This window comes from Paramisgurnus dabryanus, chromosome 23 (genome assembly GCF_030506205.2).
Source record: "Paramisgurnus dabryanus chromosome 23, PD_genome_1.1, whole genome shotgun sequence".
In the NCBI taxonomy this organism is placed as follows: Eukaryota; Metazoa; Chordata; class Actinopteri; order Cypriniformes; family Cobitidae; genus Paramisgurnus; species Paramisgurnus dabryanus.
The window spans coordinates 30,625,504-30,873,143 of record NC_133359.1 but is presented as its reverse complement, the minus strand read 5'-3'; the positions used below and the strand labels follow the sequence as shown (position 1 = coordinate 30,873,143).

At 40.1% G+C, this 247,640-nt stretch overlaps 1 protein-coding gene and 3 long non-coding RNA genes across 5 annotated transcripts; 1 reads left to right on the top strand and 3 right to left on the bottom strand.

Moving 5' to 3' along the window:
• The first annotated feature begins 32,147 nt into the window (after positions 1-32,147).
• Positions 32,148-41,617, top strand: LOC135780848 (uncharacterized). The gene is made up of 4 exons (XR_010544990.2): positions 32,148-32,742; positions 33,142-33,216; positions 36,121-36,177; positions 41,268-41,617. It is a non-coding gene; the product is annotated as an uncharacterized lncRNA (long non-coding RNA).
• A 13,915-nt stretch (positions 41,618-55,532) lies between these two features.
• LOC135780849 (beta-2-glycoprotein 1-like) lies at positions 55,533-171,285 on the bottom strand. Its single transcript, XM_065291126.2, has 6 exons — positions 171,126-171,285; positions 97,784-97,960; positions 97,500-97,596; positions 97,324-97,400; positions 97,026-97,214; positions 55,533-55,827 (listed from the first exon to the last, which is right to left on the bottom strand). The coding sequence occupies exons 1-6, from the start codon at positions 171,202-171,204 to the stop codon at positions 55,640-55,642; spliced, it is 807 nt and encodes a 268-aa protein (XP_065147198.1). The 5' UTR covers positions 171,205-171,285; the 3' UTR covers positions 55,533-55,639.
• LOC135780850 (uncharacterized) lies at positions 158,480-169,349 on the bottom strand. Of its 2 annotated transcripts, XR_010544991.2 has the most exons (6): positions 168,332-169,349; positions 168,115-168,248; positions 166,900-168,016; positions 166,633-166,813; positions 165,357-165,506; positions 158,480-158,885 (listed from the first exon to the last, which is right to left on the bottom strand). It is a non-coding gene; the product is annotated as an uncharacterized lncRNA (long non-coding RNA). The 2 variants fall into 2 exon arrangements; XR_012335838.1 differs by having other exon boundaries at positions 168,115-169,349.
• Positions 171,286-178,450: 7,165 nt separating the features above from the next.
• Positions 178,451-179,714, bottom strand: LOC141281502 (uncharacterized). Its single transcript, XR_012335860.1, has 3 exons — positions 179,479-179,714; positions 178,910-179,046; positions 178,451-178,590 (listed from the first exon to the last, which is right to left on the bottom strand). It is a non-coding gene; the product is annotated as an uncharacterized lncRNA (long non-coding RNA).
• Positions 179,715-247,640: the final 67,926 nt, after the last annotated feature.

Here is a 247,640-nt window from a genome sequence, read left to right as displayed (position 1 = left end):
GAAGTGCAAAATCCTGGTGTATTCCGGGCTTAAAACAAAACATAGAATAAAATTAGAAACAAGTTATGAAACGAAATTAGTTTTAAAATAAACAAAACTTATGACGTGTTATTTCAGACGCATTCCATTTGTCCTGTCATATTGGAATTCATTAAAACAGCCTATGATGATTAAAATTAAATAGTTGATACACACAAGATAATTGAACGATGATAGATACGAACATTACGCCACTTGAACAATATAAAACGGACATTATTTCCATTGGGTTCCATGTTAAAACAAGAATGAATTGTGTTTATAATCTGTAGTTATAGCTGGTGCACCGCCATTTCGGGCGACCCATCTGTTGCCAACGTTCAACGGCACTTTAAATTGGAATTATGTGCTGTGAATTTTAAAGCTAGCAGTCACATTACATCTTCTACAGTGTCTTGACATCCGCTGTAGCCTACCCATGCGCTTGCACTGGGTTCCTGCGTCGCAAGCAACGCACAGTGTGCTTATAGATGGTTTAAACTGATGCAACCACAGCTCCGTCTGCATGTCATTCTGTAACATGGTCCTTGCCATCTTTCGGTTGTAAAAGCATGCAATCAGCCAATCCAGTATAATGAAAAACAGAGCTTACCTTAGGAGACTGTAATCCAGGTAAATAAAGATAGGATGTTCAACGCAACCGAGCTTCGATGAGAAGTTGACCGAGATCTGGAATAAAGTCTCATTTGAGAAGTACAGTTATGAGGTGAAGCGGTCACATACTTTATGCATGAAATTTGCATACTACGTGTCTTGTAATGGACTACAGTGAACGACCTGTCAGAACGTCCTCTGCAGGCATCGTTCTAAAATCATGGTTACCATGGGTCTGATGCCCGTTCTGACTAAAACAGTAAATGTTTATAATTTAATTTGAAAGTACTAACAAAATACTACCTTCTGTTAAAATGTAATAAAAATATCTGAGAATGAGAAAGTTATAAGCAAAAACATGTTAATAAGCAGCATTTTGGTCACACATCCATGGACATCCATATATAACTTTTTCTTCTGATTTCTAATATGAAAAATATCATAACTTTCTCAATCCTCAACGGATTTTTACAATCCTGGTATCTATGTAAATGGGAATGTCTGCTCAGTGATAGATTTTGAGCTTTGGGGTTTTTGAAAATTGTGTCATCATACCTACTTTAATAACTGAAGATCTTAAAGCACAAAGCTTTAGATAAAACATAAATGCTGTACCCCGTGCTCAATAAAATTGGCAATATGCATTACTGTTGCCATTCGACCACACACACTTACGATTTGCTTAGCAACAAATATGTGAGCTACGCTATATGACGTAAGATTTAAAATACGTAAGATAGCGTATTCCCGTATCCTTATTAAAGTCTGTAATTAGGGTCAGGTGGGTGAATATCTATGATTAATATTTGCCGTTGATCAGTTAGGCATGAATAACTGTTAGGCATGATGCAACATGCATTGTTATAGAGTAGCAAGTAAATACATGGTACCTTAAATTAGTTGATTTTAGGGAAATACTGAAAGGGAGAGTTTCAGATGAAACTCGAATACTATGCGGCATTTTAAGCAAACACGCGAGCACGAGACCGTATCGCGCATCTTTGCGGTAGGACATGCATGAACGCAGTTTTTAATGCGTTCGAAAATTAAACACCAATTATCGCGAGCAATAGCCGTTCATCCGAGTCGATCAAAGTCTTTACTTCTAGGATACCCGCGTACTGTTCGGAACCAATAATAAGTGGAGCATTTCGTATGGTAGATGTAGGACAAAGATCCTGTGATTAGGGAGATGTCAACCTTCGGCTTTCTCCGAACCCTGCTGCGGCACTGCCAGCGTGCAGGTGCAGCGCTTCGCCAATCAATGATGATTAGTGACATCTGCTGCGGGCGTTCAGAGTGTGCGACAGTCAATAATTTTATGTTTACACTTTACGGATCATCCAAATGTTCCTGCACTGTTCATAAAAGAAACGGCATGTCGTTTCCTTCCCTGTGCAGCGTTACGCACTTTTAAGGAAACTTGCAGACTTCCCTTTTTAAAGTCTGTGGCTTTCTATGAGAACTCCTCACGATGATGATGCTGGTGAAACGAAACGTGTAACGCTTCGGAAAGGATGAGTAGTAGATGAGAAGGAGCAGCCAGATGTCGCTGGATGAAAGGATCCTAGGAAAACAGTTCAAATGCCCGATAGAATCACTCGACATTTAAATCGGCGTGTTACGGGTAACAAAGGCTTTCGTGCCATCATGTATGCACTGGACATCGCGCGTGTGAATCCTGGCGTCGGTATCTGTGAACGCAGAGATAGGTGAGCAAAGGATTTAAATACTTCCAGTATCAGAGGTGATTGGCCAGACCTTGTGAAATGAATGACGTGGCATTAGAGTTTTCCTGGTAGAACTAGCGCTAAAGCTTACATTTCTGAAGGCATTTTAGGCCGAATTGGGCACTTTTGCATGAAAAGTCAAAATCCAACCTGAAATGTTGAAATCGCTTGAAAAATGCTTTTCTGAGCTGGAAATGCCTTTAAACGACATTTCTCATCATAAGAATGCTTCTGAGGGCATTTTAGGCCGAATTGGGCACTTTTGCATGAAAAGTCAATATCCAACCTGAAATGTTGAAATCGCTTGAAAAATGTTTTTCTGAGCTGGAAATGCCTTTAAACGACATTTCTCATCATAAGAATGCTTCTGAAGGCATTTTAGGCCGAATTGGGCACTTTTGCATGAAAAGTCAAAATCCAACCTGAAATGCTGAAATCGCTTGAAAAATGCTTTTCTGAGCTGGAAATGCCTTTAAACTACATTTCTCATCATAAGAATGCTTCTGAAGGCATTTTAGGCCGAATTGGGCACTTTTGCATGAAAAGTCAAAATCCAACCTGAAATGTTGAAATCGCTTGAAAAATGCTTTTCTGAGCTGGAAATGCCTTTAAACGACATTTCTCATCATAAGAATGCCCCTGAAGGCATTTTAGGCCGAATTGGGCACTTTTGCATGAAAAGTCACAGTCCAACCTGAAATGTTGAAATCGCTTGAAAAATGCTTTTCTGAGCTGGAAATGCCTTTAAACGACATTTCTCATCATAAGAATGCCCCTGAAGACATTTTAGGCCGAATTGGGCACTTTTGCATGAAAAGTCACGGTCCAACCTGAAATGTTGAAATCGCTTGAAAAATGCTTTTCTGAGCTGGAAATGCCTTTAAACGACATTTCTCATCATAAGAATGCCCGTGAATGCATTTTAAGTCGATTTGGGCACTTTTGCATGAAAAGTCACAGTTCAACCTGAAATGTTGAAATCGCTTGAAAAATGCTTTTCTGAGCTGGAAATGCCTTTAAACGACATTTCTCATCATAAGAATGCCCCTGAAGGCATTTTAGGCCGACTTGGGCACTTTTGCATGAAAAGTCACAGTCCAACCTGAAATGTTGAAATCGCTTGAAAAATGCTTTTCTGAGCTGGAAATGCCTTTAAACGACATTTCTCATCATAAGAATGCCCCTGAAGACATTTTAGGCCGAATTGGGCACTTTTGCATGAAAAGTCACAGTCCAACCTGAAATGTTGAAATCGCTTGAAAATGCTTTTCTGGTCGGAGCCGATGGTGTAGTGGGCAGCGCTCCGACATATGGTGCAAACGCACTTCCGGCGACCCGAGTTCGAATCCCGGCTTGAGGTCCTTTGCCGATCCCAAACCCCTCTCTCCACCCTCTACTTTCCTGTCATCTCTAAAATCTACTGTCTATCAATAAAGGCAAAATGGCCCTAAAAAAAAGAAAAGAAAATGCTTTTCTGAGCTGGAAAGCCTTTAAACGACATTTCTCATCATAAGAATGCCCCTGAAGGCATTTTAGGCCGAATTGGGCACTTTTGCATGAAAAGTCACAGTCCAACCTGAAATGTTGAAATGGCTTGAAAAATGCTTTTCTGAGCTGGAAATGCCTTTAAACGACATTTCTCATCATAAGAATGCCCCTGAAGGCATTTTAGGCCGAATTGGGCACTTTTGCATGAAAAGTCACAGTCCAACCTGAAATGTTGAAATCGCTTGAAAAATGCTTTTCTGAGCTGGAAATGCCTTTAAACGACATTTCTCATCATAAGAATGCCCCTGAAGGCATTTTAGGCCGAATTGGGCACTTTTGCATGAAAAGTCACAGTCCAACCTGAAATGTTGAAATCGCTTGAAAAATGCTTTTCTGAGCTGGAAATGCCTTTAAACGACATTTCTCATCATAAGAATGCCCCTGAAGGCATTTTAGGCCGAATTGGGCCCTTTTGCATGAAAAGTCACAGTCCAACCTGAAATGTTGAAATCGCTTGAAAAATGCTTTTCTGAGCTGGAAATGCCTTTAAACGACATTTCTCATCATAAGAATGCCCCTGAAGGCATTTTAGGCCAAATTGGGCACTTTTGCATGAAAAGTCACAGTCCAACCTAAAATGTTGAAATCGCTTGAAAAATGCTTTTCTGAGCTGGAAATGCCTTTAAACGACATTTCACATCATAAGAATGCCCCTGAAGGCATTTTAGGCCGAATTGGGCCCTTTTGCATGAAAAGTCACAGTCCAACCTGATATGTTGAAATCGCTTGAAAAATGCTTTTCTGAGCTGGAAATGCCTTTAAACGACATTTCTCATCATAAGAATGCCCCTGAAGACATTTTAGGCCGAATTGGGCACTTTTGCATGAAAAGTCACAGTCCAACCTGAAATGTTGAAATCGCTTGAAAAATGCTTTTCTGAGCTGGAAATGCCTTTAAACGACATTTCTCATCATAAGAATGCCCGTGAATGCATTTTAAGTCGATTTGGGCACTATTGCATGAAAAGTCACAGTTCAACCTGAAATGTTGAAATCGCTTGAAAAATGCTTTTCTGAGCTGGAAATGCCTTTAAACGACATTTCTCATCATAAGAATGCCCCTGAAGGCATTTTAGGCCGACTTGGGCACTTTTGCATGAAAAGTCACAGTCCAACCTGAAATGTTGAAATCGCTTGAAAAATGCTTTTCTGAGCTGGAAATGCCTTTAAACGACATTTCTCATCATAAGAATGCCCCTGAAGACATTTTAGGCGGAATTGGGCACTTTTGCATGAAAAGTCACAGTCCAACCTGAAATGTTGAAATCGCTTGAAAATGCTTTTCTGGTCGGAGCCGATGGTGTAGTGGGCAGCGCTCCGACATATGGTGCAAACGCACTTCCGGCGACCCGAGTTCGAATCCCGGCTTGAGGTCCTTTGCCGATCCCAAACCCCTCTCTCCACCCTCTACTTTCCTGTCATCTCTAAAATCTACTGTCTATCAATAAAGGCAAAATGGCCCAAAAAAATAATTATAAAAAAAAAGAAAAGAAAATGCTTTTCTGAGCTGGAAATGCCTTTAAACGACATTTCTCATCATAAGAATGCCCCTGAAGGCATTTTAGGCCGAATTGGGCACTTTTGCATGAAAAGTCACAGTCCAACCTGAAATGTTGAAATGGCTTGAAAAATGCTTTTCTGAGCTGGAAATGCCTTTAAACGACATTTCTCATCATAAGAATGCCCCTGAAGGCATTTTAGGCCGAATTGGGCACTTTTGCATGAAAAGTCACAGTCCAACCTGAAATGTTGAAATCGCTTGAAAAATGCTTTTCTGAGCTGGAAATGCCTTTAAACGACATTTCTCATCATAAGAATGCCCCTGAAGGCATTTTAGGCCGAATTGGGCACTTTTGCATGAAAAGTCACAGTCCAACCTGAAATGTTGAAATCGCTTGAAAATGCTATTCTGAGCTGGAAATGCCTTTAAACGACATTTCTCATCATAAGAATGCCCCTGAAGGCATTTTAGGCCGAATTGGGCACTTTTGCATGAAAAGTCACAGTCCAACCTGAAATGTTGAAATCGCTTGAAAAATGCTTTTCTGAGCTGGAAATGCCTTTAAACGACATTTCTCATCATAAGAATGCCCCTGAAGACATTTTAGGCCGAATTGGGCACTTTTGCATGAAAAGTCACAGTCCAACCTGAAATGTTGAAATCGCTTGAAAAATGCTTTTCTGAGCTGGAAATGCCTTTAAACGACATTTCTCATCATAAGAATGCCCCTGAAGACATTTTAGGCCGAATTGGGCACTTTTGCATGAAAAGTCACAGTCCAACCTGAAATGTTGAAATCGCTTGAAAAATGCTTTTCTGAGCTGGAAATGCCTTTAAACGACATTTCTCATCATAAGAATGCCCCTGAAGGCATTTTAGGCCGAAATGGGCACTTTTGCATGAAAAGTCACAGTCCAACCTGAAATGTTGAAATCGCTTGAAAAATGCTTTTCTGAGCTGGAAATGCCTTTAAACGACATTTCTCATCATAAGAATGCCCCTGAAGACATTTTAGGCCGAATTGGGCACTTTTGCATGAAAAGTCACAGTCCAACCTGAAATGTTGAAATCGCTTGAAAAATGCTTTTCTGAGCTGGAAATGCCTTTAAACGACATTTCTCATCATAAGAATGCCCGTGAATGCATTTTAAGCCGACTTGGGCACTTTTGCATGAAAAGGCACAGTCCAACCTGAAATGTTGAAATCGCTTGAAAAATGCTTTTCTGAGCTGGAAATGCCTTTAAACGACATTTCTCATCATAAGAATGCCCCTGAAGGCATTTTAGGCCGAATTGGGCACTTTTGCATGAAAAGTCACAGTCCAACCTGAAATGTTGAAATCGCTTGAAAATGCTTTTCTGAGCTGGAAATGCCTTTAAACGACATTTCTCATCATAAGAATGCCCCTGAAGGCATTTTAGGCCGAATTGGGCACTTTTGCATGAAAAGTCACAGTCCAACCTGAAATGTTGAAATCGCTTGAAAAATGCTTTTCTGAGCTGGAAATGCCTTTAAACGACATTTCTCATCATAAGAATGCCCCTGAAGGCATTGTAGGCCGAATTGGGCACTTTTGCATGAAAAGTCACAGTCCAACCTGAAATGTTGAAATCGCCTGAAAATGCTTTTCTGAGCTGGAAATGCCTTTAAACGACATTTCTCATCATAAGAATGCCCCTGAAGGCATTTTAGGCCGAATTGGGCACTTTTGCATGAAAAGTCACAGTCCAACCTGAAATGTTGAAATCGCTTGAAAAATGCTTTTCTGAGCTGGAAATGCCTTTAAACGACATTTCTCATCATAAGAATGCCCCTGAAGGCATTTTAGGCCGAATTGGGCACTTTTGCATGAAAAGTCACAGTCCAACCTGAAATGTTGAAATCGCTTGAAAAATGCTTTTCTGAGCTGGAAATGCCTTTAAACGACATTTCTCATCATAAGAATGCCCCTGAAGGCATTTTAGGCCGAATTGGGCACTTTTGCATGAAAAGTCACAGTCCAACCTGAAATGTTGAAATCGCTTGAAAAATGCTTTTCTGAGCTGGAAATGCCTTTAAACGACATTTCTCATCATAAGAATGCCCCTGAAGGCATTTTAGGCCGAATTGGGCACTTTTGCATGAAAAGTCACAGTCCAACCTGAAATGTTGAAATCGCTTGAAAAATGCTTTTCTGAGCTGGAAATGCCTTTAAACGACATTTCTCATCATAAGAATGCCCCTGAAGGCATTTTAGGCCGAATTGGGCACTTTTGCATGAAAAGTCACAGTCCAACCTGAAATGTTGAAATCGCTTGAAAAATGCTTTTCTGAGCTGGAAATGCCTTTAAACGACATTTCTCATCATAAGAATGCCCCTGAAGGCATTTTAGGCCTAATTGGGCACTTTTGCATGAAAAGTCAGAGTCCAACCTGAAATGTTGAAATCGCTTGAAAAATGCTTTTCTGAGCTGGAAATGCCTTTAAACGACATTTCTCATCATAAGAATGCCCCTGAAGGCATTTTAAGTCGATTTGGGCACTTTTGCATGAAAAGTCACAGTTCAACCTGAAATGTTGAAATCGCTTGAAAAATGCTTTTCTGAGCTGGAAATGCCTTTAAACGACATTTCTCATCATAAGAATGCCCCTGAAGGCATTTTAGGCCGACTTGGGCACTTTTGCATGAAAAGTCACAGTCCAACCTGAAATGTTGAAATCGCTTGAAAAATGCTTTTCTGAGCTGGAAATGCCTTTAAACGACATTTCTCATCATAAGAATGCCCCTGAAGGCATTTTAGGCCGAATTGGGCACTTTTGCATGAAAAGTCACAGTCCAACCTGAAATGTTGAAATCGCTTGAAAAATGCTTTTCTGAGCTGGAAATGCCTTTAAACGACATTTCTCATCATAAGAATGCCCCTGAAGACATTTTAGGCCGAATTGGGCACTTTTGCATGAAAAGTCACAGTCCAACCTGAAATGTTGAAATCGCTTGAAAAATGCTTTTCTGAGCTGGAAATGCCTTTAAACGACATTTCTCATCATAAGAATGCCCCTGAAGACATTTTAGGCCGAATTGGGCACTTTTGCATGAAAAGTCACAGTCCAACCTGAAATGTTGAAATCGCTTGAAAAATGCTTTTCTGAGCTGGAAATGCCTTTAAACGACATTTCTCATCATAAGAATGCCCCTGAAGGCATTTTAGGCCGAATTGGGCACTTTTGCATGAAAAGTCACAGTCCAACCTGAAATGTTGAAATCGCTTGAAAAATGCTTTTCTGAGCTGGAAATGCCTTTAAACGACATTTCTCATCATAAGAATGCCCCTGAAGACATTTTAGGCCGAATTGGGCACTTTTGCATGAAAAGTCACAGTCCAACCTGAAATGTTGAAATCGCTTGAAAAATGCTTTTCTGAGCTGGAAATGCCTTTAAACGACCTTTCTCATCATAAGAATGCCCGTGAATGCATTTTAAGCCGACTTGGGCACTTTTGCATGAAAAGGCACAGTCCAACCTGAAATGTTGAAATCGCTTGAAAAATGCTTTTCTGAGCTGGAAATGCCTTTAAACGACATTTCTCATCATAAGAATGCCCCTGAAGGCATTTTAGGCCGAATTGGGCACTTTTGCATGAAAAGTCACAGTCCAACCTGAAATGTTGAAATCGCTTGAAAATGCTTTTCTGAGCTGGAAATGCCTTTAAACGACATTTCTCATCATAAGAATGCCCCTGAAGGCATTTTAGGCCGAATTGGGCACTTTTGCATGAAAAGTCACAGTCCAACCTGAAATGTTGAAATCGCTTGAAAAATGCTTTTCTGAGCTGGAAATGCCTTTAAACGACATTTCTCATCATAAGAATGCCCCTGAAGGCATTTTAGGCCGAATTGGGCACTTTTGCATGAAAAGTCACAGTCCAACCTGAAATGTTGAAATCGCTTGAAAATGCTTTTCTGAGCTGGAAATGCCTTTAAACGACATTTCTCATCATAAGAATGCCCCTGAAGGCATTTTAGGCCGAATTGGGCACTTTTGCATGAAAAGTCACAGTCCAACCTGAAATGTTGAAATCGCTTGAAAAATGCTTTTCTGAGCTGGAAATGCCTTTAAACGACATTTCTCATCATGAGAATGCCCCTGAAGGCATTTTAGGCCGAATTGGGCACTTTTGCATGAAAAGTCACAGTCCAACCTGAAATGTTGAAATCGCTTGAAAAATGCTTTTCTTAGCTGGAAATGCCTTAAACGACATTTCTCATCATAAGAATGCCCCTGAAGGCATTTTAGGCCGAATTGGGCACTTTTGCATGTAAAGTCACAGTCCAACCTGAAATGTTGAAATCGCTTGAAAAATGCTTTTCTGAGCTGGAAATGCCTTTAAACGACATTTCTCATCATAAGAATGCCCCTGAATGCATTTTAGGCCGAATTGGGCCCTTTTGCATGAAAAGTCACAGTCCAACCTGAAATGTTGAAATCGCTTGAAAAATGCTTTTCTGAGCTGGAAATGCATTTAAACGACATTTCTCATCATAAGAATGCCTGTGAATGCATTTTAAGCCGATTTGGGCACTTTTGCATGAAAAGTCACAGTCCAACCTGAAATGTTGAAATCGCTTGAAAAATGCTTTTCTGAGCTGGAAATGCCTTTAAACGACATTTCTCATCATAAGAATGCCCCTGAAGGCATTTTAGGCCGACTTGGGCACTTTTGCATGAAAAGTCACAGTCCAACCTGAAATGTTGAAATTGCTTGAAAAATGCTTTTCTGAGCTGGAAATGCCTTTAAACGACATTTCTCATCATAAGAATGCCCCTGAAGGCATTTTAGGCCGAATTGGGCACTTTTGCATGAAAAGTCACAGTCCAACCTGAAATGTTGAAATCGCTTGAAAATGCTTTTCTGAGCTGGAAATGCCTTTAAACAACATTTCTCATCATAAGAATGCCCCTGAAAGCATTTTAGGCCGAATTGGGCACTTTTGCATGAAAAGTCACAGTCCAACCTGAAATGTTGAAATCGCTTGAAAAATGTTTTTCTGAGCTGGAAATGCCTTTAAACGACATTTCTCATCATAAGAATGCCCCTGAAGGCATTTCAGGCCGAATTGGGCACTTTTGCATGAAAAGTCACAGTCCAACCTGAAATGTTGAAATCGCTTGAAAAATGCTTTTCTGAGCTGGAAATGCCTTTAAACGACATTTCTCATCATAAGAATGCCCCTGAAGGCATTTTAGGCCGAATTGGGCACTTTTGCATGTAAAGTCACAGTCCAACCTGAAATGTTGAAATCGCTTGAAAAATGCTTTTCTGAGCTGGAAATGCCTTTAAAGACATTTCTCATCATAAGAATGCCCCTGAAGGCATTTTAGGCCGAATTGGGCCCTTTTGCATGAAAAGTCACAGTCCAACCTGAAATGTTGAAATCGCTTGAAAAATGCTTTTCTGAGCTGGAAATGCCTTTAAAGACATTTCTCATCATAAGAATGCCCCTGAAGGCATTTTAGGCCGAATTGGGCCCTTTTGCATGAAAAGTCACAGTCCAACCTGAAATGTTGAAATCGCTTGAAAAATGCTTTTCTGAGCTGGAAATGCCTTTAAACGACATTTCTCATCATAAGAATGCCCCTGAAGGCATTTTAGGCCGAATTGGGCACTTTTGCATGAAAAGTCAGAGTCCAACCTGAAATGTTGAAATCGCTTGAAAAATGCTTTTCTGAGCTGGAAATGCCTTTAAACGACATTTCTCATCATAAGAATGCCCCTGAAGGCATTTTAGGCCGAATTGGGCACTTTTGCATGAAAAGTCACAGTCCAACCTGAAATGTTGAAATCGCTTGAAAAATGCTTTTCTGAGCTGGAAGTGCCTTTAAACGACATTTCTCATCATAACTCTATAGCGCCACCATCAGCTCAAAAATTCAATGTTCAAATGGTTATAACTGCTGATCCGCTTGATCTATGAAAATTCTACTTAGTACACGTGATTGCTCACATCCCGCTTATTGAATGTGATACTTTACAGTAAGACTCCACCCATTACAGTAACCATTTTGAAATGTACAGTATATCGTTTTTTTCGCTACTCCTCCTTCAAATGTGGTTCAATTCTTATGAGATTTGGCACAGATGATCTTTGGAGTGAGCCGCATAGAAATGACTGAACAGAATTTTGATATTTATCTTTATTCAAAAGTAATAAATGCGCAAACTTAACGAGGTTGACGCAAAAATGCTTCTGAAGCTGTAGCTCGGTCATTCTTTGATCAATTGAAATGAAAATTTGAAATTTCACATAAATTGTTATATTTTTTGAACTATTTGACATATCTGCGCAAACATTGGTAAGGAACTTTGACATGATGTCCTGAAGTTACCTGGGAAGTCAGAGTACAGCCCCACCTAGGGGTTATAAACTATAACAATTCTTATTGATATTATACTGTTATCTCTTTTCTGCTGCCCAATAAACCGTGTCAACTGAGTGGCTCATCTAGTTAACCAAATGCATTGAGATTCTGAGTTCCTGGGTTCGAATCGCACCTGAGTCATGACGTTTAGTTCTTCCTCATCAATTCTTCTCAACCTGTCTGTAGTTCACATGTGTTCTATTTTGCCATGTTTGCTGTTGTTGCTCTGCATTGTGGTGGTTCTTGCTGTGCTTTGTGAGCTTGCTGTGCTTTGTGTGCTTGCTGTGCTTTGTGTGCTTGCTGTGCTTTGTGTGCTTGCTGTGCTTTGTGTGCTTGCTGTGCTTTGTGAGCTTGCTGTGCTTGGTGTGCCTGCTGTGATTTGTGTAATTGCTGTGCTTTGTTTGCTTGCTGTGCATTGTGAGGTTGCTGTGCTTTGTGTGCTTGCTGTGCTGTGTGTGCATTGCGCCGAAGGTGCTTGACCCCGTGTTGCTGCTTGCAGCTATATTTAGGGGTCAAGCACCGAAGGTGCTGAGACACCTATTGGAATTGTTAGTATTATTAGGGGTCAAGCTCCGAAGGTGCTGAGACACCTATTGCAATTGTAAGTATTATTATTAGGGGTCAAGCACCGAAGGTGCTGAGACACCTATTGCAATTGTTAGTATTATTAGGGGCCAAGCACCTATGGTGCTATGGCACCTATTGGAATTGTAAGTATTATTATTATTAGGGGTCAAGCACCGAAGGTGCTGAGACACCTATTGCAATTGTTAGTATTATTATTATTATTCTTACTCTTGTCCAATGGGAGTCTATGGCAGCCCTATGAACCATAAGTAGTAGAATGATGAAATTTGGCACAATTGTAGTGGTGGTCCTAAATAGTCATGTGACCAATAATTGGGTCTCTAGCAGTAACTCTATAGCGCCACCAGCAGATCAAAAATTCAATGTTCGAACTGTTATAACTAATGATACATTTGAACTATGAAAATTCTACTTAGTACACGTGATTGCCCTTCTCACATTAATTGATTTTAATACCTTACAGTAAGACTCCTCCCATTACAGTAGTGGCCATTTTGAAATGTACAGTTGCTTGTTTTTTCGCTACTCCTCATTCAAAATTGGTTCAATTGTTATGAAGTTTGTCACAGATGATCTTTGTAGTGAGCTGCATAGAAATGACCGAACAGATTTTTGATATTTATCTTTATGCAAAAGTAATAAATGCGTGAACTTAACGAGGTTGATGCAATAATGGTTCTGAAGCTGTACCCTGGTCATTCTTTGATCAATTGAAATGAAATTTGGTACACTTCATGTTGACCATGAACTGGGGGTCCATATCAAATTTGGTGACAGCGCCACCTATGGGTCATGAGATATGAAAATAGGCTATTTTTGCCCATAACTTCTGAACTGTTTGTCAGAAAATTATTATCTTGATGTCTATGGATTGCTTACATCATGCCGCATCTGTCGTGTGTATTATGCCGGGTTTGCCCTAACCGCTTGTCCGCCATTTTGAAATTTCACATAAATTGTTATATTTTTTGAACTGTTGGACATATCCGAAAGTGGTAAGGAGCTTTGACATGATGTACTGAAGGTACCTGGGAAGTCAAAGTACAGCGCCACCTTGGGGTAATAAACTATAACAGTTCTTATGGAACTGCTTATAACTTCGGAATACTTTGTCTGATATCAATTTCTTTCTGAAATTGTATTCACTGGTTTATTCCGGTTGCAACAATACCTCATTTGTCATTTTCCAACATTCTGTTCATGTATTATTTTAAAGCATTTGGTAGATGATTTTTCCGCTACTCCTTTTACAAATTTTTTATTTATTTTTTGCCAGGTTCTGCTCGTATAATGTTTGGAGCAATCCGCACAGAAATGACTGAACAGATTTTTTATATTATGTTATTTTTCTTAGAAATACCACTCCAAAGTTGACCGTGCCTGTGACGTTGTCTATTTGTCATAGTAAATTAATATGACTGTATATTACGTTGTATAGCATTACTATACATAATGATCTGCTTGTCTTCAATTTCACTTGAACTCATGTACATTGTATTTCTGTTATTTCTACTTCTGCTGTGTCAATTCTGCATCTTTGGTGATTGACATATGTCAATCCTTGCAGATATCTAATCTTTTTCTGCTGCCCCATGAACTGTGTCAACTGAGTGGCGCATCCAGGAAATCACATGCATTGAGGTTCTGAGTTCTTGGGTTCGAATCCCACCCGAGTCATGTATTAGGTTTTTCTATTAATGTTTTGTTCTTCCTCATCAATTCTTCTCAACCTGTCTGTAGTTCACATATGTTATATTTTTCCATGTTTGCTGTTGTTGCTCTGCATTGTGGTGGTTCTGCTCTATGATTCCTGAGCCTTGCGTGTTTGATGCGCTTTATGGTGCTTGCTGTGCTTTGTGAGCTTGCTGTGCTTTGTGTGCTTGCTGTGTTTTGTGAGCTTGCTGTGCTTTGTGTTGCTTGCTGTGTTTGTGTGCTTGCTGTGCTTTGTGTGCTTGTTGTGCTTTGTGTGCTTGCTGTTCTTTGTGTTCTTGCTATGCTTAGTGTGCTTGCTGTGCTTTGTGAGCTTGCTGTGCTTTGTGTGTATGCTGTGCTTTGTGAGCTTGCTGTGCATTGTGAGCTTGCTGTGCTTTGTGTCTTGCTGTGATTTGTGTGCTTGGTGAGCTTGCTGTGCATTTTCAGCTTGCTGTGCTTTGTCAGCTTGCTGTGCTTTGTGTGCTTGCTGTGCTTTGTGAGCTTGCTGTGCTTTGTGTGCCTGCTGTGATTTGTGTAATTGCTGTGCTTTGTGTGCTTGCTGTGCTTTGTGTGCTTGCTGTGCTTTGTGAGCTTGCTATGCTTTGTGTGCATTGTGAGCTTGCTGTGCTTTGTGTGCTTGCTGTGCTTTGTGTAATTGCTGTGCTTTGTGAGCTTGCTGTGCTTTGTGAGCTTGCTATGCTTTCTGAGCTTGCTGTGCTTTGTGTGCTTGCTGTGCTTTGTGTGTTTGCTGTGCTTTGTGAGCTTGCTGTGCAATGTGAGCTTGCTGTGCTTTGTGTGCTTGCTGTGCTTTGTGTGCTTGCTGTGCTTTGTGTGCTTGCTGTGCTTTGTGTGCTTGCTGTGCTTTGTGTGCTTGCTGTGCTTTGTGTCCTTGCTGTGCTTTGTGAGCTTGCTGTGCTTTGTGTGCTTACTGTGCTTTGTGTGCTTGCTGTGCTTTGTGAGCTTGCTGTGCATTGTGAGCTTGCTGTGCTTTGTGTGCTTGCTGTGCTTTGTGTGCTTGCTGTGCATTGTGAGCTTGCTGTGCTTTGTGTGCTTGCTGTGCATTGCGCCGAAGGTGCTTGACCCCGTGTTGCTGCTTGCAGCTATATTTAGGGGTCAAGCACCGAAGGTGCTGAGACACCTATTGGAATTGTTAGTATTATTATTATTAGGGGTCAAGCACCGAAGGTGCTGAGACACCTATTGCAATTGTTAGTATTATTATCATTATTATTCTTACTCTTCCCCAATGGGAGTCTATGGCAGCCCTATGAACCATAAGTAGTAGAATGATGAAATTTGGCACAGTTGTAGTGGTGGTCCTAAAAAGTCATGTGACCAAAAATAGGGTCTTTAGCAGTAACTCTATAGCGCCACCAGCAGATCAAAAATTCAATGTTCGAACTGTTATAACTGGTGATACATTTGAACTATGAAAAAACTACTTAGTACACGTAATTGCCCTTCTCACATTTATTGCTTTTAATACCTTACAGTAAGACTCCTCCCATTACAGTAGCGGCCATTTTGAAATGTACAGTATTTTGTTTATTTGCTACTCCTCCTTCAAATTTGATTAAAATGTTATGAGATGTGGCACAGGTGATCTTTGGAGTGAGCCGCATAGAAATGACTGAACAGAATTTTGATATTTATCTTTGTTCAAAAGAAAGAAATGCATGAACTTAACGAGGTTGATGCAAAAATGGTTCTGAAGCTGTACCTCAGTCATTCTTTGATCAATTGAAATTAAATTTGGTACACTTAATGTGGACCATGAACTGGGGGTCCATATCAAATTTGGTGACAGCGCCACCTATGGGTCATGAGATATGAAAAAAGGCTATTTTTGCCCATAACTTCTGAACTGTTTGTCAGAAAATTATGATCTTGATGTCTTTGGATTGCTTACCTCATGCCGCATCTGTCGATGTGTATTATGCCGGGTTTGACCAAACCGCCTGTCCGCCATTCTGAAATTTCACATAAATTGTTATATTTTTTGAACTATTCGAGATATCCGCGCAAAAATTGGTAAGGAGCTTTGACATGATGTCCTGAAGGTACCTGGGAAGTCAGAGTACAGCGCCACCTAGGGGTAATAAACTATAACAGTTCTTATGGAACTGCTTATAACTTCGGAATACTTTGTCTGATATTAATTTCTTTGTATTCACTGGTTTATGCCGGTTGCAACGATACCTCATTTGTCATTTTCCAACATTCTGTTCATGTGTTATTGTAAAGCATATGGTATATGATTTTTTCGCTACTCCTTTTACAAATTTTGTTTATTTTTTGCCAGGTTCTGCTCGTATAATGTTTGAAGAAATCCGCACAGAAATGACTGAACAGATTTTTGATATTATGTTCTCTTTCTTACAAAAACCACTCCAAAGGTGACCGTGCCTGTGACGTTGTCTATTTGTCACAGCAAATTAATGTGACTGTATATTACATTGTATAGCATTACTATACATAATGATCTGCTTGTCTTCAATTTCACTTGAGCTCATGTTCATTGTATTTCTGTTATTTCTGCTTCTGCTGTGTCTTTTCTGCATTTTTGGTGATTGACATATGTCAATCATTGCAGATATCTAATCTTTTTCTGCTGCCTCATGAACTGTGTCAACTGAGTGGCGCATCCAGTTAATCACCTGCATTGAGATTCTGAGTTCTTGGGTTCGAATCCCACATGAGTCATGTATTAGGTTTTTCTATTAATGTTTTGTTCTTCCTCATCAATTCTTCTCAACCTGTCTGTAGTTCACATATGTTCTATTTTTCCATGTTTACTGTTGTTGCGCTGCATTGTGGTGGTTCTGCTCTGTGATTCCTGAGCCTTGCGTGTTTGATGCACTTTATGGTGCTTGCTGTGCTTTGTGTGCTTGCTGTGCTTTGTGTGCTTGCTGTGCTATGTGAGCTTGCTGTGCTTTGTGTGCTTCCTGTGCATTGTGTGCTTGCTGTGCTTTGTGTGCTTGCTGTGCTTTGTGTGCTTGCTGTGCTTTGTGAGCTTCCTGTGCATTGTGTGCTTGCTGTGCTTTGTGTGCTTGCTGTGCTTTGTGTGCTTGCTGTGCTATGTGAGCTTGCTGTGCTTTGTGTACTGGCTGTGCTTTGTGTGCTGGCTGTGCTTGGTGAGCTTGCTGTGCTTTGTGAGCTTGTTGTGCTTTTTGAGCTTGCTGTGCTTTGTGTGTTTGATATGCTTTGTGTGCTTGCTGTGTTTTGTGAGCTTACTGTGCTTTGTGTGCTTGCTATGCTTTGTGAGCTTGCTGTGCCTTGTGAGCTTGCTATGCTCTGTGAGCTTGCTGTGCTTTGTGTGCTTGCTGTGCTTTGTATGCTTGCTGTGCTTTGTGAGCTTGCTGTGCTTTGTGAGCTTGCTGTGCTTTGTGAGCTTGCTGTGATTTGTGTGCTTGCTGTGCTTTGGGTGCCTGTTGTGCTTTGTGTGCTGGCTGTGCTTTGTGTGCTTGGTGTGATTTGTGAGCTTGCTGTGTTTTGTGTGCTTGCTTTTGGTGTTAATTTTTGCGCTGAAGGTGCTTGGCCCCGAGTTGCTGCTTGCAGCTATATTTGTTAGTTTTATTATTATTATTATTATTCTGCTTCTTCTTCTTAGCCATAGGCGTCTATGGCAGCCCTATGAACCGTACATAGGAAAATGATGAAATTTGGCACAGTTGTAGTGGTGGTCTTAAAAAGTCATGTGACCAAAAATGGGGTCTCTAGTACTAACTCTATAGCGCCACCAGCAGTGCAAAAATTCAATGTTCAAAGGGTTATAACTTCTGATCCGCTTGATCTATGAAAATTCTACTTAGTACACGTGATTGCTCTCCTCATGCTTGTTGCTTTTAATACCTTACAGTAAAACTCCACCCATTACAGTAGCGGCCATTTTAAAATGTACAGTATTCCATTTTTTCGCTACTCCTCCTTCAAATGTTGTTCAATTCTTATGAGATTTGGCACAGATGATCTTTGGAGTGAGCCGCATAGAAATGACTGAACAGAATTTTGATATTTATCTTTGTTCAAGAGTAATAATATTTATTTTTGCCCATAACTTCTGAACTGTTTGTCAGAAAATTATGATCTTGATGTCTATGGATTGCTTACCTCATGCCGCATCTGTCGATGTGTATTATGCCGGGTTTGACCGAACCGCCTGTCCGCCATTTTGAAATTTCACATAATTTGTTATATTTTTGGAAATATTGGACATATCCGCGCAAAAAATAGTAAGGAGCTTCGACATGATGTCCTGAAGGTACCTGGGAAGTCAGAGTACAGCGCCACCTAGGGGTTATAAACTATAACAGTTCTTATGGAACTGCTTATAACTTCTGAATACTTTGTCTGATATTATATTTTTGCCATCTTTACTGTTGTTGCTCCGCACTGCAGTGGTTCTGCTCTGCATTTGCTTTGCTTCGGGTTCAGGCTCTGTATTGCGCGCTTTCTGCGCTTTGCGCATTTGCTGCGTCATGCCGTTTTTGCTGTGCTTTGGGTGCTCATTGCGCTGAAGGTGCTTGACCCCGTATCGCTGCTTGCAGCTATTTATTAGGGGCCAAGCACCTATGGTGCTGTGGCACCTATTGTTTCTGTTAGTATTATTATTATTCTTCTTAATCTTAATCTTAATCTTAATCTTCCCCAATGGGAGTCTATGGCAGCCCTATGAACCGTATATAGGAAAATGATGAAATTTGGCACAGTTGTAGTGGTGGTCATAAATAGTCATTTGGCCAAAAATGGGGTCTCTAGCAGTAACTCTATAGCGCCACCATCATCTCAAAAATTCAATGTTCAAATGGTTATAACTGGTGATCCATTTGCTCTATGAAAATTCTACTTAGTACACGTGATTGCTCTCATCCCGCTTATTGAATTTGATACTTTACAGTAAGACTCCTCCCATTACAGTATCGGCCATTTTGAAATGTACAGTATTTCGTTTTTTCGCTACTCCTCCTTCAAATTTGGTTCAATTCTTATGAGATTTGGCACATGTGATCTTTGGAGTGAGCCGCATAGAAATGACTGAACAGAATTTTGATATTTTTCTTTATTCAAAAGTAATTAATGCGCGAACTTAACGAGATTGACGCAAAATTGGTTCTGAGGCTGTATCTCGGTCATTCTTTGATCAATCGAGATGAAATTTGGTACGCTTCATGTCGACCATGAAATGGGGGTACATGCCAAATTTGGTGACAGCGCCACCTATGGGTCATGAGATAGGAAAAAAGGCTATTTTTGTGCATAACTTCTGAATCGTTTGTCAGAAAATTATGATCTTGGTGTCTACGGATTCCTTGGCTCATGCCGCATCTGCTGATATGTATTATGCCGGGATTGACCGAACCGCCTGTCCGCCATTTTGAAATCTGTGATAAATTGCTATAACTTTTGAAGTATCGGATATATCGGCGCAAAAATCGGTAGGGAGCTTCGGCATGACGTCCTGAGCAAATCAGAGAACAGCGCCACCTAGGGGTATAAACTATAACAGTTCTTATAGAACTGCTTATAACTTCTGAATTCTTTGTATGGCATGTAAGCTCTTTTCTGCTGCTCCTTGAGCTGTGTCTACTGAGTGGCGCACCTGTTAAGTCGTATGCAAAGAGATCATGAGTTCATGGGTTCGAATCCAACCTGAGCCAGGTGTTAATTTCTTCTATTAAAGTTTTGTTCTTTCCCACCTATTCTTCTTGACCTGTCTGTAGTTCACATATGTTCTATTTTTGCCATGGTTTCTGTTGCTGCTCTGCACTGCGGTGGTTCTGCTCTGTCATTGCTACGCTTTTGGTTCTTTGCTGAGCCTTGTGTTCTTGATGCACCTTGGGTGCTCAATGCACCCTGGGTGATTGATACGTTGTATCTTTCTTGCTGTGCTTTTGGTGCTCATTGCGCTGATGGTGCTTGGCCCCGTATCGCTGCTTGCAGCTATATTTAGGGGCCAAGCACCTATGGTGCTGTGGCACCTATTGTTTCTGTTAGTATTATTATTAGGGGTCAAGCACCGAAGGTGCTGAGACACCTATTGTAATTGTTAGTATTATTATTATTATTATTATTATTATTATTCTGCTTCTTCTTCTTCTTAGCCATAGGCGTCTATGGCAGCCCTATGAACCGTACATAGGAAAATGATGAAATTTGGCACAGTTGTAGTGGTGGTCTTAAAAAGTCATGTGACCAAAAATGGGGTCTCTAGTACTAACTCTATAGCGCCACCAGCAGTGCAAAAATTCAATGTTCAAAGGGTTATAACTTCTGATCCGCTTGATCTATGAAAATTCTACTTAGTACACGTGATTGCTCTCCTCATGCTTGTTGCTTTTAATACCTTACAGTAAAACTCCACCCATTACAGTAGCGGCCATTTTGAAATGTACAGTATTCCATTTTTTCGCTACTCCTCCTTCAAATGTTGTTCAATTCTTATGAGATTTGGCACAGATGATCTTTGGAGTAAGCCGCATAGAAATGACTGAACAGAATTTTGATATTTATCTTTGTTCAAAAGTAATCAATGCGCAAACTTAACGAGGTTGACGCAAAAATGGTTCTGAAGCTGTAGCTCAGTCATTCTTTGATCAATTGAAATGAAATTTGGTACACTTCATGTGGACCATGAACTTGGGGTCCATGCCAAATTTGGTGACAGCGCCACCTATGGGTCATGAGATAATAAAATAGGCTATTTTTGCCCATAACTTCTGAACTGTTTGTCAGAAAATTATGATCTTGATGTCTATGGATTGCTTACCTCATGCCGCATCTGTCGATGTGTATTATGCCGGGGGTGACCGAACCGCCTGTCCGCCATTTTGAAATTTCACATAATTTGTTATATTTTTGGAAATATTTGACATATCCGCGCAAAAATTAGTAAGGAGCTTCGACATGATGTCCTGAAGGTACCTGGGAAGTCAGAGTACAGCGCCACCTAGGGGTTATAAACTATAACAGTTCTTATGGAACTGCTTATAACTTCTGAATACTTTGTCTGATATTATATTTTTGCCATCGTTACTGTTGTTGCTCCGCACTGCAGTGGTTCTGCTCTGCATTTGCTTTGCTTCGGGTTCGGGCTCTGTATTGCGCGCTTTCTGCGCTTTGCGCATTTGCTGCGTCGTGCCGTTTTTGCTGTGCTTTGGGTGCTCATTGCGCTGAAGGTGCTTGACCCCGTATCGCTGCTTGCAGCTATATTTCTTCTTAATCTTAATCTTAATCTTAATCTTCCCCAATGGGAGTCTATGGCAGCCCTATGAACCGTATATAGGAAAATGATGAAATTTGGCACAGTTGTAGTGGTCGTCATAAATAGTCATTTGGCCAAAAATGGGGTCTCTAGCAGTAACTCTATAGCGCCACCATCATCTCAAAAATTCAATGTTCAAATGGTTATAACTCATGATCCATTTGCTCTATGAAAATTCTACTTAGTACACGTGATTGCTCTCCTCATGCTTATTGTTTTTAATACCTTACAGTAAGACTCCACCCATTACAGTATCGGCCATTTTGAAATGTACAGTATTTCGTTTTTTCGCTACTCCTCCTTCAAATTTGGTTCAATTCTTATGAGATTTGGCACATGTGATCTTTGGAGTGAGCCGCATAGAAATGACTGAACAGAATTTTGATATTTTTCTTTATTCAAAAGTAATTAATGCGCGAACTTAACGAGATTGACGCAAAATTGGTTCTGAAGCTGTATCTCGGTCATTCTTTGATCAATCGAGATGAAATTTGGTACGCTTCATGTCGACCATGAACTGGGGGTCCATGCCAAATTTGGTGACAGCGCCACCTATGGGTCATGAGATAGGAAAAAAGGCTATTTTTGTGCATAACTTCTGAATCGTTTGTCAGAAAATTATGATCTTGGTGTCTACGGATTCCTTGGCTCATGCCGCATCTGTCGATGTGTATTATGCCGGGATTGACCGAACCGTCTGTCCGCCATTTTGAAATTTGTGATAATTTGCTATAACTTTTGAAGTATCGGATATATCGGCGCAAACATCGGTAGGGAGCTTCGGCATGATGTACTGAGGAAATCAGAGTACAGCGCCACCTAGGGGTTATAAACTATAACAGTTCTTATCGAATTGCTTATAACTTCTGAATTCTTTGGCATGTAAGCTCTTTTCTGCTGACCCTTGAGCTGTGTCTACTGAGTGGTGCATCTGTTAAGTCGTATGCATAGAGATCCTGAGTTCATGGGTTCGAATCCAGCCTGAGGCAGGTGTTAATTTCTTCTATTAAAGTTTTGTTCTTTCCCACCTATTCTTCCTGACCTGTCTGTAGTTCACATATGTTCTATTTTTGTCATGTTTTCTGTTGCTGCTCTGCACTGCAGTGGTTCTGATCTGTGATTGCTACGTTTTGGGTACTTGCTGCGCTTTGTGTTCTCGATGCACCTTGGGTGGTCAGTGAGCATTGGGTTATTGATACCTTCTATGTTGCTTGCTGTGCTTTGGGTGCTCATTGCGCTAAAGGTGCTTGGCCCCGAATCGCTGCTTGCAGCTATATTTGGTTACACTTTATTTTGATAGTCCACTTTAGACATTTTACTAACTATAAATAACTTTGCAACTACATGCCAACTACCTTTCAATAATTTGCAACTATACGTCAACTAACTGTCATTAGAGTATTAGTAGACTGTAAGGGTTGGGGTTAGGGAAGAGGTTTGGGTAAGTGGAATAAGTTGACATGCACCTGAAAAGATACTTATAGTTAGTTGAATGTCTGTTGAGATATCATCACAATAAAGTGTAAGTAGATATTAAGCAGACAGTCTACTAATTCTCTAAAGATTGGTAGTTGATATGTAGTTGCAAAGTTACTTATAATTAGTAAAATGTCTAAAGTGGACTATCGAAATAAAGTGTTACCCTATATTTATTATTAGGGGTCAAGCACCGAAGGTGCTGAGACACCTATTGTAATTGTTAGTATTATTATTATTATTATTAGGGGCCAAGCACCTATGGTGCTGTGGCACCTATTGTTTCTGTTAGTATTATTATTCTTCTTAATCTTAATCTTAATCTTCCCCAATGGGAGTCTATGGCAGCCCTATGAACCGTATATAGAAAAATGATGAAATTTGGCACAGTTGTAGTGGTGGTCATAAATAGTCATTTGGCCAAAAATGGGGTCTCTAGCAGTAACTCTATAGCGCCACCATCATCTCAAAAATTCAATGTTCAAATGGTTATAACTCATGATCCATTTGGTCTATGAAAATTCTACTTAGTACACGTGATTGCTCTCCTCATGCTTATTGTTTTTAATACCTTACAGTAAGACTCCACCCATTACAGTAGCGGCCATTTTGAAATGTACAGTATTTCTTTTTTTCGCTACTCCTCCTTCAAATTTGGTTCAATTCTTATGAGATTTGGCACATGTGATCTTTGGAGTGAGCCGCATAGAAATGACTGAACAGAATTTTGATATTTTTCTTTATTTAAAAGTAATTAATGCGTGAACTTAACGAGATTGACGCAAAATTGGTTCTGAAGCTGTATCTCGGTCATTCTTTGATCAATCGAGATGAAATTTGGTACGCTTCATGTCGACCATGAACTGGGGGTCCATGCCAAATTTGGTGACAGCGCCACCTATGGGTCATGAGATAGGAAAAAAGGCTATTTTTGCGCATAACTTCTGAATCGTTTGTCAGAAAATTATGATCTTGGTGTCTACGGATTCCTCGCCTCATGCCGCATCTGTCGATGTGTATTATGCCGTGATTGACCTAACCGTCTGTCTGCCAATTTGAAATTTGTGATAAATTGCTATAACTTTTGAAGTATCGGATATATCGGCGCAAAAATCGGTAGGGAGCTTCGGGGTGATGTACTGAGGGTACCTGGGAAACCAGAGTACAGCGCCACCACGGGTTATAAACTATAACAGTTCTTATCGAATTGCTTATAACTTCTGAATTCTTTGGCATGTAAGCTCTTTTCTGCTGCCCCTTGAGCTGTGTCTACTGAGTGGCGCATCTGTTAAGTCGTATGCATAGAGATCTTGAGTTCTTGGGTTCGAATCCCACCTGAGGCAGGTGTTAATTTCTTCTATTAAAGTTTTGTTCTTTCCCACCTATTCTTCTTGACCTGTCTGTAGTTCACATATGTTCTATTCTTGCCATGTTTTCTGTTGCTGCTCTGCACTGCGGTGGTTCTGCTCTGTCATTGCAACGCTTTGGGTACTTGCTGCGCTTTGTGTTCTTGATGCACCTTGGGTGGTCAATTCGCCCTGGTTGATTGATAGGTTGTATGTTTCTTGCTGTGCTTCGGGTGCTCATTGCGCTGATGGTGCTTGGCCCCGAATCGCTGCTTGCAGCTATATTTAGGGGTCAAGCACCGAAGGTGCTGAGACACCTATTGTAATTGTTAGTATTATTATTATTATTATTCTGCTTCTTCTTCTTCTTCTTAGCCATAGGCGTCTATGGCAGCCCTATGAACCGTACATAGGAAAATGATGAAATTTGGCACAGTTGTAGTGGTGGTCTTAAAAAGTCATGTGACCAAAAATGGGGTCTCTAGTACTAACTCTATAGCGCCACCAGCAGTTCAAAAATTCAATGTTCAAAGGGTTATAACTTCTGATCCGCTTGATCTATGAAAATTCTACTTAGTACACGTGATTGCTCTCCTCATGCTTGTTGATTTTAATACCTTACAGTAAAACTCCACCCATTACAGTAGCGGCCATTTTGAAATGTACAGTATTCCATTTTTTCGCTACTCCTCCTTCAAATGTTGTTCAATTCTTATGAGATTTGGCACAGATGATCTTTGGAGTAAGCCGCATAGAAATGACTGAACAGAATTTTGATATTTATCTTTGTTCAAAAGTAATAAATGCGCAAACTTAACGAGGTTGACGCAAAAATGGTTCTGAAGCTGTAGCTCAGTCATTCTTTGATCAATTGAAATGAAATTTGGTACACTTCATGTGGACCATGAACTTGGGGTCCATGCCAAATTTGGTGACAGCGCCACCTATGGGTCATGAGATAATAAAATAGGCTATTTTTGCCCATAACTTCTGAACTGTTTGTCAGAAAATTATGATCTTGATGTCTATGGATTGCTTACCTCATGCCGCATCTGTCGATGTGTATTATGCCGGGTTTGACCGAACCGCCTGTCCGCCATTTTGAAATTTCACATAATTTGTTATATTTTTTGAACTATTGGACATATCCGCGCAAAAATTAGTAAGGAGCTTCGACATGATGTCCTGAAGGTACCTGGGAAGTCAGAGTACAGCGCCACCTAGGGGTTATAAACTATAACAGTTCTCATGGAACTGCTTATAACTTCTGAATACTTTGTCTGATATTAATTTCTTTGTGAAATTGTATTCACTGGTTTATGCCGATTGCAACGATGCCTCGTTTGTCATTTTCCAACATTCTGTTCATGTGTTATTGTAAAGCATATGGTAGATTATTTTTTCGCTACTCCTTTTACAAATGTTGTTTATTTTATGCCAGGTACTGCTCGTATAATGTTTGGAGCAATCCGCACAGAAATGACCGAACAGATTTTTGATATTCTGTTCTCTTTCTTAGAAATACCACTCCAAAGTTGACCGTGCCTGTGACGTTGTCTATTTGTCATAGTAAATTAATGTGACTGTATATTACATTGTATAGCATTACTATACAGAATGATGTTCTTGTCTTCAATCTCATTTGAGCTTTTTGATTCCCATATACATTGTATTTCTGATAGTTCTGCTCTGCACTGTCAGTTCTGCATCTGTGTTGATTGGCACACGTCAATCCTTGAAGCACCTAAGCTGTTTTTTGCTGCCCTTTGAGCTGTGTTAGCTGAGTTGCGCATCTGGTTAACCACATGCCATGAGATTCTGAGGTCATGGGTTCAAACCCCATGTGCAGTGATATTTTGTCTTAACTTTTTTCTCACTTAAGTTTTGTGATTTTCATACAATACATTGTATTTCAGTTATTTGTGCTCTCTGTTGTTATTTCTGCACGTTTGGTAATTGCTGGATATCAATGTTTACAGCTCTAAATCTCTATTCTATAGCTTGGACACACCAACTCAGTGGTTTAATCGTTTACTCAGTGGCGCATGCGGTTAGTGCGTTGCTTTGGGAACCTGAGGTCATGGGTTCGAATCCCAGCTCTTACTTTCACTTATTGAGATTTCCTTTTGTGTTCCCTTTAACACGTTCTTCTCGACCTGTCTGGTTTTCCACACGTGTTATATTTTTGCCATCTTTACTGTTGTTGCTCCGCACTGCAGTGGTTCTGCTCTGCATTTGCTTTGCTTCGGGTTCGGGCTCTGTATTGCGCGCTTTCTGCGCTTTGCGCATTTGCTGCGTCGTGTGGTTTTTGCTGTGCTTTGGGTGCTCATTGCGCTGAAGGTGCTTGACCCCGCAATTGCTGCTTGCAGCTATATTTATTATTATTATTATTCTGCCGTTTCTTAGCCATAGGCATCTATGGCAGCCCTATGAACCGTACATAGGAAAATGATGAAATTTGGCACAGTTGTAGAGGTGGTCATAAATAGTCATGTGACCAAAAATGGGGTCTTTAGCAGTAACTCTATAGCGCCACCAGTAGTCCAAAAATTCAATGTTCAAACTGTTATAAATAGTGAACCATTTGATCTATGAAAATTCTACTTAGTACACGTGATTGCTCTCATCCCGCTTATTGAATTTGATACTTTACAGTAAGACTCCACCCATTACAGTAACGGCCATTTTGAAATGTACAGTATTTTGTTTTTTCGCTACTCCTCCTTCAAATGTGGTTCAATTCTTATGAGATTTGGCACAGGTGATCTTTGGAGTGAGCCGCATAGAAATGACTGAACAGAATTTTGATATTCATCTTTGTTCAAAAGTAATAAATGCGCATACTTAACGAGGTTGACGCAAAAATGGTTCTGAAGCTGTAGCTTGGTCATTCTTTGATCAATTGAAATGAAATTTGGTACACTTCATGTGGACCATGAACTTGGGGTCCATGCCAAATTTGGTGACAGCGCCACCTATGGGTAATGAGATAGGAAAATAGGCTATTTTTGCCCATAACTTCTGAACTGTTTGTCAGAAAATTATGATATTGATGTCTATGGATTGCTTACCTCATGCCGCATCTGTCGATGTGTATTATGCCGGGTTTGACCAAACCGCCTGTCCGCCATTTTGAAATTTGACATAAATTGTTATATTTTTTGAACTATTGGACATATCTGCGCAAAAATTGGTAAGGAGCTTTGACATGATGTCCTGAAGTTACCTGGGAAGTCAGAGTACAGCGCCACCTAGGGGTTGTAAACTATAACAGTTCTTATCGAACTGCTTATAACTTCTGAATACTTTGTCTGATATACATTTTCTTTGTGAAATTGGATTCACTGGTGTATGCCGATCGCAATGATACCTCGTTTGTCATTTTCCAACATTCTGTTCATGTGTTATTGTAAGGCATATGGTAGATGATTTAGCAGTTATGGAGGCCCCCTCTCCAAGCTTGAGGCCCTAGGCATTTGCCTACTCTGCCTATAGCTAGCGCCGGCCCTGCTGCAATGTCATGTCTGCACCTTCAATGATTGGGCCATTTGAATGCTTGCAGCTCTGAAAACCGCAGCCAGCTACAACCACTGTACAGTGCAGTCTAATAAATCGTATGCATCAAAACTCAGAGGTTGAGGGTTGGAACCCAATCTGATGCATGTGTGATGTTTTTCTATTAATATTTGTTTTGATTTTATTCTCACCTATTATTCTCAACCAATCTGTTTTCCATGTTCTGCACGGCTTGCAGTAATTTGGTTGCCAAGCATCATCACCATTTCAAAAATGCAGTAGTGTCCATTTTGAAAAGTACAGTATTCAGTTTTTTTGCTACTACTTTTGCAGTTTTTGTTGAATTGTTACACAATCTGGCTCAGATTTCCTTTGGACTGAGCCGCATAGAAATGACCAAACAGAATTTTGATATTCATCTTTGTTCAAAAGTAATACATTTGTCAATCAGGAATAACTTTTAAACCGTTTAATCAACTAAACTTCTAGAGAGAATATTTGATGGGGTGATACATGCCTTCCCAATAGCTCAACCAAATGCGTGACAGGCATGAAATCCAGAGGTTGCAGGTTCAAATCCAGCGTAGGACAGCAATTAAAATGGTTGACAATTTTGTGTCATGTAGAGTTAAATGTTCAAACAGGTTTGACTACCTGGGCAGGCAAACTCCCACAGGGATTTAGAAAAATATTCTGTTCTTGAGAAAAATCTCTCCAAACTTGAACATACACATTGTCACTTCAGCTGCCTAGCTTAAGCAGCTGTGTGTAAGTATGTCTCCCCTGTAGCTCAACCAAATGAGTGACAGGCAAGAGACCTGTAGGTCGTGGGTTCAAATCCTGGGTAGGGCAGCAATTGAAGTCTCTTACTTTAGAGTCAAAAGCTTCAATTCATTATTTGTATTTTACTTTTTACATGTATTATTTCGTTTGTGCTCTTTTGGTTTAAGTCTCATGTGTAACAAGTATGATGCTTTGGTGGTTCAATTGTTTTCTACCCAGGTCAAAAAGACGTAGTATTTAATGTATTAAAAATATACTTAAAATACAAATAGTATGTTTATGATACATTTGTATTTCCAACATACTTATTTGAAGTGTATTAAAAATACGTTAAATTGCATTTAAACATATTTTTTAAAAGTATACTAGAAGTACACTTGTAATAAATATATACTTCAGTACATTTTTAAGAAATATGCTAAACTTAAGAATATTTTAAATGCAGCGCCGCTGCTAGCCATTTTGGTGCCCCAAGCATAATTCCTTTATAATGCCCCCCACCCCGACACTGAGAAAAAGAAATGTTTGTTTTTGCCAGTTTAACTTTTTATTACCAAACATATAACTTAATAGCAGAAAGTAAAATCTTCACAGCTTTAGTCAACACACACATTTGAAAGTGCAAACTTTTATAGAATAGCAAAATAGAAAAAAATACCAAACTTAAATAGAATAGCAAAATAAAAAAATATATCTAATCCAGACATGTTTTTCCCAAGTACAATGTCACTTTAAATAAATTACATTAAATAAACAACAATAACAAGAATACTCAATATTCTTAATAAAACAAAGATTTAAAGAGCTAAGTGTCACAGTAATGTTTGCTTAATATCATATATAACGATGTTTTATATTTTTATATATATTTAACAGTCAGGAATTGTTAGCCTACCATGTGCACTGACTGCTAACGTTAACCTTTACTGAGAAAATATTAACGTCACGTCAAAATAAACCACATAATAAAGTACTGCTCAATAGTAGAAAGTAACAGCTGCGTCAGTTATTTGTAAAATGCATAGGTAATGTTTTACAGTTAAATCTCAATTTAGCTTGCACTGAAGTTATAAATTATAACAACATAGTTTGCTAACATAATGTCAGCACCGCAAGTTCGAGGCGCATTACGATTAGCAGCAGCTGCAGCCCATGCGCATTTCCCTTATTTAGTAGTGAATGATAAAACATGATGGATTTACCTGCAAGTGATGCACGGGCATCACCCCGCAGTTTCTTCCTTTTTCCGATCCTGACTCCTGCTGTCTTTTCGGGGCCATTTCCAAAAGTTGCCTACTTAATGGCCATTTCTCAATCCGAAGGCTGCAGCCTGCGCGAGGTCGCATATGCAGGCTGCATACGTCATCAAGCCTGGTTTATTTCAGTTAACTGAACATTACATTAGCAAGTCATAAGAATATTACAACAATTTACGATTAACTAGGAATGAAAGTCAACTTTATAATCGTTAAAATTACGAAATAAGAACGTTTTGATGATTAATGCAGCCTATAAATGCGACCTCTGTAGGCTGCAGGCTTCGGATTGAGAAACGGTCTCTGTCAAACTTCGTCAGGCGCCCGCGCGATCAACCGGCACGGACCATCAAAGGCTGGGGGGCATACTTTCTATACTAGAACAATTAAACTATCTCATTTCCCCTTTTTTGTAACATATACATGGATAAAAAGTGTCTAATAATATTTCTATAGGCGAATGAAATTCTATCAGCATTATAATTTTTGGTAACACTTTATTTTGATAGTCCACTTTAGACATTTTACTAATTATAAGTAACTTTGCAACTACATACCAACTACCAATCTTTAGCGAATTAGTAAACTGTCTGCTTAATATCTACTTACATTTTATTGCGATGGTATCTCAACAGACATTCAACTGATTATAAGTATCTTTGCTGGTGCATGTCAACTTATTCCACTAACCCAAACCTCTTCCCTAACCCCAACCCATACAGTCTACTAATACTCGAATGACAGTTAGTTGACGTGTAGTTGCAAATTATTGAAAGTTAGTTGACATGTAGTTGCAAAGTTATTTATAGTTAGTAGAATGTCTAAAGTGGACTATCAAAATAAAGTGTAACCTAATTTTTTTTCATTAGGCTATTATTTTTGGTGCCCTCTCAGCACCTGGTGCCCTACGCACAGCGCGTGATGCGCGTTATGGGAGCGGCGGGGCTGTTTAAATGTATTTATATTAAGTGTACTAGAAGTACATTGGTAATAAATATATACTTAATTACATTTTTAAGAAATATGCTAAACTTAAGAATATTTTTAATGTATTTGTATTAAGTGTACTAGAAGTACATTGGTAATAAATATATGCTTTATTACATTTTTAAGAAATAACTTAAGAATATTTTTAATGTATTTATATTAAGTGTACTAAAAGTATGCTGGTAAGAAATATATGCATAATTACACTTTTAAGAATTATGCTAAACACAAATGTACTTCTAGTGAAGTTTCAGTATATTTGGATAAAACATACTTTTTTTAAAACATGATTCATTAATTGTAATAAGCTAACATTGTAGACCTGTTCGAGTCGCGACTCACTCGGATCTTTAACCCGGATCTTTAAATTAACTCATGAGTCGCGAGTCTCTAGTGTCATTAACCCGGATCAGTTGAGTCCTACTACAATTCAATGTAAAACCATAAACAGCGCCACCACACAAACCTCTTTCAACATTATTGATGAGACTTCGCTCGCACTACAGATCCACTCGTAACCGGCTGATCTGCGCGAGAACTGACCCGAGATTCTCACTCAGAGCCGGAAACATTGCAAACTCAAGAGACCTGCGGATCCGTGCGAGCCGCGAATTGACCCGAGATTCTCACTCAGAGCCGGAAACATTGCAAACTCGAGAGACCTGTGGATCCGCGCGAGCCGCGAACTGATCCGAGATTCTCACTCAGAGCCGGAAACAATGCGGACTCGAGAGACATGCGAATCTGCTCTGACTCGAGAGTCTCTCAACTCGTAACCGGCTGATCCGTAACCGACTGATCCGTAACCAGCTGATCCGCCGGCTGATCCGTAACCGGCTGATCTGCGCGAACTGTCTCTCCGACTCTGGGGGCTACATAAGCAGGACAGTTCTTTTCTATATTTTCTCTATATTATTATGCTATTGTTATTAGGCTTCTTTTTTAAATGGTCGACCATACACACCAAACAAACCTATAAGCATGTTATTTCAGAAGTGAAAGGCTTTTGTTATGGATTTGCTTTTGAGGAGACTTCAGTCGCTCTATAGATCCACTAACCGGCTCCGGCTGATCCACGCGAATCAGCCGGTTAGTGGGATCTGTAGAGCGAGTCTCATGTCCATGGTCTGCGAGTCTGCAATGTTTCCGGCTCTGAGAATCTCGAGTCGCGTAGATCAGCCGGTTACAAGTGGGTCTGTACTGAGTTTCCTTGGCAATTTAGCAATACTGACTCAAATGACTCAAGTGAATCACACAACCCGGATCACTTTAGTGAGTGACTCACAATAACCCGGATCCTTAAAAGGAATCGAGTTTGCCAGGCCTATAACATTGAACTTTCCTCAAGCATTTCAACATTATATCATTCCGATTGCACAATAAGCTATTTTTTCAAAGATTTGCTTAAAATCTTACGTTTGCTAGTGTTTAATTTCAAACAACACACGTGACTAAACCTGATTGGTTGTTGTCATAGTAACACGTCACGGTGCTATTTGAAACTTGTTCAGTTTAGTTCAGTTGTTCACGGTGCATGCGGTTGCTTGCATTAAACGTATAAACTGTTAAATTAGATGGCGACTCTGCATTAAACATATTTATTTAATTAATCGGCGATCATATTTCACCAGAGGACTAAGATAAAACAACTCGATTTAAAATATGAGCAGTTTTAGTGGATCTGATGTTGAGGGAAAAAGTATTTCGCTTTTTGTTTGGAGATGAACGAGACAACACGAGGGTAAGTGATGACAGATTTTCACATTTCTTTATTTAGTTAACTATTAAATAAGTAAAACATTACATTACATTTAACCCAGCTTCTTTATGTAACGTTATGTCTGTGTTGCGTGTGGTAATTGGAACATCTTTATTTTCTGACTAACGTTAGGCATTTCTCTTAAGCATTTCAGAAATCATTAAAACCTTTCATTTTTTTTAGCACAGCGACATAAATATGACCAACCAGATCCCAAGTAGACAGGAACAAATGAAGATATAGCACATAGAAAGACTTATTCTTGGTGGTAAGTTTGTTGTTGCTATTTGATTTCACGTTTAAGTTTTTCTAATGTTTCTCTTGCAACGCTAACGTTAGTTTAAAATTAATGTTTGAGCTGTCTTACCTGAAAATACCATGATATGACCATATGGTTTTTATAACTCCAGTAATGTTCAATGGCTAATGTTTATATCAGTTCAATCTTGACAACCTTATTGTTTTTTGTATATTTTTAAATGTATTTCTAATTACATATGGACACAAAAATGACATTGTAAGAAGGGATACTTTTATGAGAGATTGTAAAACTGCCGAGGCTGGGTTTGATTATATTATATTGTCTTAATATATTGTACTCAGGGTAAGTAAATCTTAAAACGAAAACAAATCATTAATCATCATTTACCTGCCTGTTGTTTTTCAGATCAACTGCTATTGACATTTTTGAATCGGGGCAAATGTGGAGTGAAGAAAAACGTTTGCAACACATCCATTCCAGGTGGCTAATTTCTGTCCTTTTGAATTATTCTTGTAAAAAACGTTTTTTTATTGTAAAGCTGTAAGGGACTTGGCCTAGTCATCATTGCACCATTTGGCAGGGCACCAGACTAACTTTTTTTACTAGGAGCACAGTGGCCCCCAACTGAAAATTTTAGGGGCGCAACCAGAAAATTTAGGGGCACACACGGTAAAACAACATGCTAACCAAATATTCACATGTCTACTAATTTAGACTGTATTACTAATAAATACTTTAATTATAGATTCAGAAAGTACAATGTGCTGTTTCAGATTAGTGTCATATCCACTGATCTATATAAATGACTGGATTGCGCATGACGTCACACTTGCGAAGCCACCGCGCCGCCATGTTGGTATACCCAAACGTTCTATTTAATCAATGGACGTTATCAGATTTTAATGATAAAACATCACTTTACTCGTCTTCGTTTTTATATCTGAAGTTACCCTGTACATTATTACAACACAAACGTCCAAAGCATGTAAATAGTTATTTACTGAAAGTTGTACATTTTGCGTTTTAAACAGTTATCAGTGTTTCCCACAGATCTGAAATTTACTTGTGGTGGTAGCTGGTGAAAAGGGCAATCATTATTATCCACCGACAAAAAATGGTCTACTATACATGTAACAAAGAACTAATAATCAAATACTTTGATTTATAAAACATTCATATTAATTTCACATTATAGTTCATTAATCTAACCACCCCAAACTTTTTTGCCATAAACAAAGCTGACACTGTTTGTCAAAGCACCACGAAAAAACTTGATGTTTTTGCACTGATATATGAAGCAATTTGATGACCCCTTTTATCAAACTCAATTATATACAATACTATGTATACTATAGCCTATTTAGACAGTGCAGGTCTATAGATTATAAATGTGACTGATGTTATAATGGTAATAACTTCTATAAGATAGGCACTTTTACTGCTTTCTGTTTCTCTTTTGCCGATTAAACAAAGCTTAATCCACTAATTATTTCAGATTTAAAAGTCTACTTGCTGTCCCGATGACAGACTTTACATTACAGCTTTGCGTTTTTTATATCCTGAGTCAGCTAGAGCTTTGCTCATTCAGTATTAGCATTGCTTTTTGCTACAATCTCTGTGCAAACTGTTTAGATTTTAGTAAAGATATTGTCTATTAATAGTAAGACTATTAAAAAATGGGATAAAGAAAATGAAGCGGCGCGTGGTCGTGACAAGAGCCAGTTGCTATCGCCATAGAAACCGGAGGCACGCTAAAACAGCACTCGAGCTTTAGCGCGGTAGCGCTCACGGCCGTTCTCCGATCGACTCGGGTTTTACACACAATATTAATCAGACTTGGGACCCGAAGTAATGAACTAGGACCGACCCGGACCCATCTGACCATTTAAAATATAAACCCGGAACCGTACGGGTCCCGCGTCCTCAGTGAAGAAAGACCTCTAATGGTAAAACTCTGCTCAAGTTCAGAAACATGAAAGGATACTATGTGACACTGAGGTTGCTTCGCGTCGCGCCCAATTCATTGAGAAACAGAGAGCACGTGAACGGACACTAAACCGGAGAGACACAACGTGCTTGCACGCAAAATGAAGCCAACTTAGATGCTATAAACACATATGCACATAAGCATATGCGACCATTTTGGTCGCAGTGTGTTCCCTGGCTGCTGCGTATGTGCTGCTGCAGTTGATCCAGTTTGCCGCGCTGGATGATGAGTTTATGACGCGTGCATCATCTTCACGGTCACCCGACCCCCACCTCTCTCTCGCGCTCTCTCTCTCGCGCTCTCTCTCTCGCGCTCTCTCTTTCGCGCTCTCTCTCTCTCTCTCTCTCTCTCTCTCTCTCTCTCTCTCTCTCTCTCCAAAACACGGGTCATCCAGTCGAGTTCAGAAATACGGAAATTCGTAAAGTGATTTTTTTTTACTTGGGCGGGTCGCAATTTACCTGGGCGCAGCGCCCAAGTAGAGCCTATGTATGGGAAACACTGCAGTTATTATACATTCATCTTTATTACAGTATCAGATCAGCAGACAGACCGCAGCATATTTAGTATTAATGACAATAAACGTGCTCATTCTGAAATCTAAATAAATAATCATGCTTTGTACAGTATGTGCATGCAATAATTTGCTAGTTTTGTAATTATGTTATCTTAACTTGCAAGTTACCTAAACTTATTTAGAGATATAACGCTGACCGTCACAGTGTAGCTGAATGTCAAAAAAAAACTTTATTTATACCCGTGTCATTAGCAAATGCAGCAGACACACTCACATTAACGGTTTTTTATAAATCCATTATCCTGCCCGATTAAAACATAAACATTGCAAATAACACCAGAATTAACAAATAATTAACGTACACATATCCTAAAAATTAACCCTGAGTAACTGATACGCTGTAAAGGGGGTAAATTTTGATCATGATTTTGAATGGAAGTCAATGACGCTCTCTGCCGGTTGGGTATACCAAGATGGCGGCTCGAACTCTGCGCTGGCTTCACCTCACGCAGTTACGTCAAGCGTTCTATGCGCAATCCAGTCATTTATATAGATCAGTGGTCATATCACAAAAAAAAGGTCAAATTTGCTGGTCGCACATGTGCGACCGGATGTAAAATTCAGTGGCACACTCTCAAATTTAGGTGGCAAAATGCCACCATTTGATAGCAGTCTGGAGCCCTGTTTGGCATCATTTCTGATTTCCTTAAATCTCCTTAAACAGAGGTGAACCTTAAGTTTGCAAGACCACAATAGACAAACAATGGAAAATGATCTAGGTTCAAATAAAACACAATTATCAATGTAAAACATATCCTGTAATACACACAGGTTGCTTTATTTCATGAGCCTGTTCTAATCCTATCTTCATTCCCACTTGTAGAGTGCTCTGACAGATAAAACTGACACGCTTGATGAGGACACAGTCAAGCTTTAAAAGGTAAACTGAGAAGTTACACTGTTAGACATTTTCAAGGATTTTTACAGTAACCTACTGGCAACACTGTTGCCAGTAGGCTACTGTAAATAAGATTTACAGTTCTAAACTGTATTTCTATTTTACAGTATTTAAATGCTACTGTAAATATGTAATACAGTGTGCTACCGTAAAAAACAGGTTTACAGTATACTACTGTATACTATACTACTATTCTTTTTTTATACATTCATTTTTATTATATTTAAATTAGCAATAATTTTTCGATAAAATTAATTTTTACATTTTAACCTACAGATACTGCTAACATTTAATTCAAAGAGACAATTTCAAATATTGAAACCTTTATTTAAAACAATACAAATACTTTAAGAAGTTTTGTGAAATTACATTTAAAACATACACATTTCAAATAATTTGCATTAATACGTTTAAAATAACATAAATTATAAACATACATACGTATAACACTGATTACAGGTTTAGTTAATCCAAAAATTATAATTTTATAATTTAAACAATGATTTTCTTTGGTTTTCCAGTTACAATGGGAGTAGTCTGTGACCGCATTATAAAATGGCTCCACATTATACGTGCTATATATTTCAAGTGTCCCAAAGACATACAAAAAGGGGTGATGAAAATATAATCCATATAATCAATTTTGACCCGTCATTTCTCTAAATGAGTAATGCAAGTAAACAGCTATACCTGATGGATAGGATGCTCACAGTCAAGTTTACTGTCAGGTCTTCAACAACCAGGATATACCAACAAAATATACACATCAGGAAGAAACTGTAGATGCAGTATTTGGAGAGTCTTTGGCATAGGACTTCACACGCAATCATGTCTGCCTTTAGATGACTTTAAATTATGTCAAGTTACATGGAGTTATGCTATAATGATTTGGCTTTATAAATGTTGCATCCTACTTTTGAAGCTAGAAAGGTGATCATGATCCACTACCACTGTAACCAGAAAACCCATAACACCACAAAATCAGCATCATAATAGCAAAATAAAAAAATGTGTGACCCTTTTATTTAGTCTAGTTAAGTTCTCTTAAAATAGAATTGGTTTAAAATGAAACAATGACTGTCTGTCTTTACATTTATCTTCACATTTACAGAAAAAGGCAAATAACATACAGTGCAATGCAAAATATACATTTTTTATCACCATGTGCATTCCCTGGTTCGAACCCATGGTGTTTTATGATGCTAACACAATGCTCAACCACAGAAAAATGTTCTAAGAACGTTCCTTGAAAGTTCCCAATAAACTTATGAATGTTTTTGCTTGTAAAGATAAAAAAAAAACATTACATTCTATTATTTACAAACTGTTGTAAAACATTATTTCTTAATGTTCTTTTAAAATATTGCATATGAACATTCATAAAATATATTAAACATGTGTTTTAAACATTGTGAGTACATTTAAACATGAAATTGTCTGAAAATAAAATGTAACATTCCTCTAACATTCGCACAATCAAGAAACATTCCTAAACAATTTAAAAACTGGACACTTTTATGTTGGCTTAACATTATTGGGACCTTTGGAAACGTTGTTAGAACTTAGAACTAGAGGAGATATACTCTTTAGCCTTTACTTACAGTAAATACAGTAAATGTACTTACCAACTTACAGTTCTGAATGCACATCAAAATGAATTGTCATAAGAAATAATACAGTAGCTTCAAAAAAATACCATACTTCTGGTATAAAATAATCAGTCTTGTTATAAAATAATCATGTGAGTCCTGTAAGCAAAAGAAAGATGGTCATAGTTATTTTGAACCACAGTTTTTTACAGTACTGTTTGTTACAGCTGTTAGTTAATTAGGGAGACCTAACTAACCCATATATGCAGCACATACTGTACAGTATCTTATTGAGAAGTGTCTCACCTAATACAAGTTGTTTCACTCAACTCTGTGAGGTGGTAAAGAAAGGATGGATATTCTGTTGTCCTCTTCATCTTCTCGTCTCTCATTCCAGTTCTTGCAGTGTATTTTGTTACATCCTCCTTCATTTATCCTCCCAAAGAATTTTAGACAGCAGAATAAATGCAGGGAAAAAAGGACATATTTAACACATTTAATACATGATGCTAAACACTCATATTTTTCAGTAAATACTGTTTTGAAATGATAATCAGAGTAGATGTACACTACTCGAATCACTGCACATGGCCACAGGTCTGTGTGTTATGACAGTGGGACGTGGTTTTCTGATCGAGGCTGAATATTTACTGTACATCTACCTTGGCCTCAAAAGCAATTTAATACAAAACAAAAACATATTTTAAAACTTTATTTTATGCAAATTAGGTTTCAGCCTTTATGTTTAAACGTATTCACATTTAAAATATAATGTTTTTCCGATTGGCCATAACACACACATAACATACATACATTGAAGTCGTTTGTAAAACTAAATGTTAAACAAACTCTTATTATGTTCACATGGGACTTTCTAAAATGCTTGACGTAGTTTAACGAATTTGAAAGATAAAATAAGTTATACACCTTATTAATAACGCATAAATTATGTAACAGGTAAAGCCAAGCGGATGAGAATATAAACACAACGTAGTAACTTACACATTAAGAGTTTTCCTCCCAGCAAAATGTAATTTAGGGTACTTTTTTTAAATATGCGTTTATATTACAGTTTTTTTCAGTCGCTAACAAGCGTTTGTCCGATCAGTTGTCACATTTTCAAAACTCTAAACACAATTAGCACAGCATCAGTCTTTTGTGGCCATACCATTAATTCATTTCATGTCGTTTTCACACAATATGCAGTCAGTAAACACATTTCCACAATGCTTACATTTTCTTAACAGACAAGCTATACCTCCCACCAAAATAATGGATTGTTTTTGTAGTATTTACAAATGCTTACACACAACATCCCACAATAGCAAAAACAATATTCCAAACCATAGATACAGTATAAAAACCTTTATATTGGGTAAATTGGGCCAACCAAAGCTGATTCCAGTCTGGCTTAGGTTATTTTTTCTTTTACATTGATACTTATACAGTAAAAGCAGGACTTTGAGGAGTGATGTTTTTGAAAACAGAAACAGACAAACACTGTAATGTCTGGACGAGGAAGCATAAAAGCAAGGGGCACATGGAGAAGAGCAGGCCCAGTGAGAGGTGCAGTGAGAGATGCAGTGAGAGGTGCAGAAGCAGTGAGAGGTGCAGGACAGTGAGAGGTGCAGGGCAGTGAGAGATGCAGTGAGAGATGCAGTGAGAGGTGCAGAAGCAGTGAGAGATGCAGGTGCAGTGAGAGGTGCAGGGCCAGGGAGAAGAGCAGGCCCAAGGAGAGGGCAGTGTAGAGGTATAAGAATGCATGGTGGTGGCATTCCAAGGGCTGCAAAAACAGTATTCAGTGATGAAATTCACTGATTTCAGTAAGAGAGGCTGGTGAAAGAGTGCAGCCCAATTTTAGAAGGTTGCCTCCATTATACGCATCTTTCAACAAACCAACAGGTAAGTATTGCATTTTACATGGATTGTTTCTATTCTCACTTGACATGTCAATAAGGTCATACAGTACTGCATATGTAAAAAAATTTGTCCCTCTAAATAATGCAACGTCTTCCACCCTCTGGGGGAAGAGGAAAGCTCCTCAAAAATGATCAAGATCAATACTGTAAAACTTTTTCTGTTCTATCATATTGTGTTTCTACTTTACCTCCTGTAGTCAAGAGTAAGGGGAAACACTACTTTTTACTGAAATGCTTTTGAATGTGAACATTGCTGTACATGTGGACACACAGTTCCCAACCAAGACATTTAGATTAAAAACGTAAACGTAAAACATGTTTTGCATACAAATACCTGTAAAACTGTAACATAAAAGTCTATGCAGTTTTTGTAATGTCAACAATAGCCAGTATTTTGAAACCTGGTGTACTTTAATTGATTGCATGTACCTTGTGAAGTGAAAAGAAGTGTTATTCTTTGACAGAATAATTTTATTTTGAGTCAGATTTCCAGTGTTTTGGTAAAGTTATTATGTGCAGATAAATGAAGAGTTAGTATTTATTTAACAAAATGTGTTTTTGAGAAGAAAATTATGCGTTTGGCCAATTGTGTTTTGTAGGTGGAACTCTGTGTTAAGTGTTTAGAAAAATTATCTGAAGTATGGGTAAGCGCTTGTTAGCGATTGAAAAAAACTGTAATAAATTATTCTCTCAGGTAACGTTAAATACTAAATCTGATCTTTTACAAATCATTGACGTATACATTAGGCTACGTTAAGCATTTCTTCATAATAGTTTTATAAAAGGAAAACACTAGCATGTAATTTAAGGCACCGCACGTGCTCGTAGGCGTGCATACACATAACGTTAGTATGATTTTTAATAAGGTTTATACTGACTTTGGTAAACTAATATACCCATTATACCCGTTATACGTTAAGCAACGCGTCCGTCTAACGGTTGTAAAATGTCCCGTTCGGGTAAACAACAACCGCGGGTCTGATAATAAATAACTTAGATTATTTTACCTTGCTGGTCTTTTTTCATTCTCTCCTCTCGTGTATCTTCAACTGAAAAGCGCCGCTGTGCTGTCCCAGGGAAAGTCTTGTTTGAAAACTCTTCAGTTTATGTGCACACCTGAAATCGGTCCTCTGAAAACCTGTGCTGCTACATGGTTCCTTAGCTAAAATAAGTCAACGCCTGTGTGTATACAATTGTCAAAAATTATGATTTTGAGAAAAATAAAATAAGGATTTGTGTGAATAAGGAAAATACCACCAAAAGACTGTTAGAAAATATACAGTAGCATACAGCAATTTTCAAAAATACAGTAAATTACTGTATATGATGTATGATGTCACAGAAAATTCCCAAAATGCAACGCGAATTACAGTTATGTACTGTATAAATAGTTTACAGTATTATACTGGGTGATATACAGTAAATAACTGTAAAAATGACAGAAATGTCTAACAGTGTAACAAAACTTCCATACATGCATATCTATGCCCATTTATTTTAAACATGGATTTCCAAATGTTCATTCATTATTGGTTAATTGGTATATTCTGTTTCCTTTTCACAGCCCGTGTGATAAAGCAGTCTTCAATTACTACGGTGTCTGAATTGCAAGAAGTGACCCTCCACTTAAACATGTGACATCTAAACTGTTTTGTGTTTTAGTTCAGCTTTTTATGGGTTTATCTTAAGTTGGTTAAAGGCAGAGTGCACTATTTTTGAAAACCAATGTTAACATTTGAAATTACCTAAACAAACATGCCTCTACCCCAATAGAATCTGGACCTTCTTTTGATAGAGCCACAACACACATACGCAACCCCGGCAAGGATGTCAGTTAGTAGACACGCCCCTTACTGCTGGTTGGCTACAAGTGTGTTTTGGTAGTCGGCCCAATTTTCTTTTCCAAAGCATTTTTCAAACATTGTGCACTCCGTCTTTAAATTGCACTTAAACATTTTTTTTTTCATTAACTTTTTATGCAGAGAATTACATTATGATTATTATATAATCATTGCTTATGAATATTTAGTGATTGCATATTCATAGTGTTCTTTTCATTAATACATTTAATGTTAATGTTGTACAATTTGATAGAAGTAGCTCTGTAATTGCATTTCTCTGATATTTGTTTTATATGTTTCTCTTTGGTCAAGAGATTATGTATGTCTCTGTGCTTGATTAATTTACTTTAGGTATTTTTGTAATGTACACAACACAATATGAAGTATATTAAATTGTTCTGTATTCAAAATCTGTGTATGTGTCTTAAAATTTAATGATTTTAATATAACATTTTAAATATTAAAAACAGCTTTATAATAAAATAGAAGTGTAATGCTAATACATTTCTATTAATGTAATGCTAGTATATTTCTAATATGCTGAAGTACTATTAAAGTGTTCTTAAAGCACAGTTAAATTAAGCTTTAAATGTATTCTAACTGTATTTTAAAGTGTATGAGAAGTGCATTTCAAATGAATTTTAAAGAAGTACACTTAAATTGCACTAAATATATTTGAAGTTGTTCCAATTTAACACAATTTCAATATATTAAATATAATGCAAATAGATTAAAATTGACTTTAAATATATCTTGAAATGCATTTAATATATTTGAAGTGGGTTCGATATCATACATTTAATATGCATTTAGTATAGTAGCTTTTAAATATATTAAGTATGTCCCAAAAAATACTATTTAAATATATTTATTTTTCACCTGGGTAGGTCAGCATTGGACAAATCGGTCCTTCTTTCAGCATGCAAATAAATATTATACTTCATTTATTCATTATGTTCATTCTCATCTCTGAGTCCTGTGTGCTGAAAGTTCCCATACATATCTGCTACATTGCATTCTTCAGTTGCATGTCCTTTCGGCTTCGTTGCGTGTTGCAGGACCATTGTTGCTTGGCCCCGCATCGCTGCATGCAGCTATATTTCCTTAGCATATTACTGTAGGTCATTTTGTTGATTTGATATGGCCATTATTTGAACAGTGAAAATACTGTAATAATAAAAGAGTTTTTGAACTTGTCACTAATGCTGATTATTCATTGATTCATTTAAATTGAAATATTTAATACTTTAACAGCAAAAATTATGTATGTGATTAATCAGATTAACATTTTTAATCGATTGATAGCCCTAATATATATATGTATGTATATATATATATGTGTATATATATATATATATATATATATATATATATATATATATATATACAGGCATGGGCGTCGGAACCATTATACGTGGGTGGGACAGGACCCACCCACTTTTTAAGACCAATGATAATGGACCCACCCACTTTTTCTCTAATTTAGCTCATTTGTCTGTTCACTTATCAAAGCGCTGTTAGTCCAAATCCATTCCACTAGAGCAGGGATCCCTAACATTTGCTTTTTTACACCGCGGACCCGTTTCAGCTTTTAAACATAATTTGCGGGGGTGAGTGGACGCTGAGTTGCTGTTCGAACATAGTGCTGAAAAACCTCCTTTGCCAAATGAATAACGTTTTAAACAGAAGTAAATGTTAAACAACCATGCATTAGGAAAATTATTTAATTTTTTAAACTGCTTTATTTATAGTATATTTTCTGTAGACGTGTAAAACCATATTATAGCGGATTATTTTACTTTCATTGTTTCACGAGTTTGCCTGCCCATTTAGTCTTAATAATTAACGGTAAACGAACTTAGCTTGCTGTTCTTAAAGGCAGCTCGAACCTTAGGTCGGACTCGAGCCCCAAGTTCAAGACACAGAAGAAAAAAGGAGGAGATGAGGAGGAGAGATGCCAGAAGAATTGCGTCTGTCGCGGAGGCACAGAGACTCCCGTTTTGCTTTTAATGATAATTAACACAGCACTAAATGTGGTTCCTTTCAAACGTTAAAAGTGTAGGCTACTCGTTAAAATATTATTACTGCTGTAAAATAGTTTATTTTGATTATGGCACGATCGCTGGATAATTTTCAAGTTTTTTTGGTAACACTTTATTTTACGACCCGCAAAGTACAGCGTAATTAAACCGAATTTACAGCGTACCTATTTGTAACAACAGAGTACCTCTACAGTACGTACTTGTAGTTATAAGGGAACAATATTTTAAGTTTGGGGTAATAAGGGGGTAAGAATATATGGAAAATTATTCTCTAAGTATTTCATAACTACAGGGTACCTATTGTAATATTACGTGGTATGTATGACTTACGTCTATGGGTAATGGTCTATGTGTAATATGTTTTTTTTTTTCATATTTGTTACTTACCTGATGAAGTGTTTTGTATAGCCTACAGTTGATGTCTACAAGCCACGTCGGCAAATAAAATATAACACACAATAAAAATAATAGCAACTTGTACCTCTTTGATCTGTATATGTATACATGAGTTACCAGGTAACTCTTATATTTGCGGGTTGTAAATTAAAGTGGGACTTATTCCCCGATTGTTCTGTGTATGTACCAGGTAACTCTCATATTTGCGGGCTGTAAACTAAAGTGGTGCTTTGTTCACCACTTGTTATAAATGTTATATGGTAAATACCATAAACATACAGAATATTGTTATTTTTATTTTAAAACAACTTATTTCAAAACATCTTTAAAACACTATAAATTAAGCCAACACTTAATGTTTATTATCACATAACTTTTATTTAAAATAAAAAGTCATGACAATTTTTTATTGTTTTTGCAGCTTGGCTTCCTCTGTTGGTGTTCTTGTCCACTCGGATGATGAGTTGATGTCGTCTCACAAATGCTGTTCTGCATTACATATAAAAAACATAAATGAAAGCCTTCAGTAAATGTTTCTTCACTGTGCCTTGACAGAAACAGAGTTTTCTGAGCCAGTTACGTTAACTCTTTCCCCGCCATTGACGAGATATCTCGTCAATTAAGAGAAAACGCTTCCCCGCCAATGACGAGATTTTCCGTCTTTCCGCAATACCGCTATTATCCACCAGGTGGCACCCTTCCGCAACTTTTTAAAACCGGAAGTATTGCCCTATGGCAAGCTGCTGCATGTCCGTGTCTGTTTTAAAGATCGCTCTGAATATGATCTCTATGAAAAGTCCGTCATAAAAATGGAATTATTTCTGCTTTTTGCTCAAAATATGGTGTTTTTGCAAAAACCTACCCATATTCAAAAGCTGATTACAAAAGAACCACTAAAGGTAGGATGAAACGGGTTTTTTTTGTTTGAAAGCAGAGGGTCTGTTCTTTCATTTGGTATATTGTATGTTTATATATTTAAAGAAGAACATTTTCTGGAAGGCATTAAACTTTGGTGAAAATCATGAAAAACGCTGGCGCTGGCTGGCAACTTTTTTAAAAAATGCTGGCGGTGAAAGAGTTAATAACTTTAGGCTAACTTATGTGCTAGCTAACCTGCTACCGTTAGCTGGCAACTTTCTTGAAAAAACATTCTTTGAAATGCGTGAGTCATGTATTAACAAAACCAGACACCTTATCCAGCATGTGGATCCTGCTCACATCACTCGCAGCCGTACTCCACAGTGTAGAACGTTTTTAAAACCTCTTAAAGAAATTTCACCTCAGGATCGCGTTCCAGCAAACCTCCTGCAGACGGCCACGCGCTCTACACCTGCGCAGTAGCCTACGCATGTAGTCGTCTTTTGCTTTAGCGGGAGCTGATATCTGCTGTTGTTTCATTCTGGTTTGCCATTGCATAAATTATATTTGGCTAAAATACTTGTGTTTACAGTAAATAAATTGCAAAGCACCACTTCAAATATGTCCGCAAATGTAAGAGTTTCCTGGTAAATAGGGAATAAGTTGCTATTTTTATTGTACTTACCTTAAAAAAAAGATAACCACATCAAATCAGCTGGACTTTTGTTATTAAAAGCAAGTAATATAGGCTACTAAAATAAAAGTGATGTGCTGTTATATTTATTTGCCGATGTGGCTCGTAGACATTGACTGTATACAACATTCAGTAGTCAATATGAAAAATTCACAATAAAAAAAAAACATAATTTCCCCATAGACTTGACTAAGTCATACATATCACGTAATATTACAATAGGTACCCTGTTGTTATAAAATACTTAGAGTATAAATAATTTATAATTCTTCATATTCTTACCCCCTTATTACCCCAAACTTACAATATTATTCCCTTATACCTACAAGTACGTACTGTAGAGGTACCCTGTTGTTACAAATAGGTACTCTGTAAATTGGGTTTAATTACGCGGTACTTTGCGGGTCGTAAAATAAAGTGTTACCTTTTTTTTTACAGAAGCCAAATTACTTTTCATTTGCGATATCACAGAGTTGAACGTCTTCACGTATTGTTATTATTTGCGAGGTACATTTGCAGATAATTCATAAAGTCATACCTCTGTTTAACTCTTTCACCGCCAGCGTTTTTAAAAAAAGTTGCCAGCCAGCAACAGCGTTTTTCATGATTTTCACCAAAGTTTAATGCCTTCCAGAAAATGTTCTTGCTTTAAATATATAAACATACAATATACCAAATGAAAGAACAGACCCTCTGCTTTCAAACAAAAAACCGTTTCATCCTACCTTTAGTGGTTCTTTTGCAATCAGCTTTTGAATATGGGTAGGTTTTTGCAAAAACACCATATTTTGAGCAATAAGCAGAGATAATTCCATTTTTATGACGGACTTTTCATAGAGATCACATTCAGAGCGATCTTTAAAACAGACACGGACATGCAGCAGCTTGTCATAGGGCAATACTTCCGGTTTTAAAAAGTTGCGGAAGGGCGCCACCTGGTGGATAATAGCGGTATTGCGGAAAGACGGAAAATCTCGTCATTGGCAGGGAAGCGTTTTCTCTTAATTGACGAGATATCTTGTCAATGGCGGGGAAAGAGTTAATCGATTGTGTTTTAGAAGTAGGCAGTTTAGACAGCATTGTTTCCCGACGGATACCATAAAATAAAGTGATCTCATTTCCAGAATCTCACATTTATATTTCTCTAAGAGAGAGAAAGAGAGATTGGGAAAAAAAGGTATACAAAAGTTGTATCAGGTTACCTTCATTCGTTTTTCTTACCTTTTGTTTCCTCAAAATAAAAAACAAACATTGTAGCCTACTGTCAGCAGAGTAGAGAAAAAAAATGACACAGAGAAAGATAAATGAAACATGACATCTGTCATTATTTGCAAAATATTTAAAGGGCTATTACCAGAATTTCGACCGCAACAGGCTACTGTCTTTAATTTAATAAACGCAAATGTTCAGGCTAATTAAAAGGAAACATGAAAATGTCATCTATTGCAGTAAATGTATTTTTCGGGGGGGGGGGATGTGGGGACCCACCCACTTTGAATTTGCTTCCGACGCCCATATATATATATATATATATATATATATATATATATATATATATATATATAAAATGTTTATAAAATAGTATCTAATATATAGTATATCCTATAGAATCAGCTATGTCTTGCTCTATCCTAGGATTTTTTTCCCCTCCTGACAATATATCCTAGGGTTTGTACCTTTATTTCAATTCAATTCAATTTTATTTATAAAGCGCTTTTCACAAAAGTCAATTGTTTCAAAGCAGCTTTACATAAATAGAAGCAGTGAAAAGCACAGAAAAACGACAGATAGCACAACAAAATACATGATAGCAGTTAAATTTGCTGCGGCTATGACTCAATATTATAAGTGAACGTATTACTAAAGTAACGTCTAGAAGAGGAAGCTAAGTAAAGCCCAAAAAGGCTGCCTCCCCGGGGGGAAAAACCCCCTAGGAGAGAAAAAAAACCCGGGCTTTTATCCGAGGAAAAATTAGTCCTAGGAGGGAAAAACCCTTGGGAGAACTGATAAGGAGATTTAGCGGAGATTAAGCGGGTTCTGCCGGTGATCGTTGGTCAGGCATTAGCTGGGCATCACGTTGAAAGACGGCCAGTAGATCAGAGGTGTGCCGACTTTCACATCTACCGGGACTGGGTCTGTTTGTCTCGTTGTCCTCGGGGTCGAGGACAAGACAGGGAGAGAAAACAAAATCGTATTAGCGTAGCGGCCGTTCATATGTATTGAAGTGTCACACAGTGATGTGGTTTAACTCAGCTTAGTTCCAGACAGACTAACTATTGCGGCATAATTATATTATCCACAGTTGAGGATTTAGCAAATTGGGGGCCCAATGCGAAAGTATATATGGTAAATAAGGGTCACCTTCCGATCTTTAAGAGAAAATGAAACCTGACAACCCGTTTGACTAAGGCCTAAAGCCCCACTGTCGTCGTTAATGCAGGTTCAGTGGCAAACGGGTCTATATTGTATACCATTTACAGGACCACGAGAAAACGGCATACATCGCAACCCGACCATACGTGCTAACCCGTTTGACTAAGGCCGGAAGCCCCACTGTCGTCATTAATGCAGGTTCAGTGGCAAACGGGTATGTATGGCATACATTCACAAGACACATGAAAGCGCGAAAAACGCAACCCGACCATAAATACCAACCCGTTTGACTAAGGCTGGAGGCCCCACTGTCGTCGTTAATGCAGGTTCAGTGGCAAACGGGTCTGTATGGCATACTATTCGCAAGACACACGATAGCGCCAAAATCGCAACCCGACCATACGTGCCAACCCGTTTGACTAAGGCTGGAGGCCCCACTGTCGTCGTTAATGCAGGTTCAGTGACAAACGGGTCGGTATGGCATACTTTTCGCAAGACACACGAAAGCACCAAAATCGCAACCCAACCATACGTGCCAAACCGCTTGACTAAGGCTTGGAGGCCCCACTGTCGTCGTTAATGCAGGTTCAGTGGCAAACGGGTCGGTATGGCATACTATTCACAAGACACACGAAAGCACCAAAATCGCAACCCAACCATACGTGCCAAACCGTTTGAATAAGGCCGGAAGCCCCACTGTCGTCGTTAATGCAGGTTCAGTGGCAAAAGGTGGCAAACTATTTAATGCAATTCATTTTAAGTGTTCATGCATAAAAGGTTCTTATTTATTTATTTGGTTGGTCTGTGTTATGACCGTGAGTGCTTTGTTCTGTAAAAATAACTGTTGCGAGTTAAGTACCTTTACTAGACAAATTATGCGAATGCTTTGTTGAAGAGAAAAGTTTTAAGTCTAGATTTAAAATGATCGACTGTGTCTGATTCTCGGACATCGGTTGGTAAATCATTCCAGAGCTTAGGGGCTAAGTAGGAAAAGGATCTTCCACTTTTAGACACTTTTGATAGTCAGATTACAAATTGCACATAGATGGCTGTACTGTGGTGCCATCTTCCACGGTTAGGAACTTAGGTGTGATGTTCGACAGCACCTTATCCTTTGATAGTCATATCGCCAACGTCTGCCGCACAGCATTCTTCCATCTTAGAAATATCTCAAAAATACGCCATATACTGTCTACATCTGACGCAGAGAAGCTTATTCATGCTTTTATGACCTCTAGAATAGACTATTGTAACTCGCTACTTGGGGGATGCCATTCAAATCAGGTCAACAAGCTTCAGCTAGTTCAAAACGCTTCTGCAAGGGTACTTACTCGATCTAAGAAGTATGACCACATAAGCCCAATTCTGGCATCTTTACACTGGCTACCAGTTAAATATCGCATCCAATTTAAAATATCACTAATCACCTACAAAGCTTTAAATGGCTTAGCACCCTCATATCTTAGAGAACTACTATCAGAATACAATCCATCACGCACACTACGGTCGCAAAATTCTGGCCTATTGATTATCCCTAGACTATCAAAAGTGTCTAAAAGTGGAAGATCCTTTTCCTACTTAGCCCCTAAGCTCTGGAATGATTTACCAACCGATGTCCGAGAATCAGACTTAGTCAAACGGGTTGGTATGTATGGTCGGGTTGCGTTTTTCGCGCTTTCGTGTGTCTTGTGAATAGTATGCCATACAGACCCGTTTGCCACTGAACCTGCATTAACGACGACAGTGGGGCCTCCAGCCTTAGTCAAACGGGTTGGTATGTATGGTCGGGTTGCGTTTTTCGCGCTTTCGTGTGTCTTGTGAATAGTATGCCATACAGACCCGTTTGCCACTGAACCTGCATTAACGACGACAGTGGGGCCTCAAGCCTTAGTCAAACGGGTTGGTATGTATGGTCGGGTTGCGATTTTGGCGCTATCGTAAGTCTTATGAATAGTATGCCATACAGACCCGTTTGCCACTGAACCTGCATTAACGACGACAGTGGGGCTTCCGGCCTTAGTCAAACGGGTTAGCACGTATGGTCGGGTTGCGATGTTTTTGGCGTTTTCTCCTGGTCCTGTAAATGGTATACAATATAGACCCGTTTGCCACTGAACCTGCATTAACGACGACAGTGGGGCTTTAGGCCTTAGTCAAACGGGTCGTCAGGTTTCATTTTCTCTTAAAGATCGGAAGGTGACCCTTATTTACCATATATACCCTCGCATTGGGCCCCCAATTTGCTAAATCCTCAACTGTGGATAACATAATTATGCCGCAATATTTAGTCTGTCTGGAACTAAGCTGAGTTAAACCACATCACTGTGTGACACTTCAATACATATGAACGGCCGCTACGCTAATACGATTTTGTTTTTCTCTCCCTGTCTCGTCCTCGACCCGAGGACGAGACAAACAGACCCAGTCCCGGTAGATGTGAAAGTCGGCACACCTCTGATCTACTGGCTGTCCTTCAACGTTATGCCCAGCTGATACCTGACCAACGATCACCGGCAGAACCGCTTAATCTCCGCTAAATCTCCATTTCCGTTCTCCCAAGGGTTTTTCCCTCCTAGGACTTATTTTTCCTCGGATAAAAGCCCGGGGTTTTTTTTTCTCCTAGGGGGTTTTTCACCCCGGGGAGGCAGCCTTTATGGGCTTTACCTAGCTTCCTCTTCTATACGTTGCTTTAGTAATACGTGCAATTATAATATTGAGTCATAGCCGCAGCAAATTTAACTGCTCATGCTATCATGTATTCTGTTGTGCTATCCGTCGTTTTCTGTGCTTTTCACTGCTTCTATTTATGTAAAGCTGCTTTGAAACAATTGACTTTTGTGAAAAGCGCTATATAAATAAAATTGAATTGAATTGAATAGGGATAATCAATAGGCCAGAATTTTGCGACCGTAGTCTGCGTGATGGATTGTGTTCTGATAGTAATTCTCTAAGATATGAGGGTGCTAAGGCATTTAAAGCTTTGTAGGTGATAAGTGATATTTTAAATTGTATGCGATATTTAACTGGTAGCCAGTGTAAAGATGCCAGAATTGGGCTTATGTGGTCATACTTCTTAGATCGAGTAAGTACCCTTGCAGAAGCGTTTTGAACTAGCTGAAGCTTGTTGACCTGATTTGAATGGCATCCCCCGAGTAGCGAGTTACAATAGTCTATTCTAGAGGTCATAAAAGCATGAATAAGCTTCTCTGCGTCAGATGTAGACAGCATATGGCGTATTTTTGAGATATTTCTTAGATGGAAGAATGCTGTGCGGCAGACGTTGGCGATATGACTATCAAAGGATAAGTTGCTGTCGAACATCACACCTAAGTTCCTAACCGTGGAAGATGGCACCACAGTACAGCCATCTATGTGCAATTTGTAATCTGACATATTATGTTTGTAGCGATTTGGTTCAATAATAAGTATCTCTGTCTTATTGGAGTTGAGCTTAAGAAAGTTATGTGCCATCCAGTCACTAACATGGCTAATGCAGTCTTTTAGCTTAGAAAACGTGTGTTTGCTGGGATGCGAGGAGATGTAAAGCTGGGTATCATCCGCATAGCAGTGAAAACTTATGTTATGTTTCCTGATAATGTCTCCTAGGGGTAACATGTATAACGAGAACAGGATAGGACCTAAAACTGATCCCTGCGGTACACCGTATTTAACCAGGGAGTGATATGACTCTTCCTCATTTACATAAACAAAGTGATAGCGATTGGTTAGATATGACCTAAACCAGGCTAGCGCCTGACCACTGATACCAACATAGTTTTCTAGTCTATTGAGTAAGATTGTGTGATCTATTGTGTCAAAGGCTGCACTAAGGTCTAGTAATATAAGAATTGAGATTTCACCACGATCGGATGTTAATAGGAGGTCATTTGTAACTCTAAGCAATGCTGTCTCTGTGCTATGGTGGGGCCTGAATCATGATTGGAACTTTTCATATGTACTATTATTTGTCAAGAATTTACGATGTTTTCCCTAATAGCCGAAATTTTGTTAGAAAAGAAGTTCATGAAGTCGTTACTATTGTGTTGAAGTTTACTATTGGTTTCTGTTTGTTCTTTGTTTCTAGTCAGTTTCGCAACTGTGCTAAAGAGGAAACGAGGGTTATTATGATTCTCATTTATAAGCTTGCTAGGATATGTAGATCTGGCGGTTTTAATAGCCTGTCTGTAGTGTTTAACACTCTCTTTCCATGCTGCACGCCATACTTCTAACTTTGTGCTTCTATAATTTCTTTCCATTTTTCTAGCTGCCTTTTTAAGGGCTGTGGTGTGATGGTCATACCATGGAGCTGGCTGTTTTTCTTTGAATCTCTTTTTTCGAATGGGAGCAACGGCATCCAATGTGTTAGAACAGACATACGTTTTCTATTACAATATCTAGATCGTCACAGTTATCTGCTACATGTATCATTTGGGACAGGTCTGGAAGAGTGCTAGTAAAGCTATCTTTAGAGGGTGCAAATTATTGTTCTGGCTAGTCGGTAGCATGTTGTGGATTGAGTGATCCTGTCTAGAAGTACAGTGTATGACACAAGGTAATGGTCAGAAACTGCATCACTCTGAGGTGATATTTCGACGTCATTAAAATTGAGTCCGAGTGACAGAATTAAGTCTAATGTGTGCTTACGAGTATGCGTTGGCCCTGTCACGTTTTGTCTAATATTGAGAGAATTTAGAACATCCATAAATGCACGTCCTAATGCATCTTTTGGGTTATCCACATGGATATTAAAATCACCAACAATAAGAGCTTTATCTACAGTGACTACAAGCTCAGACAGGAAATCTGCTATTTCTTTAAGGAAATCTGCATGGTGGCCCGGTGGTCTATAGATTGTCGCTAAGGCAAAAGAAAGCTGTTTGTGGTTACGATCAGTTATTTCCATATTTAACAACATTAGTTCAAATGATTTAAATTTTAGCTCAGATTTTTGGTTTACTTTAAAAATTGTGTTGTATATTGTAGCTACACCACCCCCTCTCCCCTTTAATCAAGGTTCGTGTTTATAATAATAGTCTTGTGGGGTGGATTCATTTAAACTAATGATGTCGTCTGCTTTAAGCCAGGTTTCTGTTAAACAGAGTGCATCTAAGTTTTGGTCTGTAATTATTTCATTAACAATAGGTTCTTTATTGGTAAGCAATCTAATGTTAAGAAGGACGAATTTTAACATTCGAGGTTCATCTGTTAATGTATTGTTTTCTAATTTTATATTAATCAGATTTGTACCAGATGTAACAAGCGGTGCTCTGTATTTATTTGTTCGGGGAACAGATACAGTTGAAATGTGCTGATATTTCGGTAAGATCGACTCAAAGTGCTGGAATATAAGTGATCTTGACATATCACGCCAGCTAACAGACGGACGGTTAAGCCGATCCGTCTGTTTCCTGACCTGGGCCCTGGATAGGCAGACTATATCAGAATTAAGACTATTGATCAGATTTCTAGTGAGTATAGCACTTCCTTCCGATGACGGATGAAGGCCATCTCGGGTTAGGAGGAATGGTCTTCCCCAGAAATGCTTCCAATTGTCTATAAACCCTACATTATGCTGAGGGCACCACTTTGACATCCAGCCATTGAAAGAGACTAATCTACTATGTGTTTCAACTCTCCGGTAGCGGGGAGGGGACCAGAGCATATTACATTGTCTGACATTGTTTTTGCAATTTCACACATCTTCTTAATAGTATCTTTGGTGATTACTGATTGTCGGAGTCTGGTGTCATTCGTGCCAGCGTGAATAACAATCTTAGAAAACTTCCGCTTAGCATTAGCCAGCACTTTAAGTTTGGATCTAATGTCAGACGTTCTGGCTCCCGGTATACAGTCGACTATGGTGTTTGGTGCCTCAGTGTTAGTGTTCCTAAGTATAGAATCTCCAATGACCAGGGCACTTTTAAAAGGTGTTTCAGCTCGTGTACTCCTTAGGGGATCCAATCTGTTAGAAATTACCGTAACGTTATGGGTCTTAGAATGACGCCGTATATGACTATGCCGCCTGACAATCACCCAGTTTGACCGCCGACTTGACTCTGATGTCGGAACCGAGCCATGTGTATTTTGATAAACACTATGCGCGCTTGATACAGTATTTGTAATATTTACATTAGCATCTGATGTCGGAACCGAGCCATTAGTCTTTTCGCTCGATAGATTATTTGCAACAGTAACATTAGCGGTTTTGCTATCCTCAACCAGCGTTCGGATGCGCGATTCTAGTTCAGCAACCTTCTCAGTTAACCTTAATACTTCAATACACTTAGTGCATGTAAACCCCTCTATGCTAACAGCAGAAGCTAAACTATACATGTGGCAAGTATTACATGTTACAATAACAAGCGGAGTCTTACCGCTTTCATGCTGGGCGATGGCGTCTTCGTTTACCCGAACGCGGTCCCCGGAGCTGCATCGCGTGGGGTGTTCGGTTGTGACACGCCTCGGTCGCCTGCGAACGTCTGGGGCCAGGGTGATGTGGGGCATGCTGAATCTGCGAAGGCCGGGCAGCGGTTCCTCCACAGCTTCCCGATCGCTTTCATGTTGGGCGATGGTGTCTCCGTTCAGTCGTTCACGGTCCGTGAAGCTGCATCGCGTGGAATGCTCGTTTGTTGCACGCCTCGTTCGCTTGTGGACGTCGGAAGGCAGGGTGAAGTGGGCGCTGTACCTCGCGTTGGATCTGCTACAACCGGGTAACAACTCCTCCACAGCTTCCCGCTCAGGTGAGGACAGAAAAGCATATATCAGATGAATCCGCCATTAGATCGGAAAATGCTTGCTTCAGCCTCCACCGTTTGTTGATGCTAGCGGGCTATATGCTAACACTGGGTGTTTATTAGTGATAAATAGTTTCACGTGGTAGTACTGCTCAATAATCGTCACGGTAAAGTTTTTCTATGTAAAACTAATAAGTTATATTATATAAATAGGAATAAGATGGTAAAAAAAAGGATTTTAGATGATGAACTCGATGGAGCTCCGATGCACGATGCACGATCTGTTCTTGTTTTAGCCTTGAGGTCTGGATTGTGTTTTTTTATGTTACATTATTACTACACTCGCTAGTACGGTTTAATCTCAGCGGCTGTATTCTGCTGCTTATGTTGTCCATGGATTTTTCTGTGTTTTCTCCTGCATCTGTTAATGTTAAGCTGCTTTAAAACAATAAAAAATTGTGCAAAGCGCTATATAAATAAAATAAAATTCATATTGATAAGGTAGTAAAGACGATATTAAGTCCTGTCAGCACTGCATTGTGAGCTGATCTTCTATTAAATATGGTAAGAAGCATCACTTTTCCGCCAGATGCTTAAGGTATTCAGCCAATCACAACACCCTGGATAGCTGGAGAACTATAAGCTTTGTACATAATCAACACGTTTCAGGAAGGCAGGGCATAGAGGAGCAACAATAATGTACGGTATGTGGAAAATAATGTGTTTTTGAACCATGATAAATTACACCAAATACACAAAATAACATTCTTTTTAGCAACGTTATAGGAACTCTTTAAATTATCATATTGTAAATACATTTTTAATAGCTTAATGTTGAATGTACAGTTGTTGATAAAAAAGATTTTTTTATCATGGGTAGAGAAACATAAATGTTAATCACTCGTGAATATTTTTATTTGTACAGACATATAATTTTCTCAGCTAGTTCCAGTTAATTATCATTTGACACACTGCTGATTTTACTCTTTGTGAGAGAACTAAGCATTTATGCAGACAGGCTTTTCAGACCAGTGTCCACTCTTGTTACAGACTATTTCCATTGGTCCATCCAGAACATAGCCCTTACTGCAGCCATATTTTATCCGTGCCATATAACCATATTCCTTAAGAACAGCCGATGTGAGAAATCCATTTTCTATAGTAGGGGGTACTTTGCAGGACACTTCTACAAAAAACAGAAAAAAATTAATAAATTACAAACTTATCAAACAGATTCAGTTATACATTTTTTTTGTGTTTACACACTACACTTCCTTATAGGGATGTCCCAATTCGATCACGTGATTGGAAATCGGGCCAGATCACGTGGTTTCAGACTCGATCAGGATCGGCACATAGGCTGAAGGTCTTGCTCTGCTCCGTGCCAGTGCACGCGCTGCGCTGGTGCGTGTGAACTGACGAGAAGTGAATAATGACGTGTTTTCATTCATAGGCTTCACGCTCGTGCATGCTAGGGCACCCACGACAAAAAATGGATTGCGTGACCGGGTTTTCACCTCTCATTTAAATGACGCGGCGATCGTTTTGACACCATGTGCTCAGTTAATCTACATCGGTACGCAGCTCCGCGTCTCACTCAGAACCACAAGAACGCGCATTTGCGCAGGATCATGACATTAACACATTTTATTACACGGCTCTCTGGAATGCTTGATTCTGATTGGTCAGTTGAGACATTTGCAGGTTCGTTCTTTTCAAATAATAACCGCTCCAAATTAATAACGCATAGCCGGACTACTTCCACAAGTAAAATCGCTCCGCGCCAATAAAGATCAATAAAGATTACGGTCTGTTTGGCGCCATCTTGCGACAAACACTCGACAACCACGACAAGACACAGAGAGCTTACTGAGACTGAACTTGACAAAATAGAGCATGACAGCTACGAAGCCAACACAGAAAAAAATACAGAATGGGCATTAAAACTTCTCAAAGACTGATTAAAGAGAAAAAAATGGAGACAGACAAGTATAAAGCAGAGGATCTTAATAAGGTATTACGATCATTTTATGCATCTGTGCAAAGATTCGCGGAAGGATAAAAATCTTAATTTAAAACAAATATGCCAATAAAATGTTTCAAATACATATTCATGTCCAGTTTTTTTTTCTTATGTGGCAAGTAGCCGTGTAATAAGCGGGATAATGTAGAGGCAGCCGGTAGTTGTTGGGAAATAAGCCCCTTCAGTGTGATACAAGACCCTCCGCTTCGCGTCGGGTCCTGATCACACTGTCGGGGCTTATTTCCCAATAACTACCGGCTGCCTCTACATTATCCCTTACGTAGAGATGAGAGATACAGTAGAGAGAGAGGTAAAAATGGTGCCCACGTCGAAAGTATGATAAATTATGTATAGCCATGTCACTCATCTCATTACAATTTGTTATCTAGATAACTGGATACAACTTATTGTATAGTTTAATAAAAAAATTATTTTGATTATACAAATCAATTACGATCTAACTATAGTGATTGTTTTACTGACTGCTGACCAGCTTAGGTAATCTTTATGGCTAATTTATAAAACAGTTTGAATCCGTATGTTGTTTTTCTTGTTAATTGAGTCTTTTTTTGGGTAGCCTTTCTTATGCATTGAATTAGTCAAGGAGGTTGATTCTTATTTATCAATTGTGCATAATGACATGTGCAACAAATGCATATAGGGCAGGGGTCTCAAACTCAAATTGGCTTGGGGCCATTTCTGAGATTGACATTTATTTGGAGGGCCGCAGAGCTATTTTAAGCTTAAAAAAGTAAAATTCTATTATTTAATGTATAATAAAAGCAGTGGTTTTTAGCTTTTAAATATGCATTATTTTATATAAGTAAATAATTTCTTAACCTTCTCTTTAATAACTAAGGCCTATTAAAACCTTGCACTAAACTAACAAAAAAAATTTCTGTATACATTTATAAACTATTATAAAAAAATTACCATCAGTAAGTGTTTGTGTTTTGATTTATTTTGGATTGTTTACAGTCATAGTATTGACTTTATTACGTTCCATCTTAGTTATTCCACAGTTTTAATGAATTTGCTATTATATGTGGCAAAAAATTTGAATAAGTAAAAGTGATCCTAAAACTTATGAATGGGTAGTCAATGTTACATAAGCTAGTTAAACAGAAAAAAATATAATACTGCTAGGTGTAATTGCATAGCAGGCTACATAATAATATTATACTTCATTAATATATAGCAGTATACATACTTTTATCCTCTGTATGTTTCTCCTCATCTTTCCTCTTTTAACCTGGGCACTTTGATGGCAATTTTTCTTATCTGTAGTTTATGTGTTGCATTACATCTATGGCTCTGCCTCATATTATGCGGTGTCTCGATAAGAGGTTGTGACTTGTTGATGTGAGCCCCACCGCAGCTCTTTGAGTAACAGCTGATATTCACCCGGAAGTATCAAATCTTCTCTGGATAAACACTACAAAGTCCCGACCAGATTAACTGATCGCATGGTGACAATGATATGATTGACGCGAGGTTCAGATGAGGAATTAAAGTCCGATCACGCATTCCGTTATCCTCGCAATCACGGAGCGCGCGAGGCTCATAGCTGCGTAGCAACGGGTGACTCGACCCACGCCACAGAACGCAACTTCTGCTCCCAAGCACTTTAGAAAGTAAATGCCTTGACTCGTTTTAACGCGCGTTGTTAGACGCGATATGTCAATGAACCCTTAAACGTTTAAATAAAAAATGAAATGAATATGAAACAAAGTGAATAAAAATCTTTCTGCGGGCCAGATTATGTTATATTGTTGAAAGGTGCCGCGGGCCGCAGAGAGGGGGAGGGCGGGCCGCAAATGGCCCGCGGGCCGGGAGTTTGAGACCACTGCCTTATACAGTATGCTTCACATATCTAAATGGCCAACGAAAAGTTGTGAAATCATGTCATCTGATTTTCACATATATCCATTTGGTTTTAAAGCTGTCAATCACGCCGCATATCTCCCACCCTCGTGAAGTTTCATTGAAGCTCAGCACTGGATAGCCAAATAAACATAGCCTGGTGAAACCAGAGGTGGAAAAAGTAATAAAATATTGTACTCAAGTAAAAGTAAAGTTACTTTTATAATATTTTACTTAAGTAAAAGTAAAGTTATTGGTCTAAAAATCTACTCAAGTAAAAGTAAAAAGTAAACCATTTTAACTTTACTCAGAGTAAAAGTTACTTTTTTTTAAAGCAGAGAGAGGTGGAGGATTCTAGTATAGTTCAAAAACGACAAGGAAATATAAATCTCAAACTAGTTGTTTTTAATTGTAGGAACATCTTTATAATTAAAGTGCAATAACAAAAAGTTAATAAAATAAAAAGCTTTTTTAAACTAAGAAACATTTATGGAATTGTTTAATGATGTTTACATTTGAGTTATGCACTTTTGAAGGTGGTCAGCAGCTAGTAAATACAATCACTATAGTAAGGTAGTGTTGGATGTATTGCTGGTAACATAACATTATTTTATTAAACTATAGTTTAAATGAGATTATAATGAGATGAGTGCCATGGCTATATACTTTTGACACGTTTATTGTCTTCTAGCTTCCCTGACCTGGGTACCTGATGTCAGACCTTTATCTCTCTCTCTCTCTCTCTCTCTCTCTCTCTCTCTGCAATGTCTAATGAACTGCGCATTCTCGAGGACGTTCTGAAGTTGTGTTTGACTTGACGCGAAGTTGCTAGACCTCGGAAGATAATGCGCATGGTATTAAAAACGCGTCGTGCAAATGAGCAGAAAAAACCCGGTCGTTTGTACTCAAGAGCATGAATCCTACCTTTCATATGAAAGAAACACTCGCTTCGCGTCAGTGGAAAGTGGTTGCTTAAATATGGCCATGGGTTTCTTTCATAAGATTTGAACTGAGGCGGGTCTGCATTAGCGCGCGCCTGTATCGTCCGTCTCCATGGTTCTTTTTGCGCGTTCCCCCGCCCTTCAATCATCCATTGCGCGTCATTATTCAATTCAATTTTATTTATATAGCGCTTTTCACAAAAGTCAATTGTTTCAAAGCAGCTTTACATAAATAGAAGCAGTGAAAAGCACAGAAAAACGACAGATAGCACAACAAAATACATGATAGCATAAGCAGTTAAATTTGCTTCGGCTATGACTCAATATTATAAGTGAACGTATTACTAAAGTAACGTCTAAAAGAGGAAGCTAAATAAAGCCCAAAAAGGCTGCCTCCCCGGGGTGAAAAAACCCCCTAGGAGAAAAAAACCCCGGGCTTTTATCCGAGGAAAAATAAGTCCTAGGAGGGAAAAACCCTTGGGAGAACGGATAAGGAGATTTAGCGGAGATTAAGCGGGTTCTGCCGGTGATGGTTGGTCAGGCATCAGCTGGGCATCACGTTGAAGGACGGCCAGTAGATCAGAGGTGTGCCGACTTTCACATCTACCGGGACTGGGTCTGTTTGTCTCGTTGTCCTCGGGTCGAGGACGAGACAGGGAGAAAAACAAAATCGTATTAGCGTAGCGGCCGTTCATATGTATTGAAGTGTCACACAGTGATGTGGTTTAACTCAGCTTAGTTCCAGACAGACTAACTATTGCGGCATAATTATATTATCCAGAGTTGAGGATTTAGCTAATTGGGGGCCCATTGTGAGGGTATATATGGTAAATAAGGGTCACCTTCCGATCTTTAAGAGAAAATGAAACCTGACGACCCGTTTGACTAAGGCCTAAAGCCCCACTGTCGTCGTTAATGCAGGTTCAGTAGCAAACGGGTCTATATTGTATTCCATTTACAGGACCAGGAGAAAACGCCATACATCGCAACCCGACCATACGTGCTAACCCGTTTGACTAAGGCTGGAGGCCCCACTGTCGTCGTTAATGCAGGTTCAGTGCCAAACGGGTCGGTATGGCATACTATTCACAAGACTAACGAAAGCACCAAAATCGCAACCCAACCATACGTGCCAAACCGTTTGACTAAGGCCGGAAGCCCCACTGTCGTCGTTAATGCAGGTTTAGTGGCAAACTATTTAATGCCATTTATTTTAAGTGTTCATGCAAAAAAGGTTTTTATTTATTTATTTGGTTGGTCTGTGTTATGACCGTGAGTGCTTTGTTCCGTAAAAATAACTATTACGAGTTAAGTACGTTTACTAGACAAATTATGCGAATGCTTTGTTGAAGAGAAAAGTTTTAAGTCTAGATTTAAAAGATCGACTGTGTCTGATTTTCGGACATCGGTTGGTAAATCATTCCAGAGCTTAGGAGCTAATTAGGAAAAGGATCTTCCACTTTTAGACACTTTTGATAGTCTAGGATAATCAATAGGCCAGAATTTTGCGACCGTAGTGTGCGTGATGGATTGTATTCTGATAGTAATTCTCTGAGATATGAGGGTGCTAAGCCATTTAAAGCTTTGTAGGTGATTAGTGATATTTTAAATTGGATGCGATATTTAACTGGTAGCCAGGGTAAAGATGCCAGAATTGGGCTTATGTGGTCATACTTCTTAGATCGAGTAAGTACCCTTGCAGAAGCGTTTTGAACTAGCTGAAGCTTGTTGACCTGATTTGAATGGGATCCCCGAGTAGCGAGTTACAATAGTCTATTCTAGAGGTCATAAAAGCATGAATAAGCTTCTCTGCGTCAGATGTAGACAGTATATGGCGTATTTTTGAGATATTTCTAAGATGGAAGAATGCTGTGCGGCAGACGTTGGGCGATATGACTATCAAAGGTTAAATTGCTGTCAAACATCACACCTAAGTTCCTTTCCGTGGAAGATGGCACCACAGTACAGCCATCTATGTGCAATTTGTAATCTGACATATTATGTTTGTAGCGATTTGGTTCAATAATAAGTATCTCTGTCTTTTTGGATTTGAGCTTAAGAAAGTTATGTGCCATCCAGTCACTAACATCGCTAATGCAGTCTTTTAGCTTAGAAAACGTGTGTGTTTCGCTGGTATGCGAGGAGATGTAAAGCTGGGTGTCATCCGAATAGCAGTGAAAACTTATGTTATGCTTCCTGATAATGTCTCCTAGGGGTAACATGTATAACGAGAACAGGATAGGACCTGATAGGAAACTGATCCCTGCGGTACACCGTATTTAACCAGGGAGTGATATGACTCTTCCTCATTTACATAAACAAAGTGATAGCGATTGGTTAGATATGACCTAAACCAGTCTAGCGCCTGACCACTGATACCAACATAGTTTTCTAGTCTATTGAGTAAGATTGTGTGATCTATTGTGTCAAAGGCTGCACTAAGGTCTAGTAATATAAGAATTGAGATTTCACCATGATCGGATGTTAATAGGAGGTCATTTGTAACTCTAAGCAACACTGTCTCTGTGCTATGGTGGGGCCTGAATCCTGATTGGAACTTTTCATATGTACTATTATTTGTCAAGAATGTGCGTAACTGGCTTGCCACTACCTTTTCTAATATTTTCGAAAGAAGAGGGAGATTTGAGATTGGTCTAAAGTTATTAAGCTTTCCTTGATCAAGCTGAGGTTTTTTAATCAGCGGTTTAATAACTGCTAGTTTGAAAGCTGTTGGAACGTATCCTATTTCTAGCGATGAGTTAAAGATATTTAGAACCTGGGTTGACACTACAGGGAATACCTCTTTAAGTAGTTTTGTGGGAACGGGATCTAATATACAGGATGATGATTTGGATGATGTGACTAGTTTATCACCTTGCTTTTTTATAATATTTTTTACTCAGTAACTGATATGATTTAAAATGTAGCGAAGTACAATACTTTAAACAAAACATACTTAAGTAAAAGTAAAAGTACAGATTTTAAAAAACTATTCAAAAAAGTAAAAGGACACAAAAAAACTACTCAATTACAGTAATACAAACGGTATATTCTATTCCCCTTACCTGCCCCATTCCCTAACCCCAACCATCACAAAAACCTTTCTTGTACCTTAGATTTTCAATAAACATCATCTTGTTAGATTTATAAGCTTGTTTCCTCATGGGGACATCAAAATGTCCCCACAAGGTCACAAAAACACTGGTATTCCTATCTTTGTGGGGACAATTGGTCCCCACAACGTGATAATTACCAGGTACACAAACACACACACACACGTCTTTTACATAAACCCTTCGACGCGTGTGTAACGAATGCACAAACACACACGTGTTTTTTTTTATCACATTCAATGGCCGCAACTGATAGTAACACATATCACACAACACAACAAGTGTTTTACTCACACAAACACGAGTGTCTTTTATCATAAACCCTGTCAAAGCGTGTGCAGCATGAATTCGCGTCCCTCGGAAGAGAAAACACCGGCCACCACAGTGACACACAGTACTAAAGTGATTTACTCAAACAAACACGAGTGTCTTTTATCATAAACCCTTTCAACGTATGTGCAGCATGAATTCGCATCCCTCAGAAGAGAAAACACCGCCCACCACAGTGACACACATAGTTTTAAATAAAAAGTGGAGATGCCTTTAATAATGACCTTGTTTTTTGTTTAATTTCTATAGGGTGTGTAACATTCATCAAGCTCGTTATTCCAAAGATAGTACAAACTAGTCAGTGTATTCAGTAGATTGCTTCAGAGGCATAATGTATTGAGAGAACCACGTACAAAAATGCTACAACCATTAAACGACACTGTTGTTAAAGGATTTTTTTCTCTAGAAAATAATAAAGTAAAGTACAGATACTCGCAGTAAGTACAGTACTCAAGTTAATGTGCAGCTTACTTCTAAAAGTGGCACTAAAACAACTCCACAACATAGTGAAGTATATTTTAGATATACTTACTACATCTGTTATCGTGAAACAGTGGAGACGGTGAAAAGTAGCGTATAAATTGTTATGAAAATGTAAAATGTGTAAAATCAGTGATTAAAACATTACGAGGTGTACGGAGTAATCTTTCAACATTAAGTGCAGTGCATGCTAAGTGTAACGGTATCAATGCGCTTAAAAAATAAGACTAAACCAGACAGTGTTTGTTAAGTGATTGTAAATTGTGATGCAAACATAGTGAAATGTAACTTTGAATTTGTTTGAAAATGTATCATGTGATATCAGTACCATGTGATTAAACACTTTACAGCGTCTTCAGTATATTGTGGTGAGGATGGTTTTGTATACATTTTTTTATACATTTACAGTGCGGTGCTGTAGATTAGATTCTTAATGTCGCTTCAGACTAAAAAAAAAAAACTTTTGTCATGTATGGCTGTTTAAAGATTGGAATAAACAGTTGTGCCAAAATACTTCAACAAACACCTGAAAGATGAAACATCATATCATCATCATATGACAAAACTATAAGTGACGATTGTACTAGTTAAACATTATTAGTTTTCTTACTACTGTTTTTACCAATTGAACTTGTTTGTACATCACTTTCAGTTAAACGAAATCAGTATGGTGTGAGGTGTTGAAGGACTCTTGTTTGGCTTATAAACCTTCAGGATTGTGGCATGATAACAGTTTACCCCTGTTAAACCAGCACTCACTCCTGGAGATCATTAAAAGTAAAATGTATAGTAATTCCATGTAAATGTGAGTTTCTGAAACTTTCTATAAAAATGAATGGTGTAAACTAAAAAAGATGGCATACAGTATAGCAAATAACGGATAAGTAATAAATACATTGATGGCATTAAGACAAAGAAGGTTTCAAAGGTTTATGAAATCTGAGAAAACCCAAGGACAATGACCATATTTATCTTTAGAAGATATACAGAAGAAATTCAACATGAACAGATCAAAACTATGAAAACAAAAGATTGTCTAAATAAATACAACAAAGACATAGGTTTGGTGAAAGTGTTCAGATGAATAATGTTCCTGGTTTGTTTGCAAGTAAAAATTTAAACTTTCGGAAACTAAAAAACTAGCAACGTTTTCATGATTCACTGTTGCTTTCTGTGAATCATGTCAAAAATCAAAGTGCTTAACTACACTTGTTTGCAAACGTTGGTATTCCTGTTTGCCATTGTTAAGATACACTTAGGTGTAGTGTGTTGTCTGTAAATATAAGCAACCTTTGAGAAAAACACAGTCTAGAAATGTAAAGTCTAACTGAATGGTAGTGTTGCAACTACGCATGTTTTACAAATGGTAAATAAATGATGGTATATTGTAATGTGCTTAAAATGGTCCTGATAACTATTGAAATTCTTGAGTAAAAATGTTGGCATGATTCAGTTATTGAAGCACCCGTTTCATAGAGTTATACAGGTTATGCAAAGTAACTGACGTGTCTATGTAAAAATCACTTAGTTACAAAATCACCAAATTTGTATCAGGTCATGCATATGGATTTAGCTTTTCATACTGATGCAAGTCCCTTTTATTTTTACATAACATAACAAGTGTCACACTTTGTATGAACAAGATGTTTACAAGTCCAAATGACCGAATGTAGTGGTAACATTTCACACAAACATTTTTCACGAACTTTCTAAGAGCTGAGACCAGAACTTATCAAATAAGCAGCCTATAGATGGAAAGAAGGTGAAGAAAAATTAAAAGACCATGTTCAAATGTTTAAAGGTAGGTCGTGAAAAAGTGAATGTGTTTTCAGGTGTACGAGGTGTCCCAAGAACTAGCATTGTTTTCAATCATCATCAAAGGTTATGATGTTGTCTAGATACAATAGAAATTGTCTAGATACAATAGAAAGTGTATGCATGTGCCAAGACCTTTGTCGATCATAAAGTCAGCAGCAATTTCAACAATTTCACGCACATTGATTTGGTCCTTATTTGTCGCTACGGCAACACATACATCTATTACATATGCAGACATGAGGAGGATGTTAGCAATGTCAAACTCCTCATCATCATCACATTCATACATAGCATCTAGGGCTTTTTTGATGAACACATTGATCAGTTCATCTGCGTTAACAGACACTTGAACCATCTTATCAAAAGATTTGTCCAGACTTTTCACGACATCTGTTTTTTTCTTGAGGTTGGTTACGCGCACGGCATCAGTTTCGCAGTAATTTTGCGGCAAGCACACATCAGCATTTGCAGATATTACCGCATACATAAGATTAACAAGCTCACTCCTGCAGTGTTCTGAAAGCATTTCTTTAAAAACTGGAGGACCGCACACGTACGGCATCTTGCGTTTGTGATCACGCTCAAGTGACATTTGTGCTCTCTTTTCAAGAATCCACAGCGTTGTAGACAACTTTACACAATGTACGTCCACAAGTCTCTCCCTGATTTTGTTAAGCTTCCGGCCGTCCTTGCACCGTCCTCAAAAATAGCGTCTGCTACTCCTTGAATCCTGCACAGTTGAGTTATGCCGTGTTAAAAACTTTGCTTTAAACAATTTACTGGAGAATTCCTGAAAGTAGCCTTCAAATTTGCCGAACATGCCAGAGCGTCGTATCTGAGGTGTGAGAGCTCTAAGTTTCAGGCTCTGATTTGTAACCTACGAATCCTGACCCGTCCATTCTAAACACAGAAATTCACACGCCCCCCATCACGTAGTCATCGGTGTGAGTTATGCAGCTATAGAATATTAAGGTGTCAGTGGGAAAGGTCTTTCCCGGTATTTTCTCTATCATCCTCTCCGCTCTACGCACCCGTAGGAAAAGGAATTCTTGCTTCTTATGTGGAACGCTTAAATTTTTCTTAACTTGTAAAACACGTGAAATAAAATCTGTTTCATAATGTACACAGCTAATATGAGGGTTTTTAGTTTCACCCCTAATAGTTATCTTTAAGCTGTTATTTTTTATAAATGAATAAGATCTTCCACTTTACATAAAATTGTGTCAACAACAACAAATAAAATGGTAAATAATATGTCTCACTATGTATTCTCTCTCCCAGTGCGATGGCCTAGATCGTAATGCATCTTGGAAACAGTAGCCAGTTAAAGGTGGTGTGTGTAGAATTTAGCGGTATCTAGTGGTGAGATTGTGAATTGCCACAGACAACTCACTCTTCAATTTTAAAACGCATATGGTAGCTGTCGCACGTCAAACATGTCATCGTCTGAGACAACGTAGGAAAGAAACGTGCTCTTTAGGGCTACTGTAGAGATATGACGGGGACTTCCGTATAAGGGGACCTGCGGTGTATGGAGATGAAAATGGCTCGTTCTTAGGTAATAGAAACAATTCAGTTCATTATGTAAGGTCCTTATACACCACTGATAATATAGTTATTTATATTATTTAGCATTTTTGTTAAGGATCCTTTTAAAAGTAACACAATGCACCTTTAACATATACAGCATTCGATTCGCCTTGAAAATGACTACATTTCCCATAATGCCGCTAGTGCACTAAAGGACACGGAAGTCACGATAATCAAACTGCCGGTGTAACATGATGGACTACATGAGATCTTTGTTTTGTCTTGTGGAGCTGTATATAATAAAGCAAGGTATTTTTTATCTGAACTAACACATAGATGTCACTCGTTGTTCTACAACACACGATTTACCAGATGGTTTGTTACTGTTTTCTGTGATGTCATTTTTTGTTTTTATGGGGTAAGTGCTTGTAATGAATTCGGTCTCTTCGGCCGCTTTATCTTTGTTTCACTTGTGTTGTGTTTTTGTTTTGACAGCTCCACACGTGCGCGCCTTCCACCTGGTGATCTCATTACCTCTGACTCTTCTCACCAGCGTCCCACACCTGATCCTTATTATTGCCCAATCCGGTTTGATTTAAATTCCCCTCGTTTCCTTTGTTCTTTGCAAGTTCGTCTTAGTGTGGTCATGCCCGCTAGCTCTGTCTAGTTCTTGTCGTGTCTAGTTTAATATTTTTGGATTATTCACCGTGCTCTCTGCTGCCTTTGCCCCTTCAGATTCCCCACCCCGCTGTCAGTCTCTCCCGACTGGTGTGGCTACAGTCAAGTGTTTGTGTACTCTCAGTCAGTGGACTCTCCGAGCGCTATTCTACACATTGCGCTGTCCAGCCGCAGTGCGCTGTCCAGCGCGTAATTCTGCTGAAGACTCTGACTGCCGCAGTGCGCTGTCCTGCGCGTAATTCTGCTGAAGTCTCTGACCGCGTCTCTCTCTCTCTCTCTGCCCCGCCAGGAAGCTCTCTCTGTAATCCGCCAGGATTACATCTTTGTGGACTCCGGATGTGCGAGTGGATGTCCTACGACAATGCTGTGTTTCCCAATCAAGAGACTTTCCCGAACGGATCGTTGAGCCCCGCCCACCTTGTGTTTTCTTCTCTTCATTGCATTCCTACAGACACTGAGAGTTTTCTATTATACATACTGTTGATTACAAGTGTTTTCTCATATTACTATTCTGATGACATTGAGTGTTTGTCTATCTACACATATTGAATAAATACCTCTTGCGCTGGGATTCCTGCCTTGTGTATTCCTAACAGGACGAACTTGCCAGTATGGATCCCGCGGAGGTAGACACACTCCGGACGGCGCTCGGCCAGCAGGGCTCGTGGTTGGGACAACATTCGGCCCGTCTCACTTCCATATCTCAAGAGGTTGTTGATATATCTGCTCGTATGACTGACGTTTCCTCTCGCCTTGACCAGGTCAGTTATGATGCCACCCAACCCAGTCAGCTGTCCCAGACGGAGCTTCATGTCACAGCACCTTCTCCTTATGACGGTAATCCCGCCTCCTGCCGGGCGTTTTTGTCACAATGTTCCCTGATTTTTGCCCTCCAGCCCCGCCGCTATTCCTCTGAGCGTGCCCGGGTTGCGTTTGTAATTACCCTTCTGGTTGGCCGGGCTCGCGAGTGGGCTACGGCCGTGTGGGATGCCCGCGATCCTTGTTGGCGGTCATTTGATGAGTTTCGCGGGGTGATGGAGAAGCTCTTGACCGTTCGGTGCGCGGGGACGCCGCTGCGGCTCGGCTGGCTCTTCTGGTTCAGGGAGGTCTTACAGTCACCGAGTACGCCATTGAGTTTAAGACCTTAGCGGCTGCCTGCCACTGGAATGAAGCGGCTCTTCGAGCGCAGTTTGCGAAGGGGTTGTCTGATGATCTCCATGATGAAATCGCTGTTCACGATCTTCCCCCCACGTTGGATGCCATTATTGATCTAGCTCTCCGGATCGAAGCCCGGAGAATGCTCCGCAATCAGCGACGATCTCTTCGCCAGTGAACTTTTACAGACGAGACCACCGCCTCCCCCTCTTCTTGTTCACACCCTGTCAAGTCGGAGCCCATGCAGCTGGGGCGCATGCGCCTGTCACAGAGAGAGAGAGATAGGCGCCTACAGAATTCCCTGTGTTTGTATTGCGGGAAGCCCGGACATCTTGCGAAGACTTGCCAGTTAAAAGGCCGCCGCCCTTCAGTGAGTCCAGGAGTCCTGGTGGGCGACACTACTTATAAACTCTCTCCTGTCTCCAGTACCCAACTCCCCGTCATGTTGTCCTTCGCTGGGAGTGATCATCCGTCCACTGCCCTTCTCGACTCTGGAGCGGAGGGCAACTTTATTGATGAAGCTCTGGTTCGCGCCTGGGGTGTTCCGGTTGTCCCTCTCCAATCCCCTTTGGATGTCTGGTCCCTTAAGGGGCAGCAGATGGCACGTATTACACATTGCACCTCTCCTGTGAGTCTTTCTGTGTCTGGTAATCATCGTGGAGAGATTGTGTTGCACCTCCTTCATGCATCTCTCTCTCCTATTATTTTGGGGCATGCATGGTTGGCGCAGCACAATCCTCACGTTGATTGGCAACATAATGTTATTTTGTCTTGGTCTCAATCTTGTCATGTGTCTTGTCTTGGTTCTGCCTTTTCTGGTTCTGTTCTCTCTCATCCTCAGGTTCCGGCGGTCGATTTGACCGGGGTCCCGGCGGAGTATGCGGATATCGCTCAGGTGTTTAGTAAAGCCCGGGCCACCTCCCTTCCTCCCCACCGGCCATTAGATTGTGCTATTGATCTCCTCCCCAGCACTTCTCCACCTAAGGGTAGACTTTATTCTTTATCGGGTCCTGAGAGAGAGGCTATGGACCAGTATATTAATGATGCCCTGCGTGCCAGTCTCATCCGTCCCTCCACCTCGCCCGCAGGGGCGGGGTTTTTCTTTGTTGAAAAGAAAGACGGCTCCCTGCGCCCTTGTATTGACTATAGGGGTTTGAATGACATTACTGTTAAGAATAGGTACCCCCTTCCTTTAATGTCTACTGCTTTTGAGCTTCTGCAGGGTGCACAGGTCTTTATTAAGCTAGATTTACCCAATGCCTATCATCTTGTGCGAATAAGAGAGGGAGATGAGTGGAAGACAGCATTTAACACCCCTACTGGACACTTTGAGTACTGCGTTTTGCCGTTCGGGCTTTGTAACGCTCCCTCTGTCTTCCAAAGTCTGGTCAATGATGTGCTGAGAGACATGATTAACAAGTTTGTCTTTGTGTACATAGATGATATTCTCATCTTTTCTCCCTCCATGCAGGAACACACTCAGCATGTCCGCCGAGTCTTACGCTGGTTGTTAGAGAATAAGCTTTATGTCAAGGCGGAGAAGTGCGAGTTCCATCGTAAGTCAGTTTCGTTCTTGGGTTTTGTTGTTGCCGCAGGTGAGATTCGTCCCGACCCAGCCAAGATTAAAGCGGTTGCCGAATGGCCAGTCCCCGAGTCCCGCAAGGATTTATTAAGGTTTCTGGGTTTCGCCAATTTTTACAGGCGATTTATCAGAAATTACGGTCAGGTTGCTCAGCCTCTTACTGCTCTCACTTCCACTAAGGAGAGGTTTGTCTGGAATTCTAGTGCTCAGGAGGCCTTTGATAATTTAAAGTCCCGGTTTATCTCTGCTCCTGTTCTCTCTTTTCCAGATCCTGCTGCTCAATTTATTGTGGAGGTGGATGCTTCGGATGTCGGGGTAGGCGCCGTTTTGTCTCAGCGGTCTGCTAAGGATGGCAAGGTGCATCCCTGCGCCTTTTTCTCCCATAGGTTAAACCAAGCAGAGCGAAATTATAACATAGGTAATCGGGAGCTGCTGGCGGTCAGATTGGCTTTGGGTGAGTGGCGTCACTGGTTAGAGGGGACCTCGGAGCCCTTCCTGGTCTGGACGGATCATAAGAATCTTGAATACATCCATTCAGGAGGTTATCTTCTCGTCAGGCTCGTTGGGCACTCTTCTTTGACAGATTTAACTTCACCCTCTCGTACCGGCCCGGTTCAAAGAATACAAAGCCCGATGCTCTCTCTTGTTTGTTCGAAAGCCCCGATTCCGCTGGGGATGAAACCATCCTCCTGGAGGGGCGGGTAGTGGGTGCCCTGTGCTGGGGAATAGAACAACGGGTGAGACGGGCCGGCCGGGAGGGGGAAGTGCCAGATGGGTGCCCAGCGGGTCGATTGTGGGTTCCGGATTCTCTTCGCTCCGAGGTCATCCGGTGGGGTCACAAGTCCGAGTTTGTCTGCCATCCGGGGGTTCGGAGAACACTGGCTACCGTAAGTCAGCGTTTCTGGTGGCCCTCTATGGGTCCCGATGTCAGACAGTTTGTGTTAGCCCGTCAGGTTTGTGCCCGTAATAAGGCCTCTCATCAAGCCCCTATTGGTCTGCTTAAACCTTTACCCATCCCCTCTCGCCCTTGGTCTCATATCGCCATCGATTTTGTGACCAATTTGCCTAGTTCTAAGGGAAACACTGTTGTTTTGACCATTGTTGACCGCTTCTCAAAGGCGGCTCACTTTGTCCCTTTGCCCAAGCTTCCTTCTGCCAAGGAAACAGCCCAGGTAATGATCGAACACGTCTTTCGCTTACATGGTCTGCCCACAGACGTAGTTTCAGATAGGGGTCCTCAGTTTATTTCTTGTTTCTGGCAGGAATTCTGTAGACAAATTGGCTCCACAGCCAGCTTGTCTTCGGGGTATCACTCGCAGACCAACGGGCAATGTGAACGGGCTAACCAAGATTTAGGTAGAGCTCTCCGCTGTCTGACATCGCAATATCCGAGCTCCTGGTGCCAACAGCTACCCTGGGTCGAATACGCCCATAATTCTCTCCCCGTGTCTTCCCTGAATATGTCCTCATTCGAGGCGTCCATGGGGTTTCAGCCTCCTTTATTCCCGTCCCAAGAACCTGATGCTGTGGTTCCGTCTGCGCTGGCCTTCGTCCGTCATTGCAAACGCACCTGGAGGAAAGCTAGATTTACATTACGTCAGGTTTCCAGATGAACCAAAGCCGCGGCCGACCGTCACCGTAGACCTGCGCCCCGTTTTATCTGTGGGCAAAAAGTATGGCTTTCGTCCAAGGATTTACCTCTCCGTGAGCCCTCTCGCAAGCTGGCTCCACGATTCCTTGGGCCATACAGCATAGTGAAGGTTATTAATCCCGTGACGGTTCGGCTCAGATTGCCCCCAGCACTCGGTCGGGTTCACCCGGTTTTCCATGTTTCCAAGCTTAAATTGGTAAATTTTTCTCACCTTAACCCTGTTCCCTCTGCCACCTCCCCTCCCACCCCTCAGCTTGTAGATGGCACTCCCGTTTATACAGTGAAGATCCTACTAGATGTGTGTCGCCGGGGTAAAGGATTTCAATATCTCGTAGACTGGGAGGGCTATGGTCCGGAGGAGAGGTGTTGGGTACCGGCCCGGGACATCCTGGACCCTGGGCTGATAGAGGATCTCAGCTGGCGATGGGGTGAGCCTCCTCATGGACCGGCCAGTGGCGGTCGTGGGGGGGGAGTCCTGTCATGAATTCGGTCTCTTCGGCCGCTTTGTCTTTGTTTCACTTGTGTTGTGTTTTTGTTTTGACAGCTCCACACGTGCGCGCCTTCCACCTGGTGATCTCATTACCTCTGACTCTTCTCACCGGCGTCCCACACCTGATCCTTATTATTGCCCAATCCGGTTTGATTTAAATTCCCCTCGTTTCCTTTGTTCTTTGCAAGTTCGTCTTAGTGTGTTCATGCCCGCTAGCTCTGTCTAGTTCTTGTCGTGTCTAGTTTAATATTTTTGGATTATTCACCGTGCTCTCTGCTGCCTTTGCCCCTTCAGATTCCCCACCCCGCTGTCAGTCTCTCCCGACTGGTGTGGCTACAGTCAAGTGTTTGTGTACTCTCAGTCAGTGGACTCTCCGAGCGCTATTCTACACCTTGCTCTGTCCAGCTGCAGTGCGCTGTCCAGCGTGTAATTCTGCTGAAGACTCTGACTGCCGCAGTGTGCTGTCCTTTGCGTAATTCTGCTGAAGTCTCTGACCGCGTCTCTCTCTCTCTCTGCCCCGCCAGGAAGCTCTCTCTGTACACCGCCAGGATTACATCTTTGTGGACTTCGGATGTGCGATTGGATGTCCTACGGCAATGCTGTGTTTCCCAATCAAGAGACTTTCCCGAACGGATCGTTGAGCCCCGCCCACCTTGTGTTTTCTTCTCTTCATTGCATTCCTACAGACACTGAGAGTTTTCTATTATACATACTGCTGATTACAAGTGTTTTCTCATATTACTATTCTGATGACATTGAGTGTTTGTCTATCTACACATATTGAATAAATACCTCTGCGCTGGGATTCCTGCCTTGTGTATTCCTAACAGTGCTATTATATTCACTGTCATTTAAAGGTAAACATAACGGTAAGCATGCCAGGTTTACAGTGAGCCAAGCAACATGTATAGGTAAGGGTTAAACATCCATTAGATGTCGGAATCTTTCAAAATCAACTAGATGTTGGAATCTTTAAAAAGTAAATTAATGCTCAGTCCCCCAAAAAGCTGACTGAAGTTCAGATGTTTTGCGTACAACACAATAAATCAACATTAGTTGGAAATGATAGCAAAGTGAATCTTTATAGTATATACTGATTTATTTTTCTTATATTATGGTGTAACAAAACCAACGTCGCTTTAAGAATATACCTAGATGATTTTGTGCGGGTATTTCATATGTAAGGATCATCAGTTAGCCTATGTCTTTAGTCTTACTCTTTTATTTGACTATTTTACAATAAAAAGTTTACTTGTGTTTTATAAATTGAAGAAATCATGTACCTCGCTTTGTCACCACGGAAGAAGTACATGTTATTCTGGGTAAAGAGTAGTGTGAGTTTAATACACTTTATAAAAAAAAAACACACACAGTTTACATAGCCGACAAGTGATAACTGAGAACAACAGAGACAGAGAAATGAGTGCATCAAAGCATGTGATGAAGTAAGACTTTGTATGTTGTGTTCATTGAATGTTTATAATTTGATTGTCTTGTATGGAGTAATTTGTCAAATATTATTAAATATTATATTAAATAGAAAAGCACTAATAGTTTTAGTGTTTTGGCTAAGGAGTGTGAGCATGTCTCAGGTACTTGTATTTCAGGTGAAATAATAAATGCTAGACAAAAACTTGAGTTTTTGAGATTAAAAAATTTGTAATTGTAAAGTGCTTTATTCTTTGTGTTTATGAGTTCTTTCTGAAAGTCTGAAAACTATACTAAACCTAATATAGTAATAACCTAAAGTAAAAAGTCTCAGTGTTTAGACAGGTAATGTTTTGTTATATTTGTCTTTTTGTCTTTACTTATGCTGTACATATTAGTATGATGAAAGCAACGCAAGCTGCATTAATGCAGGCCCCTTGTATAAACACTGTCCTGCTATCGCAGGAGGACTGGACATGCTTTACGAGTTAAAAAACAAAATATCTCGGTCCTCACCCGGGCACTGCCATAACGATTTACGATTCGGAGTGGAAGAATCTCTCAGGAATGCAACTTTAAGGACTATGATCTGTGTAAGTGCCAGTATTATCACAGAGTGTATGGAACAGTTTATTTGAAAAAACATCATTTCTGTTTTGAAAATCAGGTCATCTATACAAAATGCAGAATAGGACATAAAAATTACACATAAATCTTTACTCTCTGGAGAAAATCCTCCAAAATTTTAATCTTGACCGAAATCATTGTTCATTATTCTTGTAGATTGTATTTCATCTGCCGCTTTGAGAAACCTTTTTTATTCTGTTGATACTTTTGAAAATGTTTTTTTTTTGCAATCAGGCTATCCATACAATTTAAAACATATTTTCTAGTCTAACTTTATTTAATTGCAGTTAATTTTTACCATGAATATAGCTTAAGAAACTGGTATGGCTTTTTAAAGAAAAGAAAGAAACACTTAATTTCTTTGATCATTTCACCAAAAAATTTGTGTTTAATGAAAATATTCAGTGAGAGGATTTCGCAATATTTCAATTTCATCCCCTGATCAAAAGAATTTGTAGAGAGACCACTCAAACCATACCAACATGGCAGATTATAATGATGTCACGCATTCCAAAATGGCTCATGTTAAAAGTTCAATGCATTTTAAAAGTTAAAGTTTTTTCGGCGCCATAGCGAGATGATTCAAGTCAATTTGCCATTCACTCACCGGAGTATCGCACGAGCTGCATGGCCTATCCATGTTTGTGATTTTCGTAACTGTGATTTCTCTAGCTTTTATTATACATATTGGGCCCCACCTTATATAAATTATGATGGGAGCATGGAATGTGTTTTAATGAAGACCACTTGTGTAAACACTGTTTTTATTGTTTTATCGTAGGAGGACATGATTTAACGCGCCCTGGAGATAACCACGGACGTAAACATGTCAACGTGACATGGGCGGTCCGGTTAAAAGTTCAATGCGACGTGGGCGGTCCGGTTAAAAGTTCATTGCGACGTGGGCGGTCGGTTCAAAAGTTCAGCGCGACGTGGGTGGTCCCGGTCAAAAGTTCACGACGTGGGAGGTCCGGTCAAAGGTTAGCCCCTCCCCGGAGGTCAAAGGTTCACGACGTGGGTGGTCCGGTCAAAGGTCACCCCTCCCTCTCAGGTCAAAAGGTCAGCCCCTCCCCTGAGGTCAAAGGTTAGCCCCTCCCCTGAGGTCAAAGGTTAGCCCCTCCCCTGAGGTCAAAGGTCACCATCAATCATTTTTATGTGACAGTATGTACCCCATATTTACTACTAATGCTAAAAAAAAATTCCCCTTCATGTCCAAAATCACTGAAATTACAGGGATTTTACACATGAAACAAAAATTAGTACATTACAAAACTAATAGATCTGTGGATTTTAGCTGCTTTCAGTTGACGCTTGATCTTTTCTTTTGACTCCTCTTTGGTTTAGCCACCGATACATTTTTACGTTATTAAAACAGAATGGTAAGAACTGATATCACAGTTTTGCAAGTGCATTTAAAATCTACTTAAATAAGTGACGATTGTATAAACACTTGCCTAGTTTGGGTCATCTTTTGGCGGACCACTGGGGGGGGTTGGCGGACCACTAGTGGTCCGCGGACCACACTTTGAGAATTACTGGCTTATTAAGTCCCCCAGTCATCAACCGGGTTTTCACCTTTCCAGTTGATGTACGGGCATGAGGTGAAGGGACCATTGTCACTTATAAGAGAATTGTGGGAAGGCGACATGATGACTCGAGACAAACCGAATGTAATTGATTATGTGTTGGCCATGAGACAAAAATTGCAACGAATAACTGAACTGGCTACCACCCATTTGAGGGAAGCCCAGAAAAGGCAAAAGACGTGGTATGATAGGAAGACTGACAGGCGATCCTTTGAGCCAGGTCAAAAGGTTCTTGTAATGCTTCCTACGTGTGAAAACAAACTTTTGGGTATATGGAGGGGACCCTATGATGTGATAAAAAGGATAGGGGCCCCCTCATATGAGATCGCTATCCTGGGACAAGCATGCTCGCATAGGGTGTTACATGTTAATCTTTTGAAAAGGTGGTATCCGCAAAAGGAGAGCGCAGTGGCTAATTTAATTAGATTGGTGGAGAGTGAAGAAGAGACAGAAGAGCAATATTTGCCTGAGAGTCAAACATTGCCTTCTGTTGATTTAAGTCACCTTTCTGATGAGCAGCGAATTCAAGTTCAGCGGTTGTGCGATCCTAATCTTTTTAAAAATCAGCCAGGACATACCACGCTTAAAAAGCATAAAATTGTGCTAAAAGAAGGTGCATGCCCAAAACGAATGAGCTATCGTATACCTGAGTGACTGATGACTGCGTTTGAGGATAAGGTAGAATTGATGCAGAAAATGTGCATCATAGAGCCATCGAACAGCGAATGGTGTAATCCGGTGGTATTGGTGCCGAAGAAAGATAATACTCTGAGATTTTGCATTGATTTTCGCTATTTGAATTCTTTATCAAAATTTGATTCCTATCCCTTGCCTCGTATCAAAGACTTGACTGAAAAACTTGGTAAAGCTACCTTTATTAGTACTATTGATCTAAGTAAAGGCTATTGGCAAGTTCCATTTGACCCAGATTCGCGAGAGTTCACAGCCTTTCGTACCCCGAAAGGACTGATGCATTTTCGGGTGATACCTTTCGGTTTGCACGGGGCTCTGGCAACGTTTCAACGATTAATGGATTCTGTGTTAAATGGTGTAGGAAAATGTGCCGCCGCCTACTTAGACGATGTCATAATATTTAGTACTAGGGGTGTGACGAGACACTTAATCCACGAGACGAGACGAAACACGAGATTGGGTTCACGAGACGAGACGATATTTTTACACTTTTTAAGAAACCCACAATGATAAAATAAATGAATAAGAAACTGAAATCACATTATTTTTAAATGTTTTAACTAATCAAGGACTGGCCCTAACAATTATTTTGCTAACTGATAATGAAATAATTTGTTATTTTGGGGTAATAAAAATAGACCCAAGTGAGCAGTAGCATTTAAAATTACATAATAACGAAGATGCAATAATAATTGGTTCAAATAAAGTAGTCTGACATTAGATCCAAACTTAAAGTGCTGGCTAATGCTAAGCGGAAGTTTTCTAAGATTGTTATTCACGCCGGCACGAATGACACCAGGCTCCGCCAGTCAGAAATCACCAAAGATAGTATTAAGGAGATGTGTGAAATTGCAAAAACAATGTCAGACAATGTTATATGCTCTGGTCCCCTCCCCGCCTACCGGGGAGATGAAACACATAGTAGATTAGTGTCTCTCAATGGATGGATGTCAAAATGGTGCCCTCAGCATAATGTAGGTTTATAGACAATTGGAAGCATTTCTGGGGAAGACCATTCCTCCTAACCCGAGATGGCCTTCATCCGTCATCGGAAGGAAGTGCTATACTCACTAGAAATCTGATCAATAGTCTTAATTCTGATATAGTCTGACTATCCAGGGCCCAGGTCAGGAAACAGACGGATCGGCTTAACCGTCCGTCTGTTAGCTGCCGTGATATGTCAAGACCACTTATATCCCAGCACTTCGAGTCAATCTTACCGAAATATCAGCACATTTCAACTGTATCTGTTCCCCGAACAAATAAATACAGGGCACCGCTTGTTACATCTGGTACAAATCTGATTAATATAAAATTAGAAAACAATACATTAACAGATGAATCTCGAATGTTAAAATTCGGCCTTCTTAACATTAGATCGCTTACCAATAAAGAACCTATTGTCAATGAAATAATTACAGACCAAAACTTAGATGCACTCTGTTTAAAAGAAACCTGGCTTAAAGCAGACGACTACATTAGTTTAAATGAATCCACCCCACAAGACTATTATTATAAACACGAACCTCGATTAAAGGGGAGAGTGGGTGGTGTAGCTACAATATACAACACAATTTTTAAAGTAAACCAAAAATCTGAGCTAAAATTTAAATCATTTGAACTAACGTTGTTAAATATGGAAATAACTGATCGTAACCACAAACAGCTTTCTTTTGCCTTAGCGACAATCTATAGACCACCGGGCCACCATGCAGATTTCCTTAAAGAAATAGCAGATTTCCTATCTGAGCTTGTAGTCACTGTAGATAAAGCTCTTATTGTTGGTGATTTTAATGTCCATGTGGATAACCCAAAAGACACATTAGGACGTGCGTTTATGGATGTTCTAAATTCTCTCAATATTAGACAAAACGTGACAGGGCCAACGCATACTCGTAAGCACACATTAGACTTAATTCTGTCAATCGGACTCAATATTAACTCTTTCACCGCCAGCGTTTTTAAAAAAAGTTGCCAGCCAGCGCCAGCGTTTTTCATTATTTTCACCAAAGTTTAATGCCTTCCAGAAAATGTTCTTCTTTAAATATATAAACATACAATATACCAAATGAAAGAACAGACCCTCTGCTTTCAAACAAAAAAAACCGTTTCATCCTACCTTTAGTGGTTCTTTTGCAATCAGCTTTTGAATATGGGTAGGTTTTTGCAAAAACACCATATTTTGAGCAAAAAGCAGAGATAATTCCATTTTTATGACGGACTTTTCATAGAGATCCATTCAGAGCGATCTTTAAAACAGACACGGACATGCAGCAGCTTGCCATAGGGCAATACTTCCGGTTTTAAAAAGTTGCGGAAGGGCGCCACCTGGTGGATAATAGCGGTATTGCGGAAAGACGGAAAATCTCGTCATTGGCGGGGAAGCGTTTTCTCTTAATTGACGAGATATCTCGTCAATGGCGGGGAAAGAGTTAATGAACGACGAAATATCACCTCAGAGTGATGCAGTTTCTGACCATTACCTTGTGTCATACAATGTACTTCTAGATAGGATCACTCAATCCACAACATGCTACCGACTAGCCAGAACAATAATTTCCACCACTAAAGATAGCTTTATTAGCACTCTTCCAGACCTGTCCCAAATGAAACATGTAGCAGATAACTGTGACGATCTAGATATTTTAATAGAAAACCTAAACAATGTCTGTTCTAACACATTGGATGCCGTTGCTCCCATTCGAAAAAAGAGATTCAAAGAAAATCCGCCAGCTCCATGGTATGACCATCACACCGCAGCCCTTAAAAAGGCATCTAGAAAAATGGAAAGAAATTATAGAAGCACAAAGTTAGAAGTATGGCGTGCAGCATGGAAACAGAGTGTTATACACTACAGACAGGCTATTAAAACCGCCAGATCTACATATCTTAGCAAGCTTATAAATGAGAATCATAATAACCCTCGTTTCCTCTTTAGCACAGTTGCGAAACTGACTAGAAACATACCATACGAACATCTTGATTCATTTAAACCTACTACAATAGATGAGCTCTCTAAACTAGTCACATCATAAAAATCATCGTCATGGATATTAGACCCTGTTCCCACAAAACTACTTAAAGAGATATTCCCTGTAGTGTCAACCCCGGTTCTAAATATCTTTAACTCATCGCTAGAAATAGGATACGTTCCAACAGCTTTCAAACTAGCAGTTATTAAACCACTGATTAAAAAACCACAGCTTGACCAAGGAGAACTTAATAACTTTATACCAATCTCAAATCTCCCTTTTCTTTCGAAAATATTAGAAAAGGTAGTGGCAATCCAGTTACGCACATTCTTGACAAATAATAGTACATATGAAAAGTTCCAATCAGGATTCAGGCCCCACCATAGCACAGAGACAGCATTGCTTAGAGTTACAAATGACCTCCTATTAACATCCGATCGTGGTGAAATCTCAATTCTTATATTACTAGACCTTAGTGCAGCCTTTGACACAATAGATCACACAATCTTACTCAATAGACTAGAAAACTATGTTGGTATCAGTGGTCAGGCACTAGCCTGGTTTAGGTCATATCTAACCAATCGCTATCACTTTGTTTATGTAAATGAGGAAGAATCATATCACTCCCTGGTTAAATACGGTGTACCGCAGGGATCAGTTTTAGGTCCTATCCTGTTCTCGTTATACATGTTACCCCTAGGAGACATTATCAGGAAACATAACATAAGTTTTCACTGCTATGCGGATGATACCCAGCTTTACATCTCCTCGCATCCCAGCGAAACACACACATTTTCTAAGCTAAAAGACTGCATTAGCGATGTTAGTGACTGGATGGCACATAACTTTCTTAAGCTCAACTCCAATAAGACAGAGATACTTATTATTGAACCAAATCGCTACAAACATAATATGTCAGATTACAAATTGCACATAGATGGCTGTACTGTGGTGCCATCTTCCACGGTTAGGAACTTAGGTGTGATGTTCGACAGCAACTTATCCTTTGATAGTCACATCGCCAACGTCTGCCGCACAGCATTCTTCCATCTTAGAAATATCTCAAAAATACGCCATATGCTGTCTACATCTGACGCAGAGAAGCTTATTCATGCTTTTATGACCTCTAGAATAGACTATTGTAACTCGCTACTCGGGGGATGCCATTCAAATCAGGTCAACAAGCTTCAGCTAGTTCAAAACGCTTCTGCAAGGGTACTTACTCGATCTAAGAAGTATGACCACATAAGCCCAATTCTAAGCACACTACGGTCGCAAAATGCTGGTCTATTGATTATCCCTAGACTATCAATAGTGTCTAAAAGTGGAAGATCCTTTTCCTACTTAGCCCCTAAGCTCTGGAATGATTTACCAACTGATGTCCGAGAATCAGACACAGTCGATCATTTTAAATCTAGACTTAAAACTTTTCTCTTCAACAAAGCATTCGCATAATTTGTCTAGTAAAGGTTCTTAAATCGCAATAGTTATTTTCACGGAACAATGCACTCACGGTCATAACACAGACCAACCAAATAAATAAATAAAAACCTTTTCTGCATGAACACTTAAAATGAATTGCATTAAATAGTTTGCCACCGTTTGCCACTGAACCTGCATTAACGACGACAGTGGGGCTTCCGGCCTTAGTCAAACGGTTTGGCACGTATGGTTGGGTTGCGATTTTGGTGCTTTCGTGTGTCTTGTGAATAGTATGCCATACCGACCCGTTTACCACTGAACCTGCATTAACGACGACAGTGGGGCCTCCAGCCTTAGTCAAACGGGTTGGCACGTATGGTCGGGTTGCGATTTTGGCGCTATCGTAAGTCTTGTGAATAGTATGTTATACAGACCCGTTTGCCACTGAACCTGCATTAACGACGACAGTGGGGCCTCCAGCCTTAGTCAAACGGTTTGGTATGTATGGTCGGGTTGCGTTTTTCGCGCTTTCGTGTGTCTTCTGAATAGTATGCCATACAGACCCGTTTGCCACTGAATCTGCATTAACGACGACAGTGGGGCCTCCAGCCTTAGTCAAACGGGTTGGCACGTATGGTCGGGTTGCGATTTTGGCGCTATCGTAAGTCTTATGAATTGTATGCCATACAGACCCGTTTGCCACTGAACCTGCATTAACGACGACAGTGGGGCCTCCAGCCTTAGTCAAACGGGTTGGTATGTATGGTCGGGTTGCGTTTTTCGCGCTTTCATGTGTCTTGTGAATAGTATGCCATACATACCCGTTTGTCACTGAACCTGCATTAACGACGACAGTGGGGCTTCTGGCCTTAGTCAAACGGGTTAGCACGTATGGTCGGGTTGCGATGTTTTGGCGTTTTCGCCTGGTCCTGTAAATTGCATACAATATATACCCGTTTGCCACTGAACCTGCATTAACGACGACAGTGGGGCTTTAGGCCTTAGTCAAACGGGTCGTCTGGTTTCATTTTCTCTTAAAGATCGGAAGGTGACCCTTATTTACCATATATACCCTCGCATTGGGCCCCCAATTTGCTAAATCCTAAACTGTAGATAATATAATTATGCCGCAATAATTAGTTTGTCTGGAACGAAGCTGAGTTAAACCACATCACTGTGTGACACTTCAATACATATGAACGGCCGCTACGCTAATACGATTTTGTTTTTCTCTCCCTGTCTCGTCCTCGACCCGAGGACAACGAGACAAACAGACCCAGTCCCGGTAGATGTGAAAGTCGGCACACCTCTGATCTACTGGCCGTCCTTCAACGTGATGCCCAGCTGATGCCTGACCAACGATCACCGGCAGAACCCGCTTAATCTCTGCTAAATCTCCTTATCCGTTCTCCCAAGGGTTTTTCCCTCCTAGGACTTATTTTTCCTCGGATAAAAGCACGGGGTTTTTTTTCTCCTAGGGGGTTTTTCACCCCGGGGAGGCAGCCTTTTTGGGCTTTACTTAGCTTCCTCTTCTAGACGTTGCTTTAGTAATACGTGCACTTATAATATTGAGTCATAGCCGCAGCAAATTTATTTTGTATTTTGTTGTGCTATCTGTCGTTTTTCTGTGCTTTTCACTGCTTCTATTTATGTAAAGCTGCTTTGAAACAATTGACTTTTGTGAAAAGCGCTATATAAATAAAATTGAATTGAATTGAATTGAATTAAAACCAAGTTACATAAAACAACATTAACAAACACATTACATTTGTGGCCTATAAATAAAAAGCATTATGTATGTATTATAACAAATGCCTGCATCCGTCACATTATATTGCTTTTTAACACAACTGAATGCTATTTTTACATAGTTTTTGTTCTGTTGTCTATAAAATAGTGACTAAACAGGACCCAGTAAGGACCCACGACCCAGTTACTCTTTATTTAATCCAATCAGCTCTTTCTTTAACTGCTGCTAAAAATGCGACATCGTCTGAAAAAATCATCATACATTTACATTGAGGCTGTACTGATGTTGCTCTTCTCATCAGTGTTGTTGTGTTATGAGCGTATTTTTATTTAAATACGAGTGGTAGTTTTATTGTTTATCGCGTATAGCGCAGACAATTTGTTGCAAATTCATAAATATGAGAGAATACACGGTTGCTGTTACTACCGAACACGTGCACGGATATGCCACATCATAGGTAGGGAGAGAGCTCGGACACAGACTCACATCAGAAAGGGTATGTGTGGGAAACACTACTGCTTTTGTAAAGTCACTTATGATGAACTTGATCAGCTGTCAGTAACATCCGTGACTGTTGACGTTTACGCGAAAAAAAAATACACGGAGGAACACGGAGTTAAAATACCTTTCACTGGAGGCGCGTTTCATAGAGAGGGGAGGGGGCCGGCGGCGCGCGCTGTTGATGCGCTGCACACAACGAGAGAGGGAGGATGGAGGCGCGCTGGGCACTCGCTGCAATGAATTAAGCCGTTTTAAATAGAAAAATTAAAATGTAAATGGGAATCATGAAAAATCTATTTGTGGCGGCCAGTGTTGATTAATCAACATATGGGAGTAAATGCAGTTTAAAAATGCGACCTCCGAAGGATGCAGTCTTTTATTTGAGAAACGGCCAGCAATTCGCCTTCACAAGAAATCTCGCGAGACACACGAGATCTCGTCACACCCCTATTTAGTACATCATGGGAAGATCACCTTCAACATCTTAAGGTAGTTTTTCAGCGAATCAAAGATGCTGGATTAACTATTAATCCAGCGCTCCGCTCAGACAGCAGCCGAGCCAAACACGCTGATAGTGGGTGACAATATTATCAGAAACTTTGAAAGCAAGGCTACCCGTACATACTGTTTTCCTCGGGCAACGGTTTCTGATGTTAACAAGGAACTTTGCAACATTCTGATGAAACATAAGTCTGTCAGTCGGATTGTCATACATGTGGGAAAGAATGATATTCGGAAAGAGCAGTCTGAGCTCCTTAAGGGGGATTTCAATGAACTTTTTGAAACACTTACAAGACTGAAAGTTCAATTTTTCATCAGTGGACCTCTTCCAGCCCGAGGAACAAATATGTTTTCTCGTCTACTAAGCTTAAATTCATGGCTGCAAAAAACCTGCACCATGAGAGGACTGAATTACATTGACAATTTCAATATCTTCTGGAGTCAAAGGCAACTTTTTAACACAGATTGTATCCACCCAAACAAACTAGGTGCTAGGTTGCTTAAAGACAATATCTTTTTCTCCATGCATCATCCATCAGCTGAGTGTGCCAGTCCACTACTGAACAGCGGAAATGACCACAGGATTTTACACCAGCACCTGGATGGACATTCAGATGACAAGGATAAAACTCTGCAGTCACAACTACTGTTCACAGACACAGCTCAGGCTGAGCCCTGCCCACAGACCTCGCTACAGCTGGATTGTGAATCAACACCCAAGGACGTTTCTGTTGATAATGACCAGAGGAATGATAACACTCCCTCCCAGCCTTCAGGAACACCAGAATCACAGCTGATGTCATCACACTCTCTCTCCCTCTCTCCAACATCACCGCTTCTGGGCTTTTCAGAGAAAATGGAGAAACTGGTATCTGCTGGAACAAAGCTCTCCCACTCTATTGCTGCGAGTCCCCAAATATCAACCAAGAAATGGCGGGCTCCTCAACCACCAAAGCCTTCGGGCCCAGCCCGCCCTCCCCCTCCATCTCAGAGAGCACTCCGACCTCTGCCTCAACGTCAGGGATCACACCAGCCCTCATCTGCAAACAGCACTGGTAACTGATGTGTGTTGGGTTCCCGCTACGTCAGCAGTAACAATCATAAATATTTTAAGAACAAGCGGGCGCCCGATGTCCCTTTAGCTTTCCCTATCTCTGTCCTGACATGTGATAGAAAGATGAAGGCCGTCTCCAGCCGCACAGCAATTCTATCTAATCTACTGCCTATTATACGTCATTCTGAGATTGATACAGTTCCAAAACCAGTTACTGTTAAGTTAGCACTTCTGAACATCCGTTCACTAAAGAACAAATCCTTTTTAGTTAATGATCTTATCACCACTAACAACCTGGACTTTATGTTTCTAAATGAAACTTGTTTAGATGACAGCTGCAGTGCTACAATCCTCAATGAATCAGCCCCACCCAACTTTACCTTTATAAATGTCTGTAGAGCTGTTAGAAGGGGTGGAGGAATAGCTGCTTTATTCAAAGATGCCTTTCAATGCAAGCAAGTGTTACTTGGTGATTACCAGTCTTTTGAATATTTGTGTATTGCTCTAAAAGGTACACCACGCATTCTGTTTACAATTATTTATAGACCTCCCAAATACACCTCAGCATTTGTTGATGAATTCACAGAACTTTTATCAACAATTTCCTCTGAATTTGATTATTTTGTTATTGCTGGAGATTTCAATATTCATATAGACAATTCAGAAAACAATACTGCGATTGAACTGTTAAATGTTTTAAACACTTTTGATCTGACCCAGCACGTGCAAGGTCCTACACACAATCGGGGACACACTCTTGATCTGCTCATTAGCAAGGGTCTAAACATTTCATTCACTGTAATCAAGGTTGAAGCGCTATCTGACCATTTCTGTGTTTACTTTGATTTATTGATCTGTCCTGCCACTGATGCTAGATCTGTCTATATCAAAAAAAGGTTCATAAATGAGAACACCAGTGAGGTATTTATGAATGCTATGTCAATGTTGCCAAACATATCCGCAGACTCTGTTGATGTTCTCCTTGAAAACTTTAACATAAAAGTTAAAGATGCTATTGATGATATAGCTCCAGTAAAGGTCAGGGTGATCACTGGCAGACGTAAAGCACCCTGGAGAAACACAACAGCAGTACAGCACATGAAAAGAACATGCAGAAAAGCTGAACGTATGTGGCGGAAAACAAAACTTGAAGTACATTATAGCATCTATAAGGACAGTCTTCGTGCTTTCAATGTAGAACTAGGCACAGCTAGACAGACCTTCTTCTCCAATATTATAAATAACAACATAAACCAAACTCGCACTCTTTTTGCTACTGTAGAGAGACTAACAAACCCCCCAAATCAAGTTCCTAGTGAAATGCTCTCTGACAACAAATGCAATGAGTTTGCTAAGTTTTTCTCTGAGAAGATCAGTAATATCAGAATGGCAATCAATACGACCTCAAATTGTACTGTGGTCAGTCAGATATCATTGCAACAACCTCAGAAATTAGCCATTCTCTCAGAATTTGACATAATTGATATAAAAACCTTGGAAGAAACAGTACAACATCTTAAAGCATCAACTTGCAGCCTTGACACGCTCCCCACATCTTTTCTCAAAAAGGTGCTTATCTGCTTAGAAACTGACCTCTTAAAAATAGTAAACACCTCTCTGATCACAGGCACTTTTCCAGAGTCATTAAAAACAGCAGTTGTTAAGCCTCTCCTAAAAAAGAGTAACCTAGACAAAACCATACTTAGCAACAACAGACCTATCTCAAATCTTCCGTTTATAAGCAAGATTGTTGAAAAGGTTGTTTTCAATCAGCTGAACAAATTCTTAAACTCAAATGGCTATCTGGACAACTTTCAATCTGGTTTCCGTCAGCATCACAGCACAGAGACAGTGCTCATAAAGATAATAAATGATATTCGCTTAAACTCTGATTCAGGTAAAATATCAGTGCTGGTGCTACTAGATCTTAGTGCTGCCTTTGACACAGTAGATCACACCATACTCTTACATAGACTGGAAAAGTGGGTAGGGCTCTCTGGGATGGTTCTCAAATGGTTTAAAACATACCTACAAGGAAGAGGTTACTATGTGAACATAGGTAACCATAAATCTGAGTGGACATCCATGACATGTGGAGTCCCACAGGGTTCAATTCTTGCACCGCTTCTGTTTAATTTGTATATGCTCCCACTTGGTCAAATAATGAAAAAGAACCAAATTGCTTACCACAGCTATGCAGATGACACCCAGATATACTTAGCCCTGTCACCCAATGACTACAGCCCCATTGACTCTCTATGTAAATGCATTGATGAAATTAACTGTTGGATGCGTCAAAACTTCCTCCAGTTAAACAAAGACAAAACCGAAGTCATTGTATTTGGAAATAAAGATGAAACGCTCAAAGTTAACACATACCTTGACTCTAGGGATTTAAAGACACAAAATAAAGTCAGAAATCTTGGTGTAATTTTAGAGTCTGACCTTAATTTCAGTAGTCACGTGAAAGCGATAAGCAAATCAGCTTACTACCATCTCAGAAATATTGCCAGAATTAGATGTTTTGTCTCAAGACAGGACTTAGAGAAACTTGTTCATGCTTTCATCACCAGCAGGGTGGATTACTGCAATGGACTCCTTACTGGGATCCCCAAAAAGACCATTAGACAGCTGCAGCTCATACAGAACGCTGCTGCCAGAATTCTGACCAGAACCAAAAAATCTGAGCACATCACTCCAGTCCTCAGGTCCTTACACTGGCTTCCTGTTACATTTAGAATAGACTTTAAAGTATTGTTACTCGTTTATAAATCACTTCATGGCTTAGGACCCAAATACATGACAGATATGCTAACTGAATATAAACCTAACAGATTACTCAGATCATTAGGATCAGGTCATCTAGAAATACAAGGGTTCACTCAAAACAAGGTGTGTCAGCATTTAGCTTTTATGCCACCTCTAGCTGGAATCAACTTCCAGAAGAGATCAGATGTGCTTCAACAGTAAACACTTTTAAATCTAGATTAAAAACACATCTGTTTAACTCTGCATTTACTGAATGAGCACTGTGCTGCTTCACACTGACTGCACCTTTAACTCAATTTACTTTTACTCCTGTTTTATTCTTTTTAACATTTTAAACTGTTTTATTAAAATCACATTTATTTTCTTTAATTGTTATTTTAAATTCTCATGTATCTTTGTCTTTATTGTGATCTTATCGTGTAAATCTTATTTTTACATTTTCTTTTTTATATATTGTTTTCTCATTTCTGTGTAAAGCACTTTGAATGACCTCTGTGTATGAAATGTGCTATACAAATAAACTTGCCTTGCCTTGCCTTGCCTATTAACCCCGCAAAATGCGCGTTGGTTAAAAGGGAGACTGAGTATTTGGGCTATGTGTTGGGAAGAGGGGAGATTAAACCTCAAATACAGAAATTAATGGCTATTCAATATTGTCCGCTACCAGCCACAAAAAAGCAAATAAGATCATTTCTACGCTTAGTTGGCTGGTATCGGAAATGTATTCCCCATTTTTCTACCATAGCAGCCCCGTTGACAGACCTTATCAAAAAGGTAAAGCCCAACCAAGTACAGTGGACAACACCTGCCGAAGAGGCTTTTACGCAGTTAAAAGCTATGCTGAGTACTGAACCAGTTCTGCGCAGCCCGGATTTTGAAAAACCTTTTATTTTACAGACAGATGCGTCTGAATTAGGTTTAGGGGCTGTTTTATTGCAGGAAGAAAATGGAATAAGGCATCCAGTACTGTATCTTAGACGGAAATTGTTTCCTCGTGAGACAAGGTATTCGGTAGTGGAGAAAGAGTGTTTAGCGTTGAAGTCGGCGCTGGATTCCTTAAAATATTATATGCTTGGCTGAGATTTCCTGATTGAGTCAGACCATAAAGCATTGAAATGGTTAAATGAGATAAAGGACACAAATTCGCGACTGACACGATGGTTTTTGTCTATTCAACCCTTTCGCTTTTTAGTAAAATACTGTCCAGGGTCTGAAAATAAAGCGGCTGATTTTCTTTCTCGCTCCCCGTGTGAGTGTTTTGTGTTGGCATGAATTTGCTTTATTTAAAATGATGCTGTGTATTTATTAAGTTTATTTTGACCAAAATAATAACCAATTGTCCCCACAAAGATAAGAATACCAGTGTTTTTGTGACCTTGTGGGGACATTTTGATGTCCCCATGAGGAAACAAGCTTATAAATCAAACAGAATAATGTTTATTGAAAATGTGAAGTAGCTGAATGGTTTCTGTGATGGTTGGGGTTAGGGAATGGGGCAGGTAAGGGGAATAGAATATACAGTATAAAATGCATTACGTCTATGGAATGTCCCCACAAAACATGGAACCCAGAATGTGTGTGTGTGTGTGTGTGTGTGTGTGTGTGTGTGTGAGAGAGAGCGAGCAAATGAGAGAGAGATAGAGAGAGCCAGCATAGCGCTGATTCTAGTTTGTTTCACTAAACCGCATCTCCGCCATTTTAAGGAGTACTCAACATGTACTCAAGGATTTTTTTTAAAGGGGACAGAGAATGAAAAATCATTTTTACCTTGTCTTTGTTGAATAATGGTAGTCTACCCACATTCACAAACAGACAAAAAGTGCAAGACATGCTAAACATCTCCGTCTCATAGAAATTCCTCTTTTAGAAAAATCAGCCAGAAAACGACCCAATCTGAAAAACTGATGCTTATGACATCACAGGCATCTCACTGCCCCTCCACTTTAAAATAATTTGCTACATTTTTTGAGTGGCAGCTAGGCTTGGGTATCGCGTATCGATTGGATACTAGCTTTCCGATTTTCCCGGAATCGTTCAAAAGTTTATATTTCGATTCCTAGTTTCGATTCCTAGTTTCGATTCAGTCCGCCGGCGCCGACCGTAAGAAGAACCTGCTGATCACCAATGAAGAAGCGTCTACCGGAAGTGGTGGCAAAAACGAGCGAGTCAAACATGGATAGTGTGCGTCGGCGGTCCAAAGTGTGGCTTCACTTTTCCAAACAGAACGATACCACGGCAAAATGCAACATTTGCGGAAAGATTGTTTCGTGCATAGGAGGATGCACGTCGAACATGATAAAGCACCTCTGAGTTCATGGAGTCTAAATAACTGTGTGTCCCGTTTTTGACGCGCTGCGCCGACCGTCCTCTGCTGCCTCTTCCTCTGGTTCCGACCCCCAGCCTGGCACCGCAGTGACTGCACTGCAGTCCGATTCCGGTAAGTAAAATACATATACAATAAATAATGTCTTGCGCCAACATTGAGGCAGCTAACAAATTAGCCCTTGTATTTTTTCATAGACAATTTACGACCTGAGGTTTTGAACGTCAGGCAAGCTGGTGACTCCACGACGACTCCGCGATGTCCTATTACTCTGTTCACCACAGCGGCAAGGGGGAAGATGTCGGCACAGCAAAAGGAAGAGTGCCACAGAAAGGTCACTGCACACATTGTGAAAAGGCTGCATCCCTTTTCAGAGGTGGAATCACCAACATTTAGGTTAGTTAAGCAATAACGATAGAGCTAAGCTAATTGATAATGAGCTATGGTGCGTTTCCCAAAAGCATAGTTGATAACTTGTTTGCAACTTAGTTAGTTGGCAACGGGAAATTGTATTGCAACCAACAAAGTTGCTAACTAAGTTAGCAAACTATGGTTTTGGAAATGCTCCCCTTAACAGTGACAGCAACATTACATGTTTGTTTATGTTTGCAGGGACATGATGAAAACTCTAAACCCCAAATATACACCACCTTCCAGGGATTACATGTCAAACACATTAATTCCATCATGGTACAAGGTTGAGAAGTTAAACATTATTACAGAGCTCAGTGAAGTCAGCGCTGTTGCACTCACATGTGATGGCTGGAGTAGTATCACACAGGACCACTACCTTACCATCACAGCACACTACATAAAAGAGGGAAAAATGCAGCAAAAAGTGCTAAAAACAAAGGCTGTTTACAAATCACAGACCGGTTGTGTTGTTGCAGAGGAAATTAGTGATGTTCTGTCCAAGTTTGGCATATCTGATAAAATTGCAGCAGTCACTGTAGATAATGCTGCCAATATGAATGTGGCTATTAAGCGCCTGCAATTTGTGAAACTGTGTTGTTTTGCCCACACACTTAATTTAGCAGCACAAAGTCTATACTCTCTAAATTCAGTGAGTCAGTGGGTGGCTAAAGTCCGAACCATTGTTGTGTGGATGAAGAGGAGCTCAATGGCCAAGGTGGTTCTTGCAGAGAAGCAACAACTTCTACGTAAGAAGTTCACTTTATTTAACTGTTGTACATTGACACGTAATGACTTTACATGTTTTATCTATCTTATTTATGAGCTCTGCAGCAGAGTAGTACTACAGTATTTGAATCCAACTTTACAAAAGTATTTTTGTCTTCTGGGATAAAAAGCATCTGTTATATGACTTAAAATTGATGTTATTGTTTTTGTCAGAGCTGCCCCGACACTCACTCATACTCGATGTGAGAACACGGTGGAACTCTCTGTACCTAATGCTGGAGAGATTCACAGAGCAGTACCCTGCGATTCAAGCAGCCAGCTTGGATCAACGTCTGAGAAAAAATATGGATAGGGACAGGTAGAGATAGATAGACAAGTTTAGACAAAAACACCAGTACACACAAAATACAAATTCAAAGATACAGTATTAGAGTGAATCTGATGAATCTGCTAATTTAGGGAGTGCATATGTTAGGTGTTTTTTTTTTAAAGAAAAAAATATAATATTTCTAAATCCATGTGTTTTTAATTATTTTATATACAGACTTGCTCGGCTAACTGAGGAGGATTTTAGGAAAGCTGAAGACTTCATCAGTGTGATGAAGATGCTCTACACCTCTACACTCTGCGTGTCTTCCGAAAAGAGTCCCACATGTGGACAGATTCTGCCTATCCTCAAAAAGCTTGAGGCACACCTGGCAGTAAAAGAGGAAGACACAGTCTTTGTTTCAAACCTTAAAAACAGGTTTGGGCAAACCTATCCAAGCGTTACCAGGTAAGTGACAGAGGCAGGGCACCTGGAAAGGAATTGTTCAAGAATAGAAATATCCTGTGGCTTGTTAAAACATTTAAATGTGTTTTGCAGACTGATGAGATCAGGAACTTTCTCCAAGTGGCCACTGCGTTGGATCCACGCTTTAAACATAAACTGGATAATGACACGGCTGACACCACCTGGGACCAGATCCAGAGAAATCTAATTGAACAGGTGAAATGTCATTCATGCACAACTGTCTTTTTTATTTATTACAATCTATGATCTAAATGGTAATTATTTTCTTTGTAGTCAACAGAGGAAGACGGTGGAGCTGATGGGGACACCATGCAGTCTGAGAATGAGGATGAGGATGAGCAGGAGAGTGTAAGTGTATGATACGATAGCTAATATTATATAGGTTTTCAGTTTAAATACTGATCATTCCTTTAATGGAGGTTTTCCCTTTTTTTTTGTGATAATACTTTGTGCTGATGAAGCTTTTGTGTTGTTTTTTAGCAACAGCCTCCCTGCAAACTGCCCAGGAAGACTCCACTGGAGGAGCTGTTCACTGAGGAAGAGGCACAGAACATAGTTTCACAGCAGAGCTCCATGTCCATCAAGAAACAAGTGGAGAGAGAGCTGCAGATATACCAGGAAGTTCCACAAAAAGAGAACCAACAAAAGACTTATCCTTTGCTGTCAAATCTCGCTTTCTCATATTTATGCATTCAAGCTTCTTCTACACCCAGTGAACGCGTTTTCTCCACAGCAGGAGATACTATATGTCCAGAACGCTCACGCATTTTGCCTGAGAAGGCAGATATGATCATTTTCCTAAACAAAAACTGTTTTTGATTTTATACTGTACCTGCTGCTAATCTGGACTGGGTTTTACCAGTTGTTTCTTATTGTTTATTTGATATTCTGCACCAGGTTAGCCCATCAGTGGGAGCACAGTAACATGTTCAAGTACCAGCAGCATCATAAACTCATGTGTTAATGTGTTTCATGAGGTTTTCAAAAATAAAAATTCTTGAAGAAAGTGTACCCCTGTGAAAATATATTCATAATTTATAATATTTATTTCCTTCAGAAAGACCATTCGATAACTAGCTCATTTAAAATATCTTAAACTTTTTTTGACCCTGCCTCTTAAAAGAATCGGAATCGAGAATCGTTAGGAACCGGAATCGAAACAAGGAATCGAAATCGGAATCGTTCAAATTCAAACGATACCCAACCCTAGTGGCAGCAAAGTCAGCCAATCAGTAATGAGATTGCAAGTTAAGCCAGTAGGGGGAGCCAAATGCGAAACCACTTGTTTAAAATCCCCCACCCTAAAAGAGCTATCTGAGAGAGGTTTTTAGGAAGCTTCTAAGACATTACAGACCCAAACAAACAATGTTTTGTCTACATGTCACATCACAGAACAAGGATAAATACCCCGTTCAATCATTCTATGTCACCTTTAAAGTTCCTCAAAAAGAATAGAGTAATGGTGACAGCCCTAAATTCAATGTAGAGATATATGCAGTATATAGTAGTCCTACAAGCAATTAAACTGTAATAAAAATTATTAACTGTGTTTTTAGCAGGTAGATCTTGTCGGCTTAAAAGTAGATTACCACACAAAAAAGTCTGGACACATCTGGTCTAGCATTACCATGTCAATGTATTGATTCATTGTCCCTTCATAGTTTGCAAGAGACATTTAATAAATTTATAATTAATATTAAATAAACTAATCGTATTTAATAAAATAAGACGTAGGTGCATTCTGGGAAATGTAGTCCTTTTCTTTGGCGTTGTCACTGCTGTAGCATAGATATGCTGCTGTAAGTTAGACGTAAACGGACTACGAGTTCCAAGATGCATTGGATGCACTACATCATTCCAAACGAGGTTTGATTGATCCTCTGCTCGCATTTTTTATACTTTTTAATAATCCGCGTTTTCACACTATGCATTGTTCTTTATACTTGATCATTAATAAAAAATAAAAAAAATATTTCTATAAAGTTTATAACGTTGACAAAACATGTTTAGTTGACAAACATGTTAACAGTTATTTTGAATGATGCTCAGATTTTCTTAAATATAAAATCTTTGTGAATCAGCACTTTCTTGATGAAATACAAAACTCTTTAAACATGCCTCGGGAATTATCTCTGGGTTTAGTGGATTAACTGCTCATCTTTGGAAACATTGAACCTATACCTAAATGAATTCTTACTTAAATATAAGTAAATATAAACTAATGCTGAGTTAAGACATGTAACTTACTGAACTTACTTAATTACAACATGAACTCAAAAATTAATTTATTGTAAATGAATGCATTAACTAACAATGAAAAACATGTCATGTTGTAGTTAATGATGACTCATTTCATAGTTTATGATTAGTATATGCCTTAACTCAGCATTAGTTCATGTTAATGTAAAATTACATGTATGTCTTTTATCACTGTGATATATGGACCCTTATTATATTATAAAGTCCCCATCTCTTTTATTTAAATTGATTAATTGAAGACAAACATGATAATATGTGGTCTTACTTTGTACAAGCATGCATTATCATATGCTAACAGTTACCTCCTCAGATAGACTACACATTGATTGGTGCCCGAACATTTTCCTTACAAGGGCCAAACCTGACTGAGGGCCGTGGGCCAAAAGTAAATGTTGTTGTGTTATATTAAAATTAAAGTTGCCCTGATAACCCCTAATTTATAATTTTCTAATATTAAAAAAATAAAAAAGCAAACATTACTCTGTTTATGCATAACTAATCCAGTTTTATTTTCCAAGGCATTTTGTAAAAAAAAGAAATAATTTTGCCAATCAATTTTAAATATCCTTTTCTCTGTGTGCCACTGCCAAAACCTCTTCATTTTTAGCCTGTAGTACCCAAGTTCATTAAGTTTCGTGATGCATTTTATACACCTTCAAGTATGCATGAAACATAAAAAAATCACTTTAATCCCTTGCATTTAATATTAATTTACATTTTTGTAATGTAAAAATACAACAAAAAATGATACATTTTAGAAAATGTTTAATTAAAAATATGAACATCTGCGTCAATGACTTTTATTCTTTTTCCTTATCTAACGTGGCATGATGGGCCAAATTTAAGAACTATTGTGGCCCAACTTTGGGCACCTCTGGATTAGAAGTACAGTAGCTGACAGGTATCTGCAGATATGTTTACCCGAGTTTATCAGTCTGTATCACCCAACATGTTTTGCATTCACATGTGAAAGACTGTCTTTTAGATTATGGACCTGTCTATTGATATTTTTGTTTCTATTTGAAAAGATTTAATGAAATGTTAGGGTAGAATTATAATAACAATAGAAACAGTGAACTTCAAATCATGAGACATCAGCAAAATCAAGCAGCTTTACATTTCACTTACTAATTTATCAACATCCTAGCTAGCAAAAATGTGTTACATGATGTCATTTGAGCGGCTTCTTTTAAACGATGTATGCAGCATTGAGATATACGTGCACAATATTCTAACATAGGGCAGTTGGAGACATGTTTTCAAAGTGTTGGAAATAAATATTCTGAAATAACATTTGTTGCATTTCTCTTGAGTCAGAGACATAATTTTCACACATTAAAATTGTAATTGTGTCCATTGAATTTTAGTTATTTTGAATGATGCTAAGTTTCTTAAATAGACTAATTAAATTATATTAATAATAAACGTATTTAGAAAACAGTTTTTATGTACCACAATACTGTATGTGCTGTCTTAAAGAGACATGGTTAACCCCCCACCCCACTCAGCTCTGAAAACAAAGAAGACACCTCTACCTGTGGGTCATTAACATATAAAAAGCCCTTCACACCTCACACCCACCTCTCCTCACAACCAGCTGTAAGGATTCCTGGAAACTTCCACCAGTTCCTATATACATACACAAACGTAAAGTTTCTGGATGTTTCACAAGTTTACTTTGGTGTATTACCTTTCCAAGCACTCTGCCTCAAAAATCTGGCAAACCTAAAGTTTAGCAGGGATTTCCCATCCCGTATTTGTCCGTATACAGCTCTTTTCATGCAGTGTTAGGCATTTGTCTGCGATTTCTCAAAACCTGTCGGCGAGTCAAAATCTGGGCTAAAATCATGCAGTCTGAACTCTGCATTAGTTGATTGCTTTTATACACCTTTTATACACCTGAAGCTATAGAAGTGATTGGAACACCTGAGTTCAAGTATTTAGAGTAGCGTAGTAGGCAATATAGCGTAGTTTGCTTTCTCTCATTATTTACTTAAAATATGCAGCTTAGCCAGCTAAATCAAGGATATAAGTAACCAGCTGGATAAACTTATGTGAATAGATGTTAATAATCATAACAATAAACATTTGGGTTCGATTTTTTGGGATTGGTAAAGGTATTTTTGTTTGAGGTATTGCTAATATTTATGTCCTGTCAGCCTTGACCATAGACTGACGGTTCCTGCTGTTTTTCTCTACGAATGCAGCATCTAGTCAGCAAATTCATTAATTTCTAATTGTAAAGCCATGAACACAACTCCATTAATCGGAGTCTACCTCTACCAAAAATTACGAATTATCACCTTGGGAATGTCTGACACTGGTGCATACATACTGTAATAGACTTGCCAGATGCAAAAGCTTGACAGGGGAAGCAACAGTAACTAAAGGGGGCGGGGTTTAGTGAAGGGTCAATTGAACAAATCATTGTTTAAACATAAGTTTTTTTTATCTATCCGTTTTGGACATACGTGAGTTTCATCGGGCAGCGACGATATGTATACTATATATATTCTCATTATTTTTTAAACAAATCTATAGTTATGCGCTGGCACAGAGTTAGACCCTTTTGACTCCACACAAAAACATCAACACGTCTGGCATGACATCACTTTGTTGCAGAGATGCTACAGAAGTGCTCTGCTTGTTCACAGAGTTGTTGAATGTTAAAATAAGGTGAATTCAATAAAAAATCAGGTGAACCGTTTCAGCTAGTGAAGTGAGAAAGAAGCTTTTTAAAGCTGAAAATGATTCACTGTTGCTCCAGAGAACGCATCTCCACTGCTCTAGACTCCAGTGGCAACATGCTTTACACCACTGCTCGGCCATGGAAACCAATTTAGTGAAGGGTCAATTGAACAAATCAGTGTTTAAACATAAGGGTTTTTTTTATGAAAGAAGAGTGCTTTTACCCTGACACGTGGGTGGGTCTGTCCATGTTCTGTTAGCAGTGCAGTACCCTCTCTCGTTACCGAAAAGTGCCAGTGGTGGCAAACATTTATAAGTCACACCTAATCCAAACTCTGTGGTGTTACCAGTAAAGACCTTATCGTAAATAATTTTGGCATATTTTGGAATCACTGGAAGCCCGCATTTCACAGCTAAAAAAAGAAAGATCATTAGAATTTAATTAAAAAAATTGAATTATATTTGAAAAATTTCAGTTTTAATATGAGTATACACATATGGTATTTTTACTCTTTTACCTACGTTTACAAAGGGGGGTTGGGTTGCTCCATATTGCTGTATGTAAACATTCACAAGAATTGTTCCCATGTAGGACATACCTGAGTAAAAAATAACTGGTTATTTCAGAAATTAGTTAAATGACCACGGGGGATTTTACATTTCTTGTGTAATGTTCGAGTGTGTGTAATATCCTTCACCCTTCATTACAGGTGTAATTGATAGTGCTTTGGAACACAATGCTAGTGAAATAAACTTTTCCGTTGGCAGGAGGGTCAGGAGTTGGGCACCGTTTCACTGTGTAAATGTTAAAAATGTAAAAAAATTATGTAAACACAATGCATGTATAAAATTATGATGTTTGTTCCATTACTTTACTTTATTAAACCTTTTTTAATCAAGTTAGCCAAATGATTATTAGTTTTATTAACAGTTTATTAAAGCTTAATTAAAAACAACACAAGACTGTGATGGAGACACTTACGTGTGCATTTGAGTGAACGCTCTGTCCACTTTCCTGTAATAGTGCATGTCATCTTACGAGAGCCACCAGTAGGTGTGTACCCTTGAATACATCTTAGAGTGGCCTGCTCACCGGGCTCAAAAACGCGTTGCCCCCCAGAAACCTCTGAACCTTCCACAGGTGGGGGACGACTACATACTGAACATGCATCCAAATAACAGACATACAGAACACAGAACATTCACCCATTATAACAATGAGAAGCACACACAAGCACATACATACACTTACCACAAACTGAAAGTTTAGTGTAACAGCGGTGTTACCAAAATGTAAACTTTAGATTTATTGTCTTTAATTTATAAAATTTTGTCTTTTTATTATTTTTGTCAATCATTTTATTCTATCATTATTAATTTTATATAGTATTCTACTCACTGATAGTCATGCATTTATTTTATCATAATATTCTTTGTTGTATGTACTGTATTATTCTTTCACATCTCATCGATTCCTTTAATCACTTATTTAGGAGGAGGAAGCAGTGAGAAGCTTACAGTACAAGAGTAAAAACATAAAAATCATCTAAAGATGATCTTTCTCCTATCTATCCCCTAAGCTGTAGAATGATCTTTGCAGCAATGTTCGGGATTCAGACACACTCTGATCAGTTAAAGTTTCAACTAAAGACTAATCTCTTTAACCAAGCATTCACATAATTCAGCTCCTAAACTTATGTTGCAGTAGTTAGCTTTACTGTGACTGGGCAGACACATCCATTATACTGTATAACTGTATGCCTTCAACATGTGAGCAGCCTCTACAATGGGCTTGCAAAATGTTAAAAATCCCTGGTGTACCTTCAGGCAGGTACTCTTCAATTTCTGGTAGCCCAAAATTAATATACTGTAAGTAGCCTGAATAAAAAATACATTATTTTTATGTTGAATATTGATAAATTGATGCAAACAAACTGTTCCCGCCACACTTGCATTACTTGTGATCAACCGAATCACTATTAAATGTTGATTAGATCCAAGCAGATGTGTAAAAAGTACTCAAAAATGTTACTCAAGTGAAAGTACAAGTAGTGATTGTAAATTTTACTCAATTAAAAGTATCTGGCCAGAATCATACTTGAGTAAAAAAGTAACACATTAAAATTGTACTTGAGTATTAAACAAGTAAAAGTAACAGGTAGAATGGAAACTAGAGATTTTGTTTAAGCTTTAAATCTCTAAAAATATAAAGTGAATGAACCACATACAAGGTTAAATCTTGCTTAAAATCTGTTTGTATTTAATTGTATTTATTTATAAAACTCTTAGACTTCTACCTAATTTCAGTTGGAAAACATGCTTCTCAAAGTTTTAAAACGCTTAGGTTACTCACTAAACCCCGGTTCCCTGAAATAACGGGAACGAAGCATTGCGTCAGTTAGCTGACGCTATGGGGGGAAACTCCTGTTTACTCCGCGATTGAAGCCTATTGGTTAACGTCTGTACAAAGTACAGACCAATGACGTTTGAATGCACATGTCCTTATATAAGCGTGGATCAAGCGTCAAGAGCTCATTATTATTCGACTAAAGCGCGCAGCCGAATAACACTCGCTGCGTAGACGTTTGTAGCACGGCAAGAGACGCAATGCTTCGTTCCCGTTGTTTCAGGGAACCGGGGTTACATGAGTAACCTAAGCGTTCCCTTTCAATACGGTTCACTTCGCATTGCATCAGTTAGCTGACGCTATGGGGGAACGTAATCCCATCACGCCGTGCATACACAACGTACTGAAGTGCCTTACCGGAGAGACACTGCGTGTGGCCCTATACCCGCCATATTCATAGCTTTAAAGCAAAAGTGTAAGCACCATATAAAATGTTGACGTGCATAGGGTGGGGTTTAAACGCACCGGGAGCACATAACACAGCACAAGACGGCGAGATACCGAGCAAATTCAGAGTCACGTTGGTGAGCTCGCTGAGCGCACCTTGGTGTACACATAAAACGCATGAGCGTGCATAATTGAGCCGAGAGAACCTGCACTCGTAGGGCAGGGACGTCTAAGCTGTACAATCTGACAAACGTAGACGGCGAAGACCAGCCGGCCGCGTAGCAGATATCAAATATAGATACCCCTGTAGACAAAGTCCATGATGAAGCCAAACTCGCCCAGAGTGGGCTCTAACATATAGGACATAGCTCATAGAGGGGCGTGAGCCAGTGCGATGGCTTCAACGATCCATCTAAATAACCACTGTTAGCAACAGGCATACGTAGTGAGCGATCTGCGAAGCTCCCGAACGGCCGATCTGACTATAATATGCGGCAGAACGGTTCATAGCGTGGGATTATACAGATACCACAATAGTGTGAACCCAGGTGCGCCCTCGAGCACATCGGGATGCATATAGGTAGTATCATAGTGCACAGATCGGTGAGCTTTCCAAGCGCGCCTTAAATGTGTATTGACTATAAATTGCACGGGCACAGGTGACCACTTGAGTACATCATGAATGCATATAGATGAATCAGAGTGTTATAATGCACAGGCCGGCAAGATTCTCGAGCGGGCCGTCATGTGTTCTGATAATAAATTGTGCGCACACGGGTGAACCCTTCAGTGCACCATGAAGCGTATAGATAAATCAGTGCACAGAACGCGCCGTGAATGTGTACAGATATGATTGATGAACGTAACGGTGGGCACCCAACGCACCGTGAACGTACACAGATGACACAGGCGTGTATACAGGTGAGCTTTTCCAAGCGCATCTTAGTGTATACCGAAATGTTATAGCGTGCATATGTGAGCTTCTCTAAGCGCACATTGGACACTTATAATTACAACCATATGGTGCATACAGGTGAGCTAACGGGCGCACCTTTAATGCAACAAACCTCAGTAGTGCGCGAAGCAGGGATGTCGAAGCTGTAAACTGACAATGTGGATGGCGGGGACGAGCCGGCCGTGTCACAAATGTCAAATGAGAAACCTCTAAGACCATGCCCGAGGAGCTAATCCATACATGGAGTAGACTAATAACGAGTGAGCATCATTGTCACGGGAGGTGATAACATCAACGATCCATAAATAACCTGTTTTGACAGGTGCGCTAGCGAGTGATCTGTGACACAGATGAACAGCTGATCGTCTGATGTACGTCAGATGTATCTGTCATACAGGACCTTGGACAGTTCCAGAGCGCTGTGCCTCGGGCACCGTCCGCATCTAAGAAATGACAGGCTTATGAATAAAGTGAATGGCCAGCCGTAAAAGCATGGTTCGCTGTTACTGCCACCGTCCGCATCTGAGAGATGACAGGCTTGTGAATTAAATGAATGCTCGGTCGTAAAAGCGTGGTTCGCTGTTATCACCTCCACATAGATATAGTTAGGGGAGAGAGCCGCCGTGCACGAGCCTCTGTAGTGAGGAGAAAAGTGTTCCACCCACGATTCGCGGGGGGTTTAGACTTTTCGCTGTCACTAGACAGAATAGATCAGACTTTGCATAAAGAGGGTCCTAGCAGCTCGTGTCAACGTGTCATAAGGCACGTAATGTAGGTCGTGTCCCACGGACAGTGCCGGCGCCAGCCGAGCGCTGATGAGGGGGCGTCTAAAATACCAGAGGGGTCGATCACATGAATGCATATAATTCCCCCAGCTAGAAAATACATAGGTTTGGTACATTAAGTTTTAAAGTGTTATAAACAAACATCTCTGTAATACAACCACAAACACTACAGCTATAGTGAGCAACGTACAGAGCTCTGAACAATACAACAACAACAACAACAACAACAAAAAACCGCATACCTAACGTTACATATTAGCACAACACTACTCATTTGAAGTTCAGACCCAGAGGTAGAAATAAATTTAACGTAATGGTGGGGGGCAGTGTTGGCAAATAGAGTTGATGGTTTTCAGCCCAAAAACTGTCCAAACGCAACATTTTATCTTCAATTTGATCATATAACGTAGTTATTTTAACTGCCACAAGTAATGCACCATAAGCTAGCGATTAAGCAGCTAGAGAACCACAATAGCAAAATGACAATAACTCGTTTACATATACAGCTATGCTGTAGGATAGGCTAATTTAAATTCGTTAATTATAAATTTAACAATGTCTGTTTTTTATCTATTTACTCCTGATAAACAGGTGTGTGAGAGAGAGGAATCGTACAGGCTTACCTTTAACGTTAAATGCAGAACAATAATAGGCTGTTGGTTGTACGTTGACTTGCAAGGATGCTGAAGAACATGAACATCTGAACTTTTCAAAACTATGTACAGTCTGGCTGAAGTTCATGGTGCCCGAATTGACTTAATGACAGCCGAACATTTGGATCTTTGCACCTGAAATGCTCCGATAATTCATCCACGCCACGGCATTAATTGATGTGTGACAATCCGGAGTCCGGTTTGTAGAACTTTCAATGCTATTTTCCATATATCCATTGCTACAGGGCAGGCCCAGGTCACTCTCACACTCCTGTCTGTAAATTTTTATATAATTTCCCACTTCGACATCTTGATTTCCCTCTGAGACTCAGAACGCGGGCTCATTGTCGGCGTGCCTCAAGCCGTCAACACAAACTTGTTCAACTTCAGGCGCGGCTGCAAGAACCAACAACCACATGACGTCAAAGTACCGCGAGAACGATTCGAGATATCATACTAAGTGTCGTTTCGTCTCGCTCTCGCGGCATTTTGACGTCTTCGCCTGATGAATTCGAACAATCCTATAGGCTACACATGAGTGGGCGTGTGTCACGGTAGAATACATGCACACTTGTTTTTTTGTTTGGTTAAATAATTAGACTTTAAAATTCACTTTAGGAAGACAATACACAAGGCAAACGTGATTTTTAAATAGCGCATTTTATCATTAAAATCCCATTCAACATTAATGGTGATCTGAGGGGGCGGGATAGTGCCAGTGAGGGGGCGACGCCCCCTCACGCCCCCTCGTGGCGCCGGCCCTGCCCACGGATGCAATCTCTGCACGCCCATCGTAACGGGTTAATATGTCTGCATCTTGGTAGTTTAAGCATGAGATGCATATCACTCTGATTGAACATAGCTTATAAAGCGATGCAATGAGTGTAGCAAATGGCTCGGAGTCAGATTGAGGCCATTTGGCGTCTGGATCGTAAACAGCCCTAAAATTGTGACTTTAGATAACCCTGTGTCCTGATAACACAATCACCCAGATATCTACCACCTATCAGGGGTGTAAAATGGGCAACAATTAAAACAAATGCAGCCTTCAAAGGAGGTTCAAAGGAATCCCACCAGAGAAACCTGAGGACCGATCGAACGACACTTGCCAGAGACACAGCAGGGGGCACAGACGATATGTCTCTGATGAAACCACGTTTAAAGATCACAATGAGCTGTTTAAATGTATATATATTTTATATTCCTTTACTGCATGATCTTGTATGTGTGATGTAACTGTGTGTTAACACTTTAGTTAGATTTTGTTCACTTTAGCATGGTTCATATCTTAGGTATGAAATTATTATTCAACGTGATCTTAAACCCATGTCTTGTCTAGTATCAAATTAATCCACTCTTTATTTCCTAATCATTTCTATGTATCATATTACCATAAGCCGCATCAATGTCATTTAATATCGATTTGAAGAGTTATGGAAACAAACTTTTATCATTTGGCAATTACGCAAATGTGATGTCTGAAAGAACAAAGGCTTGTTTCCCGCGCGATCGAACACTTCGCACATTGGTCATTCACCTAAAATGGGCTGGGCGCGTGAAAGGTCAAAACGGCCTATCGTCCAAGCCATCATCGCTCAGTTACTCAGGTAACCCGTCAGCGCAGTTTGGAAACTCGCTGAGACTCACCCAGAGTCCCTCGGATTCATCATCTTTTCTCTGAGTAATTCCCTGGCTTGCACTTTGCACTTCGAGTTCGGACACTTTACACGGAACAACCCGCCATACGGAACAACCAAACGGACTTACGAACACACCTGGATTCTCTCTCTCTCCCTGCTCGCACCCGCGCGCACCAGAAACTTCGTACTACATCACAAAGAGCCAAATGCAAGTATTAACCTTGTTCTACTCGCTGATGTTTAAGCTTTACTCCTTATGAAAATTAAGGCGATCCTTAGAGATTTTCCGATTGTTTGTGCAGATGTTAAGCAATAGTGCTATTGCCAATCTTTTACTCTCTCTCTAGCTTTTCAGTCTTTTCTTTCTCATCTATGTTTTATGTTATTGTATATGTGTATGTTTAGTTAGTCGTTGTGTGTACTTCGTTTTGTAGTCAATAAACCGGTTTTGCATTTTCACAATTGAATTGTTTCTGTGTTCAATGCTCACGAAAGTAAAGTCACTATTTCTGCCTTTTGATCCAGCTACACGCTGCGAGTAGCACTGTATATCAGTAAGAAGGTTAATTTTAAAGGCCATGAAATTAACATTTCTTAGACGTTAATATACGATTATGGATATATGTCTTCGGTGGACGAACATATTAATTAATTGTTATTATTAATTCTGCTACGCCAGGTAAAACCTGATAAACTTGTATAATTAATTACAGTTAGTTATACATAATATTCCCTTTTGAGCTAAAATCTAAGATTCCCTTGGGAATCCCCGTAGTATTACAGTCGGAGGTTTATAGTGTTTCAAATAACTTTATTCCCCTCCTCCCGCTGAATCGCTACATGAGTTTATAAAGGAGATGACTCGTCAGCTTGAACAGGGGCGAGATCTCAGTCTGGGTTGGTGAATAATGAAACCACCGTAGTTTGCCCGACCGCATTATCACAAAAACACGGTCGAGAGTGCTGCAGTGCTAAAATCATCCCCTTAATGGACCGTATGTACAGTACAAGGTGATTGATATGAGACAAACGGGTGTTCCACGTGCCGAAGGCTGATTGCCGTCGTAAAGCGTGTTCAACCCACAGCAGATGCTGGGCGAGCTCGTAAGGATAGCACTTCATGCAGCCGTGTGTAACTTAAAGCATAAGCTTCCCGGCCGTCAGCTCGGGGCAGGACCTTTGCTTAGTCAAACTGAAGTGGTTTTATGAACAGAATGCCAAGATATTCAGCTTTCTGGGGCTCATTAGAGGGGTACGTGAGCCCGTCTTAAACGAGATGCCGCCCGTCTGATTGTGGGCGCGCGTTGAGCTCGCTTTCCGAGCGTCATAAACGAAACTTATTGTGGCGGGTAGCAAGCTCACTTGAGGTTGACATTACCCTTAATATCTCTGAGTATTGGAGCGGAGCGGAGGTGTGAGCGTCTTCGGATTATATAAATCAGCTATATTGCCGAAAAACGTCATAAACCGCTTGGCTGTAAGCCTTTGAGTGGCCGTTCGGAGAGGGCGCAATTTAAACGCTTGGAGCCATGAAAAAGTCTGAGGCTGCCGTCTCTCTAGGAAGAGAAAATAACAACCGTAAGACCGTGCTCGTTTGAGCCGTCAGTATCGTAGCGGAGAAACTGAGTTGGGCTGCGAGCGAATTTGGCAGAAAGGTGTTAGAGACACCGTACAGCCGTGGGGTGTCAATACACAGTATAGTAAGCACAGAAATTGCTCTTAGAGTAATTCAATACCGTTCGCCACTATAGTGAGGTCGCATAACCGACAGTATTACACAGTATTTTTTTGGATAAACAGCACACAGAAAACATTTCAGGGCAGTCCAGCCGAGGCGCGACTTAACCCCTCCTCTCCCAGACAGTTCGTTCTCTGTCGACGCAGCTGTGCTGCGAAGACCAGAGCTCGGCCGTTCAGGTGCACGAGCCTCAGTAGTGACGGTGACCAGAACGGCTCACGGAGCAGAGCAGTATGTCTAGGAGGTTTAATGTCAGACTGGACCCATCACAGAGAGGAAGTCTGCCGTGAGGCCCGCGGTTTTGCCGTTTATTAAAAGGGCAGAAAAACCGGGTATATAAGAATGTACCAATATTCAGCGCACTGATATAGGACGGGACTTAAAGCAACACTATGTAGTTTCCATGTAAAAATGACTTACAGCTCCCCCATGTGGTTGAAAAGCGCAACAGTGCCTGGTATCAGACACTCTTCTGCAGGCAGGGGGAGGGGCGAGGCTGTGTTTCCTACCCTCCACCGCCACTTTCAGAGTGTGCTTGTAGCAGCTAGGAGGCTGCTCAGGTTGCAGCAACAGTACGATTTGTCCAGTTAAAAGTTGTTCTATCACTGAAATAATTTTAGAGACATTATTTATAGGTAAAAAAACTACATAGTGTTGCTTTAATAAAGGGAGGTATTCAGGCCTCAGTATATTATAAACAAATTCGTTCTGCCTCTGATCTGTCTAAACCAGAGAGAAATGACCGGGCAGACGAATAGTGAGCTCTCCCGAAGTGAGACAGACTCAGGCCGTTTAAGCTCTTTTAATAAGTGTTTTTTAGCACTCCAATAGAGGCGTGTCCACCTTATCGAGCAGACGAATGAGATCGCGCCGCTCCAGGAGGGGAGGGGCATGAAGCTCTGTAATCGTTGAACAATAGACAGCTGCATTTAGAGGCAGCGAGCCGTAAGACCGCGTGCTAACTCTTAGAAGCCATTAAGAGACCTCACCACTGCGGGGAAAGGAGCGAGGGACTCCGCGAGCGTAGAGCACTAGTGGCTGTGCTATGACAGGAAACAGGGGCAGACCCGCCCGTGTTTGCTTGTCGTATGCATCTATCTTAGTTCTACTGTTCCCCCGCTTGTTCATCTCAACAAGAGAGGAACGGCGGAGGAGAGCAGCAACACAGATAGAACAGCCATGCGTCGTATGAACGGTATCACCAGATGAATGTGCCAGAGATCTCGCCACTGAATGTAGCCCGTGTGTGCTTGTCTATGCATCCATTTAGTCTCATGGCTCGACGTGTGTTCATCCCGGTGAGAGAGGAACAGCAGGGGAGCACGAAACATGGATAGGACAACCGATGCATATAAGCGCGGTCCCGGCGTGGGAGGTGCCAGACTTTGTACTTTGTACAGACGTTAACCAATAGGCTTCAATCGCGGAGTAAACAGGAGTTTCCCCCCATAGTGTCAACTTACTGACAGAGGTGTAAAAAGTACTCAAACATTTTACTCAAGTGAAAGTACAAGTACTGAGTGTAAATTTTACTCAATTAAAAGTAAAAGTATCTGGGGAGAATCATACTTGAGTAAAAGTAAAAAAGTACCACATTAAAATTGTACTTGAGTATTAAAAAAGTAAAAGTATCAGGAAGAGATTCTTGTTTAAGCTTTTAATCTCTAAAAACATGTGAATGAAACACATACAATGTTTTATCCTGCTTTACAACTGTTTGTATTTAATTGTATTTATTTATACCACGGGTTTGTTGAATGCTTGATTCTGATTGGCTGAGAAATGTTCCATGGGTGTTGATTATTTTTTAATAACCGCACACCTAAACTTTAAAATGTCTTAAAAATAGGCACCAGAGCTATGTTTGTGGTTACCGTGGTATAAGCGGAATAAATGGCTCCGGTCCTTTGATTTATTCGCAAATAATGCACACCAGCGGTGTAACACATTACCACCTAGGGTGTGCATTATTTCCTTATAATTCAACAGCCCGTCGTCAATTATTCCTTACTTATCAAACTACCGTATAAGACTACCTAATTTCAGTATGCAACATGCTACTCAAAGTTGTAAAACCTCAAATTTAACTTAAGCAGAAGCTGATTTTCAAAATGCAAGCTCTATCAAGCCTCTCACAGGCAGCTGATGCAGGAAGAGGTGTATTAGACCTTGTTCACACTGTCAGTCCAAATCCGATTTTGGGGTATATCCGATAGGAATCCAATCACATTTAGAACGTGTGAACGGCCAAAAACCACATGAAATCCTTTTTTCTAATCCGTTTCAGGCTACATCCAGTGGCAGTTTGAAATTGTTTTTCAAATGGCATTTCCGGAAATCCATTTCAGTCTGACCGCCATGATCGCATTTGTGTAGCTTTTTGGTTATATCATGCTGTTGCGTCACGTAAACACGTCAGACGTCAAGGCAGATTGCCGTGCCAGCGCAACGTCATTGCCATAGAAACAGTGCAGATAATCCGGAAAATGGCAGAACGTTACAGGACGTTCAGATCTGATCTGAACAGTTGGGATACACAATATGGACAGTGAATCTGTCAAATTGGATATGCACCAAAATCAGATTTGGACTGACGGTGTGAACCAGGTCTTAGTCTAGACAGGCTGCAAATAGCAGGGAACATGTCACACGGGAACACACTTCATGTGTTGACGGTTTCAAAGAAGCAAAAAATCTTCATCATCAGATGAACTGTTGGCCAATTCCTTAGAATTGTCCAAAGGATCCAGAATGAAATACACTTAAGTTAAACTGGCCATCAGCCCAATTCAATTGTTTTGGTAAGAGCAAGGGAAAATAGAATGAGGGGATCTCTAAAAAATAAGTACTTTTTGACTGGAAATAAAATTGTAAGGAGTAAAAAGTACTTTTTTTCCTTAAAAAATTAAATTAAGTAAATGTAAAAGTAGTGATTTTAAATTGTACTCAAGTAAAGTAAAAATCCCCAAAAATAATACTTAAGTACAGTAATCAAGTAAAATTACTCAAGTACTTTACACCTCTGCTTACTGACGCAATGCGAAGTGAACCGTATTAAAAGGGAACCTCGAATTTAACTTAAGCAGAAGCTGATTTTCAAAATTCAAGCTCCATCAAGCCTCTCAGAGGCAGCCGATGCAGGAAGAGGTGTATTTTACCTTGTTCACACAGTCAATCCAAATCAGATTTTGGTGGATATCCAATAGGAATCCAATAACATTTAGAACATGTGAACGGCCAAAAACCACATTAAATCTGTTTTTTTTATCCGTTTTAGGTTACATCCAGAGGTGGTTTGAAATCCTTTTCAAATCGCATTTCCGTAAATCCATTTCAGTCTGACCGTCCTGATTGCATTTGCAAATAGCACACTTCATGTGTTTCATCGGTTTCAAAGAAGTGAAAAAATTTAGCATATTTCATATTAATGTACTAAAGAACAAAAAAATTTAGGCTTATAGGATGCATTTATAGGTGTGTACGACTTCACGAGGCGCTGCAAGAAACAACAAGTGGATGACCTCAGAGTAACGCGAGAGTGATTTGAAATCAGCCTCCTCCGCAAGATTTCTCAATCTGTCGCTAATGGCACTGCGTCCATTAATTGTATATAGCATGACAATTTATCTCCTACTTCTCAGCATGAGAAATACAAGGTGTGGTGTGTGAGCGTGTGAACTGACTGAAATGTGTGTGTCTCATGGTGAATACGTGAGACTTGAGAGCCCTGATAGATGTACTTCCACTCACATACCCAACAACTGCTGAACAACGCCAACACACAGTCCTCGTCTTTCCCACCACTCTCTCGCCTGTACTACTGTAACTGACTGGAAAACCAAAGTTTTCCCAAACTTACGATCTTAAAGCGTAACTAAACCCCTGGTCAGAGCCTGACTCCACCCACTGCAATATTTGAAAAATGCAAGAAAAGTGGGCAGATCCCAACGGAGATAGAGGGGACGAACTAAGTGTGTGGTGAGATCGTAACAAGGGCGTGGTGAGCTTGAACCTGCTTACGTCACGAGTCATTTCTTGGACCCAACATCCAATAGGAAAATTCAACTGCAGTAGCCACCGTTCAACCTGAAGAGGGCAGCACTCAGACGTTTTTACACCATATATTGTAGTATTGAAACACTTTATATCCAAATGTCAAAAAACTTACTAAAATCAATGAACAGCACTAATAAAGCATCATTCTTACAAATCATTAACTAAAAAAAGTTGGTTTGGGGTTTAGTTACTCTTTAAAGAGGCCGGTGGATCCTCTAACTCTCTTGTGGAACACCATCACTTGCCATACTTGCTGTCGCTGCTATCTCTGACTCACTCACTCGACCGTCGAGTTTTTTTTTTTTTTTTTCATACCGTGTATTCTCCATTTAAATTCACCAGCTTGCCCAGCTTTACCAGTTTATGCTGGTCTTAGCTGAATTTTTCAATAGGGTACTTTTTTGTGAAACTGATTTATATTTTATATTTAGTATTTAATACCAGTGCCCTGGTCCAACCAACGTAACAGATAAGGGAAGCATTGTTGACGATTTCATTCACAACTCTTCCACTACTCAGTTATGTAGCTCATTCAGAGACTACTCATGTAGTCTTTTAACGTTTGTTAATTCTCTCAAAATAGCTAACATGCTACCTAGCTGACTAACGTTAAGCCATTATTGTCTTTGATGAAATCCGTGATGAAACTTAATACGATACCACCCACTATACCTAGGCACAAGCACTCTACAGACTTGGCACAGGCCCAGGACTCAGGTATAGTAAACAGCTATAAACTATTTTACGCATGAATTATGACAACCTCAGACCGTATTTTTGTCCTATGTGTTTTTGTTGCTCCAAGAACATGAAAAACAAGTTTTGATCGTCTGATAGGTGTCCACTGCTGCAACCTAGAAAAAAAATAAGCTTTTAAAGTTTATAAACATGCTCTTAGTAATAACATTATTTTTATTTTTTAACAGGGAATCCATCCTGAAGCAGTGGATCGATTATTTGTGAGGAAGCTAAAAACCTCAAGCACAAGTGGCATTAGGTCCACTCTTTACAGGGCCAACACAGGTGATTACATTCACATTATTTTATGTCTAGCAAAAAGATTAATGGGCTTTTAAAAGTATTATTTCAAACACTTATGTGCTGCTTTTGCTTTGTTTTTAGGTCCTATTCCCAATAATTTGGTACTCTCTTCTGCGGAGTCTTTAATAAGTGTCAGGCTTCAGCCACTGATCTGCAAGGTTCTGCATGGTTTGTCAGAGATGAATCTGGTGGAGTCTTAAGTTTGGCCTGGTACCCAAAGGTTCTTTGCTGTCCTATCATTGCCCTGCTCAATCCTCAAGGGATGCTGTCAAACATGCAAAAGCCCCTCCTTTCCCTACACTTCCTCTGGATGGGTACAAATTTGAAGGAAGATTTGAATTTGTCCCGAATTTCCATGATATGTTGTTCTTAGAAAGCTTGGCAGTCACTGAAGAACTAAGCATAATAATTGAAAAAGGCATATATAACGAGTACCAAAACAGAAATAACCATTCAACCATTCAGTGCATCTGGAGAGATGAGAATTTAATTGTTTTGATGAGGGACAAAGTAGACCTTTTTTTACTTTAATATTTATATGAATAGCTGTTTTAACTCTATGGGGCCATTTCCCGGACAGGGATTAGACTAGTTCTAGGCTAAAATAAATGTAAGTGCTGTCCAAACTGAAAACAACTTGCGCTGACATATCTTATAATACATCAGTGCCCTTTGTTTTGCCTCAAAATACACACAAGTAATGTTTTTAGTAATGTTAAAACTAGTTATATTTCCTAATTAAACTAAGGCCTAGTCCTGGCTTAAGCTAATCCCTGTCCGGGAAACTGCCCCAGGAGTTCTTACACGGGCAAGTCTGACTAACGTTTTTTGTCATCCCAGATCTCACATGGGCTTTGAATAACTTAAATTTCGTCACCAATACAAATTTTGAGCTTCTCTCCAAACCTCATCCGGTCTTCAGAGGTTAAAGAACTTATATATTGTGGATTTCGCCCGCTAACTCTCTTGAAAGTGCTTGTCGCGTCTTTACAGCCCGCCATACTGTTTGTTCCCCTTCGAGGGAACTCGAGCTGCGTCGCCGAAGCTACGCTATGGGAACGCCCTCTGCGTGATTGCGTCTGAAGCACGTATGTCAAATCAGTCCAATGGTCAAGTGACACGTCATAGGCGGGTGACGTGGGAACCAGGAAGCTATAAAAAGAGCACCCAGCAAGCCAACTTCAGCTCTTTGTGCCTCAGCAAGCGAGTGTGTGTCATTATCATGTCTAAGTCCAAACAAAGTTTTAAGGAGTGTGCTTCCCCGTGTCCTCGTTTCATTACGAGCGAGGACTCGCATCATCTCTGTGTTATGTGCCTCGGGGCACAACACGCACGATCATCTCTTGAGAGGGGTGGTTGTGCACATTGTGATAGGATGCCGCTCCGTACGTTGCGCTCGCGGCTCGCACTCTTCGAGGAGGGTGGGGAGCCGCGTGTTCCACACGGTTCTGGCCCCGCTGCTGCCGAGGCAGAGCGGAAGCTGCGATCGTGGGGATCACAACTAGATCTCGCGGACGAGCTTGAGACGGGTCTCCCCCTTTCTCAGCCTTCACCCGCGGGATCTAGTGCCCCGTCTCTGGATTCGGAAGCACGCGCTGCGGTTTCTTCCGCCCAGGGTGGGAGCCCAGATTTGCATTTATCGTCGTCCGAGGAAGTCGATATTATGTCTGTCGACGTGGTGGACGCTGAGGAGCCTTCTCATTCGTCCCCCGCGTTCGATGATTTGATGGAGGTTGTTACTAATGCCGTGGCTCGCTTAAAATTAGACTGGCCGGCGGAGACTCAGAGCGCGCGTCCTCAGAGTATGTTAGATGAGCGCTTTTTAAAACAGAAACCTCAACCTTCGCGGCGCAACATGCCTTTCTTTCCTGATCTCCACAGCGAGCTGTCGAGATCATGGAAAGCTCCGTATTCAGCCCGTGTTCATACCCCTCACGCCACCATGTATTCCAACATTGTGGGGATGGGTGAGCACGGATATTTAACGATGCCCCGGGTGGAGCAGACGCTTGCAAGCTATCTCTCCCCCGCTGCGGCGTCATCATTAAAATCGCCTTCGCTTCCCACGAAACCGGTTAGGTTAACCTCATCTTTAGTGGGTAAAGCTTATAAGTCTGCAGGGCAGGCTGGGGCTTCACTGCATACCTTAGCTGTCTTACAGGCGTACCAAGCAGAACTACTTAAAGATTTGGATACCGAGGCGGGGGGTACGTCTGATGTTTTTAAAGAGCTTCGTCGAGTCACTGATGTGTCACTCAGGGCGATTAAAGAAACTGCGAAAGCCGTGGGTAGATCGATGGGAGCTCTCGTAGCCACGGAACGCCATTTATGGCTTAATCTGTCTGAGCTTAAAACCTCAGATAGGGCTTTTCTCTTAGACGCCCTCCGGTCTCTTCGGCGATGCCGGTAATACTGTCGTCGAGAGATTTGCGGAGGCTCGTAAGCAGTCGGCGGCGTTCGAACGCTATCTCCCCCGCCGTGCTCTTGATTATAGGGCTGCTGGGCGGGAGCAGCCATCGACATCATATAGAGCATCGCAAAAGCATAGTGTTGCCACTCGTGGTCCCCCTCAAAAAAACTGGGGTTCGGGCGGTCGCGCTCAGACATCATCCAAGCCGAGGGCAGCCCCCAATCGGGGAGAGCCGGCAGTCACCTCACAACACGGTGCCCGTCTCTCCTCGATGCCCTCGGGATGCCAGTGTGTTAACCCCGCCGCAGTGTGTGTTTCGGGGCACAGCGGCTTCATATTCTTGTGTGACTCGTGCGCGGGGCACGCAACACCTCTCTCCGAGGAGGGAGGCATTAATATCACCCAGGTTGAACCCTGCCAGTTTGGTTCAGGGCACCGGGAAAAGTTTAAGCAGTACACAAAAAGCCAGTCTCGAGAGGCTGGTCCCCCTTATAGAAAATTTGGCAGCGTGGAAACTCCTGCCAAACGTGTCTCAGTGGGTTCTGCAAATAATAGAAAAGGGCTACAAAATTCAGTTTTGCAACCAGCCACCCCAATTCAACGGCGTGTTATCTACCATAGTGGGTGCTGGGCAGGCTCTAATAATGGAACAAGAAGTAGAAACTCTCTTGTGCAAGGAAGCCATAGAATGTGTTCCTCCTCACAACAGGGAGTCAGGGTTTTACAGCCGCTATTTCATAGTTCCAAAGAAAGACGGGGGGTTACGTCCGATTTTAGATCTACGTCATCTGAACCGGTCTGTTGCAAAACTAAAGTTCAAGATGTTAACTATAAAGCAGATCGTCACACAAATCAGATCCGAGGACTGGTTTGTGACGATAGATCTAAAAGACGCGTATTTTCACATATCTATCCTCCCGCAACACAGGAGATTCCTGAGGTTCGCCTTCGGGGGCGTGGCTTACCAATATCGGGTTCTCCCTTTCGGTCTATCTCTGTCACCCCGTACATTTACAAAGTGCATGGATGCAGCGCTGGCTCCATTACGACTCCGGGGCATCCGTGTCTTAAACTACATAGACGATTGGCTAATTTTAGCCCAATCAGAGAGTATGGCAGCGCAGCATCGAGATGCTGTGCTGACCCACATGAGAGAACTGGGGTTAAGGCTAAATGCAAAGAAAAGCATGCTCTCTCCAGTACAGAGGACAGCTTTTCTTGGCGTTATATGGGATTCAACGACAATGCAGGCACATCTGTCCCCTGCTCGTGTGGAATCCATTCTTTTGGCTGTAGGCAGAGTGAAGTTAGGCCAGTCACACACTGTAAAACAATTTCAGAGGTTGTTGGGGCTCATGGCAGCAGCGTCCAATGTGATACCCCTTGGGCTGCTTCACATGAGACCGCTACAGTGGTGGCTCAAAACCAAAGGGTTTTCCCCGAGGGGCAACCCGTTCCGTCTGATCAAGGTCACGCGCAGATGTCTTCGTGCCTTAGATCTTTGGAAGAGACCATGGTTTCTCTCCCAAGGACTGATGTTGGGGGCTCAGTTCCGTCGAGTTACGCTGACAACGGATGCTTCCCGCACAGGCTGGGGAGCAACTATGGGGAGCCATCTGGCTCATGGATTATGGGGGGACAGACAGCTCAGCTGGCACATAAATTGCCTAGAGATGATGGCAGTGATCTACGCCCTGAGATGTTTCATCCCTCACCTGGGGGGCCATCACGTGTTAGTCCGGACAGACAACACGTCGGTAGTCGTGTACATCAACCACCAGGGGGGTTGGCGTTCACGCCCTTTGTACAAATTGGCGCGGCATATCCTTCTGTGGACACAGGGGAAGTTGCTGTCCCTCAGAGCAGTGTACATTCCCGGGTGTCTGAATCAGGGAGCAGACGTCCTGTCGAGACAGGGGCTGAGGCCCGGGGAGTGGAGGCTCCACCCTCAGGTGGTGGAGTCCATCTGGACGAGATTTTACCAGGCGGAAGTGGATCTGTTTGCGTCCAGAGAGACGACACACTGTCCGCTATGGTTTTCTCTCACACATCCAGCACCGCTGGGTCTGGATGCCATGGTTCAGCCATGGCCGAGGCTACGGCTGTACGCTTTTCCCCCGATCGCTCTGCTCCCGGGAGTTCTGGAAAGGGTTCGTCGCAACAACGTCCGCTTGTTGTTGGTTGCCCCACTCTGGCCGAACCGAATATGGTTCTCGGACCTGGTGTCCCTCCTCGACGGCTCACCTTGGGAAATACCCGTCAGGAGGGATCTCCTCTCTCTGGCGGGTGGCTCGATTCTTCACCCCCGTCCAGAGTTATGGAAACTGTGGGTCTGGCCACTGAGGGGGCCAGACTCATAGAATCTGGTCTCTCAGCTGAGGCTGCTGAGACCATTCTTCACTCCAGAGCTCCCTCCACGAGGAAGCTTTATGCCTTTAAATGGAGAGTCTTTACTTCCTGGTGCAGCAAACACCTGCATGACCCTGTGAACTGCCCAATTGGTACAGTCTTGGAGTTTCTGCAGGAAAAGTTCACCGCAGGGTTATCTCCTTCTACACTGAAGGTGTATGTGGCGGCCATCTCGGCTTACCATGTTCCTTTGGTCGGGCAATCCCTTGGGAGAGACCCGCTGGTGGTTCGCTTCCTTCGTGGCACTCGGAGGCTGAGGCCTGTAGTCCGACCCAGGGTCCCAGCTTGGGACCTGGCCGTTGTGCTGGAAGGTCTGTCCATGGCTCCGTTTGAGCCCATTGAGACCGTTCCAGTCAAGTTTGTGGCACTTAAGACAGTACTTCTGTTGGCAGTCACTTCTCTGAGGAGAGTGGGTGACCTTCAGGCCCTGTCGGTTTCCCCTACGTGCCTTGAATTCGCACCGGGGATGGTTAAGGCTTTCTTGTACCCAAGGCCCAGCTATGTGCCTAAGGTACCGACTAATGTGCCACGACCTGTCGTACTTCAGGCCCTCTGTCCTCCCCCATTTAGGGATAGGAATCAGGAAAAGCTTAACTTGGTGTGTCCAGTGCGAGCACTGGATGCCTATGTTCACAGATCTTCTTTGTGGAGGAGGTCTGAGCAACTGTTTGTGTGCTTTGGCTCGCCCAAGAAAGGCCTGCCGGCGACCAAGCAGACACTCAGTAAGTGGATAGTTGAGACTATCTCTCTGGCTTATGAGACCACTGGACGGCCTTCACCTATCGCCGTCAGGGCTCATTCTACCCGGGGTATGGCAGCCTCTAAGGCCTTGTGGCTAGGGGCTTCAATGCAGGATGTCTGTGATGCGGCAGGCTGGTCCTCTCCGCTCACATTCGTTCGGTTTTACGAGTTAGATGTTGGTGCTACGCCTGGAGCCCAGGTGCTCATGTCTTAAGCTGTGCGCGTTTTTACACACAGACAGGCATTTGGTAGTATGGTGTTTTGGTACATCGTTCCCATAGCGTAGCTTCGGCGACGCAGCTCGAGTTCCCTCGAAGGGGAACGTCTCGGGTTACGAATGTAACCATTGTTCCCCGAGAAGGGAACGAGACGCTGCGTCTCCCTGCCATACTCCCTGCATCCCTGTCTCGCCTTGCTTCGGCACAATTTAGCTGAAGTTGGCTTGCTGGGTGCTCTTTTTATAGCTTCCTGGTTCCCACGTCACCCGCCTATGACGTGTCACTTGACCATTGGACTGATTTGACATACGTGCTTCAGACGCAATCACGCAGAGGGCGTTCCCATAGCGTAGCTTCGGCGACGCAGCGTCTCGTTCCCTTCTCGGGGAACAATGGTTACATTCGTAACCCGAGACGTTTTGTTGCCACACAACCACTCGCGCATGCGTATAAAGATGTCAACAAAGATCCTCAGATAAGCTGAAGCTTTATGTTTGGACTTGGTCCTGGAACTGTCTCTAGACCATGTCTCTGTGCCTTAGACCTGTATGCAAGGTTCGATGCTGATGGTTCTATTGATGCCCATAAAATCCTGAAAACTTTCTCTGAAGGAAAGCGTGTGTAAAATTGGAACTCGTCATTCGAGAGACAAAATCTATTTATTTGAATGCGGGAGACAGACAAAGCTCGCACTTCAGCCTCCAACTCTCTAATTCTTTCTGCTGCAGCATCCAAAAGACCTGGACATGGAGGTGTTGAGTAGTCATGGTCTGTGGGTGGGACGGGTCATTAATAGACTACAGGCTGTTAATCATTGATCTCTAATTCACTGCAATGTTGGCGCTTTACCTTATCTAGTACATTTGGTTGTTTTTGACGAACACTCCCCCAGTTATTCCATTCAAATCTTGACGGTATAACTCCAAGTTTCAGACGTTTACGTTCGGCAGTTGAAGAGTAGTCAGATTCTGTGAAGTGTTGCCCGCATACGTACATATTCCCTTTTAAAACTGCAAAACTTTTGCCTTCATCTCGCCAAATAGCATGAATCCACCCTTTCTTTGCTTCTTCATCATTTGGAGAAGAATGGAAACTGAGATACGGCTAGTTTAGTAGAACTTTTAGTACACTTAGGAATGCAACAACAATTCCTCGCTATGCTCGCCGCCATTGCTTTAGACTAGGCCAGAAGTCGGTTTACGCTATTATTTTCTATCGGAAGTGACGACACGCGGAAGTGTGATAAAGGCCAATGTTAACCATGGTTGGATAACAACACCCAATATTGGGTCATTTTTAACTCAGCATTGGGTAATTTTTCACCCAGCATGTGTTTTGACATTGGTCAAAAATAAATATGCCGCGTCTTTAAACATTTATAAAGTTTGGCAGATGGGTTTACATGAACTTAATGTTTTAAGCCATTTTATGATCGCTGTACACAGCGCAGTATAGTCAAACTGTAGTTTTATGATCAACTTCTCAAGGTAGCATGTCCGACCAAATTTAGTTTTACTGACATCATTTAATTTAACAGTATATATATATATATATATATATATATATATATATATATATATATATATAAAACAGTTCATGCTAGTGCTGGGCGATAATTTGATAACAATAATTTTACCGATATAAGGTTTTCTGATGAAACGATAACGACTATTCGATAAGTGATCCAAAATGTTAATGCACTGTGCGTAGTTGCGCAAGCACTTCTGGATGTGTCACGCACTCTTGGTTTACAATCAGTGTCAGTTAGACTTGAAGGAGTGAAAGATGAGGCAAGTTATTCATTTATTAGTAGAGCCCTATGATTTTTGCGATGCGGATAACGCGGACAGAATCCCAATCAGAGGTGGAAGCAACGAATTACAACTACTCACGTTACTGTAATTAAGTAGTTTTTTCATGTACTTGTACTTTTATGAGTACATTTTTAAGTCTGTAATTTTCCTTGTTCTCAAGTACAAATTAAGTTAAGTAATGTACTTCGCTACTTTGAAAATCTAATTCGTTACTAAGTACTTGTAGAATTTGAATTAAATTAATATTCAAATCTTTGACAGCATTTGGATATCCAATAGAAATAACTGATCGTGGGCGGTTGTATTTGGACTGGAAAAAGCCCGGTTTCTGGAGAGCTATTCAATCGATCCTCGCGCATCCTTTACTGTGACGTTGTATTTAAGTGTTTTAACCCTCTGGGGTCCGACTATTTTGGGACACTGTCAGAGGTTCTGACATGCTCTGACATTTGGTCTTTTTTCAGTTGCTTTAAAAGATAATAATGGCAAGTGTCTCATACCACTGTGTTAAGCACAAAGTGGGCTAAAATAGTATATGAGCTACATGTATGTACATGTTTGTATTTTTGAGAGAAAAAGGTTTATGCGTGGTTTTTAAAAAAGCAAACATTTTAAGTCACTGATTTAAGTCCACAAAACCCATACTAAACATGTTTTAACAAGACTTTCCTAAACAAAATTTAGTTGAGTTTTTTCTTTAAAATGATGTGAAAATCATCCTGCCTACTCATTCACATAAGCCATTATATTGATTTAGAAATTGTAAGACACTTTTTGTTTAGAGGGGCCGTATGCGAGAATGATTGATTGACAGCTAGCAAACAAAGCCTCGCATAATGAGCTGCATAATAAAAGATGCCCTTCCCCTTATCGTCTAGCTTCTGTTTTAAACGCGTTTCTGTAAGCGAGAATGAACTTTAAAAACACATGTGCGCGAGCTCGCATCTCCGTGTAAACAACGCGGAGCTCATAATAAAACGGCGTTGCATGTAAACATTATCATATTACAGCAGATCCCCCAGTGCAGCATTACTCAAAGTTGCCATGAAGGATACGAAAGTGAATAACGGTGTCTAACACTGTACAGCATGTAACAATGAAATCTGCCATTACGTGATCACGTGAACTCGTTTATAAACAATGCGAAAGTTTTTCAATCCGAAGTGTGCAGTCTGCTGAGGTTGCTTATGTAGGCTGAACTGCACAAGCTATAACATATTACATGATAGCAAATATAAATGAAGACAAATGACTTACAGTTTCTTCAGGAATATATCCTCCTCCATTGCGTCTTCCATTGTTCTTCTTCTTAGGTAACGTTAAAGATAAACGCTTCTCTTCCTCAATGTCCAGACATAAATGAAGATATTCCTCACGTGTGTGTATAAAGTTTATAATCCAAACATGCGGTAAAGTCTTTAAATCTGATAAAACTTTACGCTTTGTTTATTATTGTTGGAACTGCTGGTCTCTTCATTACCATGTCAACACCCTGTGGGCGTGACCGCATTAGGGATAATGAGCTTAGCCAGGAAAAACGGTACTCTCTTTATTTCAATGCAGATTATATAAACAGGAAATATTTGTTTTTGATTATAATTAGCTTGTTTAAAAGTAGACATTACAGGCTTTCTTTGGATATGTGCATCATGTTTGTGTGATGAGTATTCGCGGAGTTTCAACTGATTTTTGTAACGTGATTTGAGAGACAGCTGGCGGAGACAGAAATGTCTAAATGCGCACCCTGTTTATTTTCTTTATTTGACAAAAACACAAAGATATCTTGTTATTGTGAATGTACACTAATTAAAGAGGACCCTTCAGAGTTTCAAATGATGTCAAACACGTAAGTTTTTGATTATTAATGATGGAGTATTTTAAGTTGATTCTGCTATGATAAGGAGAAAACACGTCAAAACGCGTCCCCGCGTTTTTGGACTCCTGGGGGTTAATGTCAAAGAACTTTGGCGTTATGGACGCTGAATTAATTGAAAATTAAGGAGTTGTTGTCCACATACAGAGGAAGGAAAGAAGACAGCGTGCAAATGCAAACTTTGTTTGCCATCTGCAGTGATTTCGGCTTACAATACTTCAGCCTCTAATCTCAAAAAGCACATTATGGTAAGAAGACATAACCATATTTATGTGATCGTTTTCATTTTTAATATTGGGTAGACCTCACGATCATTTGACTGAAAAAATCACTTGAAACATGAGCTTCAGTTACCTAGGTGACGAGCACATAGACCGTAAAAAAGATTAAGCATTGTAAAATGGCGCTCAAAGTTAAATTTCATGTCATTGTCAACATTGTACTATTCATATTGAATCAGTGTTTTAAGCTTATAATAATAAACAGTCTAATAAGGACTCTTTCACCAAATTCGTCTGTTGCCGCGTCCCACTGGCGTAGCAGTGTAACTGATAACTTTTGAAATATTAGTAGGGTACTTTTGGAAACCTTTCTTGTCCTATCATATTTTTTTAATCTTTTCCCCGCCATTGACGAGTTATCTTGTCAATTAAGACATTTGCATAAAAATGTGTTTCTGAAGAATTTATGTTAATGTGCCATACCGCGATTGTCCACTAGTTAGCGGACTTACCCAATTTATGGAAAAACTGAGGCCAAAACGTTATGTACTAATTTTATGTTTGATATTAGTTCTGAATCTGATCTCTAAGAAGATTCCTTCACAAAAATGCAATTGTTTCAGCTTTTTGCTAAAAAAATTGTATTTGTAAAGAAAAATACCACTATTTAAGAGTTTATAAGCAGGGAAAAAATAGGATGAAACGGTTTTTCACTTTTTTATTGTTTGTTTGAAAGTAAAGGGTCTGTTCTTTCATTTGATATATTTGTATGTTTATGTATTTTAAAAGAACATTTTCCTGGAAGGCATTTTCTAAAACTTTTGTGAAAATCATAAAAAATGCTGGGGAGAAACTTTTAAAAAAAAATGGCTGGCGGGGAATGAGTTAATGTAAAAAAATCTGTTTTTAAATAAAATAACCCAACAAGCTTATTTATGTTGCATCATAATTCATTAATAATAATAACATTAGACAATTTTTATAACTTGATAAAAATTATATGAAGAAACCATATGAAATAATATAGCTGCTGTTAAAATCAATTAACATTCTTTAAGCAGACAAAATTCCTGTTCTATGTGTTTATTCGTATAAAACACAAATTGCCTGTTTTTAATCCATTCATTTTTCTGATTTCATTCAATTGATTTGATGTTTATTCAATAAATATCACCGGCTAAAGAGTAATTTGTACTTGAGTAGTTTTTAAGAGGCGTACTTTGTACTTTTACTTAAGTACATTTTTAACACCAGTACTTTTACTTGTAATTGAGTATTATTTTAGCAACTACTTGTACTTGTACTTGAGTACAAAGTTTCAGTACTCTTTCCACCTCTGATCCAAATGCAAGGAAACATTTTGTCTAATGTAGGACGCGCAAACAGGGTGAGTCAAAGCCCGGAACACAGCAAACAAAATAGGTACAGTATACTGTACTTTCTTTCAGCTTTCACCCGGATCTTTAAATTAACTCATGAGTCACGAGTCTCTAGTATCATTAACCGGGATCAGTTGAGTCCTACTACAATTCAATGTAAAACCATAAACAGCGCCACCACACACATAAACCTCTTGCAACATTATTGATGAGACTTCGATCGCTCTACAGATCCACTCGTAACCGGCTGATCTGTGTGGGATTTTAAGGTCATATGTTTGTAAATAGTTAACTTAGAAGTGTTTTCAATAATCATTATAGCATGCTGAAGTAAAAGATTGTTTGTGTTTGTCTAAGAGAGTGGAAAGTTACTGAGAGGAAGCAGCTTGTGTGTGCAAAAGCTACAAGGTCGTGGATTAGCTAGGAATGTACAGCTGGTATTGGTCAAGATAAGAGCGAGGCCTGAGGGAGAAAAGCAAACAGACATCCATGTTATTAACCAATGTTTTAATATTCACAGGATAAAATATGCAATGTATTTCTTACTTAATCAGTATTAATCACTGAATAATTGATGTAATAAATATAAGATGTTGTCTTTGATAAATGTGTATTAACCAATGAAATAAAGGTTGCATACAGAATAACCTAATGGGGGCATGGCAGCTCAACCTTGAAGAACAGAATCTCCTGTGTTTGTTCTTTGTGTGTGTGTGTCATTTCTTCCCTAACAGATAGAAACTGGGTGGGGTAATGGAGTCAGATATACAGAAAGACCAGTTGGAGAGCAGATTTTCTGAAGAAAGATCGACGTCACATATTTTATAAATATGCATGTTACTTCCTGAGCTGGTTGTTCGCCGCTTGCCGAGTGTGGCCTTGAGACGACCCAGCGCCCTGTAAAACTTTTTCATATCTGATCAATAAATATTTGAACTTAGATATTTGTATTTTGTGCCTTTCCTCTAAATTATGAACATGCAATGGACGCCTTAAAGTCCAACAATTGGTGACCGCCGACGTTCTTTGGAGGGAAAGGAGAGAGTGAGAGGAAGGAGGGTTTCACATTGAAGAAACCAGAGTAAGGTAGGACTCCATTTCAACACAAAAAGAGCGCTCTAATAAAATAAGATAAGCAGAAACCTGTTTTATCGAATTCTGCTATTTGAATATACCAAATTACTTGTGTTGATAAGGAGCTCCGAACTGAAATTAATTATTTAAATAATTGGAAATGATCAGAGTGAAAAACTTTTTATCTGATTTGGGTAAATATTAAGATTAAAATTGGGTTGGAGGCCCTTAACGCATTAGGTGTTATAAAATACCAACTCGAGTTGAAGCCCGTAGGGGGTTGAGAAACCTTTGGGTGAAAGGCCCAGGAATAATCTGATTGATTACAGTATTAAATTTAAGGGTTGAGAAACCTTTCGGTGAAAGGCCCAGGAATAATCTGATTGATTACAGTATTAAATTTAAGGGTTGAGAAACCTTTAGGTCAGGGGTCTCAAACTCAAATTGGCTTGGGGCCATTTCTGAGATTGACATTTATTTGGAGGGCCGCAGAGATATTTAAAGCTTAAAAAAGTAAAATTCTATTATTTAATGTATAATAAAAGCAGTGGTTTTTAGCTTTTAAATATACATTATTTTATATAAGTAAATAATTTCTTAACCTTCTCTTTAATAACTAAGGCCTATTAAAACCTTGCACTAAACTAACAAAAATTATAATATAATATAATAAATATTTTGGATTGTTTACAGTCATAGTATTGACTTTATTACGTTCCATCTTTGTTATTCCACAGTTTTAATGAATTTGCTATTATATGTGGAAAAATATGAATTTGTAAAAGTGATCCTAAAACTTATGAATGGGTAGTCAATGTTACATAAGCTAGTTAAACAGAAAAAAATATAATACTGCTAGGTGTAATTGCATAGCAGGCTACATAATAATATATTATACTTCATATAGCAGTATACATACTTTTATCCTCTGTATGTTTCTCCTCATCTTTTCTCTTTTAACCTGGGCACTTTGATGGCAATTTTTCTTATCTGTAGTTAATGTGTTGCATTACATCTATGGCTCTGCCTCATATTATGCGGTGTCTCGATAAGAAGTTGTGACTTGTTGATGTGAGCCCCACCGCAGCTCTTCTCTGAGTAACAGCTGATATTCACCCGGAAGTAACAAATCTTCTGGATAAACACTACAAAGTCCCGACCAGATTAACTGATCGCATGGTGACAATGATATGATTGATGCGAGGTTCAGATGAGGAATTAAAGTCTGATCACGCATTCCGTTATCCTCGCAATCACGGAGCGCGCGAGGCTCATAGCTGCGTAGCAACGGGTGACTCGACCCACGCCACAGAATGCAACTTCCGCTCCCAAGCACTTTAGAAAGTAAGAAACGCCTTGACTCGTTTTAACGCGCGTTGTTAGACGCGACATGTCAACGAACCCTTAAACGTTTAAATAAAAAAATGAAATGAATATGAAACAAAGTGAATAAAAATCTTTCTGCGTGCCAGATTATGTTATATTGTTGAAAGGTGCCGCGGGCCGCAGAGAGGGGGAGGGCGGGCCGCAGAGAGGGGGAGGGCGGGCCGCAAATGGCCAGCGGGCCGGGAGTTTGAGACCACTGCTTTAGGTGAAAGGCCTAGGAATCATCTAATTGAGTACAGTATTAAATTGAGGGTGTGGAAACCTTTGGGTGAAAAGCCCAGGAAATTCCATTGTGTGCTTGGTTCTGCAGTTACATTTGGGTATATTTCATTTTGACATTATATAAATAGAGGAATTGTATTTACAGTTGTGTAAAAATGGCTGAATTTCAGAAAGAATGTGACGAGTATGGTTGTCCACCAGTGTATGTGCAATGGCAAAAAATGGTAAAGCTACTGATGGCTCAAACTGATCCTAAAGATGTGAAGAAGAGACAAAAGTAAGTTGAATTAGGTTGGAAGGTGTTAAGAGAAAAGAACTGTTGGAAAGCAGAAGAGAAAAAGAGAGTTCTGCTGGCCCCTATTGTCTTTGCTATGGAACATAGAATTGTACACAAAATTGAGACTATTAAAAAAGAAGGTAAAAAATGCTTTGGCAAGGGACAGAGTGTGAAAGACTTAAGAATGTGGACAAGATTAGCTTTGGTGGCTGCCGCCGCGCAGGCTATCAAACCAAAGAAGAAAGGGGAAGTTGACAGTGGTGCAGCTGCTAAGCAAAAGGAAGTAGAACAGGGATACGCTCAGCCAGAATCAAGTGTGACGCCCACAGCTCCTCCCATAGCTCCACCTCAAGTGAAATCACTCTACCCTTCTTTACTGACACCTCCTCCTTATGATGAGCCCAAAGCACCAATGCAACAACCTGTCTTTCAAATAAAGGGTGGTCAGGTAGATGTAGGCGATATTGAGGACCTTGAAAATGTAAAGAGGGAACTATTTAAATTGAAACAAACTGTGATGATGCATGGTGGCCGCCTTCTGACTCCCTAAAAGCCAACTATTTCGCCACAAGCATCATCACCGGTTGTTCATCCTTCACAGCCAACAGTATATGATACTGGTAATGAAACACCTATGAGAGAGGGGGCATGTGAGAGGGCAATGTGTGACAAAATGATGGACCTGAACCCAGAGAGTGATGAAGAGGGGCATCCAGGTGCCAAAACTGAATGCAGTGAGCATAGTGAACACAGTGAACAAAGTGAGCACAGTGAGCACAGCAAGCACTCATCCTTATCAGAAGAACTAGACAGAATGAACACGCAGAAAATAAAAGGAATGCAAAGAGAAATGAAACAAATGAGAAAGATTTTGCTAGAACATGACCAAGATAAACATCACATAGCACATTTAGAGGAGCCATTGCAAATCACCATGTCAGGCAAAATGTATCTCTCAAAAGATCACAAGCTGCAGTACTCTGATATACCACATGATAGGGAGAGAGAAGCCTCATGCACAAGGTCAGGGACGCCTTACAATGTACACCATGATCCACCAGAAAACAGGCCCTTCAGATTACAGCCCATCCCAGAACAAGACCCAGAAAGCCAGGTTAGTCAGTGGGTACAGTCACAGTCCATGGATGGTAAGCGTTATGAGATACCACCATTGCCGGCATCTACTTCACAGCTATTTGGACAACATGTGCAGATGCCACTTGTAGTAGAGAGAGGAACACAAAAATACCAACCATGGACACATAGTGATCTCACTGCTATAATGTGTAAACTTCCACCGATCACTAGTGGCGGGGGAAGGTGGTTAAACAAACTAACCACATTATGTCATGGCACAGTCTTGGCCTTGGGTGACATCAGGTGTCTGTTGGGTCAGATTCTTACTAGAGCTCAAGTACAAGATTTTGAACAAAATGCAAATTTAACAATGAGAGATATTGAAACCCAATATACCAAGGTGAGCACAGCAATTGGCACCGCCCTTAGGGCACAGTTTCCTACTCCACCAACCGTTTACCAAAACATCAAATTTAAAATTAAACCAGATGAGACAGGGTCAGCTTATTATTTCAGATGTAATGCTGAATGGGAACAGTTAACTGAGGAAAATGTCTTAAACAATCCAGTCACTAGGGATGTGTTCAGAGCGGCAGTGATGGCAGGTGGCAAACAGACTATGGAAAATAACCCAGACATCCCATCAGCTACCAACGAGCTTTGGGAAAGACATCTGGTTTACCACACAGAGAGGGCCTTAGATAAATCTAGCAAATAGCTAGCTGAGGTAGACAAGATTAAAAATGAGCTACTCAAATTACAACTAGAGCAAGCCAAACAAGCTAATAGTAAAAAGAAACAAATGCCACAACAAGCCCAACCACTCCCCACTTCAGGTGCCCCCAGTGATCAAAGACCCAACCAATATCCAAACCAGTATGGCCCACAAGACCCATATACAGGCCCACCATATGCAGGAAATCCATGGGGAGGCTATCAACAGAAAAGAGAAGACCCCAGAGGTAGAGGTGGGGTAGGCAGAGGGGGATATGGAGGCATTGGAGGTAATACATGTTTTCTGTGTGGACAGGAAGGACATTGGGCCCGACGGTGTCCCCAGGCTGGCCCACAGCCCCAATATTCCAGTGTAAGGCATCCCCTTAACGCACCAAATGCAAGGGGATGGGGTCCCAATAGAGGAGGTGGCGGGCGTGGACATGGTGGCTTTGGCAGGGGGCCACCAGCTTCACACAACCCATCAATGCCTGATTGGATGGCGCCTGTGCACCCAACATGGGGCCAGGGTAGTGGTGCGGAGGAATGACGGGGCACACAGGGAACCACCATGAGAGGAATGGCTGAGCCTCTCATGGACATAGTGGTGAATAACACACCACTAAAAGCTCTGGTGGACACTGGAGCTACATATTCCACTGTTACTAAAGGCATCATACAGCTAAAAGATCTAAGTAATAAAACAGTGGGTGTGATGGGTTTCTCTGGTGAAATTGAAAAATGGCCATTAACTAAACATTTACCAACCACAATTGCTAATCAGTCTGTTTCACATGCATTTCTGTACTCCTCCAATGCACCTATTCCTTTACTTGGTAGGGACCTACAAATTAAATTAGGTGTTAGCATACTGTGTTCACCGGATGGTGTCATAGTTGGATTTCCGGACGGAAATACCATAAATTGTTCATTGGGTTCAACAGAAATAGGAAATCAATAGATGTAAGTGGGGGAAAAATACAAGGAGTCAGTTGACATCTATTGGGCAGAATTGGAAACAGATTGGGAGGATGAGATGTCCAGTAACAGTGTTGTGACCTTATACAACACCTATAAGCCCTGGATACAAGACATAGCCCTATTTCTACCACCTATAGACCCATTACATTGTATTATGTTTTATGACAGATTTGACACCACAACATATGAAGAACTTTTCCAATCCATTGAGGGAACCAAGTGGAGGTTGGTGGGTAATGGCATATTTGTTGGCAAACAGGGTGTAGCAGCTCCCATTATTTTATCAGAAGAACAGAAAAAATGGTACAAAATGTCTGACACAGCTGCACCTCACGTTTCACTGGCATTACATCCAAATCATGAGGCTAGGGAGCTAGGCAGTATGGTTAAACAATTGCTATCTGCTACAGATTGGAAGTAAACACACATAACAGGAGTGTGGTTTTCAAGTAGCCATGATGCAGAGATGCTCACAAGTAGGCCTGGCAAACTCGATTCCTTTTAAGGATCCGGGTTATTGTGAGTCACTCACTAAAGTGATCCGGGTTGTGTGATTCACTTGAGTCATTTGAGTCAGTATTGCTAAAGGAAACCCAGTACAGACCAACTTGTAACCGGCTGATCCACGCGACTCGAGATTCTCAGAGACGGAAACATTGCAGACTCGCAGACCATGGACATGAGACTCGCTCTACAGATCCCACTAACCGGCTGATTCGCGTGGATCAGCCGGAGCCGGTTAGTGGATCTATAGAGCGACTGAAGTCTCCTCAAAAGCAAATCCATAACAAAAGCCTTTCACTTCTGAAATAACATGCTTATAGGTTTTAGATTTGGTGTGAATGGTCGACCATTTAAAAAAGAAGCCTAATAACAATAGCATAATATAGAGAAAATATAGAAAAGAACTGTCCTGCTTATGTAGCCCCCAGAGTCGGAGAGACAGTTCGCGCAGATCAGCCGGTTACGGATCAGCCGGCGGATCAGCTGGTTACGGATCAGTCGGTTACGGATCAGCCAGTTACGAGTTGAGAGACTCTCGAGTCAGAGCAGATTCGCATGTCTCTCGAGTCCGCATTGTTTCCGGCTCTGAGTGAGAATCTCGGGTCAGTTCGCGGCTCGCGCGGATCCACAGGTCTCTCGAGTTTGCAATGTTTCCGGCTCTGAGTGAGAATCTCGGGTCAATTCGCGGCTCGCACGGATCCGCAGGTCTCTTGAGTTTGCAATGTTCCCGGCTCTGAGTGAGAATCTCGGGTCAGTTCTCGTGCAGATCAGCCGGTTACGAGTGGATCTGTAGTGCGAGCGAAGTCTCATCAATAATGTTGAAAGAGGTTTGTGTGTGTGGTGGCGCTGTTTATGGTTTTACATTGAATTGTAGTAGGACTCAACTGATCCGGGTTAATGACACTAGAGACTCGCGACTCATGAGTTAATTTAAAGATCCGGGTTAAAGATCCGAGTGAGTCGCGACTCGAACAGGTCTACTCACAAGTCTCTGAGCTCGAGTCCGAGTCAAGTCTGAAGTCTTTGAGCTCGAGTCCAAGTCAAGTCTGAAGTCTTTGAGCTCGAATCCAAGTCAAGTCTGAAGTCTCATGGGCTTGAGTCCAAGTCAAGTCTCAAGTCTCGTTGTAACAAGTAAAACTCTAATAACAAATAAAGAAATTATAAACATTTATAAAAAAGAACAAAGTTGTACATTAAGTAAGGTCTTAAATTAGCATTAGGTACAGAAATTAAATTAAATGGATAATAACACTGTCTTTATTGTACAAATGAAATATTATTATTATTATTATTTGAGCAATAGAAGGGATTTTCTGTTTGTCTTGGGTTGTTTGATTAACATAAATGACACAGATTTAAGTAGGTTAATTGAGGTTACTGTCTCTTTATTAAGAACAAATAAGCCCAGACTGGTTTCTGACTGATTTCTTAAGACATAAACAAAAATGTTTTTATTTGAAAAATAATACTGTGAGATCATTTTGTGTGTATGTGCCCTGTCAAGAAAAGAAAGATTTTATGTTGGCTTAACTTTTGAAACACTTCTCTATGTATGTGCACTACTGAGGGCACTTAAACGCGTGCTCAAACACAGGCAGAGTGCAAATTCCAAACAGCGCTTCAGGAAGAAGATGCAGCATTTCTTCACATAAAAACTTTTCGTTGTTTTTCATTGCTCTATTCAGACAATGTATGTTAATGGACTACACTACAGTATGACTCAAAGTAGCGCAACTCTGGACGGACACATTTAAACGCATGTGCGTACAGAAATCTGCTCACTTGAGCGCCTTTTTCGGTTAAATTGTTTAACCATTTAAACAATTGCAAGCCTTAGAAACACGTGAATGATAAACTTACTAGGGGTGACCCCGAATAGTCGAAGATTCGATGCATCGATAGGAGAAGCCTGATTCGACTACCAATCTCACAGTCGAATCGTCGCAGATGTGTTATGAAATGAGGATCATTCAATTTTGGCTGTATATGGGTGCACACATTATATGATTTCACATATGACAGCTTTCTCACAATATATTAATATACTGCATATTATGATAATGGTGCAAATAATATGTGAAGTAGCAGCTTTCAATAAATATTTTTAAAATGTGTTTATAAATCCAACAACCCCTGTGTCCGGGCTACACGTGCATAAGAGGTTTCTATGTTAATAAACCATTGCCTCTTTGTTTCGACATTTAAAAGACAAAGCTGGCAAATTATATTATGCCTTTCGTTCTTTTAATAATTTCTACATTTTATTTTATTTATAAATCACTTTGGGTTATCTGATTTAACTATTTGGCTTGTGTTTTGTTTCCGTGCACTTGAGGCATTTTGCATATTTGTTCTGCACTTTGTTACTTCTGACCTTATTTTATTTAAAAAATTGTATTTATTATAAACGTAAATTCTGATCTAATTTAAGTCTGTACATTTTGGATAGCTTTTCGTTGTATGGATGTTGCGCTGTTGCGTGCTGGCCATGCTTGCGCATGTAATTTAGCCGAACGGGCTATGTGCTCTGCGTCTCATATTTAGGAGTTCATCAAACTAAACATTAAAAAACTGATGTTTTTCGACGAGTATAAGTTTTTAAAATGTATTTAAAACAGAGGTGTTATCTTGTCAAAACAGGTAAGCCGTTTTTTATTTCGGTGATAAAACGGAAACTATCTGCACCGAACCTATTTCTGCCTGACACGAATGTCTTTCTTGTGATTTAATATCATGGTCGGGCGGTGTTCATTTTCAAATGATAGCAAAGCGATTCCTAAAATAAATAATATCATCTGGTCTTTCTGTATCTAAAGTTAATACAGAGATGATCAAAGTCAAAGCAAGCAAGCAGGTATTACTGTGCTAAATAATAACGCGTAGTGTCTATAAAATCATTAATTTCAGTGTTTTTCTTGTTATAAATTAACGTTTAATGAATTGTATATAAAGATTAGTTTTTATCATTTACAGTCACAATCACAAATTATTTGTCATTTCTCATTTGTCGTTTTTTTTGGTCATGACTGCTTTGACGCGCTATCTCCAAATTAAATAAAAACACTGAATTGTAGCCGGAGTTTCCAAGGCAGGATCACCTTTGTTATTTTTTAGGTTTAGTTATCAAAATGTATTTTTGTGTGATGTTCTGTAGATCGTGGCTTTAAAATGTTATGAGGAATAATTTAACAAATGTTGCCTTACATTTTACCTTAAAAAAAATATAAATGCATCGTCAGTTTTGTCTTCGTTTATTACTTGAAAGACAGTTTTGGTCACTTTATCAGAAAGTTGTTTATGTGTGCTGCTTGTGAAAGAAAATAAAAGTTACCAATTTGTACTTGGTCTGGCCCCCTCCCAACCCATGCACACAAACATAGATGATTCGACTATCGGTCGACTATGGAAAGATTCGACAATTCTGATTCGAATATGTAAATCCTTAGTCGAGGACACCCCTAAAACTTACCCTATTTAAATTGCATATTAATCCGCGAATCGCATGCGAGCCGAACCGCGGATCCGTCACAGCACTACCCAAAGCTTCAGATGAATGGCACAGTAGCAGCCGGTGGAGTCGACATGTATGTTCGCGGCCGTGCGCGAGGAGCAGATACGTCAAGTGTTACGTCGTGGGCAAGTTGTAGGTAACGGAGGGAGGGGTATGACAGCAAGCTCATCAGACGTTTCCTAAAAATAAACATTGTTCACGAGTCGAATCTGAAGTCTTTGAGGGTCGAGTCTCAAGTCGAGTCTGAAGTCACTGTGTGTGCGACTTAAGTCGCACTCGAGTCCGAGTCTCAAACTCGAGTCCCCATCTCTGCCATGATGTTTACTGGATTAGGCAACACACTGAGGATGTGGGTATTTTGAAGCACGAGCAGTTACCCAGAAGTCATGGTAGGGAAAACACAGATGGTGAGGGAACAGAACAAATGATAGAAAGCATGCCACATGACCTATGGTAACAGGGCCCCACAGATGTAGGTTTTTGTAACATCACTCCTGTCTCTTTCAGATTAACTGCTACAGCACCAGTATGGGTTCCCCAATACAGAAACAAACCAGATGCAGAAGAGGGAGTAAGATCCACAGTTGAGGGTTTACTGAGTAGACAAGTTTTAACTCCGACCAGTTCTGAATGGAACACACCAATTTTCCCGGTACCTAAACCTGGTTCAAACAAATACAAGTTAGTACATGATCTGAGAGCTATTAATAGCTTGGTGGAGACAGGAACACTGAATGTACCAAACCCATATGTAGCACTGTCCAATTTGTCGCCTGCACACCAATGGTTCACATGCATTGACCTGGCGAATGCCTTTTTCTACATACCCATTGCTGATGAATGTAAACCATGTCTTGCTTTCACCTACAGGGGGCGCCAATACACCTATAATCGTTTGCCACAGGGGTTTGTTTTGTCCCCAGGCATTTTTAATCAGGTTTTGCAGCAGGAACTGACCAAATGTGAAATGCCCATGGGATGTGTGCTCATTATGTATGTGGATGACCTTTTATTGGCAGACACTTCCATGGAAACATGCATGGAGGCCACAAAACTGGTATTGAAACAGCTGCACATATCAGGTTTCAAGGTGAGCAGGGAGAAGCTGCAAGTATGCAGACCATGTGTAACCTTTATGGGCAGAATGGTCAAAGCACAGGGCTCAACACTGACACCACAGCAAAGACAGAGCATCATTTCTCACCCAAGACCTGAAACTGTCAAAGACATGTTGTCATTTTTAGGACTGACCGGTTTCAGCAGACAGTACATACCCATGTATGTGTCAGCTACTGCACCTTTAAGAGAATTAGTGAGAGAACAGGGCATGAAAAACCTCAGAGCAGAGTTACTGTGGACCCCAGAGGCTGAATCAGCATTCATTTCACTAAAAGCACAGTTATCAATGGCTGCTCATCTCAATTGTGCAGATTATGCCAAATCATTCATCCTAGATGTGTCTGAAACTCAGAACAGCGCCCATGGTGTGCTATATCAGAAAACAACAGGGGGTAGGATGGTTTTTATGTATAGCAGTGTTTTATTGGACCCCATTGAGCAGAGACAGCCGGCATGTGCGCGTTATGTCGCAGGGTTAGCAAAACTGATAACCAAAACATCACACATTGTCATGGGCCACCCACTAACTGTTTTGACCACACACTCTGTAATGTCATTTTTCAACTCAACTGCTTTTACTTTCTCACCCCTCAGGCAGCGGAAGTTAGCAAAAATTTTGGCAAGTCCCAACATTACATATGTGCATGAGGGTGTTAACATGGCAGATCTAATCACTGAAGGTAAACCTCATGACTGCATACCATTGACTGAGAAAGCAAGCAAATTGAGAGATGGTTTGTTCGCCGTACCGCTGACAACTCCCCAACCGGTAATCACACTGTTCACAGATGGTTGTTATTTCAGGGCATCAGATGGCACATTGAAGGCAGGATTTGCTGTTGTTGAGCAGGTTGAAGATGGTTTTGTGACGAGAGTAAGTGGCAAATTGGAGGGTAAGCAGTCAGCCCAGAGAGCAGAGATGATAGCTGTGATTAAAGCCTTGCACTACGCTGGTGAAAAGAGGGGTAACTATTTATAGTGATTCTGCATATGTGATTGGTGCTGTACATGTTGAGCTGCCAGTGTGGCAGAGATGTGGGTTTGTGACAACAACAGGCCGGCCTATAACTCATGCTAGCGAGGCCAGAGACCTATTGCAGGCTCTGATGATGCCAAAGGTAGTGGCTGTGGTAAAATGCCAAGGTCATGCAAAAGCAAACTCAGTTATTGCTCGAGGTAACGACGCTGCTGACTGCGCTGCCAAAAATGCTGCCGGGCACACAGCTACAGAATTTGTTGTAACATCAGAGAAAACAAAATCAGACATCTTACCGCGTTTTCCCCGTGAATACTTCATAAAGGAACAAGCTTCTTCTTCACCAACTGAGAAAAACGCTTGGAGGGACCATGGTGCTGTCAGATCTGATGACGGCCTATGGCAGGCCCCGGACGGGAGACCTGCCATGCCTATGTCACTCTGTGACTCATTACTTAAACAGGTTCACACAGCCAGTCATGTCTCTGATAAACAAATGTTGCGTGATTTGCAATATTGGTGGCATCCTTTCCTAACATCTATGGTAACAAATTACATCAGATCTTGTGAGTAGGCCTGGCAAACTCGATTCCTTTTAAGGATCCGGGTTATTGTGAGTCACTCACTAAAGTGATCCGGGTTGTGTGATTCACTTGAGTCATTTGAGTCAGTATTGCTAAATTGCCAAGGAAACTCAGTACAGACCCACTTGTAACCAGCTGATCCACGCGACTCGAGATTCTCAGAGCCGGAAACATTGCAGACTCGCAGACCATGGACATGAGACTCGCTCTACAGATCCACTAACCGGCTGATTCGCGTGGATCAGCCGGAGCCGGTTAGTGGATCTATAGAGCGACTGAAGTATCCTCAAAAGCAAATCCATAACAAAAGCCTTTAACTTCTGAAATAACATGCTTATAGGTTTTAGGTTTGGTGTGTATGGTCAACCATTTAAAAAAGAAGCCTAATAACAATAGCATAATAATAAAGAGAAAATATAGAATAAAACTGTCCTGCTATTGTAGCCCTCAGAGCCGGAGAGACAGTTCGCGCAGATCAGCCGGTTACGGATCAGCCGGCGGATCAGCTGGTTACGGATCAGTCGGTTACGGATCAGCCGGTTACGAGTTGAGAGACTCTCGAGTCAGAGCAGATTCGCATGTCTCTCGAGTCCGCATGGTTTCCGGCTCTGGGTGAGAATCTCGGGTCAGTTCGCGGCTCGCGCGGATCCATGGGTCTCTCGAGTTTGCAATGTTTCCGGCTCTGAGTGAGAATCTCGGGTCAATTCGCGGCTCGCGCAGATCCCCAGGTCTCTCGAGTTTGCAATGTTTCCGGCTCTGAGTGAGAATCTCGGGTCAGTTCTCGCGCAGATCAGCCGGTTACGAGTGGAGTTGTAGTGCGAGCGAAGTCTCATCAATAATGTTGAAAGAGGTTTGTGTGTGTGGTGGCGCTGTTTATGGTTTTACATTGAATTGTAGTAGGACTCAACTGATCCGGGTTAATGACACTAGAGACTCGCGACTCATGAGTTAATTTAAAGATCCGGGTTAAAGATCCGAGTGAGTCACGACTCGAACAGGTCTACTTGTGAGGTTTGCTGTGAACATAACGTCAAACCAACCGTTAAGCCGCAGAGAGGGTCATTTCCTATAACCACCGGCCCTGGTGATGGGATTGTGATTGATTTCACAGACATGGTGTCAAGAGTAAGAGGGAAAAAATATATCTTAGTGATTGTTGACTCTTTCACTTCCTGGCCGGAAGCTTATCCGGTGGGGAGAGAAGACAGTACCGCTGTGATTAAATGTCTGATAAATCATTACATTCCTAACCATGGGTTCCCCAGACGTGTTAGATCTGACAATGGCATTTAAAAAATGAACATCTCAGACAAGTGGAGCAAGCTTTGAGTTTGACACACAGCTTTGGTGCTGTCTACCACCCACAAAGTCAGGGCAAAGTGGAAAGGATGAATTGACAATGAAACTAAAATTGGCCAAAGTCTGTGCACAGACAAAACTAACATGGTTGGATGCATTGCCAATTGCATTAATGTCTATTCGCTCTTCTGTTAACAGGATCACTGGTTTCACCCCATTTGAATTGCTTACAGGTCGTCAGTTTCCGGGTCCGAGGAATGCCCTGGTGCAGAACCCAATCCTGCCACTAACACATGCTGTTTATTTTGACAAACTAACTGCTCTGATTAAACATTTTTCCTGCCAGGCTACCAAAACACGTGATGGTGACAGTGACCAAACCCCCAGTACAGCTGATTGGGTGAGAGTAAAGGTGTTCAGGAGGAAGTGGAACGAGCCCAGATGGTCCAAACCGCTCAGAGTGACTGCCAGGACGTCGCATTGTGTGCAGCTCCAAGGAAAAGGAACCTGGTTCCATCTTTCTTCTTGTGTTCCATGTGATTCTCCTTCCAGGTCACTGACAGACACAGGTGTGGACCTGAGGACTCAGGTCCAAGAGAGGGAGGTTGTTGAAAGTGAAAGCGAAAGTGAACCTGCTGGAGAGCAGAGAGAACAGACGGGAAGTGAACCACCATTGGTAACACCCACACAACACCAACAACAAAGTCAACAGACAATCTGTAAAATTGTGCATAAAAAGGTGACCTTTTTTCCAGCCCAGCAACGGAACCTTTAGCACACTGTGTAAGCGCAGATTGTGCATATGGAGCAGGTATAGCCGTACAATTCAAGGCAAAGTACGGTACACAAAAGGTTGTAAGTCAAAACAAACACACAGGTGAATGTGCAGTTACCCATGAGGACGACGGCAGACTGATCTTTCATTTAATAACCAAACAAAACTGTACTGATTTACCAACATATGAGAATTTTACCAACAGCCTCAGATGCATGAGAGATTGGTGTGAGGAAAAAGGAATAACAAGTGTATCTACTCCCCGGCTGGGGTGTGGGTTAGATAAATTGGACTTCCATAAGGTGGTGGAAATCCTGACAGAAGTGTTCAGGGATCTGAACATCACAATTACTGTTTATTCATTATAACCTGGGTAACTACATACCATATTGACCTTTGAATTTCTTAAGTTTCTTATATAGTCTTACATTTCAATGTTTCCTTTTGAATTTAATTTCTAAGTTTCTTATACAATTCTACAGTATTAATTTCACATTTCAATTTTCTTTTTCCTTTTTGAATTTATGATTATTATTTGAGTATTAGCCAATAGGCCTAAGTGTATTTTTTCCACAGAGATGAAGCTATATGGAAATTGGAAGGTTCTGTGGGCCCTAGGGGCTATAACTGCAATTATAATCACCATAATATTTGGCATAAACAATGGAGGTAATCTGAAAATTGACAAAAGGTCCAAAACAACACCACAAGATCCGTGTTTAAAGAGATATGGGGGAATTGAATTAAATTACCCAAAAAATTCAAAGACATCATACACCTTTGATTTAAGCAGTGTGATAGACTGTGGAGGGAAGTATGGGTCCTGGAGAGGATATGATATTTACCTATGTGGGTTAGGCTGGCCAGGTTACCATAAGTGGTGCCCGTCCTGGGACCATGTGTGGCAGGCAACGGATCCGACCTTTAAAGGGATACCAAAAGACAAGATGACGAGAACGAGAGATCACTTTAGAATACAAAGAGACTTTAGCGCAACACAGAACCCTGTAACTCTCTCAATAGTAACTATGATACAGACCCATACCCGGTAAAAGCGAAAGGAGTGCCAGGGCAATGTTGGGAAACACACAAAGGGCAATTTTATGTAATACTAGGTGTAGATGTGAATGGCAAAGACCCTATGGGCCTCATAAAAATAAACATTATAGAACCAATAAAACCCAATAAAACCACGACCACAGAACTGCCTGACCCGGTGGAAAAGAAACAAGCTAATGAAATCATTGAAATAGATTATACCAAACTAAAACCGGAAGACATAATAGAGATGGCCACAGGATACGGGGAAAACAATTTATGGCTGGAATGGATTATTTCCACAGCCAGAGAACAGAAATTAGAAGATTGTGTAGGCTGTGCTAGAGGCCGACCAGTATTATACACAGAACCAGCTCCTATATACCCACAAGACCCGTGGGGTTATGAGTGCATGCTAGCATTAACTAAAGAGGCCTCTCCAAAAAACTGCACGACCTTATCCTCAGTTTTTCCACCAATAGGTAACAACTCGAGAGCGGGACCAGTTAGGCCCCATATAGCCAATTACACCTGCTTTAACTTCACCAGGACCAACCCAAAAATTAATCTGGGAACCATTGACCCCGGGTGGTGTAATATCACCTACCAAGACAATGGGTCCATGATTGGAGAATGGGCTAGGTCAGGAATATATTATTATTGTGGGGGTCAAAGGTTAGTAACCAAAATCGAACGAGCATCTAAAGGAACAAGTGCAATGGTAAGGTTAGGGGCACCGATAGTCTTAATAGGAGAAAGAGTCGTGAAGTTGCAATCCCAGTACAATGCCATCACTAACAGACGACGTAGACATGTTCTAGCTAAAAGAGCAACGGGAGGCAACCTAGATTTGTCATTAAATAGTCCCACATATATCGATGCAATAGGGGTGCCTAGGGGTGTACCTAACGAATATAAATTAGCTGACCAGGTAGCTGTCGGATTTGAAAATATCCCACTAATATCGGCCCTCTTTCCAGTGACCCCGAATAAAAATGTAGATAGAATTAATTACGTACATTACAATGTAATGAGATTGGCCAACATGACTAGGGATGCAGTTGACGGCCTTGCAGAGCAATAAGCTCCTACTTACCTTATGGCAGTACAAAACAGAATGGCTCTAGATATGTTGTTAGCAGAAAGGGGAGGAGCTTGTCACCTTTTTGGGGATTTATGTTGTACGTACGTTCCGAATAATACCGCGCCGGATGGGTCAGTGACCAGGGCATTAGAGGGACTAAAAACTCTGTCTATAGAAATGAAGGAAGCCTCAGGGGTTGACAACCCCATATCTGACTGGCTAGACAAAACCTTAGGTAAGTGGAAGGCAATAGTAATGTCTATAGTGGTGTCCATCGGAGTATTTGTGGCCATACTGGTCACTTGTGGATGTTGTTGTATCCCCTGTCTCAGATCCCTGTGTAACAGGCTGATAGTGTCTGCAATAGAGAAAAAAAAAAATCCACCCCCATACAGCATGCCCCTATTAGGCCTACAGAACCTGGAGGATGATGAGGAGGAACAAGTGTGACCTCTTTCAGAGGTCAAGAGAGGGAATTGTGGGATTTTAAGCTCATATGTTTGTAAATAGTTTACTTAGAAGTGTTTTCAATAATCATTATAGCATGCTGAAGTAAAAGATTGTTTATGTTTGTCTTAGAGAGTGAAAGTTACTGAGAGGAAGCAGCTTGTGTGTGCAAAGCTACAAGGTCGTGGATTAGCTAGGAATGTACAACTGGTATTGGTCAAGATAAGAGCGAGGCCTGAGGGAGAAAAGCAAACAGACATCCATGTTATTAACCAATGTTTTAATATTCACAGGATAAAATATGCAATGTATTTCTTACTTAATCAGTATTAATCACTGAATAATTGATGTAATAAATATAAAGATGTTGTCTTTGATAAATGTGTATTAACCAATGAAATAAAGGTTGCATACAGAATAACCTAATGGGGGCATGGCAGCTCAACCTTGAAGAACAGAATCTCCTGTGTTTGTTCTTTGTGTGTGTGTGTGTGTGTGTGTGTGTGTCATTTCTTCCCTAACAGATAGAAACTGGGTGGGGTAATGGCAGAGGTGTCAAGTAATGAAGTTTGTTGACGTGTTTTATTGTTCTGTCCATAATTGTTTATCAAAGTGCAATATCTATTGCAATATCCAGCAATAACCAGTTATTCTTTACTCATGTGTGCGTCCAAACAACATTCTTAAAAACTAAATTGCAAAATGCGGTTTTGATTTTTTTACTTGTGTTGTTGCTTGATTCCATGGATCCCTGAGATTGGTATAGGCCTACCTCATTGTTTTGAGGATACCGAAAACAGCGATAGTGCCTATGATTTAATTGCGCTCTATCAGAAGCCTCAACGGCATGATCTGTACGCCGGGACCGCATCAGGATTGTTTAACGATCATGGCCCGATGATCAGGCTATCCTGGAGAGACATTTCTTGCGAATCACTATTCTCTACCGGAGATGTACCCAGTGGATTACGCTGCTTGTGGTCGAACGGGACTCGGAGACTCACAGCTAATGCAACACCTACCTGTGGAAAAAACCCGACGATAGAACGCACAGGACGGAGACCGTGGTTAATCCTTATTATGCTCCTACTGTCGGGAAACGTTCATCCCAACCCGGGTCCGACACTAGCCCAACTACAAACGCCCGATGAATTCAAAGCCTCAAATGGATTACGCTTCTTTCATTTGAATGTGCGCAGCCTTACTAATAAAATGGATTCATTAAGAGTGTGGGCTGATACGACTGGTGCAGATATAATAGTCATAACTGAAACATGGTTAAATTCATCAACCACAAATGATATGATTAATATCGATTTATATAATGTCTTCAGATTGGATCGTGTAAAAAAAGGAGGGGGAGTTGCAATATACGTGAAATCCAATCTAAACTGTTCTGGTATACAGTCAATCGGTAAACCGAACGGATTGGAACTCTTAGCGCTTAAATTAATTATTCCTGGCTCGGATATTGTTGTGGTTGGGTGTTATCGTCCACCGTCATCATCTTGAAGTGAGGTATGTACTTTACTTGCAGACTTTTTACACGACTGGAACAAATAATAAAGTAAACTATACTAAAGTCCATTAGCTACACAAGTACAGATACAGGGATATAGGCTATAATTGTAGTTTGTGTTGCTGTCAAAATACAATTATAAATGATAACAATAGCATATTTCTATTCTCACACATACTATAGTTGTGTGTGATTTTGTTGTTTTTTAACTAAAGAGGGCACCACTGTAAAAGTTTTGCCAGCAGCGGCCCTGCTCTGAAGTTTGACTTTTTGCACCATTACAATATTTATAGGCAATTAGTCATCATATCTTCCTCTCTATGGAACACATGTTAATGCTCAGTAGTACACATATATGGTTCTTTAATGCAGGGGTTATCAAACCTTTTATTTTTTCGCCTCCCTTGTGTACAGTGGATTCCTTCACGACCCCCCAAAGAAAATGTATGACATAAACATTCTAAAACTTACAATTTGAATTAAACAAAACATATAAAATTATACAATGTATTGCTTTTGTTTAGTAGCCTTATTTTTCTGAGGTTTAATTACACAGAATTTATAATAAAGTAATGTATTTCAAAAAATATTATAAAACTGGGGCCCCTGGCACCATCTCGCGGCCCCCAGTTTGAGAACCACTGCTTTAATGTATTTGTTTGCATTGTATTAAAATGCGTTCATTTTTAATGGGCATATACCATATGTGGTTGAAACAGATAGCTTAGTGCAGGGGTAGGCAACATGGAGTGCCGATGTCCTGCAGTATTTAGCTCCAGGTCTAAACAAGCAGACCTGAACAAACTAATAAAGGTCTATAAAGTCACCTGAAACTATAGGTAGCCAAGGTTTTATAAGGGTTGGAGCTAAAATCTGTAGGACATCTGCACTCCAGGACTGACGTTGGCCCCTGGGACTAGTGCATCCCAAATTTTTTAACATTAACATTTTTAATATAACACTATAGTGATTATGGCCTTTAGAAACATGTTTTAGAGGAGATAGGGTAGTGCACAAAAGGCCCCTGTGGCGCGGCCTAGGCTTTTTTCCAAAATAAAATGTTTTCCTTACATTACTTTTACTTTTATACTTTAAGTAGTTTTGAAACCAGTACTTTTTCACTCTTACTTGAGTAAAAAGCTTGAGTTGATACTTCAACTTCTACAAAAGTCTTTTTAAACCCTAGTATCTATACTTCTACTTGAGTAATGAATATGAATACTTTTGACACCACTGGGTAATGGAGTCAGATATACAGAAAGACCAGTTGGAGAGCAGATTTTCTGAAGAAAGATTGACGTCACATATTTTATAAATATGCATGTTACTTCCTGGGCTGGTTGTTCGCCGCTTGCCGAGTGTGGCCTTGAGAAGACCCAGCGCGCTGTAAAACTTTTTCATATCTGATCAATAAATATTTGAACTTAGATATTTGTATTTTTTGCCTTTCCTCTAAATTATGAACATGCAATGGACGCCTTAAAGTCCAACATCTGCGCGAGAACAGACCCGAAATTTTCACTCAGAGCCGGAAACATTGCAAACCTGAGAGACTTGCCGCGCATTTAATACAGATGCGCGAGCCGCGAACTGACCTGAGATTTTCACTCATTGCGGAACATTGCGGACTCGAGAGACATGCGAATCTGCAATGTTTCCGGCTCTGACACAAGAATCTCTCAACTCATAACCGGCTGATCCACGCGAATGAGCCAGAAACACTGCAGATTCCCAGATCTGCCGGAAAATTGCAGACTCGAGAATCTCCGGCTCAACTCTGGCTGTTATTGGACTACATAAGCAGGACACCCTGCTAATGAACTCATAGATGTTCTCTACGTTACATTTGTTCAGACAGCAACATATAAAAGGTGATTTAAATTGCAACGTTTTTTTTCTATATTTTCTCTATATTATTATGCTATTATTATTAGGCCTATTTTTTGAATGGTCGACCATACACACCAAACCTAAAACCTATAAGCATGTTATTTCAGAAGTGAAAGGCTTTTGTTGTGGATTTACTTCTGTCGCTCTATAGATCCACTAACAGGCTCCGGCTGATCCGCACAAACTGTCTGACTCGAGATTCTCACTCAGATTTGGCAATACTGACTCAAGTGACTCACACAACCCGGATCACTTTAGTGAGTGACTCACAATAACCCGGATCCTTAAAAGGAATCGAGTTTGCCAGGCCTAGTCTTAAAGTGACAGTAAAGTGACCTGCTGCTTTCTGTGTCAGAAATGTGTTGATTTCATAACAAATAGATTTACATTTAATACAGATGCCTGAACATTACAACAAGATTTTAGTATTTGTATTTGTCATGTTCTGAATAAAAAGTAGTTTAAAACCATTATTAACTGATCTTGTCTGGTTGTTACAATTTTTTTACAATTTTTATTCAGGAGCAAAAATCTGCCTTTAAATTTGACAGGAATAAAGTTTTTTATTTATCATGATAATTATTGATATCGACTGATATGAAAAAACATTTTCTTGATAATTTTTTGACCATATCGCCCAGCGGCAAAGTCCATTATCGGTCTACCTCAGTAGTTATTATCCACCACTAGCTGTCAAAATATGATTTATTACCCTGTCAATCACATTTTGACAGATAGTGGAGATATCAATCAAAAGGTGTACATGCTGTCCAGTTTTGCGTGTCGTATTTTATGGCTTTTAGACAGCGGCTGTCCGGAGCTATGCGTGTTTTACGACGTGTCAATCACCGCGTTGTTTTTCCTGTGTGTGTTTTTTTTTGTCACGCGAATGTTTGTCATATTTATGGATGTGTAAAAAAGTTTATTGTTTTGGGTGTCCAGTTTCTGGACTGTCACTTTTTACGACCGGCCTTGTGTGTGCTCTCCCCCTCCCTCTCCCCCCCTCCCTTCTCGCCCCTGCGTGTCTCACAGCGGGTGTGCGTTGTTGAATCTATTTTGTTTTGCAACATCAAAAGTTTCTTTAAAGTCAATCAAGAATCAAATATTTTGTATCTGGTTAAACTTAAATCTGATATTTTCTATTGATCTATTTTCTTAGTTTGTGATCAGACACAAACTTTCAGATGCTGCTCTTATGACTGTGTGTGTGTGTGGGGGGGGGGGACGGTGGATGCAGACGTGTAAGCTTTTAATGTTTATGACACATCCTTTATTGACAAGCGGGGGAGCTTGTCAGGAGTTCGTCAGGAGTCAGTTTGTATGGAGAAGAGCTGGTATACTCAAACCTGCTGGTACGTATATGTGTTTTACTGTGTTCATTCCAACATTTTGCCTGAATATTTAAAAACTAAAAATTCGATCTCTGGTGTTGCAGCGGAATTGTCTAAACTGATATTTAGTATTCCTGGTAAATCGGGGAGAATAACGGACTGAAGAAAAAAAAGTCAGCCCTGGAATTTAGAACCCCCGACGCGTAGGACAAAGAGACATCGAGTGGCTTGTGTCGTGAAGAAGTTTGTTTTAATCCGAATATAAAGGAATTAAGTATAATCTTACTTTACCATTATGTTTTTCTATATGAATATAACCAGTTATATGTATCTTAGTTTACCAGTGTGTGTGTGTAGGAAATTTACCAGCGTGCATTGCAGTCTGTTCATGTACATGGTGAGAGTCTACATGCTGAGGGCCGAGACAAAAGACGTACTGTCTTAGGAATGGGATCTTGATAAAGTAATGCCATATGTTTTCTATATGATACAAACCATATGTTTCTGAATATAAGACCATGTATGGAGTTCACATTTATGGGGGTGGGGTTGCCACCATATATATATTAAGGTTATAATCGTTAACGAAAACGAACGAAAAAACGAAAACTAGGTGGGAAAAAACATTGTCGTTAACTGAAATAAAAACAAAAACGAGTCATTACAAAAAAAACGATAACTAAGGGGGTTAGCACCGCTTTTTACCCAGGGTTATGAAACCCTGCTCCGGAGCAGGGTTAGCACCACATTTGTGGTGTTAACCCCGCATTGCGGTGCCAAAGGCATGCAGTGTGAAACGAAGCAGGGTTAGAATGTTATGACCCTAATTAAACACAGCTGAAGTAGCTAATCAAGGTGTTCAGGGTTGCTTGATAATTACAGACAGGTGTGTTGGAGCTGGGTTGGAGACTCCTGACCCAGGGTTTAGGAATGCACAGTGTGAAACGTCAAATTATGAATACCCAGGGTCAGGGGCGTCGCTAGACCCCTTTTACTGGGGCACGTGCCCTAGTGTAAATCTTTTGTGCCCCGGTGTAAATCTCAAGTTTAAATTTTAGCAGTTAACTAGTGTATTCCTTTACAAAGACAATCGCGGCAATAACGGATCTTTATGCAAAGTAGTTACCCAATTTAGGCTTCTAAAAGCGACAAAGTAGTCGCATTGACGCGTGCACGCACGTATCCATGGCCGCGCGCGTTTGCGTTCACCGCGCACTACCGCATTCAAAAGGTGATGCCACGCGAGTGCTTATGAAAGCATAACGAAACTAAAGTAAGTTTCTAAATAATAATGCTAATCTTATTTTGACTCGATCATTATTGGCTTCTGTAGATGGACATCAGAAATGTTTTGTGCAAAGCAGGGAAAGGGAAGAAGAAAGGAGAGATGAGTTTAAAGGAGGTAAGACAAACTACATTACATCCTCACCCTGTCATAGAGTTGTGACGTTCGCGAACGAACCGATTCTTTTGAACGGCTCACAAACATGAACGATGGGAGCCGAGTCGCGGCTGGAGGGGAGCCGTTCTTTCTGTCGTTCTTTTTTCCTATGCGTGTTTCACACAGATGCACACAAATTAGCTCCTCCGCGAGACAGAACAGTTATAGGGGGAGGGGCGCACCCAGCGGAGGGGTTGTTCATTTAAGACTTGAAGGGGCTGATGTCCTATTTGCAAAGTTTACATTAGTAATAGTAGTAATATTGGACTGTATGTAGACATTTCCATTTTATTTATTCTAAAAAGTGTTTGTAGTAAAAGCTATTTTGCACAGAAATTCATTGCAGCAGGCTTTGTTTTGATATTTATTTGTGAGCAGGTATTGTATGAATAACATAAGACAACGTAGCTTTACACTTTGTACTAAAGATAAATCCAAAATAGTGATGTCACTGTCTAATGTTGTGAAACCCTATGGAATATAGTCTACACACGACAAATGAGGTAATGATCAATATTTCAGAATAATTCAAACTCAGATATTGGTGTGTGATATCTGAGTTTTAATGATTTGACTACAAATCTAACCTCATCATTCCTCCCAGTGATTATTTACAGTTTTACAGGATAAACTGAGATGCCCCCAAGCTGGCTTCTTAAAACTGACTAAATATTTAAAAAGAGCCAAATGAGCCGTTCTTTTGAACGGCTCTTTGAAAGGAACGGATCGCCAAGATCCGGATCCCCTGAAAGAGCCATAAATCCCATCACTACCCTGTCAGGTCTCAAACAAAGGAAAAATCTCAGGAAAACCTCTGTCAAGTCTATAGAATTGCATCGTTGCTGAGAAAATCAACAGATGTATGTGATATACTGTTCTGTATTTTGAGATATGAAATTAATATTTAGTTTACTAATATTTAACTCTAGGACACTAACTTACATAACAGTTAGCAGTAACTATGACTGAGATTATTTATTTAGTATAGCAGTCATAAAATGACTGGTTCTTAAAATATTCTTGTAAAAATAAGTTAATAATCATTGCTATCATTGTATAATGTAGAAAATATTTCTCTGCTGTCATTATTTCCAAACATGTTATGCCATTTATGCCTCCAAACATGTTAATAATGATAGGTATGATGAAGATTACACTTGTATATATGTATCTTTTGCAGTAACTGTTGCACTAGAATAGTGGGTTAAGCAAATTACATTGTATAGAAGTGTTGCACACCTCTTGCACACAGCAGGCTTTCAAAAAAAAAGTCAGCAAAACATTGGGGGCCTGTGCCCCAGTAGAGCTTTATGTCTAGCAAAGCCCCTGGCCAGGGTTATCTCTGAACCCCTGGTTAAGTTTGAACAGTGTGAAACATGCAAAAAATAACCCAGGATTCCGTTAACCCTGGTTTCAGAATAACCCAGGGTTAACAATTTCAGGTGTGAAAAGCCCTTAACTATAACTGTAAAACTATGTGTCTGTCAAAACTAACTAAAATAAAATAAAAATATTGATTAAATGTCCTTAGTTTTCGTCTTTGTCTTTTATAGAGCAAATAACGTTCAGCTTCAAATTCCTTTCCATGCGTCTCTCACTCACGCGGTGTCACACACACACATTCGCGAATTAATGACTCGTTTGAGTTGATTCCTTACAAGGTGTTGCAAATAAATGAGTCTTTTGAGTCGATTCTTTACAAAGCAAACGGGCCAAACGTTTTGAATTGGTTCGCGAATCAATTTAAATTAATTGTTTAGATCACTGCAACAACTGAATTGTCTGATGCGGTTTTGCTTGTGTCTAGAAACAAGCAGAACATAAAGAGTGTTGTATTACGTGAATATGCATTTACTAATCTTTTAACTAAAAGCTAAACTTCACACGTGTACCCGCCATTATATACGCGCGACCTGTTCGTCGTCAGAAACTTTTAAATGCGCGCAACCTCCAGAAGCACTGTGAACACGTGACTGAATGAAGAAAGTCCATCAATGATTGACGTCTGATTCGCTGTCTACTGTACTGTAAGTGCTTCTCACAACACACACACGTGACATGAGATTCACAACATAAGAAAACATGAGTTATTTTCTAAAATCAGTTTGTATTTCATGTAAGTGTAAACTGTCAATGACCATCTTAGGAGATTCTCTGAGTGAACTTTAATATGCATAACTGAATGCAAAACACTGTCGGTTTACTTGTCTGATATTCCAGCTATAAGCTGTATACATCAACATTAAGTTTTCAGACAATATAGGCAAAAATCCTCAGTTTGCTGTGGAGTCAAGAAATGTCTAAACATTAAAAGATAAATAGACAAAAGTACAGAAATGTCATCTGTTTTAACATGCACACTATTCCAACTCAATGACACAACACGTTTGTATTTTAATACTATCTTATGTGGCCACGTTGAGACCATTAACTCAGACGTGTTCAAGTGAATTGTGTCCTAATGCTTTAATTGTTCACACTTGTGTAGTATCAGTTTGATCCATTTCTTTTGAGTTTTGCGTTTGGGTACAACATACAAGTCAGCATTAAAGGGTGTTTTTCTTTGTTGTTAAAGCATGTATGTGTTGAAACCAAAGGTTGATCAAATGTGACTTCTGTACGTCTGACTCACTGATATTCATCTTACCAATTTCTGGTCTCCACAGCAAACTTTTGTTTTACTGTCCTGATACTTATGGTGTGCACTGTATACTGTGTGTGCATGTATGTGTGTATTTTTTTCTCAAGAGTAACTACTAACTCGCTACTTGAGTATTTATTTCTTTAGTTACTTCTTTTCACCTCTGGTTATTTGTCATGGTCTTTTCTCACACTGAGCTCTTTGACAATCTGACAGAAATGTCTTCTTGTGGCTCAAAAATAGGTTGAATACATGCAGTTCATGTATGTCTTCTTTAGTCTGTTGGCTCTTTAAGTTTTTTTACTGGCACACATCACATTTTGCACTTACTGTGGAGTGTTGAACTTAAGACTGTTTACATATTTGTGCCCATATGTACATTTTATGTACTGGTTTTATTTTTGAATTAATATTTTCTAAAATTGTATGATGTTTTTGTTGAGTTATTATTACACAATTCTTTTTCTGACCTTTTTGAATCTTGCCCCTGACAAATAACCCAAATTATGAAAAAGACTAAAACTAACACTAAAACTAATAAAAACTAATCCCAGCACAAGAAGTTATTTTGTTGGCCGTGTTTACTTTTTAATACGAGTAAAGGGACATGGAATGATTCTGGCTTTGACAGTCTGAACAGCTTCACGAAGGCAGCTCTTAAACACCAAGGCTCCGAGCGCCATAATAATGTCAGTCATGCATTTAAAAACTTTTGGTGAAAGTCTTGTGGATTTGGAACTTAACGAGTATAGAAAACGGGAGATCAGCGTCCACAATGAGAGGGTCAGAAAGAACCGGGACATTCTGAAGCGTCTTAGTGAGTGACTGTGTTCTCTTTTTGGGATGGCGAGAATTATCAGGGGACACAATGAAGGTTCGCTGAACAGGGGTAATTACTTGGAATGTTTAATGCTATTAGCGGAGCATGATGCTGACTTGCGACATCATCTTGCCACGGCCACAGTTTTTACAGAACCGTCAGGAAAAAATCAAATGCAGTGTCAGAAGTGTTAAATGATCACATCAAAGAAGAAATTAAACAAACAAATTTTGTGGCAGTTATGGTGGATGAGACGACTGACTTCAGTAACACAGCGCAGCTCTCATGTCCTCGGGTATGTGACTGAAAAGTGACGGGTGAGTGCTTTACTACTTGTTGAGTATTGTATCATGCAGATTGTGGTTTGTATCTGATAATAAGCATTATTAAGGGCTTATGCACATTGTTATTGAGTGGTTCGTGTTGCACTAATAGTAGCCTGTAGCATGTGGATGTGACAGTATGCACACAGTGTGCATAGGGGGATTACATGATACATGCAGTGAAATTTAGTCTGAGTTCAACCCACCCTTACCTAGCATACTGTTTTAGGCTAATTGTTGATCAGCTGTCATGTTGCTGAGTGCCTGTATGTGCGGCCGAATATGCGCATTATTTGCATATGTGTGCGTTAGCTGTAACAGATGAGTATGTATGTGGTTTACATGCTTACTGAAGGCCCTGACTGAAACCCCACGGCACGCCACTGTATATTGGTTTATGTGAATGAGTAGGCAGGATGATTTTCACATCATTTTAAAGAAAAAACTCTAGACTACTAGATTATGTTAGGAAAGTCTTGTTAAAACATGTTTAGTATGGGTTTTGTGGACTTATATCAGTGACTTAAAATTTTTGCTTTTTTAAAAACCACGCATAAACCTTTTACTCTCAAAAATACAAACATGTACATAAATGTAGCTCATATAATATTTACAGTGGTATGAGACACTTGCCAATATTATGTTTTAAAGCAACTGAAAAAAGACCAAATGTAAGAGCATGTCAGAACCTCTGACAGTGTCCCAAAATGGTCGGACCCCAGAGGGTTAAAACAAAATGCTTTATTTGAACATTTTCTAATAACGTGTCTATAAAAAGAGAAAAACAGAGACTTTTTGGATTTGTCTGGAGTGCATTTTAAAAATTTTGTAGCAGCTTGGATTTTTCTCATTGCGGATGCTGGAGATCCATGTTGGAATTGTCCACAGAGGTTGTCACTTGTTAAAAAACACTTGGGTAAGTGACAAATTATAAATTGTTTTGCTGTTGTATTAAACTTGCGTTCTTAATACCTTTTGGTTTATTTTTTCATCGTTTATGTAATCCGTTTTTAAACTCATTTGTAGAGTTTTTCATTGTTTTAAATATATTGTTTGTTTTTGATATCTTGTTTTATACTCATTATATTTTGGTTTCATTTTATTGTGTTTACATTGTTTAAAAATGTTGGTTTTACACTGTGTTTCTGAATATTGTGGTAAAAAAATAAAATGGCCCAAAAACGTTATGTGGACTAGCGAATAAAAATATAAGACGCGATGAATCGGCGGATGCCGATGAATCTGATACCACATTGGGGATGCAAAGGCTGGTAGAAACTGTCAGAGCTATGAATAGAGATCACGCTATTACAGATGGTTTCGCAGATTTAATAAATACGGTGCGTTCCCTTTCACATGCCCCGCCAGAGCCTAGCCTAGTATCTTAGATCCTGATGTTTTAAATACGCATCATGTTTTTGAGGTTCCAGAAGCTGGATTTATAAATCAGCAGCTTGAACCTGTGGCTTCAGATACTGGTTTTATCAATAATCAAATTGAACCAGAGGTATTTTTGGATGGTGTTCTGAATGAAATAGTCTCTCTATCTAGAATATTTGCGGGCCAAGGGGATATGCAAATTTGACGTTAAGGGGAGAAAGCTTGACATCTGACGTAAACGTGCTGCTTACCCCCGCCAACGATTATAGCGTCTCCACGTTCACAGATCAGATTGAAAAAAATTTGCAAAGCAACACAGACGTGTGTATTGATGACAATCTGATGTTAAACGTGTCTATTGTCAGAAGCAAAAATGGTGGCGCTCGCAGAACGAGGTTATAAAAAGAAATAGAATGAATCTTTTTTGCCCTACTAATATGTCTGACAAACTACGCTTCGCAATTTGTCTGGCACACTTTTTGAATCCCCAAAAAACAGACCCAGAATTAGTGCCCATAGCTGCTGCCATGCAAAATGCTGCTGGATTTTCAATCCAAGACATGATACGGTTTAATGACATTGCCTTGTTTGAGAGATTGCTAAACATCAAAATTGTAGTTTTCCACAGATCAAGCACTGGTGCTTTGGAAAAATACATGACAAAAAATTAGTTTTTTTCTTCATATTTGCTACTTACCTGATGAAGTGTTTTGTATAGCCTACAGTTGATGTCTACAAGCCACGTCGGCAGATAAAATATAACACACAATAAAAATAATAGCAACTTGTACCTCTTTGATCTGTATATGTATACATGAGTTACGAGGTAACTCTTATATTTGCGAGCTGTAAATTAAAGTGGGGCTTATTACCCGCTTGTTCTGTGTATGTACCAGGTAACTCTCATATTTGCGGGCTGTAAACTAAAGTGGTGCTTTGTTCACCTCTTGTTATAAATGTTATAGGGTAAATACCATAAACATACAGAATATTGTTATTTTTATTTTAAAACAACTTATTTCAAAACATCTTTAAAACACTATAATTAAGCCAACACTTAATGTTTATTATCACATAACTTTTATTTAAAATAAAAAGTCATGACAATTTTTCATTGTTTTTGCGGCTTGGCTTCCTCTGTTGGTGTTCTTGTCCACTCGGATGATGAGTTGATGTCGCCTCACAAATGCTGTTCTGCATTACATATAAAAAACATAAATGAAAGCCTTCAGTGAATGTTTCTTCACTGTGCCTTGACAGAAACAGAGTTTTCTGAGCCAGTTACGTTAATAACTTTAGGCTAACTTATGTGCTAGCTAACCTGCTACCGTTAGCTGGCAACTTTCTTGAAATACATTGTTTGAAATGCGTGAGTCATGTATTCACAAAACCAGTCACCTTATCCAGCATGCGGATCCTGCTGACATCACTCGCAGCCGTACTCCACAGTGTAGAAGGTTTTTAAAACCTCTTAAAGAAATTTCACCTCAGGATTGCGTTCTAGCAAACCTCCTGCAGACATATGCAATACCCCCGACTGCTACAGGCACCCCATGAAGACGATACACTGTGGTGATTGTTTGAGGTACTGCAAATCAAAATATTGTTATGAGATGCATAAAAAACCTCCACTGGGTCAACAGTTTGCACAGTGTGACGTGTCCAAATACTGCCCAACATGTAATCGTCGTTATCATATTAGCAGTGATAAACCAAAGCCGCACAAATGTGCACCAGATACGTGCGTGCACTGCGGCGTGACTTTGATACCCGATGGGGCTCACCAGTGTTTTATTCAGCCCCTAAGGCTCGAGACACCCAGTGAGAAATACATCTTCTACCATTTTGAGACACGTTACGAGGATGGGAATCATGTTGCAAATTTTGTATGCGCCATCACTTTTGCGGGTGAAGAATTCACAGCAGAGGGCACTGACTGCATCGCACAGCTCGGTTAAAGTGATGTGGAAAATAGCCCTTCTCTGCACAGGTCAGATTCATGGCAGATGCTGTCTTGGCTAAACGCATTGGGAGAAATGAGAAGCTATCGAGAAATCTTCGCTTGAAAGTTTCGTCAAACATTAATATCAAACGACATCCTTGCATCGTGATTTTAAGAGTGAGCTCTGCCTTTGTGAAATTTTCCAAAAGAATAAAATTGTCAAAGCCAGAAGCATTGTGGGCTATCCACGTGTAATTAGTGTACCTGGGGTGTCTGAATCTTTGCACGAGCTGTGCCATGCAGTCAGTGCCCTCTGCTGTGAATTCTTCACCCGCAAAAGTGATGGCGCATACAAAATTTGCAACATGCTTCCAACCCTAACGTGTCTCAAAATCGTAGAAGATGTATTTCTCACTGGGTCTCTCGAGCCTTAGGGGCTGAATAAAACACTGGTGAGCCCCATCGAGTATCAAAGTCACGCCGCAGTGCACGCACGTATCTGGTGCACATTTGTGCGGCTTTGGTTTATCACCGCTAATATGATAACAACGATTACATGTTGGGCAGTATTTGGACACGTCACACTGTGCAAACTGTTGACCCAGTTGAGGTTTTTTATGCATCTCATAACAATATTCTGATTTGCAGTACCTCAAACAATCACCACAGTGTATCGTCTTCACGGGGTGCCTGTAGCAGTCGGGGGCATTGCATATGTCACACACGTATTTGCATCTGTGATCTCTTTTATTAGAAAACCCCATGTAATAAAAGACGCAAACGTACTTGCAGCCAATAAAGGCTTTCAAATTTTTTATCATGAAGTATGACTATCAGACAGATAGAGAATAGAGAAATGCCGTCTTGTAGTGGCACTTATTTTTTGTCATGTATTTTTCCAAAGCACCAGTGCTTGATCTGTGGAAAACTACAATTTTGATGTTTAGCAATCTCTCAAACAAGGCAACGTCATTAAACCGTATCATGTCTTGGATTGAAAATCCAGCAGCATTTTGCATGGCAGCAGCTATGGGCACTAATTCTGGGTCTGTTTTTTGGGGATTCAAAAAGTGTGTCAGACAAATTGCGAAGCATAGTTTGTCAGACATATTAGTAGGGCAAAAAAGATTCATTCTATTTCTTTTTATAACCTCGTTGTGTGTGAAGAAATTTACATTAATACCAATCTACATGAATATGAGTTTACCATTATAATCACATGCAATTTGTGTATCATGAGTTATGCAGTATGTGTGTCATGAGTTTACTATGAAGTTATGCAGTATGTGTGTCATGAGTTTACCATGAGATTACTATTACAACTCAGCTGTGTATATACACATAGTTTCATGTCAAAGGCCACAGAGGGTCTTAGTATAATGAATAGGCGAGGGTCAAATAGGTCATGGAAGGGAGACACTGGTCTGTGGAATGTCATGTGGTTCTTCAAATTACAAGCCTGAACAGAAACATATTGTTTTAAGCATGAGGGGAGGGAACAAAAACCTATATATTTACCAAGCCATGGCTCAGAGGGTCAGACTGATTTTGGAGGATCCTCCCAGGACCACACTTTTGTTGTGGGTGTAAGTGTAGGACATAGAAGTCTGTGCCTGTGGTCGGAAGTGTTATGGCACAGAGGTCAATGTTGTGTGGTTGGAGGTGTTTATCGATATTGACAGTATACCGCGTAAAAGTGGTATATTTTATTGTTTTAGTTAAAGACCATGTTGATGGAGGTGCAATGGTCATTTTGTTTTGGTATATAAGTTAATACCGTGTTTTTATTGGAACTGTGAGTATGTTTGCAGCTGCAGTGTGTGAGTAAGTGAGAGAAATATGAACTTGCATCTGGTAAGCAGGGAGAGACTTTCCCTTGGGCAGTCTCTGCAGGCTGCAAAGGGGGTTGTAATTGCTGTCCTGTGAGTGTAGGGTGAATGAATACTAGGTTAGAGTGTGGAATAATGAGCCCTAAAAAAATAAAGAGAGCCCAAATAAATAAAGGGTTTGACATAAATGCTAATTGGTTATTACTGAAAAAATGGTTGGGTTAACAATTTGGTTTATAGGTTACCAAACATACATTTGAAATTTAAGGTTTGGTAAAAACAATTGACACCAGATGGGACATCAAAAAGAGCACAGAACCTGAGACCACAGCTAACTTTCTCGATGGGCAATGCAATCAGGTGGCCACCTAAAGAGATGAGCAATTTTGCTTGTTTAAATCTCAAATACTCTTCCAAATTTAGGAATAAAAAGGCAAATTAAAGATTATTAGATTAAATTATAAGAATAAAGGGTTTCATTTTCAAAAGGAATGTGTGCTAGGACAGATGATGGTTTATTGTGTGAATGAGTTTTTATTTTGTCGTTGAGTGGCTTGGATAAAGATTTTATGTTAACTTGAGAAAACGCATAAGAAGTTTCACAAAAGAGTCGTGAGGAACCTGAGTGTTACCGTGTCGGGGCAGACACGTTGGGGTTCAGAGCGAAAAGTACTCAAATCTTGTAGGTCAGGTGGCCGTAGGTACGGTCTATGTGTTATGTGTCTTGTTGTTTTGGAAGGCCCGGGCTGATGAGAGATATTGTTTTTGTTTTATTTGTCATGTCGGATTGGTAAATTGTGTAAGTGAGTCTTTTCCATGTTGACGGAAGTGTAGTGGAAAGATGAACTTGGCCAGGTATTCTAGATAGAGTTGTTTTATTTGATTTGTGTGAGAAATGTGTCTGTGATAGCATGAGTCTGTGTGAGAATGGGTGAGATGGAAAGAGTGGGGGCTGAGTGAGTAGTGGGGGTTTTCCCTTCTGCAGAGGGCACAGAGAGGTGTTGTGTTACACTAGATATAGGATAAAGTTTGAAAGAATGTGAATATGAGTATGGATAAGAGACAGTTATAAATGCTGGGTATTAAAGATGAGATTTGAAGACATTGTGGTTATAAGGTATTGTAGCCAAAAATATTAATTATTACAGTGAAGTACACAGCTGCTTCTAGAAATTGAATAATTCATTTATGTGATTAATTAAAATAAAAAATTGTGCTCAATAGCAAAAGTTTGCTTGTCCAAACAAGAACAGATGTTGGTGATGGTATTTGACATTATTTGACAAAACATTAAAAAAATATTCTAAAGGAAATTTTATTTTAAAGACACATTGGGAATCTGAGTAACTATTTGGAGAGTATATAAATTGGACAAATAAAAACAATAAGTTTGAGAAGTGGTTAAATGAGAAATAATTATAATATATAAGGTGTTATATTGCAAAGAAAAGATTATGGCAGTCACATTAATTGAAAAATATGGATTAAACAACTGTTGTGTGGAGAATTAGAAAATAGAATATTTGGATGTTCAAATGAGGAAAAATTTGATGTGGCATTGTGTGAGAAGAAATATATAAAATATAAAATAATTTATATAAAATTATAAAAATATAAAATAAAATAAAATAAAGAAAAAGAAGAAGAAATAATTAACAGACAATGAAATGCTTAGAGAGAGAGAGAGAGAGAGAGAGAGAGAGAGAGAGAGGAGAAAAAGGGAGGGGGATCCAAATGGTCACCAGATTTGACCTGTAAGGTCAATTCTCATTGCTCGAGGGAATTGTAGGTTTAAGGCAAAACCTAGCAGAAAGACAGAGAAGAAGCTATAAAAGAGAAACAAGTTAAAAGGAAAAGAGTAGAGACCAAGATATTAAAGGTGGAAATAAAGAGAAAAATTAAAAAGGACAGTAAAAATATTAAAAGTTGAATGACAAAGATAAATTATATAAAGATAAAAAAAGATTTAACAAAATGAAGAGGAGTCTTCATCTGATGATGGAAGGTGGTCACAAAATAAATTTTATTTTAAATTAAAAGGCAATATTTGGCATGGGTCAATCTGAACATTGCTGGGCTGATCTCTCACATCCTTTGACATTCAAGAAAGTGACTAAAAAGCTGGCAAGAAACATACAATGAAAAAAACTGTGTGTGACATCAAAGTGTTGGAGTCGCAAAGAGAGGAGCAACTCATAAACTGGACTGAGGACACATACTATTTGAATGGGACTATGATTGATCTCAAGTGGTGAAGGGGGCACTGCGCATATGTTCAGAGACAATTACAAGGATGAAAAAAAAAGACTGAGTGGAGTCCCGAAGGAGACTCACAAAGACAATAATGTTCTTGGAGACAAGAGAAAAAACTGGACCCTGAACACTTTTTCATCTTCATACAAGCCTTTGAGTGAAAGAGGGGAAGAGTGACACAGCCGTTCAATGTTTAGTAAAGACCTTGTTATTATAGGGACACAGACAATCTTTATGAGAAAATCAGCTAGACAAATTTAAAGGCTGATCAAGAATCTGCTACCTACCTCTACTACCTGTTCTGAAATCAAATCAGACTCCTATTAATCTGACAGGAAGAAATGCATAATGAAAATTGGGGTTTTTTAAATTTGGTATTGTACAGAGGAAGTTAGAACTCCAATCACTGTATTAAAAAGCAAAAATATAAATGGCTTAGAAGAGCTATGGCGGAAAGGAAAATAAAATAGATGAAAGAAATAAATTGAAATAACACCATAGGATAATATAAAAGGTAAACAAGAAAAAGCTGTGAGAAAATGTGTGTCTAAAACTGTGTGTCTAAATTGTATCTAGTCTACAATTTAAGAGCAATTAATGACAAGAAAAGATTGATGTTACAAAAACCACATACTTTGCTGACAAGTGTTTCTCCATTTGATAAACATTTTTACTGTGAATTATGATTTGCATAAGAAGTAGATAGTTGCATTTACGTATTTACTTATGAGGGAAAACATTTTACAGGTTTAGAATGGATGAACCACCATTCAAACATGCTGAAACATTATCTGGTTGATTAATGCTAAAAAGTTGATAAAATGATTGGTTGTCATTGATTTATAGGCACACAGGAGAACAGTTGATTTTGCCAGCATGGGCAAACAGATGTGGAAGCTAAAAAGGGCATCAGAGTGTCATGAGATCTTATTAGATCGTATAGAAGTGAAAAATCTCAGTCATGGGGCAAATAAGTGGAATGAAAATGTATTATTTGATTTGTGATAAGAATGAAGATTTTGAGTTGTTATAAGAACGAAAAAATTGATTTGACGGATAAGAGTGAAGAAAAATTTGACTATCATCTATAATCACAAGGGATAGTAGATAAAAAGGTATAGAAAAGGAATAACCATCAAAGCCATACTTAACAAAATGTGTGAAAATACTAATCTTAACATAATAGATGTTTTACCTTGTATTAATGAGCATGTAAACTAACAAAAGTACACCTTTAACACTGCATGAAATATTTGCCGATCGACCTATGCATATTGAGGAAATATGGAATTAAGTGTTGTATGAAGAAACTAACTGTCTATGTATTGAGCTATTTGTGTACAGAAAATAAAAGGAGCAAGAGGAGGAGGAGATGACAACATGCCTCATTGTGCTAGATGATCTAGCTTATCTGAGGGTCGAAAGGTCGGAAGGGCCTAAACAGAGCCACAGGGGCCAAAACAGGGGGGAGACAGAAGGATGAGAGCAACCAGAAATGTCCAAGTGGGAGGAGCAACCAATGCATCAGAGCTCGTAGGACGCCAATTGGAGAGGAGGAAAATTACGCACATGATATGAAAGAAGAAACATCAAAACCAAATCAAATCAAAAGCAATTCAAGTATACCGACGGATGGAGAGCAAAGTTTTGAGCACCGAGAGAAGAAGTGAAAAAGAGAAATTGTCAACAAAAATTGAATTGAAAAGAACGAAGCTGATTACTACAGAAGATTTGCATGGCTACAGTCAATTAAACTTCCCGGCAATGGACTTTTGCCTCAACATGGCCCAGTGAAAGATTTGTAACAATTTCAAAGGAACATAATCTGAAAGAAAGACTGAAAACACAGAGACATTGAACAGAAAACATAAGGTGGACATTTTAAAGGAAACATCCTATAGATAACAAATGATACAAATGGGCAAAATTTAAAGTCAAGGAAATATGTTTGCAAAGTTGTTTTTTATGCTTTAAACTAAACCAGCTTTTAATAAGGTAATAAAAGTCCACATAAATATGATAAAGGTAATAAATTAAACAAAAATTCTTATGGATAAGAGAAAAAGTTAAGGTCAACTTATCTGAAAAATATTTAGGTCTTTTGGGAAATTCTGAGTTTAAAAATACATTTTTGCAGGCCAAAATTTGGAAATTTGTGTCAATGGTAGTATAGTAACAAAACATTAAGGATAGATAAGGAAGGATAGATATTTCAGAATGGTACAGTAAAAACTACAATCAAGAATATGTTAACCTTATGGAATTATAGACTTAAGAAAATTCAATAGGAAATGCTTTATAACAGGAATTTTGAATGAATCAACTATAAAACCTCTAGATCTATTATGAAGACATCAAAGAGTCTAGCTTAAGGTGTAAAAGTGAGAAGAGAATTAGAAGAATACTATAATCAAATCAGAGCAACATATACAATGAAGATATTTGAAGATCGTTATCATTCAGATAAATTTGAACTGTTTTAGACAGATAAGATCTCATATACCTGTCAAGGCATCATTGCTTTTCTTTCATGCTATGATTCTCTCTCACCTATCTTATTGTGTTACTGTATGGGGCCAAGCCTCCCACACAACAGTCAAACCCATTATATCACTGTATAAACAGGCATTGAAAATAATGGATCAGAAACCAATTACGTGGCATCATTGTCTGATTATACAAAAATACAAGCTTTTAAATTTTGATAGTTTTATCAAGTTCTCTTTTATTAAACTGATTTTTAAATGTGTAAATAATTTAGCTCCAGCCATACTCTGTCCTTTTGTGACAAAAATAAGCACAAGGAGAGTGGCCACTAGGGGAGCAGTTGGTGGCAACTTAATAACAGAGGGGCGCAAAACCACTTTCGGCCAGTCATGTTTCTCCGTGATAGGAACCCATTTTTGGAATGATTTACCAACTGAAATAAAAACACAAACAGAGCAAAAAACATTTAACAGACAGGTAAAATACTGGCTGAAAGAAAATCAAACATGTGGCCATTGACTACGGCTGGGTATTTGGGGGCGTGCTATATGATGTGCTGTATTGTTTAATATGATCATGATTTTGTGAAATTTTTATGGTAGTATATAGTATTGTTTAATATGATCATGATTTTGTGAAATTTTTATGGTAGTATATAGTATTGTTTAATATGATCATGATTTTGTGAAATTTTTATGGTAGTATATAGTATTGTTTAATATGATCATGATTTTGTGAAATTTGTATGATAGTATATAGTTTTATGTATTTATAGTATGATTATGTAATTGACTGTGTAGTTTTTAAAAACAAAATATTTTGATTATTTTAGAAAGGTCTGACCAGGGACTAGGGTTGCAAATTAGCCTACTGGCTAGAAACCTTGCAACACATTTACACATATTACTACTGACTGTGATAATTATGTAAGTAATAATGTGCTCTGCATTGTCCCTGACAAATAAACGTATAAATAAAAAAAAATAAAAAATTAGGATGGAGAGAAAAGGTACTTAAATATGATGGAAAAATAAATTTAAAATCAACAAGAATGTTATCAGGACTTACGTTACAAAACAGTAGGGGTGTAACGATAAACTAAGCTCACGGTTCGATCTGTATCTCGATGCTTGGCTCACGATACGATACACATCACGTTTTTTTTTTTTTTTTTTTGCAGCAAATTAAAACAATTAAACTGTTATTTAAATTTCAGACTAATTTTCATAATATTAACAGTTTCAGTAACTTTTTTTGTACATAAAACTTAATAAAGAATTTTAACATTTTAAGGCTTAACTGAACCTTCTGTACTGCAGGTCTCTCACAGAAAAAAAAGATACATTTCACATAAAATTAGAATCAAGGGACTTAGCAGGGGAGTTGTTAGATATAAAGCTCTACTGGGGCACATGCCCCCTAACACTTTTTTATACAATGTCCTTTGCTTAACCTATTCCTACATTTATTTAAAAATATTTAAGTATCATGTTCATTATACTTAACATGAACATTGTTAACATGTTTGGAGGCATAATGGCAAATAATCACAGCAGAGAACATATTTTCTTGCACATTGGCAATGTACATTATACAATGATAACAATGATTAATAACTTATTTTTACAATAATATTTTTACAATAGCACTATTTTAAGAAACCAGTAATTTTATGACTGCTATACTAAAATAATCTCAGTCATAGTTACTGCCAACTGTGTCCTACAGCTAGTTAACTAAATATTAATTTTATATCTGAAAATGCAGAATAGTATAACACATTCATGTGATTTTTTTTTAGTCATGTTGTATGCGGGTGCGCGCGGCTGACGGACAGAACAGAAGCGTGTGTCTGGACATGTGTTTGTGCGTGCACGCGTCCGTTCGATGGATTACGATTCCCGTCGAGTGATATGAAAACAAAATGCTGCCAGACGTTGGAGTTAAAAGATGACGGGGCATCATCTATATCAATTTCTGTTTCTACCGAAGTTCAAGTTTAAATTCAAGCTGCAGGTGATTCAAGCGATGTCTGTGTGACTGCGAAGCACAGGTGACGCTGGCGCAGAGTAGATCACGTGATGACCGACCAACGAATAAAATTAAAAGAACGTCATCGTATAAATATCCCCATCATGCACAATGCAACATTGTGGCATTTTTTTGTATCGCAAAGTATCGTACGGCGAAGTATTGTTACATCCCTACAAAACAGTATTGAATTACAACTGGTAGATAATTTTGTGGTACCGACGATGATAATGATGATAATGATGAAGAAAAGGAATAAGCTGTATTTGTATTGAAACAAATATTTCGTATTGTGAATGATTTACTTTTGGTTTTTATTTTTAGTATTTTTTTGTTTTATTTGCTTTTTAGATTTCTTTGTTTTTATTTTGGTTACTTTTACTTTATTTTATTATATTCTATATAATGGTGATTATATATTCTATATAAACCTTTAGCAGTGGGCAGATGCCTCGCATCTGCACGGGAACTGAACGAACCCGCTTTCCACGAGTTTCCTTTTTTTGCAGGTCGGCCTTGGTTGGTCAAAGGCTATGGGAGTAAACCCAAATAGAAAATCCGGTAACGGAGACCCGTAGGCAGTTGGTTGACTGAGCTTTGTGATGCCTTCTGGCACCTCCTGCAGCTGCGTTGGCACCGGCTGTATTGGCTTGCCTTTCCGCCGGATTTTGCCAGCAACACCGAGAGGGGGATCCTGGCACTGGGCACTCTAGGATCTCAAAACTATTCGCCCAGGCCTGCACCTGGAGAGGTCACTCCAGCTTCGCTGTCTCAGCGTAGACTCAACACGGGGAGCAGCAGTCACAAGTGATAAGCCCAGGCTCGTTTGGCGTAGAGCCGGGCGCTAGGGGTTGCTCTCGACGGTGGGAGGAGTCTTCTGACTCCAATGGGAAGTTACCGCCCGCCTCAACCCGGGCAGCCCCCGGGCAATAAGGTACTACCTCGCCACAACTTGCTTGCTTCATTGGGTGCGTGAAGCTTAGACAAAATTGACAGGCTTGTTGTAAAATTGAGCACCAGGCAAACACAGAAAGAAAAAGAAACCGCCAGCCCTGTGACTGGCAACCTGGAACGTCAGAACAATGTGTCCTGGCCTCTCTGACGATCTCCAACAAATAGATGACGCCAGGAAAACCGCCATCATCGACCGTGAGCTAGCCAAGTGGAACATCGACATACCCGCCCTCCAGGAGACAAGCCTCGCTTCCAGTGGCAGTCTCAAGGAGAAGGACTACACGTTCTTCTGGCAAGGTCTGGAGTCAGACGAGCACCGACTCTACGGGGTTGGCTTTGCAGTTCGCAACTCCCTCCTGCTATCAGTCGAACCACCTTCACAGGGAACTGAGCGTATCCTCTCACTCTGCCTCAGTACCTCCTCAAGACCTACACACATCTTTAGCGTCTACGCCCCCACACTCTGCTCTACAGCCGAGGCCAAAGATGCATTCTATGAGGAGCTTGAGACAAAGATTAGAGAGATCCCAGTGAAGGAAAATCTGTACCTGCTCGGAGACTTCAATGCCCGGGTAGGCGCAGCCCACACCTCCTGGCCACGATGTATCGGACACTTCGGCGTCGGAAAGCTCAACGAGAACGGACAACGACTACTTCAGCTCTGCTCCTATCATGACCTTGCCATCACCAACACCTTCTATTCCACCAAGCTCCACCACAGAGTGTCTTGGAGACATCCTAGGTCGAAGCACTGGCACCAGCTGGACCTTGTCATTACCAGAAGACCCATGCTGAACCACGTGCTCCTCACGCGCAGTTACCATAGTGCTGACTGCGACACAGACCACTCCCTTGTCGGCAGCATGGTGCATCTCCAAATCAGAAGGACCCACCGCTCCAAGCAGAACCTCAAAGCCTGAGCTGCGTGAACACTTCACCGAGGTCATTGACAAGACCTTGGAAGACTTCCCCACAGACAGTGCCACAGCACGCTGGGACTTTATCCGCGATGCCATGTACCAGGCAGCCTCAGACACCTTTGGAAAAAGGGTCAGGAAGAACGAGGACTGGTTCGAGGTTGGGATAGAAGAGATGGAGCCTGCCTTAGCTGCCAAGGGTGTTGCGCTTCTCAAGTACAAGAGGAAGCCTTGCAAGAAAACACTGGCCGCCTATAGAGAAGCCCGCAACAACGCCAAGAGGGTGGCCCGTAGGTGTGCTAACGACTACTGGCTGAAGCTTTGCAGTGACATCCAGATCCATGCTATGTACCAGGGGATAAAGAAAGCACTTGGACCAAGCATCACCAAGATCGCACCCCTCAAGTCTACATCTGGCGACATCATCAAGGACCGCGGCGAGCAGATGGAGAGATGGGTGGAGTACTATGGGGAGCTGTACTCTAGAGAGAATATAGTCACCGACACAGCCATGGAGAACATCACCTCACTGCCCAGCATGGAAGAGCTTGACTCACCACCCACCATCAAGGAGATCAGTAAGGCCATTGACTCGCTGTCTTGCAGGAAAGCACCAGGCAGTGATGGAATCCCACCAGAGGTTGTGAAGACCGCAAAAGAGAGCTCCCTCCTCAGGCATCTCCATGAGCTTTTGCTACAGTGCTGGGAAGAGGGAACGATTCCCCAAGACATGCGGGACGCGAATATCATCACGCTCTACAAGAACAAGGGCGACCGCAGGGATTGTAACAACTATCATGGGATCTCTCTCCTCAGCGTTGTGGGAAAAGCCTTCGCCAGGGTTGTCCTCAACCGCCTGCAGGTCCTTGCTGCCCGCGTGTATCCCGAGTCACAGTGTGGTTTCCGGGCTTAGCGATCAACCATCGACATGGTGTTCTCCCTCAGGCAGCTGCAGGAAAAGTGCCGCGAACAGCGACGTCCCCTGTACCTTGCCTTCATCAACTTAACCAAGGCGTTTGATTTAGTCAGTCGCTCTGGCCTCTTCGCCCTTCTCCACAAGATTGGATGCCCCTCCAAGCTTCTGAAGATGGTTGAGTCATTCCACGACAATATGTCTGGTACTGTTCAGTACGACGGAGCGTCATCTGACCCCTTCCCAATCAAGAGTGGCGTGAAACAGGGGTGTGTCCTGGCCCCGACACTTTTCGGCATATTCTTCTCCCTGCTCCTGCGCTATGCATTCAACGAGTCCGAAAATGGCATCTTCCTTCACACACGGAGCGACGGGAACCTATTCAACCTTGCCCGGCTCAGAGCAAAGACCAAGGTGCGCAAAGTCCTCATCCGGGAGATGCTCTATGCCGATAACGCCGCCCTTACTGCTCACACGGAAGCTGCCCTTCAGCGACTCATCACTCTCTTCGCGGAGGCATGCACAGAGTTTGGCCTCACCATCGGCCTTAAGAAGACCAACATCATGGGGCAGGATGTCAGCACCGCTCCCAAAATCACCATTGGCGAACACACCCTGGAGGTGGTGGACAAGTTCACATACCTCGGCTCTACAATCTCCAGCAATCTATCCCTGGATGCTGAGCTCAACCTGAGGATAGGCAAATCAGCAACCACCATGGCTCGCCTAACGAAGTAGGTGTGGGACAACCCCATGTTGACACTTAATACAAAGATGAAGGTGTACCAAGCGTGCGTGCTCAGCACCCTTCTGTATGGCAGTGAGGCCTGGACCTTATGCACGCACCAAGAGCGAAGACTGAACGCCTTTCACATGCGCAATCTCAGACGACTCCTTGGCATCACCTGGCAGGATCGCATCTCCAACGCAGATGTTTTGGCTCAGGCAGGCATGTTAAGCATGTTCGCCACCCTCTCCCAGAGGCGCCTGCGCTGGCTCGGACACGTATGCAGGATGGACGATGGCCGCATACCAAAGGACATCCTCTATGGCGAGCTTGCCACTGGAACACGGCCAACAGGTCGACCTGCCCTACGCTACAAGGATGTCTGCAAGAGGGATCTGAAGTCGTGCAACATTAACCCAGCAGATCTCGAAACAGCAATTTCTGAGCGCAATAGCTGGAGTGCAAGTGTCATAACTGGCATCAAACGGGCTGAGGAGAAGAGAGGAATCCAGCATGAGGAAAGGAAGAGCCTTAAGCAGCAGAGAACCCAGCCTACTACTGCCCCCCCCCTATAGTACCCACCATGGCCCACATTTGCAGCAAGTGCGGCAGGAGCTGCAGCTCTCGTATTGGCTTATTCAGCCATATGCGGCGCTGCTGCCCCACAGCTAAATTTAAATAGTCAGGTGCAGAATCCATTGTCTCTAGAGACAGATGGGTGCCAACAACAATGGTGACCACCAACAGCAGGTGCAGAACCAATTGCGCACCAATTGTTTAGGACTTAAGTTCTTTTACTTTTACATTCAAGACAAAATGAGAATGGAAAGATGTTTGTTCTTATTGTCCATAGTTCGAAGTGCAGTGGCATAATTTGGTAATTGGTAATGTATAGTGGCTTTCTTTAGCCACAACATAGTAATAATTGAGACGCTGAATTATGAATCTGCTCTCCGGATTAAAATAAACAGGAAAAGTGAGGCTAAACTAAGCCTCAGAGTGGGGATTATGAAGAAGTTTATTTTAATCCCAATCTACATGAATATGAGTTTACCATTATAATCACATGCAATTTGTGTATCATGAGTTATGCAGTATGTGTGTCATGAGTTTACTATGAAGTTATGCAATATGTGTGTCATGAGTTTACCATGAGATTACTATTACCACCCAGCTGTGTATATACACATAGTTTCATGTCAAAGGTCACAGAGGGTCTTAGTATAATGAATAGGCGAGGGGTCAAATAGGTCATGGAAAGGAGACACTGGTCTGAGGAATGTCATATGGTTCTTCAAATTACAAGCCTGAACAGAAACATATTGTTTTAAGCATGAGGGGAACAAAAACCTATATATTTACCAAGCCATGGCTCAGAGGGTCAGACTGATTTTGGAGGATCCTCCCAGGACCACACTTTGGTTTTGGGGGGATTCATCATGGCGGCCTCTGCTGTTTTGTCCGGATTTGTCCGGATAATAAAAGTCTATCTCTTGAAATCAAAACTTAAAACTGAAGATTGTTTCATGTGAGGAAAAGGAAAACCACAACATGTGTTAGATCACGGAATTTTCTGCCAGCGCCACAATTTTTGCTTCTGACAATAGACATGTTTAACATCAGATTGTCATCAATACACACGTCTGTGTTGCTTTGCATGATCTGATCTGTGAACGCGGAGACTCTATAATCGTTGGCGGGGGTAAGCAGCTCGTTTACGTCAGATGTCAAGCTTTCTCCTCTTAACGTCAAATTTGCATATCCCCCCTGGCCCGCAAATATTCTAGATAGAGAGACTATTTCATTCAGAACACCATCCAAAAATACAACGTACGAGGCCATATCTGTAGAAGTTATTGACCTCAGATCTATATTCCTGCGTATTTCCAGACTGTTAAATCTTGTACGAGGAACAATGGTATAGCCATTAAATTCACCCCCGTCTCTCACAAGCCTCTCAACAACCTGTTGAACATTTAAATTCTCGGCTGCCCCATCGTGAACATGATGGTCGTTCAGATCAGCGCCTGGAACCTCTGGTTCAATTTGATTATTGATAAAACCAGTATCTGAAGCCACAGGTTTAAGCTGCTGATTTATAAATCCAGCTTCTGGAACCTCAAAAACTTGATGCGTATTTAAAACATCAGGATCTAAGACCATACTAGGCTCTGGCGGGGCATGTGAAAGGGAACGCACCGTATTTATTAAATCTGCGAAACCATCTGTAAAAGCATGATCTCTATTCATAGCTCTGACAGTTTCTACCAGCCTTTGCATCCCCAATGTGATATCAGATTTATCGGCATCCGCGGATTCATCGCGTCTTATAATTTTATTCGCTTGGTCACAACCAGAGTCCAAATAACGTTTTTGGGCCATTTTATTTTTTTACCACAATATTCAGAAACACAGTGTAAAACCAAAATTTTTAAACAATGTAAACACAATAAAACGAAACAAAAAATATAAAGAGTATTAAAACAAAATATCAAAAACAAACAATATATTTAAAACAATGAAAAACTCTACAAATGAGTATAAAAACGGATTATATAAACGATGAAAAAATAAACCAAAAGGTATTAAGAACGCAAGTTTAATACAACAGCAAAACAATTTATAATTCGTCACTTACCCAAGTGTTTTTTAACAAGTGACAACCTTTGTGGACAATTCAAACATGGATCTCCAGCATCCGCAATGTATAAAATCCAAGCTGCTACAAAATGTTTAAAATGCCCTCCAGACAAATCCAAAAAGACTCAGATTTTCTCTTTTTAAAGACACGTCCAAAGCGTTGTGGTCTGTATCCTAACCTGTAAACAGATAAAACATGTTATTAGAAAGATATCTAAATAAAAATTTTTGTTTAAAACTTTTCTCTAATGCAGTATAAACGTACCGTGGAGATCCACTCTAGATCTTGCAATAGGGCTGTCACTTTTGTGAAAAAATCATTTTCGATTTTTAATATATAAGTGTTCAGTGAATCGATTGTAAAATCGATTTTCCATGTAAAAGACGTTTCCATTTTCAACGCCAAATAACAGACAAATGTAAAGAGAGTGCCTGAAACGCACAAGTCAGCAATATTTCTTATTCATTGTCATTAAGTTTCGTGCAGAATAAAAAACAGCAACAGTAGTGGACTGCTGCCATAAAACATTACTGCAGGCTTCAACCGGCTGCTTTTATGATTTAGGCAATTCAAAAATTATTTTAAATAATGATTCGATCCATTTCAAACAACTGTTCAAAAATGAAACTTTAAATAGACTTACTTGAAGTTGAGAACATGCTGTGTATTTTTTTATTAAACGTAACCGACACTTAGGCGGCACTAGGCAGGCATAATGAAATGCGCAAAAAGGCTAGGGCCATTACAAATTATTGGTCAGGAAACCAAGTCGATCAACATTTTAGGGGTCAAGAGCAGAGCGCTTTTCATTCACTATATGTCCATCTGTTGAGAAGACGCACTCCGACCGCACTGATGTCCCAGGGAAACTCGGGTACTTCGTTGCCAGCTGCGTATTTCGTACTGCCAATCTTCCATCACAAAAGCGGGTCGCTGTCAGCTCACAAGGGTGGCTCCTTGTCATAACTCATCATCTCCTGTAAGGTCACAATTTCGACGCTCTCTCGTGTTGCACAGGTTTATTGACGTTGTCCTCCATTTTCTTTGCAAAACACTAGATGCAGCGATTTAAAGCGTGAAACTAAAGGTGCGTAAAATTGCTGGGTATTTTCTGTCTAGCTTTCGCACACCTACTGCATTCTCGGAATTCTTTATTTTCTTTTTCTGCTTGTTTGTGAGTTTTGTTACATCTATATTTTTAACTGTTTAATTCTTTTAAAATTAATAGTGTACATATTTGGTTAAAATCGATTGCCTATTTTCGCTTTCGAAACTTTTTTTGGTTGGTCCGATCGATTGTGCAATCGATTTTCGAACGAAAGGTGACAGCCCTATCTTGCAATAGTGCACACATCGATTGCTTTGCTAATGATATCCAAACCTTTAAAACAGATAACACATGTTATTAGAAAATGTTAAAATAAAGCATTTTGTTTTAAACTCTAGGATTAAATAACAGTAACAGGATTAAATACACACCAGGTGACACGAGCCACTTCACGTCTCTGTCCTAAGCGGCGGGGGTTCTAAATTCCAGGGCTGATTTTTTTTTCTTCAGTCCGTTATTCTCCCCGATTTACCAGGAATACTAAATATCAGTTTAGACAATTCCGCTGCAACACCAGAGATCAACTTTTTAGTTTTTAAATAATCAGGCAAAATGTTGGAATGAACACAGTAAAACACATATACGTACCAGCAGGTTTGAGTATACCAGCTCTTCTCCATACAAACTGACTCCTGACGATCTCTTGTCGCTCCCCCGCATGTAAATAAAGGATGTCTCTTAAACATTAAAAACTTACACGTCTGCATCCACCGCCCCCCCCCCCCACACACACACACGGTCATAAGAGCAGCATCTGAAAGTTTGTGTCTAATCAGAAACTAAGAAAATACATCAATAGAAAATATCAGATTTAAGTTTAACCAGATACAACTAAAATATTTGATTCTTGATTGACTTTAAAGAAACTTTTGATTTTGCTAAACAAAATAGATTCAACAACGCACACCCGCTGTGAGACACGCAGGGGCAAGAAGGGAGGGGGGAGAGAGAGGGAGGGGGAGAGCACACACAGGCCGGTCGTTAAAACTGACAGTCCAGAAGCTGGACACCCAAAACAATAAACTTTTTTACACATCCATAAATATGACAAACATTCGCGTGACAAAACACACACACACACAGGAAAAACAATGCGGTGATTGACACGTTGTAAAACATGCACAGCTCCGGACAGCCGCTGTCTAAAAGCCATAAAATACAACACTCAAAACTGGACAGCATGTACACCTTTTGATTGATATCTCCACTATATGTCAAAATGTGATTGACAGGGTAATAAATCATATTTTGACAGCTAGTTGTGGATAATAACTACTTACCTCTATGCTCTTCTCCTCTCCCCGTCTGGGTTATGACATGTATAGAAGATTAGTGTTCCTTTACGGCTGGATGTCAAAGTGTTGCCCACAGCTTAACATGGGTTTTATAGACAATTGGAATCATTTCTGGAGGAGACCTGGGGCCAGATTTACCAACAGCTTGCGCCAGCGCAAACCATCATTTTGGCGTTTAATAGCGATGTCAGGATTTACTAAAGATGCGTTGTGGATAATTAACGCTAAAAAGGGGGCCAAGCAGATTAAATCCACATTATTGTCCCCCTACAGGTGCTGGTCATTTAATTAGAATATCATCAAAATGTTTATTTATGTCACTAATTACATTCAAAAAGTGAAACTGGTATATTATATTCATTCATTACCAACAGACTGATATATTTCAAATGTTTATTTCTGGCACACAGTGCCAAAGCTACCAGTACCTGGTTTAAGGACCATAGTATCCCTGTTCTTAATTGGCCAGCAAACTCGCCTGACCTTAACCCCTATAGGGTATTGTGAAGAGGAAGATGCGATATGCCAGACCTAATAATGCAAAATAGATGAAGACCACTATCAGAGCAACGTGGGTTCTCATAATACCTGAGCAGTGCCACAGACTGATCGAAGCCGCATTGCTGCAGTAATTCAGACAAAAGGAGCCCCAACTAAGTATTAAGTGCTGTACATGCTCATACTTTTTTATGTTAATACGTTTAGTTGGCTTTCTTTGTATTGGTCTTAAGTAATATTCTGATAATTTTATAATCTTATAAGATTCTTATTATAATCAAAATTAAAAGAAGTCTGTGTGTAATTAATGAATATAATATACAAGTTTCACTTTTTGAATGGAATAAGTGAAATAAATAAACTTTTTGATGATATTCTAATTATATGACCAGCACCTGTATATATTTTCTACATTTTTAGAGCATACCATACTTACAAACAGGTTGTTTATGCATATAACTGTATGTGACAAATAAAAATCTTGAAATCTCTTGACTGTTTCTTACCTGTCTAGCGATGTGCTCATATATATACAATAAAATAAATTTTCGCTTTTACAATTAAAAAAGTTTTATTGATTTCATGATGTTTAAGCTGGCTTGTACAATTTTAGCTGGATCGCTTTAGATAATATCACATGATTTCCAGTAAGAGAACATTAAAGGAGTAGTGATAATGCCATGCAAACTCAGTTCATATGGGAAACTGATTGTCTTGAACTATTCACGATCAAAAACAAATATGTTTACAGTGTTACTGTGTGCTTATTTAATTTGAGTCAACTATAAAACAAATATTCCTTAATATTAAATAAAGATGCAAACGGCGGTTTTCTGCACAGGGCTGAAAGGAATACCTAAGCTAGAATAAACCAAAGCTAGAGAGAGCAAGAATATTATTTAAATATTTAATTTAATTGTAGTTACACTAACTCAGTGTTGTAAATTTAAGTTTTCATTTTACAATGAAAGCTTCTTCAATTAATTAAAAAACTACTCAGAAAATTATTCCACTAACTCAGAAAGCATCTGGAATACATCTGCTTTGTAATCTGGAAAATGTCTTAGATAAAGCAGTTTTACAATCATAAACATCTTACAAACATCTTCTAAATGTCTAAATGACATCTGTCAGGATATGTCTCAGAGATGTTTTGCAGATAAACAAACACAAAAAAAACTTGCAGATGTAAATGCAAACATCAAACAGACTATTCTGAGATGTATGTGTGCTATGTGGGAACATTTACACTAGGCTAAAGTAATACTCCTCCTAAACAAGTGATGTACCCTTTAGCACTATAGTAGTAACCTCTTATAACCACCAATGTAACAAAAAATGTTCTCATTTTGATTAAAATGCAAAAAATAACATGTTATTTTGACATTTGCTCTCACTTAGTTCCATGCCAGCATGCTGAGAATTTGGAAATCATCAACAATGTTATTCTTTAACTTAACACGAATCATTCCCGTAGCCTTAAACATTGTTATTTTTACACAAAATATTTAATTAAACCCTTTCTTTCAATATAGAATATAAATATTAATCTGTAATTCCCATTTCAACATGTATATACACACACATACCTGTCCTTGTGTTTACCATATTATGAAGACATACATGGCAAAAAAGCAACAGAGTGAAAATTTGTCTCATCTTCATCATGGCACAGAAACAGTAAGTTGGTTTTGTGGTGTTTGGAGATCATTGACTAAGTGAGATCAATGAACAGGGGGTAACTCTGAGTTGGATGTTGGGACGTGGTATTTGTTTAAGAGTTCAGTTTCAGCAACTAGTCAGACCATTAAACAAACAGAAACCGGATTAAAGTTCAGACCAGACGCTTATCGCGTCATCGCACTTGCACCTGATGAAACAAGAAGGGTATGTAAAACTGGAGGCTGCAGTTTTAGGACCGGAGTTCTGTGACCCTACGTTTTTATGACAGCGCCAACTATCGAACTGGATGAGCAAAACCATTCATTTAAGATGGACGACATGGACAGCAATCAGACTGTGAGTACAGATTTAATGAAGTTTTATTTTATAACGTTTAAACGATGCAAAGTTTACATAGCGTGAACTGAATATATAATTAACTCCCACAAATTAAAAATTTTTGTGCTAGTTTTATAAATTAATACGACATTCTTAGTCCGTGGCCATATTTCATTTCATAAATCCTTGTTGAGTTAACCCTGTAAGACCCAAATATAGAAAAAATAATAGCAAAAATAAAATGGTTTTTACATTTGTGACATTTTGGTAAGTTTTTATGGAAATGTTGTAATAATACAGCACTGGTGTAGCAGAATTGCTGTGATTTTACTCACTGTCTTAACCAGGGGCGTAACTATGGGTAAGCAGGGTAAGCGGTGCTTATGGGCCCGGACCAATCAGATTTAAAAGCAAACTCCTCCGTATGGTTTCTTTTTTATGTATTTAGACCAAGGTGTCTGTGTGTGTAGTCATAGCAGTGAGTAACAATATGTTATAGTGTGCTTTCACCAGCAGTGTTTTTTCATATGTTATGGTGCGCTGTAACCAGTTTTTGTTGTGGTGCGCTTAGGCTATTTATGTCCTGTCCTATTCATTGTAGCCTGCTTGTGGACATCGCGTCATCACGTGCTGTAGTAAAGGGCCTGCCTTGATAATCCTGCTTAGGGGTCCGGTGTTGGCTCGTTACGCTGCTGGTCTTAGCAAATGTTAATAACATCTAATAGTTACTCTGCAGGGTGTACTGCTTATGAACCCTAATAATAGTATCCTATATATACACACACATATATATATATATATATATATATATTTACATAATCACACACAATACATAATAACCCGACAAACCAGGGCCCGGTTCCCCAAAACGTTCTTATCGCTAAGTAGTTCTTAACCTATTCCTTAACCTCTCTTTTAACCCTATGTGTCAGGGTGTGGTGGTGGATAGAACCCAATCGCAGACAGCTCATAACTTAAATACGTTTATTAAATAATAAATACCCTCGAGGGGGCAAACAATGACTATGACTATGACTACAAAATAAACAAGACAAAGCGCGCACACACGACATGGTATCATTGGATACACAGTGATCCGGCACAAGACGTAAGACACAATGGCTTTAAATAGGGAAAACTAAACTAGGGAACAATGACAAACAGGTGAAGGGAATAAACCAATCATGAATAATTAACAAGGAAACGAGGGGGCAGGGTCAAGACTTAAGACAGGAGAGCATGCGGTACACAAAACATAAACACAGACCACATGACTCTCCACACAAACACGTATATGGGGGTGTCAGGATCCCGGCACCAGAAACAAGACAAAATACACCTAATAACATTTGGGATCCTGACACTATGGCACGATTCCCAAACGTTCGTATGCTAAGTATATCTTCTGTAAGTCACACTTTCGTAAGGTTGGTCTGGACCATTTGTAAGCTCTCTCTTAGCGTTGTTTGAGCGCAAAACGCTATCGCCATAGTCTTTAGAAATCAGCGCAGCGCAGTACAAGTCAAACTATGTATGCTGACAATGATTTTATGTTATGGACATTTTTAAGACTAATAATAAAATATGTTTGCAATGGATACAGGACTATTGATGCAGTTGACTTTATTTGGTATCAGAACTAATGAATTAAAGACTGCGCTGGTGTTTGTTCCTCATTGAAGTCTGTTCCCTCTATGTTTATAGCGTTTTCATCACGTTACATTTATAATTTATTTAGAAAGATTAAAGATTTCAATTGGTTATACTAAAAAGCAATAATATCATGTATTCTATTATACAATTTATTAAATATTTCATATTTGACAGTTTTATGTCTTTTAACATATAGCCTGTCGTTTTCTTTTCTTTTTTTCTCTACTGTTTGTTTTAAAACTGTTATGTTTCCAAACATAATATAAATAAATATATATTATACATATAATATGATTCATACTGTAAAAATAATTCACTTACAATCAAGAACAGTCAAGATACATTACATAAATGCACACATATACATCTACAGCCATTAAAACTTTCAATGTATATAAACAATAAATGTATAATGTGATAAAAATGCTATAAAAACACTACACTAAAGGGAAACATAGGGGGAACAGACTTCCACACAACACCGGCCGCGAAACTGTTTAGTCCATGCCAATTTTTTTATTCATCAACCCTTAAACCTTTTGACATTTTGCCTGACGTGGCTAAATAAAAAAATCGCCTTCCAAGACAACTCATTATGGAGCTGCTAGATCTTCTCAGACCATATTCTCTATCTAACTAGGTTGCTTTTTATTGAAAACATTAATGGTAAGCAATACCGCATTAAACAGAAATACTGCAGCTGCTTGCCAATCAATTCTGATTGTTAAGTACCTTAACATTCGTATAAAAGTGTATTACATATTTTTTTAAAGTCAAAACCCATGTCAAGAAGCGGCACAAGTGGCACAACGGGATAAGGAGGGTGGATAAATAGCGAGGGATACCCGGTTCGTTTACCCGTATTACTGACAATTTGATCATTTAATTAATAGTCTATATTTTACGGATAACTTAAACTATGTTAAAATAAATGTGACTGGAATAATTTGAGTAATGTTCCATTTGTATATAACGTGTTGTCTTTCTTAAAGAGCACCTATTATGGGATACACGTTTTTAAACATCCTTTTGTGTGTAAGTGTGCATTAGTACATGCTAACGATATTCAAAAAGTACATACCTCAAAGAAAACGATGACGCGAGTTATCGTCTCTAACGTTCGAGGACTACAAAAAACACTCGCCGTGCGTCCCAAACTGCCTACTTCCATACTATATAGTATGCAAAGAGTACGAAAAGTAGTGCTTTTCGCCTACTATATAGTATGAAAGTATGCGGTTTGGGACGCAGGGTCGGATTGTAGGCAACAGTTTACTTCCTGGGATTAGTGACGTAGATAAGACCAACATTATCATAGTTCAGCCCTCTCTGCTTTGCTTGGGTACCCCCTCAAAGACGGGGGTGGGGTGGGGAGCGCCGAGTCAGAAGAGAGCTAAAATGGCGGAGGTTGTGAGTCCCTGCTTTCACTCTGTTTGCAAACTCTTGTTTCATTGTTTAAGCGATTAAATCTCTCGAGTAGACGCTGTCTCTTTAGATGCAAGGGAAAAATAGCACTTTATGGACTTCCACAGAGGACATCATGTTTAATACGGTTCCGGAAAAATCCAGTCAGAAGTTGTTCACGGAGTTTTCACAATAACTGCTTCTCATGAACCGAAGCTGGATTTGCGCGACGTCTCCTCTTGAAAGTTGGATTACTGTGCACTTCTGGATCACAGGCTGTAAGTATTCACGTTTATTATTTGCCTTTTACTGTACGTTACGTAACCGGTAACCGGAGATTAACATAATGTGCGTGTAGAGCTAAGCTTGCAAGCTAATTGTTTTGTGTTGTAATACTGTATTTCATAAACAACGTACCATATTTACACACGTGTATGTTGAATTATGCAGACTATCGTTTTTTTTATCGATGTTGGTTTAGACATGTTTACAAACTTGCTAAGTTGCTAAGCTAAATACAAATACAAATGCCAGCTAAACTGTTACCAGTAAAATTTGTTCTCATGATCAAACTCAAGAAACTCTAAGTACAGATGATTTGTTTAAAGTTATATGTATTTTACTGTTGTATTTACTTGAAGCTTTCTTAGATTTTGAAACGAAGTAAACACATAATGTGTGTTGCTAATGTTGGGCCATGTAATATGTAATACATTTACGTTTTAATGAATAGTCTAACGATTTATAGTCGTTGTACTCTATTGTTATAATATGTCTTTTTGACTGAATACATGTTTGTTTTATTTGTCTATATCCTAGATTCGCAGCTGGACACATCCTTCTACACTGTATGCAAACATGCAACATCATAACACACAGTACAAGGAGTCAAACTGGCATATGAGGAGCAAAGGTGTGTAACACACATGATGTATTTAGCTAGTGATACCACTACCAGTCTTAAATGTATAACTGATGATGACAAAGTTTTTTTTCTCTGCATAATCATAGGAACCCAGGCAGTAGCATCGTTTCACAATGTTTCCATCACCATCATCAGTGGATGCTAGTGATGAGCGAGTCACCCGAAACTCGGATCATTTAACCCGATCCCTAAAATGACTCGAGAACCATGAGTCCTTAGTGACCATTAACCCGAGTCAGTTGAGTCCTCTCAGATTTTGCATTAAAAATGAGAAATTGTATGAACCACAAAGCTCTTCAAATGTTTACAACAGAATTCAGTGTTTCCCACAGGATTTTGAGAGACTTGTGGCGGTGATGACGTCACACGCTAATTAGCATATATGTGACGTCATCACGTGTTCGCGTTTGATCGAGTGTTGGCACCAGAAATATGTTTCACTTCTACTCTTTGATTTGTCACGTTATATTGCATTTTAACACAACTGATTGCTATTATTTACATATTATCAGTTCTGTTGTCAGACATAAAATGAGCAGACTATGGCCCTATTCGGACGGGATTAGTTTTACGGTTGTAATTTTACCACAGGGCGTCTGTAATATTGATGGTCAATTCGGACGGGATAAGAAGTCTCTGTAAAATATAATTCAGAAATGGGAGGGGTAACTCGATTGTGCAGCAGGTCACCTCTCTCGTCGTCATGTGCACTTTGCTTCTTGACATCAACATGACACAGACGAGAAAAACTCGAAACACTGTGTTTAATTTCAGTTTGGGGAGAGCATCTGTTTCAGGAACAGTTCTGTACCTCTGAGAAGTGAATTTGACTTTTTTGTGTCGTGTTATTCAGGAACTGACTTGCCACTGACTTGTTTTTTCTCCAAGAATGCAAGTAAATGCTTAAGCGCTTTAATATTTGAAAAAAAACCCCGCAAAATAACAGGAAATTGTGAAATGTACGTGTATGTTTACAGCTGGTCTATAAATTACCATACATTTAACGTTACATTGAAGTCTGCTGTTGCTCTTCTCATCAATGTCTTGTATGAGCCCTTTTTTATTTAAATGCGAGTTTTATTGTCGCGTATAGCGCAGACAATTGGGCGCAAATTCAGAAATATTAGAGAATACACAGTAACTGTTACACAAAGTTAATACAAAACACGTGCGCAGGCATACGACATCATAGAGAGGGAGAGAACGGGTGTGTGTGTGGGAAACACTAATGCTAACCTTTCGTCAAGTCATCGCCGTCTTCTCTGTCAGTAAAATCTGTGACTGTTGACGTTTACACGAAAAAGAAAGTATACATTACGGAGGAACGGACATTGAAACGCCGTCACCTTTTCACTGTTATGTGAGAGCGAGGGAGAGAGAGAGAGAGAGAGGCGCGCGCTGCATGCAACATAGAAAGGGAGCGGCGCGCTGGGTGCGTTTTTAAACAGTAAAATATAAATGTAAATGGGGATCATGAAAAATCTATTTGTGGCGGCCAGCACTGATTCCGTGGCGGTGCGCCACGAATAAATCAACGTATGGGAAACACTGGAATTACAACAAATAACTCTACATAAGCTGCAATAGGTTCTATAACTTGCAAAAACGAGTTAATTAACATCACCAAATGTTGACTGGGGGTACCGAGTGAACCAAAAGCTGCTATTCCGGATCATTATTTCTTGCAGCTCCGAGTCCGAGTACAAAGGGATGCGTGCGCGCGACAATAAGTTGGTCGGCGGCTCGAGGATTCACACAGAGAGTGACTCAACTCATGGAGCTTGAATCCTGGGCTAGGAGAAACAAGCCTTGCTCGTGTTGTTAACCCACTGACTCATGTAGGCTAATCTGTTGAAATATTTGACTGGCACAATGTTTTGGGTAGAAGCTGCAAATGTTTAACATTTTTAAATACGAGGACTGCTGCAGCAGTGCTGCTGGAAAGATCCGCCACCGACGGACGTACACGGCTCCTCTTGTTGACTGAGTCACTCAGAGTGACGTGAGTGGTTCACTCACAGGACCCGTGCAGGAGCGGGCGAGCGGCTCTGTCTGGGACTCACTCACAAGATTAACCGAAGCCTATCGTGGATCTTTTAAGTCAATCTGAAACAGGACACGTTCCTCTCACGTCCAAGTCAACCAAGCCTGACATCTTCTAAATGTGGTGTTGATATATTTGTCGTTATGAAATGAAACTAAACACACCAAACTTTTACAATCATGTTATTGATAATGTTACCACGGGCATGCATGTTTTTTACGAGTTCCTCAGGTCACATAAGCCCTTTTTTGTGAGCAGAGGAGTCATAAACTCGTAGCTGCACGCGTGATCCGAGTTGCTTGGTTGGCATTAGTATGACTTAGCGATTGGAATTGGGAGATTTTGACCAAGTGACTCAAGTGACTCGAGTGACTCGCACAACCCGGATCATATTAGTGAGTGACTCAGAATAACCCGAATCCTTAAAAAGATCCGGGTTGACCATCACTAGTGGATGCCTTTGCTGTCCGTAGCCTGAGATTTCAGATTTGCAGCAAAAAATTTTAGATTTTCTCATTTATTGGAATGCTATGCAGGTATTTAAGTATTTTAGTAACTTTGTTAAATAAAGTAGTATTTACTTTTACAATAAATTAATTGCTTGTTTATATTTTACAGGTATTTGTACCTTGCAGCCATCCATTACAATGTCACCAAGCCGTAACAAAAGCAGGAGAGGGAAAGTACAAGGCTATGTTCCCAAAACACACAAGTGACATACCGTAAGCAGTAATGTTTTATTTCAAATACATTCATAATTAAAAACTTAATGTATGAAGCAGGGAAATAAATGATCAAAACAAAAGATTTATTGACTGCAATATTTCTACAGTTATGTGGAGGATGTGATCAGGCTTGTGTTTGCTGAGGTATTTGAAGATAAGCTGAAGGAAGCCCTGATTCCAATGGACCTGGCATCACAGTTTGAGAGACCTTCAAAGGAGGACGTGATTGCATGCCATCTTCAGTGCAGGGGTCGTCGAAAGCCAAAATTGTGACCGATCTGATCAGGAAGCTCCAAGCGTATCTGGAGAACAACACACGACAGGATGATAACCTTATAGTGTCGTCTTAAATAGCACCAGCTGACAAAGCTTTGATATGCCATTTATCTGAATAGATAGCTGTAAGAAATGAATTGAACAATTTTTGAAACAAGAGCACAATATGGTTACTAAAGTATGTTTATTTATAAAGTTTAACATTTAAATATATATTTGTAATAAATAAAAAACTTTTGACTGACTACTATATTTTCTTTAAAGTTACATATTTTGTTCTTTTGGGTACTTTGTTACTACAATGATACTTTAGTGTTATTGGTTTAAAAATGTAATAAAACTTACTCTAGTCCTGCACCTCAAAGGCTTATAGTCGGTACAATAAATGTTCTGTGTGTAGGGATTTAGACAATTTGTGCAAAACCTGGATGATGAATCACGCAGGTAAGAGGCCCTGGAACATGTTGCATTCTCCTTAAAACCTAATAAGTAAAAACATAGCACTTATAAGTAAGCAGTCTTTCATAAAAAAAGTTTACCATAGTGAAATAATGTAGAACATTCATTTCAATTAATACTTTCTTTGTGCTACATTTGGTGTTTCCATATAGTTTGCACAGTGATATAGTATGTAAGCGGTCTTTTATAATAAAGTTTACTATAGTAAAATAATGTTAACAAATGAAATAGTTTTATAATCATTTCAACAAATACTTTCTATGTGCTACATTTGGTGTTTCCATATAGTTTGCACAGTAATATAGTATGTAAGCAGGCTTTTATAATAAAGTTTACTATAGTAAAATAATGTTAATAAGTGAAATAGTTTTATAATCATTTCAAAAAATACTTTCTATGTGCTACATTTGGTGTTTCCATATAGTTTGCAAAGTAATGTAGTACGTTATAATTACCTTTTGGATGTCTTTGCAACACATTTTCGTCTTCGTTTAGCATTCTGGCAGAGCTAAGGACACCTAAAAAAGTTAAATCCAATCGCGTTCATTGACGGAGATCGTTTATATCGTAACGGCCGTCTGAACTCTCTGGATCGAGCTTGAAGTGGTAAGGCAGTACAGACACCATCGTTTATAGAGAAATATAGCGCTTGTTTACGTTGCCTCTGAGGCTGTGACTCTCAGTCAGAACCGGAAAACCCACGCTTAGTCAGGGGCGTAACCTTTCAAACACACGCCGAACCCAGTTGACCAATAACAGTTGAGTAGTCATCTGACCAATCCGAATACACTAGACATTTTGGGAGGCGGAGACAGGAACTAAATCCGAGCGTTTTCCAGACATGCAGAAATCGGTGAGGTATGTAAGCAATTTATAAGACTCACAGTGCATTAGTTCAAGTTTTAATAACATGTATGTACTATGGGATATTACAATAACGTGCTAACGTGCTAATTTATTAGCATAATTGGTGCTCTTTAACGTCGTAATGCACCTTCGCATGAAGTGGAAAATCGATCCCTGAGTGATCGATCGCAAATAATTCAGCACCTTCACTTGGGACAGCGCCATTGTACGTCGAACTTAGAGGCAGCATGTTAAGAAGCTTCCTAAGAGACACTTCGGGGAACACACTTAGGAACATCAACAACTTTGGTAAGATATATCTTTTTGAGTCTTCTTAGCACGCTAAAAGTGAACGTTATCGGGGAACCCATATTTTTATGAAAATTAATTTATTATAAAAACATGCTCAGTTTGTATTTACAAAACCAGAAAAACTGAAAGACATGTTCAGTGATAGTAATCCCATTTTGTTGTTTATGGAAACTTTTTTCTTTTGGAAACTGTACTTATTTATTTAATCTCTCAGAGGCGTGATCATGCCTTGACACAAACCTTCTGAGGTACTCCAGGGGAATATGAAAGGAGGTGGCATCATTAGCAATGCCAATAACAGAAATATCAGTATTGAGACTGATAAAATCCTTTTTCAGACAGTTATACCTGTAATGGGGCAAGGTCTGTGTTCATGAATGGCTTAGTTTTGTTGGCGTCATGTCCACATTTATCATCATGTGGGCACACAAAGTTTTTATTTTCTCTTTTATAGTTGATAGGCATCACCACATTCCTCCTCAGCAGTTATATCAGAGTCTCATCTCAAAGTCACTTTTTCAAATTTAGATGATATAAATGACATCATACCACATTGTAGATAAGACATTCCTGTCTGGTAGAATTCTGAAATAAAAACACTGATTATTTTCATGCTTATTAATCTTGATGCAAATCAATTCCAATCACATTTCTACATTTAAAAGGATTCACCCATTCCACAGAATTCACAAAATACTGTCTGGCAAGCTTATTGCCCTCTATTTATAATGCTAATATCACCTACCCAGCCCACATTCCGGAACATTATCATCTGACCGTCATGCAGAAAACAGATATTTGAGCAAACAAAGCCCAGACAAGAAAACAGGACCAGCTAAGTTTATTTTATAAATAATAGGATACAAATAGTTTCGAATATTGCCACATAAATACTTTTAAATTACCATATAAATTATTGATTTCCTATAAACTTATTTAATAATCTTAAAACTTAGATTAAAACTCAAAATAATTTCAAAGACATGTAATATCATTATCATATTTTGTTGCTACAAATGATTAAAAAAGTAAATTTCTAAAACAGTTTAGAAGACCAGCAAATTAATGTAATGTGCAAGGTGCACAGGTAAATTTTGGTACACTTCAGACCCAATGTTGTAAAATTACAACATTGACACAACAAGCTCAAAATCTTCTATAATCAAAACATTCAGCTGTATCTTAAAATCTGCATGATCTAAACACATAACTAATCACAAAAAAATATTTTAGGCATTTTACTTACGTGATTGTTGATTTATTTAGTCCAGTATAAAAGGTTATGTTCTTCAAGGCAGGCTTGCAGGTTTTGTAAGTTCACGGGCAGAAAAACAAACCTATTTACAAAGTCTACCATTCAAAATCATTGCAGGGTTAAACATTAAGACTTTTTAAGAGATGTAAATGTGGTTTTAAAAAGAAAAAAACATGTGCCGGTATACTTTATTAGATTTTAAACTGATGTTGTAATATTGCAACCAAGGGTTTTACAGGGTTAACGTTAAATGACTAAATTAATCTAGCCAGCACATGAATTAAACTTAACAAGATAATAAGAGCATGTTGATGTAAAGTGTGTAAGATTTATCGACTGTATACCGGGAGCCAGAACGTCTGACATTAGATCCAAACTTAAAGTGCTGGCTAATGCTAAGCGGAAGTTTTCTAAGATTGTTATTCACGCCGGCACGAATGACACTAGGCTCCGCCAGTCGGAAATCACCAAAGATAATTTTAAGGAGATGTGTGAAATTGCAAAAACATTGTCAGACAATGTAATATGCTCTGGTCCCCTCCCCGCCTACCGGGGAGATGAAACACATAGTAGATTAGTGTCTCTCAATGGATGGATGTCAAAATGGTGCCCTCAGCATAACGTAGGGTTTATAGACAATTGGAAGCATTTCTGGGGAAGACCATTTCTCTTAACCCGAGATGGCCTTCATCCGTCATCGGAAGGAAGTGCTATACTCACTAAAAATCTGATCAATAGTCTTAATTCTGATATAGTCTGACTATCCAGGGCCCAGGTCAGGAAACAGACGGATCGGCTTAACCGTCCATCTGTTAGCTGCCGTGATATGTCAAGACCACTTATATCCCAGCACTTCGAGTCAATCTTACCGAAATATCAGCACATTTCAACTGTATCTGTTCCCCGAACAAATAAATACAGGGCACCGGTTGTTACATCTGGTACAAATCTGATTCAAATAAAATTAGAAAACAATACATTAACAGATGAATCTCGAATCTTAAAATTCGGCCTTCTTAACATTAGATCGCTTACCAATAAAGAACCTATTGTCAATGAAATAATTACAGACCAAAACTTAGATGTACTCTGTTTAACAGAAACCTGGCTTAAAGCAGACGACTACATTAGTTTAAATGAATCCACCCCACAAGACTATTATTATAAACACGAACCTCGATTAAAGGGGAGAGGGGGTGGTGTAGCTACAATATACAACACAATGTTTAAAGTAAACCAAAAATCTGAGCTAAAATTTAAATCATTTGAAGTAATGTTGTTAAATATGGAAATAACTTAAGGCATTCTTAAGGCATTCTTCTTTAACAAAGCATTCACATAGAATGTCCAGTAAATGTACTTTTCCCGCAGTAGTTATTTTGTCTAGAACAAAGCACTCACATACCTCATACGGGTAATTTACTCTTGCCGCAATAGTTAGCCTGTCTGGAACCGAGCTGAATTAAACCACTATAATGTATGACACTTGCATTACATGCGAACGGCCCCTACGCTAATAGAATTCTGTTTTTGTCTCCCTGTCTCGTCCTCGACTCTGAGGACAATGAGACAAACAGATCCAGTTCCTGTTGCTGTGAAGGTCATCGCACCACTAATCAACTGGCTGTCCTTCAACGTGACGCCCAACCGATGCGCGACCAACGGCCACCGGCTGAACCAGTTTAATCCGCTTACACGCTTCCTATCCCTACCGTGTCTATATATTATAAATATAAATATTAATCTCTCCCTAGGGTTTTTTGTCCTTCTAGGATTTTTTCCCATTGGGTTTTCTCCTAGGGGGTTTTTTAGTCCCAGGGAGAGTCAGCCAACTTTGGCTTAACTTAGCACTTTACTGTATACGTTACATTATTAATATGCTCGCTTACACGGTTTTTTATCCTTAGCCGCTATATTCTACTTCTTATACTATGTATTGATTTTCAATGTTCTCCTCTACATCTACTCATGTAAAGCTGCTTTGCAACAATTAACAATTGTGAAAAGCGCTATATAAATAAAATTGAATTGAATTGAATTGAAATAACTGATCGTAACCACAAACAGCTTTCTTTTGCTTTAGCGACAATCTATAGACCACCGGGCCACCATGCAGATTTCCTTAATGAAATAGCAGATTTCCTATCTGAGCTTGTAGTCACTGTAGATAAAGCTCTTATTGTTGGTGATTTTAATGTCCATGTGGACAACCCAAAAGACGCATTAGGACGTGCGTTTATAGATGTTCTAAATTCTCTCAATATTAGACAAAACGTGACAGGGCCAACGCATACTCGTAATCACACATTAGACTTAATTCTGTCACTCGGACTCAATATTAATGACGTCGAAATATCACCTCAGAGTGATGCAGTTTCTGACCATTACCTTGTGTCATACACTGTACTTCTAGATAGGATCACTCAATCTACAACATGCTACCGACTAGCCAGAACAATAATTTCCACCACTAAAGATAGCTTTATTAGCACTCTTCCAGACCTGTCCCAAATGAAACATGTAGCAGATAACTGTGACGATCTAGATATTGAAATAGAAAACCTAAACAATGTCTGTTCTAACACATTGGATGCCGTTGCTCCCATTCGAAAAAAGAGATTCAAAGAAAAACCGCCAGCTCCATGGTATGACCATCACACAGCAGCCCTTAAAAAGGCAGCTAGAAAAATGGAAAGAAATTATAGAAGCACAAAGTTAGAAGTATGGCGCGCAGCATGGAAACAGAGTGTTAAACACTACAGACAGGCTATTAAAACCGCCAGATCTACATATCTTAGCAAGCTTATAAATGAGAATCATAATAACCCTCGTTTCCTCTTTAGCACAGTTGCGAAACTGACTAGAAACAAAGAACAAACAGAAACCAATAGTAAACTTCAACACAATAGTAACGACTTCATGAACTTCTTTTCTAACAAAATTTCGGCTATTAGGGAAAACATCGTAGCTACCCAGGCAGCCAACACTCTACCCATTAGTTCACTTAACACTAGACTACCATACGAACATCTTGATTCATTTAAACCTACTACAATAGACGAGCTCTCTAAACTAGTCACATCATCCAAATCATCGTCCTGTATATTAGACCCCGTTCCCACAAAACTACTTAAAGAAGTATTCCCTGTAGTGTCAACCCCGGTTCTAAATATCTTTAACTCATCGCTAGAAATAGGATACGTTCCAACAGCTTTCAAACTAGCAGTTATTAAACCGCTGATTAAAAAACCACAGCTTGACCAAGGAGAACTTAATAACTTTAGACCAATCTCAAATCTCCCTTTTCTTTCGAAAATATTAGAAAAGGTAGTGGCAAGTCAGTTACGCACATTCTTGACAAATAATAGTACATATGAAAAGTTCCAATCAGGATTCAGGCCCCACCATAGCACAGAGACAGCGTTGCTTAGAGTTACAAATGACCTCCTATTAACATCCGATCGTGGTGAAATCTCAATTCTTATATTACTAGACCTTAGTGCAGCATTTGACACAATAGACCACAGAATCCTACTCAATAGACTAGAAAACTATGTTGGTATCAGTGGTCAGGCGTTAGCCTGGTTTAGGTCATATCTAACCAATCGTTATCACTTTGTTTATGTAAATGAGAAAGAGTCATATCACTCCCTGGTTAAATACGGTGTACCGCAGGGATCAGTTTTAGGTCCTATCCTGTTCTCGTTATACATGTTACCCCTAGGAGACATTATCAGGAAACATAACATAAGTTTTCACTGCTATGCGGATGATACCCAGCTTTACATCTCCTCGCATCCCAGCGAAACACACACGTTTTCTAAGCTAAAAGACTGCATTAGCGATGTTAGTGACTGGATGGCAGATAACTTTCTTAAGCTCAACTCCAATAAGACAGAGGTACTTATTATTGAACCAAATCGCTACAAACATAATATGTCAGATTACAAATTGCACATAGATGGCTGTACTGTGGTGCCATCTTCCACGGTTAGGAACTTAGGTGTGATGTTCGACAGCAACTTATCCTTTGATAGTCATATCGCCAACGTCTGCCGCACAGCATTCTTCCATCTTAGAAATATCTCAAAAATACGCCATATACTGTCTACATCTGACGCAGAGAAGCTTATTCATGCTTTTATGACCTCTAGAATAGACTATTGTAACTCGCTACTCGGGGGATGCCATTCAAATCAGGTCAACAAGCTTCAGCTAGTTCAAAACGCTTCTGCAAGGGTACTTACTCGATCTAAGAAGTATGACCACATAAGCCCAATTCTGGCATCTTTACACTGGCTACCAGTTAAATATCGCATCCAATTTAAAATATCACTAATCACCTACAAAGCTTTAAATGGCTTAGCACCCTCATATCTTAGAGAATTACTATCAGAATACAATCCATCACGCACACTACGGTCGCAAAATTCTGGCCTATTGATTATCCCTAGACTATCAAAAGTGTCTAAAAGTGGAAGATCCTTTTCCTACTTAGCCCCTAAGCTCTGGAATGATTTACCAACCGATGTCCGAGAATCAGACACAGTCGATCATTTTAAATCTAGACTTAAAACTTTTCTCTTCAACAAAGCATCCGCATAATTTGTCTAGTAAAGGTTCTTAACTCGCAATAGTTATTTTCACGGAACAAAGCACTCACGGTCATAACACAGACCAACCAAATAAATAAATAAAAACCTTTTCTGCATGAACACTTAAAATGAATTGCATTAAATAGTTTGCCACCGTTTGCCACTGAACCTGCATTAACGACGACAGTGGGGCTTCCGGCCTTAGTCAAACGGTTTGGCACGTATGGTCGGGTTGCGATTTTGGTGCTTTCGTATGTCTTGTGAATAGTATGCCATACAGACCCGTTTGCCACTGAACCTGCATTAACGACGACAGTGGGGCCTCCAGCCTTAGTCAAACGGGTTGGCACGTATGGTCGGGTTGCGATTTTGGCGCTATCGTAAGTCTTATGAATAGTATGCCATACAGACCCGTTTGCCACTGAACCTGCATTAACGACGACAGTGGGGCCTCCAGCCTTAGTCAAACGGGTTGGTATGTATGGTCGGGTTGCGTTTTTCGCGCTTTCGTGTGTCTTGTGAATAGTATGCCATACAGACCCGTTTGCCACTGAACCTGCATTAACGACGACAGTTGGGCCTCCAGCCTTAGTCAAACGGGTTAACACGTATGGTCGGGTTGCGATTTTGGCGCTATCGTAAGTCTTATGAATAGTATGCCATACAGACCCGTTTGCCACTGAACCTGCATTAACGACGACAGTGGGGCTTCCGGCCTTAGTCAAACGGGTTAACACGTATGGTCGGGTTGCGATGTTTTTGGCGTTTTCTCTTGGTCCTGTAAATGGTATACAATATAGACCCGTTTGCCACTGAACCGGCATTAACGACGACAGTGTAGAGCTGTAATCGGGCCTTAAAAGTTAGGCCCGAAATGTCCGGAGCCCGACAGAATGCAGCCCGAACCCGAACGTACATTTAGATTGACAGCTTTTTAAAAGCCCGAACCCGTTTACAGCCCGACATTATTTAAATGTGCGCACACACACAGCTTTTGTCAAGAATGAGAAATTTACACAGGTTTTAACATTATTTATTCATGACTAATAATCTACACGCCACTTGGAAGTTGAAACAAAGAAATAAGTAATCTGTAACATTGTAACATCTCATTCTAAATAGGCTTATGCAATACACTATAAATATGCCAATAAAATTATTATTTCTTAACGAATTAAATTAAGATAATACATTCTGAATTAAGATGGGTATTTGGCAATAACGAAATTAAGAGGCAGGCTCCGCGGGATTTGCGTCGGCACTTTTACTGCCAACATTAGTCTATATCCTCTGTCTAAATTATGTAAGACTCGATTCATATTTAGTTATACATTGAAAAACCTACTCACCAAGATTAGGCTACATGTTTTTGATGAGGAAAATCATTAAATCCACTGTAAATGAATTCAGCGCGATCCTGCGCTACTGATTTGAACTTGACCGCTCATTTACCTCACAAAGCCGGAGCGGAAGCCCGAGCCCGCCCCGAGCCCGTGTAAAATGTTAGAAATGAAGCCCGAACCCGCCCGAGCCCGTCGGGTCCCGACGGGTCCCGTCGGGTTCGGGCAAAGATCTTCAGCTCTACGACAGTGGGGCTTTAGGCCTTAGTCAAACGGGTCGTCAGGTTTCATTTTCTCTTAAAGATCGGAAGGTGACCCTTATTTACCATATATACCCTCGCATTGGGCCCCCAATTTGCTAAATCCTCAACTGTGGATAACATAATTATGCCGCAATATTTAGTCTGTCTGGAACTAAGCTGAGTTAAACCACATCACTGTGTGACACTTCAATACATATGAACGGCCGCTACGCTAATACGATTTTGTTTTTCTCTCCCTGTCTCGTCCTCGACCCGAGGACGAGACAAACAGACCCAGTCCCGGTAGATGTGAAAGTCGGCACACCTCTGATCTACTGGCTGTCCTTCAACGTTATGCCCAGCTGATACCTGACCAACGATCACCGGCAGAACCGCTTAATCTCCGCTAAATCTCCATTTCCGTTCTCCCAAGGGTTTTTCCCTCCTAGGACTTATTTTTCCTCGGATAAAAGCCCGGGGGTTTTTTTTCTCCTAGGGGGTTTTTCACCCCGGGGAGGCAGCCTTTTTGGGCTTTACCTAGCTTCCTCTTCTATACGTTGCTTTAGTAATACGTGCAATTATAATATTGAGTCATAGCCGCAGCAAATTTAACTGCTCATGCTATCATGTATTTTGTTGTGCTATTTCGTTTTCTGTGCTTTTCACTGCTTCTATTTATGTAAAGCTGCTTTGAAACAATTGACTTTTGTGAAAAGCGCTATATAAATAAAATTGAATTGAAAACATTGTTTGACCAAAGTTAATTATAAAAAATCTGTTTTGCAAAGACGTTTGGTTTTAAAAGTTTGTTACAATTTGGCCTAATCGGCAGGCCTAAAGTTACATCACAAACAGTCCATGTATCATGTTTTACCCTTATGAAAATTAACCATAGTTTTATTGTGGTAAAAGTTTAGTAACCACTTTTTTTGGTGTATTGATTACTATCAGCAAAACCATTGCTTTACTACACTAACCATGGTTTAACTATGGTTTTGAAAGCCATGGTTGTCAAAACCATAGTTATTTTGTGGTTACCATGGTTTTACTACAGTAACCATGTTTCCATTTCAATACGGTTCACTTTGCATTGCGTCAGTTCCTGACGCTATAGGGGAAACTCCTGTTTACTCCACGAAAGAAGCCTATTGGTTAACGTCTGTAGAAAATACAGACCAATGACGTTTGAGCCCGCACGCTGCGTGGCACACGTCCTCATATAAGTCCAGGATCAAGCGTCAAGAGCTCATTAATTTTCTCCTTCAGTGCGAACCTCTCGCTGCTCCAAAGAAGAAGAAGCCTTACTTGCCGTCGGCACAAGCCCTGCAGCGGAATCCAGGCCTAGCGTCTTCCCCTGCCGTTTTCCGGCTGAGAACCGAAGATAGCAGAATCCAGGTGTAGCGTCTACCCCTGCCGCATTCCGGCTAAGAACCGAAGATAGCCTTCGCTTGCCGTGGTACGAGCCCTGTGCAGTGGACACATGCCTGACGAGGTCTCCCCTGCGGCCGCCAGGTAAGATCAATATTTTTAATATAAAGCTATAAGCTAAAAGAGCAGGCGCTGTTGTAATAGCGTCCAGCACAGCGGCTTGAGTGAGTCTCTCTGCTATGAATTTCCTCCGAGTGCGTCGCCGGTCTAGGACCTCCCCACCGAGAATTCCCTCATATGCACGGTTGTTCTATCTATGTTTCGTGCTCCCCCTGCTGTTCCTCTCTCGCTGAGACGAGCAAGCAGCGAGCCGTGAGACTAAGATGGATAAATAGACAAGCACACACCGGCTATCCCCCCCTGTGTTCTGTCACAACGCAACCGTTCATGCTTTACACTCACACAGAGTCCCTCGCTCCTCACACAGTCAGCGGCGAGATCTCTGGCACGCTCCTATGAATTCCCTCCGAGTGAAGACCGCTCATACGATGCATGGCTGTTCTACTGTATCTGTGTTACATGCTCCCCTCTGCTGTTCCTCTCTTGTTGAGATGAACAAGTGGCGGAGCCGTAGAACTATGATAGATGCATAGGACAAGCAAACACGGGCGGGTCCGGCCCCTGTTCTCTGTCATAACACAGCCACTCGTGCTCTACGCTCGAGGAGTCCCTCGCTCCTCCCTCCGCAGTGGCGAGGTCTCTTAGCGGCTTCTTAGAGTTAGTGCGCGGTCTTACGGCTCCTTGCCTCTAAAGTGCAGCTGTCTAGTGTTCAACGATTACAGAGCTTCATGCCCCTCCCCTTCTGGAGAGGGCCGATCTCATTCGTTTGCTTGATAGGGTGAACACGCCGCTATTGGAGCACTAAGAACACTTATTATAAGGATCCTTACCGGCCTGAGTCTGTCTCACTTCAGTAGAGCTGAATTTTGTACATCGTTTTCTTCCCATTCATCACGTTATAATAACACAGAGATACGTTTTCACTCCTGTAGATACTGCGGTACAGGCTCAGTGTTAAATCAAGATCCGTAGGGACAGCTTCAACCCTACGAAAATCACTTGTGCATGTGACTTCGTAGTGACTGCTAAGGGGTTGAGGAGATTTATAAAAGAAGCTATACTGGTCCCCTTACACCGGACTAAACTATTATATTTTATAATTTATGTATTTCTTATATTTCCATGTAAATACTTTAAAATGTTTCTAATTGGAAATGTTTCTTGTAAATAACTAACGATGAATGTATTTCTAAAATATTTTAATGTAAATACTTTAGAATGAATGTTTCTATTTGCAATAGTTTCTTGTAAATACTTTATAATTAATGTTCTATAATTTTGTTAGACATTTACTTACCAGAATTGATTAATTAAACAGTATTTTGTTGACATCTTTTACATTATTAAAAAGGTAATTATTTTCAAACAACTAAACCCCACTAAGGAAAGTTTAGCATTGCTGTTGCTTTATACACCTTACTCACAGCATGATAGCATTAAGAGAAGGCCACACATAGGAGCACATTAAAAGTAATATATTTATTTTAATACTTAACTGTATCATTATTAACATTATTATTTATAAAGAATCAATGTTATATGTACAGTGGATTTTAAAGGGGAAAAAATGTAGGGCATATTAATCAAATTAAATCCCATATGTGATGCGGACCCTCTTTAAACATTCATGTAAAAATAATCTCCCTTCTGGTTTTAGCCACCTCACAGTCTCTGTAGATGCGTTGTATGGGAATACCCTCCTCTGTAAAAACACCAAAAATCACACCACTACATCCCTATAAGAAGAAGCTGGCCTTGCACCTGCCAGTAGTAGCTGTGAGTCTGCTTTAATTTAAATGTTGCCCTCTGCATTTTCAAGTAGCTACAGTCAATATAGCTCTTTGCGTTGGGACATTTAACTTCCAGCAGTCCGAAGGGTGGGCTCTCAGCTGGGTCAAACACAACATTGTGGTTGCAGAGTGCTCTTTCAGCCACACAGGAACAGTCTGCCACTGAAATGTCAACTGGTGAGCAGTCGTGTAGACAATCTACACATAAAAAAATATACAGTATGTTATTTCACATTCAGAATCAGGACACAAATTCAATACAACACAGAAAATGACAAAGCTGAGAGCAGGCTGATCAGGTAAGTTATGAAAATAGGCTCAACCATGTCAGGTTATCAAATGCATAACACAATACTGTAATCTAAGGACATCCAAATAGATCACCTGTCTCAATTTACTCACTTTCATATAGAGTGTTATAAAAACAGGGAAAGTTTAAAGCATAAGATAGGTACAGGGTACAAAATAAGTACTTATATCACTGGCCAATGAACCTTAAAGATATCTGACCGTTCACGGTTTATAATTAACTAACAGTAAAAAAACAGCAGCCATCATAACCAGGTTCTGTGGTTTCTATGAAAGCTTGGTTTATGTTAAGATGCTTTATTCGTCATTTTGCAACACAGGCACATCAAAACCACAAACAATAAACCTGATTAATGCTTTGAGCTGATAAACACTTCTTATTTTTTACTCCCACTACGGGGTCGTGAGGCTTCTCGCCCTTTCTCATCTGTAGCAGGTAGCCATGACGCTCCATCCCTGACGAATCTTTGGTTTGAAACTGTGAGGTTTGGACATCATTAATGTTATTCATACAGTTAATCGTACATCGTCAAAACCCTTTATATTGGATCAAATAGCCTGTCAAGTTGTCAAAGTCAGTAGTCATTTACTAACTGTTAGAGTGAGCTAGCCAGTCAGTTAGCTAATGTTATAACTTACCTTCATAGTTGTCGATGTAACTTGATATATACATCTTGAACCACTTTTCCCTTTTGGTCATCAGGGCTGAGCATGCTCCTTGTACTAGGCGATGGACATCGGTGATTGTTACTTTGATAGATCCCGCAGACATTGTGTGTAAAACAGCGCCATGAATCTTTATATCTTCCTCTCTTCATATCTCGTAACCGGAAGTTTACACGCGTACACTCAAGAATGCGGAAATAGAAAAACGTCATCCCATGCAACTAGTCCATTAGGCATGTTCGACTTCATGAAGCGCTGCGAGAACCCACATCATACGTTGATGATATCCTGTTAGCGCCGCATGCAGTTGAACACACCTATTATTTTTTGCGGGCTCGCGCCTACGTCCTTGTGAGTTCAAAAAACTGGATTTAACCGATGTTTACCTAAGACGACAGTTTTCGTTTCTGTGATAAATTCAGTGCATGAATTACTGAATCGGAGCATTACGTGATCAGTATTAAGTCCGTATCAATCTAAAATCACTATGAGTTTGACTCGTTTATAACGAGTATTTAAAAAAGCAACACTTGTCAAACACAATCATTCAAAATATTCTCTATTATCATGAAAATACCTGAAACAATCTGAAGAACAGCGATATAAATATTCCTGTAGACATTTCCTGGAATAGTGTTTGTAATGATACTTCTTCTGTGGCACAAATGGAGTTTCTGCACGAAACGCCCCCTGGCTTTTGAATGTGGCGGCATTTCACCGTAATTCATTCAAATTCATTCATTGAGAAAACGCGCATTTGCCTGATTAATTGTCACAACCCTAATGGGCTCGGCATGAAAACCAGATAGTTGACTATATCGCGATCGGAATATGCAACTGAAGGAAGAATCGCCGGGTCGTCACGGATCCCAGAAGAGGGAGCTAACTCGTAAGGATCTGCACCGCTTATAAATTGTAATTTCTTGAAATACCGTGCCTTTTCTTGTGGTCCAAGTCATTCCCTGTATGTCTTTGCATCTTGGACGCGTTTTCTGTTGTTTAGACAACAGAAAACGAATGTCTACATTCACTTAAAGTATCCAAAACGCACAGTAATCCATTGTACTCCGTTCAGTTCTTTACACCGAGTGCCTCCACAATGGCCGCGCATCCGGGTTACCGCCCAGAATGTGACGTCGGTGAAAACCCTCTATAAGTTTACAGTAATGTTCATTTTGTTGTTTGTAATTCGATATGACTAAAATATTATTAACTTTAATGTTTACTGTTGATTTAAGCTGTTAGTTTGACTGACCTCGTGATGTAGCTATGAGCTAATGTAGAGCAGATCTTTTATTTGTCTTTACCTTCTATAAAAATGTGTTATCCTCGTTCTTCAAATTTATTTGACATTGTTTAGTTAATTATAACGCAAGTTATTTCAATGTAAGTTAGGGTTTGACGCGTAAATGTAAGGTTACAGTATAGCCACACAGTTTATAGTAGAAGAATTTAAACAGAAGCCATTAATTCTGAATTAGTAACTATTGTATATTTATGTTCACTTTTCTTTCAGGTAATTTTCTTCTTGTGTATTGATGTTTTCCATTGGCTGAAGAGTAAGTATACCTTGTGTTATATTTGCACCCAAAACATAAGTGCTCAAAAAGTAAACCAACATATTTTAAAGCTTTCTACAATACAATGGATAAATAAAAATATTAACTACAACTAAATAGTCAGAGCTCACTTTGACTTGATGTACACATTAGTCTCATATAATGTATTATATGATGCATATAGTTTTAATAAAAATGTTTTTTTTTATGTCATCATTTTGGATTTTATTGTGCTCAAGGTCAGAACACAGCTCATTCACACAAATCAAATAGTGACACACTGGCTTATATCTGCCAGCTTTGTGCAATAAAATCCTACAGATGTACTCTTAAACAAAGACAATTATAAAATAATCATTTTGGACCCAATAAAACATCCAGTTAAAGCAATACAACATAGCTATTTGAAATACTTGGTAAGAAAAACTAGTGCAGTATACATTGTATAAATTATAGTATCTTAGCACGTATCTTATTATTGCCACCTTAAAGCTCACATAAAACACCACACTGTTTCTGCTAAAGGAGTAGTTCACTCAAAAAAATGGTCTCAAAGTCCCTTTGCTTACATTTATAAGTATACATTTACTTATATACACTACACCAATGTTATATTGCAGTGAAAGATATCTTATATATCGCTTAGACTTCAGTCAAATTAAAACTAGTTCATAAATCAAGTATTTTAATAACTGGGGCTAAAAAAACAATGTTAGAATGCAGAAAAGCCCTTAAAATTAGTTACATACTTTAAATATAGCTGCAAGCAGCGATGACGGGGCCAAGCAACAATGGTCCTGCAACATGCAACGAAGCCGAAAGGACATGCAATTGAAGAATGCATTGTAGCAGATATGTATGGGAACTTTCAGCACACAGGACTCAGAGATGAGAATGAACAAATGAATAAATAAAAATTTTGAAGTATAATATTTATTTGCATGCTGAAAGGAGGACCGATTAGTCCAATGCTGACGTAGAAAACAATTGAACCACCAAAGCATCATACTTGTTACACATGAGACTTAAAAGAGCAAAAAGACCAAAAGAGAACAAACAAAATAATACCTGTAAAAATAATAAAGTAAAACACAAATAATGAATTGAAGGTTTTGCCTCTAAAGTAAGAGACTTCAATTGCTGCCCTACCCAGGATTTGAACCTGCAACCTTTGGATTTCATGCCCATCACCAGAGATGAGACCAAGTCACACATGTGCAAGTCTCAAGTAAGTCTCAAGTCTGAACCTTCAAGTCTCAAGTAAGTCCCAAGTATTTTTTTTCTTGGGCAAGTCAAGTCAAGTCGAGTCACAGGCTATGTCAAGTCAAGTTAAGTCCTGTAGTAGGTCAAGTCAAGTCCAAGTCAAGTCACCTTATTATTGTAATTTTACCTGCAGAATCTGATCTTAATAAAGTGACAAGATATACAGTAAGTAACTATCAGTAAATTACAATAATTTGGATTTGCATTGGAAAAACTCATGTTCAGTATAATACATCATGGAATCAAACAAAATTGTAACTTCATAAATTCTTTATTTTTCACTTCTGCCAACCGTGTTTGAAATTTTCCACATTGAGTCCATAAAACAAATAACAGCTTAACATCCAACAGACAACGTACAACATTAAACTTTGTTAAATTTTCTCCCCTCTCTCTCTCTCTCTCTCTCTCTCTCTCTCTCTCTCTCTCTCTCTCTCTCTCTCTCTCTCTCTCTCTCTCTCTCTCAAACATGTGCCCAGAAAAAACGAGCGCGTCGCACCTCTTCCGTTCGCGTGCCTAAATTTGAAATAACGAACTTGGGCGCGCAAAAGACACGACATGTGAACCGCCCCTAACATTGTAGAATCAAGTAATTTTTCTCTGTGTGTGTGTTCAGGTGGCAAACTTGAAAAAGAAGTATTCAAAAATAAAAATAAGTATTTAAAAAAAAAAATCTAAATTATTTTGCCCACATTTGTCCTCAACACAGTATGATGAGGGCTACATTAGCTATTATTACATTAGCTAACTACCAACTAACCAGATATTAACAAATTGACAAGCACTTACTGGGCATAATGGCTCTTTAAATGACGACCAAAATTGGAGGTTTCCATGTTGATATCTGATCTAAGTGGGTGTGGTGTGCGTAAGGTACGAGAGGGCATGGCGAATGATAGTGTCGTGATTCAGTCATGACAACACCATTCTCAGCCTGCGGTCCAGCTGGGTCGACTTTATTTTTTAAAATAATTTACATATTTTATATTTAAACTGAAAACATGATGTGATTAACACTCAAGTCATTCAAGTCATCGTGTCTCAAGTCAAGTCCCGAGTCTTTAACTTCCAAGCCCGAGTCAGATTTTTTGTCAAGTCAAGTCACAAGTCACAAAAATAGCGACTCGAGTCGACTCGAGTCCAAGTCACCAAGTCACAAGTCCCCATGTCTGCCCATCACGCATTTGGTTGAGCTACTGGGAAGGCATACATTACCCCATCAAATATTCTCTGTAGAAGTTTAGTTGATTAAATGGTTTAAAAGTTATTCCTGTTGACAAATGTATTACTTTGAACAAAGATAAATATCAAAATTCTATTTGGTCATTTCTATGTGGCTCGGTCCAAAGATAATCTGAGCCAAATTGTGTAACAATTCAACAAACACTGCAAAAGTAGTAGCAAAAAACCTGAATACTTTTCAAAATGGCCGCTACTGCATTTTTGAACTGATGATTATGCTTGGCCACCAAATTACTGCAAGCCTTGCAGAACATAGAAAACAGACTGGTTGAGAATAATAGGTGAGAATCAACTCAAAACAAAATCTTAATAGAAAAATATAACACACGCATCAGGTGGGATTCGAACCCTCAACGTCTGAGTTTTCATGCGTGTGATTTAGCAGACTGCGCTACACAGTGGATGTAGCTGGCCAAGGTTTTCAGAGCTGCAAACATTCAAAAGGCACAATCAAGGAAGATGCAGACATGACATTGCAGAGCAGAAATAACAAAATTACAATTTATATGAGAATCAGACAGTTTAAGTGAGAAGAGTTACAGTTTAAGTCAAGAAAAACATTTTGTATAGTAATGCACAACATGTTATAATACAGTCATAATAATTTAATATGACAAAGAGACAATGTCACAGGGACAGTCAACTTTGGAGAGGTATTTCTCGGGAATGGCAGAGAATATCAAAAATGTGTTTGGTCATTTCTATGCGAATTGCTCTAAAGTTTATGTGAGCAGAGCTTGCCATAAAATAGACTTAATTTGCAAAAGTAGTAGCGAAAAACTACTTCACATATGCTATGTAATAAAATATGAACAGAATGTTGGAAACTGACAAATGAGATATCGTTGCAATCGACAGAAACCAGTGAATAAAAATTCACAAAGAAAATGAATATCGGACAAAGTTTTTAGAAGTTATAGGCTGTTTTATATAGTTTATAAACCCTAGGTGGCGCTGTTTTCAGATTTCCCAGGTACCTTCAGGACATCATACCGTTGCTCCCTACCGATTTTTGTGCCGATACATCATATAGATTAATAGTTATCACTAGATATGACAAAATTCAAAATGGTGGACAGGCGGTTTGGTAATTTCTGGCATAATATATATCGACAGATTTGTCATGAGCCAAGGAATCCATAGACACCAAGATCATAATTTTCTATCAAACATTTCAAAAGTTATGGGCTAAAATAGCAATTTTTCATATCTCATGACCCATAGGTGGCGCTGTCCTCAAATTTGGCATGGTACCCCAGTTCATGGTCCTTATGAAGGGTTCTTTTCAATTGATCAAAGAATGACCGAGATAATGACTCAGAACGAATTTTGGGTCGACATCGATAAATGTACGCATTTATAACTTTTGAACAAAGATAAAAATCAAAATTCTGTTCGGTCATTTCTCTGCACCTCTGTCCCAAGATTATCTGTGCCAAATTGCGTAACAATGCAATGAACGCTGCAAAAGTAGTAGCGAAAAAACAAAATACTGTACTTTTCAAAATGGCCGCTACTGTAATGGGTGGAGTCTTAATGTAAGGTGTTCATTGTAATGAGCGTGAGGAGAGCAATCAGATGTACTAAGTAGAATTTTTGTTGATCAAATTATTCTAGAGTTATAACCATTTGAATATTGAATTTTTGAAGTGTTGGTGGCGCTATAGAGTTAATGCTAGAGACCCCATATTTGGTCACATAACTATTTAGGACCACCACTACAAGTGTGGCAAATTTTTTTCATTTTCCTATGTACGGTTCATAGGGCTGCCATAGACTCCCATTGGGGAAGAAGAAATATAATAATAATAATAATAAATATAGCTGCAAGCAGCAACACGGGGTCAAGCACCTTCGGCGCAATGCACAGCAAGCACACAAAGCACAGCAAGCTCACAAAGCACAGCAAGCACACAAAGCACAGCAAGCTCACAAAGCACAGCAAGCACCATAAAGCGCATTACATTAATAGAAAAACCTAATACATGACTGAGGTGGGATTTGAACCCAAGAACTCAGAATCTCAATGCATGTTGTTTCCTAGATGCGCCACTCAGTTGACACAGCTCATAGGGCAGCAGAAAAGAGATTAGAGAGCTACAAGGATTAACAAATGTCAAATTAGTTTATAAATCCTAGGTGGCGCTGTACTTTGACTTCTCAGGTACCTTCAGGATATCATGTCAAAGCTCCTTACCAATTTTTGTGCGGATATGTCCAATAGTTCAAAAAATATAACAAATTATGTGAAATTTTAAAATGGCGGACAGGCGGTTTGGTTAAACCTGGCATAATACACATCGACAGATGCGGCATGAGGTAAGCAAACCATAGACATCAAGATAATAATTTTCTGACAAACAGTTCAGTAGTTATGGGCAAAAAGAGCCTTTTTTATATCTCATGACCCATAGGTGGTGCTATCACCAAATTTGGCATGGACGCCAAGTTCATGGTCCACATGAAGTGTACCAAATTTCATTTCAATTGATCAAAGAATGGCCGAGCTACAGCTTCAGAACCAATTTTGCGTCAATCTCGTTAAGTTCACGCATTTATTACTTTTGAACAAAGAAAAATATAAAAATTCTGTTCAGTCATTTCTATGCGGCTCACTCCAAAGATCACCTGTGCCAAATCTCATAAGAATTGAACCAAATTTGAAGGAGGAGTAGCGAAAAATCGAAATACTGTACATTTCAAAATGGACGCTACTGTAATGGGTGGAGTCTTACTGTAAAATACCAAATTTAATAAGCGAGATGAGAGCAATCACATGTACTAAATAGAATTTTCATAGATCTAATGGATCACGAGTTATAACCATTTGAATATTGAATTTTTGAGATGATGGTGGCGCTATAGAGTTACTGCTAGAGACCCCATTTTTGGCCAAATGACTATTTATGACCACTACTACAACTGTGCCAAATTTCATCATTTTCCTACATACGGTTCATAGGGCTGCCATAGACTCCCATTGGGGAAGAAGAAAAATTTACTAACAGAAACAATGACCAATGTAGCTGCAAGCAGCGATTCGGGGCCAAGCACCTTCAGCGCAATAAGCACCCAAAGCACAGCAAGCACACAAAGCACAGCAAGCTCACAAAGCACAGCAAGCACATAAAGCACAGCAAGCTCACAAAGCACAGCCATCATACAAAGCACTCAAGCTCACAAAGCACAGCAAGCACACAAAGCACAGTAAGCTCACAAAGCACAGCAAGCTCACAAAGCACAGCAAGCACACAAAGCACAGCAAGCTCACAAAGCACAGCAAGCACCATAAAGCGCATCAAACACGCAAAGCGCAGGAATCACAGAGCAGAACCACCAAAATGCAGAGCAACAACAGCAAACATGGCAAAAATAGAACATATGTGAACTACAGACACGTTGAGAAGAATTGATGAGGAAGAACAAAACAATTATAGAAAAACCTAGTACATGCCTCAGGTGGGATTCGAACCCAAGAACTCAGAATCTCAATGCATGTAATTATCTGGATGCGCCACTCAGTTGACAGAGTTCATAAGGCAGCAGAAAAAGATTAGATATCTGCAATGATTGACATATGTCAATCACCAAAGATGCAGAAATTACACAACAGAAGCACCAAAATGCAGAGCAACAACAGCAAACATGGAAAAATATAACATATGTGAACTACAGACAGGTTGAGAAGAATTGATGAGGAAGAACAAAACATTAATAGTTCAACCTAATACATGACTCAGGTGGGATTCGAACCCAAGAAATCAGAATCTCAATGCATGTGATTATCTGGATGCGCCACTCAGTTGACAGAGTTCATAAGGCAGCAGAAAAAGATTAGATATATGCAATGATTGACATATGTCAATCACCAAAGATGCAGAAATGACACAGCAGAAGCAGAAATAACAGAAATACAATGTACATGAGCTCAAGTGAAATTGAAGACAAGCAGATCATTATGTATAGTAATGCTATACAATGTAATATACAGTCACATCAATTTACTGTGACAAATAGACAACTTCACAGGCACGGTCACCTTTGGAGTGGTATTTCTAAGTTAGAGAACAGAATATCAAAAATCTGTTCGGTCATTTCTGTGCGGATTGCTCCAAACATTATACGAGCAGTACCTGGCATAAAATAAACAAAATTTGTAAAAGGAGTAGCGAAAAAATCATTTACCATATGCCTTACAATAACACATGAACATAATGTTGGAAAATGACAAACGAGGTATCGTTGCGATCGGCATAAAACAGTGAATCCAATTTCACAAAAAAAATGTATATCAGACAAAGTATTCAGAAGTTATAAGCAGTTCAATAAGAACTGTTATAGTTTATAACCCCTAGGTGGCGCTGTACTCTGACTTCCCAGGTACCTTCAGGGCATCATGTCGAAGCTCCTTACCATTTTTTGTGCGGATATGTCCAATAGTTCTAAAAATATAACAAATTATGTGAAATTTCAAAATGGCGGACAGGCGGTTCGGTCAAACCCGGCATAATACACATCGACAGATGCGGCATGAGGTAAGCAATCCATAGACATCAAGATCATAATTTTCTGACAAACAGTTCAGAAGTTATGGGCAAAAATAGCCTATTTTCATATCTCATGACCCATAGGTGGCGCTGTCACTACATTTTGCATGGACCCCCAGTTCATGGTCCATATGAAGCGTACCAAATTTCATTTCAATTGATCAAAGATTGACCGAGCTACAGCTTCAGAACCATTTTTGCGTCAACCTCGTTAAGTTTGCGCATTTATTACTTTTGAATAAAGACAAATATCAAAATTCTGTTCAGTCATTTCTATGCGGCTCACTCCAAAGATCATCTGTGCCAAATCTCATAAAAATTGAACCACATTTGAAGGAGGAGTAGCAAAAAAAAAACGAAATACTGTACATTTCAAAATGGCCGCTACTGTAATGGGTGGAGTCTCACTGTATAGCATTAAAAACAATAAGCCTGACGAGAGCAATCACGTGTACTAAGTAGAATTTTCATAGATCAAATGGTTCACCAATTATAACAGTTTGAACATTGAATTTTTGGACTACTGGTGGCGCTATAGAGTTACTGCTAAAGACCCCATTTTTGGTCACATGACTATTTATGACCACCTCTACAACTTTGCCAAATTTCATCATTTTCCTACGTACGGTTCATAGGGCTGCCATAGACTCCCATTGGGGAATAATAATAATAATAATAATAATAATAATACTAACAATTGCAATAGGTGTCTCAGCACCTTCGGTGCTTGACCCCTAATAATAATAAATATAGCTGCAAGCAGCGATACGGGGTCAAGCACCTTCAGCGCAATGAGCACCCAAAGCACAGCAAAAACGGCACGACGCAGCAAATGCGCAAAGCGCAGAAAGCGCGCAGTACAGAGCCCGAACCCGAAGCAAAGCAAATGCAGAGCAGAACCACTGCAGTGCGGAGCAACAACAGTAAAGATGGCAAAAATATAATATCAGACAAAGTATTCAGAAGTTATAAGCAGTTCCATAAGAACTGTTATAGTTTATAACCCCTAGGTGGCGCTGTACTCTGACTTCCCAGGTACCTTCAGGACATCATGTCGAAGCTCCTTACTAATTTTTGTGCGGATATGTCCAATATTTCCAAAAATATAACAAATTATGTGAAATTTCAAAATGGCGGACAGGCGGTTCGGACAAACCCGGGCATAATACACATCGACAGATGCGGCATGAGGTAAGCAATCCATAGACATCAAGATTCTGACAAACAGTTCAGAAGTTATGGGCAAAAATAGCCTATTTTATTATCTCATGACCCATAGGTGGCGCTGTCACCAAATTTGGCATGGACCCCAAGTTCATGGTCCACATTAAGTGTACCAAATTTCATTTCAATTGATCAAAGAATGATCGAGTTATAGCTTCAGAACAATTTTTGATGCAAACTCGCTAAGTTTGCGCATTTATTACTTTTGAATAAAGACAAATATCAAAATTCTGTTCGGTCTTTCTATGCGGCTCACTCCAAAGATCATCTGTGCCAAATCTCATAAGAATTGAACCACATTTGAAGGAGGAGTAGCGAAAAAACGAAATACTGTACATTTCAAAATGGCCGCTACTGTAATGGGTGGAGTTTTACTGTAAGGTATTAAAAGCAACAAGCATGAGGAGAGCAATCACGTGTACTAAGTAGAATTTTCATAGATCAAGCGGATCAGAAGTTATAACCCTTTGAACATTGAATTTTTGCACTGCTGGTGGCGCTATAGAGTTAGTACTAGAGACCCCATTTTTGGTCAAATGACTTTTTAAGACCACCACTACAACTGTGCCAAATTTCATCATTTTCCTATGTACGGTTCATAGGGCTTCCATAGACGCCTATGGCTAAGAAGAAGAAGCAGAATAATAATAATAATAATAAATATAGCTGCAAGCAGCAACACGGGGTCAAGCACCTTCGGCGCAATGCACACAAAGCACAGCAAGCACACAAAGCACAGCAAGCCACAAAGCACAGCAAGCACAGCAAGCACACAAATCACAGCAGGCACACAAAGCGCAGCAATTACACAAATCACAGCAGGCACACAAAGCACAGCAAGCTCACAAAGCACAGCAAGCACACAAAGCACAGCAAGCACACAAAGCACAGCAAGCACACAAAGCACAGCAAGCACACAAAGCACAGCAAGCTCACAAAGCACAGCAAGCACACAAAGCACAGCAAGCACACAAAGCACAGCAATTACACAAATCACAGCAGGCACACAAAGCACAGCAAGCTCACAAAGCACAGCAAGCACACAAAGCACAGCAAGCACACAAAGCATAGCAAGCTCACAAAGCACAGCAAGAACCACCACAATGCAGAGCAACAACAGCAAACATGGAAAAATAGAACACATGTGAACTACAGACAGGTTGAGAAGAATTGATGAGGAAGCACAAAACGTCATGACTCAGGTGGGATTTGAACCCAGGAACTCAGAATCTCAATGCATATGATTAACTAGATGCGCCACTCAGTTGAGACAGTTCATTGGGCAGCAGAAAAGAGATAACAGTATAATATCAATAAGAATTGTTATAGTTTATAACCCATAGGTGGCGCTGTACTCTGACTTCCCAGGTAACTTCAGGACATCATGTCAAAGTTTCTTACCAATTTTTGCGCGGATATCTCGAATAGTTCAAAAAATATAACAATTTATGTGAAATTTCAAAATGGCGGACAGGCGGTTTGGTAAAACAAACACATCGACACTGTACATTTCTGAAATACTGTACATTTCAAAATGGCCGCTACTGTAATGGGTGGAGTCTTACTGTAAAGTATCAAATTCAATAAGCGGGATGAGAGCAATCACGTGAACTAAATAGAATTTTCATAGATCAAATGGTTCACCAATTATAACAGTTTGAACATTGAATTTTTGGACTACTGGTGGCGCTATAGAGTTAGTGCTAAAGACCCCATTTTTGGTCACATGACTATTTATGACAACCTCTACAACTGTGCCAAATTTCATCATTTTCCTATGTACAGTTCATAGGGCTGCCATAGACTCCCATTGGAGAAAAATAATAATAATAATAAATATAGCTGCAAGCAGCAACACGGGGTCAAGCACCTTTAGCGCAATGCACACACAGCACAGCAAGCACAGCAAGCTCACAATGCACAGCAAGCACACAAAGCACAGCAAGAACCACCACAATGCAGAGCAACAACAGCAAACATGGAAAAATAGAACACATGTGAACTACAGACAGGTTGAGAAGAATTGATGAGGAAGAACAAAACGTCATGACTCAGGTGGGATTCGAACCCAGGAACTCAGAATCTCAATGCATGTGGTTTAACTAGATGCGCCACTCAGTTGACACAGTTCATGAGGCAGCAGACAAGAGATTAGAGAGCTGAAAGGATTAACATATGTCAATCACCAAAGATGCAGGAAAGACACAGCAGAAGCACCACAATGCAGAGCAACAACAGCAAACATGGAAAAATAGAACACATGTGAACTACAGACAGGTTGAGAAGAATTGATGAGGAAGAACAAAACGTCATGACTCAGGTGGGATTTGAACCCAGGAACTCAGAATCTCAATGCATGTGGTTTAACTAGATGCGCCACTCAGTTGACACAGTTCATAAAGCAGCAGACAAGAGATTAGAGAGCTGAAAGGATTAACATATGTCAATCACCAAAGATGCAGGAAAGACACAGCAGAAGCAGAAATAACAGAAATACAATGTACATGAGCTCAAGTGAGATTGAAGACAAGCAGATCATTCTGTATAGTGATGCTATACAATGTAATATACAGTCACATTAATTTATTACTATGACAAATAGACAACGTCACAGGCACGGTCAACTTTAGAGTGGTATTTCTAAGAAAGAGAACAGAATATCAAAAATCTGTTCGGTCACATCTGTGCGGATTGCTCCAAACATTATACGAGCAGAACCTGACATATAATACACAAAATTTGTAAAATGAGTAGCGAAAAAATCATTTACCATATGCCTTACAATAACACATGAACATAATGTTGGAAAATGACAAACGAGGTATCGTTGCGATCGGCATAAAACAGTAAATCCAATTTCACAAAGAATATGTATATCAGACAAAGTATTCAGAAGTTATAAGCAGTTCAATAAGAACTGTTATAGTTTATAACCCCTAGGTGGCGCTGTACTCTGACTTCCCAGGTACCTTCAGGACATCATGTCGAAGCTCCTTACCATTTTTTGCGCGGATATGTCCAATAGTTCAAAAAATATAACAATTTATGTGAAATTTCAAAATGGCAGACAGGCGGTTTGGTCAAACCCAGCATAATTCACATCGACAGATGCGGCATGAGGTATGCAATCCATTGACATCAAGATCATAATTTTCTGACAAACAGTTCAGAAGTTATGGGCAATAATAGCCTATTTTTCTATCTCATGACCCATAGGTGGCGCTGTCACCAAATTTGGCATGGACCCCAAGTTCATGGTCCACATGAAGTGTACCAAATTTCATTTCAATTGATCAAAGAATGACTGAGCTACAGCTTCAGAACCATTTTTGCGTCAACCTCGTTAAGTTTGCGCATTTATTACTTTTGAACAAAGATAAATATCAAAATTCTGTTCAGTCATTTCTATGCGGCTTACTCCAAAGATCATCTGTGACAAATCTCATAAGAATTGAACCACATTTGAAGGAGGAGTAGCGAAAAAATGGAATACTGTACATTTTAAAATGGACGCTACTGTAATGGGTGGAGTTTTACTGTAAGGTATTAAAAACAACAAGCATGAGGAGAGCAATCACGTGTACTAAGTAGAATTTTCATAGATCAAGCGGATCAGAAGTTATAACCATTTGAACATTGAATTTTTGCACTGCTGGTGGCGCTATAGAGTTAGTACTAGAGACCCCATTTTTGGTCACATGACTTTTTAAGACCATCACTACAACTGTGCCAAATTTCATAATTTTCCTATGTACTGTTCATAGGGCTGCCATAGACGCCTATGGCTAAGAAGAAGAAGAAGAAGCAGAATAATAATAAATATAGCTGCAAGCAGCAATTGCGGGGTCAAGCACCTTCAGCGCAAATAGCACCCAAAGCACAGCAAAAACGGCACGACGCAGCAAATGCGCAAAGCGCAGAAAGCGCGCAATACAGAGCCCGAACCCGAAGCAAAGCAAATGCAGAGCAGAACCACTGCAGTGCGGAGCAACAACAGTAAAGATGGCAAAAATATAATATCAGACAAAGTATTCAGAAGTTATAAGCAGTTCCATAAGAACTGTTATAGTTTATAACCCCTAGGTGGCGCTGTACTCTGACTTCCCAGGTACCTTCAGGACATCATGTCGAAGCTCTTTACTAATTTTTGCGCGGATATGTCCAATATTTCCAAAAATATAACAAATTATGTGAAACTTCAAAATGGCGGACAGGCGGTTCGGTCAAACCCGGCATAATACACATCGAAAGATGCGGCATGAGGTAAGCAATCCATAGACATCAAGATCATAATTTTCTGACAAACAGTTCAGAAGTTATGGGCAAAAATAGCCTATTTTATTATCTCATGACCCATAGGTGGCGCTGTCACCAAATTTGGCATGGACCCCAAGTTCATGGTCCACATGAAGTGTACCAAATTTCATTTCAATTGATCAAAGAATGACTGAGCTACAGCTTCAGAACCATTTTTGCGTCAACCTCGTTAAGTTTGCGCATTTATTACTTTTGAACAAATATAAATATCAAAATTCTGTTCAGTCATTTCTATGCGGCTTACTCCAAAGATCATCTGTGCCAAATCTCATAAGAATTGAACAACATTTGAAGGAGGAGTAGCGAAAAAATGGAATACTGTACATTTCAAAATGCCCGCTACTGTAATGGGTGGAGTTTTACTGTAAGGTATTAAAAGCAACAAGCATGAGGAGAGCAATCACGTGTACTAAGTAGAATTTTCATAGATCAAGCGGATCAGAAGTTATAACCCTTTGAACATTGAATTTTTGCACTGCTGGTGGCGCTATAGAGTTAGTACTAGAGACCCCATTTTTGGTCACATGACTTTTTAAGACCACCACTACAACTGTGCCAAATTTCATCATTTTCCTATGTACGGTTCATAGGGCTGCCATAGACGCCTATGGCTAAGAAGAAGAAGCAGAATAATAATAATAAATATAGCTGCAAGCAGCGATTCGGGGCCAAGCACCTTTAGCGCAATGAGCACCCAAAGCACAGCAAGCAACATAGAAGGTATCAATCACCCAATGCTCACTGACCACCCAAGGTGCATCAAGAACACAAAGCGCAGCAAGTACCCAAAGCGTTGCAATGACAGAGCAGAACCACCGCAGTGCAGAGCAGCAACAGAAAACATGGCAAAAATAGAACATATGTGAACTACAGACAGGTCAAGAAGAATAGGTGGGAAAGAACAAAACTTTAATAGAAGAAATTAACACCTGCCTCAGGTGGGATTCGAACCCATGAACTCAGGATCTCTATGCATACGACTTAGTGGATGCGCCACTCAGCAGACACAGCTCAAGGGGCAGCAGGAAAGAAATTACAGAAATGCAAGCATTGACATATGCCAATCACCAAAGATGTAGAAATGACACCGCAGAGCAGAAATCACAGAAATACAATGTATATGAGAATCAAAAAGCTCAAGTGAGATTGAAGACAAGAAGAACATTCCGTAGAGTAACGCTATAAAATGTAATATAAAGTAATTAACTATGACAAATAGACAACATCACAGGGACGATCAACTTTACAGAGGTTTTTCTCAAAAAATTCCTAGGTGCAAGAAAAATCTGTTCAGTCATTTCTGTGCGGATTGCTCCAAACATTATACGAGCAGAACCTGGCATAAAATAAACAAAATTTGTAAAAGGAGTAGCGAAAAAATCATTTACTATATGCCTTACAATAACACATGAACAGAATGATGGAAAATGACAAACGAGGTATCGTTGCAATCGGCATAAACCAGTCAATACAATTTCACAAAGAAAATTAATATCCGACAAAGTATTCAGAAGTTATGAGCAGTTCTATAAGAACTGTTATAGTTTATAACCCCTAGGTGGCGCTGTATTCTGACTTCCCAGATACAATCAGGACATCATGCCAAAGCTTCCTACCGATTTTTGCGCCAATATATCCAATACTTCAAAAGTTATAACAATTTATGACAAATTTCAAAATGGCGGACAGGCGGTTCGGTCAAACCCGGCATAATACACATCGACAGATGCGGCATGAGGTAAGGAATCCGTAGACACCAAGATCATAATTTTCTGACAAACGATTCAGAAGTTATGCGCAAAAATAGCCTTTTTTACTATCTCATGACCCATAGGTGGCGCTGTCACCAAATTTGGCATGGACCCCCATTTCATGGTCGACATGAAGCGTACCAAATTTCATCTCGATTGATCAAAGAATGACCGAGATACAGCTTCAGAACCAATTTTTCGTCAATCTCGTTAAGTTCACGCATGAATTACTTTTAAATAAAGAAAAATATCAAAATTCTGTTCAGTCATTTCTATGCGGCTCACTCCAAAGATCACATGTGCCAAATCTCATAAGAATTGAACCAAATTTGAAGGAGGAGTAGCGAAAAAACGAAATACTGTACATTTCAAAATGGCCGCTACTGTAATGGGTGGAGTCTTACTGTAAAGTATCAAATTCAATAAGTGGGATGAGAGCAATCACGTGTACTAAGTAGAATTTTCATAGATCAAATGGTTCACCAATTATAACAGTTTGAACATTGAATTTTTGCACTGCTGGTGGCGCTATAGAGTTACTGCTAGAGACCCCATTTTTGGTCACATGACTTTTTAGGACCACCACTACAACTGTGCCAAATTTCATCACTCTACTACTTACGGTTCATAGGGCTGCCATAGACTCCCATTGGACAAGAGTAAGAATAATAATAATAAATATAGCTGCAAGCAGCAACACGGGGTCAAGCACCTTCGGCGCAATGCACACACAGCACAGCAAGCACACAAAGCACAGCAAATTCACAATGCACAGCAAGTACACAAAGCACAGCAATTACACAAATCACAGCAGGCACACAAAGCACAGCAAGCTCACAAAGCACAGCAAGCACACAAAGCACAGCAAGCACACAAAGCACAGCAAGCACACAAAGCACAGCAAGCTCACAATGCACAGCAAGCACACAAAGCACAGCAAGCTCACAATGCACAGCAAGCACACAAAGCACAGCAATTACACAAAGCACATCAAACTCGCAAAGCACAGCAAGCACACAAAGCACAGCAAGCACGCAAAGCACAGCAAGCACACAAAGCACAGTAATCTCACAAAGCATAGCAAACTCACAAAGCACAGCAAGCACACAAAGCACAGCAAGCTCACAAAGCACAGCAAGCTCACAAAGCACAGCAAACTCACAAAGCACAGCAAGCACACAAAGCACAGCAAGCTCACAAAGCACAGCAAGCTCACAAAGCACAGCAAACTCACAAAGCACAGCAAGCTCACAAAGCACAGCAAGCACACAAAGCACAGTAAGCACACAAAGCACAACCAGCACACAAAGCACAGCAAACTCCCAAAGTACAGCATGCACACAAAGCACAGAAAGCACAGCAAGAACCACCACAATGCAGAGCAAAAACAGCAAACATGGAAAAATAGAACACATTTGAACTACAGACAGGTTGAGAAGAACTGATGAGGAAGAACAAAATACCTGACTCAGGTGGGATTCAAACCCAGGAACTCAGAATCTCAATACATATGATTAACTTGATGCGCCACTCAGATGACACAGCTCATGAGGCAGCAGAAAAGAGATTAGAAAGCTACAAGGATTAACATATGTCAAATTAGTTTAAAAACCCTAGGTGGCGCTGTTTTCTGACTTCTCAGGTACCTTCAGGATATCATGTCAAAGCTCCTTATCAATTTTTGCGCAGATATGTCCAATAGTTCAAAAAATATAACAATTTATATCAAATTTCAAAATGGCGGACAGGCGGTTTGGTCAAACCCGGCATAATACACATCGACAGATGCGGCATGAGGTAAGCAATCCATAGACATCAAGATCATAATTTTCTGACAAACAGTTCAGAAGTTATGGGCAAAAATAGCCTATTTTCCTATCTCATTACCCATAGGTGGCGCTGTCACCAAATTTGGCATGGACCCCAAGTTCATGGTCGACATGAAGTGTACCAAATTTCATTTCAATTGATCAAAGAATGACCGAGCTACAGCTTCAGAACCATTTTTGCGTCAACCTCGTTAAGTTTGCGCATTTATTACTTTTGAACAAAGATAAATATCAAAATTCTGTTCAGTCATTTCTATGCGGCTCACTCCAAAGATCACCTGTGCCAAATCTCATAAGAATTGAACCACATTTGAAGGAGGAGTAGCGAAAAAACTAAATACTGTACATTTCAAAATGGCCGTTACTGTAATGGGTGGAGTCTTACTGTAAAGTATCAAATTCAATAAGCGGGATGAGAGCAATCACGTGTACTAAGTAGAATTTTCATAGATCAAATGGTTCACTATTTATAACAGTTTGAACATTGATTTTTTGCACTGCTGGTGGCGCTATAGAGTTATTGCTAGAGACCCCATTTTTGGTCACATGACTATTTATGACCACCTCTACAACTGTGCCAAATTTCATCATTTTCCTATGTACGGTTCATAGGGCTGCCATAGACTCCCATGGGACGATAATAATAATAATAATACTAACAATTCCAATAGGTGTCTCAGCACCTTCGGTGCTTGACCCCTAATAATACTAACAATTGCAATAGGTGTCTCAGCACCTTCGGTGCTTGACCCCTAATAATACTAACAATTCCAATAGGTGTCACAGCACCTTCGGTGCTTGACCCCTAATAATACTAACAATTACAATAGGTGTCTCAGCACCTTCGGTGCTTGACCCCTAATAATAATAATAATAATAAGAAAACCATCAAACGCAATAGTGGCCTGCCGCCCTGCGGGCTTGGCCCCTAACAATTGAGTAATTAGGGGCCAAGCCCGCAGGGCGGCAGGCCACTATTGCGTTTGATGGTTTTCTTCTTATTAGGGGCCAAGCACCTATGGTGCTGTGGCACCTATTGTTTCTGTTAGTATTATTATTATTCTTCTTAATCTTAATTTTAATCTTAATCTTCCCCAATGGGAGTCTATGGCAGCCCTATGAACCGTATATAGGAAAATGATGAAATTTGGCACCGTTGTAGTGGTGGTCATAAATAGTCATTTGGCCAAAAATGGGGTCTCTAGCAGTAACTCTATAGCGCCACCATCATCTCAAAAATTCAATGTTCAAATGGTTATAACTGGTGATTCATTTGCTCTATGAAAATTCTACTTAGTACACGTGATTGCTCTCCTCATGCTTATTGTTTTTAATACCTTACAGTAAGACTCCACCCATTACAGTATCGGCCATTTTGAAATGTGCAGTATTTCGTTTTTTCGCTACTCCTTCAAATTTGGTTCAATTCTTATGAGATATGGCACATGTGATATTTGGAGTGAGCTGCATAGAAATGACTGAACAGAATTTTGATATTTTTCTTTATTCAAAAGTAATTAATGCGTGAACTTAAAGAGATTGACGCAAAATTGGTTCTGAGGCTGTATCTCGGTCATTCTTTGATCAATCGAGATGAAATTTGGTACGCTTCATGTCGACCATGAAATGGGGGTCCATGCCAAATTTGGTGACAGCGCCACCTATGGGTCATGAGATAGGAAAAAAGGCTATTTTTGCGCATAACTTCTGAATCGTTTGTCAAAAAATTATGATCTTGGTGTCTACGGATTCCTTGGCTCATGTCGCATCTGCCGATATGTATTATGCCGGGATTGACCGAACCGCCTGTCCGCCATTTTGAAATCTGTGATAAATTGCTATAACTTTTGAAGTATCGGATATATCGGCGCAAAAATCGGTAGGGAGCTTCGGCATGACGTCCTGAGGAAATCAGAGAACAGTGCCACCTAGGGGTATAAACTATAACAGTTCTTATAGAACTGCTTATAACTTCTGAATTCTTTGTATGGCATGTAAGCTCTTTTCTGCTGCCCCTTGAGCTGTGTCTACTGAGTGGCGCATCTGTTAAGTCGTTTGCATAGAGATCCTGTGTTCATGGGTTCGAATCCCACCTGAGCCAGGTGTTAATTTCTTCTATTATAGTTTTGTTCTTTCTCACCTATTCTTTTTGACCTGTCTGTAGTTCACATATGTTCTATTTTTGCCATGTTTTCTGTTGCTGCTCTGCACTGCGGTGGTTCTGCTCTGTCATTGCTACGCTTTGGGTTCTTTGCTGAGCCTTGTGTTCTTGATGCACCTTGGGTGCTCAATGCGCCCTGAGTGATTGATAAGTTGTATCTTTCTTGCTGTGCTTTGGGAGCTCATTGCGCTGATTGTGCTTGGCCCCGTATCGCTGCTTGCAGCTATATTTATTAGGGGTCAAGCACCGAAGGTGCTGAGACACCTATTGGAATTGTTAGTATTATTATTATTATTCTGCCGTTTCTTAGTCATAGGCGTCTATGGCAGCCCTATGAACCGTACATAGGAAAATGATGAAATTTGGCACAGTTGTAGAGGTGATCATAAATAGTCATGTGACCAAAAATGGGGTGTCTAGCAGTAACTCTATAGCGCCACCAGCAGTGCAAAAAATCAATGTTCAAACTGTCATAAATAGTGAACCATTTGATCTATGAAAATTCTACTTAGTACACGTGATTGCTCTCATCCCGCTTATTGAATTTGATACTTTACAGTAAGACTCCACCCATTACAGTAACGGCCATTTTGAAATGTACAGTATTTAGTTTTTTCGCTACTCCTCCTTCAAATGTGGTTCAATTCTTATGAGATTTGGCACAGGTGATCTTTGGAGTGAGCCGCATAAAAATGACTGAACAGAATTTTGATATTTATCTTTGTTCAAAAGTAATAAATGCGCAAACTTAACGAGGTTGACGCAAAAATGGTTCTGAAGCTGTAGCTCGGTCATTCTTTGATCAATTGAAATGAAATTTGGTACACTTCATGTCGACCATGAACTTGGGGTCCATGCCAAATTTGGTGACAGCGCCACCTATGGGTAATGAGATAGGAAAATAGGCTATTTTTGTCCATAACTTCTGAACTGTTTGTCAGAAAATTATGATCTTGATGTCTATGGATTGCTTACCTCATGCCGCATCTGTCGATGTGTATTATGCCGGGTTTGACCAAACCGCCTGTCCGCCATTTTGAAATTTGACATAAATTGTTATATTTTTTGAACTATTGGACATATCTGCGCAAAAATTGATAAGGAGCTTTGACATGATATCCTGAAGGTACCTGAGAAGTCAGAATACAGCGCCACCTAGGGTTTATAAACTAATTTGACATATGTTAATCCTTGTAGCTTTCTAATCTCTTTTCTGCTGCCTCATGAGCTGTGTCATCTGAGTGGCGCATCAAGTTAATCATATGTATTGAGATTCTGAGTTCCTGGGTTTGAATCCCACCTGAGTCAGGTATTTTGTTCTTCCTCATCAGTTCTTCTCAACCTGTCTGTAGTTCAAATGTGTTCTGTTTTTCCATGTTTGCTGTTGTTGCTCTGCATTGTGGTGGTTCTTGCTGTGCTTTCTGTGCTTTGTGTGCTTGCTGTGCTTTGGGAGTTTGCTGTGCTTTGTGTGCTGGTTGTGCTTTGTGAGCTTGCTGTGCTTTGTGAGCTTGCTGTGCTTTGTGTGCTTGCAGTGCTTTTTTTGTTGCTATGCTTTGTGTGCTTGCTGTGCTTTGTGTGCTTACTGTGCTTTGTGTGCTTGCTGTGCTTTGTGAGTTTGCTGTGCTTTGTGAGCTTGCTGTACTTTGTGAGTTTGCAGTTCTTTGTGTGCTTACTGTGCCTTGGGTGCTTGCTGTGCTTTGTGAGCTTGCTGTGTTTTGTGTGTTTGCTTTGCTTTGTGAGTTTGCTGTGCTTTGTGAGCTTGCTGTGCTTTGTGAGCTTGCTGTGCTTTGTGTGCTTGCTGTGCTTTGTGAGTTTGCTGTGCTTTGTGAGAGAACTGTGCTTTGTCTGCTTGCTGTGCTTTGCGTGCTTGCTGTGCTTTGTGTGCTTGCTGTGCTTTGTGAGCTTGCTGTGCTTTGTGTAATTGCTGTGCTTTGGGTGCTTGCTGTGCATTGTGAGCTTGCTGTGCTTTGTGTGCTTGCTGTGCATTGTGAGCTTGCTGTGCTTTGTGTGCTTGCTGTGCTTTGTGTGCTTGCTGTGCTTTGTGTGCTTGCTGTGCTTTGTGAGCTTGCTGTGCTTTGTGTGCCTGCTGTGATTTGTGTAATTGCTGTGCTTTGTGTGCTTGCTGTGCATTGTGAACTTGCTGTGCTTTGTGTGCTTGCTGTGCTGTGTGTGCATTGCGCCGAAGGTGCTTGACCCCGTGTTGCTGCTTGCAGCTATATTTATTATTATTATTATTAGGGGTCAAGCACCGAAGGTGCTGAGACACCTATTGTAATTGTTAGTATTATTAGGGGTCAAGCACCGAAGGTGCTGAGACACCTATTGGAATTGTTAGTATTATTATTATTATTATCGTCCCATGGGAGTCTATGGCAGCCCTATGAACCGTACATAGGAAAATGATGAAATTTGGCACAGTTGTAGAGGTGGTCATAAATAGTCATGTGACCAAAAATGGGGTCTCTAGCAATAACTCTATAGCGCCACCAGCAGTGCAAAAAATCAATGTTCAAACTGTTATAAATAGTGAACCATTTGATCTATGAAAATTCTACTTAGTACACGTGATTGCTCTCATCCCGCTTATTGAATTTGATACTTTACAGTAAGACTCCACCCATTACAGTAACGGCCATTTTGAAATGTACAGTATTTAGTTTTTTCGCTACTCCTCCTTCAAATGTGGTTCAATTCTTATGAGATTTGGCACAGGTGATCTTTGGAGTGAGCCGCATAGAAATGACTGAACAGAATTTTGATATTTATCTTTGTTCAAAAGTAATAAATGCGCAAACTTAACGAGGTTGACGCAAAAATGGTTCTGAAGCTGTATCTCGGTCATTCTTTGATCAATTGAAATGAAATTTGGTACACTTCATGTCGACCATGAACTTGGGGTCCATGCCAAATTTGGTGACAGCGCCACCTATGGGTAATGAGATAGGAAAATAGGCTATTTTTGCCCATAACTTCTGAACTGTTTGTCAGAAAATTATGATCTTGATGTCTATGGATTGCTTACCTCATGCCGCATCTGTCGATGTGTATTATGCCGGGTTTGACCAAACCGCCTGTCCGCCATTTTGAAATTTGACATAAATTGTTATATTTTTTGAACTATTGGACATATCTGCGCAAAAATTGATAAGGAGCTTTGACATGATATCCTGAAGGTACCTGAGAAGTCAGAATACAGCGCCACCTAGGGTTTATAAACTAATTTGACATATGTTAATCCTTGTAGCTTTCTAATCTCTTTTCTGCTGCCTCATGAGCTGTGTCATCTGAGTGGCGCATCAAGTTAATCATATGTATTGAGATTCTGAGTTCCTGGGTTTGAATCCCACCTGAGTCAGGTATTTTGTTCTTCCTCATCAGTTCTTCTCAACCTGTCTGTAGTTCAAATGTGTTCTATTTTTCCATGTTTGCTGTTGTTGCTCTGCATTGTGGTGGTTCTTGCTGTGCTTTCTGTGCTTTGTGTGCTTTGTGTGCATGCTGTACTTTGGGAGTTTGCTGTGCTTTGTGTGCTGGTTGTGCTTTGTGAGCTTGCTGTGCTTTGTGAGCTTGCTGTGCTTTGTGTGCTTGCTGTGCTTTGTGTGCTTACTGTGCTTTGTGTGCTTGCTGTGCTTTGTGAGCTTGCTGTGCTTTGTGAGCTTGCTGTGCTTTGTGAGCTTGCTGTGCTTTGTGAGCTTGCTGTGCTTTGTGAGCTTGCTGTGCTTTGTGTGCTTGCTGTGCTTTGTGAGTTTGCTGTGCTTTGTGAGCTTGCTGTGCTTTGTGAGCTTGCTGTGCTTTGTGTGCTTGCTGTGCTTTGTGAGTTTGCTATGCTTTGTGAGATTACTGTGCTTTGTGTGCTTGCTGTGCTTTGCGTGCTTGCTGTGCTTTGTGTGCTTGCTGTGCTTTGCGAGCTTGCTGTGCTTTGTGTAATTGCTGTGCTTTGTGTGCTTGCTGTGCATTGTGAGCTTGCTGTGCTTTGTGTGCTTGCTGTGCATTGTGAGCTTGCTGTGCTTTGTGTGCTTGCTTTGCTTTGTGTGCTTGCTGTGCTTTGTGAGCTTGCTGTGCTTTGTGTGCCTGCTGTGATTTGTGTAATTGCTGTGCTTTGTGTGCTTGCTGTGCATTGTGAATTTGCTGTGCTTTGTGTGCTTGCTGTGCTGTGTGTGCATTGCGCCGAAGGTGCTTGACCCCGTGTTGCTGCTTGCAGCTATATTTATTATTATTATTATTTTTCCCCAATGGGAGTCTATGGCAGCCCTATGAACCGTACATAGGAAAATGATGAAATTTGGCACAGTTGTAGAGGTGGTCATAAATAGTCATGTGACCAAAAATGGGGTCTTTAGCAGTAACTCTATAGCGCCACCAGTAGTCCAAAAATTCAATGTTCAAACTGTTATAACTGGTGAACCATTTGATCTATGAAAATTCTACTTAGTACACGTGATTGCTCTCATCCCGCTTATTGAATTTGATACTTTACAGTAAGACTCCACCCATTACAGTAGCGGCCATTTTGAAATGTACAGTATTTCGTTTTTTCGCTACTCCTCCTTCAAATGCGGTTCAATTCTTATGAGATTTGGCACAGATGATCTTTGGAGTGAGCCGCATAGAAATGACCGAACAGAATTTTGATATTTATCTTTGTTCAAAAGTAATAAATGCGCAAACTTAACGAGGTTGACGCAAAAATGGTTCTGAAGCTGTAGCTCAGTCTTTCTTTGATCAATTGAAATGAAATTTGGTGCACTTCATGTGAACCATGAACTTGGGGTCCATGCCAAATTTGGTGACAGCGCCACCTATGGGTCATGAGATATGAAAATAGGCTATTTTTGCCCATAACTTCTGAACTGTTTGTCAGAAAATTATGATCTTGATGTCGATGGATTGCTTACCTCATGCCGCATCTGTCGATGTGAATTATGCCGGGTTTGACCAAACCGCCTGTCCGCCATTTTGAAATTTCACATAAATTATTATATTTTTTGAACTATTGGACATATCTGTGCAAAAATTGATAAGGAGCTTTGACATGATATCCTGAAGGTACCTGAGAAGTCAGAGTACAGCGCCACCTAGGGTTTATAAACTAATTTGACATATGTTAATCCTTGTAGCTTTCTAATCTCTTTTCTGCTGCCTCATGAGCTGTGTCATCTGAGTGGCGCATCAAGTTAATCATATATATTGAGATTCTGAGTTCCTGGGTTTGAATCCCACCTGAGTCAGGTATTTTGTTCTTCCTCATCAGTTCTTCTCAACCTGTCTGTAGTTCAAATGTGTTCTATTTTTCCATGTTTGCTGTTGTTGCTCTGCATTGTGGTGGTTCTTGCTGTGCTTTCTGTGCTTTGTGTGCTTTGTGTGCCTGCTGTGCTTTGGGAGTTTGCTGTGCTTTGTGTGCTGGTTGTGCTTTGTGAGCTTGCTGTGCTTTGTGAGCTTGCTGTGCTTGCTGTGCTTTGTGTGCTTGCAGTGCTTTTTTTGTTGCTATGCTTTGTGTGCTTGCTGTGCTTTGTGTGCTTACTGTGCTTTGTGTGCTTGCTGTGCTTTGTGAGCTTGCTGTGCTTTGTGAGTTTGCTGTGCTTTGTGAGCTTGCTGTGCTTTGTGAGCTTGCTGTGCTTTGTGTGCTTGCTGCGCTTTGTGAGTTTGCTGTGCTTTGTGAGCTTGCTGTGCTTTGTGAGCTTGCTGTGCTTTGTGTGCTTGCTGTGCTTTGTGAGTTTGCTGTGCTTTGTGAGATTACTGTGCTTTGTGTGCTTGCTGTGCTTTGCGTGCTTGCTGTGCTTTGTGTGCTTGCTGTGCTTTGTGAGCTTGCTGTGCTTTGTGTAATTGCTGTGCTTTGTGTGCTTGCTGTGCATTGTGAGCTTGCTGTGCTTTGTGTGCTTGCTGTGCATTGTGAGCTTGCTGTGCTTTGTGTGCTTGCTGTGCTTTGTGTGCTTGCTGTGCTTTTTGTGCTTGCTGTGCTTTGTGAGCTTGCTGTGCTTTGTGTGCCTGCTGTGATTTGTGTAATTGCTGTGCTTTGTGTGCTTGCTGTGCATTGTGAACTTGCTGTGCTTTGTGTGCTTGCTGTGCTGTGTGTGCATTGCGCCGAAGGTGCTTGACCCCGTGTTGCTGCTTGCAGCTATATTTATTATTATATTTCTTCTTCCCCAATGGGAGTCTATGGCAGCCCTATGAACCGTACATAGGAAAATGAAAAATTTGCCACACTTGTAGTGGTGGTCCTAAATAGTTATGTGACCAAATATGGGGTCTCTAGCATTAACTCTATAGCGCCACCAACACTTCAAAAATTCAATATTCAAATGGTTATAACTCTAGAATAATTTGATCAACAAAAATTCTACTTAGTACATCTGATTGCTCTCCTCACGCTCATTACAATGAACACCTTACATTAAGACTCCACCCATTACAGTAGCGGCCATTTTGAAAAGTACAGTATTTTGTTTTTTCGCTACTACTTTTGCAGCGTTCATTGCATTGTTACGCAATTTGGCACAGATAATCTTTGGACCGAGGTGCAGAGAAATGACCGAACAGAATTTTGATTTTTATCTTTGTTCAAAAGTTATAAATGCGTACATTTATCGATGTCGACCCAAAATTCGTTCTGAGTCATTATCTTGGTCATTCTTTGATCAATTGAAATAAAACTTGGTACCCTTCATAAGGACCATGAACTGGGGTACCATGTCAAATTTGAGGACAGCGCCACCTATGGGTCATGAGATATGAAAAATGGCTATTTTTGCCCATAACTTTTGAAATGTTTGATAGAAAATTATGCTCTTGGTGTCTATGGATTCCTTGGCTCATGACAAATCTGTCGATATATATTATGCCAGAAATTACCAAACCGCCTGTCCACCATTTTGAATTTTGTCATATATTGTGATAACTATTATTCGATATAATGTATCGGCACAAAAATCGGTAGGGAGCATCGGTATGATGTCCTGAAGGTACCTGGGAAATCTGAAAAAAGCGCCACCTAGGGTTTATAAACTATCTAAAACAGCCTATAACTTCTAAAAACTTTGTCCGATATTCATTTTCTTTGTGAATTTTTATTCACTGGTTTCTGTCGATTGCAACGATATCTCATTTGTCAGTTTCCAACATTCTGTTAATATTTTATTACATAGCATATGTGAAGTAGTTTTTTCGCTACTACTTTTGCAAATTAAGTCTATTTTATGCCGGGCTCTGCTCACATAAACTTTAGAGCAATCCGCATAGAAATGACCAAACACATTTTTTATATTCTCTGCCATTCCCGAGAAATACCTCTCCAAAGTTGACTGTCCCTGTGACATTGTCTCTTTGTCATATTAAATTATTATGACTGTATTATAACATGTTGTGCATTCCTATACAACATGTTTTTCTTGACTTAAACTTTAACTGTTCTCACTTAAACTATCTGATTCTCATATAAATTGTAATTTTGTTATTTCTGCTCTGCAATGTCATGTCTGCACCTTCCTTGATTGGGCCATTTGAATGTTTGCAGCTCTGAAAACCTTGGCTAGCTACACTGCCTGTGTAGCGCAGTCTACTAAACGCATGCATCAAAACTCAGAGGTTGAGGGTTCGAATCCCGTCTGATGCATGTGTTATGTTTTTCTATTAATATTTGTTTTGATATTATTCTCACCTATTATTCTCAACCAGTTTGTTTTCCATGTTCTGCACGGCTTGCAGTAATTTGGTGGCCAAGCATCATCACCAGTTCAAATATGCAGTAGCGGCATTTTGAAAAGTACAGTATTCAGTTTTTTTGCTACTACCTTTGCAGTGTTTGTTGAATTGTTACACAATTTGGCTCAGATTATCTTTGGACCGAGCCACATAGAAATGACCAAACATAATTTTGATATTTATCTTTGTTCAAAAGTAATACATTTGTCAACAGGAATAACTTTTAAACCATTTAATCAACTAAACTTCTATGGAGAATATTTGATGGGGTAATCTATTCAATTCAATTCAATTCAATTCAATTTTATTTATATAGCGCTTTTCACAAAAGTCAATTGTTTCAAAGCAGCTTTACATAAATAGAAGCAGTGAAAAGCACAGAAAACGACAGATAGCACAACAGAATACATGATAGCATGAGCAGTTAAATTTGCTGCGGCTATGACTCAATATTATAATTGCACGTATTACTAAAGCAACGTATAGAAGAGAAAGCTAGGTAAAGCCCAAAAAGGCTGCCTCCCCGGGGTGAAAAACCCCCTAGGAGAAAAAAAAAACCCGGGCTTTTATCCGAGGAAAAATAAGTCCTAGGAGGGAAAAACCCTTGGGAGAACGGAAATGGAGATTTAGCGGAGATTAAGCGGTTCTGCCGGTGATCGTTGGTCAGGTATCAGCTGGGCATAACGTTGAAGGACAGCCAGTAGATCAGAGGTGTGCCGACTTTCACATCTACCGGGACTGGGTCTGTTTGTCTCGTCCTCGGGTCGAGGACGAGACAGGGAGAGAAAAACAAAATCGTATTAGCGTAGCGGCCGTTCATATGTATTGAAGTGTCACACAGTGATGTGGTTTAACTCAGCTTAGTTCCAGACAGACTAAATATTGCGGCATAATTATGTTATCCACAGTTGAGGATTTAGCAAATTGGGGGCCCAATGCGAGGGTATATATGGTAAATAAGGGTCACCTTCCGATCTTTAAGAGAAAATGAAACCTGACGACCCGTTTGACTAAGGCCTAAAGCCCCACTGTCGTCGTTAATGCAGGTTCAGTGGCAAACGGGTCTATATTGTATACCATTTACAGGACCAGGAGAAAACGCCAAAAACATCGCAACCCGACCATACGTGCTAACCCGTTTGACTAAGGCTTGAGGCCCCACTGTCGTCGTTAATGCAGGTTCAGTGGCAAACGGGTCTGTATGGCATACTATTCACAAGACACACGAAAGCGCGAAAAACGCAACCCGACCATACATACCAACCCGTTTGACTAAGGCTGGAGGCCCCACTGTCGTCGTTAATGCAGGTTCAGTGGCAAACGGGTCTGTATGGCATACTATTCACAAGACACACGAAAGCGCGAAAAACGCAACCCGACCATACATACCAACCCGTTTGACTAAGGCTGGAGGCCCCACTGTCGTCGTTAATGCAGGTTCAGTGGCAAACGGGTCTGTATGGCATACTATTCATAAGACTTACGATAGCGCCAAAATCGCAACCCGACCATACGTGCCAACCCGTTTGACTAAGGCTGGAGGCCCCACTGTCGTCGTTAATGCAGGTTCAGTGGCAAACGGGTATGTATGGCATACTATTCACAAGACACACGAATGCGCGAAAAACGCAACCCGACCATACATACCAACCCGTTTGACTAAGGCTGGAGGCCCCACTGTCGTCGTTAATGCAGGTTCAGTGGCAAACGGGTCTGTATTGCATACTATTCATAAGACTTACGATAGCGCCAAAATCGCAACCCGACCATACGTGCCAACCCGTTTGACTAAGGCTGGAGGCCCCACTGTCGTCGTTAATGCAGGTTCAGTGGCAAACGGGTATGTATGGCATACTATTCACAAGACACACGAAAGCGCGAAAAACGCAACCCGACCATACATACCAACCCGTTTGACTAAGGCTGGAGGCCCCACTGTCGTCGTTAATGCAGGTTCAGTGGCAAACGGGTCTGTATGGCATACTATTCACAAGACACACGAAAGCACCAAAATCGCAACCCGACCATACGTGCCAAACCGTTTGACTAAGGCCGGAAGCCCCACTGTCGTCGTTAATGCAGGTTCAGTGGCAAACGGTGGCAAACTATTTAATGCAATTCATTTTAAGTGTTCATGTAGAAAAGGTTTTTATTTATTTATTTGGTTGGTCTGTGTTATGACCGTGAGTGCTTTGTTCCGTGAAAATAACTATTGCGAGTTAAGAACCTTTACTAGACAAATTATGCGAATGCTTATCTATGCCTTCCCAGTAGCTCAACCAAATGCGTGATGGGCATGAAATCCAGAGGTTGCGGGTTCAAATCCACCATACGGCGGCAATCAAAATGGTTGACAAATTTGTGTCATGTAGAGTCAAATGTTCGAACAGGTTTGACTACCTACAGGGGTTTTAAAAAATATTTTCTTCTTGAGAAAAATCTCTCCAAACTTGAACATACACATTGTCACTACAGCAATCTAACTTAAGCAGCTGTCTGTATGTATGTCTCCCCTGTAGCTCAACCAGATGAGTGACAGGCATGACACCTGGAGATCATGGGTTCAAATCCTGGCTAGGGCAGCAATTGAAGTCTCTTACTTTAGAGTCAAAAGCTTCAATTCATTATTTGTATTTTACTTTATTATTTTAACAGGTATTATTTCGTTTGTGCTCTTTTGGTTTAAGTCTCATGTGTAACATGTATGATGCTTTAGTGGTTCCAATGTTTTTTAGGTCAGCATTGGACTAATCGGTCCTTCTTTCAACATGCACATAAATATTATACTTCAAAATTTTTATTTTTTCATTATGTTCATTCTCATCTCTGAGTCCTGTGTGCTGATAGTTCCCATACATATCTGCTACATTGCATTCTTCAATTGCATGTCCTTTCAGCTTCGTTGCGTGTTGCAGGACCATTGTTGCTTGGCCCCGTATCGCTGTCTACAGCTATATTCAATACGTGAAACTGACACGTAAAAGAAAGTCCGTGGTACAGACACGGAAAAATGCGGAGATCCGTGACAATGACACGAATAAATGAGCAAAAAATTCTGTGACTATACCACTGAACTTTGTGAGATCATGTTGGAAATTATGTAGTATTCTTATAGTTTGATAATGAAATACAATTAAATACAAACAGTTGTAAAGGATAAAACCTTGTATGTGGTTCATTCACTTCATGTTTTTAGAGAAAGCTTAAAGGATAATTCCGGTATTTAACACTTTGGGTCTCGTTTCTGGTTTGTTTTGGATGAACTACAGTGATGGACACAGAAATTTTGACAATGGGTCGTGTCTTGAGTTTTTGACTCGTTTAGAAGCGTCTCTTGACTGCTTCAGAATGGAAGTCAATGTCCATGCACAAACATGTCATTAAAACAACACGTAACGTTCATTTTCAAAACTGTACTACTCACCGAGTGGTGCGTGGTGTTCGTTGATGTTTAAAAACAAGTTGTGAAGTGAAATACTGTCATGGGCTTGCCAGATCTTTTGTATTTTACTCAGGTCTGAGTGTATCTGGCAAGACCATGACAGTACTATGTTCTGTGTTAGGGACATGTGGAGTGATATTATATGTGTGGCCTCCACATGTTCCCAGTGTCTTGTGGCTGTCATGGTCTTGCCTGACCTTGGTTATTATCCAGAGGGCAGGACCAGGGCAGCATTGTGTTTATGTGGGAATACGTGTTGTTTCACATCATGTATGTGTAACACGTGTTCCCAGTGTCTTGTCACTTTTACCCTACTCCCTTATGTAATCATGTCTTAAGTGATTAATTATGTTCACCTGTTCCCCATTGATGTTGTGTCTTTATCTTGCCCTTTCGTTGTCTGTCGTGTGCGCGTTCATTGTCTACAGTTGTTGTAAGTCAGTGAGTTCATGTATTTCGTGTTTCTGACTTATACTTTGATTCCAGTGTTTTGTTACTGTGTTTCGTTCCCATCACTGTGTTTATTTATATTCTGTTTTACCCCCTCGTGGGTTTTTTGTGTTTGTTACTTTAATAAACTCCCAATTATTTATATTTATCGTCTGCGTTTGGGTTCTCCCTCTTTTGTGCACAAGCCTGCCGTGACAGAATGAACGCGCCACATTGAACCCAGCGGACATAACATGCAGTGTGTGTCGGACCCGGAATGGTGGTCCTCGATCGCCAGCCAGACTCTCTCCGGCAGTAGTCCCTTCCCACCGCAGAAGGGGCGTCCCCTTAATGACTACGCCCGGGCGGTTGAGAAGAGGAAGGGATGCTACCCGGAGTTCCTAGCCAGCGCTTATCTGTTGGCGGGAATGGATGACCCTCCACCAATTCAGGAGCGAGGTAGTTTACTCCAGCTGTCCTACTGGGATTTGGTAGACTGCCTCGCTCAACGACAGAGCCCAGCTGAGACTGCCCGACCCCTTTCACCCGCACCTAAGCTAGGGGGTATCCTTACGGGGGCGATCAAGCTGGGGAAGCCTGCTCTCGTTTCCCCGATGCGGGAGATTAACTCCGCGGTCAGTCTCCGTCCTGACCTCCCTGCCTCTAAACAGAGGAAGAAGAGGACGAAGAGAGCTTCGGAGCCGGCGCAGCCGGAGACACGTCACCCGCCGGCGCAGCCGGAGACACGTCACCCGCCGGCGCAGCCGGAGACACGTCACCCGCCGGCGCAGCCGGAGACACGTCACCCGCCGGCGCAGCCGGAGACACGTCACCCGCCGGCGCAGCCGGAGACACGTCACCCGCCGGCGCAGCCGGAGACACGTCACCGGCTGACACGTCACCCGCCGGCGCAGCCGGAGACACGTCACCCGCCGGCGCAGCCGGAGACACGTCACCCGCCGGCGCAGCCGGAGACACGTCACCCGCCGGCGCAGCCGTCTGCGCAGTCTACCGCGCAATCCAGGACATTCCACTCCTCTGCTTTTCAGCAGAGGTTTAAGACTCATTTTCCACATTCTGGACATTTGTTTCCCCCTGTTATTGCCCCACCACCCCTTCATGATGTTCTGTTTTTGTTAAATCACCCCAACCCGTTTGTCACGTATGTTTGTTTACCGTTGTTGTTTATTGTGATGTTGTCATGGTTGTCTTCTGTTGTGCAGTCTCTCGTTCCTCGTGTTTAATGTTTTGTTTTGTGACGTCTTGTATCCGTCATTAAAGAAGGGGGTACTGTCATGGGCTTGCCAGATCTTTTGTATTTTACTCAGGTCTGAGTGTATCTGGCAAGACCATGACAGTACTATGTTCTGTGTTAGGGACATGTGGAGTGATATTATATGTGTGGCCTCCACATGTTCCCAGTGTCTTGTGGCTGTCATGGTCTTGCCTGACCTTGGTTATTATCCAGAGGGCAGGACCAGGGCAGCATTGTGTTTATGTGGGAATACGTGTTGTTTCACATCATGTATGTGTAACACGTGTTCCCAGTGTCTTGTCACTTTTACCCTACTCCCTTATGTAATCATGTCTTAAGTGATTAATTATGTTCACCTGTTCCCCATTGATGTTGTGTCTTTATCTTGCCCTTTCGTTGTCTGTCGTGTGCGCGTTCATTGTCTACAGTTGTTGTAAGTCAGTGAGTTCATGTATTTCGTGTTTCTGACTTATACTTTGATTCCAGTGTTTTGTTACTGTGTTTCGTTCCCATCACTGTGTTTATTTATATTCTGTTTTACCCCCTCGTGGGTTTTTTGTGTTTGTTACTTTAATAAACTCCCAATTATTTATATTTATCGTCTGCGTTTGGGTTCTCCCTCTTTTGTGCACAAGCCTGCCGTGACAAATACAGTTTCTGTCGTGTTTTATTTGGCATTTTGTAAAATTCCATTGATCTCTCTTGTAAGACTCATTGCTCGCTGATATATCACTCCGCCACTGGGAAACAGAAAAGGTTCTGTTTACATGTGGTTGTAGTTTTTTCGCTCGGTTTCACTCAGAATACATTTTTCCCATATTTGTAGGGCTGGACCAGAATATTTGAATATTTGTTCCGTGGGTTGACATTCGATTTTCAGTTTTGAGATTCGAATATATATATTAATATTTCACAGCGTTAATGCAGAGCTTTTGCCAAGCAGGAAGTGCGCTTCACGCTCCCACTCTATAGGTGGCGCAGAGAGACCAACATCCATAGCCAACAGCCACCAAACACCACCAGTGAAAGGGATCGCCTCGAACGGAAAGCGCGCTTCCTGCTTTGGCATTCACGCTAATAGTGTTGTAAATAACGTCCAGTTTCTTGCAAAAACTGATTGATTTGCTTTACAAGACGTCAATATGTCACACGGAGTTATGGGGGATTACTGTTGTATTGGATATATATGCTTTAGCTCTTAAAGTGTGCGGATCGGTTGACTTGCATGACAGAGCACTGGGGTTTCTGCAAAATATCTTCTTTATTGTTCTGCTGATGAAAAAACATATTGGATGGTGTAAGTGTTATAAATAAACTTAATTTGGAAAGTATGCTACGGTTTTATTAGTTTGTTGAACTTCATTCATTTATTTTCGTTGTTTTATTTAAATAGCCTACCCTTTACGTTGTCAGTAATTACTGTGCTGTTAATTTCTGATACGTGAGTGTTTGTTTGTTAGAAAAATGTAAGGCTACCTTATTAAAAGTGCTCTTGTGTTTTGTTTCACTAATGCTGTTCTCGCAGGACGCGTGACAGGCATGCCGAGTGTGCTAACGCTTCAGACTCAAATATAGAGTGGAAGTATATACGCGGTTGTGAGGTATCTGAAAAAATAGTTCCACTATCGCAAATAACAAGGATTGAAATCATACATTGCACCAATATATTTGTTTTTAATCATCAACGAACACCACGAACTACTCGGTGAGTAGTACAGTTTTGAAAATGAACGTTAAGTGTTGTTTTAATGACATGTTTGTGCATGGTCATTGACTTCCATTCTGAAGCAGTCAAGAGACGCTTCTAAACAAGTCAAAAACTCAAGACACGACCCATTGTCAAAATTTCTGTGTCCATCACTGTAGTTCATCCAAAACAAACCAGAAATGAGACTCAAAGTGTTAAATACCGGAATTATCCTTTAAACATGAATCTCTCGTTTTCCTTCTTCCGGTTACTTTTACTTTTTTAATACTCAAGTACAATTTTAATGTGGTACTTTTTTTTACTTTTACTCAAGTATAATTCTGGCCAGATACTTTTACTTTTAATTGAGTAAAATTTACACTCAGTACTTGTACTTTCACTTGAGTAAAATTTTTGAGTACTTTTTACACCTCTGGAGATGGCCAAGCCAAACGGTTTCAACTTGTCATAACCATCTGCATGCCACAGATAATTAGGGCCCATTGAGTGGTATGTTCGTCGTACAAACCACCTTCGCGATCTACTTTCGCACCCGACAGGATTGAGCTCACGTAGGAGAACCATCACATCACCCCGTTTTACAGTCAGCTGGTACTTCTGCTTTAGCGCTTGCCACATTGTTCTATAGCCAAAAAGTTCCCCAGGCCCACGAAGTTCCACTCTGATCACACTCCTCACTATATTCCTTGGGGAATATCCTTTACGACGAGACATCCCAGCCTCTTTTAGCTTGTTGATGGACACATCCGGTTTGTGACGTCACGTTGAACAGATTGTGCATCGTAGCTCCGTCGAGTTCATCATCTAAAATCCTTTTTTTACCATCTTATTCCTATTTATATAATATAACTTATTAGTTTTACATAGGAATACTTTACCATGACGATTATTGAGCAGTACTACCACGTGAAACTATTTATCACTAATAAACACCCAGTGTTAGCATATAGCCCGCTAGCATCCACAAACGGTGGAGGCTGAAGCTAGCATTTTCCGATCTAATGGCGGATTCATCTGATATATGCTTTTCTGACCTGTCCTCACCTGAGCGGGAAGCTGTGGAGGAGTTGTTTCCCGGTCTTAGCAGATCCAACGCGAGGTACAGCGCCCACTTCACCCTCCCTTCCGACGTCCACAAGCGATCGAGGTGCGCAACAAACGAGCATTCCACGCGATGCAGCTTCACGGACCGTGAACGACTGAACGGAGACGCCATCGCCCAACATGAAAGCGATCGGGAAGCTGTGGAGGAACCGCTGCCCGGCCTTCGCAGATTCAGCAAGCCCCACATCACCCTGGCCCCAGACGTTCGCAGGCGACCGAGGCGTGTCACAAGCGAACACCCCACGCGATGCAGCTCTGGGGACCGCGTTCGGGTAAACGAAGACGCCATCGCCCAGCATGAAAGCGGTAAGACTCCGCTTGTTATTGTAACATGTACTACTTGCCAAACATCTGACATTAGATCCCCTCTATGCTAACAGCAGAAGCTAAACTATACATGTTCAAGTCAATTTTTAATAAAAAATTGAATTAAACATGTATAGTTTAGCTTCTGCTGTTAGCATAGAGGGGTTTACATGCACTAAGTGTATTGAAGTATTAAGGTTAACTGAGAAGGTTGCTGAACTAGAATCGCGCATCCGAACGCTAGTTGAGGATAGCAAAACCGCTTATGTTACTGTTGCAAATAATCTATCGAGCGAAAAGACTAATGGCTCGGTTCCGACATCAGATGCTAATGTAAATATTACAAATACTGTATCGAGCGCGCATAGTGTTTATCAAAATACACATGGCTCGGTTCCGACATCAGAGTCAAGTCGGCGGTCAAACTGGGTGACTGTCAGGCGGCATAGTCATATAAGGCGTCCTTCTAAGACCCATAACGTTACAGCAAATTCTAACAGATTCGATCCCCTAAGGAGTACACCAGCTGAAACACCTTTTAAAAGTGCCCTGGTCATTGGAGATTCTATACTCAGGAACACTAACATTGAGGCACCAAACACCATAGTCGACTGTATACCGGGAGCCAGAACGTCTGACATTAGATCCAAACTTAAAGCGCTGGCTAATGCTAAGCGGAAGTTTTCTAAGATTGTTATTCACGCCGGCACGAATGACACCAGGCTCTGCCAGTCGGAAATCACCAAAGATACTATTAAGGAGATGTGTGAAATTGCAAAAACAATGTCAGACAATGTAATATGCTCTGGTCCCCTCCCCGCCTACCGGGGAGATGAAACACATAGTAGATTAGTGTCTCTCAATGGATGGATGTCAAAGTGGTGCCCTCAGCATAACGTAGAGTTTATAGACAAGTATAGTCTGACTATCCAGGGCCCAGGTCAGGAAACAGACGGATCGGCTTAACCGTCCATCTGTTAGCTGCCGTGATATGTCAAGACCACTTATAACCCAGCACTTCGAGTCAATCTTACCGAAATATCAGCACATTTCAACTGTATCTGTTCCCCGAACAAATAAATACAGGGCACCGCTTGTTACATCAGGTACAAATCTGATTAATATAAAATTAGAAAACAATACATTAACAGATAAATCTCGAATGTTAAAATTCGGCATTCTTAACATTAGATCGCTTACCAATAAAGAACCTATTGTCAATGAAATAATTACAGACCAAAACTTAGATGCACTCTGTTTAACAGAAACCTGGCTTAAAGCAGACGACTACATTAGTTTAAATGAATCCACCCCACAAGACTATTATTATAAACACGAACCTCGATTAAAGGGGAGAGGGGGTGGTGTAGCTACAATATACAACACAATTTTTAAAGTAAACCAAAAATCTGAGCTAAAATTTAAATCATTTGAAGTAATGTTGTTAAATATGGAAATAACTGATCGTAACAACAAACAGCTTTCTTTTGCCTTAGCGACAATCTATAGACCACCGGGCCACCATGCAGATTTCCTTAAAGAAATAGCAGATTTCCTATCTGAGCTTGTAGTCACTGTAGATAAAGCTCTTATTGTTGGTAATTTTATTGTCCATCTCGATAACCCAAAAGACGCATTAGGACGTGCGTTTATAGATGTTCTAAATTCTCTCAATATTAGACAAAACGTGACAGGGCCAACGCATACTCGTAAGCACACATTAGAATTAATTCTGTAAATCGGACTCAATATTAATGACGTCGAAATATCACCTCAGAGTGATGCAGTTTCTGACCATTACCTTGTGTCATACACTGTACTTCTAGATAGGATCACTCAATCCACAACATGCTACCGACTAGCCAGAACAATAATTTCCACCACTAAAGATAGCTTTATTAGCACTCTTCCAGACCTGTCCCAAATGAAACATGTAGCAGATTACTGTGACGATCTAGATATTGTAATAGAAAACCTAAACAATGTCTGTTCTAACACATTGGATGCCGTTGCTCCCATTCGAAAAAAGAGATTCAAAGAAAAACCGCCAGCTCCATGGTATGACCATCACACCGCAGCCCTTAAAAAGGCAGCTAGAAAAATGGAAAGAAATTATAGAAGCACAAAGTTAGAAGTATGGCGTGCAGCATGGAAACAGAGTGTTAAACACTACAGACAGGCTATTAAAACCGCCAGATCTACATATCTTAGCAAGCTTATAAATGAGAATCATAATAACCCTCGTTTCCTCTTTAGCACAGTTACGAAACTGACTAGAAACAAAGAACAAACAGAAACCAATAGTAAACTTCAACACAATAGTAACGACTTCATGAACTTCTTTTCTAACAAAATTTCGGCTATTAGGGAAAACATCGTTGCTACCCAGGCAGCCACCACTCTACCCATTAGTTCACTTAACACTAGACTACCATACGAACATCTTGATTCATTTAAACATACTACAGTAGATGAGCTCTCTAAACTAGTCACATCATCCAAATCATCGTCCTGTATATTAGACCCCGTTCCCACAAAACTACTTAAAGAGGTATTCCCTGTAGTGTCAACCCCGGTTCTAAATATCTTTAACTCATCGCTAGAAATAGGATACGTTCCAACAGCTTTCAAACTAGCAGTTATTAAACCGCTGATTAAAAAAAACACAGCTTGACCAAGGAGAACTTAATAACTTTAGACCAATCTCAAATCTCCCTTTTCTTTCGAAAATATTAGAAAAGGTAGTGGAAAGCCAGTTACGCACATTCTTGACAAATAATAGTATATATGAAAAGTTCCAATCAGGATTCAGGCCCCACCATAGCACAGAGACAGCGTTGCTTAGAGTTACAAATGACCTCCTATTAACATCCGATCGTGGTGAAATCTCAATTCTTATATTACTAGACCTTAGTGCAGCCTTTGACACAATAGATCACACAATCTTACTCAATAGACTAGAAAACTATGTTGGTATCAGTGGTCATGAGCTAGCCTGGTTTAGATCATATCTAACCAATCGCTATCACTTTGTTTATGTAAATGAGGAAGAGTCATATCACTCCCTGGTTAAATACGGTGTACCGCAGGGATCAGTTTTAGGTCCTACCCTGTTCTCGTTATACATGTTACCCCTAGGAGACATTATCAGGGAACATAACATAAGTTTTCACTGCTATGCGGATGATACCCAGCTTTACATCTCCTCGCATCCCAGCGAAACACACACGTTTTCTAAGCTAAAAGACTGCATTAGTGATGTTAGTGACTGGATGGCACATAACTTTCTTAAGCTCAACTCCAATAAGACAGAGATACTTATTATTGAACCAAATCGCTACAAACATAATATGTCAGATTACAAATTGCACATAGATGGCTGTACTGTGGTGCCATCTTCCACGGTTAGGAACTTAGGTGTGATGTTCGACAGCAACTTATCCTTTGATAGTCATATCGCCAACGTCTTCCGCACAGCATTCTTCTATCTTAGAAATATCTCAAAAATACGCCATATACTGTCTACATCTGACGCAGAGAAGCTTATTCATGCTTTTATAACCTCTAGAATAGACTATTGTAACTCGCTACTCGGGGGATGCCATTCAAATCAGGTCAACAAGCTTCAGCTAGTTCAAAACGCTTCTGCAAGGGTACTTACTCGATCTAAGAAGTATGACCACATAAGCCCAATTCTGGCATCTTTACACTGGCTACCAGTTAAATATCGCATCCAATTTAAAATATCACTAATCACCTACAAAGCTTTAAATGGCTTAGCACCCTCATATCTTAGAGAATTACTATCAGAATACAATCCATCACGCACACTACGGTCGCAAAATTCTGGCCTATTGATTATCCCTAGACTATCAAAAGTGTCTAAAAGTGGAAGATCCTTTTCCTACTTATCCCCTAAGCTCTGGAATGATTTACCAACCGATGTCAGAGAATCAGACACAGTCGATCATTTTAAATCTAGACTTAAAACTTTTCTCTTCAACAAAGCATTCGCGTAATTTGTCTAGTAAAGGTTCTTAACTCGCAATAGTTATTTTCACGGAACAAAGCACTCACGGTCATAACACAGACCAACCAAATAAATAAAAAAAACCTTTTCTGCATGAACACTTAAAATTAATTGCATTAAATAGTTTGCCACCGTTTGCCACTGAACCTGCATTAACGACGACAGTGGGGCTTCCAGCCTTAGTCAAACGGTTTGGCACGTATGGTTGGGTTGCGATTTTGGTGCTTTCGTGTGTCTTGTGAATAGTATGCCATACGGACCCGTTTGCCACTGAACCTGCATTAACGACGACAGTGGGGCCTCCAGCCTTAGTCAAACGGGTTGGCACGTATGGTCGGGTTGCGATTTTGGCGCTATCGTAAGTCTTGTGAATAGTATGCCATACAGACCCGTTTGCCACTGAACCTGCATTAACGACGACAGTGGGGCCTCCAGCCTTAGTCAAACAGGTTGGCACGTATGGTCGGGTTGCGATTTTGGCGCTATCGTAAGTCTTATGAATAGTATGCCATACAGACCCGTTTGCCACTGAACCTGCATTAACGACGACGTTGGGGCCTCCAGCCTTAGTCAAACGGGTTGGTACGTATGGTCGGGTTGCGTTTTTCGCGCTTTTGTGTGTCTTGTGAATAGTATGCCATACATACCCGTTTGCCACTGAACCTGCATTAACGACGACAGTGGGGCTTCCGGCCTTAGTCAAACGGGTTAGCACGTTTGGTCGGGTTGCGGTGTTTTTGGCGTTTTCTCCTGGTCCTGTAAATGGTATACAATATAGACCCGTTTGCCACTGAACCTGCATTAACGACGACAGTGGGGCTTTAGGCCTTAGTCAAACGGGTCGTCAGGTTTCATTTTCTCTTAAAGATCGGAAGGTGACCCTTATTTACCATATATACCCTCGCATTGGGCCCCCAATTTGCTAAATCCTCAACTGCGGATAATATAATTATGCCGCAATAGTTAGTCTGTCTGGAACTAAGCTGAGTTAAACCAAATCACTGTGTGACGCTTCAATACATATGAACGGCCGCTACGCTAATACGATTTTGTTTTTCTCTCCCTGTCTCGTCCTCGACCTGAGGACAACGAGACAAACAGACCCAGTCCCGGTAGATGTGAAAGTCGGCACACCTCTGATCTACTGGCCGTCCTTCAACGTGATGCCCAGCTGATGCCTGACCAACGATCACCGGCAGAACCGCTTAATCTCCGCTAAATCTCCTTAACCGTTCTCCCAAGGGTTTTTCCCTCCTAGGACTTATTTTTCCTCGGATAAAAGCCCGGGGTTTTTTTCTCCTAGGGGGTTTTTCACCCCGGGGAGGCAGCCTTTTTGAGCTTTACCTAGCTTCCTCTTCTAGACGTTGCTTTAGTAATACGTGCACTTATAATATTGAGTCATAGCCGCAGCAAATTTAACTGCTCATGCTATCATGTATTTTGTTGTGCTATCTGTCGTTTTTCTGTGCTTTTCACTGCTTCTATTTATGTAAAGCTGCTTTGAAACAATTGACTTTTGTGAAAAGCGCTTTATAAATAAAATTGAATTGAATTGAATTGTATTTTAAACCGTGCAGACTAATCCTTACCCCGTGTAATGTGGCCATCATGTCAACTATGACATTATAAGAATGGCCTCGATTTAAGTAGTAAATTAACTGCCGAATTGTAGCTTCGTCATACATTTTAACAACTTCTAACGTTACCTGGAAGGCTAGAAGTGATGTGTTTGACAACAATCTTCTTCTTCTGGTTTTTTTTTTTGGGCAGATGGCAAACAGCTTTAAGGTGCATTACCGCCACCTACCGGTTAGGAGTGTGTTTAACAAAACACGCGCCTTTCCTGTAGCCACTACTTCCGGCTTTTGTACCTACCCTTTCCGTAAAAAACGTAAATTTGTTTTAAAACTTGTAAATTTGTTTAAACAATTTGTAAATTTGTAAAAAATTTTTTACATTTTTCTAAAAACTTGTAAATTTCATTTAAAAATTGTACGTTTGTTCACTCATTGTAAACTTGTTTAAACACTTGTGAATTTGTTTAAACACTTGTAGATTTGTTTAAACACTTGCAGATTTGTTAAATAATCTTGTAAATTTGTTAAAAAATCTTGTAAATTTGTTACAAAATCTTGTAAATTTGTTAAAATCTTGTAAATTTGTTACAAAATCTTGTAAATTTGTTAAAAATCTTGTAAATAAGTATTTTTCCATTGTAATTTATTTTTGCTACCCAAGGCCACCGTACCTTAGTGCAGCTATTACAAACGCTATATCAGATTGTTTTTAACATGTATCCGAATAGAGAATGTCTGTTCTATATTTATGTTTAAGTATTGTTGTGTTTAAATATTGTGGTAATGTTGTTACTGTTTTGTTTCAATTTAATTTGATTATTTAGACTGTAATTTTTAACGCTATATATTAGGCGTTGTAATGGATTGAAGGCTAATATGACGGTACAAATGGACTGAATCATAAGACATAATTTTCGAGTTTAATTTAAGTTTTGTTTGCTTGAAATGTTTGCTTAAAATAAATTTCGTTTAATATAATTAGTCTCTTAATTTTAATAAATGTTTTGTTGATAAGTGTTGTGAATATTAAAGAAAAAGAACATTAAAAAGAACACTGTGCATCATTACGTAACAAATATAAACTACTGCAATGCTATCAAATGACAAAACATGCAGTATTATTTTTGTAATAATATAGTTGTTGTTGGATGTGCAACATCATATTATGGAGTATATCACTTTTATCACTTTTTAATAAACCTTCAGTGCACAGAAATTAAATGTGCATGCCCATCACCAGCACATTTGATTGCGGCATGCTTTTGACTGAAAATCAACGTCATATTTAAAACTTTAGCCGATTGTGCTTTTTGCAATTTCTGTGTCACTGGCTAAGGGTGTGCGTGGGCGAGGCACATGCTTTTTAAAAAAAATCAACGTCATGTTAATTTTTAAAACTTTTGCCGGCCATGCATTTGTCATGAGCGGAGGACGCGTGTGGGGGTTGCGGGAAACACAGCCTACCACACGCACAGAGAACAACGACATAATGAGAATATAAGCTATCTGGTGTTTTCTGATGAATACAATCGGTTTGTAAGAACATTTTTAAATGGACTAAATGGACTATAAGATCATCAATTGAACTCTGAAGAATAAACTAGTATAGGCTAAACATAAATGTACACATTTTGCTTCTAAAACCGCACAGAAAACTCGACTGCCGCGACTTTCAAAGCTCCTTCCATAGATTTCCATAGATTCAGAAATGCATCTCCATGCATCATTCTTATTTTAGTGATCTATTATTAAAATGGTATTCGTTTTTCGAATAGCCTAAATCTTTTTTTTTTTGCTTCATGCATTTATTTTTAGGTGCAAATGCAACTTGTAAAACTTGTAATTAAATAAACGCACTCAGCTGAGTAATTTTCTATAGCTACACATTATGGTATGAAAATCAAACAATCATCTAAAGAAAGGGGCCTAAAATTCTGTCTCGCATACCCCCCTTGAAACTGTTCATTGCGCCCCTGACTACATGCATTACTGAAGATAAGAGTTATGACCTTGTTTCCACATCTGATTTGTAGCATATTCCTACCATGGGATTAAGTTGATATTCAGATGGATATTTCTATTAAATTTACTTTTTTCTATTAAATTTACTTTTTAATTTGCATTGCATTGCCTCAAATCACTGAGCTTCTTAAAATAATGGCTGTTTTCAAACAGAAGACTGCATCCTTCTGAGGTTGCATACGTAACTAGATATTAAAGTTTGAAGACAAACTTTATGTTGGCTTGAAAAAGCGTAGCCTGAACATAGCCAACATACTGTTGTTGCACTTAAACTTATTATGTTGGCTTAAGAAAGCCAACATACTGTTGTTGCACTTAAACTTATTATGTTGGCTTGAGAAAGCCAACATACTGTTGTTGTACATAAACTTTTTATTATTATTATTAGTGGTGCTTGCATTTATGCAAGGCATCACTATTATTATTGCTCATACTTATTATTATTATTATTATTATTATTATTAGTGGTGCTTGCATTTATGCAAGGCATCACTATTATTATTCCTCATACTTATTAGTGGTGCTTGCATTTATGCAAGGCATCACTATTACTATTGTGCATACTTAATATATCTTTATTCTTATGTCGCAAAAAAGTTTGGCGCGTTACTCGCACGCTTTGTCGCAGTCCCATGAAAGAGGGCTCAAATTGACCTGTTTATTTAGGAGAGGTGTGCTATGACTTTTATAAGGAATCGGGTGCAGGATTTCCGAAAGGGGGGCGAAAAACCACCCAAAAAATCCCATTGACTTATCATTGTGCCGAACTTTGACGAGTCATAGCGCCGCTCGAGGATTTTGTAGAAACGCGTGGGTTACAACATTTGAAGAGGGTGGTAGACTCTATAAGAACATACATCACAATGGGGTGTGTGTTGTACCCCTGGGGTGTAAGAGGCACCCAAAATTTCCCATTGACTTTTAATGGGGCAGGAAACACGCCCATATAAGGGAATAAAATTGTTCCTGTTGGGATATCTTCGCATTACAGCTTCGTAGGGACAAGGGGGTGGGCTCATTTTAGTCAGGCACCCAATCAGTCTCTCAGGAACATTCCAGAGCTATTAAGCCACGCCCCTAGCAACCATTTTGGGCACCCTAGCAACATCTCCCATAGACTGCCATTATAAAATGCCCAAATGGATATCTTTGCATCACAGTGTCATACACACATAGGGGTGGGCTCATTTTACTCAGGCATCCAGTCAGTCTCTCAGGATCCTTACAGAGTTATTAAGCCACGCCCCTAGCAACCAAATATGAGCACCCTAGCAACATAACAAACAAAGCCTTATATCTCGGCATCAGAACATCGTAGAGACGCGGGGGTTGGACCGTTTTACTTGTGGCTTGGAGTATGATCATTATGGGATGCCAATTTTCTCCCTAGCAACCAAACTTAGTTCCCTAGCAACGGAATACACAAAGCCTTATATCTCTGCATCAGAACAACGTAGAGACACGGGGGTTGGACCGTTTTATTTGTATCTTGGAGTATGATCATTATGGGATGCCAATTTTCTCCCTAGCAACCAAATACACTACCCTAGCAACCGAATAAACAAAGCCTTATATCTTTGCATCAGAACATCGTAGAGACACGGGGGTTGGACCGTTTTACTTGTGGCTTGGAGTATGATCATTATGGGATGCCAATTTTCTCCCTAGCAACCAAATACAGTTAGCCTGACTACGTCAGACTTTGTACTTCCGCTAAATTTCATTACGCTTCTGTACTCAGTCTGAGATACCTCCCATTCAAACCGTTTTCCTCAAGTCTCAAAACAACCGGCGAATCAATGAACAGAGGGCGGGCTGAGAGCCGTGACGTAGACGCTAAGCGCCGAATGTACGGTTGTAGTTTGTAGTGGACATGGAGGCACAGAAAGCTATTTGCTCTGTTGTGGAGAACCGGCACTTGCCAACTTAATCCCGAACAAGAAAAGTGTTTGTTAAACATTTTGAATGGAGATTATGTTGTTGCCCTACTCCCGACAGGTTTTGGGAAAAGTTTAATTTATCAACTATTATCGATCGTTAGCGAGAAACTGTGTGCAGCACAGCTTGACGTGCACAACAATCGAGATATCATGGAAGGAAATTTCATTGTTCACAGTTAATGGTGGAGGACGCGTGGGCAAACATTCTTTGGTGACGTTCCTGATTAACCAGAAAAAAAGGTAGGAAGATTTAATTTACATATGGTTATGGCCGTCTGGTGGAAGAGTTTGAGAGGAGAGAGGGGCGTTCCTCCACTTAGACGTGAGTGGAAAGACACCGTAAGGATAGTGTTCAACTAGCTCTGGCCCGATTTACTTTACATAATCTACAGAAGTCGTTCATAGCCATGTTAACTTCGGTATTTCGCTCGATGGGTTTGTTTTCACATCATGCGTGTGTTTTACAGCAGAAATTTGATGCGGCTGAGCTGGCGCATAACGCACATCATATCCAAACGTTATGTGATTGGCTTACGTTTAGACCAATGATTTTAAACTTCAGACAAGCCCCTCCCATGAGAAGGAAAACGATTGTCAATTATGCCCAGCCAGACTCTGTCTATGAAGCGAAGCAAAATAGCAGAGGATGGTTCTACCAGGCTAAAATACAGTACCCTAGCAACCGAATAAACAAAGCCTTATATCTCAGCATCAGAACATCGTAGAGACATGGGAGTTGGACCGTTTTACTTTTGGCTTGGAGTATAATCATATTTGGTCCCCAGAATTTTGCCACGGCAAGCACCACTTCACATTTTCTTCAGGAAATGTACCTATCTAGTTATTATTATTAGTGGTGCTTGCATTTATGCAAGGCATCACTATTACTATTGTGCGGGGATATTTTTCTTCTTCTTCTTACATCCGGACACTTTTTTCGGCGCGTAACTCGTCCCGCACGGTTTGTTGTAGACCCATGAAAGAGGGCTCATATCGACCGGATAATTGAGGAGAGGTGTGCTATGACTTTTATAAGCGATCGGGTGCAGGATTTCTGAAAGGGGGGCGAAAAACCACCCGAAAAATCCCATTGACTTAACATTGCGCCCAACTTTGACGAGTCATAGCTCCGCTTGAGGATTTTGTAGAAACATGTGGGTTACAACATTTGAAGAGGGTGGTAGAATCTGTAAGAACATAGATCACATTGGGGTGTAAGCTGTACCCCTGGGGTGTAAGAGGCTCCCAAAAGTGCCCCAATGAAAAGTCAATGGGGCGAAAATCCCATAGACTAACATTGCGAAAAATGTTGATGGGTCATAGGTCCGAGTGAGGATTCCATAGAAACATGTGGGTTACTAAATTTGAAGAGGGTGGTAGGCTATGTAAGAACATACATGACATTGGGGTGTAAGTTGTACCCCTGGGGTGTAAGAGGCACCCGAAAATTCCCATTGACTTATAATGACTCGGAGTGTAATCACTGGGCACATCATTGGCCACTCCCAAGCCACGCCCCTAGCAAACAAATACAGTACCCTAACAACAGAGTAAACAAAGCCTTATATCTCTGCATCAGAACATTGTAGAGACACGGGGGTTGGACTGTTTTACTTGTGACTCGGAGTGTAATCACTGGGCACATCATTGGCCACTCCCAAGCCACGCCCCTAGCAACCAAATACAGTACCCTAGCAACAGAGTAAACAAAGCCTTATATCTCCGCATCAGAACATCGTAGAGACACGGGGGTTGGACCGTTTTACTTGTGACTCGGAGTGTAATCACTGGGCACATCATTGGCCACTCCCAACCCACGCCCCTAGCAACCAAATACAGTACCCTAGCAACCGAATAAACAAATCCTTATTTCTCCGCATCAGAACATCGTAGAGACACGGGGGTTGGACCGTTTGACTCGTGACTCGGAGTGTAATCACTTTTGGACGCAATTTTTTTCCCTAGCAACCAAATACAGTACCCTAGCAACAGAGTAAACAAAGCCTTATATCTCCGCATCAGAACATCATAGAGACACGGGGGTTGGACCGTTTGACTTGTGACTTGGAGTGTACTTGTCCCGTGATGTGAATATGAACACCATCCCTCTGTCTGCTCTCCACTAGTGTCAGTGTCTGCTCTCCACTAATAGCAGTTTTTTTCAGCTTCAGACTGCTTCATTACCTAAAATTAACCTAAATATCCACTCTGAGACTCTATATTTTATAAGAAACTTGGTGAAAATTAGTGGATAATATTCATACTTTGAGATTTTTGGTGGATACTATTTCGGCCTACTTCTTCAGCTGAAGCCTGAGGATTTCCTAACAGAGAATCTCAGCACATCATGCCACCTAAGAAAGACCAAAGCAATGGAGAGGAGTGGGTGTCGCTTTCACAAATAAGAGATCTACTTAGTCAACAAAGGGATCTGTTCATGCTACTTTTGCAGCAGCAAGAAAGCAACTTTAAGATTTGTGTGGAATTAATTGTGAACAATGCGAATGCTCAGATTGACAACTTGACCAGGGAGGTACAGGAGCTGAGAAGCAGCCTGCAATTCTCCCAGAAAGACATTGATGATCTAATAAAGAAAAATGAGAAAATTGAGTCAGAGAAAATAATTGCTTGTGCTGAAACCAAAACAATGCAGGGGAAATTGGCAGAGATGACTGAGAAAGCGGACTACTTGGATGGTCAAACAAGAAGGAATAACCTTGTTGTGGATGGCATTCCTGAGGCCCACAATGAAAGCTGGAAGGAGACGGAGGACAAAGTCAGGTGGGTGATAAATGAGAAACTTCACCTGGACAGTAGTCAGATGGTGATTGAAAGTGCACATAGGACTGGCAATCCATCTGGATATTCTGGAAAGAGACCTAGGCCTATCATGATAAAATTTCTCAGATATAAAGATAAAATGGCTGTTCTGGGAAAGACTAAGGAGCTGAAAGGCACTAACATCTAGGTGAATGAGGACTACACTGAAGCCGTCAGGCAAAAGCGTAAGGAACTCATTCCAGCCATGAAAGCTGCCAGAGAACGAGGTGATATAGCCTTCATCCGACATGACAAGCTTATTGTCCACCCCCCCTGCACAAAAACAAGGATTAGAAAGGCACCAAAAGCCAGGAGCTGGAGCGAGAGATTAGTTCTCTGGTTCCTTAACTTGAGCTCATATAGACTGAACTCAACTACATTTTTTATGGATAGTAGGCCCAATGATGATAAGCATCTTCTTTTTGATTCAAAGGGTCTTGTTATGGCCCATCTGAATGTCTGCAGTATCAGAAATAAGGTATTTGAACTCAATTATCTGATTACAGAAAATATCATTCATATATTGGCAGTATCAGAGACACATTTGGATGCTACTGTTCTTGATACAGAGATTTCCATTAATGGCTATAATATATTTAGAAGGGACAGGAACAAGCATGGGGGTGGTATAGCATTATATATTAGTGATAACCTTCCAGCAACACTGTGCTCTGAGTTTATTTCAGATGGTTTAGAATCTTTATGGGTCAAAGTGCATTTTCCTCACCTTAAACCTGTGCTGATCGGCTGCTGCTATAGACCTCCCGGGACTGATGTGCAATATCTGAATGATTTATGTGTGTTAATTGATAAAGTAACAGATGTGAACAGTGATATTTTTTTACTTGGGGATATGAACATAGACTGGTTTGCGAATCAATGTCCAATGAAACAAAAGATGGTTTCATTGATCAATGCTTGTAATTTGTCTCAGATGATCTCTCAACCAACTAGAGTCTTTACTAACAGTGCTGGCCATATTTCTGCCACTTGCATAGACCATATTTATACAAATATTCCTGAATGCTGCACTAAACCAGTCTCTCGATCTGTGGGTTTTAGTGACCACAATATCATAGCAATTACCAGGAAAACTAAAATTCCTAAATGTAAGGTCAATATAGTACATAAAAGGATGTTTAAGAAATTTTTCCCGGAAAGTTTCTTGGCAGATGTTGGTGATATTGATTGGACTGATGTGTATGCTGCTGAGGAGCCTGAGGTCTCCTTAAATATCTTTATGGAAAAGTTCATGAAGATTGTTGATAGGCATGCCCCCATGAGAAAGTGTATTGTAAAAGCAAGATCAGCCCCATGGCTTAATGAGACTATAAAGAGCCTCATGAAGGAAAGAGATGAAGCTAAATCTATATTAGTAAAGACTGGATTGGTGGAGGACAGATTTAAGTACTGTCAACTGCGAAATCAGGTTACAAAATTGAATAGATTGATGAAAAAAGAATATTATATGCAGAGAATAAATGCTGTAAAGCAAGATGGTAAAGAGCTCTGGAAAACCCTTAATGAAATAATGGGGAGACGGACAACTGGAGGGGCTTCTTTTGTGGAATCAGAAGGCAAGTTTTTAACCAAGCCAGCTGATATAGCAAATTATTTTAATGATTTCTTCATAAATAAGGTCCATGAACTAAGAATATGGACAATACTGATTATGATAACCTGAAGCTCATAAAGAATAATGTGATGTTAGATAAGAGTTGCATGTTCCAGTTTAATAGTGTCACCGAGTGGGAAGTAAGGAAGTTGTTGAAATCCCTGTCCGAATACAGCTCAGTGGGTACTGACATGCTGGACAGTAAAGTACTTGGTCTGGCAGCTGACTATGTTTGCGGTCCGTTGTGTCAAATATTAAATGCATGCTTAATGAAGGGTGTCTTTCCCACTATTTGGAAAGAAGGTAAAATTATTCCCCTATCTAAATTTAAAGATGACCGGTGCAGTACTACTTGATTTTAGTGCGGCATTTGATGTCATAGATCACAATCTACTCATAGGTAAACTAGAATGCTATGGGTTTAGTCCAATTGCCATTCAATTTATGCAGAGTTATCTTACAAGTAGGAAGCAAAGGGTTTATTACATCGGCAGCTGGTCTCATTCTAAGGTCTTGGACTGCGGGGTACCGCAAGGAAGCTGTCTGGGACCACTTTTATACTCCATTTTTACAAACGATTTACCATTAGTTTTGTGTAAAGCGACTGTTCAAATGTATGCTGATGATTCCACTTTGTATTATGCTGCAAAAACTGTTAGTGAACTGGACAATTTTTTATCTGCTGAGTTAAATATGGTTTTTGATTGGATAAAAAATAATAAGTTGGTGCTGAACATCTCGAAAAACAAATTAATTATTTTGGGATCGAGTCATAAACTGTCATCAACACCAAAGATGAGTTTGTACTTGGCTGGGGAACCTATAGAACAGGTGGATAAAGTAAAATTACTGGGCACAATAATAGATAGTCAGTTGTCATGGGCAGAACATATTGATATCATAGTGAGGAAGATGGGTTGTGGTATCGCAATGGTGAGGAAATGTCTTTCTTATGTACCTACACACATCGTGGGACAGGTGGCTAAATCTTTAATTTTATGTCACCTGGATTATTGTGCCCCTGTATGGTCATCTACATCTAAAGGTCAACTAAAGAAACTACAAACTGTCCAAAACAGAGCCGCCAGATTAGTTTTAAATTGTCCCCTAAGAACAAACACTATCAGTATGCACCGTCAACTCTCATGGTTAACAGTGGAGAAAAGGCTGGTTTTCAATACAATTAAATTTTTCAGTAAAACTGTCTTTTCTTCTCAACCAGTGTTTTTATATAATCAAATTGTTCGGTGTGATCAGGCTCATTCTCACTTGACTAGGTCAGCTGAAGATGGCCAGCTAATATTACCACGTCCAAATTCAAATGCTTTAAAGAGAACAGTTATTTATCGTGCCATCAATCTTTGGAATAATTGCCCATTGAATATACGTAAAATGAATGGCAATGTCTCTTTCAGGTATCATCTGAGAATGCATTATTTAAAATTGTGAGTAGGGAATGTATTACTGTAATAATTTATTCTGAATAATTTCTGATGATGGTTATAATGATGTTTACAATGTTTTACTGTTGTTAGATTATTATTGTATGTGATTTATTTATTTTGTGGACCCCAGGAAGACTAGCTTCTCACTTTGGTGATAGCTAATGGGGATCCTTTTAACAATAAACAATAAACTTTGTTGAAACTTTGAGTGTAATCACCAGTGGATGCCAATTTTCCCCCTAGCAACCAAATACAGTACCCTAGCAACAGAGTAAACAAAGCCTTATATCTCTGCATCAGAACATCGTAAAGACATGGGGGTTTGACCATTTGACTCATGACTCGGCATGTAATCACTAGTGAATGCTATTTTTTCCCTAGCAACCAAATACAGTACCGTAGCAACAGAGTAAACAAAGCCTTATATCTCCGCATCAGAACGTTGTAGAGACACGGGGGTCGGACCATTTTACTCGTGACTCGGCATGTAATCACTAGTGACTGCTAATTTTTTCCCTAGCAACCAAATACAGTACCCTAGCAACAGAGTAAACAAAGCCTTATATCTCCGCATCAGAACATCGTAGAGACACGGGGGTGGGACTGTTTAACTCGTGACTCTGAGTGTAATCACTAGTGGATGCCAAATTTTTCCCTAGCAACAAAATACAGTACCCTAGCAACGGAATAAACAAAGCCTAATATCTCCGCATCAGAACATCTTAGAGACATGGGGGTTGGACGGTTTTACTTGTGATTCAGAGCGTAATAACTTGCGACATCATTGGCCACTCCCAATCCACGCCCCTAGCAACCAAATATGAGCACCCCAGCAACCGAATAAACAAAGCCTTATATCTCTGCATCAGAACATCGTAGAGACACGGGGGTTGGACCCTTTGACTCGTGACTCACAGTGTAATCACTAGTGGATGCCAAGAGGTGTTAAGCCATGCCCCTAGCAACCAAATATAAACACCCTAGCAACAGAACAAACAAAGCTTTATATCTCCGCAACAGAACATCGTAGAGACATGGGGGTTGGACCGTTTGACTCGTGACTCGAAGTGTAATCACTAGTGGATGCCAATTTTTTTCCCAGCAACCATATACAGTACCCTAGCAACAGAGTAAACAAAGCCTTGTATCTCCGCATCAGAACATCGTAGAGACACGGGGGTTGGACCGTTTGACCTGTGACTTGGAGTGTAATAACCAGTGGATGCCAATTTTCCCCCTAGCAACCAAATACAGTACCTTAGCAACAGAGTAAACAAAGCCTTGTATCTCCGCATCCAAACATCGTAGAGACATGGGGGTTGGACCGTTTGACTTGTGACTTGGAGTGTAATCACCAGTGGATGCCAATTTTCCCCCTAGCAACCAAATACATTACCCTAGCAACAGAGTAAACAAAGCCTTATATCTCCGCATCAGAACATCTGTGAGACACGGGGGGTTGGAATGCTTGACTTTTGGCTTGGAGTATAATCATAAATTGTCCCCCAAAACTTGCCACGGCAAGCACCACTCACATTTTCTTCAGGAAATGTACCTATCTAGTTATTATTATTATTATTCCGTCTTCTTTTTCTTCTGAGACTAAAATTTCTAACTCTAACTCCTCCTAGAGCTTTTAAGCTACAGACACCAAACTTTGCACAGACCTTCAGTCTGATCTGACTTGAGTTGCTAAATCTTTTCTAAGCGATCGGACTTACGGTTCTCCTAAACCGTCCGATCAAACGTCCCAAAAAAGTCCCATAGACTTACATTCATAGAATGTTTAGGCTGAGTGTTTATTTTCAAATTCTAACTGTCAACTCTCAATTCAATTCAATTCAATTTTTATTTATATAGCGCTTTTCACAAAAGTCAATTGTTTCAAAGCAGCTTTACATAAATAGAAGCAGTGAAAAGCACAGAAAAACTAAAGATAGCACAACAAAATACATGATAGCATGAGCAGTTAAATTTGCTGCGGCTATGACTCAATATTATAAGTGCACGTAGTACTAAAGCAACGTATAGAAGAGGAAGCTAGGTAAAGCCCAAAAAGGCTGCCTCCCCGAAGGAAAAATAAGTCCTAGGAGGGAAAAACCCTTGGGAGAACGGTTAAGGAGATTTAGCGGAGATTAAGCGGTTCTGCCGGTGATCGTTGGTCAGGCATCAGCTGGGCATCACGTTGAAGGACGGCCAGTAGATCAGAGGTGTGCCGACTTTCACATCTACCGGGACTGGGTCTGTTTGTCTCGTTGTCCTCGGGTCGAGGACGAGACAGGGAGAGAAAAACAAAATCGTATTAGCGTAGCGGCCGTTCATATGTATTGAAGTGTCACACAGTGATGTGGTTTAACTCAGCTTAGTTCCAGACAGACTAACTATTGCGGCATAATTATATTATCCACAGTTGAGGATTTAGCAAATTGGGGGCCCAATGCGAGGGTATATATGGTAAATAAAGGTCACCTTCCGATCTTTAAGAGAAAATGAAACCTGACGACCCGTTTGACTAAGGCCTAAAGCCCCACTGTCGTCGTTAATGCAGGTTCAGTGGCAAACGGGTCTATATTGTATACCATTTACAGGACCAGGAGAAAACGCCAAAAACATCGCAACCCGTCCATACGTGCTAACCCGTTTGACTAAGGCCGGAAGCCCCACTGTCGTCGTTAATGCAGGTTCAGTGGCAAACGGGTCTGTATGGCATACTATTCACAAAACACACGAAAGCGCGAAAAACGCAACCCGACCATACATACCAACCCGTTTGACTAAGGCTGGAGGCCCCACTGTCGTCGTTAATGCAGGTTCAGTGGCAAACGGGTCTGTATGGCATACTATTCATAAGACTTACGATAGCGCCAAAATCGCAACCCGACCATACGTGCCAACCCGTTTGACTAAGGCTGGAGGCCCCACTGTCGTCGTTAATGCAGGTTCAGTGGCAAACGGGTATGTATGGCATACTATTCACAAGACACACGAAAGCGCGAAAAACGCAACCCGACCATACATACCAACCCGTTTGACTAAGGCTGGAGGCCCCACTGTCGTCGTTAATGCAGGTTCAGTGGCAAACGGGTCTGTATGGCATACTATTCACAAGACACACGAAAGCACCAAAATCGCAACCCAACCATACGTGCCAAACCATTTGACTAAGGCCGGAAGCCCCACTGTCGTCGTTAATGCAGGTTCAGTGGCAAACGGTGGCAAACTATTTAATGCAATTCATTTTAAGTGTTCATGCAGAAAAGGTTTTTATTTATTTATTTGGTTGGTCTGTGTTATGACCGTGAGTGCTTTGTTCCGTGAAAATAACTATTGCGAGTTAAGAACCTTTACTAGACAAATTATGCGAATGCTTTGTTGAAGAGAAAAGTTTTAAGTCTAGATTTAAAATGATCGACTGTGTCTGATTATCGTACATCGGTTGGTAAATCATTCCAGAGCTTAGGGGCTAAGTAGGAAAAGGATCTTCCACTTTTAGACACTTTTGATAGTCTAGGGATAATCAATAGGCCAGAATTTTGCGACCGTAGTGTGCGTGATGGATTGTATTCTGATAGTAATTCTCTAAGATATGAGGGTGCTAAGCCATTTAAAGCTTTATAGGTGATTAGTGATATTTTAAATTGGATGCGATATTTAACTGGTAGCCAGTGTAAAGATGCCAGAATTGGGCTTATGTGGTCATACTTCTTAGATCGAGTTAGTACCCTTGCAGAAGCGTTTTGAACTAGCTGAAGCTTGTTGACCTGATTTGAATGGCATCCCCCGAGTAGCGAGTTACAATAGTCTATTCTAGAGGTCATAAAAGCATGAATAAGCTTCTCTGCGTCAGATGTAGACAGTATATGGCGTATTTTTGTGATATTTCTAAGATGGAAGAATGCTGTGCGGCAGACGTTGGCGATATGACTATCAAAGGATAAGTTGCTGTCGAACATCACACCTAAGTTCCTAACCGTGGAAGATGGCACCACAGTACAGCCATCTATGTGCAATTTGTAATCTGACATATTATGTTTGTAGCGATTTGGTTCAATAATAAGTACCTCTGTCTTATTGGAGTTGAGCTTAAGAAAGTTATGTGCCATCCAGTCACTAACATCGCTAATGCAGTCTTTTAGCTTAGAAAACGTGTGTGTTTCGCTGGGATGCGAGGAGATGTAAAGCTGTGTATCATCCGCATAGCAGTGAAAACTTATGTTATGTTTCCTGATAATGTCTCCTAGGGGTAACATGTATAACGAGAACAGGATAGGACCTAAAACTGATCCGGGTCCCTGCGGTACACCGTATTTAACCAGGGAGTGATATGACTCATTCATACAAATACATTACATCATCTCTCAACCTCTCTCAGTCTATCTCTGTCTCACAAAACCCACTCAATAGAACAGACAAACACAACTACACACACACAGACACACAACCACACACAGACACACAACCACACACAACTACACACAGACACACAATTACAC

Excerpts from the sequence above, each read along its gene's own strand:
- LOC135780849 (XM_065291126.2), bottom strand. The coding sequence starts at position 171,204 with ATGATGAAGATGAGACAAATTTTCACTCTGTTGCTTTTTTGCCATGTA. Across the intron at positions 97,961-171,125 it reads TATGGTAAACACAAGGACAG|TATGTAGTCGTCCCCCACCT; the intron begins GTATGTGTGTGT and ends ATGCATGTTCAG. Across the intron at positions 55,828-97,025 it reads AGACCCACCCACGTGTCAGG|AAGTGTCCTGCAAAGTACCC; the intron begins GTAAAAGCACTC and ends TGTTTTTTGTAG.